The 233,635-nt window shown below is 35.4% G+C and overlaps 7 protein-coding genes and 1 long non-coding RNA gene across 12 annotated transcripts in view; 6 read left to right on the top strand and 2 right to left on the bottom strand.

The window, feature by feature from the left end:
• The first annotated feature begins 50,765 nt into the window (after window positions 1–50,765).
• On the top strand, window positions 50,766–201,161 carry LOC123680430 (leucine-rich repeat-containing protein 15-like). 4 transcript variants are annotated; one of them, XM_045618327.1, is made up of 9 exons: window positions 50,766–50,904; window positions 128,285–128,411; window positions 154,507–154,786; window positions 156,210–156,432; window positions 161,484–161,620; window positions 171,293–171,445; window positions 173,964–174,144; window positions 175,751–175,890; window positions 177,481–179,666. In XM_045618327.1, the coding sequence occupies exons 2-9, from the start codon at window positions 128,340–128,342 to the stop codon at window positions 177,753–177,755; spliced, it is 1,461 nt and encodes a 486-aa protein (XP_045474283.1). In that variant the 5' UTR covers window positions 50,766–50,904; window positions 128,285–128,339; the 3' UTR covers window positions 177,756–179,666. The 4 variants fall into 4 exon arrangements, with proteins under 4 accessions (XP_045474283.1, XP_045474284.1, XP_045474282.1 ...); XM_045618328.1 differs by lacking the exons at window positions 50,766–50,904; window positions 177,481–179,666 and adding exons at window positions 120,327–120,652; window positions 200,152–201,161; XM_045618326.1 differs by lacking the exon at window positions 50,766–50,904 and adding an exon at window positions 120,327–120,652.
• Window positions 126,278–126,895, top strand: LOC123680215. The gene has a single exon (XM_045618006.1). It carries the CDS (start codon window positions 126,278–126,280, stop codon window positions 126,893–126,895), a length of 618 nt encoding a protein of 205 aa, XP_045473962.1.
• On the bottom strand, window positions 135,506–137,739 carry LOC123680432 (general transcription factor II-I repeat domain-containing protein 2-like). The gene is made up of 2 exons (XM_045618330.1): window positions 136,203–137,739; window positions 135,506–135,809 (listed from the first exon to the last, which is right to left on the bottom strand). The coding sequence occupies exons 1-2, from the start codon at window positions 137,404–137,406 to the stop codon at window positions 135,565–135,567; spliced, it is 1,449 nt and encodes a 482-aa protein (XP_045474286.1). The 5' UTR covers window positions 137,407–137,739; the 3' UTR covers window positions 135,506–135,564.
• Window positions 180,780–193,793, top strand: LOC123680433. Its single transcript, XM_045618331.1, has 6 exons — window positions 180,780–181,085; window positions 183,187–183,389; window positions 186,273–186,630; window positions 189,137–189,256; window positions 189,912–190,108; window positions 193,479–193,793. Exons 1-6 carry the CDS (start codon window positions 180,794–180,796, stop codon window positions 193,731–193,733), a joined length of 1,425 nt encoding a protein of 474 aa, XP_045474287.1. The 5' UTR covers window positions 180,780–180,793; the 3' UTR covers window positions 193,734–193,793.
• A 3,672-nt stretch (window positions 201,162–204,833) lies between the features above and the next one.
• LOC123680434 lies at window positions 204,834–215,279 on the top strand. Its single transcript, XM_045618332.1, has 6 exons — window positions 204,834–205,120; window positions 206,648–206,850; window positions 208,472–208,829; window positions 210,484–210,603; window positions 212,238–212,434; window positions 214,975–215,279. The coding sequence occupies exons 1-6, from the start codon at window positions 204,892–204,894 to the stop codon at window positions 215,227–215,229; spliced, it is 1,362 nt and encodes a 453-aa protein (XP_045474288.1). The 5' UTR covers window positions 204,834–204,891; the 3' UTR covers window positions 215,230–215,279.
• A 650-nt stretch (window positions 215,280–215,929) lies between these two features.
• On the top strand, window positions 215,930–219,946 carry LOC123680429. Its single transcript, XM_045618325.1, has 3 exons — window positions 215,930–216,398; window positions 216,939–217,245; window positions 218,087–219,946. Exons 1-3 carry the CDS (start codon window positions 216,337–216,339, stop codon window positions 219,797–219,799), a joined length of 2,082 nt encoding a protein of 693 aa, XP_045474281.1. The 5' UTR covers window positions 215,930–216,336; the 3' UTR covers window positions 219,800–219,946.
• LOC123680435 lies at window positions 219,307–224,012 on the bottom strand. Of its 2 annotated transcripts, none has more exons than XR_006747516.1 (3): window positions 223,740–224,012; window positions 219,506–223,182; window positions 219,307–219,442 (listed from the first exon to the last, which is right to left on the bottom strand). It is a non-coding gene; the product is annotated as an uncharacterized LOC123680435 (long non-coding RNA). The 2 variants fall into 2 exon arrangements; XR_006747515.1 differs by having other exon boundaries at window positions 223,872–224,010.
• An 8,415-nt stretch (window positions 224,013–232,427) lies between these two features.
• Window positions 232,428–233,635, top strand: part of LOC123680428 (troponin C, isoallergen Bla g 6.0101-like) — a 3,692-nt gene continuing 2,484 nt past the window's right edge. The window contains exons 1-3 of the mRNA XM_045618324.1: window positions 232,428–232,567; window positions 232,749–232,776; window positions 232,850–232,993. Of these exons, the coding sequence (XP_045474280.1) occupies window positions 232,559–232,567; window positions 232,749–232,776; window positions 232,850–232,993 (181 nt within the window). The 5' untranslated portion in view covers window positions 232,428–232,558. The remainder of the gene's footprint in view (window positions 232,568–232,748; window positions 232,777–232,849; window positions 232,994–233,635) is intronic.

The following is a 233,635-nucleotide window of genomic DNA, read 5'->3' as shown; positions in this document are numbered from 1 at the left end:
AGGTATGATTTAGACAGGTGCGTCCGCTCAGAATTTGCATGTCACGATGGGCTATCTACAACCCTATACAGCCCATAATGGCAATTACTGATTGGAATTAATGTATGCTGGGTGACCTACCCATAATGGTCTGCCTATTGCATGTTCGATATAATGGACCCTGCAATCTGCACATACCCCAATTTGCACAATTCAATTTTTGTGTGGTAGGGATTTATTGTTTCTTATTTGGAAATAATAATTTTGAAGAGTTAATTATAATTCTTGTTTGTCCTCTGTGGTTTTTTGAGGAATCTTCGAAAAGACATTCAAGTTGAGGGATAATTTGTTATTCGAAATATTTCTTAGAAACAATTTTATTAGGATATATTTTGTTATTCTATTTAAAAAGTCATTATTTTGCTGCAATAATTTCTCAGCCTGAAATTTTTTACATTCAGATCAGATATAATTATCTTGATATTCCTTCCGTAAAAAGTTATAACTGCAGCTCTTTCAATGATTGACATGATGCATGGAACTCAGTCATTCACTAATTTTATTGTCTAGCACATGTTGAAAAATGAAAATTAAATTTACAAAAAAACCATCCATGACGAATAGATGTTTAACAATTTACATTCATGTACAATGTACATTCTTCTTTTTTTCTGTTTTTTTTTTTGCAAATTCATATTATCTTTTCTTTGACTCCAATAACCAGGTCCGGCGGGGTGAAAAAGTCAAGCGACTGTTTCAGGCGCCTCTTTTCGATGGGCGGCAATTTCGCCCAGTTTGTGGCCGCCCTTTCATACTTCTGAAAAAAATATAGTCTTCATTCTTAAAAACAATATGAGGTTGGTCCACTTAGCTGCGTTTATCAACATTCCCTGTGTTCCATATTGAATCGAATTTTCGCGGGTTGTTTTTGAATTGACGGAGCACGAGGATTTGAGAGGAATTATCTCCATATTGAAATCCTTTCTCAGATCCTGATTTTCCCATCCCTTCCACAATTTTATCACACTCGGTTTACCGCATCCACAACGGACGTTACGCACTGTCAGTTTAATGGTTCTTCGCTAATCCTAAATAAGGAAAAAACTGCAGTTTCACACAAAAACTCAATTAGTTTTTAAGTTCGTTAACAGCTACGTGAGAGGACACATCGCTAGTTAAGAGAAGAAGATTGTTTAGTTTAAGTTTGAAATGTGGAAAGTCAGAGTATCAACGGATACCAGGTGAGTCCTTTTCCTGTTAGAATTTTCCTGCTTATTGCTGACTGTTCCAGGTGGTATTTCCTCTCAAATCTCAAAAATTAAGCGAATTTCATTTCTTTTGTATCGGGTAATTCACAAACTTGTGAAGCGGAGCAATCCAATTAACAATTTCATACTTAATATAGTCCACTATAATAACTTTTAAATAGAATTTGGATTAATCCGTAACACCCTGCTATAAAAATCTCCAAACCATCTTTACTAAGCCACCTGTTCAATAAATAACTCATGGCAACCCAACCAACAGAAGCAGCATTGCCTATTACCCTAATTGAATGAGGTATGGAATGTATTTCAGAAAGAAGAAAAACAACACTTCGAATTACGTGGAAGTTGTTTACACATTCAACATATGGAAAATTCCTACGATTCTGAATTCGAAACTAGTTGCTGATAAATGCTAAATGTTTTCCGCGGAACATTAGTTTTTAATTCGTTTTCGAAGCTTTGCATGCCTTACCGCCCTTTGTATCTTGTGATGTTATAGGTAATCTTTCATCGATCGTATGTGATCGATTGTGAATGTGAGAATCAGATATATTACTTACGCATTGTTCATCGGCGTAGAAGAAATCCAGGAATTTATTGTAGATAAAAATGTCCGAAAAGAAAGATACCCAGTGGAATCGACTTTAGAAATGAAACGATAGGCAAAATCGAAAGATAGATAATAATACTCAAAAATTAAATTTTTTTAGACCTGAAACTACTAAGATCATGTTTTTTATCTCAATTGGTGAAAAGAACAATATATTTCAGTGATCGGCTTAGAATATTCACAAATGAGGTGTTCAATTCATCATTCTCTCTGATCACACAACAGTCAGTAGGAAACAACACACTCAATTATCCATGTCGTTTCCATTTCCTCTTTCAGAAACATAAACAAGAACTCATTTTATTTGACGATCGATCGAATTTTCCAATTGATGCTTACGGCTTGATTGAATTTCATTCCGCTCTACAAATTTCAATTTACCGAAGCAAGAGCATGCAGAAATAATAACAAAGGTTTTCTGTACGTACGAAAATTCAAACGAAAATGAACTGTGCGAAACATGGACCGAATAACAAAACGTGAAAGATAGAAATTAAAGGTGGGAAGGGATAATGGGATAATTGACGTACCGTGGAAGATAAAAGAACTCATATTTGTGACGGTTTGCAAACTAAATTGGTCCCTGGACGAAGAAAAGAGTTGGCTCTGATGCTGTTCGGATACTTTCTGAACTTTCGGGAAATTGCTCGGTTAGGACGTGAAAGAAAAATGTAGTGTGAAGTATTGATTCCTTGGGGGTGTTGCTTTCCCGGATTCGTATCGCAGAGCAAGTTGATTTCCTACCAAATACAGTAATAATGCTTTTTCAGAGTTGTCGACATAATGACAGTGTAATGATGACAATCGTAATTTTTTACTTGGAAATTATTCATTGGTATACCCATATTACATTCATTTGATGGATCGAAATCAATATGAGGAATGGTATTGAGGAACTACTGAATTATATAACTCAACTCCTATGGAGTGGTCAAAAAAGATTTCAAGCAATGTTTTTCCGCAAGTGAAACAAATCTTTATAAAAAACTTGCAATTCGTAAAAAAAACGCAACAGGTTGATATTTGGTAAAATTTGAAGTATCATAGTGTTCTCATTTCCAGCTCAATTTTCAAAATTTTTCATTGAACTGTAGATAAAATTATTTGTCTTAACTTGCTTATTCGATATTTTCTTAAACGCTGGCTTATTAGTCACTATACAGGGTTAACCAGAAGGTTGTTGTTACACCCTAGTTGTCAGGATCATTGAGAGTGACGCAACAAAGCCATTTCAAAACGCCTGGAAGTTATGAGAATGATTCAGAAACAATAAAATTCGTTGCCGTTTGAGTTAAACCGAGAAATGTTGAACAGCGTTTGTTTGCTTGTGAACAGCAGCTTGCAAGGCAAGGACGGAAATGATTCTGTATCGCATTGTGACTGGAGACGCAAAATTACAAAAATCTCAAGCGCAGAAAATCATGGGGATATCTTTGCCATCCTTCCACGGCCAAACCGAATATTCACTGTTCCAAGGTCATGCTCAGTACTTGGTGGGACCAGCTCGGCTTAGTGCATTATGAATTGTTGAAACCGACTAAAAGAATCATAGGGGATCGTTATCAAACGTAATTAATGCGTTTGAGCCGAGCATTGAAATACACACGTCCACAATACAACGAGAGACATGACAAAGTGATTTAACAGCATGACAATACTGGACCTCATGTTGCGAAAGTTGTCAAGATATCTTGCATAAATGTATGACCAGTTATTTACAAAAAAAGCCTCGAATTTCAGTTTGAAATGGAGGAAGCAAAGTTGTTCACCTCTGTAACAATTTGTGAAATATCATCAAATTTTCTCAAATAAGCAGTTTTCATCGAGAACATTTCCTTTTCAACATGTTATTTTTTGAATCATGGCGAATTAATTTTTAAGGACAGTTTTAACATCCATTATTCTAGTATCTACTTTCAAAATCTCATACAAATAAATCAATTCATTCCGAAGTTATTGGTCTCTTCAGTTTATGAGAACCCGAAATATCTCAGAAACCGTAACTTTTGAATATACGAAACTTCGAACTTACTTCATTCATTCCATGTTTCCATTTTTGATTTAACTATCAATTTCTACACCTAAATGAAGAAGTTCCAATTTGCGTGTGAATAATTCTAATAAACAATGAGCCACTGACATTTGGGTCACGTCCCAAATTCCAAGCCAACTTGATAGCGCTGAAGAGTACTATATGGTACTACTCTACTATGAAAACGTGAATAAGAAATCAGCAATCTTAAATTTGAATTAGAAACAGGGTTTGCATAAGGAAAAAACCTATATTTGATCATTGACAATTTTTTTTTACACACCGTATATTTCCAAATACATAATTTGAGGTTATAGTTCAAATGGAGTGAAATTTGAACATTTCAGCGCTCAACGGCAATAAAACGTCACGTCAGGGACGAACACCCTGTATAATCATTCAGGACATTTGTCAGAAACTGAACAGACTTGCTTGCTGCGTACTAGATAAATGGATTTCTTCAATTCATAATAAAGAGGGATTACCACCACGAGGTTTTCCTTGTATCAGTAAAACTTTGGTACCTATTTATTTCCTCTCTGGCGCTCCTGTGTTAACCAAACTTGAATGGTATATGAAATTGTACAATCACCTTATCTTCTTTCTCTTTTCGAAGCAGATGAGTAGAGGGCGGTACTGTTCGATGGTCTCCATTATTCTTGTCACAAAATTCTAGTTTCGAATCTTTTGTAATGATTCTTTTCACGAATATTTCAAAAATATATCAGTGCCTTGTACAATGTACATACCATCAATTTTTCTCAAAACACGAAAAGTAACCAAATTTTTTTTCATTCGCACATCAAAAATATATAATTTTTTCAATGAAGATTATTGTTTGAGGATATTGTGTGAACACCCCATAAAAATCAATGGTTTGTATTAAGAAATATTGCTGATTTCGTTTTGAACTGAGCATCCACGTGGTGGTATTTCCTCTTAACGAGTATTTTTAGTTCTTTGTAGTCCCTGTAACAATATCTAATAAACAATGAAACAACCACTTCCAAAGAGCGTGTTTCCTTTTTTGAGTAGGGAATTCGAAAATCATTCATGTATTCATTTTAAAGAAAACGAGAATTCTTCATCTCCTCAGGGGAGACAACTGATCCTTGTGGTACACCTCATTGACACAGGATAGTGTACTTTCAAGTTTTCTTGTAACCATGTTTCAATTCTAAAAATATTTGCATACACAAAAACCCATTTCGGTATCGAATCAGAAATCCACCCATTGTGCACAATCATTCTCCGCAATATTAATGACTTGGATTGGACGCAAAAGAAAATTCCATAGGAAGATTGCCCATCCTCCTCATCCATTTTTTGCCATTTGCCCATCCCTCGAGATGTCATTCTTCAAAATGTAGCGCAAGGCCTGAATAATGGAATGAATTCTTAATGAATATTTCACACGGCTCAAACATCGGAATCTGCCCAGCCTGTACATATCATTAATTCTTTTGCGAAAAAAAGTTACCAATGTTTTCATTCGAAATTTAAAAATATTTATTTTTCACAATAAAGATTATTGTTTGAGGAAATTATGTGAAAACTTCACGAAATCACTGATTTGTAATAAGAAATATCTCTTATTTTGTTTTGAACTGAGCAGTTATTTGGAGTCTTGAGAGAAAACTTTCTATATCAATATCAAATAATTAATGAAACAACCATTTCTAAAAAGCGTGTTTTTTCTTTTTTGAGTAGGGAATTCAAAAATCAATCATGGATTCATTTCAAAGAATGAGAATTCTTGATCTCCTCTGGGGGAAAACTGATCCTTGTGGTACACCTCATTCTAACAGGATAATGTATTTTTTCTTGTCACCATGTTCTAATTCTAAACAAATTTGCACACAAAAAAAGCCATTTCTGTATCCACCGTGTGCTCACAATCATTCTCCGCAATATTAATGACTTGAATCGGACGCAAAAGAAAATTCCATAGGAAGATTGCCCTTCCTCCCCATCCATTTTTTTGCCATTTGCCCATCCCTCGAGACGTCATTCTTCAAAATGTAGCGCCAGGTCTGAATAATGGAATGAATTCTTTATGAATATTTCACAGGGATGTGTGTGTGACTCGGTGTGGGATCCGAGCGCATGTTGGTCTACTGTGTTAGTCATTTCACACTTCTGGCCCGTTCGTAATGGACTGCCGGCTATGAGAGAAAGTTTGGCATAAAAGGCGCCATTAATGCTGTGCGCTTTTGACGTGTATGCGAGCTCATCAAACACAATATTGCGTAGATGGGAGAATTAAATCCTTTTGTGAGGCGATCCTTTGATGATGCAAATTATTATTGCTAGATCGATGGGAAAAGAGGGATTGAGTACGATGCTGACTGCTACGTATCTCCATTATGAACAAACAATGGGAGTGTTCGGACTGGGATCCGTGCTATGATTGTGTCTAACTTTCGATGAAACAGAGGGTTTATATATTAATTTGATGTGGGCAAGGTAAATTGAGCGAAATTGCCTGTTGCAGAAGAACAAGGATTATGCAGGGTGAAACCGTTTGAAACTGTCCTTTTTGTGCGAACGTCACGATGACAGTATTCTGTGGTACCGGTGGTCAATCCGTACACTCTATAACCCTTGAACGGAACAACCTAAAAACAAGAAAATTTCTAGAGTCGTTTCAGATCTGAAATGTCGCGGTGAAGTTTGTTGATATCCAAAATCCAACAAAGGTTTTCCTGATAATTTTTAAACTGAAATGATAATTGCATTTAGATGTACAATAAGAATTTCAGGGCTAATTGAAATCATAAGGATCTTTCAAAATTCCAATTCAATTCTCAAAGAAGGTTATTTCAATTGTATATGTTGATTGGCATATCCATTTCACAGAAGAGTAAGAGGGAATGTCTACCTGTTGAGATTGCTATCTCACTAAATCTTACCAGATAAACTTTCCTTTCAATTAGCCCACGGTGTTCTCGAACAAAATTAGTGAAATGAATATACAGTTGGTAATTTCAGTAAGTTGTTTGATCCTGTAAGACTCTGATGAGAAAAAATTTCGAAACGTACGTCAGTCTTCATGTTGATTCAGTCATTCATCAGCCGTTTTAATAATTTGTACAGTTTTTACTGAAATGATTCTTCTATTGGTCTTACGTTTAATATTTTGTCAGTTGGAATTGTATTTCTTCACGAAAAAGTGTATTTCAAAAAGTTTTATCAGATAGCAGCTTATCAAAGTAATTGTCAAATATCACTGAAACGGATGCAACAATTTTGCTCACTCTTACAACGGGTTTCAACTCGTTGATTGTAGTTTCAAATCTATGAAAGTGCTAAAAATGAACTGAAATTGAACCCAGAAATGATTTGATCAAGCAAATAAGCACCATAATAATTTATGTTACATTACTAGAATTTTCAAGAGCGTGATAATTTGTCGATTCTCCGAGTGTGATTCGTGGCTAATAAAAGTGAAGTGCTACATGTACTCATAGCACGTAGCTAGAGGGAAGGATTGAAATAATATTCTGGAAGATTCAATCGAGGCTTTCAACAAAGAGACATACGTTGTTTTAGATTTCGATTATTACTGGCTGAATTTGTGATTTATAATTTATTTTATCGTCAAAAAATGTGATAGGATTCTCGCACCTCTCTTAGGATTGAAATAATCCCAATGAATAATTTTCCTTGGGATTGAAATATCACAGGCAAGAACATCACATGGATTGATATATTAAACAAGAAGAATATCCCTTAGAAATGGAATAATACACACATCAAGCCACTCTTGTTTCTGGAAAACAACGACGTTGAATGGGAATTTTCGAGCTGAGATCAAGCTTTGTACAGGCTAAAGAAAATTGATTCAGTTCATCGGAAAATCAAAGGATGCAGTGAAACCCAATTTAATTTAGATGAATTGTCTATATTTGTGCAGAGTGAAAGGGTCGACCGTTGTTAATTTTGTTTATATTAAATTTGTAAGAACCTGGGTAGGATTTTCGTTTCCAAATAAGCCAAACCACCCTTAGGAAATTGTCACACGGTGACGCAGCTGGCACTTTTTTTGCAGCGAAAAGATCATTAGTGAATCCTTCTAGTGTAATAAGTTGTCAAGTAATTACAGTTTTGCTCATTAACATACATACCATGAGATGTGGAAGTCAGTTTTATTGCATGGAAAGGAATTTGAGATGTTTTCGGCAATTATGGCTGTGAAACGAACGCCTTTGCTTTCCCCACTCATAAAAACCTTCTTTTTTGAGGTTATGCTCAAACATAGACGAAACTATTATTTTTTCGGTACACGCAGAACTCCTAGAATAATTTCAATATGATTAAAAAGAGATAAGTAGAGACCGAAACAATCAAGAATCCTAGAATTATTATTGCAAATGAAACTCCAATGCGACGAAGTTGGCTTTAGTTATATGTATCTGGCGATGTATGAGACCGATGAGTTTCCACTTGATGGTGTTAGAAGGATGAGATTTCGTTCTACAAAAACATGTGTGACAATTTCGTGATCAGTTGACTCAGTCAAAGATGGGCACTAGCAAAGAGATCTGGATGATGTAACAAATACAAAAAAAGACTCAGAGCTCACTAATTTAGCAGATGATTCTAATAGTTTGATAGCTGATAATGATGTCATTTTGTTGAGAGAAAAATGTAACACACTATATAGCAGCGTTGAGAATTGGTTTTTTGAGAATAATTTCACTGTAAACACTGACAAAACAAAGGTTCTTATATTTGAATCACTACTCAGATATGATATGATATTCTGGGGCATAAGTTCATATGTGCAGTCTATATTTGTCAATCAAAAAAGTTTGCTGAGAGTATTTTCGGATATGAAGTTTATTAGGGACTCCTGTAGGTGTAAATTTGGAGCCTTGGGGGTGCTTACAGTTTGAAATTTGTACCAGCAAGAGAGCCTTCTTTATCTTCATAGAAATAAAGCAAAATTAGAATTAGAAATAATAATTACTTCACATATAAAACAAGAACAGCCAATATAACTTATCCCCAACATAAGCTTTCTCTAACTGAAAAGAATCTATCATATATGTGTACACGCATCAGGTTGCAGAAACTGCAAAGGCTGGCGTGTATTGGTGTCACAGGAGCTATGCGCACAGCTCCCACGGCAGCGCTGGAGGTCATACTAGACTTGCTTTCCTTACACCTACATGTGAGGAAATGTAGCCTGCTCGAAGCAATAAGAATTTCCCTTAATGGAAAGCTCCTTCCTGGAAACTGGGTTGGACATATGAGGATACTGAATCAACTAGATTCAAACCTCCTCGCAAAACCATCAGATATTATGCCAACCACCTACGATTTTGAAACGCCCTTTGAAACGGTTATAAATGACTGTCCTAGTGCAATAAGTCTCGTAAATCGTCTGGACAAAAAGTCATCCATATGGTTCACAGATGGATCAAAAACAGAGAAGGGCACCGGCATTGGGATATATGGACCTAGACTGAGGATCTCTAAAGCCCTGGGAAGTGAGCCCTCGAATGGCTGTTCATGTATGCGCCCAGGAGTGTCTCAAAATGAACCTCAAGGGGGCGCATATCTACATCACCACGGACAGCCAAACCACGCTGAGATCCCTGGAATCGTGTTGTCAGGTGTCTTTACTGACTTGGAAGTGCCGTAACACCATAAAGCAACTGGCCAGAGGAAATAAGGTGACTCTTCTATGGGAACCAGGGCACTGTGGGGTTGAAGAAAATGAAATAGCAGATGAACTTGCAAAAAGTTCATCAAGGTCAAGACCTGCTGGACCTGAGCCTTTCTGTGGGATAGGAAAAGACCAATACAAAGCTGCGGAGTTGAACAGTAGGACAACCCACTGGACTTACACTCCTAGACTTGCTCAGGCAAAGAAATTCGTGAAGATTTTCCTACCTACGCCAAAAGCTCCTGAAGCTGTCGCGAGCAGAGCTTCGGGTGATGGTGGGACTGCTGACGGGGCACTGTCGGTACAAACATCATTTGTACCGTATGGGTAAGTCAGCAGACGAGATTTGCAGGCTCTGTGGATCGGAAGTAGAAACGGCCGAACACTTGTTATGCAAGTGTCCGGAGCTGGATGGCCTAAGAACCATTCACATGGGTAAGCCGGTCCTGGATACCAGAGAGGTAACGGCCAAGGCCCCTAAGAAGGTTGTCAATTTTATTAACGTCGTTGACGACCTCCCTGAGTTTCTATGAATGAGTAGGGTAGTGAACAAAAGATCTGCATGGTCGCAGTTCCCGGAAGGCTTACCGAAGCAAAACGACCCCAGTTCAAATAATAATAATAATAATCATATATGTGTATAAGGATTTTCAATAAATTATCCATAATATAAAAGCGATAGGGAATTATGAGATATTCAGAGCAAAAACAAAACAGTTTTCAATTAATATGGAACCATATAGTTTAGGGGATTATTTTATGTAATTGTAATGAATCTTAACACTATTTCATTTTCTAATTTTCAGAAGTTTATTTTTACTGTGAAATTTAAAATCTGAAATAAAGAATTTACCTATCTATCTGTCTATCTTACCCAGGCAAAGTGAATAATTACAACAACTCAACTATTTGCGCAACACTATTTGTAGACGGCAACTATTTACCAAAAGGATTCTATCTTTCGGATTTCGCGTTGGGACCAAGCGAAATTTCTTATTCAAATATCTCTGCCAGTTGCAGGGCATCCTCCAATTTCGGGGGAGCGCTCACGGGAGGTTGGGAATGAGATCCGCAAATAAGGCGAACGATTGGATTTCGTCTGGATGCACCTAATGATTCCTGTGTCGGCAATGTTTGAACGGAGACATCGTTGCGGATTGCTTTTGAAGTTTGCGGTTTCTGGTTGACACGTTCTCTGCCGAGGACTTTTTTTTTTCTGTGCTTGTATAACGGAGATAGCTAGATCTTCTGGAATGGGAAGTTTCGTCAAATTCGTTTTTTATGTTATATTTCATATGTGTTATTATTGGAGCTCAAATGGGATATGTGTATTTATTTGTTCAAAGGATTGAATGGTTTCTTAGGCTCCTATGTTTCGCATCTCTTCGATTCTTGATTGTTTCGGTCTTTTCTCGACGGAAATTAATCTAACTATGATTAAACAGTGAAACACTTCATTTCCGCTTATATTTATTGATTACACAACAATTTCTTCGTCAAATTACAATTCGACTTCTTTAGGTGAGTATGATAACTAACTATACTCCTACAAACAGCCCTATTCTGTAACTTCAAATCGAATAGAAATGGTATGGATCGAATAGAAATGCACCAGAATCGTTTCGGATTTGTGTTCTTTAACTCAAGTGAAATTACTATGGATATCAATTACGAAATAGATTTGGCGTTAGAAGGAGAATTGAATGAAGAATACCAAATTTGGACGCGATAGAAGTGAAACATCCTGATTTCTTAGATTACGATCCGATGCGTTCATTTCTAGTTGAGTTACAGAATAGGGCCGAATATTGGTCTGCCTGAGACCTAAATACAAATTGAACAACAAAAAAGAAAAAAAATAAGGTGACCAGAAGAAGGTTTGTTTTGGAAAATCCCTAAATTTATCAAAAAAGATTAAGCAACGGCGATCTGTTCGAGTCTGTCTGGTCGTTAAGCAAAATGTGTTTTTATGATTTCGATTAATTTCTAGTGCTTCTAGAAGGTTCAGTCTATTGGCTTTATTTTCTATATGGAGCACAATTATTGTCAAAATCATGTCCTGTTTCTTCAAGGTGGTTGGCATAGGGAGAATTTGATTTATTTTCAACAAATGTATTTTGATCTTCTTCAATCCTATTTTCGAATGCTCTACTTGTTTGGCCGACGTATGCACATTGGCATGTACCATAGGTTAACTTATACACTATACTGATTTCTTGTTCTTAATAACTGTTTCTCTATTATTATATTAGATTGTCTTTATATGAAATATTTAATTTTTTCCTCAATTTTTCCTCCTCGAAGAGAGAAGGTTCTCGAGGATGCAGAATTGAAGCCATTACTTGATAAAGACTCGTGTCAAACGCAACAAGAATTGGCAGGATCATTGGGAGTGACTCAACAAGCCATTTTAAAACGCGTGAAAGTCATGTGAATGATTCAGAAACAAGGAAATTGGGTGCCGTACGAGTTGAAGCCGAGAGATGTTGAACGGCGTTTGTTTGCTTGTGAACTGCTGCTTGCTTTCAAGGGATTTCTGCATCGCATTATGACGCAATTAATGCGTTTGAGCCGAGCATTGAAAGACAAATGGCCACAATACAACGAGACATATGATAAATTGATTTTACAGCACAACAATGCTCAAACCCATGTTGCGAAAGTGGTCAAGACATACTTGAAAACGTTGACATGGGAAGTCCTACCCCACTTGCCGTGTTCTCCAGATGTTGCTTCTTTGGGCTATCACTTGTTTCGATCAATGGTACACGGCCTGGCTGACCAACACTTCCGGTCTTATGAAGAAGTGAAAAGTTTCAACGCGGGATTAGTATGCTGCCCGAAAGATGGGAGAAAGTAGTGGCTAGCGATGGACTATACTTCGAATCATAAATGTATAACAAGTTTTTTTTCACAATGAAGCCTCGAATTTCGGAAAAAATGTTTAAAATATATATAGTTTCCTTTTTTATTGGAAAATTGAACAATTCGTGATTGGGGAGTGTACTCCAATCATACCATAATTTTTGTACAGATAAGTATTGAAAGAAAGCCTGCGCCCCGTCAATAAATATACTAAAAATTAATTAAATCTACACATTTTTGGAATTATTGATTTATATTCCTAACCTGCTACTCCCACCAATTTTTTTTCTATCGGAATAATATTTCTTGTGATATATCGCATAGAAAGCATGGAATGGCTGTTCATTATGATGAATATTTTAGAGTGGAAACATTTTTCTCGATGATTATTTGTTCAAGGATTATGGTCTGCTGTCATTACTCTCTCAAATTGTTAATTTTTCCCTAATGTTTCAATAAAAAAACAGCAAAACCAATTTTTCTTTTAGTTAGTTACTCACACTGCTGAATGGGTAGGTAATCGAATTACTTTCATTTGATTTATCACAATCCAAATATTCCCATTTCAAAAAAAAAACAAAGTTGTCTGAAGTGGGGAATGGGGTTGAGAAACATTAAATTAGAAAATACATATTGTAACTTTCTTTTCCAAAAACAACAGGTGCGGGGGTTTTCCTTGAGAATTTTCCGTACAAGAATTATGAGCTTGTTCCATTACTTTGTTGATAAACTCTATAGAGTTGATGGAATTCAGATATTGTGATTTGAAGTGGAAATTTCAAACTTGTAAATGAGAGCTGAAAAATATACAAACAAAAAATTGATTAGCTTCATTACGAAACATTTCTCTTATTGATCCCTATAAATCTATAATGAATTCTGTAGTTTCCACCGGATATTCCAGGAAGCCATTATTTCAAACTAATTATTCCTTAAAACCTAAAACCCCAATCAACTCCAACAAAAAAAACTCAATCTTGCCTTCCTCGTGTACCTCCATTATACAAACACGATTTGCATTTCAATTTGTCGGGTCAATCTCAATCTTGATTGAAATTACCAGCATTGAATATCTGGACCATGTTATCCAAGTACCGTCAAATGTAAAATCAGAATATCCCATTTTGGCCACTAACGATCAATAAAATTTGTTGGTTGAGGACGCTACACCCACGCAGAAAGGAAATGGAAATATTCCTTTGATTTCAGCCAATATATTACATAAAATATTGCCACTAGAAGTTATTTGGTTTTCAATATCAATACATCAGAAATGTTTGAATGCCATATTTGTTTTTCATGAGTATCATCTTCCCTCCCTTCATTGGCAAATTCTTCAGAGGTTTCAATCTCAACAGGTAGACCATATTTCTTAGACTTCTGTGAAATGGAATATTCAAATCAACAATTCACAATTAAAATAAACTTTTTCGAGAATCTGATTTGATTCTTTTGATCTATCCGATGAAGGCAATTACCTGATATAAAAAATAAAAATTATGACAGTATTGTGCAAAAATATACTAACTGACGAAGAATCTGCAACGCCCAGAAGTAGCTGTTTGAATTTTAAATTTTTTTTGGTAAAACATAGATAGTATAGCAAGGAGTAAATTATTGAAATTTAAAGAAAACAACGAAGGGTTTACAATTTTTTTCAATGAATTTGTTAATAATGTGTTTGTCCACCGCGATTTTCCATATAGTCCCCAACACGTCTCGTCATTGATCCAATAAGTTGGTCTCTTTCTTCTTGAGGGATACTATCCCAAGCTACCTGTACTTATCTCAGAGCCCAAAGTCCGTGGGGGCTGAGATAAATTTCCAAGCCTTTTACTCATAATGTCCCTAATATGTTCTATGGGCGAAAGATCGGGGGATCTGGGCGGCCATGGCAAAATATTCACAAGGGTCTATGCGAGAAAGTTGAAACTAACTCTGGCAACATGAGGTCGGCCATTATCTCGCTGAAATATCTGATTCTTTAGCCGGTTAAGGTAAGGTAGAACATATGGCTCCACCATTCCTTGAAGGTAACACAGAGCTGTCATGTTACCTCGAATAAAGACTAAAGGTGTCCTTCTTGCATATGCAATAGCACTCCATACCATAACGCCTACTGTCCGGTGTACATGACGCTCAACATCAAACTGAGGTTCACATCTTTTTCCCCGACGTCGTCTAACCCTTCCTCGTTTATCATGTGCACCCAAAAAGAATCGAGATTCATCAGAAAAGACGACCTGATGCCATTCCACATTCCAATACTGACAATCTCTGCACCAATGTAATTGTTGCCGGCGTTGCTCAACCGTCAAAGGTAACACAAGATGGATTCGATAATGCTGCAGTCCAAAAGATCTTATCCAGCGGTAAACCGTTTGGACAGTTACAGGATGGCCTTGTTCTCTTAATCACTCATCAGCCAAAGATCGAGTTGTCGCAAATCGGTCTCTAATGTCCATAAGTCTTCGACGTCGATCTTGAACTTCATTTGTGCTTCTTCGAAGTCGGGTTCCTACTCTTCTTTAATTTTGGTCATTATCAAACCACGCTTGACAACATCTCCTAACAGTAGTTGAATTTCTGTTCGTACGGTTAGCGATTTCTCGAAATGATAGTCTCTCTTACACCAACAATTCGACCTCTTTCAAATTCACTAAGCAGGCGATAAATTCCCCGTACACGTGCTCTATGCATTGCAAGAACAACATCTGAATATCGACTTTGGATCTCCTTGAACAGCCGGTTTGTTTTTAAAATTGAAAAAAACTTGCAAAAAACGACTACAATATTCAAGTAACAAAAATTGTTCACATGAAAAAACTTTTACAATTTTTTTCTCCAAATTGAATCATTTACTCCTTGCTATACTATCTATGTTTCATAAAAAAAAAATTGAAATTTAAACAGCTCCTTCTGGGTGTTGTTGTTGTTTTTGTGAATTAGTATACAATTCCAATTGACAAAATATTAAAAACAACCAAAATAATAATGGATTATCCAAAAATGTACGCTGTAGTGAACGTATTATAAATTGAAATAAATTAAAATGGAGACAAACGGATTGGAATGGGAAATATGGTTTTGTAGGACAAGGGGTTTTCAAATTCATATCAAGAAGAAATCGAAAAATTGTATAATCACTTAACACATAATGCATTCAGCAAAATCCTATCGATACTCAAAAAATTCCATGAATTATCAGCTTATTGGAACAATCGGTACATGAAAATAATATCAGTAACCGTGAGAATTCCTGCGACTGCATCATATGTTTCAATATTGTTGCACATAAGGTTCTCCATCGTAACATCATATCGGATTTGGAGAATATGACACTGAAATGGTTGAAACTGTTATTTTATTCTATTCAGTGCTATTATACCACTTACGTCGAAAGAATTGCACCTCTGTGCTCTTTGGCGAGGACACAACCCCTATCTCCAGCACCATTACTGTTTTCCTCCATTTTCCATTTCATATTATATCGTTTACCTTATGCTCATAACTTCGTATGCCTCTGAGAATTTCGGGGACGTGCTGCGTGTTTCCTACTTACGATATGCTGATATGTATTCTGCTGGAAGCTTGTTCACTTTCCTACCATCTAGTAGATAAACTATAGGTATCGTAGGTTGGTTCAGGAAGTGTTTCTATTATTATTTTTATGATTCCCTCGAATATAGGGATCGTGGTGTTTGTGGGAGCTTATTTTTTTATGATGTCGAAGGACGAAGGAGCATTACCAGAAATATGGCAGAAGAAACTATTGTTTTTTTTTTTCATCAGACTTTGAATGGGTAGAAATTTCCCAAGAAAAATGGAATTGATATCCTTTAGTTAATAAGCGTACAACTTTGCTTCCGCCGTTTTATCCGAAATTCGAAGATTTATTGAGAAAAACTGGTTATACATTTATGATTCAGAGTATTGTCTATCGCTGGCTAATACTTTCCCCCAACTTTCGGGCAGCGTACAAATCTCGCGTTGAAAAAACTGGTCATCTTTTGAAGCGATCCACGAATCGATCCAATTTTTTACCTCTTCATCAAGCCGGAAGTACTGGTCAGCCAGGCCGTGTGTCATTGATCGAAACAAGTGATTGTCTGAGGGAATAACGTCTGTAGAATACGGGGGTGAGGTAGGACTTCCCATGTCAACGTTTCCAAGTATGTCTCGACCACTTTCGCAACATGAAGTCGAGCATTGTCATGCTGTAAAATTACTTCATCATGTCTCTCGTTGTATTGCGCTCGTTTGTCTTCAATGCTCGGCTGAGATTGTTTTGTTTCAACACTATGTCGAGCAGTTCCCATCACATACTGAGCATGACCTTTGAAGCGTGAATATTCGGTTTGGCCTTCGACGTGGAAGAATGGCTGGGATATCCTCATGATTTTTTGCACTTTGGACTATCGTAATGAACCCATTTCTCGTCTCCAGTCACAATGCAATACAGAAATCTTTTTCGTCTTTGCCTTGCAAGCAGCTGTCCACAAGCAAACAAACACCGTTCAACATATCTCGGCTTCAACTCGTAGGGCACCCAATTTCCTTGTTACTGAATCATTCCCATAACTTTCAGGAGTTTTGAAATGTCTTGATGTGTCACTCCCAATGATCGTGCCAATTCTTGTTGCGTCTAACACGAGTATTGTTCAAGTGATGCCTACAATTCTGCATCTTCAAAAACCTTCTCTTTTCCGCCGCCATGCTGGTCTTCGACGTCAAAATCACCGGTTTTGAATCGTTGAAACCATTCTCGGCACGTTCTTTCACTAATAGTTCCTCACCATAGGTATTCGATTGCATTCGATGAACATCAGCCGCAGATTTCTTCATGTTAAAGTAGAAAATTAAAACCTCCAGCAACGGATGAGAATTTGGCTCGTAAGCTGACATGTTCAATCGAGAATAACTTCAAGATGCAGACACAAATCGACTGATATTTCGATGGCGTTATGGTTTCAAATACCTAAGCTTATTGAATGACATCTACGACCTATTTATTTCGAGTACCACCTACCGCTACACACAGCCATCTAATGCAAAACGGCGTAAGCAAAGTTGTATACCAATAGCTTGCCGAGGGAGGGAAAATATTCGATTCAAATAAATAAAATCTCTTTGACAATCATCCTTATTGTTTTAGTTGGTTCAAAACGTCAAAAAAATATTGACCTATGGAATAACATGGAATTATGAATTCAATCGTGTACACTTTTTTATTCATTGTGACTGATAACTAAAACTCTTTTCCTGCTAGCGATAAGTTCAGAATGCTTTTCCCACAACCACTAGACGAAAATCCCGCAAGGACATAAATTCATCGATGGAAAAATAAAACCACAGACGATCTTATAAATCAAGGCTTGGAAGTTTCCAAAGCGAATATATACAATATCATTCTATCCTCGAGATTGGAAAAATGTGTTCGAAGGTCCCTGAAGACGACCTCGTATCTCCAATTTACATTTGATTCATGCCGTATCGTAGTTATTCGTTTCTTTCCGTCAGATTTCCAGGATCGTTGATGTTTGTTTTATAAATTCATTCAACTCCGGGTAGAAACTAAAAGATATTTGGATGAATAATCGATGCGATTCGTATTAATCAGTAGATAGTTTGTCTCTTGTTAACTCTTGGGTGAATGAAGGGAGAGTGGGTTGTGGTCCTTATACTGTGACTAAATTAGTTCACGGCCAAGAACAAATTAGGGAAATAAAAAGACGGGATGAAAACCTGATTCAATTTATTTTCAACCCACTAAAATTGTGTGAAGAAGACGATATTTAGATCTAATCGTTCTCTTAGGGTCGCTGGACACTTGAGTCGTTGCGGTTTGGTCGCAGGAACTTTTTCGCCGGTCTCGGGAACAGATGTGAAAATCTTTACTCTTCTCGTTGTCGGTGCAAGTGTTGCACATATGTTGTAGTTGTAGACTGGGCTGAACTCAATTGAATTATTCGCTCTGAAATGCCGGTTTTTAGCAAGGCCTTACTACAGATCCCTTAGGGGTGTGGCTTCGATCATTCCAAGTTTTTACACCGAGTTCTTCTGTTTTTAGCATCTCAACTCGAATATTTTCGAGGGAATCGATAGGATAGGATAGGAGCAATCTGTAATTCGAACAAATTTATCTTAAAATTAGAGCGGATCAAAGTTTTATATTGTAAGTATATTTCACATTTTTAAAAGGTCGAAGTGACAATATGAAACTTTGTTTCGCCCATATTGTACAGATCTCCCTTTAGTACCCTGAAGATAATGAAAGATTTGTTCGACATTTATTACAAATGTGTAGTTTTCAAAATTAGGTCTGACTTTTCCTTCTGAATATTCTGTTTTTCAGTTGAAACAGTTTTCAATATATACTAAGTTGATCGCAACTATATTGAATTTTACACAACACAATATAAAAATACGAAAGCATTGGACACTTTTTGGTTTAGGATATTTCACGACATACACACATCGTCAAAAGTATTAGTTTCCCCTAGATTTCTCAAAAAATATACAATTTGTGTGGAAATGAGATGAATATTTTCTTCTACTTCAACTGCAAAATATTCGATGGAAAATCTTTGTTTGTCACTCTTTGATTTATGCTGGATGAGACCAAATATGAAAAAATCTAAATTTATCGATTATTATTATAGTTATTTTTCAACTGAATCCAAATTCATTAGTCCGTATTACCACCTCTTCTTTCAATCAACTGCCCAATACACCTAGGCGTCCCACGAATCAAGTCATGAATGAAATTTTCAGGCATATCGTTCAATTCTTCCTGAAGGGCTGAAATCAATTTCTAAAAAGTTGGAAGTGGGTTGTGGCGATTGGATATTGCTATGCATAAGTTCTACTATAAGTTGTCAATTGGATTCCTGTCTGGTGTGTTTGCTGTCCAGTTCATTCTCTGGATATTGCTCTTTTGAAGAATGTTTTGAATCCTGTGGGGTGGTATCACCCTGATAAATGAAATTATCGCCAAATTCGTTAAGCAGAAGAAAAATGATTGGTTCAATGGTGTTTTCTTCGTGGATGGCACCAGTCATCGTTCGTTCAATGAAAATGAGAGGGGTTCGGCAACATTATACCCTCCAGAACATAATGGATCTGCCTTGGAAGGGCGCAACTTCCCGGGCAAAATTGAGTCGCTCTAGTCTGCTTGGACCTCTCCAAACCCTTTCTTCTCTATTATCACTTTGTAAACCAAATCGAGATTGATTCGAAAAAGTATGTTGCGCCATTGTGGTAAAAGCCAGTCTTGGTGGTGTTCTGCCCATTGCCAACAGGTAGCTCTATGTCCTGGTGATAGTCGAGTTACTCTTAAGGTGTTCTTGCCCTTAAATATGAGGAATGCATCCGTCTCCTTAAGGTACTGTTTGAGACCACCCGTCTATAGGTCCTCAAAAATCACTACGAAGGTCTGTTGCAGATACCATTTGATTCCTTTGAGTAAAATTTGTAACATAATGGTCTTTCCTTGCAGATTATCCTCTGGGTCGAACAGGCACCGCTCTCCGCTCAATGTTGCAGTTTCCAAGAAAAGTTCCACTATGCATCCTTACTGAAGTCCGTGGAATATTCAAACAATGCGCAATCTGATGATTCGACAAAGCCTCTTGATGTAGGGCTACTATTCTTGCCCTCACAAAATGAGAAATTGGATGTCCCAGCATTTTCCACGGAATATTCTCAATATTACAACTCTCGTTATTCTCTAAAAACTGATTAACTTCGAGTACACCTGTATTGTCCCGAACAAGAAACATTTTTGGCTGGTTCATTTTTTCATTCGAGTGATAAGGTAGTGAAGATTCAACACACAAAAAATTGTCATGTTACATTCAATAAGTTGAAAGGAAGGGCCAAGACTTTTGACGATGTGTGTATTCCACAATTGATATCTGAAGTTCAATTCGATCGGCCAATCATTCCCAAAAACATTGAATAGAAGCAATTTCCATATCTATCTCCAGGTGGTTTCGCATTTCATATAGCCAACAGGGAGAATGTCAAAATTTTTGGTCTTTTCTTTGGAACACACAAAAAAAATTGAAATGTTGTTACCTTTTTTAAAGAGTCTTGAGTAACAAATTCAGTCTCGAGTAACAACTTTGCGCTTAAAATCATCCAAATCAGTGATAAGTCAATTTAATTATTCAAAGTTGTGTACCCTGATATTCATTTCCAGGCTTCCTTTGACGAGTTGAGATATTCCACGAACGAAATATTAAACCTCCGTATAATATTCACAGTTTTTTTTCATATGAAGTAGGCATACCCCAGAAGTCGTTTAACTTCTCTCAGGTCAATTTTCCGGAATCCGTACAAAATAGACTAACAATGCTCGAGTTTACTATAACAGGCACTTGTACCCTCACGTATTGATCTCAAAGGGAGGAGTTATGCTGGAGTGAAGCTCAAGATCATAGTGAACTCGATATGCGAGAGAAAGTTCCTTGAGCTCAAATTTATGTTTCACGGTTTCATCGGGTAATTTAGGCAACAATCGACGTAACAGAATTCCCAACAATGCGCACCTATATGAAACATCTGATTTTAGAATTTGATTATAGAAACTTGAGATTGTTCTTGATGCTGTACCCCTCGAAGTAATTGGGGTGGAAATAAAATAGTCATTAGGTATTCGAGGTGCTTTTAATTGCTAAAATTATTCAAACATATAAAGAAATTAGTGTTCCTGAATTTTTTAGAAATTGCATCCCTTTGGGGTACATCTCCTAGAAATTGTCTTTTAAACACGGTTTTTTCTCATTTTCCGGATAACTACTTGGGAGTATATCAACGGAATTTGGCACAGGGGGGAAATAATAATTCAGTGGCGTAGCTCACAAAAAGATCGCTTCTAATCACGCTTTCTTTTAGAATAGTCCCTCCCCGTACAGATTGCTCTTTCATTTCGTCATGTTTCGAATTTAGATTAGCAAAAGATGACAAAGTAGAATTCATCCTCAAATTCGATTCTGGCCGTCCATATATGAATAAGAAAAGTCGCGAACGAAAAGAACTTGAAATTTTCTTCAATATTTCTGTGTGGAATTTTGCTTCCCAAGCAATTTGAAAACAATCAATTAAATTCAAATCAATAAAATCTTGCATTTTCATGTGAAATAATAATTTCAAGCCTCATGCGAGATCAAATGTAAATATTTGTGTGAGATCTCTATTCTTAGCATTTTTGTTGTGGTGTAATCACTCAGTTTTTTCATTTTGTTAATGTCAGACCATTGTTTTTCTTTTGTCTTCTCTGGAATTCTTTCAGTATGTTAGTGGGTAATACGTCTATCACCTTCTCTTTCTCTTTGTCTAGGTCTTCTTTCAATTTATTCAATGTCCAATTTGTGTGTGAGATCTCTATTCTGAGCATTTTTGTTGTAAGGTAATCACTCAGTTTTTTCATTTTGTTAATGTCAGACCATTGTTTTTCTTTTGTCTTCTCTGGAATTCGTTCAGTATATTAGTGGTTAATATCTCTCTCACCTTTTCTTTCTCTTTGTCTAGGTCTTCTTTCAATTTATTCGATGTCCAATTTATGAGTGAGTTCTCTATCCTGAGCATTTTTGTTGTGATGTAATCACTCAGTTTTTTATTTTGTAAATGTAGTGACTATTTTTTTTGTCTTCTCTGGAATTAATTTAGTATGTTAGTAGGTAATACCTTTCTCGCCTCACAACAAAAATGCTCAGAATAGAGATCTCACACACAAATTGGATAATGAATAAATTGAAAGAAGTCCTAGACAAAGAGAAAGAAAAGGTGAGAGAGGTATTACCCTCTTAAATACTGAATGAATTCCAGAGAAGCCAAAAAAAAACAATGGTCAATACATCCAATGTACCTAAATAGTTCAAGTTATCACAAACAGAGGAAATTAATGAAGAAGAATTCATTTGAAAAGTATATATAACTTGACATTTATATGTTTTGTGCCACTTTCATTCAATCACATAATCAGAACCATGAAAAATTCAAAAAGAAGATGTTTCATTTCGAATAGCCCGCAGTCAGGGCAGCTGTCACTGTTGAAAGTGACTTCTTTCGACATTCGACAATTCAAATTTAGGCTATTATACATAGAATAGAAAGGATATACCTTTCAACAATGCAATTGATTTGGACGACGTTTATTTTCAACGTTTGCAGTTTTACGAGAAAAGTATTCTGGCATTGTTAATTCTCGAAGAGGTTTTGGCGAGCCCTTTCGGGTCTCTGGGGATTGTAGTTTTTTCGTCCCGAGATCGCTTATTGTGGACTTTTCAGTTAGACAATCCATAGATCTCTGCCTGAGAGGTGACCCTACTGCAACGCTGCCAGCCTCATAAACCCGGGGCCGAAGTAGAGTGTGGTGGGAAGCCCATAACGCCACCTCTCGGGCAACAGAGTCAAAAGGTTATCACAATTGGCTTCCGAGATCTTGTGATTTTTTCTTTGGTGACATGTGAAAAAATGCAAGGCTCAAAAATGGAATTCATGAGGATTTCGGAGATATACAGCCTCAAATGTGTGAATTGGTCATGAAAAATTTCATGAAAAGGATGTGTTGGTGCCGTATCGGCCATTTGGCTGGTATCTTTTTCTGTCGGTAATGAGATAACTTTCGCTTTACAAAGAAATAAAAATCCATTGATTTCTCCTGAAATAACTTCGTTTTATTTTTCAATATCAAAATGAAACTTCCTAATGGGAAAACTTTTACACTGAAGGAGCTGATACAATCATTCTAATTTGAACTCACATCCGGAACACACACAGATTGTCAAGATTGTATCTTTCTCAGTAATCTTGACTTGATTTAATTTCCTCCCTCAGATTCTGAAGGCACACTCTCGAAATGAAAAAATAGATCATTCTTCACAGAATAATGAGCTTTGTCTCCATGAGGGACGAACATGCCTGTTCCAGAAATAATATAAAAATATTTTGACACATTCATTTTCACACCCTGGACATTTTTACGTATATACAATTCCAACGCCTACACGAAACTCAATAAACGGGAGTTCTTGGGGAAAATGACGTTTTGTATGACAATGGATTCACCGACGAGAAATCTCATGGCGGATTTTCTATTCTCCTTTATTGCCTGAAATTTGCATTTGAATTGCAGGTGGAACGTTTATATATGCAGGAAATGATGAGCTTCGTAGGAATGAATTTCGAGAATAATTTCATCGCATTATTTCTCGGTTATGTGACAATAACTTTTGTGGAAATTGTACTTTTGCTATTTTCCGGGTTTAAATTAACCTCACCAGATTTCCTCGAATGAATTCGTTTGTTTCATGGTGAACCGTAAATATAGTTATATTATATACTGGGTGGTCCAACGAAAACTTAATACTCCGATTTTCCGACTTCAACATGAAAATGTGGAGAATCGATCAGAACGTCAACCAGCTCGGCTTAGTGTATCATGAGTTGTTAAAACCGACTGAAACAATCAAAGCCGGCCGTTATCAAACGCAATTAATGCATATGAGGTGAGCATAGAAAGACAAACGGCCGCAATACAATGAGAGACAGGATGAAGTGATTTTTCAGCATGACAATGCTCGATCCCATGTTGCGAATGTGGTCAAGACATATGTACTTGGAAAAGCTAGAATGGAAATTCCTTCCCCACCCGCCGTATTCTCAAGACGTTGCTCCCTCGGACTATCACTTGTTCCGATCAATGGTAGATGGCCATCACTTCTGGTCTAATGAATAAGTAAAAAATTGGATCGATAATTGAGTCGCTTGAAAAGATGACCAGTTGTTCAACGCTGAATTCGTACTCTGTCTGAAAGATAAGAGAAACTATTGGCCAGCGATGGACAATACTTTGAATCATGTAAAACCAGTTTTCCACAATAAATTTCGCAAAAAAAAACGGCAGAAGCAATGTCGTACGCCTATGTAATAATGTCAATTCTCAGCTTTCAAATCGGAAGAGTTCTCCAAAAAACACTGATAAATACTCGAACTCAGGACACCTGTATATAATCCATAGATGTGAAAAATTCACACGATTTGATGGAATTAAAAAAAGCACTCTTTTATGCTCCTCGCGAAAATTTCATAATCGCCTCATAATTCCCAGGCCTTTGATTCCAGAGGAATAAACTAAAAGTGCTGAACCCTTTGCAATCTATGTTCCAGCACGCAGGCTTCATATTCGGCCCTTATTAATTAATAGCACATCGATTTCAACACGTTTCCGTTCAATGCAGTTTTTACCACAAAAATTAAACGGATTTCGTTCTGCACCATTGTATTGTGTACGCCAACTATTGGGGCAGAAATCCCACAGAGAAGTCTGGAATCATATTAGTCGATTTGTGTCTGCATCATAAAGTTATTCTCGATTAAACAGGTCAGCTTACCAGCCAAATTTTCGTCATTTGCGGGAGGTTTTAATTTTCTGCTACAATATGAATGAATCTGCGACTGAGGCTTATCAAATGCTTCCAAATACCTATGGTGGAGCCGCTGTTAGTGAAAGAACGTGCCGAGAGTGATTTCAACATTTCAAGAATGGTGATTTTGACGTCGAAGACCAGAGGACGAGAAAGAGAGAAGGTTTTCGAAGATGCAGAATTGGAGACATTACTTGATCAAGATTCTTGTCAAACGCAACAAGAAATAGCAGAATCATTGGGAGTGGCAAGAAAAGTCATTTCAAAACGCCTGAAAGTCATGGAAATGATTCAGGAACAAGGAAATTGGGTGCCGTACGAGTTGAAGCCGAGATCTGTTGAACGGCATTTGTTTGCTTGTGAATAGATGCTTGCAACGTAAAGACGGAAGGGATTTCTGGATCGCATTGTAACTGGAGATGAAAATGTGTTCATAATGATAATCCCGAGCGCAAAAAATCTTGGGGCTATCTCAGTCATGGTGCCATGTCGACGGCCAAACCAAATATTTATGGTTCCAAGGTCATGCTCAGTATTTGATGAATTATGAGATGTTAAAACCAACTGAAACAATCACAGGCGATCGTTATCGATCGCAATTAATACGAGAAGCAGTTGAGTATTGGAAGACAAACGGCCGCAATACAATGAGAGACATGATAAAGTGATTCTACAGCATGACAATGCTCGACCCCATGTTGCGAAAGTGGTTAGGACATACTTGGAAATGTTGGAATATCCTACCCCACCCGCCGTATTCTCCAGACGTTGTTCTCTGGGACTATCAATTTTTTCGATCAATGGCATCCCGCCTAGCTGACCAGCACTACCGGTTTTATGAAAAAGTAAGAAATTGGATCAATTCGTAGAGAAAGTGGTGGAAAGCGATGGACAATACTTAGAATCATGTTTAACCAGTTTTTAACAATAAATTTCGGAATTTCGGACAAAACAAAGGAAGCAAAGTTGTACGCCTATGTGAAAATGTCAATTCTCAGTTTTCGAATCGGCACAGTTATTCAAAAACCACTGATAAATACTCGAACTCAGGACACCTGTATATATAATCCATAGATGTGAAAAATTCACACGATTTGATGAAAATTAAACAAAGCACTCTTTTATGCTCCGCGCAAAAGTTTCATAATCGCCTCATAATTCCCAGGCCTTTGATTCCAGAGGAATGCACCAAAAGTGCTGAACCCTTTGCAATCTATGTTCCAGCACGCAGGCTTCATATTCGGCTTTTATTAATTGATAGCACATCGATTTCAACACGTTTCTGTTCAATGCAGTTTTTACCAACGAAAATTAAACTGATTTCGTTCTGCGCCATTGTATTTTATACGCCAACTATTGGGGCAGAAATCCCGCAGAGATATCAGAGGTGTCTGCATCGTAAAGTTATTCTCGATTGAACATGTCAGCTTACTAGCCAAATTTTCGTCATTTGCGGGAGGTTTTAATTTTCTGCTTTACTATGAATAAATCTGCGGCTGAGGCTTATCGAATGCTAGAATGCAAATACCTATGGTGATGCCGCTACCAATGAAAAAACGTGCCGACAGTTGTTTCAACGCTTCAAGAATGGTGATTTTGACGTCGAAGTACAGCATAGCGGTGGAAGAGAGTATGTTTATGAAGATGCAGAATTGGAAACATCACTTGATCAAGACTCGTATAAAACGCAACAAGAATTGGCACAAGACGTCGTTTCCAAACTCCTGAAAGTCATGGGAATCATTCAGAAACAAGTAAGTTGGGTGGCGTTGGAGTTGACGCCAAAAGATGTTGAACGGCGTTTGTTTACTTGTGAACAGCTACTTATAAGGCAAAGACGGAAGGTATTTCTGTATATCATCGTAACTGAATATGAAAAATGGGTTCATTGCGATATTCCCATGCGCAGAAAATCATGGGGATTTCCCCAAATACATCTACGTCGACGGCCAAACCGAATATTTACGGTTTCAAGGTCATGCTCAGTATTTGTTGGGACCAGCTCGGCGTAGTGTATTGTGAGTTGTTAAAGCGACTGAAACAATCACAAGCGATCGTTATCAAACGCAGTTAATGCGTTCGAGCCGAGCAGTGAAAGACAAATGTCCGCAATACAACGAGAAACATGATGAAGTGATTTTACAGCATGACAATCCTCGACCTGTTGTTTCGAAAGTTGTCAAGACATACTTGGACACGTTGAAATGGAAGGTCCTAACCCACCCACCGTATTCTCCAGACGTAGCTCCCTTGGACTATCACTTGTTTCGATCAATTGCATACGGCCTGGCTGATCAGCACTTCCGGTCTAATGAAGAAGTAAAAAATTTGATCGATTATTGGGTCGCTTCAAAAGATGACCAGTTTTTTCAACTCTGCATTCGTATTTTGTCTGAAAGATAGGAGAAAGTATTGGCCAGCGATGGACAATACTTTGAATCATGTAAAACCAGTTTTCCACAAAAAATTTCGCAAAAAAACGGCAGAAGCAATGTTGTACGCCTATGTAATAATGTCAATTCTCAGCTTTCAAATCGGAAGAGTTCTCTAAAAACCACTGATAAATACTCGAACTCAGGACACCTGTATATATAATCCATAGATGTGAAAAATTCCCACGATTTGATGAAAATTAAAAAAAGCACTCTTTTATGCTCCGCGCCAAAATTCCATAATCGCCTCATAATTCCCAGGCCTTTGATTCCAGAGGAATGCACCAAAAGTGCTGAACCCTTTGCAATCTATGTTCCAGCACGCAGGCTTCATATTCGGGCTTTTATTAATTAATAGCACATCGATTTCAACACGTTTCTGTTCAATGCAGTTTTTACCAACGAAAATTAAACGGATTTCGTTCTGCGCCATTGTGTTGTATACGCCAACTATTGGGGCAGAAATCCCGCAGAGATATCTAGAACCATTTCCGTGGAAGGACGAGAAAATGGAAAAACCAAGCTTATCTCATCCTGTATTCCACACCGAAGCAACAGTTGAACGATACTTGTCGGATAACTCTTCTGTTGGCAATCGTATAGCGGATTATCCGGATGTGATTTTTTTTTCATTTTTTCAAATTGAAATGTTTTACATTCCGGGACTTTCCGAGGTTCGAGGTCTCGAATAGAATTTTATTTTTGCGTATAACCTGCTTTATATTCCTGTTGGAGGAGAGATCGGAAAGATCAATACTGGGAGGGGACGTGGATGAGGACAGGTGTGGATTAGCTCATGTGGTGAGCCTGAATGACGCGGGATTCGATATTCTGTATCCATCACCTACACTTATGGGAGAAGAGGGGAAGTTTGAGTGATGGAACGGCTGATTCTGGAACCACTCAACATAATCGGGGGATTATTTCTCTGATGGAAGCCTATCTTGTGATGGAGAAAGAATACAAAAAGAAATGCAACATACCAGCACCTTAGAAAGAACCCAAAATGATTTAATCGTAATATTTTTGAGGTATTATATGGATAATAAGAAATCTACCAAACCTGATATACAACAACAAAAAACTACTGTCTCAAAATGAATCAATTCGTCCAGGTGAGATTAATTCTTGTTGAATGTAAATATTCATGTCAACACCGAGAATCCCGACACAATTCTCGCCGATAAATTGAATTCTAAATCTTAAATTGAACTAGTAATTGCTGAAATCTGAAACAAGGTCTTTCCTGAAGTCTCGATAATTATTGAAAATCTTTCAGAAAATGCTCTCCGTTTCTTTCTCTAGATACGCGCATCCGTTGGCGCTTCATCGACGACCAACCACACACAATGAATCGACAAACCAACACGTCTTTGAAAATTCCAATAGCGTAACAAGAATTGAAGCGTGCAAAATCGTTGCAACCTTTACTACCTGTTACCTGCCGAAGTAACCACAATTCAATGGTTTCTATTAAAAAATAATCGTTTTTTTTTCAATATTAGAATGAAAACTTTAATTGAAAAACCCTTTGTATATCAGTAAATTCTACTTCAAAAATTGGCTCAATCTTCATAGGTCTACATATAATAAGTTTTCTGAAAATTTTCAGAATCCATTATTATTTTATCATCAATTTTGGTAATTTGAATTAGAGACGCCCTCGGAATATAGTTCTAAATGAACAATAGAGTGTTTAAACAAATGGGAATATCAATTATTATTTCTCTGTATGTTTGACCCATATTTCTCCTTGTTGTCCTTCCCACAATTTCCATGATGAGAAAACAAACAAACGAACGATCAAAAACACACATTCCTATATTAATATGATATTTATCTATGATAATTATATGCACAGCTTATTCGATCGTTGAATCAATTCAAATACCTCATTCCTTGTTCAAAATGCAACCTACACCGATAAAGTTTTTTTAATTTCACCAAAACATATAAAATCCATTCTCATTTTTCCTTGTTCAGAACAAATAACAGGCAAGAGAGGAATTGTAAATTATCTTCAAACAAGGATAGGTTTTCAAATTAATTTAGATATCAATGTAACGAAGTTTGAAAACTCATTCAAATCGAGGTTCAATATTTTCGGAAATCAGCATAGAGACACAAACCATTTCAGGGATGCTTATTGTATTGTTACTACCGGTAATCATCAATATTCATTTTTGAATAAATAAATTCAATATGCTCATGCAAGATACATATATATGTAGTAATGACATTTTTTTCATTATGGCGTTCCAATTATTATTCTAGTTGACAACATTCCATAATGTTCCTCAACTCTGGATGTTCATTATATGATATTCCGTAGTGCTGTTTTGCTGACTCCCTTAATATAAGATTTTCACGTCATCCTTCCATACATCCAAAGTTTCAACACTCCTCGTCTTCTCTAATTTGTTCTCTAGGGGTAATGTACAGATGAACATAAAAAACAAAGAAGCGTAGAAGTTTGAGTTTCACGTCCAAATTCAGGTTGCCAGTTTTAGTTAACGTCAAACGTGCTTTTGCATAATATAATTAGTGTCCCCCTGAATCAGTTAAAATCGATCCATTCATTATTTGAACATACATTGGTCATTCAGAGACTACAGGGGTATTGGTATGCTGATGGTTTCCTGAAATGAAGTTCAAACAGAAATACTCTGTCTTTGCGAAAGCAATAAGAACCGTTTATTATTTTGGATCTAGAGCTTATAGAATTTTTTTAACTATTCGTACTACATATATATCTATATTTTATCTTGTATCATACAAGTCCACGGAGCAAGAGAGTCTTGGAGGTCCCCTCCCATCGTCTGGCATCTATATGGCCAATTGAAAAGTCTCCGGTCTGATGCACATATGGCGGTGCTAGTATTAAATCCCTATGATTTTAGTTAGTGTCATTTTCAGACGGTACGTGTCAAAATTTTATAGCAGTCCGACCATTAGTTTGTGAGATATTGCGTTGTCAGTGTAGCTACTTTTGTTATTTGAAAAAAGATGGAAAGAATAGAATTTCGTGTGCTGATAAAATATTGCTTTTTGAATGGAAAAAATACAGTTGAAGCAAAATCTTGGCTTGATGAATAGTTTCCGGGGTCTGCACCAGGAAAATAAAACAACATTCATTGGTATGCTATGTTTGAACAGAGGTTTAAACGTGGTGAAATGAGCACCGAAGACGGCGAACGCAGTGGATGCTCAAAAAAGGATGTCACCGACGAAAAAATCAAAAAAGTTCACAAAATAATTTTGAATGACCGTAAAGTGAAAAAGATCGAGTTAGCAGACATTGTGAAGATAATCATCTGAACGTGTACATCATATCATTCACGAATATTTGTATATGAGAAAGTTGGGTGCAAAATGGGTGCCGCGCGAGCTCACAATCGATCGAAAGCAACAACGTGTTAATGATTCTGAGTAGTGTTTGATGCTGTTTAAGTGTAATAAACCTGAATTCTCAAGTCGATATTTGACAATGACTGAAACATAGCACCATCATTTCACTCAGGAGTCCAATCGACAGTCAGCTGAGTGGACTGCACACGATGAACCGAATCCAAAGCGAGGAGAAACACAACAGTCAGCTGGCAAGGTTATGGCATATTCTAGGATGCGCAAGGTATAAATTTCATTAATCACCTCCAAAAGGGTCAGACCTTCACCACCGGTTATTATATAGCGTTAGTGGATCGTTTAAAGGATGAAATCTTTAAAAAACGGCTCTATTTAAAAAAAAATATGCTGTTTCATCGAGATAATGGCCGTGTCACAAATCAATTAAAACAATGGCAAAATTGCATGAATTGGGCTTCGAATTGCTTCTGCATCCACCTTATTCGCCAGGTCTGGCCCCCAGCGACTTTTTCTTGTTCTCAGACTTCAAAAGAATGCTCGCTGGAAAGAAATTGAGCGCCAATGAAGAAGTAATCGCCGGAACTGAGGCCTAGACGAATCGTACTACAAAAATGGAATCGAAAAGTTGGAAGATCACTCTAATCGATGTATCGCCCTCGAAGGCAATTATGTTGAATAATGAAATCGTATTTTGCCAAAAAAATGTGTTTAACTATGATGGACCGGGGACTTTTCAATTGGCTTGTTAATAATATATCGAATCTAATCTGAAAAGGTTTGTTCAAGTTGAGAATAAATCTTTGTATTGATTGAAAAATCTTTTCCAAAAAATGAGAAATTGATGAAATATCATATTTTTATGATTATGAGTCGAATATTTAACCACAACCTTTTCAGTTCTCTGAAAGAATAATTACAGCTCATTTCCACAATGCATTCTCCAACAGTAAGAGGCGAAAAGTGCTTCATAATAAAGAAGGGTTCATTTTCTCTCCACATGAATTGTGTGGTAATTGGGGCCAATTTTATCCTGTTCACGTCTTCTTTTCGAGATGGTTGTATCAAGTGTACTCGGCAGCATTTGATGTCTAACTCATGAACCTTACTCGCAGGAATTTTCGTTATAATTTGATTCCAAGATGATTTACTGGTGCAGAAGAAGACGGGACTTAGTGAACTTCAGTTAGGGAGGGAAGTCTCACATTCAATAACGAGTAAAAGTTTATATCGAGTTGTTCAAACAACTCTAATACCTTCTCAGTTTCTTAATAGATACCAATCATGAGGCGATATAATTTATCAAATTGGCATTCGAATATTTAACAAGGAATTATTTATTTTTGACATAAACATCAATTATTGCATTTGGACAGAGTATTTTTTTCAACCCCCTAATACTTTTTGGCGTATAAATTTCGATATGATTCTTTCTCATCCTTCAATTTATTGTGGTTATTTCAATAGTCATCTTCGAATATGGTATATAATGGAAACTATAACATTCATTACTGTTTTTTGGTTCTATTCTCTTTTGTTTTCAGAGTTATTATTATTATTTGATTATAATAAATGCATCATCAACTTCTAATGGAAAGGAAGGATGGAAGGATTTTGTTTGGATTAAGAAGAAGCCCTTTAATATGAATGTCGGCTTGGTTAATCGATCGTCTAGAAGTATGATTCGATTACCTGGCCTTTCCACTTCTCCTCCGTGACTTTGGTTGGATTTGTAATAATTAAATTCTTTTTAATTATGTACATATATTTACAAAGCCACACTTCAGTACAAACACAGTATATACGGTATTGAATTTCGTCTTCAACTCGACTGTTAATTACTCGAAACGTCTTCGCATATCACGTCTTCGTCTTAATTCTAGTTTCGGTCATCTCGTCTTTAACTCGTTCGCGACTCGTCTTTATCTAGTCCGCGAACCGTCTTTTCGTCTTAAGTTGACCGACCGAACTTGCTCTTAACTCGTCTTAGACTTGACTTGAACTTGAACTTTCCACCGGCTGGAACTCACTCTGTCTACTCGCTGGAACTTACTAACCTGCCCTGAATATCGACTTCTCTTCTTCCGGCTTAACCACACCCTTCGCACCATTCAAATATAGGGGTAAGTACCAAGTACCTCCCCTGGTCCAATAAGAGTTTTGCCGTACCGCCCACAGGGCTCTTTGCGGATTCCTGGATATCGAATATTCTCGGAGGACCAGCACTCTATACGCAGATGTGACATCCGGTACCCAACCCCCAGTAAATCTCTTAAGGTTTACAACCGACATGACACATCTTCGACACCCCGAAGAATTAACACTTTCTTTCTATGTTATATACACAGAGTAATTCGTTCCCTGTAAATTCATTGAGACTGTCATGACCTCGACACTTGAAGAAACAATAGGTCTCCAAGCGTCCTGTTGACCATCTCAGTTATTTACAGGGAACAATAACTGGATCCTACATAAATATATCAGCTTATATCGTAAACAAATACATAAACCAATCACTGTGTCGGGTGCCCCAGATTCTGCAATCAGTGCCATAAGGAGAAGGTTGCATTCCTAAAATTTTAGGGCAAGATGACCTTCAAAGGTACCTCGGCTATCACCTGGATATAGAGCTACCCGTCGGCAATGGGCAGCACACCACCAATACTGGCTTTTACCACAATGGCACAACCTTCTTTTTCCGGACGAGCCATGATTCGGGTGACAAAGTGATAGTCGACGAGAAAGGGTTTGAAGAGGTCCAGGCAAACTAGAACGACTCAATTTTGCCCGGGAAGTTGTGCCCTTTAAAGGCGGATCAATAATGTGCTGGGGGTATAATGTTCGGTCGCCGTACCTCTCTTATTATAGTCAAACGAACAACGACTGGTGTCATCTTCGTAGGAAACATCATTGTTTCTCTGCGCAATGAATTTGGGGATACTTTCATTAATCATAAATGAATATTTAATGGATTCGGTCCTTACTTGGCGGAAATTCATTATAAATAAAATAAAACGAAGTAATTTCCACTATGTTAATAACATAGTGGAAATTACTTCGTTTTATTTTATTTATTTTTAATCATAAATGAAGCCCCAAAAAGTTCTAAACACTCTTCAAGACAGCAATATCTAGAGAATAAACTGCCCAGCAAACTCACCAGACATGAATCTAATTGAGCACGTATGGGATTAATTAGGGAGAGCAATTTCCAATCGCCAAAACCCACATTCAACTCTTCATGAATTGAGTTTAGCCTTTCAGGAATGATCAAAAAATCCAAAACTCTTGTTCGAGGTTTATTTACGGCATAAGAAAGTTCGACAGGATATAAGTCATAAATTGCCGGAAGCTGGATGGCTCAATATGGTGAACAGGTTTAAATTATCAGCTCTAGTTGTTTACCATCGTATAGTCACCACAGCAACTCCTTTATACCTTCACAGGAAGATCAGATACAGATCTGATATTCACAATTTGAATATCAGAACTCGTGGACTTATATCAGCCACTCCTCATAGGCTTGCCCTCTTCGAAAGATCATTTACCTTTTGCGTTTACAAATTGTACAATCAATTCATCCATCTGAAATCATTATCAGTAAAGTCATTCAGAAATCGTGTCTGGGACTTGTTGTTCAGTGAACAGTGTGCACCTGTGAGATAGGTTTTTGGTTGCTCTAAATCATTATTTCTTATTTTCACAATTGTTCCTTGTTTTCACCATTGTTTTTCTTTATTCTTACTTTTTTCTCCTTCAGAGTACTTGAACTTTTCCTTTTTTTTTGTCATGAAGCACAATAATACTCAATTGCTATTTTCTTCTTCAGGGTTTGAGTGGAAGAACAGAGGGTTAACACCCACCTGAACTCCGCCCTGTGATTGAAATGAAATATATTTTGTTTTGATAATATGTGAATCAAATATTTCTTTTTATTGTCAATAAAGGGCTATTATTATTATTATATGCCTGAAATTTTCCTTTTTGACTTGATTCGTGGTATGCCTAGGCGTATTGGGCAATTGATTGAAAGAAGACGTGGTAATACGAACTATTGAATTTGAATTCAGTTGTGGAGTAACGATAATTAATCAAAAATAAATGAAAGATGAATTTAGATTTTTTCTCATTTTTTCTCTCTCATCCTGCGTAAAGGAAAGACTAACAAACAAAGATTTTCTATCAAATATATATTGCAGTTGAAAATGAAGAAAATATTCATCTCATTTCCAGAACAAAAATTGTTTATTTCTTGAGAAACCTAGGGGGCACAGACTTTTGACAATGTGTGTAGTTAATTAGGTAATACTTATCATTGTTAGGCATAACTTTTTCCTCTGGCGGACAGAAATTTTCGTTGACATAGCAACACTTTTCCTTCCAGTGGAGGAAAAGTAGAACTTTTGGATGATGTTGTCAGCTGAAATATTACGTTATTTTACGTTCGAAGAAAAAGGTATTTAAAGTTAATGTTAATTATGCGCAAATCCTAGCTCGTTCAACTAAGAAACCTGCATTCCGTAAAATTATAGTGAATCCATTCGCCATGCAATTTTCTACGTCCCTGCACAAGTCTACATGAACTAGCACCTTATCTGTTAAGAGCTTATTGAAGACTCTGTTCGATTTGCTTCGAGTCACGTATGAGAATAACGTTGGCACGACATAAACTTACTCCAATTGGACTATGATTTCATACCTGTACCGAATCTTACAGGCTGAAGTCTGACATGGACTTCGGTTCCATTTAGAAGTTTGCCGTGAGCGAGAGATACATTTATACAGAGTGAGTTTTGAGTATGGCACGCCTATAGAGTAATAAACATAGATAGAGGAAGTATACGCAATTTTTGCATGTCCCCAACATGGTTAGATTACGTTGTCGGATTGTGATATATTTTCAAATCCACAATTTTACTATATCATTATGAATGTATGTAGGCTTGGTTAATCGATCGTCTAGAGGTATGATTCGATTACCTGCCTTTCGTCTTCTTCTCCATGACTTTGTTCGGGTTTGTAATAATTAAACTCTTTTGAATTATTTACATCTATTTACAAAGCCACACTTATTCAGTACAAACTCAGTATTGAAAAGGTCCTAATTACGTCTTAATTACAAGTTTCTCACTACGGTACTGAATTTCGTCTTTAACTCTAGTTTTAATTACTCGAAACGTCTTCGATTATCACGTCTTTGACGTACTTCAAGTTTTCGGTCGTCTCGTCTTTGATTTGTTCGCGACTCTTCTTAATCTAGTCCGCGAACCGTCTTTTCGTCTTACGTCTCAAGTTTCAACCGACAGAACTTACTCTCACTTCGACTTAGACCGAACATTTCTCGTCTTCGTCTTAACTTGAACTTCACCCGTCTTCGGCTTAATTTGAACTGTCTCTCTCCGCCGATTGGAAATTACCCTGTCCCGAATATCGACCTCCCTTCTTTCGGCTTGACCACACCCTTAGGGAAAGTACCATCCCCTAGTCCAATAAGAGCTTTGCCGTACCGCTCACAAAGATCTTCGCGGATTCCTGGAAATCGAATATTCTCGAAGGACTAGAACCTGATACACAAATGTGACACATCTGGTACGACCTATTGTCTTCGAACTTTCACAACCCCCCAGTAAATGTCTTCAAGATTTACAACTCCATGACATATCTTCGACACCTCGAAGAATAACACACCTTTTTTACATTATATCATATGTACAATAACAATTCGTTCCCTGTAAATTCAATGACTGTCATGCACTCGACACTTGAAGAAATTAATAGGTCTCCAAGCATCCGGTTGACCATCTCAATTATTTACAGGGAATAATAACTGGAACCTACATGTATATTATATTCAATAAAATATATTTATTTCAGTGATTCCCAATTGAATATGCAAAATGGAATATTTGGAATCCGATTTTTTCCCAATTTTCGAATTTATAATAAGCAGACTATTTATTATTTTCTGTATCTACCTGCTGAAATCCAACGTTTGGCAACTTTTGCTTTCCTAGTGTTATCGGTTGTTTTCCGTTGTTTGGCGCGCTTGAAGTTTGTTTTCTGAATTTCTGATGATATATTCAGGTATTAATTCAATATAATATTTTGAGTAAATATAAAACTCGAATTTACTATGAGACATAAGAAGTGCGTTCTTTCCTTTATTTAAATGCCATAATTTCGGAGAGTTATAGCTACATTTACATTATAATCGCCAATGTTAAAATAATGGAGATCACATATTATTTCTACAATATTTTATCTAAAATTCCTAATTTTTTCTTCAACTCAAATGTGTACCTACCGACATACCTGGAACATGAAACAAGCATTTAATAGTATATTATTCAACGAGCGTATCATTTATTACGTATTAAAATTTGAATCCATCATTGAACAGTGCTAGTAGCCAATAGGCTTCTCATACAGGAAGATCAAAATTTCAATGCAGACATTAAATTTAAATAATTGAATGTTATTAGAGAACAAATCTTCAAGTACTCTTTCCTCGAATTTTCGAAATAATAAGATATCAGAAAGCCGGACATAGATATCTTGATTCGTTCTCGAGTTACAGGGCGTTTCAGAAAAATGACAAAAACGCCATATCTTGGTTTCTGTTCGAGATATTCGAAAAGTTCCACAACGTTTTTTACATTAATTTTTATGGTTCATAACGGATCATAGATGATTTTTCAAGAAACGCCCTGTGACTCGAGAACGAAACAAAATATCTATGATCTGCTTCCTGATTTCTTATTCTTTCGTGAAAAGAGATCGGGAGACATAGAAAATTTTCTCTCTTCTTCTAATAGTTCTTGGGATGCTTCCAGTGAACATCGAATTTGGAACACCCTGTACAATATATGTCATTGTACAATAACAATATAACTATAAGTAAACGCCAACGTGTCCCTTACCTTACTCTAAATGAAATTTTCATTGTATTCAACTTTTTGGCAAACTTTTGTTATAACGGTCACCCCTCTCAATATACATATTACTCGTATATCTCTCAAAAACTGGTCATAGCAAAGCCAATACATTATAATAGTACACCCGAACTAAGGGTATTGACAAAACAATGGAAAACTCAAAGGACGATTTCTTCAATTACAGGGTGAATTATGAACTGAACTAATTTCATTTTCACTAATGTTTGATTCGCCCCGTATCTACATTAATTTTTATTTAACATCAGCCTGATATTATTTTCGTATGGGTAAGCAATATTTGTCGCGCAAAAGTGTTTCATTCAGGATGTTTTTTCACGAGAAATGTTACTCCAAATAAATGCCATATTCAAACTTCGTCACCCTGTATTCGAAAACTACTCAGAGAGTTGAGTTGGACCCATAGATTTTCGTGTTCAGGAGGTAATATTCTACAACGAAGGAAAAAATGCAGAAAAACTAACCGGTGAAAATTGTTCCATCAGGCTATTGCCTTGTCCCTTGCAGGTTAGGTTAGGTTAAAGGTGAACTCAATTTTGATTTTTTTTGAAGCAAAATGTAAATTATCATATTGTAACGAACTCGCTAACCCTATGCCATTGCCTCTTTCTAGAAGGTACCGGACGCACCGAGAGCTCAATAGAAAGATCAAGTCCCTTCTAGAGAGAGAGGTCAGCGGTATATAAACCAATGGAAGAAATAGAGGAGGCAGTGTCGACGTAAACGGCAGTCAGTACCGTACACTCAAGTAGATATAAATAAGTGGAAATGAATTAATGTGGTTTTGAAATAAATCATCTGTAAATAGTCGCATATGGTTGTGTGCATATGAGATAAATTAGTGTTAGTAAGAATTACCTATTTTACTAACCGGAAAACGTTACAATATTGTATTGATCAAAGTCACCTATCCAGTAGGTGAAAGGTAACAAAACATTCTCAGAGTCCTCTGAGAGAGGTTTTTCTCCCAACTTCCGGATAAACAACAACAAATCCCACAGGGAAAAAAATCCCGTAACACAATATCGAGTGTAATTAACGGGGGTCGAAACATCAACCTGGCCTACTTTAATCAAGATAAATAGTAATTAGACCAGGGAATAATCAAGTCGTCTGTCATTCGTAAGCGCCATCGGAGAGAATTGCTAATCAAGTAATTCAAGACGAATTTGGGTCCTTCAATTGAATCTCTATAATCAAAGAGATGTTCACTTCGTTCAAGCCGGAACATTCCTGTCTGAGTCCACTCAGCTTTGAAATTTGGAGAGGAAATTCTTTCGGAAGCTCTGGTGAACGGGATGTGAAAATGTTCCTTTCGAATTTTTCATGAATTTAAAACAAGAGTGGGGATTTGTCCATCGAGAATATTCCTCTGAGGAAAGGAGCGTTTTTAATTTCAGCGAAATGAAGTGCTTCATTCCGTAGACTGAATGATGTTTATACAGGATATTTCATACATAATTATGACTTATCTATGAACATTCAACATGGCGCCACGTATAAATGTATCAGCTGAAATTGTTTGCAAAAAGTGTAATAAAGAGGTGAAAACTTTTATAACTTGTTGTAAATGTGAGTGTAAATACCATCCGAGTTGTATTTTGAAGATTGGAGGAATTTGTACGGATGATTCTGGAAATTTATTTTGTTGTGGCAACATAACCTCCAAGGAATGTAATTGTGAGGAAAAGGATCGAGAAATATTGGAGTTAAAATCCCGTTTGTTGAGTCTGAATGAGGTGATTTTTGAAAGCTCTATAAGACAATATAGTTCTGTTGATGGGGGAATTGAGGAATGCACGCAAAATTTTGCGGACACAAGACAGGAGGAGCAAGCAGAGACTGCGGAACTTGAAGTTGAAATGGACTTAGTCAAGCCGAGGACAAGTATTGAATTTTCGAATGTGCTGATTAAAGAAAAAATTACTCTCATTGGCGAACATTTGGAAACCAAATAATTAGGGGAACAAGAACAGATGAGAAAAACCATCCAACTTTTAGTAGCGTCCGCCAAAGAATATGGTTACACATCGGTAGAGTGCAACCGAATACAACAGAAGATGACATACAGAAGCATCTAAATGGTATATTCCCAGGACGTGTTTTCGTGATTGAAGCTCTCAAACGAGGAGAAAAAGCAAGTAGCATTGCCTTCAAAATTGGTGGAGACAGTGATCTAATGGAACAGCTTTATGAGAGTGAAAATTGGCCAAATGGCGTTACTATTCGTCGTTTCACATTTTTTCGAGGAAACGCAGCCTCAAGCTGATAATTCACATTGTGCTGATCGAGCATATTTCGTTCTGACGAACCTTAATGTTCGGTCATTAGGCAATAAAATTGACGAATTCACCCATTTTTTGAAGGAAACAAACATTGACATAGGATGTGTAACAGAGCATTGGCTCTCGTACGATATTCTCGAAAGGATTAACATAGATGGATATGTTGTAGCCAGTACGTTCTGCCGAGGGTCATCACGTCACGGAGGGGCTGCAGTTTTCGTCAAAGATGGTGTGGGGTTCAAGGAACTGCAGAATATAAGATGTTTGTCTGTTGAGAAAGAGGTGGAGATTGCTGCTGTAAGAATACCGGATCAGAACCTTATTGTAGTAGTTTTTTATCGGCCCCCAAGTGGTAATATTTCGACCTTCCTGCTAGTAGTTCAGAGGGCACTTGATCTTTGCCTTGAAGACCACGATACCGATCGAATAATATTTGCTGGTGACTACAATATTGACTTTTCCAAACAGTCTAAAGAAAGAACTGAGACAATAGAAGTTTTTGCTTCCTACAACATGAGCTATCTTTTCCATGAATCATCAAGAGTAGGCCAGGGGTCCTCAACCTGTATTGACAACATATTCGTAAATTTTCCCCCTGGAAGTGGCGAGCTGAAGACAGTTGAACCCCACCTCTCCGATCATCGTGCGCAGATTTTCAGAGTCTCGTATGCGCGCAGTCAGCCAAAGAAAAAACAATCGAGAAGGGTCAGACCTTTCAATGATGTCAACACTTTCAACTTTGTAGAGATAATAAAATCCGAAGATTGGTCCCTTCTATACAAGAATGACGCAGAAGAACAGTATGATAATTTCCATAACAGATTTCTAGAGATATTCAATGAATCCTTTCCTGAAAAAGAAATAAAAATCATGGAACGCAAAAGGTATAAACCAACAAAAATAATAAAGGACCTCAAAAACCAACTGGAAGCAGCTAAAACTATTGCGGAGGTAAGAAAAGATCAAGAAAGCAACGAAATATACAAGATTCTGAAGGAGAGATTGAAGATAGCAATTACAAACTCGCTAAAAACAAAAAATGCAAAACGACTCAACAATGCAGAAAACAAAGTACAGGAAATTTGGAAGCTGATCAACAGAGAAACACAAAATAAAAGGACAGTGAACCGTGTGGGCGAGAGTATAGGACCAAACAACTTGAATGAATTCTTTACGATGGCTGGCAGGAATGTAGCAGATAAGGTGAACACAAATATTGCGGCCTCGAACGCTCTTTTAAAAAACAGCAATTTAAATAATTCGGACACGTTGTTTTTATTTCCAGTGACCGAGACAAATATTGAAAGTGCAATCAAAGCTCTCAAAAACAAGAATTCTAAGGACATCTATGGAATATCAGTGTCTCTGATGAAGCGATCTTTACCATTCATAAAAACAGTATTGTGTAAAATCTTGAATGATTGTATTGAGCAGGGAATATTTCCTGAAAAACTGAAAAGGGCAATAGTTACACCGATTGCAAAAAAAGGAGACCTTGAGCAGTGTTCTAATTATAGACCAATTTCTGTCCTTCCGGCATTTTCAAAAGTATTTGAGCTTGTCCTAAAAAATAGTCTAGTTGATTTCTTGGAGAAAAGGTCACTGCTTCATGCGAGTCAACATGGTTTCAGAAAGTCAAAATCAACAATAACAGCGATGATTGATGTACTCGAGACTGTTCTGGAGGCTTATGAGAACCGTGAAGAGGTGGAGATGACGTGTACCGATCTTAGCAAAGCTTTCGATAGTGTGAACCATGGTGTTCTTTTGCAAAAGCTGGAGTATTATGGTGTTCGAGGTAAAGCATTGGAGATTTTCAGCTCATATCTGGCCAATAGATCACAGGTAGTGAAATGGAATGGAGAGATGTCGGATTTACGATCGATAGAGGTTGGAGTACCTCAGGGATCCATTCTTGGTCCAGTACTGTTCGTTGTTTTCACAAATGATCTTTTCAGTAACATACCATCCAACAAAACTTGCAGCTATGCAGATGATACTTCTTTCCTGAATAGATCAATAAAGAGGGAAAATTTGATCAAAAAGTCGGAAGATTGTGAAGTGAAGGCGCGGGAGTGGTTCTCAGCAAATGGACTATTAATGAATGATTCCAAAACACAAAAAATCATTTTTACGAACAAAGCTGATATTAACACATCTCTATCCTATCTGGGGTTGGAATTCCAGTCCAGTCTGAGTTGGAAGAACCATATTTCTAACCTTTGTCGGAAACTGTCAACTTCCATTTTCATGATCAGGAGAATGAGAAAAATTGCTGGTCCTGATATTGCGAAGCTAACGTACTATTCATCCTTCCACGGTGTGGCCCTGTATGGTGTCTTGCTGTGGGGTCTGAGTACGGATGCTGAGCGAGTTTTAATCCAACAGAAGAAAGCAATACGCGCCATCTTCCACATGAAAAATACAGACAGTTGTAGAGAGGTATTCAAGAGAGAGAGAATTTTGACTATAACGGCAGCCTTTATACTTACTTGCGCCAATTACGTCCACCAAAACCATGATAGGTTTCCGAAAAATTCAAATTTTCACGAATATAACACACGCGAGAAAAATAAATTTGCTATCCCTCCTGCAAGACTAAAGAAGACCCAACAAGGTCCGAATCATACATGCTTGAAAATTTATAATAAACTTCCAGATCACATCAAGGAATTGAGTCCAGCTGTTTTCAGTAAAAAAGTAAAGGAAATACTATTGGATCATACAGTATACAAGTTGAGCGATTTCTTGAATGAGTGAATTTATTTTGTCATTTTTGTGCATATGTGTATTCTTGATATTGTGCGATGATTTGTACTTACATGTTATGATGTTTTTTATTTATATATTGACTTTCAATGCTTTTTACCTGATATGATGTTTTAATTTATATAATGACTGTCAATGCTATCTATATATTATAATGCTTTTATTTATATTATTGGCTATCAATTACTATTTGTTAATATTGTTGATAATTCAAGATTTTGTTTTGACAAGCCATGTAAATTTTTGATGGCAAATATTTGTACATGTTAGGATTTTCTTGTGTGCAAATAAATATTATTATTATTATTATTACATAAATGAGGAGATCTGAAGGTCAATTGACTGCCGAAAGCGTTGTTAGAAGTTATAATTTGGGATGAATTACCTCAAGTTTAAACTTGTAGCTTATCTTCGTATTGAAAGAAGTGTAAATGATATACGAAAGCACTGAAAATTTTATGCTGGGGTTTCCCCTTTTCAAGCCAAATATTCAGACTTGTAAAGAAACATATTTGAAAATACCAACAACAATAATCCGTTCAATAAAAGTTTCTCTTAACTTCGACACTATAAAACTAGGACTTGGCAGTGAGAAAATATTATACACTTCTTCTTCTTCCTCTTTTATTTAGGTCGTAACCTAATATTATACACATATGTCCAAAATACTTGGAGTCCCATGCATCATCGTAAATGGTGAAATATTTTTCATTGATGTTTTTTTTTGTACATTTAATCTTTATTTCTTTCACATGTCTTAGATATACAGAAATGTATACAAAAACCAATTTTCTCTAATTTTACATAACAACACTGAGAGAAGTGTTTATTCGATATTATCGAAAATGCATTATAGTTAATAAATCATTTATTGGATATATGGACAAATAAATATTAGTTTCATGGAAATAAATAATTTATTTGAAAACCCACCAATAATCATCATTTATTATTACACTTCATTTATTTACACATAACTTATATTAATAATGCTGAAGAAATATCCATTCGAAGGAAATAAATATAGTTGAGGTTAATATATCATTGAGTGATAATTAATAAGCCTTATTTATATGTAATATGTATGCATGCTGAATAAAAAAAAATATTTCAATTCATTAATGGTGAATGTATTTCTAAGATAATTATTTTGGTTGTTTCTATTATCCGATTGTTAGGGTCTGAGAAGAACCGTTTGCCAAATTAGGTAATTTTTTTAGAGTTTATATTGAGGGTATCCCGGTTTGAACTCTAGTCATCTTGATCGCATCTGTTCCCTCTAACCACTGTTCTGCCAACATCACTAATAACTAAGCAGGTTCAAACGATCTAAACACAAAATTCAGTACAGATGTGCTAAGCGGCGTTCAATAAGCCCATAGTAACACAGATTTTATGTTAAAAAAGGAAATTCAAATCGAAAGGAAAGTTAAAGGACAGATCCTTCAGGGAGATGCGGTTCTCTTTGAGGGATGTGTCCTTAAAATTTTCTGCAGATTGGATCGCTAGAATTATGTTAGTTTGTTAATTATTAATAAATTATATATTCTGAGTGAATAAATTATTGAATTCTTGTAAGAGTTTATTTATAAATAGCAAATGTTCGTTAACTATCAGTTGAAAATTTGTTGACAATGAATCCATGTTATTTGTGGAGATAACGTAAGTTCATATAAATTATTTATAACCGAAATATAAATATTGAATATTATAAAATACCTTGTAAACAAATATTTTATTCTCTATTAATAAACTTTTTTGAATGCATAATTTAATTATTAATGAATATATTAAATATAAATCTGCTTGTGTACCACACAAGCAATAAAATAATAGCAATTTTGCAAGAAAATTTTGCGGGCCGTGTTATTTCCCGGAAAGGTGATCAAATTTACGGAAAGATCTTGTGGTTTAACACTTTCAGACTGTTTCATTTGGGGCTACGTGAAGATAAGGTCTATTTCAATACTCCACAATTGATTCAGGACCTTAAACCTTAAAGATGAAGTTAAAGTTATATGGGACATAAATAATACATAATAAATATATAAATGAAAGAATAAAATAAAATAATCAATCAAAAAACAATAAAAAACTCAGTATATTATATTAACTAAAAAATCTTTTCTGCAGCAATGAAACAGCAAAATTCAGTGGTCAACTATTTCAGTTGAATCAGTAATTTTCAACCAAATAGAGATTATTCTGGATCACACTCCATGAGCAGATACAGCAATAAATTTCCTTGAGCAAAGACTAATCACTTATTGATGGCTAACTCTAATTATCGACTCATGTTTGAAATGTTCGAATAATTCAATACATCTGCAACCTAATGCTTTCTCTTATACAGAGCTCAATACAGTTACAATGACGCTGCCAGAATTGATATAACGGATATAATTTTGTTGACTGTTTGAATATTTCAAACATCTAAGTTGGTCTGTTATAATTTTTTCAAATCATAACAAGAATTATGTCAGGGTTGGAGTATAGCAAATGACCAGTATAATGAAGAGACTCTGAACTATATTATTGGATAATTAAGGATGTGATGAAAAATTATTATCGATTTTCAAGTATCCTGGAATAAATTATTACCAACATTGGTCGTTACTATGTTGAATGGGGAATACAAACGAGTCGTAGTTGGACAGAATTAAATTTTGATCAATCGTTTATAGATATAAATTTCAGGCAGTATAAGGAGATTTAAGCACTTGCATGACGGTCTGATGGAGTGTCTAGACCCACAACTGTTATATTATTGTTTTTTATCTGAACCTGTTACAGTCTGAGCAAGATTTTGCAGATAAGATGAGATTATAGAAGGGGTGAATAAGATTAGGATGCAAGGTGATGTTAACCTCGCAAACACTTTGACCAAAAGATCTTCATTTCACTACCTTGACTTTGTTGTCCAACTGGTCAACCACTAGTTGGAATAACTTTGTTGTCCAACTGGTCAACCACCAGTTGGACAACAAAGTCATAATCGCACCTCTGCCTCAGGGGGGTATTAGCAGAAGTGACGTTCATCGGCTGGATCACTTTCCATATTCCGCATAGAAAATAATTCACAGGACAATGTCTTATGATGAAACTCGTCAATTTACTTTGTTCTAGTTTATTGAATTGGAGAATCTTTTGGTACAGCTCGTTGAATAGGGGAGATATAACTAGATTAGACATTTGTCCACTTTCCATTCGCCAGTTTCTTATTTGGTTTCCATTCTTTAATTGCCAACGACTGAAGGCTGCCACATAAAGCCTCTGCTCCACCTTCTCTAGCCATATGATCTATTATTTCTTTACCTTAAACACCGTCATCGGCCTTCTGTCATCAATTAGGGAAGTTCTATTCGATATCACAGCCTGAAGAACAACTGTTACAGAATGGAATATACCTTATATTTCACGTGACTCTTAAGAAAAGTCTGAACGTTTTAAATCCATTGTGACCACTTCAGGATATTTTCTTGCAAAATTACAATTTTTTCGTTGCTTGTGTGGTTTATAGCGCCGTCTTGTTGAAAATAAATGCCCAAATAATTCGTCCATATTATCATAGCGCAATCCATTCACCCTTACAGTAGCACCATCCTAATTTTCGAATAAGAGAGGTTCAATCACATCACTAGCCCATATATCGTACCAAAAAGTATCACGTTGAGGATGGAGAGGCTTTTTAACAATCATCCTTGGATTTCCGAGCCCCAAATGCATCAATTCTGCTTATTAACATAGCCTCCGAGGTGAAAATAGGCTTCACCACTCAATATGATTATTCTATGAAAATTATTTTCGATACATTTCAAGGACCCAATCAGCGAATATACGACGTTACTGGTAATCGATCAGCTTCACTTCTCTTGTTAACTGAACTTTGAAAGCCGTAAGACCTGAGTCTTCATGTAAATAACGGTGAAACGTAGTTCGTGGAATGCCTAATCTCTAAGATCGATGAAGTATGTTTTAGATGCTACTTCACAAAACACCGTACAAGACTTTCAAGTTGATGGGAATAATAAATTATCAAAAAGGAACAAAGTTACCCATATCAACTAAGTAGTTGACGATAATAGCTGAATGCCGCTTAGGAGAAGAAAGACTTGCTGGATAGTGTGCTATTCAAGCATAATCTCATTACATCTTTTGCTCTCAAAGTTCCTATAAAAATAGCAAAGTAATGAACGAATAATAAAAATGAAACATTGTATGTTCAGAACAGCTAAGCAGTTAAGTTTTCTTAGTCATGTAACTCATAGGTAAAGACCATAAATGACACTAAAACAATTGAAAAACCTTTAGCGAACAATGAAGAATAGCTCTTAAGCTACTAAGTAGCGGAAAAACTCTTCGAATTTGTCCCTTGGTTCAAAATTCATAGTAATATTATATTTGCAATTCGAATCGCTATGTCTACTTTCAACTCCTTATAAATTGTTGACCAGAGTCTTCTGATCACCTTTTGTTATTAACAAACATTTAGGGTCCGCATATCGCCAAGAAGTTCAAAGCGGTTACCAGCGGTTTTCAATATTTCAGATAACTTGTTTCGTATATACTTACCGTTGTCGTTGGTCAACAAAATTTTGCCTTGAAAGAAGTTTGTAGGTTATCAATGGTTAATCTCTTGTTATTTGTAAATAACTAACAGTCCTTGATTACTTTGAAGGGTATTTGTTTCATGATTACGAATTCATAGGTGGTAGGTCAACAGGCTACATTATCACAAAATCTTGCTTAGTTTCTTGATGACGAAGGTAAGGTAGATGTCATCTATACAGATTTATGATTTTCGACGTGCTTTTGATACTATTGATCATGTATTGGTTTTGCATCATTTGGCTTTGCTCCTTCTTTTCCGAATCCAATGCGTTCTTATTTGAAGGAGAAGATGAATTATGTATTTTTTAATGGCTTCAAATCTTACGAGAATGAGCTCAAAACTGGCGTTCCTCAAAGGTCTAATCTAGGTCCATTATTGTTTGTCATCTTTATGAACGATCTTCTGTGCTCTCTTGTTGCAAAGCTTTGGCCTATGCGGGTGATTTGAAGCTTTACTTGAGAATATTTTGAACTGCTGATGTTTTGCATCTACAATCGAGTCTGGAGTTTGTCCACGAATGTTGCTTGCTGAATGATATCTTTTTGAATTTGATAAAGTGTTTTGAAGTTACTCACACGAGAAGAACGCAGCCGTTCACTTTTAGTTATCATATTGGAAATCATATTTCGTGATCTGGGAGCCCTATTTGACAGAGATTCGTGTTTTGTCCTCCACGTTGAAGAGATATGTGCCTCTTCTTGTAGGTCATTGGAATTCCTCGCCAGAAGATTTATGGAATTTGAAGATTTGTCTTCTCTCAGGAGCATTAATTTCTCGCTTGTTGTTAGTAAGTTGGAATAACCTAATTTCATATGGTTTTCAATATATGCAACTCATCCCACTCAGTTTGAACGAATCCAGAAGAAATTTCTAAAGTATGTTCTAGAGGACAGGGAGGTATCCTGAGCGTGGTGCTGATATTCCGGGTATCAAGGAGGAAATGTGAATTTAAACTTTCCTTACACGTCAGACCCTGCAGTGTGCAAAATTCGCACAAAAGCTTCTCAGCGGAAGAATAGACTGCCCTTTACTGCTCTCCCGAGTCAACATCCTAGTGCCAATAGTGGTGACCAGTTGTCCGCTGTTGTTTGGCCTGCCTATTCCTCGGACCAACATACTTTGGATGCCACCTGTATATCGGTTTTGTGAGAGTGCTCATAAGCTTGGTTTTTATGTGTTGTTAAAGTTATATTTTTGTAGTTTATTTTTAATGTTATAAAAAATTAAGAGTTTTTGATTTCTAAGATGTTTTTTTCTTGTTTATGAAATGTTCATTAATTTGTACTCTCTTATTGGGAACTCTCCTGTTGGGTATAATAAATATTTATGATTATTATTATTACCCAGCATAATCCTTTCCATGGCTCTTTGAGTTACTCTCAGTTGTTCTGCCACTTTTTTCGTTATTGCCATAGTTTCTAGACCATAAGATGCCACTAGTAATATACAGCTGTCGTAAGTTTTGCGTTTTAAGCGTAGAAGAATATTTTTGTCCTTAAATATGAATCGCCGAAGGCGGCCCATGCTAAGCGTATTCTTCTCCCAATTTCCAATATTCGATTTTCTTTACCATTTTTGATCATATGCCCCAAATATACATATTGTTCCACCTTCTCAATGCTTATGTTATCTATAGTGATATCTTCCTAACTATGGCTCATTATCTTCGTTTTGTCAAGATTCATCTTTAGTCCTATTTCCTTTGACTTTTCATTGAGGTCGTGCAGCAAATATAATCAACTCGTATCACTCCGGTTGAGCGAATCCAAAAGAAATTTCTGAAGTATGTGCTAGAGGAAGGGGAGGTATAAGCTTGAGGGACAGAATTCCGAACACCGAAATACGAAAAAAGACCAGGGTAACTGACATCATGAGTAGAATAGCGAAACTTAAGTGGCAGTGGGTGTTACATGTTACAAGGCAGAGTGTGGAGAGATGGTCACCCAAAGTAACTTTTTGGAAACGTCGAGAGGCAAAAAGAAGCATAGCAAGACCGAGAAAAAGATGGATAGACGACATAGTCGATGTAGCCGGCAAGCAATGGATGAGAACAGCAAAAGACAGAGAAGCATAGAAAAAACTGGAAGAGGCCTATGTCCGACACTGGATGAAAGAGGGCTGAAGAAGAAGAAGAATATCATTATTATTAGAATAATAAATTCTTCAAATGTCCGTTGTCGTGGAAAATGTTCATAAACAATAATCTGGAAAGTAAAATGACAAATGACCAGACTAGTGGGGATCTCACCAAAATAAAAGTACGGTTGAGGATTGGTGACAGATATTTTATCGAAATTTGAAGAAATAGTTACCGCTTTTTGAGGTATTTGATATATGTATGTAGACTTGGTTAATCGATCGTCTAGATTTATGATTCGATTACCTGGCCTTTCGTCTTTTTCTCCGTGACTTTTTTGGATTTGTATTAATTAAACCCTTTCCAATTATTTACATCTATTTACAAAGCCACACTTATACAGTACAAACTCAGTATTGGGAAGATCTTGATTACGTCTTAATTACAAGTTTTTCACTCCGGTACTGAATTTCGTCTTTAACTCGTTTGTTGATTATTCGAAACGTCTTCGTTTATCACGTCTTCTTCGTACTTCAAGTTTTCGGTCGTCTCATCTCTATCTTGTCTTAATTTAGTCCGCGAACCGTCTTTTCGTCTTACGTCTTAAGTTGACCGACCGAACTTGACTCGTCTTCGGCTTAAGTTGAACTGTACCCGTCTTCGGCTCAATTTGAACGGAACTCTCTGCCGATTGGAACTTACCCCGTCTCGAATATCGACCTCCCTTCTTTCGGCTTGACCACACCGTTAGGGAGAGTACCATCCCCACGTCCAATAAGAATTTTGCCGTATAGCCCACAAAGATCTTCGCGGATTCCTGGAAATCGAATATTCTCGAAGGACTAGAACCTGATACACAGATGTGACACATCTGGTACGACCGTATTGTCTTCGAACTTTCACAACCTCCCAGTAAATCTCTTCAAGACATATCTTCGACACCTCGAAGAATAACACATCCTTTTTACCTTATATGTACAATAACAATTCGTTCCTTGTGAATTCATTGAAACTGTCATGCCCTCGAAACTTGAAGAAACTAATAGGTCTCCAAGCATCCGGTTGACCATCTCAATTATTTACAGGGAACAATAACTGGATCCTACATGTATACGGTGCGTCATCTTACCATCCTAAATAATCAAGGAGATTAGCATTTGACGTTGAATGCTACCCATTTCTAATGCATTCAGGTGTCTGATCCTTTGCGAGTGACGCATACTCCAAATGATGCAATTATGCATGCACGAACAGCATGATGGAAGACGTGGAGGAGGCATTCAACAATTCCTGAGCATCTTCCCCTTCGGCATCCACCTCCAAGACCGCCTCTCTGACTCACGCAGGTGGGTGCCATCCTACCTCAGTGTTAGACCCAACTATGTCGCTTCCAGCGTCTTATTGACCCACCGACGCTGGCATTTCGATGCGTCCCCGCTTGGGGTTCGGGCGCCAGCGTCGCGGCGCGAACGACGCCGAGCCTCAGTTAGCGCCAGCCGCGTGTGGGGATATGTCTTCGTTAGATTGTGCTGCGAAAGGGCCCGTGTTTTATTGGTAAGTTTCTACCTGATGGACGATTTATTGCTCTCGCTATGCGGGAGCGCTTTTTGAATTTTTTTTTTTTAATTTATGTTGGTGTATTTTTTGTGTTTTATATATGAATATTGATTAGAAATAGCGTTAATTGAATAGTTTGAAACTTTTTTTGACCGTACTGAATTTCAAATATATTTTTCAATTTTACTGAAGAAATAATATTTAATGTAAAAAATTTAGATCAACTTTTTCAAATTGTTTTTTATTATAGTTCTGTGGACTATATTATGTTAAACTTATTTTTAAGCGCTTGTTTTTCGAAGAGAGCGCTATATCATTTTGTCACGATTAAATTTTTTTCACGAAGTTATCCAGTCCGGTAGTCGTAAATAGGATAACTCTCGATTCTCGAATGGAAAAACCTATAAACTTGATATTTTCAGGGTAGGTTGGGATCTCTAGTGCCGCGGTTAAGTTTGTTAATAGGCAAAATTTGAAACTTGGGTAATGTGAATATAGTCGTTCGAAATTTGGTTGACCTAATTAATTCTGAACGGAAAATTTGATCGAAATGAAATTTAGTAAGAAAGAATATCTCAGCGTATTCGCTTGTAGGTGAAAAATAAAAATTTCAGTTTCATATTGAGTACTTTATCAATGAAACAATGAAAATCGATAAAAATTATATTTTTGTGACAACAGGTACGATTGGATTTAAATATAGCTCACCATTTCAAACTTTATTGCTGTTGATCAACGAATCATGAAAAATCCAAGCAGAATGTTGAAAAAAAAAAATTCTCGACTATGTAGGTTGAAATAAAAGAATACTGTATGTCAATTTGAAAAAGTATCATCTTTAATATATCGGCCCACATGAAAAACCAGAAAAAATGAAAAAAGAGGTAAATTTCATAATAGTGTATTCAAAGAAATATATTTAAGAATAATAAAAATTATTAATGAAATCACAGAGTATTGAATGTCAAAATTTCAAGACGATAACATGACCTTCAAATCATTTTTGCACTTTTCATCTGCCAGTTATAATATAATTCAATCGCGATTTTTTTGAGTTTTTCAAAAATTCTTTGAAACCATTTCGCATAAAAACTTTTACTTGAGAAGGTGTTTACAACGTATTCATCGTAAAGAATTTGCATATTCACTACATATTTCAACCGCCTGGATACAATCTTGAAATGACTAATTTTTTAATCTTACATTCGATTTCAATGAATCAGATACAAAATATTGTTTCAAGCGCCATTTTCAACAAGACGGCGTTCTACAGAAGCATAGAAACAATAGCAATTTTGCGAGGGAAGTTTCCTGGCTGTATTATTTCTTGTATAGCTCATTAAAATTAGCCGCCGAAATATTGTGATTAACACCTTCAGACATTTTTTTGGACCATGCGAAAGATAAGGTCTTTATGCTTGAAAATAGACTCAAGACCTTAAAGATGGATTTCGTGAAGTTATCTGTACTTAGTAATATCCCTAGGACATTGATAAAATAGACCAGATAATTTTATGACAATCGAAAGCTCCTTACTTGGTAACAGTCCGAAGTTGAAGGCTGAGGGTGGATACCAACATACCAGCTTGAGAAATTGATCATGAAAGTATGAGGCATTTGTAAATGCCCGAGAGATAATCGGCGAAAAATTTGTTGACAAGAATTTCATGATACATTGAAATCTAAATTTATTTATAACTCTATTAAATTAAATATCAGATTCATTGCTGTTCTCTGCTATAGATGATCTATTACCATTACATCGTGGGTTTCTCGGGCTGATTGAAATACTATATTGTTAAACGGGACAATAATAATTTTATTATCATTATATTACTTGCAAGAGTTTGAACGAAACCTTTCACATTGTCTTCACCGTTGCTTCTTTATATTCAATCTCGTCTTTCTTTATCATATTGACCGCCCAATCTTTTAGTATCAACGTCAATTCTTCTAAGCTTCTATCGAGGCTCCTATATGTTCATCATTTCATATTCTCGTTCACAGCAAAAATTAATAAATATTCCCAAAATGTATTTGTAACTGTATGCTGAATTTCTGGGAATTTTTCTTAGATTAACGCATTTATACTTTGGTCGACTGTGAACATTGCCAAAACGTGACATTTTGAAATTCATTTGAAATGATGTCGTTAAACTCAATCGTGTTGTCATAGTGATTGATAATTACCCTGAATGTAATTATCAGTGTAATGTGGACATGATTGGATGAAATTGTTTCATATGACACAAAATGACAATAATTGATTGGTTGTTAGAACTGTCAGAAACATTTCAAGGACCTATAGCCGCAAATGTGCGAATTGGTCATGAAAATGATAACCGTAGCTTTTAGAGATTCTTGGCTTGGCTTCAAGCTCCAAGCTATTTGACTTGAAGTTACTTGGCTTGAGCTTGACATGAAATCAACTCAAGTTCAATCTAGTAGTAGTTTTTCAATGTGAAGTCAAGTACTTAATGAATAAATACTTAATAAGTCAAGTACTTAATAAATAAATACTTGACTTTACATTGAAAAACTACTACTTGACTTGAAATTGAGTTGATTTCAAGTCAAACTCAAGCCAAGTAGCTTGAATATCAAATCAAGCCGTGAATCCCTAGTAGCTGTGGCGGCCATTTGGTTGTTATCGTCTTTCATCCTTAATGAAAAAAAATCCATTAATTTCTCTTGAAAGATATTTTTTTCAATATAATAACGAAACATCTTATTGGAAAACCCTTTATGTAGGCAGAACTAATTTAAAGTTGGGATATCGCAACCTCTCCTCTGGATTTACAATGGAAAACTCTGTACCTAATTAGGCCCCTCCTCAATTCTGAAAGTTTTATTTTCAGAGCAAACAGGTTACTTATTTGAGTCAACACATTTCACCTTCGTTAAATTATCTCTTCACATCCCTAACAACAGACGCACTCGTTTCGGACTAAACTTGAACAACAGAATTACTTTGGAGCATTGGGAAATGTAGCGTTTTCCTACACTGAAATAATTTCCCTGGATTTACATAGACGGGGTTTCGTTGCCATATTCTGACATGAAAATTTCCTTGGGGAGCAAAAAACTCACTTTATATCACTCCCCGATTTCGTTATATAGTTTTATTATCTCTTTTTTTGTGAAATTAGTTGCGTACCGTTCGTATGACATCGTCGACCAATTTTAATATGTCATTCTGAATAATGAACTCTCAGTTCATTATAGAAAGGATTTTAAGAAAATATTCACGTTAGGTTAATAAAAAACTTCTCTAGCCTGTTCGGAAATGGTTCAATATATACTGTGTCCGTAAAGTATCGAACAAATGCATTTTAGCTAAACAGACCATCTCAAGAAATAATCCTGAAACACGTCGATTCTTGATTTTAATTTACCGTAATTTAAAATAATAATCTAATATAGAGGGTGAATTACTTTCGAGTAATAACGTCACCGTATTTTTTTTTTTGGAACACCCCCATTTTGTCTCAATTTTCCGATAACTCTAGCCGAGCTGATTCCAAAAATGTATCACATGTTGATTCCAATTGGTACAGGCTGGACAAAAAAACAATAGTTTTGTGTGAGCTCATAAAGTAACGCGTAACATTCTTCATCAGTAAAATTAACAATATTATCAAAATTACTTATTGAATTAACGAGTTGTTCGTGGTCATTTTGAATTCTGAATTTTACAACATAGGGAAATCCATGATAAAATTTGAAAACATGTTCTTCCAATAAATAAGGACAAAAATTCATGACAATATATGGAAAAAACTCAGCCTCAACTTTATGGTTACCTGACCTACTTGTTAAAAATATTCACCGCGATGTCGGCAGCGCCTGAATGAAGCCTGGAATGTTAATATAAAGAAAATGCTGTGTGAAGAGAATGAACGCGCACAGAACTGAACTGCAAAAATATTCAAGTATGCAAATTTGAGCTGGGAATATTCGAAATATTCGAAATACGCTCACGAACATATCTGATCTAACGAAATATAGAACAAATTTTATCATGAACGCATTTTTCGGCTATTGATGACTTTACAGTCGAGGAGTCCTTCATTGGAGTCGTGTCTTCAATATGGTTATCTGATTCGGTCGACTCTAGTTAAATTCTTCGATAAAACATGAATTTGTAGTTTAGCTATTAGGTGTGCAACTTTGCTTCCACCGTTTCACAATAGACAGCTGTAGCGGTAAAGGGTAGTCGACATATACAGATCGAAGAAGTCATACAATAAGCTTAGGTATTTGTAAACATAACGCCATCGAAATAGTAGTCGATTTGTGTCTGCATCATAATGTTATTCTCGATCAAACCTGTCAGTTTACGAGTCAAATTCTCGTCATTTGCGGGAGGTTTTAATTTTCTACTTTAATATGAAGAAATCTGCAGCGGAGGTTCAAATACCTATGGTGAGGGCGATATTAGTAAAAGAACGTGCCGAGAGTGGTTTCAATGCTTCAAGAACGGTGATTTTGACTTTGAAGACCAGCATGGTGGTGAAAGAGAAAAGGTTTTCGAAGATGCAGAATTGGAGGCATTACTTGAGCAAGACTCGTGTCAAACGCAACAATAATTGGCAGGATCGTTGGGAGTGACGCAACAAGCCATTTCAAAATGCTTGAAATTCATGGGAATGATTCAGTAACAAGGAAATTGGGTGTCATACGAGTTGAGTTAAAATGATACGAATTTGCATGTTCAGGACTACTCCTTTATTCTATCATTCAAAATTAAATAAACTGTAGATGAAGAAACAAAATGATACCATCTTCACATGCACTCAAATATGTGAATAAAAGGAAGTATTACAGATAGACCAAAAAAGACCCTCTCATAACTAAGAAAGAAAAAAAGCTACATATTGTGAAGAAAACATCTAGGGTTTTTTGTCTTTTTCGTAGAAAGCGGACTATTTTCCAAGAGAATTGTTTAAGTTTTATCAGGTCATCTAGTTGCGGTCCGTTTTATTTTTCATTCCAGCTGTTCAATTATTCTGGTGTCCTAGTTGGGTTAGTGTAGAGTTAATTTCTTTCAGTCTTGCACTAGCTGGAGCTCGACAGATCCGGTCTCAGTAACATATATTTTATGTTTTTTGTTTGATCCTCTTGTACTTGAATCGAGTGATACAGAATACGTTGTTTTTCATTCTTATGAGGTTAGAGGTGTGAACTAAAGATACTATAATCGCTCATTTCAAGTCCTTGCATTGTCATTATAGTGAAAAAAGAATTTCATGAGTAACAATCTTAAGACAATATCTTGTTCTACCTTTGAGGCTTTTTCAAGAATGACTGATGCCAGAAGTTGTAGATAGCAATGAGATTATTGAAATATTTTGAGCTTTAGTTGAGCTTGTTTGATGATTTATATTTTATCTTTATAATAAAAAATCAACTAAAGTCAACAGAGAGGGCAATACACAGCTGAAAACCTTCAAGACATAAATTATTCTGATTACCGGGAATTTTAAATGAGACTTCCGAGATTTATTTTCAGAAACCCAAGTTATGATCTCCATTCCCACATTTCAGCCCCTCTTCAAACTGCAATCTCATGAATAATTCCTAATAATCCTGAATGTCTAAATAATTGAGGCCTACGAACTTTCAATAACTCGATAACGCCCAAAATAATGGTTTAACTAGACGTAGAATATAATAGTTCGGTACAGTTGAAGACAACTGAGTTTCTTCATACTGCTTTAAGTGCTTCTTGGAATTTAAAACATATCAAGAAGGTTTGGGGAGAATATTTTGAGGATGACTGTGAATATATTCATAATAACATCTTTTTTATTCAATGACTTATTTAAGAATTATACGCTCTTCCGATGTCAACGAGTCAATGAGTGCAAGGCGCGGATGAAAACATTACCAACAAAATACTACTCATCTCAGGGATACATAAATCAAACTCTCTTTTGAAAAACTCAAGTTAATATATTTTAATAGTTCATTACGATAATCTCAAGCGCAGAAGATCATGGGGATATCTCGGCCATGTTTCCAAGTCGACGACCAAATTGAATATTCACGGTTCTAAGGTCATGCTTTGTATTTGGTGGAACCAGCTTGGCGTTGTGTATTATGAGTTGTTAAAACCTACTAAAAAATCACAGGCGATCGTTATCGAACGCAATTAATGCATTTGAGCCGAGCTTTGAAACACAAACGGCCGCAATACAACGAGAGAAATTATAAAGTGATTTTAAATCATGACAATACTCGACCCCATGTAAAAAGTAAAAAATTGGATAGATTCGTAGATCACTTCAAAAGATGACCAGTTTTTCTAAAACAGGATTCGTACTCTGCCCGAAAGATGGGAGATAGTATAGAGTTCAGCGATGGACAATATTTTAACACATAAATGTATAACTAGTTTTTTTACAATAAAGCCTCGAATTTCGGAAAAAAACGGTGGAAGCAAAGTTGAACCCTCAAGTACAACTAAAGTTCTTTATCTCATTTTGCAAAGATACGATCTCCTGAAGTTACCAAATGGTGCATGACACCAATGAAAACCTTCATGGTGTAAAATATTTTCTCTATTTCTGTATCTTAATGAGTTCATTACAGTTCTAAAAAACAGTGCTGTAATGAACACATTACAGCATCGTTTTCAGATATATTTTTCGTTTTGTGGTTGTCTATGCTGACTTCCAATCCTATCAAATTTCAACAAACGTCAATAATTGTCAATATAATATAATTTGGGGATATAGAGAAATGATTTGCTACATATTCGCAAATTCTCATAATTCTGGTAGTGTTAAATCAATTTCGTCAGACATAATTCACGAATTTAATGTGTAATTGTAAATTATGTCTAAATTCGAAACATACGATTCATATCCAGATTCCGTAATCTGTCAATTTTCGTACCAGTCACACCAACAGCCAAGATACAATACAAAAGTCACTAGGATATATAATTTGAATTTTTCATTGAATTTCGACAATATTTCGCAAAACTTGACTGAAATAGAGAAAATATCGTCTAATACTCGTTGCAGAAGGCAATTTCAACACTCATGCGTTCCAAAACTCGCTCCTTCGTCGCTCGTTTTCGAATTTCGCATTCGTATTGGAATAGGAGCCCATTCTGCAACTAGTTTTAGAATATACTATTCTCTATTTCAGTATCGTAATGAGTTCATTACAGTTCTAAAAACAGTGCTGTAATGAACTCATTACAGCATCGTTTTCAGAAATATTTTTCGTTTTCTGGTTGTCTATACTGACTTCCAATCCTATCAAATTTCAACAAACGTCAAAAATTGTTGATATAATATAATTTGGATATAATGAAATGATGTGCAATATTATTCGCAAATTCTTTCAATTCTGGTGGTGTTAAATCGATTTCGTCAGACATAATTCACGAACTCAATGAGTAATTGTAAATTATTTCGAAATTCGAAACGTACGATTCATATTCAAATTCCGTAATCTGTCAATTTTCGTAACAGTCACACAAACTGCCAAGAGACAATACAAAAGTCACTTCGAAAACTCGCTCCTTCGTCGCTCGTTTACGAAGTTCGCATTCGTGTTGGAATAGGAGCCCATTCTGCAACTTGTGTTAGAATATACTAATCATGTCCAGGAATTATAAATCGTTTCAAATATATTGTGCATCAAATGGGGAAAGTCCAACTTTTCTCACGGGTGTGGAAAAGGACTTTCTCTACATGTTCCACACTATAATTTTCCTACAACTGCTATTGAAAGTAGCGTTTTCTTCATAGCTCACTCAATTTCAAAACAATATGCTGCTCATAATGTGAGAAATATTATTCCACACGGCACTTATCTCACACCTCGCTTGGTTGACCAATGAAATTGGGCTTTCGTGAAGTCTAGTCTATGGAAACACAATACATGAACAGATACTGTCAACGAAGGTCATTTTAAATTGAATTAGGTACATTATTTAAATTTGTGCAGTTGTAGGAAAAGTATAAAGTGCAACATGTGGAGAAAGTCCTTTTCTTACTCGTGAGGAAAGTTAAATTTTCCCCCCTAGTTACTTGATATACTATTTCCTACAACTGCACAAATTTAAATAATGTACCTAATTCAATTCAAAATGGCCTTCGTGGACAGTATCTGTTCATTTCTTGCATTTCCATAGAAAAGACTCCTCAAAAACAAAGTCGACAACCCAATTTCATTGGCCTACCAAGCAAGGTGAGGGCAGAGTGCCGTGTGGAAATAATATTTCTCACAGTATGAGCAATACATAGTTTTGAAATTGAGTAAGCTATGAAACATTTTGTAGGAAAATTTCTTTTCCAGAAACTCGAGTTGTTATCTTCATACCTCCATTTCGTTGAAGGTAATCTGTCTTCAAATTACTCTGTTATGAATATTAGGAAGTAATTGTAGATGGCACAATAATTAAGGCCGTCAAATTCCCGATAACCCGATAAAGTTCCTTCCATCCGAAATAATGGCTCAACTAGACGTGGAATAGTTCGTCGACAGCTGAGGTTCGTAATGGTGTCTTAAGTGCCTCGTGGAATCCAAACTAATTGTTCGAGGAATCAATTAGATTCCTGTCACCGGCAACCATAACGGAAGTTCACTAATAGCCGAATTTCCTCAGGAGGTTATATTTCTGCATTACTTGATTGGACGAAGGTGGCATTATCGACCGATAATCCTTGACCTGCTATCTTGGGATTAGGGCAAACGTACCGATTCCACACAAATTCAATACTCGTGAATGTTCAAACCTCCTGAAGGAACGATGAAGTTATATAAGTTTAACGTCGTAAAGTTGATAGAGAGAATGGAGTGACCATTCGAGACCTCGTCAAGGGAGGAGTTCGTACGTAGTTGAATTTCATGTGAGATCGTCTATGAGATTAAGGGCATCGGATGGAAGCACATGTGCCCGTTGGTTTTTTATGAGCTAGATGGAAGGGTTCGAAGGAACATCATATTCTTCTTTCAACGTGAAACGACATTATCAACGTAACTTGATAATGTTCGACTTATATTTAACAGATGTTACTTGCTCACAAATAATGAGAAACACGTGAAGTTAGGAACCTGCTTGTTTACTTTTGTACCATTTACACCCCTACAGATCTCTGAACTCAATATGGGAATAGCCAAGGGTGCAATACGCTCTATTAGTGTGATGTCACACACCGCCATTTTTGGTTCTCCGGTCATTGTTCGGAATCCAAACGAATAAATTGTCTTTCAAATTAGTACGGTGTCGGTGAAGGAATTGGCTTATTTTCATAAATAAGAGTATTTGAGGAACTATTTTAGTATTAATTGATAGACAGAAGGAACGAGGTTAATACCAGTAAGTTTGAATCCTGTATCATTCCCCAGATTTTGTGAAAAGCCGTGTTTATTAGTTGAACTTCAAGTTCGAACTTACTGGCATTAATCTCGTGCCTTCTGTCTATCAATTAATAGTAAAATCGTTCCTTAAATAATGTTATTCATCAAAATAAGCCAATTTTTTCAACGACAACGTACTAATTTGAATGACAATTTGTTTGTTTGGATTCCAAATACTAACAGGAGAACTAAAATGACGGTGTGTGACGTCATCACTAATAGATCGTATTCGCACAGCAATGAACGATCGCTAAGAAACTCCTGACTCCACGTCAGTGCCTACTCTTAAATTTTTTTTGGGACTGTGGTGACGCTATATCAACACGTAAATTATGCCCAAAGCTTGAAACTTCAATTTTATATCAGGTGTAGTAAAAAGATATCCATTATTATTTCAATAGATGGCTCTATTTATCTGTATCTAGTGTTGTATAAATCTGATCAGGTTCCACTAGATGGCTTGAGAAAAATGAGATTTCTTACTACAAAAACTTTGCCGATAGTTTTGTGATTGATTGACTCAGTTTAGTTTGAGCGTGCGTCAAAAATAGACACTAGCAGAGATAAAATACGCTATATTCTACAGCAAAAAAACCAACCTATTTTTGAAGCGATTGTTGACTGGTGATGAATGACAAAGTCAAGTGAAAACGGTCGTGGTCAAAACACGGTGAGCCGTCGGAAATGATCGCAAAGCTAGGATTGATGGCCAGGAAGGTTTTGGTGTGTGTTTGGTGGGATTGGCAAGAAATTATCTACTATGAGCTGCTCCCCTATGCTACAACTGTTAATTCGGAACTGTACAGGGTGGGCAAATTTCGATGTTTTAGCACTACAACTTTTGAACCAGAGGAGATAGACAAAATCTGATACCCACTTCTCGATATCTTTTTCTGAGAAACTAAAAAGGGTAGTATTAATTTTTGGCCACCTTCTTTTGTTTTCGAGTTATAAGCAAAAATTGGAAAAATGGCGATATCGAAAAACATTTATATCTCCGCTAATACTAATGATAGAGCTCTGAAATTAAAACATTATACAGGCACTTTTTTACGTAGAATCCAGTGGCGTGCTCGTATTTCCAAAAGGGTTTTTAATTACGAAGCTATGACCCAAAGTTATGTTTTTTTAAATGGGAACACTATATTTTTGTGCCATTTTCTGAAAGCTTAATTTTTCCTGATTTCAAAAATATATAACATCGTATGGTTTGGTTCAATATGAATAATAGAAAATGGTCAAAAACCTTCTTTTACTTAAGAGTCTCAATATTTCTATGGTTTCAACTGTTGATGAGCCTTCCTATAACAAGAGCAGTGTCCTTCCGTCAATCTGATTATTTCTATGCTTTTCACTTATTTCTACAAAATTCGAATCTATATTTATTTTATACAAATAGTTTCGAAAAGATAAACGAACTTGGAAAAAGTTTCCTAGGTAGCTTGAACACAGTTTCATTCAAATATTCATCTATTGAAATATCGAGAAGAGGTGTCGACTGTGCATTGTGCAATTGTTGTCATTATTAGGTTAAATATTATTTCTTGTTTGTCCCTTCGTAATTAAAATGTTGAGTTCAATCAGATATGCATTGTTTCATATGCTGTTTAAAATGGATTGGTACTTGTGCGTATTGATTCTGGAGACCTATGTAAATAATCTCCTGATACATGCATCTCAATACAACTCTTTCGATTGAAAAATTCGATCTTGTTGTTTCTCCGTTATTTCCAAATCAATTTTTAGATAAAAAATTTATAAAACATATCTAGATTCGAATTTTGTAGAAATAAGTGAAAAGCATAGAAATAATCAGATTGACGGAAGGACACTGCTCTTGTTATAGAAAGCTCAATTTTTCTGTGCTCATCAACAGTTGAAACCATAGAAATATTGAGACTCTTAGGTGAAAAGAGGTTTTTGGCCATTTTCTATTATTTATATTGATCCGAATCATACGATGTTATATATTTTTGAAATCAGGAAAAATTAAGCTTTCAGAAAATGGCACAAAAATCTAGTGTTCCCATTTAAAAAAACATAACTTTGGGTCATAGCTTCGTAATTAAAAACCCTTTTAGAAATACGAGCACGCCACTGGATTCTACGTAAAAAAGTGCCTGTATAATGTTTTAATTTCAGAGCTCTATCATCAGTATTAGCGGAGATATAACTGTTTTTCGATTTCGCCATTTTTCCAATTTTCGCTTATAACTCGAAAACAAAAGAAGGTGGCCAAAAACGAAAACTACCCTTTTTAGTTTCTCAGAAAAAGAGATCGAGAAGTGGGTATCAGATTTTGTCTATCTCCTCTGGTTCAAAAGTTGTAGTGCTAAAACATCGAAATTTGCCCACCCTGTACTGTTCGCTTCAACAGAGGCTTGTGAGAATCGATTGTCTTAATTTTTTGCCTATAGGGACGTGGGCTTCTATGAGAGAGAAAGAATGATATTACCCTCAAAATGGCAACGAGTTATTGAACAAAATAGCGCATCATATTTGACTTAAATCGTATTATTCTAACTATGGTGATCAATACCTAGTTTTTCATACAAAAATATTGGATTTCTTGTTACTACACCTTATATACACACGAAAAACTTTCGATTTTATCTTTGTAACAGATAGATATATTGCTTCTGCAATATTCTTCATGAATTGTTTCATGGTTCTGAACTGATTATCAAATCGAATTAGCATGAAGCTTGAAATTGTGATTTCATTTCCTATTTCTTTACTCGAATTTCAACCCTGTCGGTTTTGTAGTCTTGGAAATATGGAGTGATTTTTTTTTCAGAAATTCTTCTTGATCTTTCCATAGTTTCGGTGACACGGGCAACATGAAGTTCTGTATAAAATTCGTAATAGGTTAGTTTCAAATTACCGGGAAAACAAATTTTTGGGCCATATTCACGGAACCCCTAGTCAGACTTGGCCCATTAATTAACTCAACTATGTGCTTTCGAGTCTACCTTGAAAGTGTCTAGGATATAAGTCTTTCCATTCGAAAGTTACTATTGAAACAGAAAAGTTACAGTTAGTTTGAGTACCTATAGGTCATCATTCAGTCCTGTCTGAAGTAACAGACATAATAACGAGCATTCAGAAACAAAAGTGACGGAATGTAACAGGGAAAGTAAACTGAACTTTCAAAAATTGTATTTTTCAATTATTCATTTTCAGACCTACTTGGGCACCCGAAATTTGAAATTCAACCAAGAATTTATTTCAATATTTACATCTATTGTAAAAATCCCAAATACAATCATTACAATATATTTCATATGAAACAGTAGAATTATTTAAATTTCAGCCACAGCTCAATTCCATAAAACATCATAAATCTCAGAGCAAACAAAGCGTAATGATATTCAAAATACATAATAAATGATTTTTGCGGTTGACGTACCTACTCTGCACTGAAAATTATTTATAATTAGGACACTTATTATGTGAATGGAAAGTAATAGGTTGGAAACTATTTTTTGAATTCAGAAGAATGGAATAATAAAAACTAATCAATTGAACTGTGAGATTAGGATAGTCGGGATCTTTTGCTAGCTACTCAATTGCGCCCTTGAGGACCACATAAGTGTATGTACGTATATATGTGGTCTACAAGAGAGCAGTTAGCGCATTAATGAACACGCACTCAAAAGCTCATCCTTTTCACATATTTTTTTCATATGAACCTTGAATTATCTACGATTTCGATTACTCAATATTCATGAAATTGTTCATGAAGCTCGAAATAATTATGTTATATCTCAACTCAGTGTGTCTGTTGTCACTGAAATATTATGTTTTTTCGCGATATAATTTCAGAAATTTTCATGGTTCTGATGGAGATTTCAATTCGAAATATTAACACTAAGTTGGAAATTGTTAATCTAAATATACACACAAAATATGTTTGAAACTGTTGTCCCGGAAATATAGAGTATTTCTGTTTCAACGTTATTCTTGAATTCTCTATGAGTTTGATGATGTGATCAACTTGACTTTTTGCACGTAGGTTGAAATTATTATTTGTATGAATAGCAACTCCGCCTTTTTTGTGGTCACGGAAATATTGGGTAATTTGTTTTCGATATGCTTGTTGAATTGTATTTGGTTTCTTAGTCACGCGATCAACATGAAATTCCAGAAGAAACCTGAAATAATTATTTGATATCTAATAACAGATTTTCATCTTGATTGAATTTGTTGTCTTGAAATTAACTGGGAAACAAATTTTTGAAGGTTCATATTCACGGATTTCCTAGTCGGACAATGCCTAACTTAATTGCGACCTTCGATTTCTGACCCCCCTAAAAATTTTCAAGATTATAGATCTTATCGTTTTGAAGTTATCAATTTCTAGCCTAAATAAAGGATGTTTTTTTTTTGGAGCTATAGAACTTTAAATTGCAATAAAACAACGATGGATTATTCGATTGACATAAATTTTATTTATCCGCAAGATAATCTTGTGGCATTACATTTTAAATATGATTTCTGATATATGATCGCCACGGCTTGCTCGGATGTAGTCCAATCTGGACGTCCAATTTTCGATATCTTTTTCCAACATTTGTGGCCGTATATCGGCAATAACACGGCGAATGTTGTCTTCCAAATGGTCAAGGGTTTGTGGCTTATCCGCATAGACCAATGACTTTACATAGCCCCACAGAAAGTAGTCTAGAGGTGTTAAATCACAAGATCTTGGAGGACAATTCACAGGTCCAAAACGTGAAATTAGGCGGTCACCAAACGTGTCTTTCAATGAATCGATTGTGACACGAGCTGTGTGACATGTTGCGCCGTCTTGTTGAAACAACAGCTCCTGGACATCATGGTTGTTCAATTTAGGAATGGAAAAGTTAGTAATTATTTTCGAAATAAAATTGCACTATTTGCAAGCTTTGTTCAGGCGTGAGTCTATTCATGATGAATTGCGAAACCAAACTGAGAATAAATCACTTGACAGCTGTTAAATCGGTCGCCATCTTGAACAGTAATGCCAACTTAAAGTTATATACCTTGAAAAGAAAAACACCCTATATTTATGAATTTGACCATAAGTTGGCCATCAGTAAGTCGAACCTTATCATTTGAAAGTTATTTCTGTTCAAAATTCGAAAACTGCAGACATCGCCAAGAATAAAGGGTCACCCTAAACGAATTCTTGAAATCAAAAACAATTCCAATGAATGAATACGTTCAATATAACTCACACTCTACATAATATGTCGAATTGAATGGTTATAAAGCTGCCTTTAGCTAAGTATCCACAAATTTATGGATCTGTTAAGTTTTATTTCGACGAGTCTTAAGCTTATAATTCGTGATGGTAATCACACTTTTTATTGGGAACGTTAATTTGACTTAGTCGCCCAGCCAGCTCTAATGAAAACATTATCGTGCGTTATCCTAAACGTATGAAAAGTTTTTTAAAAAGATTTCAATAGTGGAAAAAGTCTTCATTCGTCGCCTTCAAGGTTTTCGTATTGATTTCTGAAATTTCATGTAATTCCTTCTCTTGTAATAACATCACATTTCTTTAGAATACTGTCGCTGAAAGAATATTATGCTGCGACTAATGACAGAGTGGGATTTAGCGACCTATATTGGAATGGGGGACAATTAGCATAATAATCTCATTTACTCCTTCTTAATCAGGAAGTGGGTGCGTTATTGTATGCATGAAGGCAAAAGTGGTGAAAGGGGTACCGACTGTAATGACATTATGGTGACAAATTATAGATATAAATTACATTATGAATATATTATCGTTTTACAAGATCAAATTAGCAGACAGAGGCTTTTTCTGTGGAAAAATTATTACCATGTTATGCAAACACATATTGAATTTTACAAGTCGTTTTCATTTTGTATTATAATTCAGGATATGAGAAAATATTGGCAGCTATTCCCTGAATCAGACCTACATCGACTATGACTTCTCGTTGGTGAAGTCAGAATTTCAATTTTTCATTTATTTCATCTTGTGAAAGTTATTTAATTTTAAACAGTGCTCCATTATGCGAGCCTATGTTTTTTTCGATTGTCACACGAAGAAAATGAATATATCTTAATTTTGCATTTCAATCGAAATTTCAAGTTATAAATTGCTACAATTGTTACACAAAAGTCAAGGGGAATTTACCATATCAATCTGGAGCAAGTGCGTGTGAACGCGGCTTCGAACTGAACCGAAACCAGAGAAAACGATAAAAGTTAGGGTTCTTTTCCAATTATCGCCTTGTTGTGCACTGGTAGAAGGTGGGGTCTGAGCTTTAAACCAAGTTTGAGAGGAGAAACTCGTTGACAACAGACAAGTTGAAGAAATTGCGTGGATAATGGGTCTCCATAACGTTTGATTCTGGATTAAAACTCAAAGATTATAGGATAGCAACCACCGAATATTTCTGTTTTTTTTCCTTTTCACAATATATCAAATATAAACAGAGTTACATGAATGGTTGGCCATAGCCCAGTGCTGAATGCAGGCCATCCAGAAAAGTAGCTTGTATATCCTAAAACTATTTTTTTCAGAGATACAGGAAAATTCATGAAAATTGGCCCAAATTTCTTATATCCGTAATTTGGACAGCAGTCTGATTTTGTTTAAATTGTGTAGGTTTGTTCATTTCATACGGCCCTTCTGAACGTTTCATGTAATTTCAATATTTCCAGGGCGGTACTCAAATTAATGAGGTTTGCCCTTTAGACTTCAAAATCTATGTTTTTTATTCACGTTTTGGGAGAATGTTGTTATTACCATGAAAAATAAATAACCCAGTGTAATGCATTCATTTTTCAATCCAAATTGGACAGTTTCTTCAAGAGTAGCAAACAAAATTCATGTTCTATGTAATTTTTTCAAAATACGATCCTATTTGTATTTCTTTCGTGATAATATTTGATGTAATAAGATGAGATTTTGGATGTTAGAGCTTTCTGTTCAACTTTTTTTTCATTCTAAAATCCTCAGTACCCAGTGAGTGTTTATGGACTCCCCATAAAATATTAATTAAAAGTATATATTCCTAAACCGTGAATTCGTTTGAAACTAGGAATTAAATAACAAAATGATGTGACCATCTAGGTTCATTTTGTGAGAAATTTAAACCTCCCGTTTTTTAAAAATGTTACAGAAAAATGAATTCTTTTGTTTACTGCGCTTTCGAAGAGGGTGAACCATTCGAATTGAAAATTGAATTCATTACACTGAGCTAAGGTAAGGTTTTTTCAATGGCAATAATGATATTCCTTCAAAACGTCTGAAAGAAAAATTTCATTAATCTGAGTAATGCCCTGTAAACAATAGAATTAAAAGAAGCGTTTGGAAGTTCTTTATAAAATGAACAGAGCCACAAAATTCAAACGAAATCGGATTGCTGATATCCAAGTTATGAATATCAGAAATTTAGACCAATTTTCATGAACAGTCTTAGGATACATAACAAGCCTCTTTTTTGAAAGACCTGATCAACTGCATTCATCACGTACTAGTTGATAGCCAACTAATCATGCAACACACCTTATAAATAATAAAATCATTACGAATAAAAATATATATAAAAAAACTATAAAGATAATTTGGAGTCGATGATGGATATCACCTCCTGAATAGAACTGAAAAACTGTATTTTTGAGAGTTTTTTTGAGATATTCACTTTTTTCATGAATAACTCTATTGTTATTATAATAGTTCCTCATTTTCATAATCAACATCCTTCAAATTAATCAGATTCAAATATTCAGTTCACGGGACCGCGTAGGTTCATTACCCTCTTACGAATCGACATGATTTATCAACTGTTGAATATAATTATCCCTCTAGTTCTCCCCCTTCGTGTGGGAAGCTCAAGATGTAGTCGGAAGTGGTGTCAGGAAGGATGTAACCTTTGTGAAATAATCAATGTGCGTCAACTAGTAGATGAAAGAAAGAGAGAATGAACTTTATCGATTTTAATTAAAAGGCTATCGACGAAAGTTTTCTGCTGTTGAATAAACAATTGTGATATATATTCATTTTATGAATGGAAAAAATTGAAATTGAAAGTCATTCTGAATATAGAAAATGTCCAAATAGTCGTAGTGTTGGTAATTCGGCCTCAAATGTGTTTTTATTTCAAATTATTTGATACCTATATGTCAACTTCAATTGACATAATATCAAAATCAAACAAAAGAAAAATAAATCATTCAAATCTGTGCAACTGGTGTAAATCGTATATAAATTCAATGAATGAACTAACATGAAGACAGACGAACATTTCGGAATATTTGTATTGCTCGATACAATTTTTCCTCATCAATATTTTATAATTAGAAAAACTTTCAACTTGTATATTCATTTCACTAACTAGCAGTTGAGCACACGGTAGGTGAAATAAAAGAAGCTTTATTTCTCTGGTACGGATTTACAAATAAAGCAATCTCAACAGTTAGTTATAGATCTCTTCTCTTACTCTTCTGTGAAATGGGTAAACAAATCGACATTTACAATTGAAATAACAATTTTATCTTTCGGCTGATGTTGACTCTAACCAATTATTGATAATTTCGAATTACAAATGATAAATGTCAAATTAATCTCCTTGGTGAAGATGATTTCATATATATGTCTTTATATAAGATTGCTCTCAACGAGTAGACTCATTTGACTTCTATAATTTATAGCATTTTTGTTGATATGGGCTTTATACTTCTGTTGAGTCAGACGATAATTGACAAGGAGGGTTATGCTACATGTTATCAGGGTGTTAAATTTTGGTCATTCTTTTCTTATTCTTTCTTTTCTTTTTGATTTGTTATAGAATTATTCACAAAAATGGCATATCCGTATTCCAGCAGCAGCATGTAAATCAGCTTGTGCATTATGCAGGCTATTTTCACATTAATATCCAAGTGAGTGAACTGACATTTCGAGCTAGTGTGAACGCTGCTGTATTTTATCTTGTGAGTGCTCTGCAGCTGAGCTTATTCCCCAGGTATTCGTAGAGCTTATAGTGTTGTTGTTTTATTCGAAATATGGGAAATTGATGTTGATTATATCATTGAATATTATAAGCTTGGTTTTTGTTAACTTTGGTTGTAGATATTTGCCCAGTTTGCATCTAAGTCTGTAAGTTGTTGCAAATTCTCCTTTCATTGAAATGGTGTGTTGTTATAAGTAATGAGATGTTTCATCGACATAACAATACATATTTGCTGATTTATGTGCTATTTGAATAGCAAAGGAGAAATAATTCCGTTTGAAATCATACGTTATACCTATCTAAACTATTCCATTCCATTTATTCGAAATAGCATCTGAGTTTTTTCCTTGATAATAAAAATCTTGTAACAGTAGGAATTTTATTTGGTAAAGTAAGAGCAACAAATAGTTTCGAAATTCAGTAAGCTATGGAATATAGTGTACTTTTTCATAGCAGTTGTAGCAAAAATATTCAAGCGATCATAATGATAAACATGTTACCATGTTCCTTCATTATTACAGGTAAATCACATATTTCATCCAGTGCTACTTCAATTTTAGTTGTTGATTTCTAATTCGAAGATCAACATTTATTTCATTTGCCATTATGTTACATAACTCATAATATTTCTCTCAATATTGGCAGGAGAAAACGCTGCCAAGTTAGCACCCTAAGCATATTTCACTTCGAACGATGTTGACTTGAATTAACTGCAATCCCCTTAATACCCGATGAATTATAGCATTGTTGGCGATCACTTTATCGGAAGGTGCTCCAAAATTATGGCCATATTACGAAAGAATAATTAAACCTTATAAATCGTGTCACAAAAACTTTAATTCGCCGAGATTAGCTTGCACGCTTAGCTTGTATTCTCAGGAGGAAACGTTTACTTCTCATTGTTGAAACTTTCTCAGACTATAAATTAATTTCTTCTATAGTTATTACTGAAAATGAATATTTCATTATGAATGTATTATGACAAGAATTGGATATTTGAGATTTCAATGAAAAAAATTGATGTTTCAAAATGAAAATATAGTTTATTATCTTCATTGTCCGAAACACTCAAAACGACAACTTCTCATTTCGATAATAAACGTTGAGGAGGAAAATAAGTCACATATTTGGGACCTAAATCTAAAAACTTAAAAGAATCAGGTCAGGTTTGATCTCGAATACCATGGTGCAGTACGTCAATGGGTAAAATCGGAATTAGGGTTCCGTGAATATGACCCTTTGTAAATTAGTTTTATTGATGAATTTCAGACGGTCCCTCTGATAGAGCTGAAAGATAGATAGATGTAAAATGAAAATTTCAAGACTCATTATAAACCTTATGTCAATTGCGAGTTGAGAACCAGAAGGAATTTCAACAGAATATCATTAAAAACATCAAATATTCAGATAAAAATATATTCAACTGGCCGATTCGATACTCTGAACTATGTATTCTTGGAAACAACATCTACACATTACGTTTCAACGAAAAGAAAAAGGAATTGAACTGCAACAAACTTTGGTACCCATTCATTTCCCCTCTGGCGGTCCATAAATGGACCATCATATAAGTGGGAGGACAGCACTATACGATGGTCGATTATTTTTTTCACAAAATAAGATATTTATCTCTTTTGTAATGGATTTTGTAGGTTTTTCTACGAATATTTTGAAAATATATCAGTGCTTAGTACAAAGTACGTTATCAAATTTTTTGCGAGAAACGAAAAGTTAACAATTTTTTTCATTCTCAAATTGAAAATATTCACTTTCTAGAATGTAGATTAGTGTTTAAGGAATTTGGTGAGACCCTCATAAAAATCGGTGATTTGTGAGAAGAAATATCTATTATTTCGTTTCGAACTGAAAAGACACAAGGTAGTATTCTCTCTTGAGGAAGTGAAAACACCAAGTTGATGAATCAATACTCTGAATTTCCTTCGTTTTACCTACAAAAAAGCTTTTTTTTATATACTCGGCCATTATTTATACTCAAGCTGACAGTGGAGCCGCAAGAGTGCAATTGAGATCCTCCATCCCCTAAAAATATTCTGATGAAACTATCTTCCTGCAGAATAAATGGCACAAAAAATCCAGTGTTACCGCAGGAATAAACTTCCGTATTTCCAACGAACCAAAACTCGTCTCATCGGAACCATCAATTCATAAACTGAAATTCTCAAAGACTCGACTTGAATGAAGAACGAAAGCATGAATAATTCCCTCAGAATCTATTTCCATTATGTGGAAACGGTTTCCATTTGGCAGAAATTGATTGAAAGGCTCTTCGGATTCGCATTCATCCTGCCATCTTTGATCCGTATGCATTGCTGACAGAACGTAAGAAAGGATCATCGGAAACTCTTACCCATTGCGCTTTTCTTGAGGTTTTCGGAGTTCTTACTTCCATATATATTTTTCCATGCTGAAGCGATTCGATGAAGAATGATTCCGAACAGGGCGAGATGAAAACCTGCACAGGTTTTTCATTTCGAAGTTCTTCCTGGGTTTCATTTGCATGAATTACTTCGTTTCTATTCAAAAGAGTTTTGATTGTGTGTTCGATCTGAAGAAATGTTTTGAAATTCCTATACGCATGAACATTGTGAGTAATCACATATCAAGACTGGTAACTGTTAACTGATACCATTTGAAAGAAATATTCTGGAAATTTAATCTCAGTTTGTTGTGAAATGTTGAATTAACCTTTGGTCTCTGAAGACATCATTATCGATACGTCTTCGCTGACATCTTCTGAAAGAACTATGCTTATGCTTCACGATCCTAAAGATAGAATTCGTTATCGAGGACATACAGTCGCAAACGAAGGAATTTGTCTTCTCATGAAAAGGATATTGTCTTTTTCTTGTTTCATCTTAGACCATTTCACACATTGAAGTATACCATATTCAACTTTTTTCAAATCTGTAATTCAATGTGCTCCCGCAATGAATTGTCTCTTTTGATTTCCTCATCTGATTTATTCTTCAATCCACTAAACATTTTGAGGGTATTGGGGGATCTTACCATATAGCAGCCTGTTGAATGACAATAATATATTGAAAACCACATTCTAGCTGGAACATTTTTAAATATTTTTTTCAATTTTCGTCAACAATTTTTTAGTAAGTACTTATCAAAAACGTTTCGCTATCTAGCTATCACCAGCACCTCCTTTGAAGATTCCTTATTCACGTTTTCATAGTTAAGTAGTACCATATAGTACTCTTCAATGCTATCAAGTTGCCTTGATATTTTAGACGAGATCTAAGACATGTCGACGGCTCATTGTTTATTAGAATTATTCACACGCAAAATGGCACTTCTACATTTAGGTGTAGAAAATGATAGTGAAATGAAATAAACGTGTAGATACCAAACTCCAGAATCAATTTTCATCCCATATGAGAGTTGAAAGATTATTACAATATGGTGGTTGAGTGCTGTAATAGGCTTCATTAGATTACAATCTGAATCTAAAATTCAGAGATTGGTTATTCTTGAAAATCACCCTTTATATTCGACTACATACCATACAGCCTGCTAAATGACAGTGATATATTGAAAACAACATTCTAGCTGGATTATTTATAATTTGTTTTTATATTTTCGTCAACATTTCCTTAGTAAGTCCTTCTAAAGAAGGTTTCGCTATCTAGCTATCGCCAGCACTTCGTTTGCTGATTTCTTATTAAGGTTCTCACAATGAAGTAGTACCATAAAGTACTCTTCAGCACTATCAAGTTGCCTTGATATTTGAAAAGAGACCTAAGACATGTCCCCCGCACATTGTATATTTGAATTATTTGCAGGAAAATTGGAACTTCTTCATTGAGATGCAGAAAATGAGAGTGAAATGAAATTAACGGATATATACCAAACTCTACAATCAATTTGCTTCGAGTATGCGAGTTGGTGGATTATTACAATATGGTAGTTGAGTGCTGAAATGGGCTTTTCGCATTTACTCCATTAGATTACAATCTAAATCTTAAATTCAGAGATTGGTTATTCTTGATGAATCACCCTTTATATTCGACTACATACCATGTGACAGCCTGTTAAATAACAATGATATATTGACCACCACATTCTAGCTGGATTATTTATAATTTGTTTTTATATTTTCATCAACATTTCCTTAGTTGGTATTTCTCAAAAAAGTTTCGCTATCTAGCTATCGCCAGCACCTCCTTTGCTGATTTCTCATTTACGTTTTCACATTAAAGTAGTACTCTTCAGCGCTATCATGTTGCCTTGGTATTTGGGACGAGACCTAAGAAATGTCGACGGCTTATTTTTTATTTGAATTATTTACATGCAAATTGGCACTTTTTCATTTAGGTGTAGAAAATGATAGTGAAATGAAATTAATGTGTAGATACCAAACTCCAGAATCAATTTTCATCGAATGTGCTAGTTGGAAGATTATTACAATATGGTAGTTGAGTGCTGTGATGAGCTTTGCGCATTTACTCCATTAGATCACGATCTGAATCTTTAATATGGAGATTGGTCAGTTCTAATGAATCACCCTTTATTTTCGACTACAATTATTTCTGAAAAAAATGTTTGTCGTAACTAGGTACTGTGTTATCATATTAGGTCATATTGTATGCCTTATATATTTATTTATTTTATGCCTTGAAAAAGAAACAAACTGTTTCGAAACGTCGGCATTGTTACAAATTAAACAATAGAATAAAATCGTCTCCAATATTCCCAATATTTTTTCATTTATTAAACTACAATGGATAAATATTTATATCCATTTCGCAGTCATTGTATAACATCAAATGGAATAATGTTTCATCTACAATGATAATTTAGTTAATTTTATAATAAAAGTGCTGAAGGCGTTGATATTCTTCCACAAGTTTAAAACCAACCATAAAGCTGAGAGAATTTGAAAAAACGAGTATTAAAATGAGCCTTCTGTTCGAAAATTAGACATTATTTCCTGTTATTCACTGACTTTATATTTAAATTAATGGAATATTCCTATGAATATCGTTTGGTGATTTTTGGATTGAAAAATTTCGGTTGGAGCCGCCATTGTTTTCTGTATCGCAAATTTGATAGATTCATGACAGAAAATACCAACATATAAAATGAAATATAATCATGATATTCGTGGAACTGAAACATTCCCACACGATTTTGTACTACAAAGTGTAGCAGAATGAACGGATTTATCGATCATAGTTCCTCCTCCTCGTAAATTCTCATTCAATTCGCATTTACGGGATAAACTTTTTTTTTAGACGTTTCGAATATCCTCTCGACTGATTTAAGGTGCTATTAAAAATATTTCAGGATCTTCAAGATCCCATCTTCGGTCTACCTCCGCCTCCAACTCTGCGCTTATCTCTTAGCATTCGAGGCGGGCGAGAGCACCTCACGCGTCTTCTCAAAGGAACTTTAATGATTAAATTCTGAGAGAGGGCGAACTCTTGGACCATTAACCACTTGTAGATGACCATAAATTCTACGACCGAGTGATACGCCCACTATTTCATTGTAGCGGCACTAACAACTTGGGAACATTTGCCATTTCTGTTTGCTAGTCCATTCGGGACCAGAAGCATTATCTCCTGGTTTTCCTACAGGAACACCCATTGTTCACGCTTACTGTTAGATTGAATCAGATTTGGTTTTGCTGTTTGTGTTTAGGTTCTCCGATTGTTAGTGCTGTTTACTTTGGATCTTCGTGGTGTGTTTTCTGCTCCTATTTTTAAGCATGGGTCTTATCTTACAGCTCCAGTTTGTGTTTCAATTACTGTGCTCTTGTGAGAGTACCCTTGCGTTTTATTCAATTCGTATTCCAACTTGTGGAGGAGTGTTTTTTTTGGAAACTGCAGAACTTGTTGAATGCTATTATAGTTCGGCGGTGAATATAAAAAAGACATTTGATATTTAGTCTTTTTTCAGGGTATTGTTTAGAATGTTTGGCAGCACTGATATTGCCAGGTGAAACCTGATATTGACATCGTAAAATTTCACATTTTTTGTGAGATAACTATTCAAAACGTTTTGACGTACGAGCACAATTTTTGTTGTTTACAGTAAATTGAAAATTTCATCTCTGCCAAAATATGGATTTGTCTCGTGAAAATTTTCGAGCTATGAAAATTATAACTTTCGACGTGATCTAACTCAAGAAAAATGCATCTGTCAACTAAACTCAACTTTTGGCGATGAAGTACCATTTAAAGCCACTGTATATCGCTGGTACACTGAATTCAAACATGGACGTAGTTCGCTCTCTGACTAAGTTAATGAAGGTCGTCCAAAATCAGTCGTTGTGCCGGAAAATATTGAAGCTGTGCGATAACTAATTGGAGAAGATCGTCATGTGACATATGAGGAAAGCGAGAGATGTTTGAGCATTAGTATTACTAGCTTGCATAAGATTTTGCACGAATATTTGTGTGTTTGGTAGCTGTATGTAAGTTGGAATCCACATTTGTTGGATGATGCTCAAAATATTGCTAGTGTCGATTGGTGCCGTTAAATGAATTCGAAATACAACTGTGGTGCATCCAAAGCGGTATACAACATCGTCACAGGGTGACGAGTTGTGGATTTATGCATACGAGCCAGAAAGAAAAGGCCAGTTTGGGTGTTTCAATGTGAAGCAAAGCCAACAAAAGTTGTTCGTTCTCGAAGCGTTAAGAAGCAAATGGTGGCGTCTTTCTTCACGAAAACTGGTCCTGTGGCAATTGTGGCTCTTGAAAATCGAAAGACTAGTAATTCAGAGTGGTATGAAACCATTTGTTTGCCTGAAGTTTTTGGTAAATTGAGAGAAACAACCCAAATCGACGAATCATCTTGTATCATGACAACACGATCTCACACATATGAAATGCAACTAATGAGTATTTGGACTCATAAAAAATCAAATTGATGGGTCATCCGCCTTACAGCACCGACTTGTCACCGGATGACTTCTTCCTCTTCTCAGAAATCATAAATGGACAACGATTCTCATCGCCCGAAGATGCGGTTGAGGCCTTCAAAACGCATGTTTTAGATGTACTATCTTCTGACTGAAAAAAAATATTTCGAATGATGTTACAATCGCAACAAAAAGTGTATGGATCTTAAATACGATTATTTTGAAAAGCAGTAAAAATATTTTGCATCAAAATCGCTTGTTCATTTTTTGTATTCTCAATACATAAATAGTAACCCACGCGCAACTTTAGCTTTAGTGGGATTTCAATGTTTATTTTCATCTCAACTATTTTTTTGTTATCTATGAAACACATTTCTCTGGTAAATAAACTTATTATAACCGTCGTTAATTTCACATGCAACTGATTTCGCTTTTCAAAATGGACTGATTACTCAATTGTTAAGGGTTTCAAAACCATATAAGTCTGCAAGAAAACAGCTTTGGTAAAAAAATGCAGATGAGATTGGAATTAATTTTTGGCTGAATGTCCTATGCTAATGCATTGGTTCATCTCTTGAAGAAGCCAATATTAACGCTGCCATTGACGACATACGGTCAGATTTATAGGAAATAGAAAGTAATGAAAAATTATACTGATTGAATGATCTATTTAACTCGTAGCTGTGTTATTCATATATGTGTAGGATCCAATTATTGTTCCCTGTAAATAATTGCGATGGTCAACCGGATGCTTGGAGACCTATTAGTTTCTTTTCGTGTCGAGGGCATGACAGTTTCAATTGATTTACAGGGAACGAATTGTTATTGTACATATAATGTAAAAAGGATGTGTAATTCTTCGGGGAGTCGAAGAATGTGTCATGTCGGTTGTAAAACTTGAGAGATTTACGGGGGTTGGGAAAGTTCAAAAACAAGACGGTTGTACCAGATGTGTTACATCTGTTTATCAGGTTCTAGTCCTTCTAGAATATTCGATTTCCAGGAATCCGCGAAGATCTTTGGGGGCGGTACGGCAAAAGCTCTTATTGGACTAGGGGATGGTACCTTCCCCTAAGGGTGTGGTCAAACCGAGAGAAGGGAGGTCTATATCCCAGAGAGGGGAGTTCCAATCGACAGAGAGGACAGTTCAAATTAAACCGAAGACGGGTACAGACGGTACAGTTCAACTCAAGTCGAAGACGATTCAATTTTGGGCGGTCAACTTAAGACGTAAGACGAAAAGACGTTTCGCGGACTAGATTAAGACGAGTCGCGAACAAGTTGAAGACGAGACGAAAATTTGAAGTACGACGAAGACGTGATAATCCAAGACGTTTCGAGTAATCAACAAACGAGTTAAAGACGAAATTCAGTACCGTAGTGAGAAACTTGTAATTAAGACGTAATTAAGATCTTCTCAATACTGAGTTTGTACTGTATAATTGTGGCTTTGTAAATAGATGTAAATAATTCAAAAGAGTTTAATTAATACAAAACCAACAAAGTCACGGAGAAAAAGACGAAAGGCCAGGTAATCCAATCATACCTCTAGACGATCGATTAACCAAGCCTACATATGTATGCCAGAAATCTTATCAAAAAAATTAATGCCTTGAAATTATCTACCACATTAAATGAAGAATTTATGTAAACAATATTTCTGTCTTGTATTATTGTTCAAAGTTTTCAAGCTCTTGAAAAACACTGATTCCTATATGAGAATATAATTTCAAGATGTTGAAGAGTAATGCTTCATACACATATCCCAAAATTTCCCCACATTCCTTTGATTGTTATTCCATCCAGCCAAGCATGAAACCTTATTTGTCTCTCGGACGTATTCCACTCCCCCTACCTTAATCTGACCCCAAATGGAACCCCATTCAACGAACAAAAAAACCAATCCAACCACCCCATCTCAATGTTTTCCTATGCTTTCTTCACTTTTGCATGATTCTGAATGGAAATACCACCTGCTAACTAGAGAAAACGTGGAAAGCCAATTTAGAGGTTTTCCTTTGTATTCACGTTATCCCTGGAATCGCTGATTGTTTGTGAGGTATCCTGAGTTTGGATCCTGAGGAAAGAAAGATTTCCAGGGGATTTCTGGATTCAGATGTCGGTGAATGGTGAGTGAGGTTGGTGAAGTATCGTCGCATTATTGGGATAATCATTTGATTCAATTCAACGTGAGTATTTGAAAAATAACGTTCGATATCTATTCACTTTCTTGTTTTATTGGATAGTGCCTATATAGGGTGTCCGGGAAAATTTAGAAAATCTCTCGGATTCGGATGAAAGATGAAAAAATAAGATGACAAGTTCCAATCATTTTTTTCCTAGCGGCTCTCCCTAGGAAATACGGAGATACGGCCTCCTGAATGATGAAAAGTAGTAAGGATCTCTTAAAATACTGCCCTTACATTCAAATCAGCTCTTTTAGTTTACCATTGACGACCACAAATATACCTTCATAACGGGTGTTTTTTTTCGAGGTATACAATTTTAAGTTTGCATTACTCTTCAAAATGGCGACCGATTTAACAGCTGTTAAGTGAGTTATTCTAAGTTTGATTTGGCAATTCATCATGAATAGACTCACGCCTGAACAACGCTGGCAAATACTGCAATTTTAATTCGAAAATAATGGTATGTGCGTATCGCGCACTACGTCCACGAATTTTGTTTAGCGATAAAGCGCACTTCTGGTTGAATGTCTACGTCAACAAACAAAAATGCCGCATTTGGAGTGAAGCTAATCCTCAAGTGTATGTCGAAACAACGTTACATCCAGAAAAACTCACTGTTTGATGCGCTTTATGGGCTGGTGGAACCGTACTTCTTCAAAAACGATGATGGCCAGAACGTTACATTCAATGGTGATCGGTATAGAGCCATGATTACTAACATTTTCATTCCTGAATTGAACAACCATGATGTCCAGGAGCTGTGGTTCCAACAAGACGGCGCAACATGTCATACAGCTCGTGCCACAATTTTCCATGACTTTTTCGAACATTTGTGGACGTATATCGGCAATAACACGGCGAATGTTGTCTTCCAAATGGTCAAGAGTTTGTGGCTTATCCGCATAGATAAATGACTTTACATAGCCCCACAGAAAGTAGTCTAGCGGTGTTAAATCACAACATCTTGGAGGCCAATTCGCAGGTCCAAAACGAGAAATTAGGTGGTCACCAAACGTCTCTATCAATAAATCTATTGTGGCACAAGCTGTTTGACATGTTGCGCCGTCTTGTTGGAACCACAGCTCCTGGACATCATGGTTGTTCGATTCAGGAATGAAAAAGTTAGTAATCATGGCTCTATACCGATCACCATTGACTGTAACGTTCTGGCCATCATCGTTTTTGAAGAAGTACGGACCAATGATTCCACCAGCCCAAACCAAGCGCACCAAACAGTCCGTTTTTCTGGATGTAACGGTGTTTTGACATACACTTGAGGATCAGCTTTACTCCAAATGCGGCAGTTTTGTTTTTTGACGTAGCCATTCAACCAGAAGTGCGCTTCATCTCTGAACAAAATAAAATGGATGTAGTGCGCGATACGTATTCCGCACAGAACTATTATTTTCGAAATAAAATTGCACTATTTGCAAGCGTTGTTCAGGCGTGAGTCTATTCAAGATGAATTGCCAAACCAAACTGACAATAAATCATTTGACAGCTGTTAAATCAGTCGCCATCTTGAACAGTAATGCCAACTTAAAGTTATATACCTCGAAAAAAAAACATCCGTTATATTTCGTTGACATGATAATAACTTATAACACTCCATCATAACATAATTCAACCACAGATTACTTTCATCATCAGTAGATTTCTATCATGTCTAATAGTTCTGAATTTAGGTTGAGCTATATCTTCTCTAATGTCTTTATTTCTTCCTCATTGTATTCAGTTGAAGTGAATAATTCATTTGTTACGATCATTAGGACCTATTGGAAAATAATGAAATAATTCAGAGAAATGATAATGTTCTCTTGAATTATCTGAGGATTCGATAACGCAATGAGGAAATAAGATTTATATTGGGAACCAGAAGCCAATTTATACTGATAAACTAAAGGCTTAATCAATAATAGAATACAGAAAATGACTCGTTTTTTCAAGTAAAATGAAATTTTTCAAGTACTGACATAATTCCTCGAAGAAAAGACTGTTTTTAGCGCTATCAGGTTCAGGCATGTCATATACAGTACTAGAAATGAAACTTCTTGAAATTTAGGAGAGAAACATTCCATTAATCAAATAAAGATGGTATTATGTAGTCAGAATGAGAATTCTCACTTAGCAAAAAGCTTTCACGAAATAATAAATGAAAATGAAACTACGAGTAAGATGCATAATGCAGACACCAGAGGAAAAGATTGGCAGAGAAAGGCGATGTACTCTTCTCTTGTTTCTAAATGAACTTCTACCTGTTTGTGGAAGGAAAGAAAAGAAAAACATTGTGGCTCTTTGTTCGATGGTAGTTTTTTATATTTCTTTCTGAAACCTTCATATTACATCATAAGATACCGACCCGCCAGCACTGTATATTGTGTTATCTACCGAAACTTTTTCAACATAACCGTTGTTTCCTCCTAGTGAGAATTTAGTATTCATTCGGGAAACTCACAAACACTACCCCCCAATTCTATCAAATTATGCTTCTGGTACCCTTTGCGTCATTTTAGATGACGTCACCCAACCCTAGGGAAATTTGTTGAACAGGGGGTTTGAGCGAGAAGGAATAACTTCCCAGTTCTTTTGATCGATTATTCTTCAAAGGGCAACACAGTTCGGGAATTTGATTGCTAATCGATGTCCTATTAACTCACCAGCAGTAACTGAAAAAAAAATCAGTGTAACACCATTAATTTTCTTTCTGTTAAGTTTTTTAAATCAATATTTGGAGTACGGGAATTAAATAGTAATTTGTGATTGTGCTATTTTTATTTTCATTGACATTTGCTCTCGGTAAATAATCGAATAAATGATTTTGTATCGGAATATTCGATTCTTTTAATTCTCAAAAATGTTGCAGATGAACGAATATTAATTTCAATTCAGAACGGTGTATTCTAAAACAAGTTGCAAAATGGGATTCCATTTCAACACGAATGCCAATTCGAAATTCGTTCCTTCGTCGCTCGTATCCGAACTCATGAGTGTTGGAATTGCCTTCTGCAACGAGTATTAGACGATAATTTCTCTATTTCAGTCAAGTTTTGTGAAATATTGTCGAAATTCAATGACAAATTCAGATTATACATCCTAGTGACTTTTGTATTGTATCTTGGCAGTTGGTGTGACTGTTACAAAAATCGACAGATGAAATAAATTATAATTATGCATTAAATTCATGAATAGTGTCTGACCAAATCGATCGAACACCACCAGAATTAAGAGAAATTGCGAATAATGTTGCAAAGCATTTCGCTATAATCAAATTATATCATATTGAAAATTGACATGTGTTGAAATTTGATAGGAGAGGCAGTCAGTATAGACAACCACAAAACAAAAAATATAACTGAAAACAATGCTGTAATGAGTTAATTACAGCTCTGTTTTTAGTACTGTGATGAACTCATTACGATACTGAAATAGAGAAAAATAGTTCATTATGACATAGTACAAATGAATCTTTAGTATGTCTAATGAGTTTGTAAGTGCGTGGAAGGCACATATACAGAGTGGATCTTTGACTTGTACATACATTTTAACCGATGACTCTTGAGGTTAAAAGAAACACTTTTTTGTTTACTATTCATTCCAATTCGATTTTTTTCTCACTTTTTATAGCAAGCATTTTGGAGTTGGATGGAATTTATTGTTCGAAAAAGATTGATCACCTCAATACAAAACTATAGATATTCCGAAAATAATTTCCTTCGATTCCATTCCATTTGCAAGATATGAACATAAATGACATTTTTTATGGATTGTCAACAGCCTGTATCTTTTCAACTGAGCCTAATCGGAAAACATAGCAAAGAAATAAGCATGGGCGCCCGCAGAAATTTTTCTTAGGGGGGCAAAATGAAAATTATTGAAAAACGATAAGGCGTCCATGAATGTCATAGTTAACCGCAAAATTGTTGTGAACCATTACTTTTCTATTCTCCTTGTCCTTTGGATTTAGAAAGTTATTTTGAGGGTGTTGTGCTGAAAAATGAGGCAATCAAAATCTCAGGGGGAGGCCATGGCCCCCTTGGCCTCCCTCTGCGGGCTCCCATGGAAATAAGTGTTTCCTTTGAACTCAGTAATCTTCGGTTGAAATATATGTACAAGTCAAAGACTCATTCTGTATACGTGTATTAAACGCTATTTTCATCAATCATTTGAATTTTCATCTAATATAGCTAAATCATGGAAAGTTCATACCATAAAATGTTGATATAAAACATTTGCAATGTGCTCAAATAGAAGTATATTATCATCGTCTATTTTTTGAGTGGGTCATGAAAAATTTATCGGAAAGAAATTCATGAAATATGATTTGAGATCTGCCAAAGAGATGTAGAATGCAGACAGAATCGTAAATTTTCTTTCCTACTATCAAAGGAAAATCTCTCAAGTTTCAGACATCAAACAGAAAACGTCGATTATTATTATTGGGGCGAATTAGAAAGCTATTTCTTGAGTTGCTTTCATGAAAAAGCAGAAAACGTAATAGAATTTGATTTCTTCAAATCATTCTTTTTGGCACAAATCTTGTTTACCTCATTCGCTAGGAATAAATGTATGAATATCTAGAAGCTGAAATTGGTCTGATTTTCATGTTTATAGCAGAAAATGCTACGTTTGGCTCATAATGAATATTCATCTGTAAACACATTCTATGCGAATAAAACATATATTTTTTCACACTTGCTCCCCGAACAGAGCGCTCTATCAGTTAGTCACGATATCTTGCAAATTTAGGTAAAAACAAAAACCTGGTGCATTCGCCAATTCGATACAATTCAATTGTCATCCAGCATCCTTATGGAAATAAATAATTTCAATGAAAATTAATTTTTTTTGTTCATTTCCCTCCTAAGGGAGGGATTACCGAAACACGCGTGAGTAAGTACATAGGCCATTGCTTCCGCCGTTTTTTTCTGGTTATCTTTTGAAGCGATCCACGAATCGTTACAATTTCTTACTTCTTCATAAGACCAGAAGTGCTGGTCAGCCAGGCCATGTGATATTGATCGAAATAAGTGATAGTCCGAGGGAGCAACGTCTGGAGAATACGGCAGAGCGGTAGGACTTCCCATTTCAACGTTTTCAAGTATACCTTGATCATTTTCGAGTATTATCATGTTGTAAAATCACTTTATCATGTCTCTTGTTGTATTGCGGCCGTTTGTCTACCAATGCTCAGCTCAAACGCATTGATTGCGTTCGATAATGATCGCCTGTGATTGTTCCAGTCGGTTTTAACAACTCTTAATACACTACGCATAGCTTGTACAACCAAATACTGAACATGACCTTGGAACCGTGGATATTCGGTTGAGCCGTCGAAGTGGTAGCATGGCCAGGATATCACTATGATTTTCTGCGTTTGGGTATCGTAATGAACTTATTTTTCGTGTTCAGTTGCAATGCGTTGCAGAAATCCCTTCCTTTTTTGCCGTTCAACATCTCTCGGCTTTCCCATGACTTTCAGGCGTTTTGAAATGGCTTGTTGCGTTACTACCAATGATCCTAACAATTCTTGTTGCGTTTGACATGAGTCTTAATCAAATAGTTCCTCCAATTCTGCATCTTCGAGAACCTTCTCTCTTCCATCGCCATGCTGGTCTTCGACGTCAAAATCACCGTTTTTGAAGCGCTGAAACCCTTCTCTGCACGTTATTTCACTAATAGCGATCTCACCATAAGTATTAGCGATCATTTGATGAGCCTCAGCAGCAGATTTCTTCATATCAAAGTAGATAATTAAAACCTCCCGCAAATGACGAGAATTTGGCTCGTGAGCTGACATGTTAAATCGAAAAAAAACTGTATGATGCAGACATAAATCGACAAATATTTCGATGGCGTTATGTTCACAAATACCTAAGCTTATTGTATGACATCTACGATCTAATTATTCCGACCACCACTCATCGCTACAGCCTTCTATTGCAAAAGGGCGGAAGCAAATTTGTATACCTTATACTAAAACTCTCGCAAAGCTGTTATTTCAAACAAGAAATTGCTGTTATTCTTAATCCGAATAGCGTTCAACAGGAATATCGAATCGTTGAATTCCGTTCAACTCATTCTATATTAAAATATTCCATTACAGCAATACTACTAAAAAATCGGTACAAAAACGTATTAAGTTTTTCCTCCTTCACTAAAATTAATGAAGACAAACAGAAATATCACTTTACAGTATTTACACCCCAACTCCATCGACTTTAATCTGCAGGGAAAAGGAAAGCGGAAAATAACGCCTAATTAACGATCTACCTCAAGTTCTTTATGAACCTTCCCTAGCGTCACTATAATCCATAAAGGGCGAAACAAATTCATATTTGATGACTTATTTTGAATCTCGAGATCCTTGATGAAGTCTAATAAATTTTCTCGAGTTTATTACACACCTTGTCTTAATTTTCGCAGTTCAAATATTGGCTGGAAAACAGTTCAATGTTGTTTCAAACACTTTATTAATGTTGTTTTCCTCACAGAGGGTCAATTCTGTTGATGCTTATAATCTATTGTCCACCACTAAAGAAACGAGCTGGAAGAATTAAGATTGAAGTTGTCTGTTATCGACCGGCATAAATTTCATGATTTGATATTCTGTTTTTCTATATTTGATCTTTTTGAATTCAATGCCTTTTTCTATATGACTTATAATTATTCGAGTTCAACTCGAAATTTTGTAGGTAATTCGGTTAATTTATTGTGCTGTTCTTTATTAATCGAAAATATCATTATGATAGCATCAGAAACAAGGAATCAGCTAAAAACAATTACTGAAAACTTGTAATGATACAATGAATTATGCTTATAACACAATTGAACAGGCGAATTGAAAAGTCCCCTGTCTTCCATAGTGAAACACATTTTTTTGGCAAAATTCGATTTTATTATTCTACATAGTTGCCTTCGAGGGCGATACAACGATTATAGCGATCTTTTCGATACCATTTCTGTAGTACGATTTGTCTTTCATTTCAGAATAGGCCTCAGTTTCAGCGATTATTTCTTCATTGGCGCTAAATTTCTTTCCAGCGAGCATTCTTTTGAGGTCTGAGAACAGGAAAAAGTCGCTGGCGGCCAGATCTGCCGAATACGGTGGATGCAGAAGCAATTCGAAGCCCAATTCATGCAATTTTGCCATTGTTTTCATTGATTTGTGACACGGCGCATTGTCTTAATGAAAAAGCACCTTTTTTTCTTCAAATTGGGCCGTTTTTTAAGGATTTCATCCTTTAAACTATCCAATAACGCTTTATAATAATCGCTGTTGATGGTCTGTCTCTTTTGGAGATCAATTAATATAATATTTTATCCCAGAATACTGATACCATAACCTTACCAGCTGACTGTTGTGTTTTTCTCCGCTTTTTTTTGCACAAAGTTTTCTCATGTACAAATATTCTTGAATGATGGGTACGTGTCTTCGGTGCTCATTTCACCAAGTTCAAACTTAAACAATCAATAGAGGCCCTGGTGCAGACCTCGAAATTCTCCATCAAGCCAAGATTTTGCTCCAACTGTATTTTTCCCTTCAGAAAGCAATATATTAACAGCACACGAAATTCTTTTTGTTCATCTTTTTTCAAATAACAAAAGTAGCTACACTCAGAACTCAATATCTCACGAACGGTTTCGACAAATTTTGACACGTATCGTTTGAAGGTTGGTATTAACTAAAAATGTTATAGATTTAATACCAGCACCGCCATCTGTGTATCAGAACGGGGACTTTTCTATTTGACTAATTAGTCCAAATGCAGCCTCAGAAAGCATATCAAAAGTCTTATAGGAAAATGACGTGTGCCGTCACAAATAATACGATTATCAGTTAAATATTTTTTCAACGAGTTTCCTCGAATTTATTTTTCCGCTAAATAGTTTTTGATTGAACCCAATGGCATCAACTCACAAAAACTTGACGGTCAACATTTTGCCTCATATTGTTATGGAATGGTCATAGTATCACTGGTTAGAGAATCTTGTTCATTACATCGAAACCAAATCCTATTTTGAACAAAATATTCCATAATTCTTCAAAATTAAAAAAATTAAATATAGGGTCATAAAACATTGAAAATCTGTCTCAAACACATACCTATAATATTCATATTCTGAATTCTTGGTGTGCTGAAATCCTTCTTAATCCAATATTAACGATTTTAATTAATCACTTTTTGATTGACTTAATTAACTCACCTAGTTCCTCTAATTTTACGAGACTTTCATCCGACTTGAACAACTTACGTAAGAGAACACGTAAAACCTGCCTTAAGGCAACATTAACCTGTTCCGTAGGTAGCACATAATTCAGACTTAATTAAAAATATTTTACGCCTACTTGGAAACTACACGACAGGTTTTATACGTTTTGTGGGGTAAAAGGTTGTTGTACCCTGTTGCTCACCCCTCACATCGCCTTGACATCTCTCCTCACGTTTCACAGCTCACCTCGCATGTTGCATGGTCATGATAGATTCGACCTAATTTCATAGCAATCAGTCCCATTTCGCCCCTTGGCAAGTTCCACCCCTGATAATGAGTTTCGAGTTTTTCGTTATCTCCTATCGTCTGGGGTTTTTTAATATGCTTTTCACGATTTGGGGTTCGATTAGGGTCGGCTCTTTTCACCGGTGTTATTGTGAAATTACTGAAGGCAATAAGGCAGTCTCCTTCGTGTTTTCGAATTGTAAAAAGGTCGAAAAGAATCGGATTAGGTCGATTATGTCTGTCTGTGCTATTGTACGAATTTCAACATTCATAAGAAGGTCCTCAGCTTATTTCTAAATACTTAAATGTGATATGATATATTAACGACAATAAACATAAAAAGGATTGAATAAGTTAACAACTAAGGATATTTGCAGAATTCCACGGACTCCACCCCGAACTCTGAGCTTCTTAACAAAGAGGGGCTGACCAATGCAGGCTCATATTAAAAAATGAACTTTTTCTCTTAATGTTTAGATTCAAGAGGGTTCCATTGCACTGTATACTAATGAGCTATACTGCCACTCATCAGAAGTATTATTGTCAGTTCTAGTGTTGTAATGAACTCCAGAATCTGAGATCGCTTCAAGAAGGCTACTTCCTCAGTTCTACAAGTTTATTGTCCTAAGCAGATTTTGCCTAAGCTAGTGATGGCGAGTCGTTCCGTCACCAGGTGATCAGGAGTTTCTTCCTACTCCCCACACAATCTGCTCTCATAGTTTTCTGCTAGACTCAATCTCATGAGGTGCTTCCTAAGGCGACAATGCCCTGTGAGGAATCCAGTTAGGAGGTGTAGTATATTTTTTCTAAGATCCAGATACTTCTTAGATCTTGCAATGTCAATGTTTCGAACAAACTTTCTGGAATGATCCGACTAAGTAAGATTTCGCTAGAGTGTTTCTCTTTCTCAGAGGAGTACCAAACAAAGTGTGCAGCAGATGAATATACACTTCACATTACGACAATATTTCAAACCACCATCAGACAATTCAAGGAAAACTGCAAATATGGAAGAGAAGCCAGTACAAGGAAGATATTTGAACGAATTTAATCAAGATCTTGATAATTTAGGTTTGTCGAGCTATTGGCTCAGATTAGCTGAAATTAATCCAGAAACGAAAAGCTTTCTCCTAGTCATCCATGATGTAGTATCTCAACTAGAAATGTATTCTGGAAATCGAATGCTTCAAATTGTGTTGAAAACATATGGTTTTCAGTGATAAAACAGTTACTCAAACCATTGAAAATTCAAGCAATGTAATGAAAAATATTCAATATTTCCGGTAGAACAGATCCCGTTAGCTTGTATGAGTGAAATGAGCACTCGAATGTTCGTATCAAAGTCAGAAGGTTTCATAAAACAATAGAATTTCATTAACAATGAACGAGCACTCAAAAGGTCTTGCTCAGGGGTGCTCATTAGTTTTTACACAAATATTGAGCTCATTTCCTGAAAACCACTCGTCTTTTTATGTAATACTTTTATCTCGGAGGAGATTTTTGCCAATTATACTTAATTGCAATGACCTACCGTTGAAGATAGGCCCTAGTTTCTATAGTATTATTCTCCTAAATAATCAATTACAATTTTATCTTTGTTCAATGTTCTGCTTTCCATTTTTCATTATCTCATGAAGGTAATAATATAACGATGCCCAATAAACGCATAGTCAGGGTTCCAATTGATATCACCGTTTCTCACACTGGATGTTCAATATGTAAATGGAGGCTATTCCGCTAAATCCTCATGCTTTTGCAGTTGAACAATACTGTCAATTCCGCAACTGTGGATTGACCGTGTTCAACTTCCATTGAACGTAAATAATGGCTATTTAGGATTGATCGGCAACATTCACGAAGAGAATCTCTATATGCCAATATACGACATTATCATATGAGGTGTAGTGAAAAGAAATGCTTTATGTTCGCATGAAAAACAAGGCTTTAATTTAATCACCATATAATAATGTGTGATGAAAATACAAAAAAAAAAAGAATTACGATTTCCAAGTGTGTAAATATCATACGATATTAATTATCTATCTGGTTAATGTATCAACAAAAATGCCATCAACATAACTATTGTCAAACAGAAGATTTCCACGCTATATCATAGAAATCATAACGGAAAGTGAACCAAGGAGAATGCATGTCATCAAGGGAGAGTGGCAATATACCGGTTTCACCCTTATTAGGGATCATCAGTACCGCATAACTCAACCCAAGATGACAAACAAACGAAATAGCAGGCACCTTATTGAACGCTGGCAGACGCTACGCAGTATGATTACTGCGGTGCGCCACCCAGCGTTCAAAAAGGTGCCTGCTATTTCGTTTGTTTGTCGTCTTGGGTTGAGTTATGCGGTACTGATGATCCCTAATAAAGGTGAAACCGGTATATCACTACTATCCCTTGATGACATGCATTCTCCTCGGTTTACCATGTAGTGGAACCCTATCGGACTAATACAAAGCAAGATACAGATAACTGAAACTATCTATTAAAAAAAAATGGATTCTTCTTATCTACACTTAAAATGATTTCATTAGAAGTTTTTGTTACGAGTGTTTTATGGCATTTTTGTAGAAAATAGTTTATTTTCTGGCAGAATGAAATGGTGAAGAAGCTCTTGAATACTAACCGACACAGAAATAACCTCAATCCAAATAAAACTGTAACAAAACTCTATGCAAACAACCAATCCACGACGATTAATTTCCGAGATTAAATTTAAAAAAAGGGGAAAAAGATAAACATCACGTTTTTGTGCGTATGTCCCGAATTCGTGTCATTTTAAATATTCGTCGGATGTAGGGTAATCTGCAGTGATGAAGCACACATACGCAGGTGCAAATATCCGATTGAACATACAGTATAACTCGTGCTTTGTTTACAATCTATAATGATACGGTTTGTTGATTGAGCACGTAGCCAAGGGACATTCGGGAGGAATGAAGAGGGTGTGTTAGTTGAAAAGGGTTCGGCTAGCAAATATCAGCCCACTATTGATTTAAAAGAAAACTCGTGATGAAAAACTGTGAAGTAATAGCATGGTTATTATGGAGTGAAAGCCTCAATTGACGTGGTTAATGCATGTTTAGGTGTAATGTTGTTATTATCTTCGGATCGAATGTATCATTTGGCTCAACGAGATATAATTAATAGTTTTTGATTCACAACGTGTTGAACGCGTGGAGACAAAGTTCTGTTGAAGTATATTGAACAGACTAAAATTTCTAGATTAAAATAATAAAATAGGACCTCGTTTTTTGCGACTGATTCATTCAATTACTATAAATCAACTATCTTTTTTTCTCAACCTACTATGATTACAAAAAACTAATCAACAAGTTTTATATTGTCATACAAATATTCAAAGCCCTAAAACTTCGGACTTCAAAAAGTTTTCCCTTTTTGGTTATCAGTGATATGACAATTATTTAATAAATAAACTGCAACACCCAGAAGTAGCTGATTGAATTTTAATTTTTTTTTGGTGAAACATAGATAGTATAGCGAGAAAGGAGTAAATGATTGAAATTTGGAGAAAAAAACGAAGGGTTTACATTTTTGAATGAATTTGTTATTAATGTGTTGGTCCACCGCTAGTATCTATACTCTCCCCAACACGTCTCGGAATTGTGCAATAAGATGGTCTATTTCTTCTTGAGGGCCACTGTCCCAAGCTACCTGAACTTCATTTCTCAGAGCCGCCAAAGTCCGTGGGGGCTGGGGTAAATTTCCAAGCCTTCTACCCATGATATCCCAAACATGCTCTATGGGCGAAAGATCGGGGGATCTGGGCGGCCATGGCAAAAGATTCATATGGGTCGTTTCGTAAAAGTTTAAACTAATTCTGGCATCATGAGGTCGGGCATTATCTTGCTGAAATATTGGATTCTTGAGCTGGTTGAGGTGAGGAAGAACATATGGCTCCATTATTTCTTGAAGGTAACGCAGCGCTGTCATGTTATCCCGAATAAAGACTAAAGGTGACCTACTTGCATGTGCACCCCATACCATAACGCCTATTGTCTACTGTTCACGTTTTTCTCTCCGACATCGTCTAACTCGTCTTCGGCCATCATGTGCACCCAAGAAGAATCGAGATTCATCAGAACGACCTGATACCATTCCACATTCAAATGTTGACGTTCTCTCCTCCACTGTAATCGTTGCCGGCGATGCTCAACCGTCAGAGGTTGCTCAAGATAGGGTTGATAATGCAGACGTTATCCGGCAGTAAACCGTTCCGACAGTTGCTCTGTCTAACCACTCATCAGCCAATGATCGAGTTGTAGCAAATCGGTCTCTAATGGCCATAAGTCTTAGACGTCGATCTTGATCTTCATTTGTGCCCCTTCAACGTCCGGTGCCTATTCTTCGTCGATTTTGAGCATTATCAAACTACACTTGACAACATCTCATAATAGTAGTTGGATTTCTGTTCGTACGGATAGCGAAATGACAACCCTGCATTCCGTAGACCAATAGCGACCTTTTTCAAATTCACTTAACTGGCGATGAATTCCGCGTATCCGTCGCTCTAGGCATTTTAACAACAACTTAATATCGACTTTGGATCTCGTTGAAGAGCTGGTTTGTTGTAAAATTCAAAAAAGACTGTCTTCGGTTTGGACAAAAATATACATAGTGTTTATGAGGAGATCATAAACTTTTACAACTCAAACTCATCAAAATTCAAGATTTTTGAATTCAAATCGATATTTTTTATTCTTTTAGTCAATTCTATGTATTAGGGGGGGTTACTTAAGCAAACCCAATACATAAAATTAAAACTTTAAGAGTTATCTAGGAAGAACTTGTAATGAGTTGTTTTTCGAAAAAAACTTTTTCTACAGAAATATTCAAAAAAATCTGAGTCCTCGTCGAAACCATTTCCTTCCTAAGAATTCCATTAACTCATTAACCACTGAGTTTTTACCCAAATTATGGCATATTGCTGAAATTGTCATCCAATAAGCTACCTAATCATGCAATAATATATTGAATGTGCCATTTGCAAAAAGGAAGTAGTAGTCTATTTCCGGAATAACCAGGAGTTGCAGAAACCTGAAAATATTTTAGGGAGAAAGATCATTGTCTCAAACCCTAACAAGCAAATTTTCAGCTTCAAATTATTATAATTTTTACATTAACGTCTAAAAGTCAGCGCGGTGAATCATCCTGTAAAATAGCTCTAGTCGAGTTCAAAAGCTCTATTTTAGTAAACTTTCAAAGTGCTCCCCAATTCTAACACAAATCTGCCCAGGGGTCATTTACAAACACAGTTTTCCATATATAATGTCATGTACATAAATGATGGATATCGATACTGTAATAGACATGAAAAATAAACAATAAAAATCACCATCCATTCGATATAATCACGAAATATAACACCATTTTTCTTGTTATGGGAACCCATTTAGAACGAGTGTTTCCTGATAATATCGATCGATTTTCGAATTATAAACAATGGCTTCCCATTTCCATCGGAAAATTGAACATATATACAAGGCCGAGTACAAGGCATTAACGGATAGGTTGAACATAAATGCTGCCTGATGCTATTCTATAATGATGCGTATTGTTGACAAGACACGAATCAGAAATTGATATTTGAGATATTCATGCAAATTAATTGAACGAGTTTGCGTTTGGAAGCATTATCATGTAGCAGGCATCTTGCAATATACATCGCATGTATATATAGTTACAATGCAGGGAGTGTAATTAGATCATTTTTAAGAGCACGTTACCGAACATGATATTTTATCATTTCGACTGTATTTTTTAATGTTTGAACCAGGAATAGTCTCAAACGATAAGGTTCTACTAACGAAAACTATCGAAAAAAAGCAATTTTTCTGTGAACACGTACTGACGGAGCTGAGATTTTGAGTGTAGATCAGAAATATACTACCTAACTGACGAAGAAACTACAACATCCAGAAGGAGCTGTTTAAATTGACATTTTTTTTTGGTAAAACATAGAGGGTATAGCAAGTAGTGAATGATTGAAATTTGGAGAAAAAAACGACGGGTTTACAATTTTTTTTAATGATTTTGTTAATACTGTGTTTGCCACCGCGGTTATCTATATACTCCCCAACACGTCTCAGCATTGATGCAATAAGATGGTCGTTTTCTTCTTGACGGATACTATACCAAGCTACCTGTACTTCAAGTCTCAGAGCCGCCAAAGGGCTGCGTTAAAATTCCAAGCCTTCTTCTCATAATGTCCCAACATTATGAGACAACATGACAACATGAGATCGGGCACTATCTTGCTGAAATATTGGATTCTCGAGCCGAAAAAGGTGATGGAGAATATTATGGCTTCTCAATTTCTTGAAGGTAACTCAGCGCTGTCATGTTACCTTGAATAATGACCAAAGGTGTAGAATAGCACCCCATACCATATTACCTTCTGTACGGTGGACATGATGCTCAACATAAAACTGAGGTTCACGTCTTTCTCCTCGACGTCGTCTAACCCTTCTTCGGCCATCATGTGCACCCAAAGAGAATCGAGATTCATCAGAAAAGACGACCTGATGCCATTCCACATTGAAATGTTGACGTTCTCTGCACCACTATAATCGTTGCCGGCGATGCTCAACCGTTAGAGGTAACACACGGTAACAAATAACCCTTCTGAGGCATGTAGTTTGGTGACCATGCCAATAGATGCAATGGTTAAAGTTTTCCGAACTTCAGGAACTTCTGTTTATAATATTAGGCACACGATAATGACGTAAACAAATATAATCCTACTGAACCACAATCAAAGCACCAATATTTTACATTTATCAAATGTGACAGCCTATTCTTAATGAATTTTGAAAAAACAAGGAATTTTGAAGTATGCACAATATGGGAATTCCTATTTAAAACGTGAGTCATATTCGCATCAGCCATTTCAGTCATGAAAAGTTGCGAACAAACAGGTCAGACCGATCATATCATCATAAAATACCGTGCAGTTATTCAAAACTCTCTTTTTAAATTCATAACTAATTATTCTTGACACGATCGCATGCAATTTCTCTTTCTTTTTAAAATGTGTTACGGGTCATTATCGATCAATCTAATTTCTCTGAAAATTAAAATTTGAAGTTCACTATTTCACGGAAGAAATATAATTACTGTAGAACATGGCAAAGAGTCGTTGTGGTGAGAATTCAAGTTCAAAATGCGTAAGTAGAAATGTTTTCGTGGATTTCTTTCAATGAAGTATGTTGACAGAATGTTGTACCTATTTCTCGTAGTCTTGTCGAGGCTTAAAAATGTGAGTTTATTGACTAGTTGTTTATTCAACCCAAACTTCAGGGTGAAATAGAGCAAAATTATCTTTTTCTTTGTTATGACAATAGTATTCACTTCAAACCATTTTACATCATTAGTTTTCGATAATGAATATTTGGAATCATTTGAAAATAGTAAATTCTGTGTCAAGGTGAGAATAAGAATACGATGCGAGTGAAGTGCCTGAAGAATCCCAATCATTCTAGTGTGCGAGACTATACTTTTCCCACAACTGCTATGAAAAGTAGCCAATATTTCATAGCTTACTGCATAGCTCACTTAAGCGATGTTTGGCAAAGTGCCGTGTGGAATAATATTTCTCACAGTATGAGCAATAAGTACATAGTTCTGAAATTGAGTAAGTTATGGAGAATACGCTACTTTTTATAGCAGTTGTAGGAAATAGTAAATTGTGCAACAAGTGGGGAAAGTCCAACTTTTCTCGCAAGTGTGGAAGTTTGTGGCACGAGCCTGAAAGGCGAGTTTTGCAAACACACGAGCGGGAAAAGGACTTTCTCCACATGTTGCACACTATACTTGTTCTACAACCGCACAAATTTCAATAATTCAAGTAATGGACTTCGTTGACAGTATGTGCTAATTTATTACGTTTCCATAGAAACGACTCAAAAGCCTAATTTCATTGCTCCACCAAGCGAGGTGTGGGCAAAGTGCCGTGAGAAATAATATTTTCCACAGTATGAGCATTACATAGTTTTGAAATTGAGTAAGCTATGAAGAATACGCTACTTTTCATAGCAGTTGTAGGAAAATTATATTTTCCTATAAATGTTGTAGAAAGTAGTATGTTCTTCATAGCTTACTCAATTTCAAAACTATATATTGCTCATAGTGTGAGAAATATTATTCCACACGGTACCTACTTTGCCAAACTTCGCTGAATTCCTATCAACCTTGGCAGTCAATCCACTACTCTGCTGCATAGTAAAACAAATAACTATTTCCTACAACTGCTATATAAATATTTCAAATATACAAGGTTACTTTATCATGATATCTTCATCTTGCACAGCAGGCTACAGCCAAACTACTTACTGTAAGTACGGTCACGAGTGTCTTGCGTGAGCATAGTCCTACAGTTAAGGGGTTTAGGAATATATTGGAATAAATAATATTTTTATTGGGTAATGGAACGAAATGAATCAGAAAGTGTATTATGTTATTTATATAATGAAAACAATTTTTATAGATTATTCATGCACCTGTGTAGCAGCGCCGCTGTATATTAGGACATGACAATATTGATACTATTTCAACTTGATATACATGGCAGAGAAATTTATTATTTTCTGAGCAACAATATATAGTGTAATAAAGAAACAGACGAAAATAATCAAGAACACATCCAATCTCGCGTCCTAATCGGAGAAAATGTTAATATTATTTTTCTTGAACGCAATCAGGAAGAAAACAATCAAGCTGTGTCCCGAGAAATCGCTTTTCCTGATGAGAGTTTCTCGTTCTAGAATTGTTATGGTCCCTGCTTCAACCTGAGGAACATCGTTACTTCCCATTCAATTCTATGTGTAATGAGTTTCATATAGCAGGGAGGGGAGGCCAGCAGAACAAAAGAGACTCATTAAAAATTTGTTCGCGCGAGTTATTATAAAGTTGATTACAGAAAAATGCACTAGGCGTATTTTATGGAATTTTTTTCGAAGAATGAGTAAATTCTAACATTCGTTCGAACTGACCATATGACATTAGACTTGTAGTCTGAAAATTCAGACATTTCTTTACCGTATATAAGAGTATTCCGATCATTAATTCCATTTGCTGTAATCTACATAATGATTTGTTTCAATATTATTATTTATTATCTGCCTTCAAATAATAATTGCATTCGACGTCAAAAACCTATCAATTACATTAGATGATAAAATGAAAGAAAATATAATTTTCTTAATTTTGATACTCAAAGTGATACTTTTATTAAACTCATTTAGGTTTTCATTATTGATTTTGGAAAGCGAAATATTCCTTTGTGTTGATAATTGATTGTTGTTGATTGATTGGTATTCATGCATAGTTCAAAAACCAAATATGAGATATAGTCTACCATTAGTATTGGTTATTATTTCTTAGATAAACTAAAAAAAAAATTAAAACAAACATGAAATAAACATTCTCAAACTCCTTAAACTTACACACTTGAGTTTAATGTTCTAATATGTGAAATTCAAGGACCGAATAAAAAAGTTTCAACATATAATAGCCTATTGATCTATTGATAATATTTCCAACCTTATCATTTTAGTATTTCATTTCAATATATAATACCTAATAAATTGCATTTTAGGGAGCAGTGTTATAAAGATAATCACAAGCCTCTCATTGAACGAGTTCAGAATAAGTTATTATGTGGCTTCTGAAAAGTTTTCGGCAACTCTTACCCGTCAGAAAATTAAAATGAAGTTTTCACACAGTATAAATTAGATTATCCTTCATAAAGTTTTGAATATCATGGTTGAGTGGCCAGATGTTTTGGCCTATGTAAATCTGAGTGTTCCCCGGCAAGATAAAAAGAGATTTACTTGTATAAAACAAAATAAAAGTAACATTATTCATTGCTCAGAATGTTGAGGTTGGCTAACTCTTATTGGTTTCGGTTGAATCGATCAACTTTAATTCTATTAAATTGGGATAATGAAACACCGGATTTCTTTACTAATATATTGAATTTGGCTGTACAAGTTACGTGTTTACAAGGTTACAGCTACGAGCGTACTGGTATTGCACCCCGATTTTCTGGGGATGTTAAGAATCGCTTTGGATTTTGCATACCAAAGCGCAATCCAAGTCCCTGATTGGTCCACGTCTTCGTTCCTCGCCCTCAGATGTCACTTCAGGGTGACCATATGTAGCGTCAACGTGGCGCCAAGGATGCTGTTGTTCTATTTTTAGCCCTCGCTGTACCTGCTGGGGTTGGTTTCTCGACCTAAATGAGTCTTTCTGAATATTCAACTGCCCGTAAAGTTTGCGTGAAATTCACTTGACGCAACACTTATAATATTTTTTTTATACATGTACTATTTCAAGATTCAGAAATAGCTTCTCAGATATTGGGTTGTATTGATGATGAAGAATATCATATAGAAATGGATTATTTTGTGCCGGTATTCAATCAATTAATCAATGTGCTGGGATGGAAAGGAATCTGAACAGACATAATAATGAGATATTATTTATTTTGTGCATATTATACGAGCACCTTTTCGACTTACTCCTTGTTGCTCTTCTGAACAAATCAAATTTTAAAAATGATGTGACTCTACACTCTCCCGAGATAATTCTGAATGAGGAATCATAGTCCTGGGAAACAGGGGAGCAAGAATTAATTTACGATGCGAATGAAGAGCTTTCGCAACTGCAGAATTCCCCTGTTGAATCTTCCATGCTGTCTTCAGGGATTTCGCTAATGGAATCGATAATTTTACATTTGCTCTTCCTCTGCTGCTATGCTCGTAGAAAATGTACATAAAATAATAATTAATCTGATTACACCAAGCTTATTGGCGAAGAGAAGCATCTCCATATATATTTTTGAATTATTAATTTGTTTGAAATTCTTAACTACACGTTATTTGGGGATAAATGGATAAATAATAATAAATAATAATAAAATTTATTAGTCCAATCGATCATTTACATGATATAAGACAAGTCAAAAATACATTATATACAAATATAATATATCACATATAAAAATAATAAACTTAATATTATAATAAATAGAACGTCAACATCAATTTATCAAGCTATACTAACAACAGAAATTATCAGTCAAATATTCCCTCACTGTATAATATGCCTTCTCACATAAAAGATTTTTTAATTTGTTTTTGAAACTTCTATGACCGCACTCATTTTTTATAGATACAGGCAGAGAGTTGAAGAGTCTTATTCCAGCAAAACTAGGACAATTTTCATAAAGTTTTGTTTTATGTTTTGGTGTCCTAAATAATGCACCATGTCTCGTTTGGTATGAATGAGAATCAGATATTTTTGGCACTTCATTTATGTTTTTTTTAAAGAACATTATACACCTATATATATAAATACAGGGTAGCGTTAGAACTCGGTACCTTATAAAATACGGCCTGCATGAATCGCGCGATCCCACATTGAAAATAAGACGCATTACTCGTTTCTGAGCAATGAAAATGCGAGATGCAAAGGTGGAGTTACCCCACAAAGTAATATTATAAGATAAATGTGTATAAAACAAGGCATAATACACCGAAAGCAGCTGTTTACTATCCAGTATCTGTTTCAATTGCATCACTGCATAGAAACTCCCATTCAATTTTGCAGAAATGTGATCAATATTATCTTCCCAACTCAGATTACCGTTGATATATATCCCCAGAAACTTCGTGTCGGTACTCATCTTGACAACATTGCCGTCTATGTCGAGGTTAATTGCCTTGAACGATTTATTTTTTGTACAAAATTGCATGAAAACTGTCTTGTTGATGTTTACTATCAACGAATTACATCTGCACCATAACACGAAACTGTTTGCAATATTATTCAATTTAAGTTCTAGTTCCTCCTGAGTTGAAGCGCTAACAGCAATCGACGAGTCATCCGCATACAAAACCGTGCACTCAGAGTCAGCAATATGGGCAACCACGTCATTAATAAAAAGGATGAAAATTAAAGGCCCAAGAATTGACCCTTGCGGAACTCCATAGTCTACGCTATAAATCTCGGATTTAGCTTTTTCATATTCAATGATCATTCTTCTCCCCTTAAGAAAAGAAGCAAGCCATTCATGAAAGTTGCCTCTAAAGCCGGAGGCCCACAATTTATCCAGTGCCCGATCGATGCCCACCACATCAAACGCCAACGATTGATCAAAAAAAAGTGCTCCCACATATTTGCCTCCATCCAAAGCCTTATATATATAAGACAAAAATTTAACCGTTGCTAACTCAGTGGATCGCTCAGGCAAGAAGCCAAACTGATGTGGAGTTATTACATTATGTTTCAAAATGAATTTTATCATCCTATTGTAAACACATTTTTCAATGATTTTTCCCATAATACATGAAAGTGTGATGGGCCTGTAATTATTGACATCCACAGGGCTGCCTTTCTTGAAAACCGGAATAACTTTGCCGATCTTCAAGCTGTCCGGAAACTGACCTAACCGAACAGACATATTCACAACGTAAACTAAATGGGGAGCAATGATGTCCGCTATGGATTTAATAATCTTCGTTGATATATCGTCTATGCCGACCGATTGAGAATTCTTAAGACCACCAATAATGTTTAATATCTCAGACTCACACACATCCTCAAAGTAAAAAGAGTTCAAAGGAATATGTGTCATCACGATATCAGGCAGCTTATTGTCATTGTAGAATTTTTTTAAGGATGTCTCTGCCACGGTCGAAAAATGCTTACCGAAAGTATCTGCAATATCTGCATTATTCAATGAACCTGGAAATCAAGGGCTGTTTAGACAGATTATTGGGAGCTTATGGGAAATAGCCATTGAAGTAATTGGAATAAACTGAACTTGAAACTGACATTTATTTTTACATTAGTATAATCTGTGTCAATATAGGAGTACACTATTAGACAAAATGAGAATGCGTGACAGAACTGATATGAATTTTCTGATAAAATCAATCATTGGATTTCGTTACAACTATACGTTTTTCATGATAACTGTAATGGCTTATGTGTCTCACCTTGCTACGATATAAAAAGAAGGTAAATTATCGTACAATTCATTTCAAATCATATGAAACCTTTTCATTTCTTCCTAATGTTTGTAATTTTCGTATTTGGACCCGGCAATGTTAAAGCGATATCAATCAAACGATAAGGTTTGAATCACTGATGAATTGGTGGTCAAATTCAAGAATGTATATCTATCCGGTCGTAAACACGATGACTCCCAAAAGTAAGTTCTGAAATTTTTTATAGTAGATTCAGATTTTAATTGAAGCGGTTCGTTAATAGAAATAATTCAACCAATGGCTTGGTAAATAATTCAAAAGCGACATTCAGAAGAGAAGAAAATAGGAGAAAAAGATGGAAAAATTACACAATCTTTCCATGACCACCCAACCTACGAAGATGATATTGAGAATGTATACAAAATATTATACAGTCTGATCCAAACGAAAATTCAACACGATTTTCTGATTTTAAAATGAAAATGTGGAAAATGGCTCGTCAATTTATGATTCGAGGGGGAACAACTTTTCCGTTTTTTTCATACCCTCAAACGGGGGGGAGCACAATCCCTTCATTTAGTAGGAATGAGTGATGTTGCGATTACTAAATTTGAAGATCGTATCGACCCCAAAATTTTACTCCAAAATATCCATCGATAATTAAATAACAGCGAAAATAGAGGAAGTGGCAATGTGGATTTATCTCGAAAATATTATTTGTATGAAAAACATTTCGAAAGTATTAAGTAGTTAGCACTCTTCCACTATTTTACCTGTCATTTTGTTATCGATGGAAATTTTCAAAAATTTCGTAATGATAGAAATCATAGAAAATTTAGCAGAACACAGAAAGGAAATTACCCACAATTTTCATAACATCTGAACTCACTGAGTTGTGATTGTGCAGGAGAATATAAACTAATTATTTGTAGCTTCATGCAAAATTTCTTTTTTATCACATCAAAGAAAATTCACGCTTTTGAGAGCTCATCCATTCATGCTGCAAGGATATGATTGCCGCATAAATGAACGAGTGCTTAAACGCTCCTGACTCAATGACTGTGATTTCCTCATGCTTATACAGTGATATTTTAAATCGACTGAAGAGCTCAGCGTTACTAAATGGCGAATGCGTCGGTTCACAATATTTCAAATAAACTTGAATCTGTTGTCGGAAACAATACGTGCTTGAAAATATGGATTAACATTTAAGACAGAGAAAAAAAATTTCTGAACGAAATACTCCATGAGTGTGTCTGTTGAATTATTAATTAGGAACGAAATGGAAAACACACTTGCTTTTATATTCTAAGACAGACTATCGATTTCGGCGCTAGGCCATCATCAGGTCAGCAGAATATAAGACATAAAAAATGAAATTACAATACGATAACATAACATGTACAATTTTACAAATGCTTCTTGACCTTATATTCTCTGATATAAACAAAACAACGTGTTACAAACTAATCGTCAGTGAAATATGTACTTTTTTAAAGGACATCAAATATATGTAGGATCCAGTCATTGTTCCCCGTAAATAATTTACATGGCCAACAGGAAGCTTGGAGACCTATTAGTTCCTTCAAGTGTCGAGGGCATGACAGTTTCAATGAATTTACAGGGAACGAATTGCTTTTGTCGATAACCTAGAAAGAAAGTGTTTATTCTACGAGGTGTCGAAGATGTGTCATGTCGGTTGTAAATCTTAAGAGATTTACTGGGGGTTGGGTACCGGATGTCACATCTGCGTATCGAGTGCTGGTCCTTCGAGAATATTCGATTTCCAGGAATCCGCGAAGAGCTTTGTGGGTGGTACGGCAAAACTCTTATTGGACTGGGGGTGGTACTTGGTACTTTCCCCCGATATCGGAGTGGCGCTAAGGGTGTGGTCAAGCTGGAAGAAAGGAAGTCGACATCCAGGGAAGGTCAGTAAGTTCCAGCCAGTAGACAGTTTAAGTTCGAGTCGAGTAAGTTCAGTCTAAGTCGGGTTAAGTTCAAGTTAAGTCTAAGTCGAGTTAAGAGCAATTTCGGTAGGTCAAGACTTAAGACGTACGACGTAAAGACGGTTCGCGGACTAGAATAAAACAAGTCGCGAACAAGTTAAAGACGAGACAACCGAAACTAGAATTGAAGACGAAGACGTGATATTTGAATACCCTTCGAGTAATTAACACTCGAGTTAAAGAGAAATTCAGTACCGTATAAACTGTGTTTATACTGAAGTGTGACTTTGTAAATATACGTATATAATTAAAAAAAAGTTTAATTATTACATACCCGAACAAAGTCACGGAGAAGAAAAGGAAAGGACAGGTAATCGAATCATACCTCTAGACGATCGATTAACCAAGCCTACATATATTATAATTTTTCTTTGAGGAATCGTTTTCACGTATAGGTGTTATAGGTTGAACCAGTATTTTTTTATGAAAACAATGTTCGAGGAGAACATGGTTTTTAACTTTTCCGCACTTCGCATGCCTGTAACTGCAATCCACCAACCCCTTGATTTTGAGTAGAGATGATGAAAAATATGCGTTCTGGAGTGTCCAAGAGTTCCTGTCCCGTAGTTTGAATTTTAATCTCTTTTAAATTAATTTTTTTTTGTGTTGTAATGTTGTAATGAGGAATGGTATTTTATATCATTCATAGTCATATTACTTTATTGAGTAATGCATTTATATTTTATATTTTGACAATGATACTCTGTATCATTTAAGAATTGTGTAACTTTATTGAGTTATTCCTAATATTTTTATATTCTGACATTGATGAGAACTGCTCTATACAATTTCGAAGTTATTACTTTATTTAGTAATGCCTTTATATTTTGACAATGGTACTCTGTATCATTTAAGAATTGTATAACTTTATTAAGTTATCTCTACTATTTTTATATTCTGACAATGATGAGAAATGATTTATACCATTTCGAAGTTGTATTTTTCAGCGAATCCTGTGTGCAATAGAATGCATTTTTGTAAAGGAGCATCAATAAATTATCTATCTATCTATCTATCATATCTTTACCATGTCGTCCAAACGATTTCAACGACTTGCTCAGACCGTAACAAAACCAACTGCAACAGTTCAAACTTCCTAATTTGATCTGGTGACATCGTCCTTCTATCCGGGATGATATATAGAAGTCCGCTTATTCTCCTGAAATCGGATAAAGTCCCCCAAATCGATAAATTCGGATAATGCATCCCAGAAGAACAAAACACCATCGCCCACCGCTACAGAACAATAAATCAATAGGGGCTTTTTTATTCGAACAGATCACTGAAATTTCGAGAGATCGGGGATTATAATTCCCCCGGGTCGGAAATGTTCGGAAAACTTTATCCAGGATCGAGCATAATACGTGGTTGAGTGGTCAGGATGGTCGAGCTTTACACGGGAATGCCATTTCGGCCAATTGGAATTTTGTAGAGGAACATTTGGCTGCTTTGAATATTCGATAGGTACCTAACTTCGGAAAGGGATGGGTTTCGAATTATTTTTTATTGTTATGTTTTATGTTTTATTGTTATGTTGTCGAGCGTGAAGGGAAAATGCAAGATAGCTGGATGGCAGGCTTTGATACGAGACGATATAAATTTATTTTGTTCAGACAACTTTTCATTTCAGTATCGGACATGGCAACATATATTTTACAGCCTAGATCTTCCTTCATTGAGTGAGGAATCATGACTAGGTAAACGAACTGATATCAGATTTAGATGTTGATGTAACATCTAGCATAAAACATTCTTCGAAGATAATCAGGCTTATTAAAAACCCAGAAAATAACAGGAGGGTTGAACATATATAATTCTCTATGACCATTCAAACAAAAATTAAATTGATTATATTGAAACCCAGTCACAGCAAGTAGATATCCATACAAAATGATTGAAATTTGTTCTTTCTGCAAAATTCAAATTTATTTTAGGACTTGAGGATTTTAGCAAGGGGTTGTGTTGAGTGTAACGCTAAAATTCCTTTAAAAAAGAAAAATGACTTTTATCAATATTTCTGTTGACTGTAGTATCGAAGGTACCGGGTTCGATTCCTGGCTGGGTCATGAATATAGCACATGTCTGGTGATGGTTATTGAATTTGAAAGAGTCTTATACGAAATGAAATGTTCGTTGTGTCGATAGCTGAGGAAGCCAAGCACATAGAAAAACAAAATAGTGTCAGTAGTTAAGTTGAAGTTGAAGGTTGTCTGCAAATGAGATAGAATGGTTAATGCATTAATTAGGTATTAAATATTTTTATGGCTATTATTTCGAAGATAGAAAATAATCCCATATTCTGGAAGCAAAAGGCATATCCAATCAATAATCACAAAAGTACAGTGAGAGACCATATTATCGGGAACGCTATTTTTTTATTTGAAACCATTTTTATAAGAGAATAATTGGTTGTAGGTCTCTCAATTTTTTATTTGATTCATTTGGTTCATGAAGACAAAAAACTCAGGAAAAACTGTGGACTATTTTTTATGTAGGATAAACATTTATTGACAAATAACGTGTTAGTATTTGGTAATTTCACCCTTGGCTCTAAAGAGAGCTTTCATAAACCGAGGACTACTTTCTATTGTTCTTCTCTTGCGTGTTCTTCGAGCTCTAAGTGATGCCACTCTTCAAATAAAGCTTCTACTGACTTGTTTTGTAATCGCCGGTTTGGTGAGCTTCCGAATGTTCTCGATGAGGATCATGTCTGTTGAATTATCTGGCCAGGTAAAGCACTGATAGTTTTCTAGCAGACATGCAGTAATGGCTTTGTGACAGGGTGCAGAATTGTGGAAAAAATTAACTTATCATGGTCAGGGAACCATTTGTTAAGTTGTCATGATATTTATGTGGACTACGTTTATTTACAACAAGATGGAACAACGTGTCAAAAACACCTTAGGACTTTTTTGGAGCTACTTGAGAAATGAAGTCTATGCTAAACAATCGATTCAAACCTTAAGATACGATGCTGCACCTTTCATTTCCCTACATTTTGTTGGATACGTGTCTGAAGCCTTGCTCATACTACAAGAAAGCAAAGTTTGAGGTTTTAAAGCCAAACCGTTGAGCAAATGGTAATTCACCAATAAAACTCGTCTGGATGATTGCGAGGAGCAATACTTACATTTCAATTAATGTGGAACTGTCAACAGCCAGAAATGAGCACACACTCCTTTCAATGGCCCATAATTTTTCTGTGGTATAGGTAAATGTACCTACAAGAAAGAGTTTCAAATCTTGGATCATTCCAAAAAGTATTTCGAAACTTTGATACTGCGAGATCTAAGAAGTATCTGAATCTCAGCAAGAAGATCCTCACAGGGTTCCTTACAGGGCATTGCAACCTCAGGAAGACCCTCATGAGTCTAGTAGAAAACAAGGACTTCAAATTCTGTGGAGAGGAGTAGGAAACTTCAGATCTATTTATGACGGAACGGCTCACCATCGCTGTACAATAAAAAAAAAGCTTTGGACAAGAAACTTGAGAAAGTGCGGAAGTAACATCCAAGAAGTCGTTCCAGATACATACTGGAGTTTATTAAACATCTGGAACTGGAGAACGAGTTATAGACTACGACGATTAATGACAAGAACACTGATGATTCTAAATGTAAATCTAATCTCATCACGAAAAATTATATTATCTCTTCTAATAAAAAGATACCATTCTGCCAAAATTCGATAGTTAGGTAATACTCAATCACCAATCAAAACCAGTCCAATTAGTCTGTAAATCAAACAAGATTCTCCGAATTCAGTTCTTCTAAATGATGACCCTTGTTAACTACTCCAAAGTTAACGTTAGCTCGAACGAGCAATGGCAGTTTCCAGAAATTAGGGACAAGTTCAACTTCGGCTTCAGCTGCAACAGAGTAAAACGAAATGAACATTTACCGATAGCTGATTGGAAAGGACGATACGAATCGAGAGCCGAATTGAGTTAGTGCTCCATAGGTAGTTCTAGAAGGGTTGGGTAAACACAGAATAATCGAAGAGGGGTTGGAACAAGGAAAGATCCTTACAAACAGTCGGTAACAGCAGAATCCATTCAACTTCTGAGGATATAGCACGAGAAGTTGTTTGTCCATTAATTATTTGTCTCAATTAGACCTTGACTAATATGTTTGTTGCTCATAACCACCCCTACGAATTATTTAAGCGCTCTAAAGAGTTTCCTTATTGGTCGTGGGAGTAGGGGGTTGAGTTTCTCCGGGAATAGTATGTTGATATTATGTTTGTAATTCCGGGGCTGGATACTTGATTTAATTGAATACGAATACACAGAAATCAGTGGAATTAATTAAAGGATGTATGGTCCAACGATCAATGGAATTACTTTGTGAATCAAGTGTGGATCTTCATACGTATGCTTTGATATACACTTCGGCATTAACGCACCACTAAAAATTAAGCTAAGGTTCAAGATATATTCGTCAAATATACTTGTTTGAGTTAAATGTTATTTTTTTGAATGGCAGGTTATTATTCTCTGAACGTCAGTGTGAACCGTATATGCGCTTAGAAATCTCTATTTTATGAATACCGGGTGTCGCAATCATGGCCAGTTTTTTTCGAAAAAAATTGTAACCATCTTTTCAACAGATTCTTATTTTTTTTTCATTATTTTGTTTTACTTCATTATCTTCCTTATAATTCAGGAAACACCATTTTATAGCGTAAGATCCAATTTAAACAACGAAAAACGAAACAAAATAAGAAGCAGTAGCAAGTATTTTCATCTCTGGCACGAATAAATTCTTGACAACGACTGCCCATACTTAAAATAGGAGACTTTATGTCATTTTGGTTCAGGTCTTTCCAAATTGCAATCAGTCCCTGCCGTACCTCTTCCAAAGTATTCAAGTTACAATCTTCTCTCAATAATATTCCAGATATTCTCTTTGGGATTCAGATCCAGGCTTCGTGGTGGCCATACCCTGGTAACGCTTCCGATTTCCTCTAGATAATTTCTTATAAGTCGTGCGGCGAGACCTGGCATTATCTTGCATCAACAAAAATCCTTGCGCTATATATGGCGCAAATGGTACTACATTTGGTTTTGAAATCTCCAATATGTACCTTTCAATTGTGAATTTCCCATTAATGATCACAAGTTCTGTGCGACCAGTCGAACAAATGAAACGGTTGTGTGACTAACACAACATGAAATATGCTGTCTCAATGCGTTTTTTTTTTGTTCAGCCTACCGTATTTACTTTGAGAAAAATGCTTTCATTTGCTAGTCTGTGGAATACTCACCAGATACTATGCAAGACATTAGAACCGTGAATAATTGGACGTCGACGTGGAAGCATGGCCAGGATATTCCCATGATTTTCTGCGCTTGGGATTATCGTAATGAACCCATTTTTCATCTCCAGTCACAATGCGATGCAGAAATCTTTTCCTTATTTGTCTTGCATCTTGCAAACAGCTGTTCAAAAGCAAACAAACGTCGTTGAATATCTCTCGGCTTCAACTCGTACGGAACCCAAATTCCTTGTTTCTGGATTATTCTCATGACTTTCAGGCATTTTTAAATGGCTTGTTGCTCACTCCCAATGATTCTGCCAATTCTTATTGCGTTTGACACGAGTCTTGATCAAGTAAGGCCTCCAATTCTGCATCTTCGAAAAACTTCTCTCTTTCACCGTCATGTTGGTCTTCAACGTCAAAATCACCGTTCTTGAAGCGTTGAAAGAAAGAGTAATTTCATACGAATCAATGGATGCAACATATGGTAGAACTCAATCAGAATCCATCATGGGAGAATTCAATCCAACATGAATATTGTCAAGGCATAAAAACTTCATGAAATTCATTTGATACAATTTCTTATATTCTATACTGCGGATTTCACTCCTGCTGAGATACCATCAATATCGATCCAGGAATAAGCCAAGCCACTTCGTTTCCCCCTCTTTATTTTCCATTCACACACCACTCACGATTCTTGAATATAAATCCGAAAATTACAGGTAGCCTGCCAGCATTTCCGATACGGCCGTTGCTCAAATTCCAAATACGCATTTTTTGTGAAACTTAATTGCAATCGCTGCGATGAAAGGATTCAATTCCATTCATTTGGCAATATTGACAATATTTAGAATGGAGTTTTGGGATTTCGCGTGTATGGAAGTCGTTTGGGGCATTTCGACGCTATAAGAAGTAATGAATGTGAAGCATGAGGTATATAAGACATGAATTTGTCGTTGGCATGTGATATGAAATATTCAAAATAAAGTTACAGAGAAGCACTCAAGACGAATAAGATGCTTTGAAGCGTTCATTCGGTGATAATTGATTATTCGGATTTCAAAGAACCACTTGAAAACTTTAAATTATCTAGAGATTCAAATTTGTCAGGAAAGAAGTCATTTGTATTGAACTACATTAATGCTTCAACTCATAATATGTCGAGTTCAAGGGAGTCAGGTCAACAGTGTTCTCCAGTACTTCTGGAGTCCCTCAAGGAAGTAACCTTGGGCCTCTCCTTTTCATAATATTTATTAATGATTTGGCGGAGGTAGTTGATGTCGACTGTTTGTTTTATACTGATGATTTCGAAATATACCTAGAGGTAAGCAATGTATCGGACTGCTTGCGACTCGCCTCTAATTTGCAACGCGTTGAAGAGTGGTGTAGAAGAAACAGGTTACCTTTGAACGCTGAGAAGTGTAATGTTATGTCATTTACGCAAAATAAAAATACTATTCGTTTTGATTACACAATAGCTTCCAAAGTTCTCCAGCGTCCATCGGTGTTAACTGATTTAGGAGTGAATTTTGATTCCACACTTTCGTTTGTGCCACACATTGATGCTACCTTGTCTGCTGCGAATGGGATGTACGGGCTCATAGCGCGAATCTCTCGCGATTTCTCTGACACAGTCACATTAAAGACATTTATTATGCATATGTCAGATCAAAATTAGAATACGCGTCTATAATAAGGTATCCTTGCTACCAGGTCCATATTGAGAGAGTTGAGTCTGTGCAGCGGCGTTGTCTAAAACTTTTTTCATATAGAGCAGATGGTGTCTACCCGCCTATCGAGTTTCCACAGAACCTGCTTTTGAGCAGACACTGCATGCATAGTTTGAAATGTCGACGAGAATGTCATTCAGTTGTATTTGCTCACAAACTAATAAACGGAGTCATTAAAGATCCTTGCATTCTCGAAAAACTAAATTTTGCTATTCCAAGACCAGCTTCTAGAGTTAGAAATACATTTTATATGCCGACACCTCGAACGAATACATTGAAGTATTCACCTCTTTATGATTTGTGTGATGCCTGTAATACTATAAGTTCTCACTTGGATATTTTTAATTGTTCCATCTTAAATATCAGATCACATTATTTTGACTGACTGAGCATTTTTGTTATCGTTTTTTTTCTCAGAATATGTAATATTAGTGTATACTTTATTTTTCATATGTTCCTTGTTCTGTAGTTGGGTTTAAACCTGTAGAACATTGTATATATTAAATAAATAAATAAATAAGGCAAACCTTTCAGAAGAATTTTTGACCAACAACTTTTATAATGGGTGTTTTTTTAAGACCATGAGAACTTTAAATAATAATACAAGACACTAATATTGTTGGAAGGAATTTCTTTATTGTTATAATTCATTTTTAAAACATGTTTTTCGGCTTGAATATTATCTTCGAGGTTGATGGTTTTTCGGCATAAAGCAATGATTCAACAAAGCTTCATTTGAAAGTAATTGAAAGGCGTTAAGTCGCAAGAACGAGGGGACCAGTTAACTGGACCACTTCTGGGAATAATGTTGTCAATAGATTGATTTTGCAATAAATTGATGGCTAAGCGCGCTGAATGGCAAGTTGAGCCGTCTTGTTGGAACCAAAAATCGTCGATGTTCAACTAATATCTGTGAACAGAAAAACAGTCAGCATAGTACGATAGTGCTCGTCATTTACCGTAATCGCTGCTCCTTAGAAATAAGGACCGATGATGCTGCCAGCACTAACCACTCAATTTTGATGGATGTAATGGTGATTTGTTTATGACTTAAGGATTGTATTTTCTCCATTTGTGACAAGCAGCCTTCGGCAAACTGGGTTTCATCTTGAAGGACAAAAATATTCCTATACACTTAAAACGCAAAACCTACGACAACTGTATAACACTAGTGACAATTTATGGTCTAGAAACTATGGCAATAACGAAAAAAGTGGCAGAACAACTGATAGTTACTCAAAGGGCCATGGAAAAAATTATACTGGGTATAAGCTCAAGGCACAGAATTCCGAACAACGAAATATGAAAAAAAAACAGGGTAACTGACATCATGTAGTAGAATAGCGAAACTTAAGTGGCAGTTAGTTAAGGCACATGTTACAAAGCAGAATGTGGAGAGATGGTCACACAAAATGATGGTTTGGAGATTCCGATAGACTAAAAGAAGCATAGAAAGACCGACAAAAAGATGGATGGACGACATAGTGGCTGTAGCAGGTAAGCAATGGATGAGAACAGCAAAACACCGAGAAGCATGGAAAAAACTGGAGGAGGCCTATATCCAACACTGAATGAAAGAGGGCTGAAGAAGAAGATGACAATTTGGCTTATTGATTAAGCCCTTCAACCAGAAATGAGCTGAATCCCTTATCACAATTCTTCGGTAAAAATGCTCTTCGGCCAGTTCAAAATTAGTCCAATCAGCAAAAAAGCGACGTAAAGAATAAACATTTGGCTTTAATAATCAAATGAGCTTTAATTTTTCACGTATTCGAAAGACAAAGGCCAACAATTCGAGAACGGCGACGTAGCAATATTTCAGCGTCTTCCTCAACATTTCGACCTACAGCTGCAATATTCTCTTCAGTACAAACATTACTTTGTCTTGTTGATGATTTGGAATCGATGAGTGTAAAATTAGTGCGATAATGATCAATAATTTAACTTATTTCTTGCTAACAAGGCTGATTATGTTGACCGCGAAATGGATGTAGTGTTCTATGAACTTCGCGAACAGATTAATTTTTTTCGAAATGAAGTTCCACAATACAGAAGGGTTGTTATGGCCTTAAATGATTCATAATGGATTATCAAACCTTAATCTCAACATAGTTTGACATTCTCAACTGTGAAAGCATTGACAGCAACCATCAAATGTATCATGCAGTCAAAAAACGGAAAAACAGCCATTACACACAATAAACACTGAATTCTCTTGTAAAATAATTTGGGCGATTTCTCCTCTTTGCAAATCTCAAATTTTCTTCTTCGAGTGACCAACTTTCAATAAAGACACAAAGAATAATTCGTGGCTAGTACTGAAGTCGTTTTTTGAAAATGGATCGAAAAATAATTTAAAATTATTTATTATTTCATTGGCGTAGGTGCAATTTTGTTTTTTGCTCAATGTGAAAGCAAAGAAATAAATTTAGATGAATAATGTTATATGGACTACGGGGATTTTTCTTTCAAAAGACCTTGAAAACATTATTTGACTAGCAATTAAATAATATATTTGTCCTCTTTTTCTGAATTCACAATACAAATGTAGCCATTTCCCGATTTCTACGATTGTACTGAATACAACGTTGAAGGTGAATACCATATATCTTCTGGATAAGTATACCCAGTTATAAACGTTGATAGCTCGAAAACTGAGGAATACTGTTCGTTATGGCGCCTGTAAAATTTTATGAACACTTATGTCATATATTATGAGGAAGATCCTCTTATATGGATATGCGTGTTTCTTTGAAAGAGGTTCCTTAACATTTTAATGCCTGGTACAATGGGGGAACATATAATTTTATGAACCCTGAGCACTAAAAAGCAGGAGGATCATTTTGGAATGTGACATTCTACAATAATGTCAGCCAGAAATGACTATGCACTTGACCTACTCATATTAATTCATAGAAGCTTCCGTATGAACTTCATTAGCAGTTTGAAGCACTAATATTTCAACAAAACTCTAATTCGGTAGATAAAAGTAATTTCCCAAATTCTTATATCAAGGACTTCAAATATTCAAACTAGATCTTGTAATCGAGTGTATTATTTTCATTTATGAACATTTGAACAATCTCATTATTTAGAAATACAATGGTGCTTAAACCATCCCTACTTCGACATTGAAATCTTAAATACTAATACGGTTTGGTTTGGCTTCAAACACCAGCATACTGAATTTCATGTGTACGCTAAAAAGAAAGAAGGATCTAACTTTCCGTAGATTCATTTCAGAATGTGGTTCGATATTTTTTCTATTTCAACATCTCAGAGCATGAGTTGAATGCAAACACTATGTTTGATAGAGACAAAAGTAAGCAAGAGACAAATGATTGATGACTATTATTTCAGATAAGGGCTTAGATAGCACTGCGATCTCAAGATTTATTATCCACTGTACAATCTACAGCTCGCCTTCCGGATCCAGAGTTTTAATAAACTCGAGTATCTGGGATACCTCCAAGGAGGATTTTGCTATTTAAAATTTCAAAGGACTGAGAGGAAGATAACGCCAGATAATCAGGAGTTTCCATGTTTATACCCTTCAAACTATCAACTTCTTTTATTTGTTTGTTTCGGTTTTATCAGTTTTTCCAAATTTTCCTCTACCCAGAGCTTTAAATTCCCACATTGTTCTTGCAGGTCTTTCACAGTTCATCCTTTTCAAATGTCATCACCGCGCAATCGTCTCTTTTCAAGAAAATGCTGTCAAGTGTTCTATTCTGATGTCTTCCCTGATCATTGCATTTTTTATTGTTCATTTCTGTTGCGCCTCTTAGTTCTTGGAGATATTTAATTTCCATTCATTTCTTGCAAAATCAACAAATAGTCATGAAATTTAAACTGTATATTTCTACCATAATATTGTACTCCAATCCAACAAGTAGTAGTTTTTCAATCTCAAGACAAGTCAAGTATTTATTTATCAAGTACTTGAATCATATCAAGCTACTTGATTTTCAGCAGTTTTATTGTATAGAGTCATATCAATAAAAAAATGACGAAATGAGAAGGAACCTTGCAAAAAACACTTTACTGTATTAAAATTATTTTATAAAGAACCGAAAGTATCAACAATAGAAACATAAATTAAATCACTATAAATCAAAACAAAATAAAAAATAATACAAAAATTAAGTTTCTGAATATTGAGACATCTCTAGGCTTTGTTTGAATTCATAATTCTCCACTCAGATCTAAGACACATGAGGCATGTTATAGATTTGTCGCCTAACCTATTGCGGGTTTTAATGACTGTAAGAGTAGCTCTGGAAAGTTGTCTTTCAACAGGAGCTGAAGATGCTGGCGTTGGCCATTATGGCCAAGTTTGGAACTACATTTCTGAAACTATCAAAATCTAACAAGAGATTTCATAGAAATGTAAGAAAACTACTAATAAAGTCACACTGGTGAATGTTTCAGTCTTTCGGCGCTCCAGGAATCTCCATATTTAGTCTAGACGCGCACGAGATTGCAGAAATATATGCCATGCGACGCGTACATATCAAGCTCAAGTAATATCAAGTAACTTGATATCATGTCAAGCAATAAATATTCAAAATAAATCAAGTCAAGCTCAAATATATTATTTTTCACGAGCTGGATTTTCAAGTCAAGTAGTTGGTTGAAATATCAAGCTATGATGAATCCCTACTTCTAGATCTTGTCTTCTATTTCTTTTCGTCTCTATCCCCAAGCACTGTTTTGATTCAAACATCAAGATGTTTGACTATAATGATAAGAAGATATAATAAGGATAGAGACAAAAATATCCCCTCTGTATAATGGCTTCGAGTTTTTCCAGAAGGTAATTTCTGCAACCCCTAATTGTGCAGCTGCTCTTGACACCAATAGTCCTCGAAACTTTACCCACAGCAACATGGTCGAGAGCTCGTCTCCAATCTTCTTTTTTTGGGAACGCCAAGACCCATTCGAGGTATCGACTTCTTGTCGAACTTCAACATTATCTACGATCCCCCTAATTGTCAATTATGCAGACTCGATCAATTCGAAGCATTTCGAATATAATTCCACTCGAACCAGAGACTCGAGCGCTTCTGAGAAAATAAATAGAATCGTAGAAGTATCGAGTGTCGAAAGGAATACTTCAACGGATTCACAATAAAAGCGACGTTAGAATCATCAGATGTGCGTCACGAATCTTGAATAAACTGGGAAATCGATTTTCCCGCCCGCGTTGTTGAAGAATGATTGGTATGAATAGGAATTTCAGTTCTGTGTTACACGCCCCTCTTTGGATAAGTCGTAGAAAGCATGACATGGACGACAGTAACGTCATTAGGAAATAGAGGGATTTCTCTACGGTATTCCTCTATCGATTTGCAGGGGAAAACACTCGTCATTCGGAAATTTTTCGATTTGGTATCTTCGGAAGATGATTTCTCTTGTTCTGTGGCAAATCTGCTCATTCTGCCATTCCTTCTTGGACAAAATCGTACGGGAATACCTCAGTAACATTTATATACTAACTGACAAAGATACTGCAACAATCAGAAGGAGCTGTTTACATTTTAATTTTTTTTGATGAAACATAGATGTAGGATCCAGTTTTTATTTCCTGTGAATAAATGAGATGGTCAACAGGATGCTTGGAGACCTATTAGTTTCTTCAAGTGTAGAGGGCATGACAGTTTCAATGAATTTACAGGGAACGAATTGATTTTGTATATTGTGTTAATTCCTCGAGATGTCGAAGACATGCCGGTTCGATTACTCGATTGTAAATCTTAGGAGATTAACTGGGGTTAGAAAAGATCGAAGACAAGACGTTTGTACCAGATGTGTCACATCTGTGTATCAGGTTCTAGTCCTTCGAGAATATTCGATTTCCAGGAATCCGCGAAGAGATTTGTGGGCGGTACGGCAAAACTCTTATTGGACTAGGGGCGGTATTTGGTGCTTTCCCCCGATATCGGAGTGGTGCTAAGGGTATGGTCAAGCCGGAAGAAGGGAAGTCGATATTCAGGGGAGGTCAGTAAGTTGGGGTCAGTAGACAGTTCAAGTCAAGTCTAAGACGAGTTAAGAGTTAGTTCGGTCGGTGAAGACTTAAGACGTACGACGTGAAGACGAGAAGACGGTTCGCGGAGTAGAGCAAGACGAGTCGCGAACGAGTTAAAGACGAGACGACCGAAACTAAAATTCAAAGACGAAGACGTGATACTCGAAGACATTTCGAGTAATTCACTCTCTAATTAAAGACGAAATTCAGTACCGTAGTGAGAAACTTGTAATTAAGACGTAATTTAGATCTTCTCAATACTGAGTTTATACTGGTATAAGTGTGGCTTTGTAAATAGATGTATATAATTCAATAGTATATTATTCAACGAGCGGTAATGTAGGTCATAACTCACGCAGATGATGTTTGCAGCACGAGCCGCAGGCGAGTGCTGTAATTCATCAAGTGAGTTATGACCATTACCGCAAGTTGAATACTACACTTTATCTACGACTATATCAATAAATACTAAGAAAAAAATACAGACTTAGAATATAGACAGAAGGAATGGGAAATAAACATATAATGTGCTCGATCCCGTACAAGAGAGATGGAAACTTAGTGCCACCAATTACAATCGAACTAGATTCGGCTAGCTCGAATCCAGTATTGAGTACAGACATTGAACTTCATTGAAAAACCTCAATAGTTGCCTATAAAAATGCATTAAAATATACCAAAAAATTTTCCCTGTAAACGATGTAAACTTAATGATCTTACTGCTATACCAATCTTGAAAATTTTTTCAAACTCCTTTATATTTTTTCGGCAATTAATTCTATATGGTAACATTAACTGTTTGTCTTTTGGAAATGTATACCTATATAATATTTCATCTTCACTATCTGAATTAATCGTTTTCAGCAAAACATTCCCAATAATTAGATATAAACTTAATTTGAAAACGTCAAGAGTGACATTCCCTCGGACATTCCTCCCCTCAATAACAATAATGGAATGTTCCCTTTCGGCCAATCGAATAGAAGCAGAGAAGTATAGAAGCACAGATCCATATTTTCCGATTTATTACAGTGAGTTATAGTAGTGAGTTATTATAACTCACGGCTGTTTGTTAATAGATACTATTAATTGCTCAAAAGCAGTTGAATAATGAATATATAATTCAATAAGAGTAGATAAAAGAATTTAATTATTACAAATCCGACAAAGTCACGGAGAAGAAGACGAAAGGCAGGTATCGTATCATACCTCTGGACGATCGATTAACCAAGCCTACATAGATCGTATAGCAAGTAGTAAATGATTGAATTTGAAGACAAAGTTCGTGAAGTACTATTCATGTAAACAATTTTTCTTACTTAAATATTGTAGTCCTTTTTTGCAAGTTTTTTTGAATTTTACAACAAACCAACTATTCGAGGAGATCCAAAGTCGATGTTTAGTTGTTGAAATGCCTAGAGCACGTGTACGCGGAATTTATCACCCGCTAAGTGAATTTGAAAGAAGTCGTATAATTGGTCTACGGAAGGCGAGGTTGTCATTCCGAGAAATCGCTAACTGTACGAACAGAAATCCAACTACTGTTATGAGATGTTGTCAAGCGTGGTTTGATAATGCTTAAAAACGAAAAAGAGTAGGCACTGGACGTCGAAGGGGCACAAATGATGTTCAAGATCGACGTCTAAGATTTGTGGCCATTAGAGCGGTTTGCGACAACTCGATCTTTGGCTGATGAGGGGTTAGGAGAACAAGGACATCCTGTAACTGTCCTAATGGTTTACCGCCGGATAAGGTCTTTTGGACATCAGCATTATCGACCCCATTTTGTGTTACCTTTGACTCTTGAGCATCCCAGGCAAATATTAGAGCGGTGTAGAGATCGTCAACATTGGAATGGCATCAGGTCGTCTATTCTGATGAATCTCGATACTTCTTTGGTGCACATGATGGCCGAAGAAGGGTTAGAAGACGTCGGGGAGAAAAACATGAACCTCAGTTTGATGTTGAGCGTTATGTACGCCGGGCAGTAGGCGTTATGGTATGGGGTGCTATTGCACATGCAAGTAGGTCAGCTTTAATCTTTATTCGAGGTAACATGATTCTGATGACGCTATCTACAGGGTGTTTCCTAAACATGCGGCAAAAATTCAGGGGGTTGTTCTTTGGACTATTCTAAGAATATTTTGTCCTTTGATGATTTTTAAAAAACCTATTTGTTTCGAAGATATAGGGGAAACAAAATTTCAGATAATAACATTTTATTATGAAAAATTACATGAAAATTCAACTCAACCTACAAAAACTGTTGAAAATGACCACCTCTAGCCAGCATACAAGCATCCAATCTTCTCCTCATTGACTGCCGATCCCTTTCAAAAACACCAGGATCATTTCTTATTAAGTTACACCCAGCAATGATCCGATTTCGCAAGTCTTCCACATTTTCTACTGGAGTGGTATAAACTAATGATTTTAGATGGCCCCATAGGAAAAAACTGGCCGTTTTTAGTAATTGGAATGTTGTTAAACAAATTTAAAAATAAATTGTACCTACTTAGTAAACACAGTGCGGTACGCATTTTTATTTGAACTATTATTAATTTTAAAAATATGAAAAATGTTGTTCGCCCTGTATCTTCGAAACAAAGAGGTTTTTCAAAAATCATCCAAGGACAAAACATGCTTAAAATAGTCCAAGGAACAACCCCCTGAATTTTTGCCGCATGTTTAGGAAACACCCTGTATAACAAATTTTGCACAATGCTTCAAATTTTTATTCTCGATATACTTCTAGAATCTCATTTAGATCGAATTTGCTATCAGGGAAATATCAGATATTTCCGAGTATATTTTTCTCACAATATTCTTCTCGAATCCTTTGAAGTTTTAATAATGTGATAATCTTGAAATTTCAGTTAAAGCATAAAATCGTTAACTAAAAAAAAATTATAACTCCATCGGTTTTGTGGTCACGGAAATATTGGGAATTATTTTTTTTTGATATTCTTCTTGAATTTTTCCTAGTTCATGTTCATCTGCAGTTAGCTCGAAATAGATATTTTACATACGAAAGCAAATTTTCATTTCGATCAAACCTACAGTTTCGGAATTAACAGGAAAACAAAATTTCGGACGTTCATATTTACGGAACCTCTAGTCGGATTATGCCTATTAAGGAACTCAACCGTAAATCAGAACCCACCCTGATAATTTCAAGCTTCTAGCTCTTATCTTTTGGGACATTCCTGAATTCGTCATCAGTCAATCGAACCTTATCCTTTGGGACCATCCCAGACTCAAAATTAAAAAATTGCATATGTCGTAACGAAATGAGGAAACGATCAGTTCATTGAACGATCGCTGAAAAATAATAGATTTGTAGAAAAAAAGCAACTGGATTTCGTTCACGAAAAACGCTTCATAACGAATTTATGGCTTGAGGTTCAAAAAACCTCATTATAAGCAAGAACCGCATAACCCTGCTATTTTCGCTTTTCCAATACTCAAATTACCGCTTTGAGGCGGCCGTCATCAGTGGATGAAAAAGATGAAAGAAAGTTCATGGCGGGTACTGAAGTGAATTAATGAAAATACGATACGAAAATATGTCGATTGGAATTTTCGGTAGTGAAAGTGGTTTTTCTTTTTGGGAGGTGTCTGATTTGAACGTGATGCAATCAATTTGGATGAATTGAGTAGGTGTTGATTTATCACCATTAGATTTTGTGGTCTTGGGGTAACAAGATCTCGTTGGCCAATTTTGATCTCCTTTTCGAGAAATAACAAGGTCAGGAAACTTTTCTTGCAGAAATGATATTGTTTCAATGCTTGTGTGGAAAGTAGCGCCATTTTCTTGAAATCAACGTCAACCACATCAATATCTCTCATCAGGCCCTAAAAAATCAATAATCATAGCTCGGTTTTGTAATCTATTCACCGTTATAGTTGATCACAGAGCATCATTCTTATACGTTCATGAAGGAACTTATGACTATTTGAAAGGAGTCTGAGGAATAAATAGGCCCTCTTGATGTGGGCAGAGATATGATCTGAGAATTTTAAATGAAAATCAACATACAACCCAATATTTTCAACTGCTTTCAATGACTTCAAATTCTTGTTGAGAACCTTCCACTCATCAAAAGATTTGACTTATTAGGATTCAAGTATAGATTATGATTCCTCGCCTTCAATGCCAAGGAACCTATATCTTCATTCATCAGAGAACGTGTCACTGCAGCCTGATCTGGTTTTAAACCAATGTTAATCTGAATATCATCTGCAAAAGCATGAAACCGACAAAATTAGCAGTCTCACACAAATCAGCAGAATAGATCAGAAACTTTGTGGACCTAGAAGAGAACCCTGTGGTACTCCCTTTGAGATAATAACACACGATGATATACCTCCCTCCACCCTCACATATTGACTTCTATTACACAGAAATGTTTTCAAAGCAATTCCAGAAAGTTGATAATACTTCATTTTGGCAAGAACCAGCTCATGATTGATTGAGTCGAAGGCTTTAGTAAAGTCTAAAAGGGCCTGTGCGGTAACCATAGATACCTTTATCCGAGTCACGCAAGACGTCTTCAAGTATATGAGTGATTGCTGTACCAATTTTTTCGAATAAGTAAGGTTAAATCACACCACCAGCCCAAAAAAAGACACAATGAGGATGGAGAGGCTTTTTAACAATCATTCTTAGATTCTTTGAGCACCAAGGGCGACAATTCTGGTTATCAACATAGCCTTCGCGGTGAAAATGGATCTCATCACTGAACATGACCGTACGATGAAAATCCGGAGAATTTTGATTAATTTCAAGGTCCAAATCAGCAAAGATACAACGTTGCTGGTAATCGAACGGCTTGAGTTCTTATGTTAACTGAACTCTATAATTCTTAGATCCTAATTATTCAAGCGAAATGTCATTTGTGGAATTCCTAATTCCTAAGATTGACGAGGATTAGACAAACCTAGCTTTTCGTCAACACTACTAGCTACATCAGTGGTTTGGATTCTTCATATCACTAACTCTCCCCAACTGCTCAAATTTTTCTACCAGTTTCACTATTGCTGTCGGAAAAGTTGCTTCACAATGACCCAAAATTACTCATTTATTTATTTATAACAGACAAGGAATACAACAGACCAGACAGACAGCTTCTGTGCGAAACTTTTACTATTTTTGTATTGAAGTGCAACAATCTCACTGGAAAACAATATTGCAAATAATTTCTACTTATAATAAAAACTCTCTTTCGAAGATTTCTTCAACATTCCACGTAAGAACTATTATTGTAAAGGGACAAGGAAGACTGCGGTTTAAGTGCAATCTTCTGTGTAATGATTCATGAAAATCCTGATATGGTCAGGAAGGAAATGACCGAATTGGATCGCAGCAGAATTCATGAATTCGTAGATAAGCATTCTATTAAGTACTTCAGTAGTCTATAGTACCGCTTTAATCTCACATAACAAATAATAACATTTAAGGACTGACACTCGCATCTCTATTCGAAGATAATTGACACAGGAAATATCCTATTGCGCGTTTTAAACTGTTAATTCAGAATCGAGATGAACGTTGTACTATCGTTGTATCATCAAGGTTGAATTTTGACTTTTGTATTTCGATTTTCGTATATTCCAAAATAATCGATTGAAGGTGTTCGTGCTTGTTCGTGAAATTTTTCGGGTAGTAAGTACGTTTCTATCGATTTGTGCAAGTGGACAATCACGTATCCCCTTACGGTTTTGTGGTTGTTTATGACAAGTTTCCTTTTTGATGTGAGTTTAACTAATTCATGACATGAGATACTGGAATATTCCTTGCACGAATGTGAAAAACGTGAGAATGGAGAATGGGGAAAATATTGATGTTTTTATGTTGTTTTTTCTTTAAATTTCACAATAGGATGTTGGTATGATTTCAGATATACTGAGATATTTGAGACTTATATAAGATATAAATAATTGGTGAATTGGATGTTCCTAGTAACTATTCAGAGATTTTCCTTCAATATCTCTTCATTGACTGTACTTGCACTGGCGTGAAGTCGGCATATATCCAACACTAGTTGATTCATGCGCCAATGGCACCCTTAGAGACCACATAACTATATAGATATAGTTATATATGTGGTTTCTAAGGGAGATATTGTGCTTGAGTTTTCTATGGTTCTATACAGACGCTATGATCATACAATCCTACACAAAGCTTAGAAGAATTATTCTTTATTATTGCACGCAACTCTGTCTGATCAGTTGTTAATAGTCATAACCAATTGATATTGCTAATTGTTCAAAAAAAAATTTGGAATAACAGATTCCGAAAGCTTGTTGCTTGGATACAGAGGGATAAAAAAATGCATGACTTCATTAACATTTAATTAAACATTAGATAAGTTATTGTACTCTACTATAAATGATCTTTTATCATTGCATCGTTGGCATCTTGGGCTGATTTGAATACTATATTGTTAAACGGCTCAATCATGATGTTATATGGTAGTCATAGTACTTTTCTGCACAAAACGTTCCACATTGTTTCACCCTTGCTTCTTTGTATTCGATTCTGTCTTCTTTTCTGATATTGACCGCCCAATCTTTTACTACCAACGTCAATTCTTCTAAGCTCTTATGTTCATTCAATTCATATTTTCGTTCGCTGCAAAAATACATAAATATTCCTCAATAAATTTGTGACTGTATTTCTGGTAATTTTTCTTTGATTAGCGCATTTTTACTTTGTTATATTTTGAACATACGCATTGTCAAAACGTGACGTTTTGAAATTTATTTTGAATGAAGTTGTCAAACTCAATTGTGTTGTCATAGTGATTGATAATTGCACCGAATGATATATCAGTGTAAAGTTGACATGATTGGGTGAAATTTTTTCATATGACACAAAATGACAAAATTTGATTGGTTGCTTAACTGTGAGAAAATTCTCAGTATAATATTATTCTGATTAGTTGTGTTCAATCAAATGACCTCAAATTAATTAATTCCTTTGGATTTTTACTGAAGCAAAAAGATTTCATCGAAATAGGTTTGTTTTCAATCTTATCTCGAATTTTTTATTGTTCTGATATTATTATCAATACGACATTGTACACGAAGCTTGAAATTGTTATTCTTTATGTCCCATCGCATCTGTAATCGCGAAAATATTAGGATATTCTTTCCCAATATTCTTCTTCAATTTTCTATGTTTCTGATAGTTTGGGTTAAACTGTTATTTCATATATTAAAATCAATCAACTCTATCGGTTCATTGGAAACGGGAAGGTTAGGTAATTTTTTTTATGTTCTTCTTGAATATTCTGTGGTTCGAATCAACATGAACTTTCGCACAAAGCTTGAAATTGTTCCTCCATATCGGACCAAAAATAGAAAAAGAAAACGAGTAAGAAACGAGAGGCTTGTTGCATAATCTTGGTAGAACATCTCTTTCATTCCCATTCAATTAATTTTTAATCTCTCAGCATTGAAATAATGATTTTCACCGCCCCACACTCAACAAAATTGCTTGTTTACATATTTACATATATCGTCGCTGAAGACAAATCTTCATCCAAACGTTGTTGTGCAACTGTGCAAGCACTCAATCAACATGATGTTCTACGCATTCCATCATCAGCTGGCTATAGTTTCTGTGCCCACTGAACCTTATGCGGATGGAGATGCAAATTAACTTACAAAATACGCCATTGCGTGCCGTAAGAGAGGCCCAAATGTTGTTGGCGCCCAGGAATGAATAAATTTTGAGTTTCTTCAACACTTTCATTTATATCCCCAATATTTTCAGTCGAGTTGGAGACTGTTATGTTGACCATGAACTGCTCGTGATACAAGAAATGTACTTTCTACAGAATCATTACTTTACTAGTAAGTTTTCAAAATTTTCACACGTCAAGCAGTAGACGATCCATATTGTTAAATGTCTAACCTTCACCTTACATATGACGCTTCGGATGACAGTTCTGTTTGACATATGTCATTGAAAAAGGTTTGAAAACCGGACCAAGATATGGATAACCCAATATATGGATATTCTGAGAGGCGTATTTTCAGTGTATTGCGGTATATGTAATGTATATGAAAATTTTTCCTATTCCCACTCAAATCAGTTTGTCATGTTGATTTTTATGTCCTTTAGAGTAAAAAAAATGGCTTGTGACTTGCTCACATTTAACTTTATCAGGATAAATAACATTACCGTTCAAAGGAAAAAGAGAAAACGCACAAAAAGATGAAAGGCCCGCTTGTTCACTTCTGTTCTGGGATATTTTCGAAACTGATTATCGCATAAGGAATAATGGATCCCACGATTTTCCGTTCGAAACATCAAAATCGAATTTCGTCCATTCAATTTCGTCCTTCTAGTACAGGCGTTAGATGTTGGACGTGCACGATACAAATTTCATTAGTGTGTGTAGCACATAAGGCTTTCACTCGGAGGTTTTTATAGCTCTGAGTGAAAGTGTAATGAGTTGGAGCCCTTTTATGTCTCTTTTGATGGTACTGAAGCTGAGTCAGGAGCGTGACCTCGAGGGGATAGATAAAAGTTTTTCCTTGTGATCATATTAGTGAGCCAGCAATTGTCGTGACATTTTTTGTCTTCTGACAAAGTGAACTGAAAGGAGGACACATTCTTTCCAATAATCATAAATTATCTCTCATTAATTCGGAAAGGATTGCTAAAACAATTGTATACATTTTCTTTCCATCCCATCTGCTGTGTAGGTAGCAAATCTCAATTTTGAATCACAAATTGTTTCTAGATAGAAAAACTGTAGGATAGCACCTGTCAGCAGTTGTTTCGAGTTTATCGGGGCAAAAATTGACAGCTGACATACATTTGAATACAAGTAACTAAGGACTCATGAAATAGCATTCAGGCATTTATTTCTTTCTGTGGAAGAAAACACAAAAACAAAATGCAAGGTCCATAATATTTTTTCAATAAAATCAAAAATCATCGCCTTCGACTAAGATTTTCATTGCCACCAGAACTAATGTTTCTAAATTCAATTGTTCAAAAATATAAATACAGTAATGATCAATTTTATATATTAATAGAACTGCATTCGAAGCATAGACATAATGCAATTCGATATACGTGTATGTATATCAACATCAATAAAAAAACCATTAATCATCTATGAGTAGCTGAATATTAATTCATTTGAGTCAACGATAGCTCTAGTCCAGATTTATAAATTTATTTCAAATTTATAATGAAAACACTAGTATTTTGAGAACTCAAGTCAGAATTTGTCCTTGAAGATTTTTGAGTTCACAAAAACTTTGTTTTACAAAACTTTTATCGTGGTGATTTGTTCGATCAAATCATTTCTGTGTTAAATTTAAGTTATTTTTTTTCACTTCCGTAGACCCCAAATTACAATAAACAAGTTGATCGACCAATCAAAGTTTTGTGAAACCCATCGCTAGTAGTATTCTACTGAAATTGCAATAATCAATTCTTATCCACGGATTCTAGATTCTGTGAATTAGAGAACTTACCAGAACTTCAGTCAGAATATATTGTCCAGTATACGTACAAACAAAACTTTGATATAATTTAAATAACAATAGAGAGACAAATGAAAACAGATTATAAATCTGAAAATCAAGAAAAAGTTTATATTGAAAAAATTATCAAAAATATTAGGGAGTATTTCGAATAAAGTTAAGGTCTTGACGTTTCTAAAGTTTAGTTAACAGAACTCAAGTCGGTCGATCACCAGCAATTTCGTATCTTGTGTTCTTGTCGCATTTGTGGCACGGAAAATCCAAAAATGATTGTTGAAAAGCCTCTCAATCCTCGATGTGTCACTGGTGAAGTTTTTGAGCAATTTTACGAGAAAAGTTTCCTAGTCTGTTTTTTTTTTGAAGAAGTGATTACAATTGACAATTGGGGTTTAACACCTCAGACTATGCCAATGCTCTACAATAGATTCAAGACCTTAAAGATAGAATTCGTTAAGTTATCGAGGACATAGAGTCGCAAATGTGTAAATTGGTTATGGAAAATTTCATGAAAAAGATATGGTGCTGCAACCGTAGCCGTGATGGTCAGTTGGCTGATTTCGTTTTTCATATTTAATGACATACCTTCCTATTTACAATGAATAATATCCATTGATATTTCTTAAGATATATGTGGGATCCGAATTTTTAACCCTACCCAATTAGAATCTCGAAAAAAGTACACACAAAATTTATAGATACATATCATGAATAATAGTAACAACAAACAAATATTCGGATGAAAAAAATATTTTAAATTATGAAGACAAACATCATTATAGAATATATTTTATCCCTGAAAAACAACCACCCAAGATACGAAACGTTGGCGAATGACTGAAAAATTCAACAAAAATATTGTCCATATTTTTGTCAATTTTTTTTATCAGACTTTAATTATTAACTCTCATCACAACCAACTAATTCAAAAGGCCTTTTATGTGTTTGTACTTGTTTCTTTACACAGAATTACAAATAATTCTGAATAGATAAACAATTCCCCGTTCCCGTGTATTCAGCATTTCAGTCATAGCCTTCGTATTCAAAACGATAATACCTGAAAAGCCTATTAGTAGGTAATTTTCCAATACATCTCACCTGAACCATTGTCTACGTGACTTAACGTTTTATTAGGTAACTGTTGTTCTATTCATTTGATCCAGCACTTTCATTGTTCCCTTTCACCATTATATTATCCCTATTCTCAACTCGATGAATGGAACGAAATTAGGGTGAACCACGCTTCTGAGAACTGGCTTTTCCTAGTTGACAGAGAAAAATTCATAGGGCTCACAATGGCTTTCGGTTTCCGTTCTGTTTCATTTGGTTGTGACTTCATCCAAGGGCTATCGATTCAACTAAATTACCATTATTTGTTTTCCAGTTCACAACAGAAACTATAGGTATCTCAATTTCTTTCAATTCGTTTCTGAAATTTGAGGGCTTGTTTCAGAGGAACAGGTAAAGTGAAGAAAAAAGTCTGTGAAATTTCGAATCTCACAATCTATTCGTCAGAATTCACTTAAATTTTGTTCATCTATAAGGCGAGTTATCCAAAACTACACCTATTCGGCATCTACGTGGAAAAAATAAAAACCCAAGAGATATCTTTCAGTTTTCGGTTTTTACATTTCATCAATTAACTTTCAGGAATTGTTTTGAATTTTTTCGAAACATTTCTGTGTAAAAGAAGTCAATAAGTGAGGACGGAGGGAGATCATCGTGTGTTCATGTCACAAAGGGAGTTCCACAGGGTTCGATTCTGGGTCTACTCATGTTTCTGATCTATACTGCTGATTTGTGTGAGACTGTTAAATTTTGCCGGTTTCATGTTTTTGCTGATGATTTTACAGGGAGGCTCTAGAACTCAATATGGTAATATCAATCCCTAAAACTAAGAGCATGGTGATCGCCAGGGAACCCCGCCGATGTAAGCTGGAGATAAATAACAAAATCATCGAACAAGTATTCTCCTTTAACTATCTGGGCGTAACGATATCGCCATATGGAAGCTTAAAAGATAGTGTAAGACATCAGATGAATAAGGCAGCCAGAATATCGGGGGCCCTAAGGAATATCATCTGGAAGAACAATTGCATGACAACAACCAGTAAAGTGAGAATTTACAAAGCATGTGTCAGACCCATAATGACATACGCGGCGGAAACAAGAGCAGAAACAGCTGAAACTAAAAGAATGGCACGAACAAACGAGATGCGAGTTTTGAGGGCAATCACAGGAAACACATTGAGAGACCAGAGAAGAAGCGACGAGATCAGAAAAGAATGCCAGACGGAGGACGTAGTTAGATGGACCCGCGCGAGAAGAAGGTTCTGGAATGAACATGTCTCACGTATGTCAAGCGACAGAATAGCGAAAATCGCGAGAAACGGAAGACCAGCATCCAAAAGACCTGTAGGGAGACCCCCAAAAAGGTGGAAGGACAGCTGGACCTCAATATCTCAAGAACGAGAGGAGGAAAATGGGTGAAACAAGCTAGTAAGCTTTCGTAAAGTAGAAGAAGAAGAAGCTGATGATATTCAGATCTACATTGGTTTCAAACCGGATCAGGCTCTAGTGTCATGTTCTCAGATAAATGAAGATCTGAGTTCCTTGGCATTGAAGGCACGGAATCATAATCTACACTTGAATCCTGATAAGTCTAATTTTTTGATCATTGGAAGCGTTAACTCTATCTCCAAGCTTGGTGAGTTTTCTGTCAGGGCTCTCAACAAGATTGAAAACATTGAAAACAGTTAAAAGTCTTGGGTTGTATGTTGATTCTCCATTGAAATTCTCAGATCATATCTCTGCTTACATCCCTCAGACTTATTTATAGTAGACGAAATTTTCTTCATGAACGTGTGAGAATGATGCTCTGCGATCAACTCGTCTTATCATATTTTAATTACTGTGATGTTGTTTATGGCCCCTTCCTTGGTGCGTTCCACTTAGGGTGTATACAGACTGTTCAGAATCGTTGTTGTCGGTTGGTGCTGAATTTGAGGAGGACTGTTCCATCCTCTGGCTACATATATTCTATGGGTTGGATTAACATGAACAATCGCCGTAGAATTCATTTATCATGTTTCATTCATGAAATCATTCAGCTGAGACAACCCCCATATCTGCATCAAAATATCATATATGTATAGACGAAGTGTGCAGTGTCAGTGTCCGCAGTTCGTCAGGTATCAGTATCCCACGCCACATAACATCTTAATTTGAGAGTTCCTTCTTACCAGGCCCCTTTCATTTACATAATATCGATCATGTTATAAAAGCAACATCACTGATTGTTTTGAGGTCAAAAATTAAAAATTCACTTCTATTCAGCCAGGGTTTTACTGCTTCATAAATGCTATAATTGTTTAATTTTCTTTTTTCCTTTTTAATCATAAATGTTGATTTTTTTTGTTTAGTGTTGAGGGATATATCGTTATATAGTGGGTTGAAGTGTATGAGTAGCGTAAGCTAAGCTTTCGCCCAATAAAGACGATTATTATTATTTATTTTTCTTTTCTTCGCTATATTTCAATATAGCGATTAATGCTTTGTGATCCAAGTATCACTTAATTTTATATTTTTGTGGCATTATATTATATAATACATACGATCAATCGGAAAACGCCTTTTTGAATGTAAAATGACAGTTTGAAAATTTTCAGAAAAAATTATAAAACACGAATTTGAACAAATGATATCAATTCGTCAGCCTTTTCAGTAATGGTGTAGTTTTTACTTGTCAAAATGTCAAATTATTGCAGCTAAGTGCTGTCTCTTATTGGAAAACCCTTCAGATTCATTTGAACATAATTCTCAGAGTTTCATTGAACTTTTTTAGATGAATGAGATCTTCATTTCCTGTTTTTTTTTCAGATTTTATGAGAAGCCGGTAATGGCTTAGCCGGCACGAGCGCAGGTCGCAGAAAGCATGGCCAGAGTGCAGGTGGTCAGGTGGACTTGGGCTATGTTGGCTGGACTGTGCGCTCTGGCCACATGCGAAGTGAGTATTAAATTGCTTATTTGTGGAAAACCACTTATTATTGAATGTACACATCCAACAATTTTCAATAGCATAATATTTGATGCTATCTTCTCAAACGGGACTCGAACCCTCAACCTCCGAATCCTTAGTCCAGCGCTCTACCTTAGTGGTATAGTACTAGACTAGTGATTCTGAGGTTGCGGTTTCGAGTCCCGATCGAGGAGGTCCTTTTTCCGGAATTAAAACTATTGTCTGTTACCTTCAAATATTATGCTATTATAATTAATCCAGACATTTACCAATTTTTCTGATCAACAATTTTTGTTTGACGTATACGGTTCAAGCAAAACTTTCAATGTCACGAAAAACTTCTTTGAGCAGTTTTCATCATTTATTTTAGTTTTTTTCTATTAGGATATTGCTAAGCATCCAATATCAAATAAGAAATAATAATTAACAACAGTTAGATTTCAAAAAGTTAACCGTTTTGTGATTACGAATTTCAGTAGAATATTATGTAATTTACCATTTTATATTCAATGAATCCTTATCGATGCATACGTCAAAATGAATACCAAAATGCACAAATATAGATATTGCGCTCTCATTGCTAACCCTTGATAGCATCAAATGGAGTGATCATCCAACCCTGAAATGATAACATAAAATGCTAGAGTTCAATAATTTCTTTATCATCCACGCGGAAAATTTTGTTGAATACACTAATCATTCAAAGCGTATGGAGATAAAGTATTTCCATGAGTGCGAAATAATTAAATAATGAATATGGAAATAAAACCGTAAATTCTATTCGACCTATGTTCTGGTACTGACATACGATTGATAATTATTGTGCATTCATAATCAGTTGAAAATGGTAATGCAGTGGCAGCCACACTGATTGTTGTTGAATAATTCAATGGATTCCGCACTTATTACTTTAATAATTGTTTATGGGTGAATCGATCGTCATGTATTATGAAAAGAATATCGATATTTTCATGATATCAAAAATTGATGGACCATACATTGTGGAATGAATTGATCGAACAAGAATTGTGTTGGACTATTCGAAAAAGGTTTTAATTTATTGCATTGAACGAAATCTCCGAAAGTTCTCAATTCAACTTCTGTTCCAACTTCGGATACGAGGGCTACTATTTATGTAGGCTTGGTTAATCGATCGTCTAAAGGTATGATTCGATTACTTGGCCTTTCCACTTCTTCTCCGTGACTTTGTTCGGTTCAAGTAATAATTAATTTTTTTTTAATTATAAACATCTATTTACATATAGCCACACAGTTTATACGGTACTGAATTTCGTCTTTAACTCGTTTGTTAATTACTCGAGTCGTATTAGAAATTTCAAGTCTTTGTCTTATTACAAGTTTCGGTCGTCTCGTCTTTGATTCGTTGGCGACTCGTTTTAATCCAGTCCGCGAACCGTCTTTTCATCTTACGTCTTAAGTTTCAACCGACTGAACTTACTCTTAATTCGACTGAACTTGAACTTTACCCGTCTTCGACTTAATTTAAAATGACTCTCGAACTTACTTCGTCCCCTGACCACAACTTACCCCGTCCACTCTGAATATCCTTCCCTCCTTCCGGCTTGACCACACCCTTAGGGAAAGTACCATCCCCTAGTCCAATAAGAGTTTTGCCGTACCGCCCACAAAGCTCTTCGCGGATTCCTGGAAATCGAATATTCTCGAAGGATTAGAACCTGATACACAGATGTGACACATCTGATACAACCATCTTGTCTTCGATATCTCCTAACCCCAGTAAATCTATTAAGTTTTACAACCGACATGACACATCTTCGACACTGCGAAAAATTACACATCTTTTTTACATTATATGCACAATGACAATTCGTTCCCTGTAAATTCATTGAAACTGTCATGCCCTCGACACTTGAAGAAACTAATAAGTCTCCAAGCATCCTGTTGACCATCTCAATTATTAACAGGCAACAATATCTGGATCCTACACTTATGTATTGAGAATACAAAAAATAAACCAGCGATGTTGATGGAATATATTTTTATTGCTTTTTAAAAGGATCGCCTTCAAGATCTATACACTTTTGTATGCGATTGAACCATCCTTCGAAACATTTTTTTTAATCATAAAGTGGTAGTTCCAAAACATGCGTTTTGAAGGCCTCAACCTCATCTTCGGGAGATAAAAATCGTTGTCCACGAAGTTTAATTTTAATTTCTGGGAAGAAGAAGAAGAAGTCACTCGGTGTCAAGTCGGGGCTGTAAGGCGGATGACACATTAATTTTATTTTTGTGTGCCCAATACTCATTCGTTGCATTTGATGTGTGTGAGCTCGCATGATGCAAGATAATTCGTCGTTTTGAGTTTGTTTCTCTCAATTTACCGAAAACTTCAGGCAAACAAATGGTTTTATAACACCGATGTGTTATACCGCTTTGGATGCACCATAGTCTTATTTCGAAATCATTTTAAGGCACCAATCGACACGAGCAATTTTTTGAGCATCATTCAACTAATGTGGTATCCAACTTGCAGAGAGCTACCGAACACATAAAATGTTCGTGCAAAATCTTATGTATGTAGGCTTGGTTAATCGATCGTCTAGAGGTATGATTCGATTACCTGGCCTTTTGTCTTTTTCTCCGTGACATTGTTGGATTTGTAATAATTAACCTCTTTTGAATTATTTACATCTATTTACAAAGCCACAATTATACAGTACAAACTCAGTATTGAGAAGATCTAAATTACGTCTTAATTACAAGTTTCTCAATACGGTACTGAATTTCGTCTTTAACTCTAGTTTTAATTACTCGAAACGTCTTCGATTATGTCACGTCTTCGTCTTATTACAAGTTTTGGTCGTCTCGTCTTCAACTTGTTCGCGACTCATCTTAATCTAGTCCGCGAACCGTCTTTTCGTCTTAAGTCTCAAGTTGACCGACTGAACTTGACTCGTCTTCGGCTTAAGTTAAACTGTACCGTCTGTACCCGTCTTCGGTTTAATTTGAACTGTGCTCTCTGTCGATTGGACTACCCTCTCTCGAATATAGACCTCCCTTCTCTCGATTTGACCACACCCTTAGGGGAAGGTACCATCCCCTAGTCCAATAAGAGCTTTTGCCGTATCGCCCCCAAATATCTTCGCGGATTCCTGCAAATCGAATATTCTAGAAGGACTAGAACCCGATAAACAGATGTAACACATCTGGTACAACCGTCTTGTTCTTGAACTTTCCCAACCCCCGTAAATCTCTTAAGTTTGACAACCGACATGACACATTCTTCGACACCCCGAAGAATTACACATCCTTTTTACATTATATGTACAATAACAATTCGTTCCCTGTAAATTCATTGAAAGTGTCATGCCCTCGACACTTGAAGAAATCAATAGGTCTTCAAGCATCCGGTTGACCATCTCAATTAGTTACAGGGAACAATAACTGGATCCTACATGTATGCTGGCCATACTAATGATCAAACATCCCTCGATTTCCTGATATGTCACATGACGATCTTCTTCAATTAGTTTTCGCACAGCATGAATATTTTCTGACACAACAACGTATTTTGGACGACCTTCTTTAATTTCGTCCGTGAGCGAACTACGTCCACGTTCGAATTCAGTGTACCAGCGATATACAGTGGCTTTAAATGGAGCTTCATCGCCAAAAGTTGAATTTAGTTGATAGAGAGATAGCATTTTTTTTAAGTTAGACCACGTTGAAAGTCATAACTTTTATAGCTCGAAAATTTTCACGAGTTGAATCAATATTTTGGCATAGTGCGAAGTTAGTACCAACAACTTCAAATGCCGATTTCTCAAAAAATATGATGTTGCTCGGAGTTGTAAACTGCACAAATAGGCAATATATGGAACTAAATAGCTGACATATTTTCAGAATTAGTGCTTCCAATTTTTCGCAAATTTCACGTACCCCCTTGAAAACGGTTTATTTTTTATGATGATGGTTTTGCTTTCACCAATTCACATTCATATGATTAGGATAAAATCTTTAACATTGGAGCAAAAATATTTATATGACCATAAATAGTACTTTTATAATCATTGAATATGAAGACTTTTTTTAATAGTACATCAGTTCTAGTAACCACACTCTAATCGTCAGAATCTTTCCAAGCGATCAATAAACGTTTCGAAATTTTTAGAAACTGAAAGTTACCAATTAAATACACAAAAATATTTACCAGGGGGTCTTGAACTATACCATTAGTTAAACCAATACAGCTCAACCTTAACACCAATCATTTTGAATTACTCAATACGTTTATGCTATACCAGCTCTCTCTTTTACATCAAGAGCTTGAAAACAGCGGGTTGTTTTTTGGTATTAGGTTTAATTTAAGCAAACTATCTTTTATTTTGAACTTTTCAATACTATTTCCAAAAACTTTCTATTTTATCTAATATTCAGGTGTTTTAACGAACTATAGGGTATATCATGTTAAGTTTTCGAAGTTTGTACTGTGCATGCGAATTTATCACTATGATTTTTCCTTATATCACCTATATGTTTCTTGAACCTTGCTGAAATATCAGGCGACTATTCTCCAACATACAATAAATCATTGCACTCTTATTGCAGCTTATTCATGTAGAATAAACCTCGAGTGAAAACAGGGTTAAATTGAACAAATTGCGCCTCCAACTGCTTGACCACCAGCTAATTCTCAAGATCTGGCCCCCAGTGTTTAATGGCTTCTTGCAGACCTCAGAAGAATGCTCTAGGGAAAGAGCTCTGGCTCTTATGAAGACAAAACTAATCTGTTTACAGAAAAGGTATCAAAAAGTGAGATGAGCGTTGGAATAGGTATCCTATATCACGCTTGAAGGAGACTATGTTGACAAATAAATCGTTTTGCTTTAGAAAAAAAGTGTTTTTACTGGCTAGGCGCAGGACTTTTTTAGAGGAGTAATAGATATAATCTCTTCATCACGATATACCAAAACACTTTTATTCTGTTAATTCAGATATCATGAAAAAACAGTTGAAATTTTGTTGGCTCTATCACGAAAATCCGCTTCATATGGTCACTATGTTCACAATGTTTGTTCTTCAACCTGTGTTTGCTAAATTTGTCGAAACATAAAATTATTGGAACGTTATTTTCCTCGTTTCCTTCAAATAAAATTTCGTCATCAGAAACAATCAAGGACTTTTTCATTTTTTTTCAATATCAAATAGAAATAAATATTGTCAAAAATGCCAAAAATTGTGAAGATTTATTTCACTACAAATATTGTGAGAGACTATTCTAAAAACTTCTATCCAACTGAAGCAGATCGATTCTATTGTAACTGACACAATCTCTGTTGGGTTCCACTGCTGGAGCTAAAAATAACACAGTAAATACTACCCAACAAATCGATTCAATTCATGTATTCGAAATTGGGGATTTACTTCAGCAGAGTTCAATTCCATGAATGTTTGATGTTTTACCGGTTTGGCTCTCCATGAGATTATTGTAGGTATGGATTCCTCTGATGAGTTACCTACAATTGTTGAGCGCTCGTTCTCTAACCAGATTTCGTCATGAGTTCGTTGAAAGGTTAAATCGAAGACTGTTACTATGTCCCATGATCTTTTCAGGCTCAGAATTGTCAATGGACTAGTTTTCATTTTTTGTTAAGGATTAATTCTAAAAATTTAAGTAAAATGAAACAAAAATGTGGAAAAATCATTGAAATATCTCTAGAAATGAAAAAGTTATGGGACTTTGAAGTTGCGCTTAGAAGAATAATTTCATAGTACGTGTAAGTGTCGTGACGTCACACACTAGACGACTGGTAGTCGCAGAGTGCTTACGAATTCATTGGTGTACAATCACTTGTGCCGTTCGTGTCGTGTTTTGTTCGTTACACGATGGCTGAAATAACTTACTATATACATACATATAAATTACTTTTTTCTCTTTTTACTTTTTACTCCTCAGATAAATATGTTTTGCCATTGATAGACTTCAACAACCAGTACTCAACTACAAACTGTTTATGAAACGTTTTTCAAATAAATCATCGTTATAAGTTGAACCATGATGAAGCAAACTCAAAAGTAGATACTTACTTGAAAAGTTTAACTCCTTTTATTTCTGCACTGACATAAGATGGATTTGAAGAAAAAACTCCATCACTGCGAATATATCTATTTTAGGCAAATTGTCACTTTGTCCTTTCACGAAGCCTTCTTCCATTATGGTGACATAAAAACAAAACTCGAGTTAAAACTGCACTGTACAACTACAAACGGCGCGAGAGCCTTGGCGCGGCTAAGTATTTAAACGTGATTTATGGTGTAGCGATCATAGGCAAGAGCCGTGACGTCACAGACCAAAGACATTCCGCGCTAAAATACGTAAATTTAAATAATCTATTTCTCAGTCCTTTATTGATGGATTTTCAAAATTTTTTCACTGATTTATCAGTTTTGCTCTATATTTTAATTCTATCGTATCGAATATAGTATTGTCAACATCACTAAACTAGTCCATTGTTGAGCGCTCATTCCCTAACCATTTTTCATCATGAGTTCGTTGATAGGTTAAATCGAAGACTGTTACTATGTCCCATGATCTTTTCAGGCTCAGAACTGTCAATTGGTAGCCTGACAGATTGATATAACTTTGAAATTTTCTTAAAAGGTTCCAAGGGTAGTGGACTCTCTACACCAATCTTGAGCGATCTTATCATTCTTTACCACGACTCGATTCGATTGAATTATTCATTGCAGACATCAAATGTTTTATCGTGTAGACCAGGGGTGCTCAAACTTGAACTGCTGGCGATCTACCTCAATATTGTTAGACTACGATCGATCGACTCTGAGAGGCTGCAAGTATGTGTAATGAAGGATTGTCGTCTAGATATGGTGTATCATGGCATAGATATTAGTTTTCCGCACAATATGCATTTGTTTAGTCAAGATAAGTCTAAAAATGCAAAATGAAATAAATAAATATTGGAAGACAATTACACAATCCTATCTAGTCTTAAGCTAAGTATAAACTAAGCTGCGTCACTACCGCTGCACCATTGGAGTAGGAAAATAAAATAAAGATCTGCTCTGAAATGAAAAACTCATTGTTATTTAAAATTATGAGTTTATTGGTTATTACAAAACAAAAGAGTGTTAAACTTAACTAAAGAGTAACTTTGGATGTTGAAGCGTGGCACTGCATGTCCTCAGCATACTTTTCATAAGATGGTACATAATTACCGAGTGCTAATCTCAAGCATGATGACATATGTTCGTCAGTTAGTCGATTGCGATACTTTGACTTAATTATCTTCATTTCAGAAAATGCAGACTCGCACAAGTAAGTTGATCCGAACATTGTCGTCAGTTGAAGGGCAATTTGCCTCAGATTCGGATATTTATCTTCTGCTATAAAACACCAGAATTTTGTGTCAGATGCTGTGGCTTTGAGATGTATATCTGATATAATCTGCACTAACTCATTTTCAACAGAACATGAGTCCATGTTAAACTGACTTGCTATTTCAGTTGCTAATTCCTCAATGTTTGAACACGAAAAAGGATAACTCATAAATGATGCGATATTTGCCAATTTGTTGAAATCATAAAAACGTATTTCGAATTGTCCCAAAATATTTGATAATTCTGCCTCATAAATATCATAATTTAACAGAGGAATCCTTGCTTTCAAAGATGGAAAATGTTTCAGATCCTTTCTTTTCAGTTGATCTATCATAAGTTGCAATTTAATTTTGAATGCGTTTATTGCGCTAATCATATCAATAATAGTTTTTCCTTTACCTTGAAGCTGAAAATTGATGGTGTTTAAATGCATTGTGATGTCTGTCAAAAATGCCAAATCAGTCAACCATTTTTCGTTTTTCAGCATCTTAGTATCGTCACCTCTTTCTTCCATAAAAGCGGTTATTTCGGGCAATAATTCTTGAAACCTTTCTAGAAATTTTCCGCGACTCAACCACCTGACGTCTGTGTGAAGAACTAAATCAGTGTGTTCAGCCAACTCACTATTTTCTAACTGCAATGTAAAAAGCCGCCGCTGCAAACTACGTGCACGGATGGAATTCACAATTTTTATTGCAATGCCCATAATCTCCTCCATATTTAGAACTTTTGAACACAAAACTTGTTGATGTATAATGCAATGGAAGGAGAAAAATGAAGGGAAATCGTCATTAGCTCGACACAATGCCACAAAACCGTTTTTGTTTCCAATCATTGCTGGTGCTCCATCAGTTGTAATGCATACTAATTTATATATTGGTAGCTTATAATATTTTACAAAATTGAAAAAAGCGTCATATATATCCTCGCCACGGGTCTTTCCTTTCAGAGGAATCATTGTCAAAAACTCTTCCTTGGCTGACATGTCACTGAAAACCATTCGAATAAAAATACATAGCTGGGCAGTGTCTGTAATATCGGTGGATTCATCGAACTGTAAAGAAAAGTATGTAGATTTCATGATATCATGTTTTAGTTGATCTGCCATGTCCTGACTCATGACTTCAACACGCCTCGTGACAGTTGCACGAGATAACTGAAGTTCTTTAATAGCAGATATAATTTCAGTTTTATTTTTAAATTCTGCAAATAAAGTTTCTCCCGCTTCAATAAATGCTTCCTTCACAACCGATCCATCTTCAAATGGTTTCTTGTGTTTCGCCAATATATGAGATATTTTAAATGACGCGATCGTTGCAGCTTTTGATTGTTTCACTGGTCTTGTGAACATGGCTTGTTCTTTTTTCAAACAAGCTAACAAATCACGTACTTTTCGTTTTCTTAATTCGCTCTGCGACGGAAAATCCTTTTCATAGTTTTTATGAACTGTTTTATGAGGCCTCTCTAAGTTCCCACGCTTAGGCATTGCTACTGACGCACGGCAAATGAGACAGATGCACTTATCCTTCACCATACAAAAAAAAAATTCTTCCTCCCAATCGTTATTAAAATGATACGTTTTACTTTTTTTCACCGCACTCATTTTGCGCTGTTCAACAATATCGACGTGTTGCTTTCAAGTTGCTACTCAGACTGACTCAAAATTCAAATCCCTGCAATCGCAACATTAATATCGCCGCGAACGATGTCTTGAATGTTCCCGTCAAACTCGCCGCCCGAAGTTCCTAGAAAATGCGGCGGGAATCAAAGACGCAACTTTTCTTTGACAAATACCGCGTTCCTTTGATAAAGCGTCCTTTTGCCGCTAGCAGCGGACTTTTACACACGATAAAACAAAGTGATGAGGGGGTCATTCTGACATAATTATGTGGATCGAATAAATTTTAGTAGTTTATTCATAACATTTTGTTTAGTTACCTACCTATTAAAACAAAATCTGTGAATAGTTCTATATCGGATTTTTTTCACGAGATCGACTCAAAAAGCATTCGCGATCGACCAGTCGATCGCGATCGACTGTTTGAGCACCCCTGGTGTAGACACTTATTGGATGGAATCCAGAAGAGTTCATTATGCGTACTCGAAAATGGGCGAAACCATCACTACTGGGGTCCTATTTTAATCAGGTTCATCGTTAACGAAAAGCGTCGATGCATGAAGAGGCTTCGTACATAAATCGATGGAAAGTGCACGTCTTATACGATAACGCTAAACTTAATGCCCCAAGAGATAGGGAAAACTTTACCACGCCCACGTAATTTTCCTGACTTTTCTCTAGAAGACTATCATTTGTTTTCGTCTCTTGGCATCTGTATGTAGAATAGGTAATTCAAATGTCAGAGGTTAAATATTCAACTTTTGAATTACGTTTGTAATTTATTAGACATTCTGCAATGACATTCATGACAGATTCGTTTCTTTGAATCATAGTCTGCAAAACCGATTCACGAGACACTCGAGCTGCGCTCTCGTGATATTTCGCGAGTGAAGAGGTTTGTATAATCGAAATGTATTGTCTATGCTCGAGTTGGTATTCGATTATATAACGAATAATTTCAATAATTATAACCAAAGCACTCATTTGAAAATTCAATGACAATGAGCTTGACTTTAACTTTTTTGGCAAACTACCAAAAATGTTATCTTGGAAATGATCCCAATATGGCAGGAGGCAAAACACCAAAACGATTATACCACGTCGTTAAGAGTATATTCACTTATCAATACGCCGTAACAATGGGAAATTTACGGATTCTATTGGTTCATCAAAACATGAGTTCATTCAAGTGAATAATAATAAATTTGCTGCAAAATCGGGAGAGTTTATTCAACCAGGACCAATTCTCCAATTGATGTTTTTTCTAATCCTCAGGTCACAGGTGTACCAGGATTGCTACAGGACCCTTATATTGAGGAATCATCTCCCTTAGATTCATATTGATTGTATTCCATTAAAACAACATTACAAAAATACAGTACAATACAGTAAAAATGAAGAAGACTGAATAGAATTCAATGCAGCAAAATTTATAAAATTAGAAAATGTCGACCAGATAAAGTTGAAAAGTTTGAAAGTACATGTGATATTTCTTGGAAAAATCACATCAATGTGAATTTGAGCCAACCCAATACACAGTCGGGAACTTTTTCCTTTGCCAATTGCACCAAAAAACGGTACCTTTATAGGTAATTATATCTGATCTCCAAGGGTGCAAATTACGCAAGATTAAACGAGCGTTCAAAAGCTCCTGACTTCACGTGAGTGCTATCTTTATTTTCGAAAATAAATCATAGTATTAACTTTATGTGAAAATAACGACTCTACCGCTTGCTAACACAGTGGTAATGTATACTCAATAACCTAGTAATCATGTAAATTTTTTATGGCCCGTCCACTTATAGTGAGTGGAGTAGAGAAAGGGTTATTCGAAAAAGTAAACAATGCTTTTTCCTCTGTTTTGGGTTGGTTCGCGTTCAACTGCTCAAATATTGGCTGTTTATCATTTGCCTTGGATGTTTATTTCCACATAAATGCCAGAATATTAATATAACTTCATGTAAAATATTAACGAAAGCTGGAAAAATATTTTCCAAAATGTAGGTACCTTCATGACTGGCATTTGATCGTTACCAATTTTAATAATTAGTTTTTAATCCAAGTTTTTAATTTTGATATTTGGTAGAATGATATCGGCCATCTTCAGTACCATCGCCAAAAATACTTTTTTTTTTGTTTGACGTTGTCGTAAGTGATTCGTTCCTCATCCCCAGTCACCAACCGCTTCAAAAATAGGTTGATTTTGTTACGATTGAGCAACGATTCGCAAATGGAAATTCGGTCTTTTTTTTGCGCTAACTCGTGTGGTACCCATACTTCGAGCTTCTTTTTGAAACCAGCCTTATACGAATGATTCCAAACCATTTTTGTGCAATCTTCAGCTCTTGGGCAATCGAAACAGTGCTGACATGACGGTTGAACTCAAATGTCCACAATCTTATTGACATTTTCGACAATTGGCCTTCCAGTGCGTAGTGCATCGTTGACATCGAAATTACCGGAACGGAATCGACTTAACAAAAATTGCGCATGATTGGCTGTTATAGTATCGGGGCCATAAACACTATGTACATTTTCAGCCACTTGGCTTTTATTTTCGCCTTCATCGAAAAAGAACTGTAAATTATAGCGAATTTTCTTTTTGCTAGTAGGGATTCACGGTTTGGCTTGATTTTAGCTTGATTTGATTTCAAGTCAAGCTAAAGACAAGTAGTAGTTTTTCAATCTCAAGTCAAGTCAAGTATTTATTTATCAACTATCTGAATGATATCAAGCTAATTGATTTTGAGCAGTTTTATTGTGTAGTGTCACATCAACGAAAAATGACGAAATGAGAAGAAACCTTGCATAAAACACTTTCATTTATTAAATTTATTGTATAAAAGAACTCAACTTTTTCTAAGTAGAAACATAAATTAAATCACTATTATAAATCATAACAAAATAAAAAATTAAGTTTCTTGATATTGAGAAACGTCCAGGCTTTGTTTGATTTCATTATCTTCCAACCAGGATCTAAGACATATGAGGCATCTTATAGATATGTCGCCTAACCTATTGCGGGTTTTTGGATCTGTAAGAGCAGCTCTTGAAAATTCTCTCTCAACAGGAGCTGAAGATGCTGGCGTTGATAAAAAGTCCTTGGCCATTTTGACCAAGTTTGGAAAAATATTTCTGGAACTACCAAAATTTATCAACATATTTCATAAAAATGTGAGAAAATTACTAATAAAGTCACACTGGCGAATGCTTCACTCACGGCGCTAGAGAAATCCCCTTATTTAGTCTATGCGCGCACGAGATTGCTGAAATAACTATATACCGTGCGACGCGTGCATATCAAGCTTAAGTAATACCAAGTCAAGTCCAGCTCAAGTATGTTATGTTTCACGAGCTTGATTTTCAAGTCAAGTAATTGGTTGAAATGTCAAGCTACTTGGTTTGATGAATACCCATTTGCTAGGGTCCATTCTTGAATCGTGCTAAAACTAAATAAAGTCAACTAATCACAAAACTGTCACAGAATTTTTCGTAGTACGAAATCTCATCTAGTGGAACAACGCGAGATATATATAACTAAAGCCATTTATTGGAAAAATAATTTCCAATATTTCAAATACTGATCGACATTGTGAATTCCAAAACGAATTGAATTTCCGAAAAACGCCTTCCTTCTGCTTTTCAATCACTTCTTTCTATTCTGACGAACCTTTCTACAAGTGAACCCCTCGAATTCGGAAAATTCTATTCTATTCTCCTTCTGAAAATAGAACATTTGGGTCAGTAAACTGCCGTTCGATGGTCCCCAAATGTCCCCATTCCAAATTGAACCGATATTGGCAATAATGGGAAACGAACGTGGAAAAGGGGACTGAAAAACCACCCCTATAAGGGCGCGAATCGCCCGCAGAGGGTAGCAACAAGTATTTCTCTGCGAGTGGAGATCACTCATCCGATGTAGGAAATTTCTCTTCCGACTGGATTGAACGATCCAAATAAGATTTCCAGGTCATCGGGATAAGGTGTGTAAAAACGAGGGTTATACTGATCCAAGTACTCTGTGTAACTATAAAAGTAATCTCGTGAACTTAACGGATACTCACAAATGTTCGAGTAGATTTACTTCAAATCGAAGATGTGTTTGCTGATGTTTCGTTGTTATTTTTATAGTGTTACGAGGATGGCAGTGCACATCTCGATCCTTAATTAATGGACACATACATTTTCACATAACTTTTATTTTGGTGGTTGTCGCGATAAGATCATTTCAGGGTTCAATTTTAGTTTCACGTAGTTCCATTATAAATTTCTCAATACTGACAATGATTTGATTGAAAGATCGAAGTTTATCTACTCTCCTCTTACTCTTACTATGGATAGGTTTGTTTCTATCAAAAATGGACAATCTTTACCTCATTGGAGGGTTTTCCGATGAGAGCTTTCATATTCTTCTTCTTCCCCTCACATTAGGACTAAGGTCCTGTGTTTGCATCATTGGTTTCCCAGACGCAGTTGGGATTATGAGGTCAGCTTTCATACCATCTTATAGGTGGTTGTCCAGGTGGTCTAGGAGTATTGGGCCTTTTTTCCTTTGCATCTGGCATTCTATCTAGATGATCTCTCCATTCTCTTCTTCGGTGTCTTGACCATCTTACCACGTCCTGAATCTCACACATTTCTCTTATTTCCTCGCTTCTCTTCCGGTCAAATAGCGTATGTCCTGTTATTAACCTTAGTGTTCGCATTTCAGTTGTCACTTGTCCTTAATAGTCGCTTAGTTACTGTGTTCTCGGCTGTGTTTTCTATTGCATAAGTCATAATCGGTCTCACGCACGTCTTATAAATTCTGTTTTTGCTCCTTGCACTTATGTGTTTATTACGCCAAACTATATCTCTCAGGTAGCCTGATACAATTGATGCCTTTATTGTTTGGGCTTAGACTTCCTCTTTCAGATTTCTGTTGCTTGTAATATTACAAGCTTTAATTTTGATATAAAACAAAAAAACGAGTATTGTTTAGAAAAATCAATGGATGCTTAACGATGGAAAACGATTTCAGCCACATTGGCTTTCTGGATGGTTGCAGCATCATATCCTTTTCATGAAATTTTCAATAGCTCATTCGCACATTTGTGGCTGCATATCCGCGATAACTTCACGATCTCCCTCTTTCAAGTCTTGAATCGATTGTGGAGCATTGTCATAAACTTCATCTTCAATGTGCCCCAAAGAAAAAGTCTAAAAATGATAAATCACAAGATGTTGGCGGCCAATTGTGATAACTTTTTTGAAGAATAACAATGCCAGGAAAATTTTCCTGCAAAATTGCGATCGTTTTTTATTGCTTGTGGGGCACGTAGCACCGTCTTGTTGAAAATGATTGTCGTGGCTATGGAGAAATCATTAATCATGTCCTGTTGCAACAACCCCACCAAAGTTTTTTTCTTCTCCAACACTACAGGCAATATTCCCAGTTGTTCTTGAGCAACACCTCGATTTCAATTCTTACGTCATAATTTATCCCAACAGCTCAAAATTTACCGCCAGTCCGCGAAGATGCTTCACTACGATCTAAAAGTGCTTTAGTTTTGCGAACTGTGGCTGAAAAATTTTCACCATTTTTTTTTTCAAATTTGTTTGTTACCAATTTCAATGCTTTGTTGAAGCGTGTATTGTTCAATTCTTAGCAACGGCGTAGTTTTCACATGTGAAATATGAAAAGATGACATCTTCAAAAGTGAAAGCTGCCCAGATATCGGGCCATTCAAAATTAAACCTCTTATTGTAAACCCATCAGATCCTGATTGTCTTTTATGTTTCAAGGAGACAGCAGACAGTTAGCACGTTTGGCAATACTTTCCGGAATTTTTAGTCACGTGACCACCGATTTCACAGATTCATCAAGATTTATCTGAAATATACCAGAGCGTCTGCTGCTCTGTTGTGTGCTACTGCGATTCATTTGCTATCTGTAATCTGTATACCATTTAGATTAGATTAGAGGAAGGGCGAAATATAATCCGACGTATTGCAGTTGGCGCGAATCTTGTTGATTATTGTGTCTGTCGTAATTATCTGTACACCCTCAGAACATTAATAAGAGGAACGGATATCGCCTTGTAAATGATGCATTTGCTTGGATTCCAACATTCGTCGCTCCTTGTTTTATGGGACACTATAGCAGTAGCGTAGCATTATTTGATTTATTTCAAAATTACCAGTAGATGCTCAAAAATAGTTGACAATGTGATTTATTCATAAAAATCCTTTCGTACTTCAAAAAGGTCAATGTTTATCTCAGTTTAACGACTCAGCTATTGTGAAGATAGGGATAGGGATTCCGGATAAAGCATTCAACAATCAAAATAGGATTCTCCACACCTATGGCTCGGACACACAATTGGCTAGCTCGATTGTGATTGGTGACACTAAACTTCTATCTCTCTTTTATTCGGGATCAAGCACAAATGTTTACTTTCCGTTCCTTCTATCTATATTCTAAGGATATTATGTTCCCATTATTGTATTTTGGATCTAATTACACTGAAAACAGAAGAATAACAAGGTAGGTATTGAAATTTCTCAATACAAATAACGACGTATTGTCGATCTTCAAAAACTCAGTCCTGAAGTTTTTTTTATTATTATTATTATTATTGTTACAATAAGAGTAGAGGTACAAATACCTATAAACTCAAACTTAAAAAAAAAAATAACATTCGGAAACTAAATATAACTCAAAACAAAAATTATGGTTTACAATGACAAAAAAATTAGGACGTATTATTCTCGAGGTTGGGTAATCCATCGGTCATATCCATTCTTGAAGGCGTTGGTGAAGGTTGCATCTACAAGATCACTCGGTAGACTGTTCCATAAGTGGAACACCCTATTTGTGAGGAACTGCTGTCTCTGAGGCGTGCGGAACTGTTCTCTCCTAAGCTTAAGTGAATGGCCCCTAAGGTGATTGTGGTTTCTGGAAAACAAGCGACGGATATCGTCGCCAAAATGATTGCGAAGGGCTTTGAAGGTAAAAATGATACCGCCTCTTGTTCTCCTGTCTTCAAAGTTTGGCAAACTGAAGAGTTGCAGTCTTTCCTCATAAGAGGGTCTAATGGGTCCATAAGGAAATCGAGTTACCCACCGTTGAACCGACTCCAGAAGAGCTGCGTCTGCTCGAGATGAAGGCCACCACGCTGGTCCTGCATATTCCAGAATAGGTCGCGCATAATATTTTATCAGTTTGCTGAGCGTAGCATTGTTACAGCCGTTAAAGGATTTTGAAAGAATGAAAACAGTCTGCTTTGCCTTGCTAGTAATATGCGCAATATGTTTGGACCACGAAAGGTCGGTCGTGACAGTCACGCCAAGGTCACACTGATGCAAAACAGAAGGAAGGGTTTTACCATCAAGACGGTAGTGAAAAGATGGGTTTGTTTTGCCAATGTGTAGAACTGAGCACTTATCAACATTCAAAGGCAACAACCAATCAGAACACCACTGAACCAACCGGTCTAAATCCTCCTGAAGAGTGCTATACGATGAAAGAGGGTTGTTGTACAACTTCGTGTCATCCGCGAAGAGGAGGCAAGGGGATTTTAAAATACATGGCAGATCGGATGTGTACAGGAGAAAGAGAATGGGCCCAAGAACCGATCCCTGCGGCACGCCTGACCCAACTGTTCTGTTGGATGAAGATAAAGCATCACCCACTTTCACACGAAATGTTCTGTTGGACAAAAAAGCTGTTGTTGGAGATTTTTTAACAAAGTTCGACTTTTGTAAGTTACTTGATAAAACAGCTATCAGTTCTTCTTCTCGTAGTGATAGTCCAACAGATCTATTCTCAAATGGACTGTAATTGTGTTATTTGAATTCCTAGGTCTATAGGTAGGGGTAACAGAATTTTTCGAATTACAACAGGGGGGCTCGAAGAGCAAAAGTTTGAGAACTGCTGACATACATCATAGACATATAAAATCGTAAGGTATATTGTCATCAGATTTATTATATTTTCTTTGCTGAACGGTCCAGATGTGTAATCCTCTGAATCTGGATGTAATAAACGAACGATTCAGACCAATTCGAGCAGTCCAAGGTAATTGACGAACGCGCCATGTCATTTTGCCTAAAAGTCTGTAATTTTCCAATTTTGTTCTGACAATAGCACCAAATGACTTAGTTCGACTTACTGAATAATAATTCTAGTCCCATTTTGTCCAGCCCCTGTGTATACACGATAACCCTGGACTTATAAACTTGACTTTATCGTTGGCGATCTCAGTTGACGTTCCCTCTGATGTTGAAGTTGGCAGTTGAATTGAAAAATTTAACTAGCAATTTATAAACTTGACGTTTATATTCGAACACAGGAAAATATTCCTGTGTATTCATGGAAAGTTACCAAACCCAATACACTAAATTCCACAAATATCTTCTCAACGAACTGTCTGAGGAACGTGTGAGATGTTTTACACAAAGTGGAGGAATTATTAACCTTATTCTACTTATTATTCTGTGTTCCCGAAAATGAATGAATAAGGCCTCTCATATTGGTCAAAAGCCTAACGACATGATCAAGTCGCCTATAGACTGGAGAGCGGCATCTTTTTGACAACTGCAACGTCGGCGGAGTTGACAAATGACAGTTGGCATTTGGTGTATTTCAAATTAGAGAGTAAACGTCAACTGCAAAGGGGGACGAAAACGTCAAGTTTATATGCAGTGTATTAAAAACAAATCCATTATTTTTTAATGAAAAATAAGGCTCTAGTTACTATAGCTAGAATGAACCAATTTAGGTTTTGTATGATAACTTCTTGCCATTTAGAAAGTATTATCATTATACCTCTCTCTTTGAAGCTATCGTCCCGTTTGGCGAAAAATTGGGACAGTCGATTTTCACAAGCCTCTGTTGAAGCGAATTTTTTACCAGCAAAACTGTTCGCCTTGGACAGGAAAAGATGGAAATCGCTTGGTGCCAGATCCGGACTATAAAGGGTATGCATAAGAACCCCTCAACCAAGCTCCCGGAGCTTCTGGCGAGTGACTATCGATGTGTGTGGCCTGTGATTGTCCTGATGGTACACAATTCGTCTCTTATTGTTAAAATCAGGAGGCTTCTAGGCAATTGCTTCCTTCAGACGGTCCAATTGTTGACAATATAGTTCCGAGTTAACAGTTGTGCCAGGGGAGCGCTTATAGTAGATAATTCCCTTTCAATTCCACCAAACACACAGCAAAACCTACCTGGGCGTCAATCCTTGCGGCCGTTTTCGCTTGACGTTGTCGTAAGTGATCCACTTTTCATCACCAGTCCAAAGCGCTTCAATAGGTCGATCATCGAATATTCACAATAATAATTCCATGCCATGCTTCGTGCATGAGTTGAGATTTACTAAGATTTTTCAATTAACAACAGACAATAAGTCATAAATTCGATTCATCGACGGTGCTGGATATTCCTCAAGTTGAGACAGTTCTAAGGTTTGCGAACAAATAGACCGAGAGACAGATAAAAACTAAACGAAACTTGCTCAAAGTGCTCTGAAATGAACTGTGCGAGTGGGAATACCAAAATTGGAAACCAACATTTTTTTCGTCCAGAAAATGATCACAAAACTTCGATAGACTCGGTAGCAATATTTTAATTAACTACTTGCATGAGTTCATCTTTGAGTATGATAAATCATGATCTGTCTCTGAAGTTCTAATTGGAAATGAGTTCAATTATACCCCCTACATTTCCTAGATATCATATTATAGCAAGTAATAGAGCTGACGAACTACTCAAATATTCAGCCAAGCAACGTTCGAATGGAATCTGATCCTACGCACATCAAACATTTATGGAGTGAATCCCATATGAATTAGAATTGCCCCAGTTACCAATGGGTTGGATCCATTTCGCAGTTGTAATTACCATATTTATTTATGAAATTGCATATAGATCTCATCCGTTATGCAAACATATAGGTACCTATATTCATCTGTGTACACTTTTTATTAACAAATTCCTAGTTCGATCAAAAAATCTAATATCTATTTGCCATTCATTAATAGCTCATCATTTTCTATGAAGCAAATACAATTAATAGTTCAAAATTCGTTATTTGGAATTCAGTAATGGAATGAACAATCATCTGCTACTCATGTCTCTTTGAAATGTTGCAAGTTTCAATCGAAATATTTTCAGATTGATAGCATAAACAGAAGTATCAAATTACAATTTTTTTTTTTATGTCTGGTATTATTAATATTCAATATGAATTTCCTGGATTCCTTAACAATCATTTTCAATTCCAATACTAATATAATACGTTCTGTTATATTGGGTTATTGTTTTCAATAATGAACTTTTGGAATTGATTGAGAAAGAAAAATTTAACCCCCTTGAAATTTTTATAGTTTACGTTCTGTACTGTATAGAATCCAATTTTAATTGAAAAAAAACCGTCCATTTCCTGTCCACAGTTTTTATCTGAAAATATTAGGGATATTCGCATGAAATATGTACAAATGTTTCTTCTTAATTAACGAATGAAAATAGAAGAAAATTCCGTTTTCTACTTCAAGATTTAATATTATTCCAATAGAAATATGAATTCGAATCACAGCAATTTCTCCCTCAATAATGTTTCCTAATAATTTGGTATTCAATTCCGCAAATGATTGTGGATTATTTTCAAACCCTCAACTTATCTCGAATGATACAGTGTTACAGTATCAAACCACATTCACAATTAACATGCCCTTATCCAGGAAATTTGGTATTCACCTAATGAATTAATTAATGTGTCTGATAAATCAGTAGCCATTAGCTGTAAATTAGTTGTGGATTCCTCGATTGAGTGGAAATCAATTATTCCCCTTAGTATTATTTATAAGAGAAAATTACTCAACCGCAATAATTAACTACCTCAATGAATGAAAATGAAATCAGTTTCCTCTTGGAACATATTATATTCTTTGTTCACATCCGATGAAAGCGAAGTCAAAAACTTTTTGTCAGAACAAAATGTGTTAATTGGTGATGAAAAATTGCATGCAAAGAAAGAGGTGCTGCAGTCGTTGCCGTGGCAACCAATAGGTGGCTGTGGCGGCAAGTGGTAGTCGAAATAAAGAGATCGTATATGTCATTCAATAAGCTAGAGTATTTGTAAATATAACGCCATCGAAATATTAATCGATTGGTGTCTGCATCATAAAGTTATTCTCGATTAAACTTGTCAGCTTACTAGCCTAAATCCTCGTCATTTGCGGGAGGTTTTAAATTTCTGCTTCAATATAAAGAATTCTGCGGCTGAGGCTCATAGAATGCTTTCAAATACCTATAGTGAGTCCGCTGTAAATGCCGAGAGTGATTTCAACGCTTCAAGTATGGTGATTTTGATGTCAAAGACCAGAATAGCGGTGGAGGAGATAAGGTTTTCGAAGATGCAGAATTGGAGGCAATACTTGAACAGACTCGTGTCAAACGCAACAAGAATTGGCAGGATCATTGGGAGTGACACAACAAGCCATTTCAAAACGCCTGAAACAAGGAAAGGACCCCGCACGTTTTGTATGGGAAATGGCTTTCCGTGAATTTAGCTGAATTTTTGATATGTTGTAGTTCTTGATAAACTGATCAGAAGTGTCCATAGCCACAAAGCTCAAAAATGGACAGTTTTCGAGATATGGAGCTTTGAAAATGGATTTTTTGCAATTTTCGGGGTTGTTGCTCATCTATCGGGGAGCTCTCATTTCTGGTATTGATGGAATTTGGATGTTCGGCGGCCAGAACCCGACTGAGAAATGATCATCCTTGGTTATATTAGGCAACGAGATATGTTGAACGGCGTTTGTATGCTTGTGAATAGCTGCTTGCAAGGCAAAGACGGAAAGGATTTCTGCATTGGGACTCTAGGCGAAAAATGGATTCATAACGATAATTCCAAGCGCAGACAATCATGGGGATATCCCACCCATGCTTCCATGTCGATGGTGGAACCGAATATTCACAGCCCAAGATCATACTCAATAATTGGAGGGACCTGCTCGGCGTAGTGTGTAATGAGTCGCTAAAACCGACTGAAACAATCACAGGCAAGCGTTATCAAACGCAATTAATGCATTTGAGCCGAGTATTGAAAGACATACGGCGGCAATACAACGAGAGATATGATAAAGTGATTTTACAGCATGACAATGCTTGAAAATGTAGCGAAAGTGGTCAAGACATACTTGGAGACGTTGAAATGGGAAATTCTACCTCACCTGCCATTTTACTATTATTATAAAGAAGTAACAAATTGAATCAATTCATGGATCGCTTCAATCTACACAGCGATCGTTTCATTTACTCCATCGAATTCATAAATCACCACCAGACATGCACAACATTCATGACCTAGCCAGGATTCGAACCCGGTACCTTCGGCACCACAGCCAACTCTTCAGACCACTGTACTACTGAGGTAGTCTCTATGTATGGTTATATTTTTTGTAGTTTCTCTGGGTCTGATGACGCCAATGAACACTGAATCGACCTTCAAACAGAAATATTTCAGCATTTTCTTGCTATACACCTACTTACGGAAATATCCATCTGTTTTATGTGGACCACCCTACATTTCTTCGCTTTATTGGGTACATTCTTGTTCTTCCACGGATGGAATAAAAAAGCGGATGCTAAACAAAAAGGGAGATTCGATAATGTAAAGTATAATTGGGATAGCAATAGAGAAATCTCTACTAAGTATAAGCCAAAACCTCCAAAAAACCCCTGGCATATAATTCATTAAGATACAACTTAGTCAACTATCATGCAGCACTACCTAATGACAACAAAAAAAGAAGAAAGAGAAGACTTTTTGTGGAATATAATGAATACTCTAAAACCTCTCTTGATGCTAGGAGATGACTCCTGAATTCCTAAAGGTGCAGAATCGTTTTTCTCGGACATCCATTAGATCCCAATTCACGCCCTCTTAGCATTAGGATCCCGAGCACAGGTGAAGGGGACTGGAATGCCTGTTGAATACAGAAGCGACCTTTAATTTATATTTACTTCTGTAAATCCCTGGACTGATGCCGCGGCCGCAATTCCAAATGCCCTTCTACGGGTATCCGTTCCACAAGCATAACTTTTCTGAGGATATTACCTTTCATTTAATATTCCTATCATCTCCCCAGTGGTTTTCTTGATCTACGTTGGATGCTCAATCGTAGAACGTATACAAGCGTATCTGTTGGTATATTTACCTAACTTTGATGTAGGTTTATAATTGACCAACTTCGAAATTTATATACTCATTATGTACCGGTGATCTGACGATAAGAACTTTCGATTTGAAATGATAATGAAAAACTGAAAAGAGCCACACATGATAGGATTGAATTGAACGACCAAAAATGAATCTTTGATATCAGACAACCGAATACCTATTTGGATTCGTGAATTTCACAACTCACGTTCAGTTCAGAGCTATAGATCTTGTTTCTTTCTGAATTCATAAATTGTAAAAATACTGCGAGACATTCACTGCTTGTCTTGATATTCAAGCTACTTGACTTAGCTTGACTCGAAATCAAGTCAAGTAGTAGCTTTTCAATGTCAAGTCAAGTATTTATCAAACAAATACTTGAAAAAACAAGTACATTCTATCAAGCTACTTGATTCTGAGCAGTTTTATTGAGAAGTGTGCACAGCAATAAAAAAAATGATGAAATGAAGAGGAAGCTTGCAAAAAACGATTTTATTTATGAAACCATTGTTTACAAGAACCAAAAATATCAATTATTTTGAAATGGAAACACTAATAGAATCACTATAAAACATAACAAAATATAAAAGAAATATAGTTTCTCCATATTGAGCAGCCTTCAAGCTCTTTATTTGATTACATCATTCTCCATCCCGGATCTAGACACAAAAGCCATCTTATGGATTTCTCGCCTAATCCATTGCTGGTCTTTGTAAAAGTAAAAGCAGCTCTGGAAAATTGTCTTTCCACAGGAGCTGAAGATGCTGGCGTTGATAAAAAAATCTTTGGCCATTTTAGCCAAAGTTGGAAAAAAGTTTTCGTACTTCTTCCATTATTGTGGAATATATTCAGAACTGTCCGCACATGGTTCACTCAGAAATGTTTCTCTTTCATAACGCCAAGCCATTGCATTTGTTCGATTTATAGGAGATTTCTTGAATAAACTCAGGAGATCGATGTCAAATTCACCTATTCATCCTTTGAAGATGATCATTTTGTCTAAGCGCGTACGAGCTTGCAGAAATATATGCTGTACGACTTGTGCGTATCGAACTCAAGCAATATCAACTAGGTTGATATCAAATGAAGCAATAAATATCCCAAATTAAGTCAAGTTCAAGTAAGTTTGTCACGAGCTTGGTTTTCAAGTCAAGTAGTTGATTAATATATCAAGCTATTTGACTTAATGAATCCCTATTCATTAGTTTTAGGACTTTGCGCCAAAAATTCAGTATCATCACCGCAATACATGTTTGCAATTGCATGTTTATGTGTTGTTCAATTTTCAAGGAATGAACATTTTGAATTTTGTTTTCTTATAATATTTTCTTAGGAGATTAATGAATCATATTCTGAAGGAAGAATCAAATAAATTGAAAAGAACAGAAATCTCTAAAACACTGGTGTCTTAACCTCTGTCTTAACTGATTAAAAATTCTAGTGACTCGGCTCGGCATGAGTCCCTTTTCTTCCTTAAGGTGGCGCTACACGAAGAATTGACCAATCAATGGCATCATTTTAAAATACTCTTTCATTCTGTCAAAAGTCGTTTGATCTTGTTAGTATTGTTGATTCAATCTCAAAATGACAACGACAGACAATGGTCCAGGCTGCACAGGAATGAACAAAGCTATGTAGTTCATACTTCCATAATCTATTAACCAGACGCAGGACGCTATAAACTATTGGTGATTCTTCTCATATATGTTGATGTTCTTCGAATGTTTGTTTATTTTGACTGACTTCTATATTCATTCGTGGGTAATACCTTTCAATATTTGGGAGAATTTCTGTATGAGAATAAGTTCTTAGTATTAGACGTGACGTCCGATGCTGTTTTATGTGGACCATCTTGCATATCGTCTATTTTGTTTGAATTCTCTATCTTCCATGGATGCATTCATTTAATGCAGAGCTACCTGTGAAGTGAAATTAATAAACAATTGGATATTCAACAGAAAATAATATTGGAAGGACCATAAAAACACAATGACGATAAAAATTGTGAATAATTGGGATAACAATAGACAAATTACTAACTCATGTGTGCGCTGACCTCATAAAAGATGTTAAGAGAAGAATTTTCCCATGGAATCCAATGTATACTTTCAAATTTCGACTAACATGCTCTTATAGTATCCGGACACAATCGACATCCAGTGTCGAATTACAATCTACGATCTGAAAATAACTGACATAGTAGTTGACAAAACGTCTAGAGAAAATCCAATTAGATCATAGCTGAAAGCCACGTTATTTCTCAATTCCATTATATCAACAACAATCTCAATTAATCGCGTAATATCATGAAGCCACGAAGAGAGGACAAAGAAAATAAATATTTGCGGGATGTGTACAGTGTTCATCGTTTTTCATCCATGGTTTATTATTTATCTACCCTGATCACAATATACTTTGCGGATGTAGTAAAGAAACTGTCACGTCTACAATTGATGGAGATAAATGGTTCCTGTTCTGTACAAAAAATCGGGGGTCATCTATCATGTTGAAAACTCTATTTACAACCCCATCGCATAAAAGAGAGTCATGATACATCCGATTTTCGAGCGTATTCGTCCACTGTTTGCATATTTTTTCAGATATATGAGGGCTGGAATGAAAATTTAGTGATAACAGATTAAATGAAAGGGTATCATGCGTGTTGACGTTTAGCTTCACGAGCATCGAAACATGCTGTTGATTTTGTCGGAAATGACCTCAATTAGAGAGATCCCCCCTATTTGAATTATTGTGATATATGGTAATTGTGAGTTCGAATGAAGGCTCTGAAATTATTGTGTTTCTATTATTTCCCTCAATTTTCGGAAAAGGGTTCAAAAAGTTGAATTTTCAGTTGATGAGAACAGGATGATAGATGACCTTTATTCGTCTCCATTCGAATTGGCTACAATTTTCACTGATATATCGGCATATAGAGGTGAAAGGTTAATAAAAAAACTATAACTATAACTATTTCATGAATAAGGAATAACTCGAATCGATCACATCGTACTGTTCTCGAGGTATTACAAAAGAGATCTTGCTCATTGAATGTATTGTTTCATTAACAAATAATATTTACCAAGTTTCTTGTCTTTAGCTATACCTACATGGAAAATGAAAAAAAAAATTTTTTTGTTAATATTCGAAGGGGTGGAACTTTTTCAAGGAGAGGTTTCTCAAAAAATTTCATACCAAATACCCACCTTAATTTTCGTCACAGAATTACCCCTTATATATTTTTCGGATACACTTCACTTATACATTTGTAGTGACTCTTTGCTAGTCCAGCAAAGTTACCCATGACACTCTGAAATTGCCAGTTCACGTTAGATTAGTGAAGCCAAGCAGCGTCGAGGACTGATGAGTGACCACATAAGAACACCGCGTGCTATAAGGTTCAAGTTCATTTCCTTCAGGCAAAGTTCTCCGCTGTAGAAATGGAAGGTGCATTTGGCAGAGATCACTGAGTGCCATATTGATGGTTATATCAATAAAATACTGAAATATATAAACAATTGTTCATATATTTGAGCATTTCATCAACATTTCTGTTGATATCGTAATAATACCGTATTCATACGTTTGAAAACGACGTTCAATATTGATAGAATATTTATTTCCCGCGTCATATAAATATTATTTCCCACGTAATCTGATAAACGGTTGGTTACCCAAACATTTCACAACGTTATATCAACGTACCAGTGCCCATTAGGTATATACACACAAAATTCTAACTAGGTCAGATCTGTTGTCACTAAAATTATTACGGTTTTCTTTTCGATTTCAGATTGAATTTTTCGAAGATTTTAGTAATAATTACTTGGTGTTTGTAATATGAATGAATGAATAAAAATTACGATTTTCTTTTCAGGTACAACAGCAATGTCCCTCCCGTACAGAAATGTCACCATGTTTGTGTATGACGAAAAAGAATGGCCTGGACATCTTGTGCGAGTTCACCGACCAGCAGCACATCGTGGACGCGATGAGCATTCTGAAGAGGAAGTCCCTGATAATATTCTACCTCAAGTTGCGCCACAACAACTTAAGGAAACTGCCGGGATTCGTGTTTCTAGGGCTGGACATACGACACCTCACGATTCACAACAGCAGTCTGTCTGTTGTCGAAGAGTCCTCCCTGAGTTCGATAGGTAAAGATCAAAGTTTTAATTATCAAAAAAAAAATTTTCGTCATACTCCTAGCTTCTTCTTAAACTCAGAAGTTGAGACAGTCGGTTATGTTTTATAAAAGTAATACAGGATTTATTCTTATTATTATTTGAACTGGGGTCGTTGTGGCTCGGCAAGCCTTCCGGGAACTGCGACCATGTAGGTATTTTGTTCTCTACCCTACTCATTCATGGAAACCCAATGAGGTCGTCAATGACGTTGATAAAACTGACCTCCTTAGGGCCTTAGCCGTTACCTCCTGGGTATACAGGACCGGCTTCCCTATATGAATGGTTCTTAGGCCATGGACATGCAATGTGTTCAGCTGTTTTTGCTTCTGGTCCACAGAGCCTACAAATTTTATCTGCTGACTTTCCCATACGGTACAAATGATGTTTTTACCGACAGTGCCCCGTCAGCAGTCCCACCATCACCCGAAGTTCGGCACGTGATAGCTGCAAGAGCTTTCTGGCGTAGGTAGGTGAAATCATCAAGTTCTTGGCCCGAGTAAGTCCAGGAGTGTTTTTCCAGTGGGCTATCTTGTTATTCAACTTCAACTGCTGGACTGCCGCCTCATATTGGTCTTTTCCTAGCCCACCGAAAGGCTCAGGTCCAGCAGATGTTAACCATGATGCACTTTTTACAAGTTCATCGGTTTTTTCGGTTCCTTCAACACCACAGTGCCCTGGTACCCATAGTAGAGTCACTTTATTGCCTCTGGCTAGTTGCTTATGGTGTTACGGTACTCCCAGGTCAACAGAGACCCCTGGAAGTACGATTCCAGGGATCTCAGCGTGGTCTGGCTGTCCGTAGTGAAGTAGACATGCGCCCCCTTGAGGTTCATTTTAAGACACTCCTGAGCGCATATGTAAACAGCCAGTATCTTAGTCTGTAAAATAGAGGGCTCACTTCCCAGGGCTTTAGAGGTCCCTAGTTTAGTTCCATACACCTCAATGCCAGTACCTCTCTCTGATTTTGATCTATCAGTAAACCATATGGATGACGTTTTGTCCAAATAATTAACGAAAATTATTACACTAGGACGGTCATTTATGACAGTTTCAAAGGGCGTTTCAAAATCGAAGATGGTTGGCATATCATCCGATGGTTTTGCCAAGAGGTTTGAATCCAACCCAGTTTTCATGTAGGAGCTTTCATTGAGGGAAATTCTTATTGCTTTGAGCAGGCTGCATTTCCTCACGTGTAGATGTAAGTGAGGCTAATACAGGGTTTACAGTAGACCTTTTTCGTGTATATTTTGGAGTCCGCCGTGCTGGAAATACTCATGCGTACTAATAAATATTCTAAACTAAATTAAAAAAATACCACGAGCTCTAACCTGTTCTTTATTGCATCAGGAAAAGAAAGGTTGTGTGCTAAATGACATATTTTGTCTTATTTCAGGTAAAATGTTGACGCAGCTTGACGTATCACAAAACAGCTTAACCACCGTACCCTCTGCCGCATATAGGAATCTTCATCAGCTTCTTATTCTGAACATGAACCACAACAAAATCAGCAGTTTACACGGCAAGGCATTTCAGGGACTTGATACTTTGGAAATACTCACGTTGTATGAAAACAAACTAACATCTATTGATTCGGAGGCTTTCGTTGGATTGGAGAAGTGAGTATAAAACATTTTATTGGATATGGCGTTATGGTTTTATAGTGTTTTCCTGTTGTTTTTCGAGATGATATCATTGCGTATTTTTGACAGAGGTTTGGATGATCAGATAATGTGGGATCGCAATCAATCACAAGGCTAGCTAGAAACTCAAAATGTTATTTGACACTTTATTTCTTTCGGGAATCACCTTAATTCCTAAGAGAAATTGGCTAATTTTTTTTAGTTGAATATGCCATTCAATCCACGAGACTATCTAATCTATCTATCTGATGAATGAATTCTTTGACGATATCAAGGAATACAGTATTGAAGTTGAAGAAATCCCAGCTACCTAAAATTTACAATTTAGAACATTGAATTGGAATCGTTATTATATTTTTTCAAGGTCTTGAAAGGTGAAAACTGGAGGATATGAAATCATTCAGTAGATTCGCAAATATTTGTTTAGGCGTTCTCTGACAGCTTAGCATCGATTAAAAATTTTAGGAAATGAGGAATTTCGCACATATTTATCACCTCATCAGAACTCTCCAGATCCAACTACTGACAAAAATTATGAATGAAAATATTTCAAGAGACAATACCTAAGAATTGAAAAATCAGAATCACCCTAGTCGTAAGATTTCATGAAATTGCTCAGCTTCCAATGCTACTCCACAATGAAGATTGAGTTTATTCCTCTGAATATGCTTAATAATTGTGTACCAGATGAATTTTCACTTCTCAATCGTGGCTGTTGTAGTACGTCAGATAGTGTTTGGACAATTTAATTGATATTAAAAAAGGGGTTATAAAAATAATTATAATAATAAAATTTGTACAACTCTTCTCCTTATAAAAGATGTATTGGCTATTAAAGATTTGTTGCAACTCTTCTCCATATAAAAGAGGTATTGGCTATTGGAGCTCACAAAGTTCGAGCAATTAAATAATAGTGATCAATTCAAAAAGCAGCCAGTTGCGTGAAAGATAGCGTCAAATTTTATATTACATATAATGAAACTTCTCGAGGAGACTTAGCTTCTGGATGACTCAACAAGAAAGCAATAACGATTTAGTGAAAATCACAAATCAAATAGTAACCTCGAATGGTATTAGCTTCAATTTAAAAATCCGACTAGCGCTCACGTCGAAAAACCTAATTAGAACATGAAAAAACAAAAATGCATATTGCATAAATCCTATCAAACTTCCCAAGATATTGTATCATATAAAATGCATAAGGTCCATGGAACAAATGATCTTAGACATGAAACCAGAGATGCTCCAATGGATTCACAACAATAAGTCGACGCAAAAAAATTAAATAACTTGCGGTGTTAACAAGAAATAAAAGATAACTACAAGCTCAGAGGTGCTGAGAGGCTTCGATTTATATTTCTATAATTGGATCTTAAAGCACTTCTGCGTCCGTTGAGAATCATCTGAAGGAAAATTACCTCGAGCCGTTGGACGTCAAAATTGATTTCTCAGAGTACACTGATGAGAACAAATCTTATATTGTCACCATACCAGCAAATATGAGACAAAAATTGAAGAAACCAGAGCTTTAACCTGAAAAAGCAATCACTTCGAATTTTTTTCGTTGCCTGGAGGTGAGTCTTGAAGGCAACATGTGAATGAAGATGAGAACAAACACAAATTGAATATATTTTATCAGAACATTCAATGTTTTCGGAATAAAATCAATTAAATGAAGGGTTTATCTGCAACAATACCTAATCATCTCATGAGCTTGGAGGAACAATGGCTCTGAAATAGTTCGGATGAACTACTGAGAGTAGCTCATAATTTTCCTTGAACTGATCATAAACATGGTACCATCATGCAACTTGTGGATAATATAATAAATTTGACTACGCTAGACTGGACAAACTTCAGACAATAGATGTGATTAACTATGAGATATGTATTGTGGGTCTATCGATTATGGGCTTGATGGGGATAATAATAATTTATGGGTGACCATAGAATTGTTGAATGTATTCGTTACTACTTTAACATAAATTTTTATCAGTATAGAGGCCCACAAACGAAAGGTACCGGGTTTTTTAATTTGACCCCCCATTTAACTTTGTTTCTAGAAGAGTTACAAAACGAAATATACAGGGTGAGTCTTTGACTTGTACATATATTTTAACCCAAGATTCCTGAGGTCAAAAGAAACACTTTTTTCCTTTACCATTTTTTCCGATTCGGCCCGGTTAAAAAGATACAGGCTGTTGAAAATCGTTAAAAAAATGTGATTTTCGGCTATATCTCGTAAATGGTTGTATCGAAGGAAATGATTTTTGAAATATAGCTTTTTTTTGATGTGATACATCTTCTCCGAACACCAGATTCCATACACATTCTTCTGTTTCTTTGTTATGAACATAACATACCATAAAAATACCAGAAATTCGAAGAAACCAACTCTTAATAGTAATTTGAACGTTCATTGAAGAATATTTGGCTAATTTGAAAAATAAAAGTATTCTTCATATTTTCTCGTACAAAGCACCGTTTTCGAATAACTTGATCTTAAAAAAAAAAAATTATCTGTGAAATTCAAAAAATTGGGTACTTTGGCTGAATGCAACTCTGTTCTATTGTGGAAAAAAAACCACAGAAATGAATATTTACTATGAAGTCATGTCTCAGATTTAAGAATTGAAGTACTAGCCAACTTAGTTTGAAAATGAAGTTATTTGAATAAGCTCACCTCAACTCCTCGATTTGATTAAAAATCACTGAGCTTTGGCACAGCTCTGATAATAAGAAGATACTTCACTAAAATCAACATTCTTTTTGAAAAGTCCAGATTATTCATAAAACCCATGTTTAAAAAAGTTTTCACAAAATAGTCCCATTATAATGACAACAATCAATATCCCACTAAAGACTGCTGCTATCGAACAATACTGTATTCTTCTTCGGCTCATTCAAACTCACATCGAAACATATCACTAAGACTAGGTACATACTAGACAAATTTTCATGTGATTGAGATTGAATACTTTTATTCTTTCGCTATTCCATAAATTCATCCTAAGAGCTTATGATTGACATACTTCCAAGAGGGCCATAATTGTTTTAATGTGAAAACAAATTAGGTGAGTTGAAAGAAACCAAATATTCTATTGTGGATATTTACATTGAATACTTCTCATTTATTTTCAATGCCAAAATCAAGATGAATTAAGTAGTAAAGTTGGCTATAATGTAGGTACACATTAACAACAAATTTGATTACAAGTGGAGTCTAACATTTTCCATTGATTACAGAGCCAGAATATTTTACATATTTCCATATTTTCATACTGATGGTTTCAAAAATATTGATGCATTTCAATATTTTTATGAGATAGTTGGAACAAATCAAATGCTTCATTTCATAACAAATATCTTATAACTTATAACAATAACAGTGTAAACTGTAAATGAAAATTTTAGGTTAGAACTTAGAACATAGATTATTCGAACCGAACTGCTGTGTTTATATTTGGCATCACTCGAAATTTGAAATTCAAACTTAAAACCACAGATTACTATAGTCTGTGTTAGATCTTTCATAGATGAATATTATTTATTTGAGATTTTAAGGTTAATTCTTGCACGAAAAATAAACAACGATATCATATAAATGAAATATAATGAATGAATGGATATGAGTATCAGAGCTAATATGGGTGGTAGCGAGCTCAATTCGTTATAATTATCGAAAATGAAATAGAAATCAAGAGAAGAATATTTAATCTTTAGCGTCAACGAAATTGGAATAACTCATTTATTTGATTATAAACACTACTTTGTTCAACAAATGGAATGTTAAACGTGAGTTTATGATGGTTTTTCTAATTTAGTACCTTATTTCCAAGGTTCAAGAGGTATATCTTATGCTTGAGAAAACTTCAGTGTTCCGGTTTTCAGGGGTGAATTAGCTCATTTTGAAAATTTAAAATGGCTATATCTTTTTAACAGGGCCGAATCGGAAAAAATGGTAAATGAAAAAAGTGTTTCTTTTGACCTCAAGAACCTTCGGTTAAAATATATGTACAAGTCAAAGACTCACCCTGTATACATAGTGGGCCACATATTGATAGCAACTTCATTTTTCCAAATGGAACACCCTGTATATTTTTATATATTTGACTAGCCCTTTTTCCCCTGATTTCGAATATATAACATATGTTTGGCCTTTCTCTCTTATTCTGAGTACCACAGAGTTTCCAATTCTGAGAAATTCGAGAAAGCATCCATCGAGTTGTTTTTTTTTTCAAAATATTAATTTAGTGATGGATTTTCGTGGAAAGAGCTCATTTCAATGATCATTTTGAATTATAATCTAATTATGATAAAGCCCTGCTCTAATTTAGGCCATAATTTGAAATGTTTCGATGAAATGAGTCTCATTGAATTGGAACTACCTCTTTCACCCCTTCATTTTTTCATTTCACCATATGCCCAATTGAAACCATATTGGCTATTCAATTAAATTTCAGCAGAACATTACAATGAACTTTTCCACTTCAAAATGGAAATCTGAATCTTTTGTTACTGAACTTTTTTATTTCAGTTACTAATTTGCTTGTTTTTATTATTATTATTGTATGCATAACTATATATTTTTGGATATTTTCTATAGTGTTTTCTCTCCTGAAAAAGAATAAAATATATTTATCATTATTTAAACCTCTTGATTCGTCTAGCTATGGTGAAGATCATTCAAAATATTTCTTAAAAGCTTAGAGGTAGATGACATGATTAATTACTACTGTGTGGATAAAAGTTACAAAATTTTGAATATTGAAAATTACATTTCCCATAATATAGGTAACGTTGATAAGTTTCCATCAGAATAATTGTTAGTAATACATAAATTGGATCAAAGGATTCATGGATGAAATTTTATTCATCCATTGATCATTGATTTGTTCTATTCTCAAACTTACTACACATTTTTTTTTTCGACAATCTAGATGAGACAATCATGTTCATTGTCTCTATTTCTTTGGCATTCATTCCAGCATCCTTTTGTTATAAGAAATCGTTTTTTTCTCTTCCAGAAAGCTGAAGCGACTGAATTTGGGTGGAAATAGTCTGACGGATATACCACAAAAGGCGCTAGCTCCCTTGGATATGCTGAAAAAGCTCGAACTCCAAGAGAATAGGATTTCCCAGATAAGCGAAGGGGATTTTGAAGGTAAGAATGATTTTCTCGTGTGAAAATATACACTCGGATATTTCACTAAGAATTCATACAATTAATTCATAATTTAACGGAAAATCTTCAATTCTATAATTACGGAAATATCAACATAATAAAATATAATAATTATCAAAGGTCATACCACAAGTGCTTGAAACTTTATCGATAATTTTTATTTTCCGCGAAAACTTGTTTATTTGGAAAACATATGAAAACAAACTGATCTAACTTCGATTACTTTTGAATATTTTTGCCTCAAATAAACAAATTTGAATGATGAGAATAAAAAATTATCTGATAAAATTTTAAGAACGAGTTGTATTTGGGAAGATTATTTTTTTCAACAATGTAAATGTTCAATATTTTCTTGGGTACGGCACTGAATCGGTTTGTGTTCAGTTTTCAATAAACCTCGAAGGTCTTTGAGCTGTCAATAATAACAAATTAAAAGTGAAATTTTGAGTTTTCAATGTGATCAAGGTAATATCGATGAGGAAGCAGTTTTATCAGTATATAATATAAAATTATTACATCGTTGTACCAAAACCTTCACTATTTGATATATCTCTTCGTATATCCTTTTCTGTCTTGAAATACAATTCGAAATTAATAAAATATGATAGACAAATTCGAAGAAAAATCAATTCATCCAAAACACTACAGATTGAGTGAACAGTATATGAATTAGATAACTAAATTAACATGAAGACAGACGCAATTTTCATATTTTTTTTCATTTACAAACATAAAACTTATATATTTATTCCACAAAAATTGCATTTTAGGAACCGTAGGCTTATTGAAAAAGCTTTCTCTAGTACTTATTTACAGATAAAGCGATTACAACAGACAAGAGGTAGTCATAGATCTTCTAAATGACAATTGCAGAGAGTTTAATATTATTTTCTGGTTGATGCTGACTCTAATCAATAAATGATTATTTCATAAATTATAACTTGTTCAACCTTATCATGCACAAAATGCAAAAAAAATTAATGATCCTAAATAGAAACAATCTCAGAATATCCAAAACATAAATATAAATTAAATTCAATATACAAAAGTAATGTGAATGATCTGAATACGCGAAAAATTATAAAAGAATTATTCCGAATTTCCTTCGGTGTCATTTCCACTAAGATTCACAACTACAATCTCTATATGTAGACGGCTCCACAATGTAATAAAGTCGCCACATGTTTTTTTCAATTTCTATACCTACTCATTTTGTCATACCCATTTTTAAATGTTGACGATAAACGAATGAAGGTCTACTTACATTGCTAGTTGCTAGTACGATCCTGGTACTGTGTAAGGTACAAACGAGTGATAAGACTTATGACAGTATGACGAATAAGAGTTCCCCTTTGCGCAAACCCTACCATTTATATTGTTTATATTGCTCCGCCTTATACATATTTGACCGTACTATAGACATTTTTGCCAAGTTTGCTCAAAAAATTCCAACGCCTTTTTTGTGTTGCATTTTATATCACAGAATATATTTCGCTTTAATTATAATAGCATTTCTTCTTTTTCTATTCAAAATACATAGAGGGGTCAATGTAGTGTAGCAAAACTATAAATTATTCTCAAAAGTATATTACTCGTGCTCTAATGAAAATCCACAAGCATTTGGAATTGATGTGTATAAGATGGAATGTTACTATCTCCCGTCCATATTTCTCTTTGGAGTTTATAACAAGAAATCGGATTTTTTCTCGGATTCATTTTCATCTCGGAGTTTCATGCGATAAGAAATCTGGGGATTTATAGTCGTTAAGGGAACGGCTTTCTTTCCTAATTACGTTGGATTTAACGATCTACTTCGGAACTCGTTAACCAAATGAGAACTCACGGTTCTACTCTCATTTGAGATTTACGTAAAAGACCTGACAACTTGAAAATATCCGAATTTTCTTTGCGGAAATGGTTTTTTAACTTTATGAACGCGATATCGTAGATTAAGTGGATTTTTAAGACGCTATGGCGTGCAGAATGTTCTTTTACGAGTAAAAGTTAAGAGTAACTTTAAAAGACCATTCGAATATCAAACATCCATTTCTTAATTGGGAGAATGAGAAATGACAAAATGAAAGTAATATTGGTAAAATGAAGAATGCATTGATGTGAAGTCGAGAGCTTTCAAGCGCTCGTGATTCATTTGCCAACTGCGCTCTTAAAAACCTAGAAACTATATTCAACAGGCAACAGGCAAATGAAACACATTTTTTTGTCAAAATTCGATTTTACTATTCAACATAGTTGCCTTCGAGGGCGATACAGCGATTATAGCGATCTTCCAACTTTTCGATACCATTTTTGTAGTAGGTACGGATTTTTCTTTCGCTTCAAAATAGGCCTTAGTTTCGGCGATTACTTCTTCATTGGCGCTAAATTTATTTCCAGCGAGCATTCTTTTGAGGTCTGAGAACAGGAAAAAGTCGCTGGGGGCCAGATCTAGCGAGTACGGTGGATTCAGAAGCAATTCGTAATTGAAAGCTTCGACAGTACATCCCCCAATTTTTTTTAGATTTTCTATTGATTCTGATGCCCTTTTTGACACGAAATTTTGAACGAATTTTGGAATTCCAATTCTACGTACATTGGAGGTACAAAGGAAAATCCGAGATTTCTTAGATATTTTCAAGAAAAAAGTCCTATAAACATAGGCCCGTAAACGCTTCGTTTTCGAGATACAGGGTGTTTCTTGTAGTCCTAGTTTAATGTGATGATCATACTAGCCAGTTTATCGAATCTTTATTAATCTTTTGTAAAAATTGGATAAATAAGTACCAAAACTTATGATGAATTTATTCATTACAACTTACCTACTGGATATTTATAATAGGTTTAAATTTCCTGAGGATTACTAGAGAATTGATTTAATTCTTTTTTCTCGAAATCATGAGCAGATAAGACAAAACTACAAGAAACCAAAAAGTGTAGTACTGTAAGTTTCTTTTTAGATATCTTTAAACTATCAGTGGTCCATCAAAATAAGTTCTTGGGGAAAGAAGTGTAAATCTCTAGATTTACATTCAAAATCAGCATATCACATGATGAAAACTTTTAATTAGAATATCTGTGCCAAATTTAAGTTCAATATCTTGTGAATGTGCTTTGAGAAAAAAATCAAACTTTAACGCCTTGTATCTCGAAAACTAAGCGTTTTGCGGGTCCATGTTCATAGGATTTTTTTCCCAAAATGACCCGAAATGTCATTTTTGTTTTCACCTCCAATTTAGAAACACCCTGTATACAAGCAGAATTTCAACCCGATCAAATATGTTGTCACTGAAATATTAAAGTACCTATTTATATTTCAATATTCCACCTGAATGATTCTGATGTCGCTATTCATACGAAATTTTACAGCTTGAAATATTTATTTTTTATGTATTTTAAACGCAAAATCTCAACACGATTGGATATGTAATCGCGAAATGTTGGACATTTATTTTCCAATATTCTTCTTGGTTTGATTAGGTGATCGGATTGAAATTTTTCACGAAATTTCAAACGGTATTCAAGGAATCCTTGTTGAATTTTGCTCATTAACGAACTTCGCGACATTCTAGATTTGAATCTACCCATGGAAAATTCAAGCTTCTAGGCTGTTATCATAAGTAATTGCACAAGTGCATCAAAATTACCGATAATTTTGCATGACAGCGTGTTGTCATAAGAACTGCATGAGTTCATCTTCATTGGAATGCAAAATTATCCGGTCATTTTGATGCAGAAGTGTAATTCGGGGGAATATTTCCCGAATAAACTGTTACATTACTTCTCAAACTGATTTAGAATGGAATTGCCATAGATTCGAACTGTGTAAGATGCATAGAAATTATGCATCTCTGAACAGAACAATTATCGTAGTGCTGTTTCGCTTCCTACAATGCAATTATCGTGAGTAATTGCATAAGTGCATCAAAATTACCGATAATTTTGCATGACAGCGTGTTGTCATAAAAACTGCATGAGAAAGAGCCCTCCACCTTCGGTGTCGGGCTCTTTCTCCAAAAATGAAAATGACCGAATGCAGTTTTTCAAAGAAAACACGATGGAATGCGAAATTATCCGGTAATTTTGATGCACGAGTGTAATTCGGGGGAATATTTCCCGAATAAACTGTTACAATACTTCTCAAACTGATTTAGAATGGAATTGCCATAGATTCGAACTGTGTAAGATGCATAGAAATTATGCATCTCTGAACAGAACAATTATCGTAGTGCTGTTTCGCTTCCTACAATGCAATTATCGTGAGTAATTGCATAAGTGCATCAAAATTACCGATAATTTTGCATGACAGCGTGTTGTCATAAAAACTGCATGAGAAAGAGCCCTCCACCTTCGGTGTCGGGCTCTTTCTCCAAAAATGAAAATGACCGAATGCAGTTTTTCAAAGAAAACACGATGGAATGCGAAATTATCCGGTAATTTTGATGCACGAGTGTAATTCGGGGGAATATTTCCCGAATAAACTGTTACATTACTTGTCAAACTGATTTAGAATGGAATTGCCATAGATTCGAACTGTGTAAGATGCATAGAAACTATGCATCTATGAACAGAACAATTATCGCAGTGCAGTTTCGCTTCCTACAATGCAATTATCGCTGTAATTTTCGATAATTGTTCTCCATATACATAGAATTTTTGACAGGAGGGAAATATTCATGTTTACAGCTTTAGGGACGGACAGAATTGAGTTTGAGCAAAAATTCGTCATCAGTAAGTCAAACCCTATCATTTGATATAATGAAATTATTCAGATTGGCGACGTTATTTTGTCGATTGATTATTAGGAATTACGGCAATCTACGGGACCATCAAAAAATGTCTGAGTAAAACGTCGTATATGATTATTTGGATGAAGAAATTACAAAAATTACTACCCGTTTTATTTTCTTTCCATCTACCAAGCTTCGGAGAAATTTGTAGGATTGTTATTATCATTATGCGAAATGTCTAATTTAAAGCATGTTCTTCTTCATCTGGAAAAAAAAGGTATTCTTTCCCCCTCATTTTGCAATATTCCTTGGAAGATGAAAAGAATGAGTATTTCTCTGGAGTAGCTAGAATAAACAAAGATTCGCTGGCAGAATGTTTTTATAGCAAATTGATGCCATGGAAATTTATTTCAGTTACTGCCTACCTCTGTCCATAATTCTTTTTATCTTATCTCTTGTTATTTCCATAAAAACGCCACGAATTTTACTCAGAGGTTTATTATTTCCTTCATCTCATTAAAAAACCCGGTCATAAATATTTCACCGAGGGGTTTCACTGTACCTAATGATTCAGTGTTGATAAATTATTGTGAAGGTAATAACACCGAGATCGTTAGGAGTTTTCTTTGTGAAAAGAAATTTTTTTGCCATACATCAGTACATACCTCATCATTTTTCATATGATCATGTACTCATTTATTATTCTCATGGAACGATTTTTCTCTATTTTGCATTGGCGTAACTAGAGTTGACTCATGGTTGGGATTACCCCACTTCAAAAAAAATCATTCAATTTTTCATAATTTTTTTTTTAGTTTTTACTCACAATATATTTTATTTCTTTTGACTAATAGGGGGTTGTGAATCCAATAACCTCCTCCCATTACGCTTATGATATTTTGGGTCTCTTAGGTTTAAGAGAAATCGTCAAATGGCAAATGATACCTAATAATTTCCAATAACCAATATACCTGTAGAGTCAAAAACAACACAGGGAAACAACTGATTTGTTGTCGAGGTTTTTTAAGCTGATTCTATATCAATTTGATTTCCTAAATTCAAATAACGTATTTATTTTCACCTAGTAGCTCAAATTTTCAAGATACTTATACAATTTTAGAGAAATATAAGTTACTTTATTTCAACTCATATCCGTAGGTAAGTGTAGTAAATAAAAGTAGATACGAAATTATTAGTTTAGTTATACAAAATACAATATTATGTCGTACTCACAAACGAAAAAAACGCGACATTCTTGAATGTTTTTTTAAACAGTCCCTTTCTGAACTCCTTGGTAGCGGTCCTCCATAACTTGTGGAATCTTTCACCTTGTTCCTAACTCATGTTTCCTAAATTTTCTGAAAACGGTCAAAGTGGCTGTGTACCTAAATAGTGTATTTTAATCCTCATATTGCACCCTAGTTTTGAGCTTTATGTCTGCCAAGAAAATTTGTGCAAGCTTCTCGTTCACCTTGATTCATTGAATCCCTGAAGGCAGGATCCTTAATTAATTGTCTTATTTGTGGGCCGACAAATATCCCTGCTTTGAATTTTTCTGTACTCTACTGATGCATTTTTACCTCTACATATGCAAAATATGACCCATTCTTATCGAGAGTCTTTCAAAATTGGTTCATTAAGCCCAACTTTATATGTAACGGAGGAAGTATGATTTTTTCTCTTACTTACCTAAGTATGATTTTTTCTCTTACTTACCCAAGGGAATTAAAAGGGTCAGTTCAGATACCTGATAGGCAATGGTTCCACTATTTAAAGATTCACCTGGAATTAACTCAATTACAGACTGATAACAAAACCATTGTACCTATATTACATTACTTTATTTTTTTTTTTTTGTGGATCCTGTTTTGGACTTGTTCTCTTCTGTTTGAATCCTGTATTTCTGAAATAAATAAATTAATAACTATATAATAATTTTAGGACTCTCAATAATGAATATACTGAATTAAACCCACATTGGTAGATAAGTTGATGTATCTAAAAAAGTAGAGCTGATAGAGAAAAACAGATTTAGCATCTCAAATATGGTTCAAATCAGCTCCAAAATCCCAGGCACCAAAAAAAAAATGTTTTTGTTGCCCTGTGTTATTTGCTCATGCGCTGAAACTGTCTATTTCGCCAAAACTTGAATAATCCTCCTACCACAAAAGTGTCAAGAGCTATGGACACATCGAACACTATTGACTCACCCTGTTTATTCAGTACCTTCAAATTTCTATTTCATTAAGTTTTTGGTGTAGAATTTCATCAGGTATAACCCACATTAACCCTTTCGAATATGTGTTTCTCTGACAGTGACCCGATTTCAGGGAGAATATGTGGGCGAAATGAGCTTTCCCTCTAATTGGACTGTGCGGGCAACAGATGATCTTATAAAAGTTCTAGGCACGAAATTGTCGGCGTCGTTCTCGCCTTGTTCGAAATTAATATACGTCCTTGTCTCCGTGTTATTTGCAGAGGACTTAATTGGCATTCCAGGTATCATTTTCTCAAAGAACGTGTGTGGATGCTGTGATAATGGGAAATAGGGTGTCTCGGGCAAGGAAAACATTTTTGTGGGATCATCGTTTTCATTCTCAATTCTATTATCTCTAAATTCTCCTATCGTCTGACGAACAGTTGATCGCTTGGGATATACTCTTTGGATGCGTTTCGAATTCAATACTTTCCCAAAAACACGAAAAAATTGAATTATTCTATTTTAGAATACTATATCTCTGTTCGATAACCGGTCCTAGTTAACTTCTTTTCAGCGTTCAGGAAAGTATCACTTTCTCACTAGTCCTGAAATAGTATATTGTGCAATAACAAGTGGGGAAAGTCCAACATTTATCACGAGTGTGGAAGTTTGTGGCACGAACCTGAAAGGCGAGTGCCGCAAACACACGAGTGAGAAAAGGACTTTCTTCACATGTTGTTGCACAATATACTATTTCCGGAGAAATTCCTTTTCTCACTCGTGTGTTTGCGGCACGAGCCTGAAAGGCGAGTTCCACACTCGTGAGAAAAGTTGGACTTTCCCCACTCGCGAAGGCGAGTGCCGCAAACACACGAGTGAGAATAGGACTTTCTCCACATGTTGTTGCTCATTATACTATTTCCAGAGAAAGTCCTTTTCTCACTCGTGTGTTTGCGGCACTCGCCTTTCAGGCACTTGGTACCACTTTCAAATTAGTCAACAATACGATGAATACAGTCCATTAAATAAATAATGTCCTTTTATTGTTGAATGCCCCTCAATATTCACAAATGAGCACTGATTTTGAGAAAGAACTTAAATGGCATAGTCTGCTGAACACGAATATAAAAATGTCAAAAAATATTAATCAGTTATAATATCACAAGAGCATAGACAATATTCGATTATATACCGATGTTTCGCAAACTACGTTAAGTGAAGAGGTTCGAATAAATCGAGTAGGGCGATGACTTGGTAAAAAATTTCGAGTGATCGTTCGTTCATGCGTTGATTCCAGAAACATTTCTCGATTTTCTGCCTCACCTTGTAGAACACAATCGTGCAGCAATATCTCATTTTCAAGTTTATATTTCATTATCATAATACATATATTGCTACTCGGAACTCTTCTGTCACAGATTTATCTATTTTCTGTCAAATTTGTAATACAGAAAACAGTTCAGCCAACCAACATTATCAATGCGAAAGATATTGATAGATATTTATGGAAATATTTAATTAATTTCATTAATAATTCAGTGATTTAGAGAAAAGTTTTGTTTTACTAGGCAGCAAAGTAGTAGATTGACTGCCGCAGCTGAGTTCATAGCCGAGCGTAGCGAGACTAAGGAATTCAGCCAAGGCAGTCTATCCGCTTTGCTGCCGAGTGAAAAAAAACTATTTTCTAAATCACTGTATTTTCTTCGATTGTTATATATGTAGGATATTGTATTTGTCAATTATTAAAATCTCCATAATCTTTTCATATTTCCTTTAGTGATAAATTAAAACGAAATTTGATAGAAATCGCACTTGTTGGAATGGTTGCTTGCTATGGAAATGTGCCTATATGTTCATAATAATTATAGTTTGACAACTTCTTAGAAAAATATCGTATGTATTCATATTATGGACAGTGAAAGCGACTTAGAAGTACTTACTCCTCCAGAAATAAGGGAGGTGGCAAAAAATATTGATTGTCGGAAAATGTAGAATGTTTCATTTCCATTGAGAATAATCATTATGCTGTCTAGGCAGGAAAAGTAATACTTTACTGATTGATATGTATCTGCAAAATCAATATTTGCTGTCAATCGGAGAAAAAATAATGTATAACACTGTTTCAAAAGAATCGTTCATTCAAATTTTTCCACTTCATGACTGATTTTTCAATTCTGTGCTCGTAGAAAAATACAAATGCCTTGTGCAATTGTCTTATAGACAACTATTTTTCCAACAATATCGAAGTTCCTAAATTAAAACCAATGACTAAAACAAAATATTATACACAAAAGGAAAATTGATATGACCGTATGCCTTTCCAAAAGAGAACCACGAAGTTTGGACCATGTTTTCCAACTGTTTGTGAAATGCAAACAGTACGAATTCTGAATTTTTTAATTAAAAGGAAAACATCTCCGCTTCAAATTGAATTAAATAATCGAGTATTGTGAAGTGATCAAACCTGCCCCCTCGTACTGAATCATAATTAAATAACACCAAATTTAATCGCAACTGCATTCCCAGAGGAGCCTTGGCAATTAATTCAGATGAGAACAAAAAACTCCTACCGCTTTGTTATTTTCAACATGAATTCCGAAAGGTCCTTTTACAGATGAACGCGTCGGTTCTGCTGTTCGTCCGTTCATTTTCAAATTGAAAACAATTGTTCGACTGTTTTACAGCAAATGTATAGCGGCCGATGTTATGATTCCTTTTTTTTCTCAGGGTTGAAAAATTTGGATTCACTTGGTTTGGCGCACAACAAACTGAGAGAACTTCCATCTAGGGTTTTCTCTCATCTGACACTCTTGAATTCGTTGGAATTGGATGGAAATGACATCGATACTGTACATCCTGAGGCCTTCGCTGGATTGGAAGGTGAGTTGACGTACACTCAAGTGAAAATATTTATAGGTTATTGCCAATACAGGGTTTACCAATAAGAAGTTTAGATTTGAGTAGCCCATTATCTGGACAGCTGACATTTCTGATGCTGTCATCTTTTAATATTTGACAAGTGAAATTTACGCCATTACTAAAAATGGAACGCTACATACTTCAACTACGTACCAAAATTGTTGAAATTCGCTACAAAATTGGTGAAAATTTTTCAATTTTTCCAAAAATTCATGAGGGAGCAGAGAATTTATTGTCTCATCTTCTTGAAAAAAATCCCAGTATGCTTGTTGATCATCTATTGAAATTCGAAATAGAATGTGTCGATTTGGTCACTTTCATTGCTCGAAAAAGTACTACTGTGGTAATTTGATTGCCCCTATTGGTCGCAGACTCATCTTTCATATCTCATTAAAAAAAAGTGTCTCGGGGGAGTTATTAAAAACCTTTTGAGAAAATTTCATCAAACACCGACGAAGAATTCTATAGTATTCGAAAATATTGGAGAGGTTTTTAATGTTTTCAACGATGACGTTTGGCAAAATTAAGTGTAACATTAGCTTCTTAAAGCTTCTTCCAAAGCTTCTTAAAGCTCATTTTTACACCCACCCTATAGAGAGAGTATTCTTAAATTGGAGGTTCGATGGAAAATGTAGGATTTTTTGGATGATGTTAAGAAAAAAGTCCTATAAATATGGGCCTGCAAACGCTTTGTTTTCGAGATACAGGGTGTTTCCTGTAGTCTACTAGTTTATCGAATCTTTATCAATCTACGCTACAGATATATACAGAGCAAATAAGTATCAAAACATATAATTAATAGCTCATACTGACGGGATCTTAATAATGATGTGGACTTTCCTGAGGATTAGATACTAGAAATATTTTTCTCGAAATCGGCAGCAGATATGACAAAACTTCACGAAACCAAAAAGGGTAGTACTGGATTAAGTCCATAGTTAGATTTTTTCAACGTACTTCAAAATTTTAACACCCTGTACCTCGAAAACAAAAAGTTTTCTGGTCCATGTTAATGGGACTTTTTTAATTGATCCGAGGAATCTGTCAGACCACGCTGAGATTCCTGGAATAGTATTGCCAGGAGTCTCTGTTGACCTGGGACTGCCGTAACATCATAGGGCAACTGGCCAGAGGCAATAAAGTGACCCTACCATGGGTACCAGGGCACTGTGATGTTGAAGGAAATGAAAAAGTCGATAAACTTGCAAAAAGTGCATTAACACCTGCTGGACCTGAGCCTTTCCGTGGGCTAGAAAAAGAGCAATACAAGGCAGCGGTCCAGCAATGAGAGTTGAATAACAGGATAACCCACTGGACAAACACTCCTGGACTTATTCAGGCCAAGAAATTCGTGATGATTTCACCTACCTACGCCAGAAAACTCTTCGACTGTCACAAGTCGAGCTTCGGGTAATGGTGAGACTGCTGACGGGGCACTGTCGGTACAAACATCATTTGTACCGTATGGGAAAGTCAGCAGATGAGATTTGCAGGCACTGTGTATCAGAAGCAGAAACAGCTGAACACATGGTATGCAAGTGCCCAGAGCTGGCTGGCCTAAGAACCATTCATATGGGGAAGCCGGTCCTGGATACCCGAGAGGTAACGGCAAAGGCCCCTAAGGAGGTTGTCAGTTTTATCAACGCCATTGACGACCTCCTTGAGTTTCCATGAAAGAGTAGGGTAGAGAACAAAAGATCAACATGGCCGCAGTTGCCGGAATGCTCACCGAGCCACAACAACCCCATTACAAATAATAATAATTGAATAATGTAATTGATTCTAGGAATCTGTAATTTTTTTTGTATCTCCAATTTGGGAACACCCTGTATGTATGCTTTACAACCCTTGAACATACAGACCACATTATTTCGGCCGACGATCTAAGATCCAACTCCATAATAACACAAAAACAGAAAGAAACCAAGCAATCGATACGTTAACCTGCAGTTTTCCAATTTCTCATTGAACTAAATAAACAGTTTGAGAAAGTTAGTGAACTCGTGAGTTGCTCCTCCAGCATCTGGAAATGGAAGGAAGGAATTAAATTCTAAGTAATATGTTTGTTTTCGTTTCGAAGGAAATTTAGTTTTGTTTGAACTCAATGAAACTTTCGAAAACTTAGTTCTCTAAAGTCTACGAAGAAAAGTTCAATTGTACAGTTCAGAGAGAAGTGTTTTTTAGGAATTATCGTTAAAAAATAATAGAAAAACTTCTTCAACAGCATACAAAATATACTAGATAATGATGTTGACACCGAAAGATTTTAATTGATAAAGGTGAATTTAGAAAAGAAGTTGTAAATGATGAGCAGGCAATGAACTGATCATCATGTGGAAATGTTTGGGAATAATGAAACCTTATAAGTTTGGTATTCGTTTATTATTATGAATTAATTTACCATTACTTTCTTTTATCGCAAATATCCATTATTGAATAACTGATGTGAACTTTTTAAAAATAAATGTTTTCTTTTCAGAAAACTTGCAATATTTACGATTAGGAGATAACAAAATTCATACTATTCCAACTGAGGCTCTGAAACGATTGCACCGCTTGAGACATCTAGACTTGAGGTCCAATAACATCAGTTACATATCTGAAGACGCATTTGCTGGCTATGGAGATTCCATCACTTTCCTCAATCTCCAGAAAAACGAGTAAGTCAAACAACTATTTCTAACACCTTGACATATATCTTTTAGATCTCTATTAATATACTAACTGACGAAGAAACTGCAACACCCAGAAGGAGCTGTTTGAATTTTAAATTTTTTTTGGTAAAACATAGATAAAATCGCAAGGAGTAAATTATTGAAATTTGGAGAAAAAAAGAAGAGTTTACAATTTTTTTTAATGAATTTGTTAATAATGTGTTTGTCCACCACTATTATGTATACACTCACCAACACACCAAGGCATTGATGCAATAAGATGGTCTATTTCTTCTTGAGGGATACTTTCCCAAGCTACCTGTACTTCATGTCTCACAGCCGCCAAAGTCCGTGGGGGCTGGAATAAATTTCCAAGCCTTTTACCCATAATGTCCCAAATATGCTATATGGGCGAAAGATCGGGGGATCTGGGCGGCCATGGAAATAGATTCACATGGGTCGCTCAAATTTAAACTAACTCTGGCAACATGAGGGCGGGCATTATCTTGCTGAAATATTGGATTCTCGAGCCGATTAAGGTGAGGGAGAATATATGGTTCCACTATTTTGAAGGTAATGCAGCACTGTCATGTTACTTCGAATGAAGGCTAAAAGTGACCTACTACATGTGCAATAGCACCCTATACCATAACACCTACTGTCCGGTGTACATGACGCTCAACATCATACTAAGGTTCACGTCTTTCTCCCCGATGCCGTCTAACCCTTCTTCGGACGTCATGTGCACCCAAGGAGAATCGAGATTCATCAGAAAAGACGGCCTGATGCCATTCCACATTCCAATGTTGACGTTCTCTGTAATACTGTAATCATTGCCGGCGATGCTCAACCGTCAGAGGTAACACAAGTTGGGGTCGATGATGCTGAAGTCCAAAAGACATTATCCGGCGGTAAACCGTTGGGACAGTTATGGATGGCCATGTTCTCCTAACCACTCAACAGCTTAGGATTCAGTTTTCGCAAATTGGTCTCTAATGGCCATAAGTCTTAGACGTCGAACTTCATTTGTACCCCTTCGAGATCCGGTGCCTACTCTTCTTCGATTTTGGGCATTATCAAACTACGCTTGACAACATCTCATAACAGTAGATGGATTTCTGTTCGTACGGTTAGCGATTTCTCGAAATGACAACCCTGCCTCCCGTAGACCAATAATTCGACCTCTTTCATATTCACTTAGGTGGAGATAAATTCCGCGTACACGTGCTCTAGGCATTTAAACAACAACTAAACATCGACTTTGGATCTCCTCGAACAGCGGTTTGTTGTGAAATTCAAAAGAACTTGCAATATTCAAGTAACAAAAATTGTTTACATGAAAAAACCTTCACGATTTTTTTCTCCAAATTCAATCATTTACTTACTCGTATCTATGTTTTACCAAAAAAATTTTAAACTTAAAAAGCTCCTTCTGTGTGTTGCAGTTTCTTCGTCAATTAGTATATCATCCTAATGAAATAGGTACGAGGGCTGTTGATCATCACACTTAATTTAACCTGGACCTATTCTTGTTCTGTAAATTTATTTTATTTTATGTCTCTACAAAATTGAGTTTCATTTCATGATCATGAAAAGTTGTATCTCCTTTCAGCATCAGCACTTTATCTGGAATGACGTTCGATAATTTGAATTCCTTGGAAACCCTGAATCTTCAGAATAACAAGCTTTTGCATGTACCTGAAGAAGTTATGGAAAACGTTTTGGACACACTCAGGGTAATCGATCTCATGGGTATGTATCATTTCGACTTTTTTGCGCGCTCGTTCTGTGCGCCTATTGGCCACAAAGCTTGTATTCTACGGTGCCGTCCTTCGATATTCTCGAGGTAGGTTTAAGGTCAGAATAAAATTTCATAATGACAGTTTCATTATTGTAGTTATCTGAAATTTTTTTGTCCTTTAACCTCGAAAACTACCTACTCATTAGTCAGTAGTAAATTCTAAAATAACGACACGATGATGTTGAGTATTGTTACACTAGATATATAAATATTATAAAAAATACTTCTAATATGTTTGATATCTCAATTATTCTGCATATTCGTCTGAAATTTTGTGTCAAAAAAGAAGCCGTCGGAAACAAAATTTGAAAAAAAAATCTGACTCATAACCCCTTTGAGAGAAAGGAAAATAATAATAATAATAATTTTTTGGGGTCACGTGAAAGATAAGTTCTAATCCAATGTTACACAATCGTTTCAAGACCTTCAAGATGAAATTCGTGAACTTATTGAGGACATACATCCACAAATGTGCGAATTGGTCATCGATAATTTCATGAAAGGATATGGTGCCTGGGGATTCACGGCTTGGTTTGAGCTTGACTTGATTTCAAGTCAAGTAGTGGTTTTTCAATCTCAAGTCAATTATTTATTCATCAAGTAATTGAATCATATCAAGCTACTTGATTGTTAGTAGTTTTATTGTGTAGTGTCACATCAATAAAAAATTATGAAATGAGGAGAAACCTTGCGAAAAAACTTCTATTTATTATACTTATTTTATAAAGGAACCAAAAATATTACCTTTTTCGAAATAAAAACATAAATTGAAACACTATAAATCATAACAACATAAAAATTAAGTTTCTTAATATTGAGAAATTTTCAGGATTTGTTTGATTCAATAATTTTCCATCCAGGATCTAAGACACATGAGGCATCTTATAGATTTGTCGCCTAACCTATTGCGGGTTTTCGTAACGGTAAAAGCAGCTCTGGAAAATTGTTTTTCGACAGGTGCTGAAAATGCTCGGCCATTTTGGTTTAATAAGATATTTCTGAAGCTACCAAAAGATTTCATAGAAATGTGCGAAAACTACTAATGAAGTCACCCTGGCGAATGCTTCAGTCTCTCGGCGCTCAAGGAATCTCCTTATTTAGTCGAAGCCCGCACGAGATTGCAGAAATATATGCCGTGCGACGCGAGCATATCAAGCTCAAGTAATATCAAGTAGCTTGAAATCAAGTCAAGCAATAAATATCGAAAATCAAGTCAAGTGTAGAGTCCAATATGTAATTTTTCACGAGCTTGATTATCAAGTCAAGTAGTTGAAATGGTTAATGTTCAGCTATTTGCCTTGATGAATCCCTTATGGTGCTACAACCTCAGCGGCCACTTGGCTGAAATAGATGTCTATCGTTAATGACATGCCTTACCCTTCCAAATGAAATATAAACATTCAATAATGTCTCTCAAAATTCAATACTAATTTTTTCAGTATCAAAATGAAACCTCGTATTCGGAAACCCTTAATCATTGAACGAGTGCGCAAAATTTTCTGAACCAAAGTGAGTGCTTTCTCTAATTTGTTTTTTTCTAGACAATCCACTTATTTGTGACTGCGATCTCCAGTGGTACCGGAATTGGATAAAGGGACTGAAGGATAAAGATGACGAAATGATGCAGAAGAAGAGAACTGTATGTTTGTATTCTCAGGATCAGAGAGAGTACAGTTTGCAATCTCTACCTTTAGAGAAGATGAACTGCGTAATAAAGTCTTACGATTCTCTTAATAACAATGGAAAATCAGCTAGAATAGAGTTATTGGCCCCAATAACTATAAGTGTTTTAGCTTGCACCGTGATATTCTTTTAACGAATCATCTAAAGAGAATCGATTAGTGTTTAGGGACATCCTGAATTGTATTTTATAGCACGAAGAGTGCTATAAGAAACTGTTCAGGTTATTGCAATTTTTGTTATAGTTCGAGTAGAGTAACTCGTAGTGAGTTGTAGTTTCTCATAGTCAAAAAATTAGGTGAATATATTTTTTATTCGAATCGTCATAAATTCATATTCTTTCTGTATGGCATGAAATATTTTCTTAGTTATTCCAATTTAAAGAATATCCAGAAACCGCTTTTCTAAGCTAGATAAATTAAAATTTCCTAAAATTTTAGTATTCTGTATTGAAATGTGTAGTTTGTCGAAAACATATCATAAAGTTCCGAGTATTGCTTATGGAGACCAGAATCGTGTAGAGCCTTTCAATATTTCATGGTATTGAATTGATTGTTTGTCTTCATACTTCACTCGAACATAAAGGTAACTTTTGGACTGATTCAGGAGTACGCCTTAATAATCCACTGTTTCATTGATGTCCCAATATCTGTAGTAGATGTCATTTTCTCTATATATATCTTGATGTATGCTAGATGTAGAAATTTCTTCTGGACGTATTTTATCGTGTGGTTAATGAATTTAATTTCTTTAAGGATTTTGTTCATAATCCTTGTTTGATATCGCACACCAAGCCTTAATATTGGGACAAGCAGTAATCTGCTTGAGGAAAAATATATTATGGTGGATTCTTCAAAATTATCCATATCATATTATGTGCCGCAATAAATGATGGTAACCCATTTTCGAAAATTTTCGACCATCGGTATCTGAACGTTTTGGGACAGTGAAAGTTTCTATTGTAAATTTTCATAAACGCGATGTACCGATGTTGTTCCGAATTGCATGAGCCAAAAATTTTGTGAGCTTGATATAATCATATCATTAGTATTAAAAAATATATATCTTATATAATATATACATAAATATAGTAATTGGTAAGTTTTAGATCAGAAATTGGTACATTTTTCGATGCACTATATGCAGTGTGATAGTAAAATTCCTTCTGATCAATCGTATGCATATCAGGAAATCTCGGTGTTCTTTGTGACTGAAATAGCTCTACCCGTACCTTACCCATCTAGAGAATAGGTTGTAACTTTTTTCAGGAATTACGGAAAGTTCGGATTAGGAATACCATATTTAGGGTAGTTTAAGGAAAGTCTGAATGTCAATTATTGGTCTGAAATACTAAGCATATCATCATTCGAATGTAGAAATACATTTCAGTGTCTATTGAATATTCTAGCAATTATTGATTTAATTGTTAGGAAGAAATTCAAGTCTCAGATCAGTAAGTTAAAAGTGCGGGTTACATTGAGAAAATCGGAATTTTACCGGGAAAATAAACAAATTTTTCCTGTCTCTACATATCATTTAATATATCTGCGATAAACTATATGTACACGTATTGTCAAAGATATTTTGTAGGTTTATTATTATAAGAGGTTAAATTTGATGAGCGAGAGATATTTTAGTGAAGACGTTTATTGCAACCCTGTCCCCCCTGACAGTGTTGCCAGACCATTTCAAGACATATCTGATCGCGACGTTGCCGAGCTACACGTTTTTATGTCCAGCTCAAAGAAACCATCAGATTTAATATTTTTCTAATATTCTAGTGTCAGGTCGTTATCACATAAAAACGTGTAGGAAACGTCCGATCGCGTAACCTTTTTACGATTTTACCGTGTATGATATATCTGGTAGGTGTTATTAATGTGCACATCATTGCATATCCAGAGTTAGGTTATATATTCATCTTTGACAAACTGGCTGTTGTGTTTTGTGTCATAATATATCCCAGTTAATATTATTCAATGTTTCAGAAATGTAATATTCTATGTATAATGTGAAACTTAAATAAAGAGAAGGTTTACGCTGCAAATGTTTTATTTTTATTCGACATATTGTTTGAAAAATTTTCAGATATTTCTTCATATCAGCTTAATACAGCTAAAACATCACCGCGATGGACTAATTAGACATTTAGGGAAAACTTATCATAGTTTTTTTCTGAAAAGTTGCATATTAGCAGCAACAGACTCATTTTAAAAGGCGCACCCAGTATATTATTGCACCATTAGATAGCTTATTTGCTGATAATTGCAGCAAAATGGCAATTGGGTATAAACTCGACGCCGACGGTTCATGAATTAATGAGATTCTTATGAGAAAAATGTTTTAATTTTTTTTTAATATTTCTGTAGAAAAAGTTATTCTCGAAAAAAATCTTTTCATTTTCAATTCTGCCAATATACATGTAGGTACTATAGGACTGCGGTTTGGACCAAAAATGTACAGAGCGTTTATGGGAAGATCCTGAACTTGGACAACTCAAAACAATCAAACTCAAGATTTTCAAATTACAACTTATAGTTTTTATTCTTTCAGTGAATTCTACTTGTAAAAAGAGGGGGTTACTTCAGCAAATCTTATATCTAAAATGAAAATTTTAAACTCAGTGGAGTTGTCTGTGACTCAGGGAAAACTTAGAAAGAAACTTAAATTCGATGTTTTGAAAATTAAACTTGACATTTCTTTAATTTTAATCAATTGTTCGTAGGAATTGTTTAGAATTCATATACGATAAAATTTTTAATTACAATGAATATGATGATGAAATGATATACATCCTCTGAAGTATCGAAGTCATCGTCCTTACCTTCATTTGAAATGATAATTTTGGCTAAAATGAGAAATACTGCGAAAAGTAGGCAGCAGAGTGCCTTCCAGTTAGTCTTCAAAAATACTATGAGTGCAAAGTTCGTAATTTAGCATTACACTTTTTCATTTCTTGCTTGAAATAAAAGTACCCATAAAATAATATAAAAATAAATGAAAGGTTGTGAAAATTATAAATAATTAAAAAATTTTCTGTAACAATTCCATGGTAAGATATGGCGAAATTATTTGAAATTTCAATAATCGTTTAGATAAGATATCGCATACAGTACCAAAACCGCTTCCAATGGAAGTCATGTAATTACAAAAAATATACTTATCACTTTTTTTATGTATGTGCGCTTCTTTGAAGGTAGAAAGTATAACAAAAATAGATCCATTCTGGCAATAGTCATGAGGGTTTTAAGTGTTTTCTTATTTTTTATACTTGTTATTTTGCAAATATGTGAAGGACTTCAGACATATCGTAGTGGCTCTATTGGTTACCAGGGTTACCGTCATTCAGTCAACGTAAACGTTGGTTTGAAATTCAGATACTGTAGATTTGTATGTTTGGAAAAATGTGGTAGCATGTCCAAAAGAAGCGCTGATCCCGTAGAAGAAAAATCAATAATACCCGAGGGTAATGTGTATATTGATCTTTGAAAATCTTATTGATTATTTTTTCGTTATATTCTAATAAGTGGACATGAAAGCATTTCACGTTTGCTATTCTAAGATTTACTTATTAAGTTGCGAATAAGAGTGTAGATTTTCAACCACTCAAATCTTCTTTCAGTAGATGCAACTATTACGACTATGACGATAATTTTCAAGACCACTTCAATAGTAAAATATAATTTAGTTGATTTTTTGAATATTTTTGAGCACTGAAAAAATGTAATTACGCAATTCTCATAGAGTGTTCAGCTCCAAGAATTCAATTTAACGAAAGTGTTGGATATGTGCAAACGTGGAATTTATGGTTTTTCGAATGTATGGTGCACGTAGCAAATGATCTTCACGAGAGATAAAACATCAACACTCATCTCTCTTGAAGATCATTTGCCGAAAACAACGTACTATGGAGTGCTGAATTTTTAGCAACGAAAGAATAAGGTAAAGTCATACATAGTAGTCCCTGGTCTGATGCACAGACGGCAGTGCTAATATTGAATCCATATGATTTTTAGTTAGTACCAACCTTCAAACGATACGTGTCAAAATTTGACAGCAGTCCGACCATCAGTTTGTGAGATATTGCGTTGTGAGTGTAGCTACTTTTGTTATTTGAAAAAAGAAGGAATAAGAAGAATTTCGAAAGGAAAAAATACAGTTGAAGCAAAATCTTAGCTTGATGAAGAATTTTCGGGGTCTGCACCAGGAAAATCAACCATCATTGATTGTTATGCTAAGTTCAAACGTGGTGAAATGAGCACCGAAGATGGCGAACGCAGTGGACGCCCAAAAGAGGTTGTCACCGACGAAAGAATCAAAAAAGTTCACAAAATAATTTTGAATGACCGTAAAGTGGTGTTGATCGAGATAGCAGACATTGTGAAGATATCATCTGAACGTGTACATCATAACATTCACGAATAATTGTACATGAGGAAGCTGTGTGCAAAATAAATGCCGCTCGAGCTCACAATCGATCAAAAGCAACAACGTGTTAATGATTCTGAGCAGTGTTTGAAGCTGTTTAAGTGCAACAAACCTGAATTTTTACGTCGATACGTGACAATGGATGAAACATGGCTCCATCATTTCACTTCGGAGTCCAATCGACAGTCAGCTGAGTGGACTGCACACGATGAACCGAATCCAAAGCGAGGAAAAGCACAACAGTCAGCTGGCAAGGTTATGACATCAGTATTCTGGAATGCGCAATGTATAATATTCATTGATTACCCTCAAAAGGGCCAGACCATCAACAGCGATTTTTAGATAGCGTTATTGGATCGTTTGAAGGATGAAATCGTTAAAAAACGGCCCATTTGAAGAAAAAAAGGTGCTGTTTCATCAAGACAATGCGCCTTGTCACAAATCAATGAAAATAGTGGCAAAATTGCATGAATTTGGCTTCTGTATCCACTGTATTCGCCAGATCTGGCTCCTAGCGACTTTTTCCTGTTCTCAGACCTCAAAAGAAGGCTCGCTGGAAAGAAATTTAGCGCCAAAGAAGAAGTATTAGCCGAAACTATATAAAAAATTTGGCATCAAAACCGCTTGTTTATTTTTTGTATTCTCAATACATAAATTGTAACCCTCGTATTATTTAGATTATACAACTCATGTTCTAATGAACCAATAAAATCCGTAAATTTCCCATAGTTACGGCTTATTGACGACGTGGTATAATCGTTTTGGTGTTTCGCCTCCTGCCATATTGTGATCATTCTCATAGTAATATTCTTGGACGTTCGCCAAAAAATAAAAGTCAAGCTCAGTGAAATGTCATTGAATAATCAAAATGCAGTACTTTAGTTACAGTTATTGAAATTGTTCGTTATATAATCGAAACGAATATCACTCGAGCATAGACAATATATTTCGATTATACGAACCTCTTCACTCGACGTAGTTCGCGAAACACCACTCGAGCTGCGCTCTCGTGATGTTTCGCGAATTACGTCTCGTGAATCGGTGTATGATCGAATATTGTCATTGCTCTTGTGATATTATACCTGATTATAACTCTGTGGTGTCAAATTTGCAACTTTGTTGATACGTGAAAATTTCAGGGTTCTATTGGAGGGATTTTTATGGTATGATACCACCCGATGCCTATATTCTGGGTGATTCTTCTCAAAAACCTCAAACTTATATCGGTTTGGTATATGATCCAGGACATAATGGTACCTTCGTCACCACAATTTTTGATGGTACTCCCTATGTATATAACCCTTTTAAAGGAAAAACATTCAAACTGACGGAAAATATCAAGGTGAATACAAAAATCGACAAGAAAATTGTTTACATTATTCTAATTATAATCGTGAAAAAAATTCAACAGCTCGAACGAAAAACCTGAAAATTTCAGGGTAGGTACGGATCTCGAAGGCCACAGAACAATTTCTTAATGGGCATAATTAAATAAAATTTCAAAGTTTCATATTCGGTAGGTATACCTAAATTAAAAATTTGCATTCAGATATAAAATAACAATATCAAGCTTTTTACAAATTTTCATGTCGACAAAATGCTTTAAAAATATTTTAGTGAGATGCTTTGTTCGAGGTTTATTATTTTCCTCTATCTATCCGCTTTCTCGGTACCGCCTCTTATTTGCCATCTGTGGTTTTTGCATTCGTCATCGGTGTACACTTACCCGTTGTTTTCGGTTTTTTGTATCTCGTCACACAATTTCAATATGTAGTTATCAAAGAACTGAACTGAGTAATTCGCATCGAAAAATTGTCTGGGCTGTTTTGTACTATATTGTGTTTCATTCAAATTGCAATTTATTCGTGAACACATATTTACAGAATGTTCCTAAATTGGAGATACAAATGAAAAAGACAGATTTGTCGGATCATTTCAAGAAAAAAAAGTCCTATTACATGAGCCCGCAAACGCTTTGTTTTTGAGATACAGGTGTTAAAGTTCAAGTTTTTCTCTAATAGCACTTTCCCTTCACAAGATACTCAACTTGAATCGGCATAGTATTCCAATTTAAAGTTTTCATCATGTAATATCCTAATTTTGAGAGCAAATCTACAGGGTGATTTTTTTCTGAAAGGGTGTTCGCTTCTTTCCTCCAGAATAATTTTTTTTGTGAACCACTGGTAATTCAGAAAAATTTAAAAAGAAACTCTGGTTCAGTTTTTTTTTTTGATTTGTTGTAGTTTTGTCGTATCTGTAATCGATTTCAAGAAAAAAATTCAAACAACTCTCTATAGTAATTCTCAGGAAAATCCAAATTATTACAAAGATCCAGTTAGGTAGCTGTGATAAATAAATTAATTATAAGTTTTGGTTCTTATTTACCAACTCTGTGGCGAAGATTAATAAAGATTCGATAAACTGGTTAAACATCACAAAAAAGGACTACAAGTAACACTTGTTGAAAAGTGATATAGGGGCTGAAATTGCTGATAAAAGTTCAGTGCCACATTCTATGTATCTTCAAGAGGTTGAGGAGATTTCAGTGCGAAGAACTATATGTGAGCTGAGGGACTTTAAGGCACCAGGATCGGACGGGATTTCGAATGAAACACTGAAAACTTGCTGCGAGTACATAGCAAGTCCCCTGACATTTTTGTTCAACCTCGGAAGTAGAATCAATATGTGTAACTACCGACCAATATCGCTGATATCGGGCATTGCTGAAGTGTATGACAAAATACTGAAAAATCGAATTGTAGCTTACCTTGATAAAGATGATATCATTTCTGGTTCACAGTTTGGTTTCAGGGAGAAAACCTGGACACAAGATGCTCTCGCACGTTTAACATCAAAAATATATCGGGGCCTGGACTCAAGTCGCCCGTGCCTGGGCGTTTTTTTTGGATCTTGCGAGGGCTTTTGACATGGTTTGCCATACGCTTCTACTGGAGAAGATGGAACGCTTGGGTTTTCGAGGCATCATCCTTAAAAGAGTCGGAAATTACCTGGAAGACAGAAAGCGAATGGTTGAAATAGATAAAATCCATACCACAGAGAGGAGTGTCCGTTTTGGGGTGTCTCAGGGCACCGTTCTGGGACCTGTCTTATTTCTCATTTATATTAATCTCTTACTCAAAGTGCAGTCCATGGGCACTATTCTGTCTTTTGCTGACGACACAGCAATCATCTATGAGGCAGACACTTGGGAGGAAATCAAGGAAAAGGCTCACACATTTTCCAGCGAACAGTTATTTATAGATGCGGAAGTAATGGATATTAGAAAGTTGTACGCGAGAAACATTTTAAAGTTTTGTAGTTCGGGAAAATTTTCTGTACAAACCGTAGAACATGCCCATAATACAAGAAATGAAAACAGGATATATCTGCCTCGAGCTAGGAAATCAATTGGACTGAGATACTTCGAATATATTGCTCCTCGTCTGGTGGATTTTATACCTGGAGAACTTAGGGGTTATATGCACTCTCGTATATTCGTAAAAAATTAAAAAAATGGTTTATTTCTGCTGATAGAGACAAAATTTGTTCCGTTGTTTCCCCGGATAATAATTTTTGAACATTGTGTGGGAAAGTGTGTACTTTATACCTGTATCTGGCTGTAGCTGAGTGTGAATGAAACTGTTCTTGGCGTGTGTGTTTGAAGCCTATATTGTGTGTGATCATTAGACAGAAATTTCTCAAAGACAAGCTCTCTTGAGCTTTTTGAGTTTCTCTATGTTTATTTCTTCGGGTTCTCTGTCCTCATGAATGTATTGAGATTTTGTATTTTAGAGATGAATAAACATTATTATATTATATTAACACCCTGTACCTTGAAAACAAAGCGTTTGCGGGCTCATGTTCAGGGGCCATTTCATTTTTAAAATTATCCAAGGAATCTCTCATTTTTCTTAGTAACTCCAATTCAGGAACACCCAGTATAAGTTAAGAACAATCGAATTGGTAATAAAAAAAATTATTTAGAGTAATTTGGTTCAGATTTCGTTATCAAACCTCTTTTTATCACATTATATATGAGTAAACAATGTCGTCAAAATTTTTTTTTCGATTATTCCCCCCCAAGAAAAAATATATCTACGCCCTTGTATCTACTAGTTTTTACACAAACTATGAAAAACACCTGACTCAAAATTCTAAAATTACAGACATCGTAACAAAATGATATATAGCTCAAAAATCTTCTCAAACTTTAATACGTTTCCAGATTTTATGCACATTGCAACCTCGTAGATTAGTTTGGATGAAATTGACCCAAGAAATACTCGACGACTTGTGGGAGAAGGCGGATAGAAAGAACGTACTTGGAGGTTATCATGTCGAATTATCAAATGAAAATCGAACGAAAACTACATTTCATTACATCGTTAAATATCCCTCAAAAACAACGTATGTTGGTTATGTAAGCAAACTCAATGATACTATGGAATATGCGAAACAGGATGGTACAGTTGGTACAACAAAAAATTTCGAGTGGCTCATGTTCCTAAACAAAGAACCTGGTAATGAAACCATGCAGATGAAACGCTTATGTAGCCATTCCTTTGAATTTTCCTACAAGTTAGGTGAGTATAATTATTTCTTACTTCCTTGAAATTGATAAAAAAAAATTATGAGTTGAAAATACAATACTTCAGAAGAATATATACTAACTGACAAAGAAACTGTAACACCCAGAAAGAGCTTTTTTTGGTTGAACATAGATAGTATAGCAAGGAGAAAATTATTGAAATTTGGAGAAAAAAACGAAGACTTTACAATTTTTTTAATAAATTTGTTAATAATATGTTTGTCCACCGTGATTATCTATACACTCCCCTATTTCTTCTTGAGGGATATTATCCCAAGCTACATGAACTTCATGTCTCACAGCCGCCAAAGTCCGTGGGGATTGAGCTAAATTTCCAAGCTTTTTTCCCATGCTGTCCCAAACATGCTCTATGGGCGAAAGATCGAGGGCTCTGGGCGATCATGGCAAAAGATTCACATGGGTCGTTTCGAAAAAGTTTGAACAAACTCTGGCAATATGAGTTCGGGCATTATCTTGCTGAAATATTGGATTTGTAGGATTCCACATATGCCTACTTATGCGTTTCGTCCCTGGCACACACATCGGACTCATCAGTGTAACTTTGGTATATTTGTGTGTGCCGTGTCACAGACGCTTGGGGAATTTATTATTATCGGGAGCCGCCGGGACTCGAACCTGGCACCTTGTCGCATCTCGGTGAGTGAGTCTACAGTTTTAACCACTAGGCTACCGACTGCGGTGTTTATTGTTGCTATGTGGAGCTTTATGAGAAGCCGCCACATGACTCCCTCCCCAGTGACGGAGGAACGAAACTTATTCGTGTTACGAGGTCAACGGTGCAGCCGGGTGATTGCCGCCTAATCAGAGCTGCACCTCGCGGCATCGTGCGGACGGTGAATGCCGCCTATTCAGGTCCGCTATACCGCGGCAGACCAAGGAGCACATATTGCACGTCATGGGAATGGGCGTATAGTTTCGTTGGAAATTGCAGATATATGGGAGCTACGCATCAACCTTCTGCTTTCCAGGACACATCGTTAAGACGGCCATTCCCATCACGTCGAGCTTGCGTGCTGTGACGACGGAAACACGAGGCTCGGCGTGCCATCGGCTCTAGTGTCCGATGGACACCCCAGTAGCCGTAACGTTGAGCGGGGCAGTGAGTCGCCTCTGCGCTCCAACGCCGCAGCTCTCCGCCATCACGTCGGGGTCACCAATGTAGGATTCCACATATGCGTTTCGTCCCTGGCACACACACCGGACTCATCAGTGTGACTTTGGTATATTTGTGTGTGCCGTGTCACAGACGCTTGGGGAATTTATTATTATCGGGAGCCGCCGGGACTCGAACCCGGCACCTTGTCGCATCTCGGTGAGTGAGTCTACAGTTTTAACCACTAGGCTACCGACTGCGGTGTTTATTGTTGCTATGTGGAGCTTTATGAGAAGCCGCCACAGATTCTCAAGCCGGTTGAGGTAAGAGAGAACATTAGGCTCCACTTTCTTTAAGGTAACGCAGCGCTGTCAGATTACTTCGAATAAAGACTAAAGGTGACCTACTTGCATGTGCAATAGCACTTCATACCATAACGCCTGCTGTCCGGTGTACATACATGACATCAAACTGGGTTCACGTCTTTCTCCGCGACGTCGTCTTACCCTTCTTCGGCCATCATGTGCACCCAAAGAGAATCGAGATTCATCAGAAAACACGATCTGATGAGATTCCACATTCCAATGTTGACGTTCTCTGCAACATTGTAATCGTTGCTGGCGATGCTCAACCGTCAGAGATAACACAAGTTGGGGTCGATGATGCTTCAGTCCAAAAGACCTTATCCGACGGAAAACCGTTCGTTACAGGATGGCCTTGTTCTCCTAACCACACATCAGCCAAAGATCGACTTGTCGCAAATCGGTCTCTAATGGCCATAAGTCTAAGACGTCGATCTTCAACTTCATTTGTGCCCTTTCGACGACCAGTGCCTACTCTTCTTCGATTTTGGGCATTATCAAACCACGCTCAACAACATCTCATAACAGTAATTGGATTTCTATTCGTACGGTTAGCGATTTCACGAAATGACAAACCTGCCTTCCGTAGACCAATAATTTGACCTCTTTCAATTTCTCTTAGCTGGCGATAAATTCCACTCTAGGCTCTAGACATTTCAACAACAACTAAACATCGACTTTGGATCTCCTTGGGCTACTGGTTTGTTGTAAAATTTCAAAAACTTGCAGAAAACGACTACAATATTTAAGTAACAAAAATTGTTCAGATGATAAAATATTTAACGCTTTTTTCTCCAAATTCAATCATTTACCCCTTTCTATACTATCTATGTTTTACCGAAAATAATTCAAAATTTCAACAGCTCCTTCTGGGTGTTGCAGTTTATTTGACAGTATATATAGTTTCAAAATTGTGATTCGATTTTGCTAATGGACAAACACAATAAAAATGTTTTTTGTTCGTTCTGATATATCAATAGTTAGATGTTCGATAAATTAATTGAATTATTATTCAATATTTGAAGGTTCAATACCCAAGTTCTATAGAATAATCAACTGGGCTTCATGTACTTATACATGCTCAGAAGGTGACCAAACCGAAATAAATAAGTTTAAAACAAATAAGACACTGAAGGCATCTATGGGTAAGTTAAGTTAATATAACTCTTCAATGTTATTTAGACTATTTATCACCTTAAAACTAAAAATGCAGGTTCATGTAAGCGTCAGTTAAGACAAATAGGTAGGTTTAATATAAACTTGAGAGTTAAAACCAACAAGTAAGGAGATGTCGTAATTTATTGTCAATTCTGAAAGCGATATAAATTTCCGTGAAATATTTCAGGTGGAATTGGGAATGACATTTTTTCATTTTGTATATTGTATATTCTCTGCCTTGCCTATCCTCTGTGGATTTTGGCAAGATATGGCATACTCATAGCTGAAATTGTCTTGAAAAAATTGCATCTTATTTGCAATAACATACTAGGTGTGATATTCGAAATAAGGAAGTAGTTGCCTGTTTCCGGTATAACTGGAAGTTGTAGAGATCTGAAAATATTTTAGGAAGAAAGATCATTGTTTCGAACCCCAAAATATACATTTTTAGCACAAAATTATGATCAGTTTTTCATAAACGTCTAATATGCCATCGCGGTGGATTACCCTGTATAATTTTGAATTTATTAAAATGATAAAAAAAATTGAATGCATTATTGGAGTGAATAAAAAACTAATTACTATTTCATGACTTGTGTCAATTCATTCTTCATAATTTGAATAATAAGAATATTTCCACAGAATATTACTGGAAACCAAGAATAGCTTTCAGTGAAGAAGAAGCCTTCAAGGCTGGATACAGTCAGAGTTATCCAAAACTATATATAGGACAATCTTTCGTTGATCCCGATATATTTGACGTTGGTTATGCGTCAGAACATTATACACACTTGATGAGGGGTACTAAGTATATTATAGGAGAAGGAATAGTTTATAACGTGAGTTCATTATTATTTCACCTAACCACTCTCATCCATTTCTTATAATGCTAATTGTAAGAACTTATTATGACCGTCACTGATCAACAATTGCTAGGGATCACTTATGAACTTCTCTTCATTTGTATTTTTTTCAAGTTATCTCGTGAATATCTGTACATTATATGTTCTCTAAGGAAAAAGTAAGATGTTTTGAGTTGATTATATCAAAGTCTTCCTCACTTCATCGGCTCTTGTTCACAAAATCGATTATTATCTGTAGGCTGTTACAGGTGGAGTGAAAAGCAATGTGGTATTTGTTATTAAATCTGTTTTTTCTCTCGTTCAAACACATAAGGTGACAATAATTGAAGAAATGAGAACAATATCAGCTTATCAGTCATGCCGAGAAGACGTTTGGCTCCTGTGCAAGTGGACCAAATCATACGGTGGATACAGGAAGGTTTGTCCCAGCGAGAAGTGTCCCGGCGGTTGAATGTTTCGCAAAGTGTCGTGAGTCGGGCTTGGAATAGGTTCATCCAAAACGACTCAGTAGCTTATGTTCATGGGGGAGGTCGGCAGCGCAATACAACAGCTGACCAAGACCGTCTTTTGATCCTCAATGCTAGGAGAAATCCCACTTACCCGGCGTCGCGGCTCAATAGATCACTGAGAGTTGCAACAGGAGTTCTAATTTTGAACCAGACTGTAAGACGACGACTACATGTTCGTGGTTTGAGAGCACGTAGGAGGGTACAACATCCCCGTTTGAATAGGGAACACCGGGTTCATCGACGGCAATGGGCTGAGGAGCACTGCAATTGGACACTTGAAGATTGGAGCCGATGTTCATTTACGGATGAGTCTAGATTTCGTTTGGTCAACTCCGATGGACGTATTCTTGCTTGGAGGGAAAGAGGTCGAAGGTATGCAGAACAGTTTATGGTACCCACAACAGCTTTTGGCGGAGGTTCTATATGTGTATGGGGAGGCATTTGTTTGAACCAACGCACAGAGTTGGTTGTTCTGCAGAACACCACCATGACCAGCCACAGATATCACGATAATAATAATAATTTATTGCCATCAATTTTACATGGTTCGTCAATACAGCAATATTAAAATTGAAAACTGAAAAATTCCTCCACTGAATAAAATTCATTTGCAATCAAGAGCCGATTGATAACCTTTCTGAATGCTCGCTCTGGTAAATTCTTCATATCGTTACGATATGATTATTGAACCCATAATTGTTCCGTTTGCGGCTGCCGTGGGCGAGAATTTCATTTTAATTGACGATAATGCCCGTCCACACCGTAGTCGTCTGGTTAATGAAGCGCTAGAAACTCATGCTATTGATGGGATGGACTGGCCAGCTCGCTCTCCAGACATGAATTGCATCGAACATGTCTGGTCTGAGATGTCTAGACAATTGTCAACCTTAGAACAACCGATCAATAACCTGGAGGACCTTTCTAACGCTTTACGGGATATTTGGACGAATTTGCCCCAAAATTTTATAAATCGTTTGATCGAAAGTATGCCTCGTAGGGTAGAATGCTTGAGACGAGCTCGTGGGGGACCAACTAGGTACTAGCTTAACCGAAACTTCAGCCTTCTTGTAGTTTCATCATGAAATTTTTATGTTATTCAAACACAGAATTTTGAGTGTTCCTAATAAAGTCTTTTTTTCTTTTCAACTTTCCATTTTTTCATTCTTTTCTCAAGTGAACCCTATTATCAACTGAAAATACTATGATATCTGACTAAATTTATAATCTTGGAGCGAATATTTCAGAAATAAATTTAGAACAAGTAAGTGATCCCTATCAATTGTTGAGCAGTGTATATCCAAAGTCACTTGAAGGATGCCAGAATATTTCGATTTTACAAGGGTTGTCCAAGTTTCCAGAAATTCCTTCGGCGCCAGTCAATTTATTGCCTAACAACACCTTCAAATAAACCGTTATTTAGCGGATCGCTGTATCCACTTCGAAGAGACATCTGGCCAAGCGTTTTTATGGACTAGTTCAAGTGAATTTGGATATACTCTAACTAACTTTAGCCCATACCTACATTTATCTAGTTACTTTATAAAGAGTAGATATGTTTGTTGATAAACCTGCCGAACGGTACATATTAGACCATTTGAAAAGTTCCTGGTCTGATGTACAGATGGCGGTGCTAGTATGATTTTTGAGTAGTAACAACCTTTACACAATACGCGTCAAAAATTGACAGCAATCCGACCATGAGTTTATGAGATAATGCGTTGTGAGTGTATGTACTTCTGTAATTTGAGAAAAGATGGAAAAAAAGAATTGCGTGTGCTGATGAAATATTGCTTTTTGAAGGGAAAAAATACAGTTGTAGCAAAATCTTGGCTTGATGAAGGGTTTCCTGGGTCTGCACCAGGAAAATCAACCATCATTGATTGGTATGCTTAGTTTGAACGTGATGAAATGAGCACCGAAGACTGCGAACGCAGTGGACGCCCGAAAGAGGCTGACAGCGATGAAGAAATAAAAAAGTCACAAAATAATTTTGAATGACCGTAAAGTGAAGTTGATCGAGATAGCCGACATTGTGAAGATATAATCTGAACGGGTACATCATATCATTCACGAATATAATATAATATATATTATATAATAACATAATGAGATAATATTTGTACATGAGAAAGCTGTGTGCAAAATGGGTGCCAGGCGAGCTCACAATCGATCAAAATCAACAACGGTCAATGATTCTGAGCAGGGTTAGACGTTGTTTGATAAATGAACCTGAATTTTTGCGTCGATATCACTCCGGAGTCCAATCGACAGTCAGCTGAGTAGACTGCACACGATGAACCGACTCCAAAGGGAGGAAAAACACAACAGTCAGCTTGCAAGGTTATGGCATCAGTATTCTGGGATGCGCAAGGTATAATATTCATTGATTACCTCCAGAAGGGCCAGATCATCAACAGCGATTATTATATAGAGGTTTTGGATCGTTTAAAGGATGAAATCGTTAAAAAACGCCCCTATTTGAAGAAAAAAAAAGGTGCTGTTTCATCAAGAGAAATAATTTCGTCCCGTGATCGCTGGTGGACTCTTCAGTCAGGCTATCCAGCATTCACTACCTCTCACACCATCTTGGAGAAGTGAGTCTGTTGCAATACGATGACCCCTATACTATACATACTACGGGGCCGAAGTATGTGTGGCGCGAAACCCCACATCTGTGAGCAGACAGAGTCACTACAGTACGTTTGATAAATTAAGGATTCAGGTTATAATAAAACTGCGTTATAAGAGATTCGACCGAGTTGACATTTACAACAAAAAAATTTAAAAAAAATATTTTCAAGCTCTTTGACTATTAAAATTTTCAACATATATTACAGATTTTCAGTACAACAAATCCTGATAAGTTCGAATGGATAAATACAACGTCGACGGATTTTTCATGTTTGGATAAAGATCGAATGATACCTGGGGGCAGCCTCTCTAATGGTTCAAAAGCCTATATTGGTAGAGAAATCCCAACGAAAGAAACTTACCCTGGATCCATTCATGTGACAAAAGATGGAGCCTTTTTAATTTCTTTCAATGACAAACCTCTGGAGTTTCAAGTTCTAATGCTCAAAGAAGAAAAATAATTTGATGTTTTGAAGATAATATTCCATAAATATAATGAAATATAACATCACTTTCAGAATGTACTTTTGCAATTTTGACCTTCCTTTCCCTTTCTTTTCTCCCTTTTTTTCATAGAGTAAGGTAGGAGTAAAAGATATGACTCTTCTCAAATGACTCCGGTTGGCGACTATGAATAACCTGATTCCTTTGAAGGTCCATTCATACCATAGAGTAATAAACATAGATAGAGGGAGTATACGCAATTTTTACATGTTCCCAATATGGTTGGATTGTGATATATTTTCAAATCCACAATTTTACTAAATCATTATGAATGTACATTATATTGAATGAAATATATTTATTTGAGTTATTCCCACTTAAATATGCAAATTTGAATATTTGGAACTCGATATTTTTCCTTATTATCGAATTTATAATATGCAGAATATTTATTATTTTCTGTATCCACGTGCTGAAATACAAGGTTTGACAACTATTGCTCTCCTAGTGTCATCGGATTTTTCACGTCGTTTAACACCGAGATTCTATGATTTAATACATTCAGACTTTTTATTTGGGGCCTAAGCAAATATAAGGTCTATGCTAATGGTCCTAAACCGATGCCACACCTTGAAGATGGAATTCGTGAAGTTAACTAGGATATAAGAGGCCAATTGAAAAGTACCCGCTTCCATAGTAAAACACATTTTTTTGCGAAATTCTATTTTATTATTCAACTTAGATGCCTTCGAGGGAGATACACCGCTTATAGAGATGCGATGTTCCAACTTAGCGATACCATTTTTATAGTACGATTTTTTTTTCGCTGTCAAATAGGCCTCAGTTTCGGCGATTTCTTCTTCGTTGGCGCTAAATTTCTTTCCAGCGAGCATTCTTTTGGGGTCTGAGAACAGGAAAAAGTGGCTGTCGGCCGGATCTGGCGAATACTGTGGATTCAGAAGCAATTCGAAGCCCAATTCATGCAATTTTGCGAGTGTTTTCATTGATTTGTGACACGGCGCATTGATGAAACAGCACCTTATTTTCTTCAAATGGGGCCCTTTGTCTACGATTTCATTCTTTAAACGATTCAATAACGCTATATAATAATCGCTGTTGATGGTCTGGCCCTTTTGGAGGTATAAATGAATACTATACATTGCGCATCCCAGAATAGTGATGCCATAACCTTACCAGCTGGCTGTTGTGCTTTCTCATGTATAAATATTCGTAAATAATGTACACGTTCAGATGATATATTCACAATGTCTGCTATCTTGATCAAATCCACTTTTCGGTCATTCAAAATTTTTTGTGAACTTTTTTGATTTTTTCGTCGGTGATAGCCTCTTTTGGGTGTCCTCTGCGTTCGCCTTCTTCGGTGCTCATTTCATCAATCAATGATGGTTGATTTTACTGGTGCAGACCTTCGAAACTCTTCATCGAGCCAATATTTTGCTTCAACTGTATTTGTTCCTTTCAAAAAGCAATATTTCATCAGATTTTTTTTTTCATCTTTTTTCAAATAATAAAAGTAGCTACACTCACACGCGATGTCTCACAAACTAATAGTCGGACTGCTGTCAAATTTTGACACGTATCGTTTGAAGGTTGGAACTAAAAATCATATCGATTCTTTTCATTCAATATTAGCACCGCCATCTGTGCATCAGACCGGGGACTTTTCAATTGGTCTAATATAGCTGAAAATGTGCGAATTGGTCATGGAAAATTCTATGAAAAGGATATGGTGCTGCAGCCGTAGCCGTGGCGGCAATTTTGCTGATATCGTTCTGCATCGTTTTTCCTCATCGCTTTTTTTTTCAATATCAAAATGAAGAGATGAAAAAAAAATTGAAAACCTTTTATTCATAAATGTAAACTTCAATTGGTTAATTGGTATACTGGCTTTCATTATATAAAAGTGGCGGATGCGTTTCTTATTAATTGGTATAAGCTCGTTACCAAGAAGACATATTGATGCAGTGCGTATGATAATGAACAAAATTATCCAACAGGATTTATCGATAAAACCAAGGATTGACATATGGTACAACAATAGTGAATCCCGATTATTTTTCGCGAAACGATGACAAAATGAGCAATCAGAATTGAATAAGATGGGATTCAATTGTTACACTGTGAATAAATTCGACACAACCGAAGGAACACCCAATAAATGGTGAGGCTTTTTGTTTCATCATATTTTTATTATATAATATAGACACCGACTAAATTTGAAATTCGGACTATATCTCAACGATGTTTGTAGTCCATTTTCCCTTGAACATTTTGGGCGATTTTAGCCATTATTATTTGCATTGTAGCTTAATTCCTGGGTAACACAACTGTTCATTGCCATCCTCAGTTGCTTCGATGTTTGTTGTACAGGGTTAGAACTATTTAGGCCCAGTTTCACCAAATGCTTTAATCTTGACTTAGCTCTTAAGTGAGGCCTTAGATCACGATTAATGTAATGTAGCGTTTCACCACACTCCAAAGCGCCATTTAATCGAACAATCGCGATTTAGCACTAATCGGCCATTTTTGGAGGATTATAACCTTTCAAGTTGAGATTGATAATTATTTATCAGTATGGAACTCTTGTCTATGTGATTATTTTTCCGGAAATTTCTAATTTTTGGGTCAATTTTATCAAAATATGACTATATGTATAGGCTCAATATTTCCCATTTAAAATACACGTAAACTTTGTTTTTGTGTTTTATGAAATTTATTGCAAAGAATAATTTGTTGATATGTTCGATTGAAATATTATTTAAGAAGCAGTTGAACTTGTTAATGAAAATAAATAAGTTAATAAAATTACTTATATAGTTTTTTTACCAGAATGTGTGGTTTTGTGAAATGGGATAATTTCTTTTTAACTTCTGCAAGTTTCCGACATTTCGAAGCACATCACTCGACATTTTCGGCAAAAATTAACTTTGTTTTTTGTTTACAAGATGACAAATGTTTTGAAATGTTATGAGTTATGAATGAATGACACCTGACACCTAGCGCCAATGGTGGTCATCACTGCTAATACGATACAGAACACTATTATAACTCTTTGTTCACAACGTTGCCAAATGGTCTGACTATTTAATCGCGATTTGGTTAATCGCGATCATCTTCGGACGGGTTGATGCATGGTGAAACAGAAAACACTTTTAAGCCTGCTTTAGTAACAAGCGGAGTTTAATCAATCTGGGATCAAGTGCTGTTTGGTGAAACTGGGCCTTAGAGATACAGGGTGGTTTAAATTACAGAAAAGTTGCGTTAGTTAGGGATTAGTGTGTTGGTGTTAACAGATCCAAAATATCTCGAAAAAACTAAAAATCGTGATTTTTTTTCTGTATAACTCATTTGTTTCTGGAGATAACTTAACGAAATTCGGTTTGTAGATATTATTCAACATAGATATTCTGAGAGAGGTGATAAAGAAAAAAATTACGAATTCAACAATGTATCACACTCTCCAAAAATATCGAGTCTAGCTACACAAATAACTTGTTACTTCGTTATGTGAAACCATCACTTAATTTTTGCAAAAACCTAATTCCTGTTTTATAAGTACCGTCCTGTTAATTACATAATCATGCTGATACCAACAATCTAGATAGCGTACAACTGGCAATGTCTGGAGAAATTGTTTTACATAATTAAAAAAACTCAAGTGATGGTTTCACAAACCAACAAAGTTATTTGACCATTCTGATATTCCAAATCGAATTGCTATGTTGTTATATTCAACATATTGAATGATTTACGTAGTATGCTGGAGCCAGAATTGTCAAATAACTTTGTTGACAATGACAGGTATCATGTGAAACCATATTTTGACTTTATAATTTATGTAGAACAATTTCTCCAGACCAGACATTGCCTATATGAAGAGTGTTGGTATCAGCATGATTATATTATTAATAAGACGTTACTTATCTAACAGGATTTAGGTTTTTACAAAAATCAAGTGATGATTTCACATAACAACTGAACGATGTAACAATTTATTTGACAATTCTTGCACCAGCCTACTGTGATGTACCAAGTATGAAAATATTCAGAATCTTCCTACTGATATATACTACACCACTAATTAAACAAAAAAATAAAGGAAGTTCAAATTTGCTTAGCTAGATTCCATATTTTTGTAGAGTGTGATACATTGTTAAATTCGTAATTTTTTCTTTATCACCTCTTTCAGAATATCTATGTTGAATAATATTTACAAACTGAATTTCGTTTAGTTATTTCCAGAAACAAATGAGTTATACAGAAAAAAATCTCGATTTTCAGTTTTTTTGAGTTATCTCGGGAACCATTGGAGCTATTTTGGATCTGTTAACATCAACACACCAATCCCTAAATAACGTAACTTTTTTGTACCCTGTATCTCTAACGGTTTTCGATATCCCTGTCGTGTCTGAATGGTTATGTGTCATGTTACTTCAAATGAAGGCTAAAAGTGACCTACTGCATGTGCAATAGCACCCTATACAATAACACCTACTGTCCGGTGTACATGACGCTCAACATCATACTAAGGTTCACGTCTTTCTCCCCGACGTCGTCTAACCCTTCTTCGGCCGTCATGTGCACCCAAGGGGAATCGAGATTCATCAGAAAAGACGACCTGATGCCATTCCACATTCTAATGTTGACGTTCTCTGTACTACTGTAATCGTTGCCGGCGATGCTCAACCGTCAGAGGTAACACAAGTTGGGGTCGATGATGCTGAAGTCCAAAAGACCTTATCCGGCGGTAAACCGTTCGGGCAGTTATGGATGGCCATGTTCTCCTAACCATTCAACAGCTAAAAATCCAGTTCCGCAAATCGGTCACTAATGGCCATAAGTCTTAGAATTCGAACTTCATTTGTACCCCTTCGAAATCCGGTGCCTACACTTCTTCGATTTTAGGCATTATCAAATCACGCTTGACAACATCTCATAACAGTAGATGGATTTCTGTTCGTACGGTTAGCGATTCCTCGAAATGACTACCCCGCCTCCCGTAGACCAATAATTCGACCTCTTTCGTATTCACTTAGGTGGAGATAAATTCCGCGTACACGTGCTCTAGACATTTCAACAACAACCAAACATCGACTTTGGATCTCCTCGAACAGCGGTTTGTGTAAAATTCAAAAGAACTTGCAAAAAACGACTACGATATTTAAGTAACAAAAATTGCATACATGAATTCACCTTCACAATTTTTTCTCCAAATTCAATTCTTTACTCTTTCATATACTATCAATGTATACCAAAAAAAAAAAATTTTAATTCAAACAGCTCCTTCTGGATGTTGCAGTTTCGTTGTCAGTTAGTATATCATTCAAATAAAATAGGTATCAGGGCTGTTGAAGTATCACACTTAATTTAATCTGTACCTATTCTTGTTCTGTAAATATATTTCATTTTATCTCTTAACAAAATTGAGTTTCATTTTATGATAATGAAAAGTTTCATCTTCTTTCAGCATCAGCACTTTATCTGGAATGACGTTCGATAATTTGAATTCCTTGGAAACCCTGAATCTTCAGAATAACAAGCTTCTGCATGTACCTGAAGAAGTTATGGAAAACGTTTTGGATACACTCAGGGTAATCGATCTCATGGGTATGTATCATTTCGAATTTTTTTTGCGCCCTCGTTCTGTGCGCCTATTGGCCACAAAGCTTGTATTCTACGGTGCCGGCCTTCGATATTCTCGAGGTAGGTTTAAGGTCAGAATAAAGTTTCATAATGACATAAATGTATCCAACATAATTGTAGTTATCTAATATTTTGTTTCCCTTTCAACTCGAAGACTACCTACTCAGTAAGTAAGTTTTAAAATAACGACACGAAGATTGTTGAGAATTGTTACACAAGATCCGAAAAGATGAAAAAAAATTATTCTAATAAGTTTAATATCTCCATTATTCTGCATATTCGTCTGAAATTTCGTGATTTTGTGAAACAATTGCAATTTCACAAAAAAAGTTGCCCGGCCATGTTATTTTCCGATGAGGTGATCATAAATGGCCACCGAGATTTTGTGATTTAACTCCTTTCCACTTTTTGCTTCGGGGCCAATTAGAAGATAAGGTCTAGGACAATGCTCAATAATTTATTGAAGATGGAATTCCTTAAGTTTTCGAGGACATACAGCTACAAATTCGCGAAATGATGAAAATAATGTAAAATTTCATGAAAAAAATATGAGGCTACAAAACTGTTACCGTGGCGGTCATTTGACTGATATCGTTGTCCTTCGATAATGGCATACCTTTCTCTTCAAAATGAATTGAACAAATATTAATTTTTCTACAATTTTTTTCAATATCAAATTGAAACCTCTTATTGGAAAACCCTCATCACTGAACGAGTGCGCAAAATTTTCTGAACCGAAGTGAGTGCTTTCTCTAATTTGTTTTTTTCTAGACAATCCACTAATTTGTGACTGCGATCTCCAGTGGTACCGAAATTGGATAAAAGGACTGAAGGATAAAGATGACGAAATGATGCAGAAGAAGAGAACTGTATGTTTGTATTCTCAGGATCAGAGAGAGTACAGTTTGCAATCTCTACCTTTAGAGAAGATGAACTGCGTAATAAAATCTTACGATTCTCTTAATAACAATGGAAAATCAGCTAGAATAGAGTTATTGGCTCCAATAACTATAAGTGTTTTAGCTTGCACCGTGATATTCTTTTAACGAATCATCTAAAGAGAATCGATTAGTGTTTAGGGACATCCTGAATTGTATTTTATAGCACGAGGAGTGCTATAAGAAACTGTTCAGGTTATTGCAATTTTTGTTATAGTTCGAGTAGAGTAACTCGTAGTGAGTTGTAGTTTCTCATAGTCAAAAAATTAGGTGAATATATTTTTTATTCGAATCGTCATAAATTCATATTCTTTCTGTATGACATGAAATATTTTCTTAGTTATTCCAATTTAAAGAATATCCAGAAACCGCTTTTCTAAGCTAGATAAATTAAAATTTCCTAAAATTTTAGTATTCTGTATTGAAATGTGTAGTTTGTCGAAAACATATCATAAAGTTCCGAGTATTGCTTATGGAGACCAGAATCGTGTAGAGCCTTTCAATATTTCATGGCATTGAATTGATTGTTTGTCTTCATACTTCACTCGAACATAAAGGTAACTTTTGGACTGATTCAGGAGTACGCCTTAATAATCCACTGTTTCATTGATGTCCCAATATCTGTAGTAGATGTCATTTTCTCTATATATCTTGATGTATGCTAGATGTAGAAATTTCTTCTGGAAGTATTTTATCGTGTGGTTAATGAATTTAATTTCTTTAAGGATTTAGTTCATAATCCTTGTTTGATATCGCACACCAAGCCTTAATATTGGGACAAGCAGTAATCTGCTTGAGGAAAAATATATTATGGTGGATTCTTCAAAATCATCCATATCATATTATGTGTAACCCATATGTAACCCATATGTAACCCATTTTCGAAAATTTTCGACCATCGGTATCTGAACGTTTTGGGACAGTGAAAGTTTCTATTGTAAATTTTCATAAACGCGATGTACCGATGTTGTTCCGAATTGCATGAGCCAAAAATTTTGTGAGCTTGATAAAATCATATCATTAGTATTAAAAAATATATATCTTATATAATATATACATAAATATAGTAATTGGTAAGTTATAGATCAGAAATTGGTACATTTTTCGATGCACTATATGCAGTGTGATAGTAAAATTCCTTCTGATCAATCGTATGCATATCAGGAAATCTCGGTGTTCTTTGTGACTGAAATAGCTCTACCCGTACCTTACCCATCTAGAGAATAGGTTGTAACTTTTTTCAGGAATTACGGAAAGTTCGGATTAGGAATACCATATTTAGGGTAGTTTAAGGAAAGTCTGAATGTCAATTATTGGTCTGAAATACTAAGCATATCATCATTCGAATGTAGAAATACATTTCAGTGTCTATTGAATATTCTAGCAGTTATTGATTTAATTGTTAGGGAAAAATTCAAGTCTCAGATCAGTAAGTTAAAAGTGCGGGTTACATTGATAAAATCGGAATTTTACCGGGAAAATAAACAAATTTTTCCTGTCTCTACATATCATTTAATATATCTGCGATAAACTATATGTACACGTATTGTCAAAGATATTTTGTAGGTTTATTATTATAAGAGGTTAAATTTGATGAGCGAGAGATATTTTAGTGAAGACGTTTATTGCAACCCTGTCCCCCCTGACAGTGTTGCCAGACCATTTCAAGACATATCTGATCGCGACGTTGCCGAGCTACACGTTTTTATGTCCAGCTCAAAGAAACCATCAGTTTTAATATTTTTCTAATATTCTAGTGTCAGGTCGTTATCACATAAAAACGTGTAGGAAACGTCCGATCGCGTAACCTTTTTACGATTTTACCGTGTATGATATATCTGGTAGGTGTTATTAATGTGCACATCATTGCATATCCAGAGTTAGGTTATATATTCATCTTTGACAAACTGGCTGTTGTGTTTTGTGTCATAATATATCCCAGTTAATATTATTCAATGTTTCAGAAATGTAAAATTCCATGTATAATGTGAAACTTAAATAAAGAGAAGGTTTACGCTGCAAATGTTTCATTTTTATTCGACATGTTGTTTGAAAAATTTCATGATATTTCTTCATATCAGCGAAATATAGGGTGATTCACCGTTAGTGCATACTCAAACTTTGACCTCACAAGCGCATTGAATGAAACAAAATATGTCTCTGCATCCCGAAACCATCCTGAATTTCCAATGATGAAACCTAGAGTCTTGAAGCCACTCAAAACAACAGTAGGTAGCATATGCGTGAAGCAAAGTCTCTGATCGAACAGAAGGCCTAGGTCTCTATACTGAACGACTCTGTTGAGAACGTGACCATCTACGTTATATGGGAACTCTTACTATTGATTTCTATAGGTTAAAGGAAACCACATTACATTTTTGAATGTTAAGGGGAAGCAAGTTTTTGCTTCCCAAAGCAAAGTTTGGGAAAACAAATGGGATCAAATATCATTGATGAAAACTATAAATAGTAGTGGACCCAATATAGATCCCTGGGGAACACCATAAGACGCAACGAATTCAGCCGATATGTAACCCAAACATCGAACCCAAAGCCGCCTATTCGTAAGGTTAGATTCAAAAAAACAATTGAAACTCGTAGAAGTAAACCATAGTCCAGTCGATGGAACGCTTCAGGGATTTCTGTATAAAGTACATCCACTTGAGAAGAACCATCTAAAGCAGAAGTGATGTACTGTGTTATACACATCAAGTTCGTGATGGTCTACCGACCCTTAGGCCCAGTTTCACCAAATGCTTTAATCTTGACTTAGCTCTTAAGTGAGGCCTTAGATCACGATTAATGTAATGTAGCGTTGCACCACACTCCAAAGCGCCATTTAATCGACCAATCGCGATTTAGCACTAATCGGCCATTTTTGGAGGATTATAACCTTTCAAGTTGAGATGAATAATTATTTATCAGTATGGAACTCTTGTCTATGTAATGATTCTTCCGGAAATTTCTAATTTTTGGGTCAATTTTATCGAAATATGACTATATGTATAGGCTCAATATTTCCCATTCAAAATACACGTAAACTTTGTTTTTGTGTTTTATGAAATTTATTGCAAAGAATAATTTATTGATATGTTTGATTGAAATATTATTTAAGAAGCAGTTAAACTTGTTAATAAAAATAAATAAGTTAATAAAATTACTTAGATAGTTTTTTTTCTAGACTGTGTGGTTTTGTGAAATGAGATAATTTCTTTTTAACTTCTGCAAGTTTCCGACATTTCGAAGCACAACACTCGACATTTTCGGCAAAAATTAACTTTGTTTTTTGTTTACAAGATGACAAATGATTTTAAATGTTAAAGTTATGAATGAATGACACCTGACACCTAGCGCCAATGGTGGTCATCACTGCTAATACGATACAGAACACTATATAACTGTTTGTTCACAACGTTGCCAAATGGTTTCACTATTTAATCGCGATTTGGTTAATCGCGATCATCTTCGGACGGGTTGATGCATGGTGAAACAGAAAACACTGTTGAGCCTGCTTTAGTAACAAGCGGAGTTTAATCAATCAGGGATCAAGGGCTGTTTGGTGAAACTGGGCCTTAATGAACCCATGTTGAAAATCCGAGATTCGACATTTCACATGAAGTTGTAATTGTAGAAAAATATTTTGGGGAGAAAGATCATTGTCTCAAACCTCAACATGCAAATTTATAGCACAAAATTATGATTAATTTTCCATAAACGTTTAATTGGCCATCGCAGTGAATCACCCTGTATATTTCAAATTTATAGGTATATTGACATTGTTGACACACTTTTTAATGTTTTGAGAAAAAATAAATGAGTATGAGTATGTGGAGTAGGTATCGAAGTCATCTTACACACTTTCGTTTGAAATGATAATATTGACTAAAATAAGAAATACAGCGAAAATAAGGAGATTCTCTGAATTTTTGATGAAATACGTAATAATTGGTGAGTATTGGCTGAAAATGCATTTGCATATGCAAATATACCGTTCTCTATTCTCACCTTATAAGTTACAGTTTTAAAAAGACTTCCAGTTGGTATTCAGTGCAGTGGGAATAATGTTCTGTAGCATCACACTTTTTCATTTCTTGCTATGAGTCTTATCGTTTACTCATATGTATCAAGATTATTACCATATCAGTTAACTTTCATAGTTTTTTCTATTTTGATTTTATCCATATGCGGACAAAACTTGAAATAAAAGTACCCATTAGGTATTTCTGAAGAATAAATGAAAAAATATCTATCTGATCGAATAAAACGATCGTATCCAAACGCCGACGTATCCAAAATTTCGTGAGAATCATCGGAAAATTACAAAGAATCTTTTTTAAGGTAGTAAAAATTAAAAATAATTGAAAAATTTTCTGTAAAAATTCCATAGTTAGATATGGAAAAATTATATGAAATTTTAATAATCGTTTAGATAAGATATCGCACAAACTATCAAAACCGCTCCCAATGGAAGTCATGTAATTACAAAAAAATATCCTTATCACTTTTTTTTATGTATGTTCGCTTCGTTAAATGTATAAACTAAAACAAAAATAGATCCATTCTGGTAATAGTCATGAGGGTTTTAAGTGTTTTCTCATTTTTTATACTTGTTATTTTGCAAATATGTGAAGGACTTCAGACATCCCAATATGGCTCTATTGGTTACCAGGGTTACGGTCATTCAGTCAGCGTAAACTTTGGTTTGAAATTCAGATACTGTAGATTTGTATGTTTGGAAAAATGTGGTAGCACGTCCAAAAGAAGCACTGATCCCGTAGAAGAAAAATCGATAATACCCGAGGGTAATGTGTATATTGATTCATCTTTGAAAATCTTATTTATTATTTTTTCGCTATATTCTAATAAGTGGACATCAAAGCATTTCACGATTGCTATTCTGAGATTTACTTATTAAGTTGCGAATTAGAGCGTAGATTTTAAACCACTCAAATCTTCTTTCTGTAGATGCAACTATTACTGGTGTCGTGACGATAATTCTCAGGACCACTTCAATAGTAGAATATAATTTGATCGATTTTTTAAATATTTTCTCTATTTGAGTATCGTAATGAGTTCATTGTAATTCTAAAAACAGTGGTGTAATGAACTCATTACAGCATCGTTTTCAGTTATATTTTCGTTTTGAGGTTGTCTATACTGACTTCTAATCCTATCAAATTTCAACAAACGTCAATAATTGTCAATATAATTTAATTTGGATAAAGTGGAATGATTTGCAACATCATTCGCAATTTCCCTGAATTATGGTGGTATTGAATCGATAATTCACAAATTTAATGCTTAATTGTAAATCATTTCAAAATTCGAAACGTACGATTCATATTCAAATTCGGTAATCTGTCAATTTTTCGTAACAGACACACCAACTGCTAAGTTAAAAAAAAACGATGACAACCCTGTAAAGGATTTAATTCAACTACTTTTTTCCGCAAACACATTATGATTATTTTTTCTGATTAGATTACATTCCAGCTGGTTGTAACTTATACTGTTGATAATAGTAATTATTTCTAGATTTATTTTGATTAATTTGTATGGTTACTGGTAAGTGATATTTTTAATTAGATTTACTACTATTTATATATTGACAATTGGCAACATTGATATTGCCAGGTGAAATCTGATAATGTCATCGTAAAATTTGACATTTTTTGTGTTATAAGTACTCATGACTGGAAAAAATATTTCGAATGATCAATCGCTTGCAAAATTGTATAGATCTTAGAATCGATTATTTTTGGAAGCAGTAAAGAAATTTTGCACCCGCTTGTTTATTTTTTGTATTCTCAATACATAAATAGTTACCCTCGTATTATTATGATTATACAACTCATGTTCTGATGAACCAGTAGAATCTGTAAATTTTCCATAGTTACGGCGTATTGATAAGTGAATATCCTACTTGACGACGTGGTATAATCGTTTTGGTGTTTCGCCTCCTGCTATATTGTGATCATTTCCATAGTGAAATTCTTGGACGTACGCCAAACAATAAAAGTCAAGCTCAGTGAAATGTCATTGAATAATCGAAATGTATATTGAAATGGTTATAGTTATTGAAATTATTCGTTATATAATCGTAACGAATACCACTCGAGCATAGACTATATATTTCGATTATACGAATCTCTTCACTCGACGTAGTTGCGAAATACAACTCGAGCTGCGCTCTCGTGATGTCTCGAGAACTCTCTCTCTCTCTCGTGAATCGGTGTATAATCGAATATTGTCTATGCTCCCTTGATATTATTACCCATTACAACTCTGTGGTGTCAAATTGGCAGCTTTGTGATACGTGAAAATTTCAGGGTTCTTTTGGAGGGATTTTTATGGTATGATACCACCCGATGCCTATATTCTGGGTGATTCTTCTCAAAAACCTCAAACGTATATGGGTTTGGTATATGATCCAGCACATAATGGTACCTTTGTCACCACAATTTTTGATGGTACTCCCTATGTTTATAATCCTTTTAAAGGAAAAACATTCAAATTGACGGAAAATATCAAGGTGAATACAAATATCGACAAAAAAATTGTTTACATTAGGTACTCTGATTATAATCGTAGAAAAATCCAAAAGCTCGAACGAATAACCTGAAAATTTCATGGTAGGTACGGATCTCGAAGGCCACAGAACAATTTCTGAATGGGCATAATCAAATGAAATTTCAAAGTTTTATATTCGGTAGGTATGGATAAAAAATTTGCTTTCAGATATAAAATAACAATATCAAGCTCTATACAAATTTTCATGTCGACAAAATGCTTTAAAAATATTTTAGTGAGATGCGATCAAGGTCGAAAGCTCTTTAAGGTTTATGAGTTTATTATCGCTTTCAAGATGAGTACTTTTATTGCACTACGAGCTCGTTGTTTTGTTCGAGGTTTATTATTTTCCTCTATCTATCCGCTTTATCGGCACCGCCCCTTATTTGCCATCTGTGGTTTTTGCATTCGTCATCGGTATACACTTACCCGTTGTTTTCGGTTTTTTGTATCTCGTCACACAACTTCAATATGTAGTTATCAAAGAACTGGACTGAGTAATTCGCATCGAAAAATTGTCTGGGCTGCGTTGTACTATATTGTGTTTCATTCAAATTGCAATTATTTCGTGAAGACATCAGTTTTGTATTGGCAATATTTACAGGATGTTCCTAAATTGGAGATACAAATGAAAAAAACATATTTCTTGGATCATTCCAAGATAAAAAGTCCTATAACATGAGCCCGAAAATGCTTTATTTTTGAGATACAGGTGTTAAAGTTCAAGTTTTTCCCTGGTAGCACTTTTCCTTAACAAGATTAACTTGAATCGACACATACTCGCATATTCCAATTTAAGGTTTTCATCATGATGTGATATCCTTATTTTGAATGCAAATCTACAGGGTGATTTTTTTCTGGAAGGGTGCCCGCTTCTTTCCTTCAAAATTATTTTTGGTGAACCACTGGTAATTTAGAGAAATTTAATAATAAGAAACTCTAGTTCAGTACTACACTTTTTGGTTTGTTGTAGTTTTGTCGTATCTGAAATCGATTTCGAGAAAAAAATTCAAATAGCTCTCTACAGTAATTCTCAGGAAAATCCAAATTATTACAAAGATCCAGTTTGGTAGCTGTGATAAATAAATTAATTATAAGATTTGGTACTTATTTACCAACTCTGTGGCGAAGATTAATAAAGATTCGATAAGCTGCTGAAACATCACAAAAAAGGAGGACTACAGTAAACCCTGTATCTCGAAAACAAGACGTTTGCGGGCTCATGTTTATGGACCATTTTATTTTTAAAATCATCCAAGGAATCTCTCATTTTTCTTAGTAACTTCAATTCAGGAACACCCAGTATGAGATAAGAACAATCGAATTGGTAATAAAAAAATTATTTTGAGTAATTTGGTTCAAACTTCGTTATCAAACTTTTTTTTCTCACATTATAGATGAGTAAACAATGTCGTCAAAATTTTTTTTCGATTATCCCCCCCCAAGAAAAAAAGAACTACGCCCTTGTACCTACTTCTTACACAAACTATGAAAAACACCTGACTCAAAATTCTAAAATTACAGGCATCGTAACAAAATAATATAACGCCTAAAAATCTTCTCAAACATTAATACGTTTCCAGATTTTATGCACATTGCAACCTCATAGATTAGTGTGGACGAAATTGACTCAAGAAATACTCGACAAGTTGAGGGAGAAGGCGGATAGAAAGAACGTAGTTGGAGGTTATCATGTCGAATTAACAAAAGAAAATCGAACAGAATATATACCTCATTACATCGTAAAATATGCCTCAAAAACAACGTATGTTGGTTATGCAAGCAAACTCAATGATACTATGGAATATGCGAAACAGGATGGTACAGTTGGTTCAACAAAAAATTTCGAGTGGCTCATGTACCTAAACAAAGAACCTGGTAATGAAACCATGCAGATGAAACGCTTATGTAGCCATTCCTTTGAATTTTCCTACAAGTTAGGTGAGTATAATTATTACTTACTTCCTTGAAATTGATCAAGGAGAATATTCTGAGTTGAAAATACAATACTTCAGAAAAATGTATACTAACCCCAGAAGGAGCTGTTTAAATTTAATTTTTTTGGTTAAACATAGATACTATAGTAAGGAGTAAATGATTGGAATTTGGAAAAAAACGAAGGCTTTACAATTTTTTTTTTTAATAAATTTGTTGATAATATGTTTGTCCACCGTGATTGGCATTGATGCAATAAGATACTATTCCAAGCTACCTGAACTTCATGTCTCAGAGTCGCCAAAGTCCGTGGGGGCTGGAGTAAATTTCCAAGCCTTCTTTCCATGCTGTCCCAACCATGCTCTATGAGCGAAATATCGAGGGATCTGGGCGGACATGGCAAAAGATTCACAAGGGACGCTTCGAAAAGGTTAAAACCAACTCTGGCAATATGAGGTCGGGCATTATTTTGCTGAAATATTGAATTCTCAAGCCGGTTAAGGTAAGAGAGAACATATGGCTCCACTATTTCTTGAAGGTAACGCAGCACTGCCATATAACCTCGAATAAAGACTAAAGGTGGCCTATTTGCAAGTGCAATAGCACCGCATACCATAATGCTCTACGGTGTACATGACGCTCAACATCAAACTGCGGTTCACGTCTTTCTCCCCGACGTCGTCTAACTAACTCTAATTCTAATTCTTCGGCCATCATGTGCACTCAAGAACAATCGAGATTCATCAGAAAAGACAACCTGATGCCATTCCACATTCCAATGTTGACGTTCTCTGCAGCACTGAAATCGTTGCTAGCGATGCTTAACCGTCAGAGGTAACACAAGATGAGGTCGATAATTATTCAGTCCAAAAGACCTTATCCGAAGGAAAACCGTTCGGACACAGGATCTGATATTCTTCCCCGGGCAGCAATGCTGTGAATGTGCCTAAGCGTAGTGACGAGCACTGCTCATGAACTACTTTCTGCACTGCTGAGCTGAGTTACAAGATGGCCTTCTCCTAACCACTCATCAGCCAAAGATCGAGTATGACTCTAATGGTCATTAGTCTTACACGTCGATCTTGAACTTCATTTGTGCCTCTTCTTCGACTTTGGGCATTATCAAACCACGCTCAACAACATCTCATAACAGTAGTTGGATTTCTGTTCGTACGGTTAGCGATTTCTCGAAATGAATTTCTCGGAATGACAACCCCGCCTCCCGTAGACCAATAATTCAACCTCTTTCAAATTCACTTAGCTGGCGATAAATTCTGCTCTAGGCTCTAGGCATTTTAACAACAATTAAACATCGGCTTTGGATCTCCTCGGACTGCTAGTGTGTTGTAAAATATGAAAAACTTGCAAAAAACGACTACAATATTTAAGTAACAAAAAATTTTCACATGAAAAAACCTTCACGATTTTCTCTCAAAATTCAATCATTTACTCCTTGCTATACATATATATGTTTTACCAGAAATAATTTAAAATTTAAACAATTCCTTCTGGGTGTTGCAGTTTCTTTGTCAGTTAGTATATATAGAATCATAATTGAGATTCGATTTTTAATATTTTGCTAATGGACAAACACAATAAAAATGTCTATCAATGGTCAAATGATCGATAAATTAATTGAATTATTATTCAATATTTGAAGGTTCAATACCCAACTTCTATAGAAGAATCAACTGGGCTTCATGTACTTATACATGCTCAGAAGGTGACCAAACCGAAATAAATAAGTTTAAAACAAATAAGAGACTGAAGGCATCTATGGGTAAGTTAAGTCAATATAAATTTTCAATGTTATTTAGACTATTTATCACCTTAAAACTGAAAATTTATGTTCTTGTTAACGTCAGGTAAGAATTGAAGCACTTTGAATTCCACAAAAAAAATTAGGTGGGTTTAAAATAAACTTGCGAGTTAAAACCCATAAGTAAGGAGATGTCGTAATTTATTGACAATTCTGAAAGCGATATTAATTTCCGTGAAATATTTCAGGTGGAATTGAGAATGACATTTTTTCATTTTGTAGTAGGATATCTAACGGGTGTTTTTTTCGAGGTATATAACTTTAAGTTGGCATTACTGTTCAAGATGGCGACCGATTTAACAGCTGTCAAGTGATTTATTCTCAGTTTAGTTTGGCAATTCATCATGAATAGATTCACGCCTGAACAACGCTTGCAAATAGTGCAATTTTATTTCGAAAATAATGGTTCTGTGCGGAATACGTATCGTGCACTACGTCCATTTTATTTTGTTTAGCGATGAAGCGCACTTCTGGTTGAATGGCTACGTCAAGAAACAAAACTGCCGCATTTGAAGTGAAGCTAATCCTCAAGTGTATGTCGAAACACCGTTACATCCAGAAAAACTGACTGTTTGGTGCGCTTTATGGACTGGTGGAATCATTGGTTCGTACTTATTCAAAAACGATGATGGCCAGAACGTTACAGTCAATGGTGATCGGTATAGAGCCATGATTACTAACTTTTTCATTCCTGAATTGAACAACCATGATGTCCAGGAGCTGTGGTTCCAACAAGACGGCGCAACATGTCACACAGCTCGTGCCACAATCGATTTATTGAAAGACACGTTTGGTGACAGCCTAATTTCACGTTTTGGACCTGTGAATTGGTCTCCAAGTTCTTGTGATTTAACACCGCTAGACTACTTTCTGTGGGGCTATGTAAAGTCATAGGTCTATGCGGATAAGCCACAAACCCTTGACCATTTGGAAGACAACATTCGCCGTGTTATTTCGGATATACGGCCACAAATGTTAGAAAAAGTCATCGAAAATTGGACGTCCAGATTGGACTACATCCGAGCCAGACGTGGCGGTCATATGCCAGAAATCATATTCAAAATGTAATGCCACAAGATTATCTTGCGGATAAATAAAATTCATGACAATCGAATAATCCATCGTTGTTTTATTGCAATTTAAAGTTCTATAGCTCTAAAAAAAACACCCTTTATCTCCTCTGCCTTGCCTATCCTCTGTGGATTTTGGCAAGATATATGGCATACCCATAGCTGAAATTGCCTTAAAAAAAATTACATCTAATGATGCAATAATATACTGGGTGTGCTATTCGAAACAAGGAAGTAGTTGCCTGTTTCCGGTATAACTGGAAATTGTAGAGATCTGAAAATATTTTAGGGAGGAAGATAACTGTTTCAAACCCCAAAATATACATTTTTAGCAAAATTATGATTAGTTTTTCATAAACGTGTAATAGGCCATCGCGGTGGATTACCCTGTATAATTTTGAATTCATTGAACTGATAAAAAAAATTAGAATTAATTATTGAGGTGAATAAAATAATAATAACTCTTTCGTGACTTGTGTCAATTCAGTCTTCATAATTTGAATAATTTTAAGAGAATTTTCACAGAATATTACTGGAAACCAAAAATAGCTTTCAACAAAGAAGATGCCTTCAAGGCTGGATACAGTCAGATTTATCCACAACTATATATAGGACAATCTTTCCTTGATCCCGATATATTTGACGTTGGTTATGCGTTAGAATATTCTACATACTTGAAAAGGGGTAGTGGGTATATTATAGGAGAAGGAATAATTTATAACGTGAGTACATTATTATTTCACCTAACCACTCTCATCCATTCTTTATAATGCTAATTATAATAACTTATTAGAATCGTCACGTAACTAACTTTAGCCCATACATTTATCTCTAGTTATTTTATCAAGACATGTTTGTTATAAACCCGAGAATAAACCTGCCGAACGGTACATAGGTATTAGACCATTTGAAAAGTTCCCGTTCTGATGCACAGATGGCGGTGCTAGTATTGAATCCATATGAGTTTTAGTTAGTACCAACCTTCAAACGATTAATTTGTGAGATATTGTAGCTGCTTTTGTTATTTGAAAAAAGATGGAAAAAAATATTTCGTGAGCTGATGATATATTGCTTGATGAAGAGTTTCCGGTGTCTGCATCAGGAAAATCAACCATCATTGATTGGTTGCTGAGTTCAAACGTGGTGAAATGAGCAACGAAAACTGCGGACGCAGTAAACGCCCAAAAGAGGCTGCCACCGAAGAAAAAATCAAAAAAATTCACAAAATAATTTTGAATGACCGTAAAGTGAAGTTGATCGAGATAGCAGACATTGTGAAGATCTCATCTGAACGGGTACATCATATCATTCGCGAATATTTGTACATAAGAAAGCTGTGTGCAAAATGGGTGCCGCGCGAGCTCACAATCGATCAAAAGCAACAAGGTGTTAATGATTCTGAGCAGTGTTTGAAGCTGTTTAATAAATAAACCTGAATTTTTTGCGTCGATATGTGACAATCAATGAAACATGGCTCCATCATTTCACTCCGGAGACCAATCGGCAGTCAGCTGAGTAGACTGCAGACGATGAACCGACTCCAAAGCGAGGAAAAACACAACAGTCAGCTGGCAAGGTTATGACATCGGTATTCTGGGATGCGCAAGGTATAATATTCATTGATTACCTCCAAAAGGGCCAGACCATTATATAGCGTTATTGGATCGTTTGAAGGATGAAATCGTTGAAAAAACCCCCATTTAAAGAAAAAAAAGGTGCTGTTGCATCAAGACAAAAAATTTCGTCCCGAGATCGGTGATGGACAGTAACCCTATGTCCCACGTGAGCGACTAATGTTACGACGCGAGCGACGCCAATTTTATGTACTACGCGAGCGATGTGAGCAGCGCGACTTTTTTTGTCCTACGTTGAAATCTACAAACGCGACACGACGCGACATAAATATGGTTGGGTTGGGTTGGGATTGTGCATTGCGGAAGATCAGTCCGTTGTCATACGCTTGTAGAGAAACAGTTATAATGAGGTGGTCAAGAAAACGTAAATTATTCATATGTGAAAATGTGGCTTCAAAAATGCTAATTGTAAGACGCAGAAAGAGAAATTCAACAAATAAAATTTTTTTGGAACGAATGAATTTGGAGAGTTTCACCACTTATATAAACAATTAAGGACTTCTCCAAATTCATTCCACAGTTATTGTAGATTGCTTCCTACAACATTTGACTATATAGTGAACATTTGACCATATAGAAACAACCAAAAAAAAATCTAAGAAATACGTTAACCTTTAATGAATTGAAATATTTTTTTCAATCTGCATGGATACATATTACATATAAATAAGGTTCATTTATTATTACTCAATGATATATTAACCTCAACTATATTTATTTCCTTCAAATGGTTATTTCTTCAGCATTATTAATATAAGTTATGCGTAAATAAATGAAGTGTAATAATAAATAATGATTATTGGTGGAATTTCAAATAAATTATTTATTTCCATGAAACTATTATTTGTTTGACCATAGATCCAATAAATGATTCATTAACTATAATGCATTTTCGATAATATCAAATAAACACTTCTCTCAGTGTATATAATACTATAGTTAATTCGTCAATCTTACTTGTTTCCCCCAGTTCATCGGCAATTCTACTTCATTCTCTATCCACCAACAGTCGATTATGATATCTTTTATCAGTCTTGTCCCAGAGTATACTGGAATTTCTAACAGCCAGTATTAAAACTTCGTTTAAATCATTCATTTTAGAGCGGTCGAAGTAAACGTGCCTGCATCAACAAGAACTACTGAAGTTCGCGCGAATTCCGCTTGGAAATATAAAATAATTTGATCGCCGACAGAGCGCGAAATTCGTCTGAAACAGTTTTACGACCGATACGACTGCACGTAGGACAGCGCTATTATATTCCAAGGTTTGATAAATCGCGTTTGGTCGCGTCGCTCTCATCGCTCGCAATAATTCGCTCACGTAGGACACAGCGTTAGGCTATCCAGCATTCACTACTAAAACTCCCTCTCACACCATCGTGGAGAAGTGAGTCTGTTGCAATACGATGACCCCTATTAATACGCCGAGGCCGAAGTATGTGTGGCGCGAAAACCCACAGCGCCATCTGTGAGTAGACAGAGTCATTACAGTACGTTTAATAAATTAGGGATTCAGGTTATAATATAACTCCATTATAAGAGATTCGATCGAGTTGGCATTTCGAAAGTAAATTTCAAATAATATTTTCAAGCTGTTGGACTATTAAAATGTTTACCATATATTACAGGTTTTCAGCACAACATATCCTGATAAGTTCGAATGGATCAATACTACGTCGACGGATTTTTCAAATTTGGATAAAGATCGAATGATACCTGGGGGCAGCCTCGCTAATGGTACAAAAACCTATGTTGGTAGAGAAATCCCAACGAAGGAAACTTACCCTGGATCCATTCATGAGACGAAAGATGGAGCCTTTTTAATTTCTTTCAATAATAAACCTCTGGAGTTTCAAGTACTAATGCTCAAAGAAGAAAAATAATTTGATCTTTTGAAGATAATATTCCATGAATATAATGAAATATAACATCACTTTCACAATGTACTTATGCAATTTTGACCTCCCTTTCCCTTTCATTTGTTTCCTTTTTTTTATAGAGAAAGATAGGAGTAAAGGAGGACTCTTCTTAAACGACTCCGGTTGGCGACTATGAATTAACCTGATTGATTTAAAATTCCATTCATACAATAGAGTAATATCACACCGGGGACTTTTCAATTGGCCTAATACAGAGTGTACACTTTTAAAACGGCCTTAATTCAAGGGCAAGTTATACAAGTGATTTGCAACAAAAAATGTCATAAAACACATGGTCGAAATGTTGGTGGTTATCCTTCAATTTAACATTTCTTGTGATCACGGAATTTATCACTTTTTTTCCATAAAACCAATTATATCTCATTAATTTCTGCATCCTCATCGAATTTGATCATATACTCCGAAATAGCATTAAATTTGCCTCAATATGAGAAGTCATATGAGTGACAAAAAAGTTTTACTGATGAATATGGTGAAGTGGTGAATATAAATATTCTGGAGAGAGCGAAATAAGTCGTATCTTTCCAATCCTTTTCTAATTTATGAATGAAAAAGTATAAATGAGAATATGTTTCTAGGCCGTTTTAAAAGTGTACACCCTGTATAGCCGAAAATGTGCGAAAATTCCATGAAAAGAATATGGTGCTGCAACCGTAGCCGTGGAGGCCATTTGGCTTGATATCGATTTCCATCGTTTATGACCTAACTTTCCGTTTTTTTTTTCAATATCAAAATGAAGAAATGAAAAATAAATGGAAAACTGTTTATTTATAAATGTAAACTTGAATTAGTATATACTGATTTTCATTAAATAAAATTGCCGAATGCTTTTCTTATTAATTGGTATAAACTCGTTGCCAAGAAGACATATTGATGCAGTGAATTACCTTATCAGGTTATCCAGAAATGAAATGAATGCGTATGATAATGAACAAAATTATCTAACAGGATTTATCGATAAAACCAAGGATTGACATATGGTACAACAATAGTGAATCCCGATTATTTTTCGCGAAACGATGACAAAATGAGCAATCAGAATTGAATAAGATGGGATTCAATTGTTACACTGTGAATAAATTCGACACAACCGAAGGAACACCCAATAAATGGTGAGGCTTTTTGTTTCATCAGATTTTTATCATATAATATAGACACCGACTAAATTTGAAATTCGGACTATATCTCAACGATGTTTGTAGTCCATTTTCTCTTGAACATTTTGGGCGATTTTAGCAATTATTATTTACATTGTAGCTTAATTCCTAGGTAACACAACTATTCATTTGCCATCCTCAGTAGCTTCGATGTTTGTTATACAGGGTTAGAACTATTCAGGGGACACTACAGAGATATCGAAAACCCTTAGAGATACAGGGTGGCTTAAATTACAAAAAAGTTGCGTTAGTTAGGGATTAGAGTGTTGGTGTTAACAGATCCAAAATATATCCAATGCTTCCCGGATATCTCGAAGAAACTGAAAAACGCGATTTTCTTTTTTTCTCTATAACTCATTTGTTTTTGGAGATATAACTTCTCGAAATTCGGTTTGTAGACATTATCCAATATAGAGATTCTAATGGTGTCGTCGAGATTTTGTCTGTTTCCCTAATTTTGCCGTTGAGTATATTTTGAGTTCAATCCTTTTATAGGTTCAAGCGAAGCAGTTATGGATTATGGTACATAAGGGATAGTAGAAATATATCTGGTTTGGTAGGAATATTTTTTTTCTTCATGATGATGATAATATTTTTTTCGCGCACACAAACAAAACACGAGGAAGACGTTTCTGCCGAAGAAGAAATAAATCCACTGAGATCCACCAGAAATTTTAATGTTGGAGTATCACAAAGAGAATTTTGTTCATATGAACCTGAAGGAGTTACATGTGACAATGTGGATTCTACCATAATGAAAGAAGTTCAAGAAGAAATTAACAACAATTTTGCAACTTATAAGGTGAGTTCAAATAAGTATTGTGTGTTGGAAAAGACGTTTAATTTTTCTTTTCTGTGTACTTTACGCAATATTATTAAAAGCGATGATAATAATAATGAATTGCATACAGTTCTGGCAAGTCGGTATCTAATTATCTTGGGATGTAATATCAATGTGTTTTAACCTCATCCCTTCCACAAACAATGAAATCAATTTAAAAAGAAGAGGAGAATAGTACGAGTACCTCTGCAAATCTTCGTCATTTCATTTGCACTTTGCGTAATCCAAACCTCTCTTTCCTCAAAGCAATGTTAGAAAGGGAATTGTTCAAATGACCGTATCTACTATCTTCGTTCAACTGGTAGGATGTCATCTCTGTTCTTCGCATTGGATATCTACAATATCAAGGCATATCGTTGCCAATAGTGTTACATTTTTGGTCTGTTTCGATATTTGCTAAGAACGCCCTGGATAAGCTAAACATAATCGAAACCTATTCAACATATACAGAGTGGCCTATTAGACGTTTATGAAGAACTGATCATAATTTTGAGCTAAAAATTTGCATATTGGGGTTTGAGACAATGATCTTTCTCCCTGAAATTTTTTCAGATGTCTACAACTTCCGGCTATACCAGAAACTTACTACTACTCCTTCGTTTCAAATGGCACACCCAGTATATTATTGCATCAATAGACAGCTTTTTTGACGACAATTTCGTCAATATGCCATACCTTGGGTAAAAACTCAACGGTTCATGGGTTAATGGGATTCTTATGATAAAAAGAAAATTCAACAATATCCTCAACTTGTACACCAGAAAGTCTTTGTATCTGCAATAAATATTTTCATACTTTTCAGATTATGACTCCTTCACTATCATTCACCAACGTTAAAGATCCTGTTGAAGTCATACATAAAGGATGGCTGAGTGAAATTACAGTGCCTTTAAAATCACTAACCATACAAAATACGCCCTTGGAAGAAATACAATCGGCTTCATTCACAGGACCACCGTTCCAGAAATTAGAGTTCCTCTGTCTGGAGTACACTGGAACAGTAAGATTCTATAAAGATAGTTTCGATGGATTGGAAAAACTTATAAATCTTTCAATTCGAGGGCCAGATTGTACTCTTCAATCAGCTGAAGAAGAAACGTTAGTGGGATTGAATTCTATGGCTACCTTACAGATAACTAGCTGCAATTTCAGTCCACAGGTTCTTAAAAATTTGACTGGAGGCAATAAATCTCTTGAAACAATGCAGATATTGGATATACAAATGAATGGTATCGGAAAATTATTAGATAACACTTTCTCGAGATTTCCTAATTTACAATCACTCTACCTCACTGGAAGTACTATAAATGAAGGAATAGAACCTGCAGCTTTCCAAAATATACATCCTGGTCAAATATATTTGGAAACAGCGAAACTGACAAAACTTCCAAAGGGAATTTTCGTTAATATGCCCAAAGTCCGACTTTATCTGTCGGGTAATAATTGGAATTGCACATGTGATTTCCAATGGTTTCAAATGCTTTATAATTTGAACAATAGTATTGTATTCGGAGGTAGTCCATTAAAATGCTATCATGATAACCAATATCTGGATATGAGTGATTTCCCCTTTTGCGATTCAACCTCAACTACTTCAGCGGCTATCAGTACGTTGTCACCAACAACCCAACAACCTTATACAACTTCTTCAGTCAACCCAATAACTCTGAACCCCGACGATTATGATCCCATAAAATGCTTAGCAGCAAATCGATCCTCTCGAGTAGTTCGAACCACTTCAACTAACACACCAACTGTTATTTATCTAGGAAAAGAATATGTGAAATTTTCTTTCGCGCAATTAGGAGATGAACCTAAATATTCAGTTACTATAGAAAAAACTCTAGAAAAAGACTTTATCCTAATTTTTATCGATCAAACCGGTTGGATTTTATGTTTGACGGATCTCCACAACAATTTAACCGTTGAAACCCTGGATTATGGTCATTCCTATATTGTATGTCTACTGGAATCATTGCAATATGAAGTGTCTCCAAGAAACTGCCAGCCATTAACCGTACCTAAAGAATGGGCAAAGCAGAGCTGGATAACTAACGAATTGAAGCTTCCTGTCATTATTAGTGTTTGCAGTGGTCTCATTGGCATTCTATTCATAGCTCTCTGTTTGATGTACATATACGTGAAAAGGAATCCAAACCTGGTATATGGAAAAGAAAATGTAATAGTAGTCGAGAGGGAAAATTCGAAAAAAGATACTGACCAAGAACAGAAGTACTACCAACAACATAAATATCCACCCTCGTTGATAAGTTGGAGTGATGGTTATCTCACCCCAAAAATATATGAGTCCGTTGAAGAATTCTCCATACCCTACATAGATCAGTATCCATCTGATTATCTCCAGAGGCCTAGGATATTTCCCCCGGTGATAAGTGGAAGATCCAAAGATCTGGAGAAGGGAGCTGCTAGTGAAATATATGAATCAGTTAATGTCTGTCCATCCCCATATTACATGAACGATGATTTCGCACACAGTACATATGATTCATTATGAAATTTTGTATTTTGTTATTCATGATTTCAAGTTGTTGAAAATGAATATTAGTTATGCTTCAATAAAAGGGTTATTTGTCGTATCTACTGGTTCAAATATTCCTTCTTATTTTGAAACCTAAGAAACAGTATACAGTAATTTGGAGATTTCTGGTAATAATTTGGATCATTACCTATAAACTTTTTTTTCTCATTCTCTTAATGTCAAATGTTAAGTTTAAAGTTAATTTTATGCTGATTAACAACTCATAGAATTCCAAAATAAACAGCCACAAAAAAAAATTCATCAAGAAACACTTATTGGCACAAATACTAAATTTTATTACAGAACGATGATGTAAAAACATAAGCTAAGAACTAAGATTTCTATACAGGAATGTTACTTTCAAAAACTAAATATAACAGAATTATGTTTTTCAAGAAGACATATTCAAATAAAATGAAAAAAATTGATATTTAATCATTACCTTTCTATGCATTCTATGTAAAATTTCTTGGTCAACATCACATCCAATGAAGTCTTAACAACACAATTCTGATATTTATTATGAACTTTATATCATCATACATCTTTTCAGAAATTTCTGATTTTCAGCAATGATGTTTGAAAAAATAAGATATAAATAACCTCAATACATTCTAAATAGTAGAGATCACTTGAATAAAATTATTAAATTCAAAATATATCAGGTAAACTATCGTCATAGATAAATTATTCCTTTTTTTTAAATTCCATAGTTCATTTGAAACTTCTGTCGTCCATAAACTCTCTTATGTAAGTTCTGCATTTGATAGAAATGATTAGTATCTATGTTCTGGTTTCTAACACAACTCTCCTGGTATAATAGATATCGTCCAATTCATTGGCATCCTCATAGATAGATTTTTAAGAACGATATACATTCATTTAATTAAAAACTGATGAGTCAAGAGCTTTTGATTGGATCATTAATGAAAGAGCAAAAAAGCTCTTGACTTCATGTCATTTTTTATAAATTTGTATGACTCTGTCTGTCTTATTCTCAACCGGAAACACTCCTTCCAAGCATTTGTTAACTATAACAGTAAAAAATTATGGTAAGGCTCTAGTAATACACTTGACAGTAGACATCTGCTATGTATTTGCTGTGAAAATGATTTTTGCAATCCCAAATTCTGTTGTTGGATAAAATTTGGAATTTTCTTGTAGATGTGATTTATGCTTCCTTAATAGCTTCTTTGCTGTTTTTCTGCTTGTTAGGGAGTTTTAGTTTTGAATAATTGCTTTTCGGATTATACGAAATAATTGTTGAAAGTATCAATGCTCACAACTTTTTTATTAGTAGATTTTTTTATTGTTTATGATTGCTCACACTTGTCTTATTTCTTTCAATAATTTTTCTTCTCTTCTGCAAATTTGTCTAAATTTTTCTTTGTATTCTTTATAGAACTTGAATATTTTGCTGGTAAATCCAGAATTTCTGACTCATTTTAAATAATTTTGGTAGCAGTCATTGCAGTTTGAATAGATCAAAAAGTATTGTGGGCATATTGTAAGATTTGCCGTAGATTTATTTTTGGTCATATTACAAAATCTATCAATTACAAACCAAAATGTGTTTTTTTCATATTGTTTCAATAAATCATCACCCAATCACCCAAGGTATTTTCCTCATCAGCATTATAGAATGTTTAAGCATGAATAACAGTTACTTAGAAATTTCACCATACTTATGTGTATATTACTTATATGAATTTTTACCATGATCAGAACAATTTTGCCTTCCATTATCCATATCAGATTTAAGCAGATTGCAATTAAGGAATGCCAGTTTTTTATATATCTAACGCCACATTCCATCTTGAGATCACTATCGGTTTCCTTAAAGTAAACTTCAAGAAATAACTTAGAGAAACTAACAATCTAGCATTCTATTAGAGTACTTAAGGACTTTAATTTCCATTCAGTTATAATAACATATTGTTTTTCAAAAATGTTTGTTTTATTTAAAAAGACTTGAAATGAATAGCTTTCTTGTGATTTTGGAAATGCACCTATAGTGTTCCAGTATAATCACATAAGTGACACTTACAGCTTTTTTTATTCATATGAACAGCATTTGTGAGCTCTTAAAGATTCAATTTGTGGTTTGCAGAGTAATTACATAAAACACACTCATAGCCTTTTTTCTTCAAATAGATTGACAATGTGTGATTTTGGAAGTCAACATTCAGGTTTTCAGAATACTCACAGAAATGACAATCATTCTCTCATATTCAAATGAACAGTATTGATGTGTTTCGAATGATTTTCTTTCCGGTTTACAGTATATTCTCAAAAGCGACATTCTTAATTTTTGTTTTTCGGATGAATTGCATTAATATGATATTCGAGGCTCCTTTTCACATTTGCCGAATATTCACATGAATGGCATTTATATTTATTGTTGTTCAAATGAATAGCATTTATATGATTTTTAAGTCTATGATTTCGGGTTGCTCCATACTTACAGAGATGACACTTAAATGTTAGTTTTTTCAAATGAACAGTATTTAAATGTATTTGGAGATTCACTTTCTGTGTTGCAGAATACTCACAAAAGTGACACATGTCGTTTTTTATTCAAATGATGGATTGTCGATATGTGATTTTGGAGAACACCTTTCTGGTTTGCAGCATAGTCACAGAAATGACATTTATGTTTCCTTTTATTTAAATAAGCATCTATGTGTTTAAGTAGATTTGCTCTTATGGTGCAGGCATACTCACATAAGTGACACTTATACTCTTTTTTATTTAAATGGACAGCATTTCCTTAGTAGTTTGAAGCATACTCACATGAATCACACTTATATTCTTTCTTATTCAAATGAACAGCATTTATGTGATCTTGGAGAATCAGTTTCTGGGTTGCACAATACTCACATAAGTGACATTTATATTTTTTGTTATTCAAATGAATTGCATTGATATGGTTTTCCAGGGTAATTTTTCGAGCTGCAGCATAGTCACAGAAATTAAATTAATTTATGCAGAAAATATATTTATATTTCTTCAAATGAGTAGGTTTTTCTGTATCACATGCATTTCTCCTATGTTCCTTTTTACCAATGGAATTACATTGTCCATTCAATTCAACTGTTTTGCATTCTGAAATGTACAACTCATATCCTGTATTCTTATAAGTGGACTGTTCATCCATATCAAGATCTTCCTGTGGCATAAGTATTCCTGTATTGCACTCATGTTGCTTTTCATCGATGGAATTACAATCTTCTATTTTGCATTCTAGAATAAATGAGTTTCTTTCATAATTTCTATTGCCATCAATGAACTGTTCAACTAATTCAATAACTTCTTCCTTTATATCTGAGGTAAGGCCTCCAGTGATAGTAGTGTGTACACTAGAATAAAAAAAATTATAGAAATACGTCTTACATAGAACAAAAAAGTGTTAGCTTTCTCTTGTGAACTTATCAATGTGAAAATCTGGGAAAATTGGTTCAAGAGAACAGCTATGTATGAATTAAATTCCTTACAACTAAATCAAAAATTACTATTAAGAAATATTCAAACCATATAAGATGTTTCATTAGTATATCAACCTGTAACCTGAACTAGAGCTAATATAGACGAGTCCAAAAGAAATAAGAATAGCTTTTACTGGATGTCGAATTGAATCTATTCCCCAAAAGTTTCGATGACAAAGGTGACCAATAGAGATATTTCAGTGACAACAAATCCAACCAAGTTGACATTTTGCGTGTATAAACAGAATAGCAATTTCAAGTCCCTTGCAATATTTCGTGTTGATAGCATCCTCAGAATTAAAGAAAAAAGTCATTCTAATCAAGAATTGAAAACCAATGCACCTAATCATACGAAACATCAGGAATAAGATTTATTCACTCATTTATTTGATGAGCAGAATCTCAAGAATGTAGGAAAATAGAATCATTACCATGTGTTGGGTAAGACACTGTAAGTTATCTTTATCTGACATCTTATTTCATTTCATTTGAAAGCTAATAGGTAGGTACATCTTCATAATGACTATTAATGGAAATGGAAATCATTATCAAAGATACTCAACTTTTTCCTCAATAATATTTTCTAATTCTCCCATCTCTTTCGTTTCAAATTTCATCCACTTAGCTCATTCTTTAGAGAATTCGAGCAGAGTATCAGATTTCGTCGCTTCTTCTCTCATTCCAAAGTTTTGACGTGTCTTTGTTTTGACATTAATGTTAGGTTAGGGTTAGGCCACAGAGCCCACAGATAACAGTGTTAGGTGTATCGATACTTTTCTTTTCGATACTGATTACTTTGAATCGATATTTGATTTGAAATGCCCATTGGAATTTCGACACCGAATGAATGTATCGAAAAAACTGAACGTAGAAAAATAGAACAGAAACAACTGTGAATGGTTAATGGAGCGGATAGTTTAAGGCATTTGTGATGATTCGTTAAAAGAAGATTCGTACAAATGTTTTGTATTGATCACCTGAATCACCTGGTATAATTAGATGTTCATACATAGGAAATTATACGGAAATCAAGTGAAGTGCTGACAAGCTCTTCAAAATTCAAGAAAGCTGGACTCTTCTAAAGTTGCAGCTTTTCATTGAAATATCTTTTTGTTTTAAACTTTTTCGAAAGTGAATAGACAATTCCACAAATTACGTATAAGTAATCACCGGCAAAAAGAGAGCTCTATCATCAGTATTAACAGAGATAACATAATTTACTAAATGGCGTCAAGAAGTAGTGTTGCCTCTGGAGTGACTTGTGGGAAATGCTCAAAAGATGTGAAATTATATATTATTTGTGGAAGGTGTTCATCAACATATCACCCTAGTTGTGTACTCAAAATAAATGGTACTTACGTGGGTTCTGATGGGGCCGTGGTCTGCTGTGATGATGTGAATGAGAAACTTTGTGCATATCAATGTCAAGATGAAGAAATTAATACGCTAAGAAAAAAGTTGACAACCATTAATGAATCCTTATATGAGAAATCAATCACGAATGATGAGAAATTACCTGACTTGGGTTCAAATATTACTCATGACGGAAGTGGATTGGGACAAGAAGAAACGAAAGAAGCAAGTTTAAAATACCTGGAAGCCATCATGGAACAAAAGGATACCTTGATTGTTGAACTGAAGGATAAAATAGATCTACTTAAAAAACATATAAGCCTTTTGGAAAGATTTGAAGATGGCATAAAAAACTCAAAACAATCAATATCACAAATATCAAGGGAGGAGCCACAGATAAATGTCAGATCTAATGTAGAGAAATCTGTAGTGAATAATATGAGACATAAAATAATGGACTCGACCGTAGGACAATCAATAAACATATGCGATCAAGAAATCAAGCAGACTTCTGTAACAGCAAGAACTACCGATAAGATTGATGGAATGTTGAAGACAATTGGTACAGATGGTGCCACGTATTCAAGAAATAATCAAAATCAGGGAAGAAACCATCAAAGATTACCTTCAGGTTCAGGAGGCCATATAATTAAAGGTAGCAGGGATGATGGAAAGGATTTCAGAGGAGTTGAACGTCTTGCTTGGTTGTACGTTGGTAATGTTGACAGGAATACGAGAGTGGAAGATATACGGAAATTCTTAGAAGGTCAGTTTGATAATGAAACTTTTTTAATAGAAGAAATCAAAAAACATGAAACCAATCTCAGTAAAAATAAATCTTTCAAAGTGGGTTTCAACTTTAGAATTCTCGAAAGCGTTGCCCAGAATGAAATCTGGCCGAGAGGAGTTGTCGTTAGAAGGTACAATTTTTTTCCTTACAACAAGAACAAAAAACAAAAAATAAATTAATTGTACAAAGAAAAAAACCGCCAGTTAATATTTTACTTTAGCTAACATCAATGTACAGTCTTTGAGTAATAAAATCGACAACTTTACATGTTTTCTGAATGAGCAAAACATTGATCTCGGGTGTATAACCGAACATTGGCTTTCTTCTGATATAGCCAGCAGAATTTTTATTGATAACTACGTCGTGGCTAGTGCCTATTGTCGGCGAGCATCAAGACATGGCGGTGCAGCCATAGTTTTGAGGAAGAATATTTCATTCAAAGAAGTACCTGAAATAAAGAAACTATCATCTGATAAAGTAGCAGAGATGACTGCCGTCAGAATGGTAACAAGAAACTTGACGGTTGTGGCCATATATCGACCCCCATCAGGGGACTTTGAAACCTTTCTAACCATCATGAATCAGGCGCTTGAAATATGCATGCAAAAATACCCTAAAGATAATAAATTGTCTTCGCAGGTGATTATAATGTAATTTTTCGGGGGAAATCTAACGAGAAGAACAAGATAATCGAAACTTTCAAGTCATTTAATATGGGGTATATATTTTCTGATCCATCGCATGAAACGAAAAGTTCAGCAAATTGTATTGATAATATATTTACGAATTCTCACAGTGAAGATTGCAAAACTATAACATACGAACCTCATCTATCGGACCATTTCGCCCAGATTTTCAAAATGCCATGCACTCCCTGTAGTCCTGAAACAGAATCCTTTAAAATGGTCAGACCAATAAACGATAAAAATATGGATCTCTTGATACAGAAGATCAAGACGGAAGATTGGACACTTGCATATGACGAGGATGCTGAAACTCAGTATCATAATTTTCATAGAAGACTGATGAATATTTTCCACTCATCTTTTCCTGAGAAAAGGGTAAAAATAAAGACATGTAAGAAATACAGGGAAACTAAAGAAATAACGAACTTGAGAAGCAAACTTGAGGCTGCGAAAATTATTGCTGATGTAAGGGGCGATGAAAGCAGTAGGAAACTCTGCAGTTCTCTGAAGATCAAACTGAAGGAGGCGATTAACCACTCTGTTAGAACAAAGAATTCCAGAAGAATCGAAAAAGCTGAAAATGAACTTAAAGCAATGTGGAAGCTGATAAAACAACAAACAAACAAAAAAAACCATACCAGCTCTTCAGACCAAGTTATTACAGCCCACAAGATGAATGAATACCTCACTGGTATAGGCAAAGAAATAGCAGGAAGAGTTGGACCGACCTTGCAAGCATCAACTGATCAGCTTCACAGAATGAATTTAAATGGTGCAGATTCATTATTTCTCTATCCGGTAACCGAGAATGAGATGGTCGACTCGATGAAAAAAATGAAAAACAAAAACACGAAAGATTTCTATGGCATGAACGTTCAGTTGGTAAAGTCTATAGTTCAAAACATAAAAACACCATTATGCAAAATCATAAATGACTGTTTCCAACAAGGAGTTTTTCCAGCGGAACTCAAGATAGCCGTGGTGACACCTATTCACAAGGGTAGAGATACTGAAGAACGCTCAAATTATAGACCTATTTCAGTTCTGCCAATATAATCGAAACGTGTTTGAAATAGCGTTGAAGAAACGTCTGGTTGACTTCCTGGAAAATAAAGCCCTACTTCACACCGCACAACATGGCTTTAGAAGGTGCAGGTCAACAATAACAGCGATGATTGACGTACTCGAAACCGTGCTAAAAGCATATGATGACTCGGAGGAAGTAGAAATAACATCCATAGATTCAAGTAAAGCCTTCGATAGCGTCAGTCACGAAATTCTGCTGGAAAAAATGCAGTATTATGATGACATTAGAGGATTGGCACACAAACTATTTCAATCATGAATGAAAGCAGATCTGATCCCCTCGAAGTGAAATGTGGTGTCCCTCAGGGATCGATTTTGGGCCCAATTCTCTTCATTTTGTTCAATAACGATATATTTTATAATATAACATGTAGCAAGTGCTGTAGTTATGCCGATGATGTGGTAATTCTAAATAAGTTAGGCAATAAAACTGAACTTCAAGAAAAAACAAGTACAAGCGAAACGGAAGCACAGAGATGGTTTTCAGCCAATGGATTTCTTATGAATTCGACAAAAATCAGAAGCTTTTGTTCACAAACAGAGAGCCCTCTGATTCATCGCTATTATATTTGGGACTCGAATTTCAACCATCACTGAATTGCAGTAAGCATATAGACAACCTTTGTAAAAAATTATCAACCTCCATCTTCCTAATCAGACGAATGAGACAAATAAGCGATATAAAAACCGCAAAATAAACACTCGAGTTTCCATAGTGTGGCCATATATAGTATGGTATATTGCTCTGGGGACAATGTGCAGATGCGCAAAGAGTTCTCATAAAACAGAAGATTGCTCTAAGGACCTTATACCAGATGAAGAACACAGACAGCTGTAAAGAAATATTTAAGAGGGAAAAAATACTTAACTTACCATCACTTCATTCTTCATACTGGCTTGCGTTAAATATGTTCATCAACACCAGAACAACTTCCCGAGAAATGAAAACTATCATAATTATAATACTCGGGGAAAAAATCATTATGCTGTCCCATATGCAAGAATAAAGAGAACACAACAAGGTCCGAATCATACATGCCTGAAACTCTATAACAAGCTCCCCAGCGATGTAGAAACATTAAGCCTACCTGCATTCACGAGACGGGAAAAGAGTTTGCTTCTCGAAGATACAATTTATAATATGACTGAGTTTTTTTAACTCACCTTTTCTGTCAGTTAATGTTGCATATCTGTGATATGTTTGTATACTTCATATTATGTAACTGTAGTGTCTACCTAAATATTAGTGTTCTGTTATATATTTTTTTGACAGGCCATATAATTTTTAATGGCAAATATTTATACATCATATATATAATCATTAATTTGTAACATGTGTGAATAAATATTATCATTGAATATTATATATTATTACTCGGCCACCCAAAATTTTGCTGCAGTTCGTTGACCAAAACTTTCGTAATTTTTCATATTTCAAAGATATTATCTTTCATATAAAGACACTTCATTGGAGCATCCCTTGTTAAGATACAGTCCCTTTAAGGAGGTACATGAATTTTGTATGAAAATTTTTCTTACAATCACTAAAAAAGTTACGGTATTGAAATTAATCTGACGTTTTCTACTACCAAAAAGACACTTAGCCAGTAATTTATTTTGGTTTACCCCATGGTCGTAAGGGGTGGAAAACGCAGCCCCTAAAATTTATTTCCAATGTAACTTTTTGTCGTATTATTTGTTTACCATTCAAAAATTCATTTCCGATAGCCAGTTTCATTCTGAACAAAAAATGGCTCTTGGGTTTTTTGCCAAAATAAACCAGTTCGCAGCAAAATAGTAATTTACGTAACAAGTCCGGAAAATAGGGTTTTTTTGGACGAATAGACAAAATTCCAGGACGAGCGTAAGCGAGTCCTGGAAGTCTGTGAGTCCAAAAAAACCATTTTCGGGCGTGTTGCGTACAATATTTTTTCGGCAACCATGTAAAATAACACTATCGCTGCTGCTTTCCATATTTTATTGGGATTGCGATAAAAAAACATGCAAATTTTTGACAACTAATTTCATATGAACTGTCAGCCGTTATCTCGGCTGCTATGGATTCTATGATTCTTTTCCGGCCTAGTCCGGGAAGTGCTCACTTCCCGGACGGTTGCCGAAAAAATTATTTTACGAACAACTACAGAGATACATCGTCATAAATGCGAACTGGATTTATTGTTATTTTGTAGTTAGTAGTTGTATTAAACGATCTTGAAACGATAATAAACTCATAAACCGTAAAGAGGTCCGATTCTTTACTTTCGAAGGATTTCTTTATTTTCGAAGGATTTCTTCACTTTCAAAGGAAAGTAAAATGATTATTATTGGTTCATTTTTCGGAGAAATTTTCGTTCCTCTTTGCGAGATTTCTAGAATTTTATATTTTGAAAATCAGTACCCCCCCTATTTCTAAGCCTTTGGGGGGTGGCCACTGACGTTCAAAAGCACCTGAAACCAAGTAGGAGCATAAAAATTTTTCAATTATCTTTTTGTTTCAAGTATTTGAACCACAATGAGATGTCGAAAATTATGGAAAAGCACCATCGACGTTTTCCACCAAAATGATTTGAGACTTTTCATTTGGAACAAATCCCAAAACTTGCAAATTTTTTGAATATAAATTATGCGACCATCCTCATCATTCGAAGACTAAAAATACACCAACTAATGTATTAATTGAAGATAAATATAGAACAAGGATGTTTATATCAGCGTTTCGTTAATGTACCTATCGGCGAGATGTAACCAAAATTCGAAATCCCCTATAACGTATGTACATTACAGTAGTTTACAATCAGTGCACCATATACCGAGCGCTACTTGGTCACTTGCCAATCAGCGAAAGCAACTATAAAATTAACAGTTGATTACATTTTATGCATGGCTCGTGAGCTCCATATGTCCTGTTTCGTCAAGAGCTTTAGGAAAATCAGCTGTATTGTTCTCATTTTCCAGATCAGTACTCGGAAATTTTTGCAAATACCTATTGTTATTTTTTTTTTTTTTTTTGAGATTCTAGTACGAATTTATTAATACGAAAGGTAGATTATTATTCTTCTTAACGTAATAAATAAAGAAAATGTTCTCGAATAAATAGAGGTATGAGAATTATTTTGAAATGTAATAAAAGAACTCCCATAAGAAATATGTTAAATTGTTTGAAATTGATGAGTGTCAATCAAAGGATTATTTATAGAACATTAGATTTAATCTTCAAAGCAAGGAATGAAATGTTACCTGAATATTTGAGTGAAAACCTAAAATTTGCTAATGAGATACATAATTATAATACACGACGTCGAGATGATTTTTACATAGAAAAAGTTAATACTACATTAATGAATAAATCCACATTAAGCAGGGGATTAGTTATCTTCAATAAACTACCTGAAAAGATCAAATATTGTAATAATTATAGAGAATTCAAAAAATGTTTAATGAGTTATATTTATCAAGAATTTAATTAAGTTAGTGGATTACATTTGTATTGTTTTCAATAGCCGAGTGCTAAATAAAGTTTATTATTATTATTATTATTATAGTTGTAGTTCAGTTGTTGGATATACAGGGTGTCCCAAATTTGATGTTCACTGAAATCATTTGGAGAACTATAAGACTTCAACAATAAGATATCAGAAATCAGAGCTTAAATATTTTGTTTCGTTCTCGAATTACAGTGTGTTTATGAAAAATTATTGTTTCATATATTTTGCTATATCTTGGTTTCTGTTGAAGTTACTCGAAAAATTCTGGAACGTTTTTTCCAGTAATTTTTATGCTTTCAATGATATCCATAACATATTTTAGAAATTAATTACTGGTTTAGAGATATAGAGGAAAGTGGGTGTTTTTTAAATGGGACACCCTCTATATTTCTTGATTACAATTATACAATAGACAAGAAATGAATTAAATCTCCAAATATAAATGGAAATCAATGAAAAATATTGATATAAGTAAAAAAGTAAAAATTTCAAGAATGAAGTCAAAGAACACAATATCTTCGAAACGATTGATATTTTTGGAAAACCGGTAGCGGGATGCTTTTCGATGAATCTGCTGCTAAAAATCTCCGTTGAAAAATACAGGGTGTCCCATTAGAAAAACACCAACTCTTCTCTATATCTCTAAAACGGTAATTAATTTTTCTGATCTTTTTGATTTCTGATGTTTTGTAGATAGAAAGGTACCGGAAATTTTCGAATTACTTATACAGGGTGTTATGTAATAAGTGTACGATTTCTCAGTTATTTATAAGGTGAAAAGTTCATAATAATGGGTCCTCAAGGCCTTCATTTTTGAGATAGAGGGTGTTAAAAATTTACTTTCATTTTGGTTTTCTGTAAATAAATAGTAATGAAAATAGTATTGAGTTCCAGTTATACTCGCTTGTAAAAGAAAAGCAGTTCAGAAATCTTCTGAATTTATAATATTATGCTTTTAATGATTATAGTGTCTTAGTTTATTTGAAAAACACCTTTAAGATGACAAAACAAATAATTGGTATTATATCACTTAGCGTATCGAAATTTGTGTCTCATGTTAAGGACAATTTTTAAGATTACTCAGTAGTTCCCAGAATTTTCTAACATTTAAGCCTTGCGTAATGGAATACTGGCTTACACACCATGTCCAAACTATAAGGAAACTGAAGTTTTTTTGTTCTTGCTTTTATTTTTGGTTGAATTTGTTACAGAGGATTCATGTTGTTATTGTCAACTCAAACTTAGAGCTATATTTTTGTTCAATAGAACCCTTGGCATTCTCTTCAAATTTTTTTTTAAGTAAGTTAGGAAATGTCGCCTTCATATTTATCTTTTACTTACATTTAAATCGAAAGATTCAGCATGTTATTAGCAAAAACGATTTAGTATTGTATTGAATGGTTGAAAGACTTGCAGAATCATTTCTCATAGTTCAGACTGTGCAGAATAATTTCGCACAGTGGTAGACCAATGAAATCTGGCATTTGCAAAGTCGTTACTATAAAAACGAAGGATACCTATATACTGTAAACAGTATCAACAAAGGCCATTTTGAAATAAAGCAATTCGTCTTGAACGTTTTGATTTTTATCTTCCGATTCCTGAAAAACACGATACACGTGTAGAACTTGCATCAAAACTTTGTGTTTTTGGAAAAATGAGAGTACCCCTCTGTATGTTGAATTTCAGACTGGGACCTAGACGTGAAAATATGAATACTGTTAATTACAAACGTAAGGCATGTCGTCTATTACTAGAATGTTGGGTTTTATAAAAAGATTAGCACCAAACCCAACCAGTTCACTGAGATTTGTGGAGTAGCCTGTGTTGACCATAACTCAAAAGTCATGTCTTCGGTAAGATGGAATTTTTTTCTTATCAAATTATATGGAAATGACTTCAAGATTGAATAATCGAAAGTGTACCTACAATATTTCAGAAATTGCTTCTTCATTCTTAAGTACTCCATATAATTTTTTCTCTCAAATACTGAAATGGAACTATTATTGAGTGACTTGAACCATTTTTATTTTCTAGGACGATCTAAGCAAGGAGCAGATTGCTCGTAAGTATTTTTCAACAAGTTTATATACTGCAAGAGATCATCTTTTGGAAATTTATTGTTTTAATATTTCTAGTTTTGAAAAATGCCTTCGACACATTCGATGTTGAGAAGAAAGGCAGTATTGGTACAGTGATGATTGGAACTATTCTTGGAATGTTAGGAATCAACACTACTGATCAGATGCTTAATGAAATCATAGCTGAAGTGGATGCTGATGGTGAGTTGAATATGTATATATAAATCATCAATCAGGTCAGGAAGTGGGAACTCATTTAATTTCATTGTGTATCCAAAGTGTAACATCGTATATCAAATGGTTTGTCTACGATTATAACACTTGTTTCACTATAATGTCATAAACTATTTGAATGAGGAATAATGACTAAAGAATTATTGTTGCTACTTTTATTCCCTCTTTTTCTCGAGTAACAAAATTTATTTTATTTATTATACCTCTCACCAAAATGAATCAACTTTGGACAGTAACATCGAACTTGAAAATCCAGTTTGGATTAATATCTCCAATTATTAACTTTTGGATACTGTCAAGAAAAACATTTTTTAAGCAACCCTGAAATTTTCAGTTTCGTTTTGCAATTAATTAGATAACATAACATTTTGATAATTATTTATCGCATAACGAATTGAGTCATATTATTCCCTATTCATAGTAAATATAAATATTTGAAGGCGATAATATTGTACAATCATTGTGATATTTATTGGAAATTATTTATTTTCTCCTTTTTCAAGGATTATGATATTCCATGAGAATGAAATGATCTTCCATAGTGTAAAATTTGCAGTGTTTTTGATAAAAACTCAAACTAATATTGCAAAAAATATCTGTTGGATTATT

This window comes from Harmonia axyridis, chromosome 5 (assembly GCF_914767665.1).
Source record: "Harmonia axyridis chromosome 5, icHarAxyr1.1, whole genome shotgun sequence".
NCBI lineage: Eukaryota > Metazoa > Arthropoda > Insecta > Coleoptera > Coccinellidae > Harmonia > Harmonia axyridis.
Note: the sequence above shows the minus strand (reverse complement) of the source record. Positions and strands in the feature narration are given on the sequence as shown.

Bases quoted from the DNA above. Each gene is read 5' to 3' on its own strand.
- LOC123680429 (XM_045618325.1), top strand. From the start codon at position 216,337: ATGGGATTCAATTGTTACACTGTGAATAAATTCGACACAACCGAAGGA. The intron at 216,399-216,938 runs GTGAGGCTTTTT...ATCCTTTTATAG, and splicing joins GAAGGAACACCCAATAAATG to GTTCAAGCGAAGCAGTTATG. The intron at 217,246-218,086 runs GTGAGTTCAAAT...CATACTTTTCAG, and splicing joins ACAATTTTGCAACTTATAAG to ATTATGACTCCTTCACTATC.
- LOC123680433 (XM_045618331.1), top strand. From the start codon at position 180,794: ATGTATGTGCGCTTCTTTGAAGGTAGAAAGTATAACAAAAATAGATCC. The intron at 183,390-186,272 runs GTGAATACAAAA...ATACGTTTCCAG, and splicing joins AACTGACGGAAAATATCAAG to ATTTTATGCACATTGCAACC. The intron at 186,631-189,136 runs GTGAGTATAATT...CAATATTTGAAG, and splicing joins TGAATTTTCCTACAAGTTAG to GTTCAATACCCAAGTTCTAT.
- LOC123680432 (XM_045618330.1), bottom strand. From the start codon at position 137,406: ATGAGTGCGGTGAAAAAAAGTAAAACGTATCATTTTAATAACGATTGG. The intron at 135,810-136,202 runs GTAAAGGAAAAA...GGTGTTTTATAG, and splicing joins CATCAATTTTCAGCTTCAAG to CAGAAGATAAATATCCGAAT.
- LOC123680430 (XM_045618328.1), top strand. From the start codon at position 128,340: ATGGCCAGAGTGCAGGTGGTCAGGTGGACTTGGGCTATGTTGGCTGGA. The intron at 161,621-171,292 runs GTAAGAATGATT...TTTTTTTCTCAG, and splicing joins AAGCGAAGGGGATTTTGAAG to GGTTGAAAAATTTGGATTCA. The intron at 171,446-173,963 runs GTGAGTTGACGT...TTTTCTTTTCAG, and splicing joins GGCCTTCGCTGGATTGGAAG to AAAACTTGCAATATTTACGA.
- LOC123680215 (XM_045618006.1), top strand. From the start codon at position 126,278: ATGGTAATATCAATCCCTAAAACTAAGAGCATGGTGATCGCCAGGGAA.
- LOC123680434 (XM_045618332.1), top strand. From the start codon at position 204,892: ATGAGGGTTTTAAGTGTTTTCTCATTTTTTATACTTGTTATTTTGCAA. The intron at 206,851-208,471 runs GTGAATACAAAT...ATACGTTTCCAG, and splicing joins AATTGACGGAAAATATCAAG to ATTTTATGCACATTGCAACC. The intron at 210,604-212,237 runs GTAAGTTAAGTC...GAATTTTCACAG, and splicing joins GAGACTGAAGGCATCTATGG to AATATTACTGGAAACCAAAA.